General features: G+C 40.8%; 16 protein-coding genes across 20 annotated transcripts; 9 read left to right on the top strand and 7 right to left on the bottom strand.

Moving 5' to 3' along the window:
• Positions 1 to 21394: 21394 nt before the first annotated feature.
• On the bottom strand, positions 21395 to 39174 carry LOC136772952 (ras-related and estrogen-regulated growth inhibitor-like). 3 transcript variants are annotated; one of them, XM_066726228.1, is made up of 6 exons: positions 39157 to 39174; positions 36725 to 37804; positions 33830 to 33886; positions 31212 to 31288; positions 24959 to 25140; positions 21395 to 23147 (listed from the first exon to the last, which is right to left on the bottom strand). In XM_066726228.1, the coding sequence occupies exons 2-6, from the start codon at positions 36783 to 36785 to the stop codon at positions 22889 to 22891; spliced, it is 636 nt and encodes a 211-aa protein (XP_066582325.1). In that variant the 5' UTR covers positions 36786 to 37804; positions 39157 to 39174; the 3' UTR covers positions 21395 to 22888. The 3 variants fall into 3 exon arrangements, with proteins under 3 accessions (XP_066582325.1, XP_066582326.1, XP_066582324.1); XM_066726229.1 differs by lacking the exon at positions 39157 to 39174 and adding an exon at positions 39041 to 39055; XM_066726227.1 differs by lacking the exon at positions 39157 to 39174 and having other exon boundaries at positions 36725 to 38227.
• On the top strand, positions 38429 to 41157 carry LOC136772953 (sperm-associated antigen 1-like). 2 transcript variants are annotated; one of them, XM_066726230.1, is made up of 5 exons: positions 38429 to 38947; positions 39172 to 39895; positions 39977 to 40248; positions 40740 to 40944; positions 41023 to 41157. In XM_066726230.1, the coding sequence occupies exons 2-4, from the start codon at positions 39732 to 39734 to the stop codon at positions 40817 to 40819; spliced, it is 516 nt and encodes a 171-aa protein (XP_066582327.1). In that variant the 5' UTR covers positions 38429 to 38947; positions 39172 to 39731; the 3' UTR covers positions 40820 to 40944; positions 41023 to 41157. The 2 variants fall into 2 exon arrangements, with proteins under 2 accessions (XP_066582327.1, XP_066582328.1); XM_066726231.1 differs by lacking the exon at positions 41023 to 41157 and having other exon boundaries at positions 39977 to 40652; positions 40740 to 40850.
• On the top strand, positions 40998 to 41820 carry LOC136772712 (sperm-associated antigen 1-like). The gene is made up of 4 exons (XM_066725842.1): positions 40998 to 41184; positions 41264 to 41391; positions 41460 to 41563; positions 41610 to 41820. Exons 1-4 carry the CDS (start codon positions 40998 to 41000, stop codon positions 41818 to 41820), a joined length of 630 nt encoding a protein of 209 aa, XP_066581939.1.
• Positions 41821 to 41847: 27 nt separating this feature from the next.
• LOC136772951 (histone-lysine N-methyltransferase 2C-like) lies at positions 41848 to 66707 on the top strand. The gene is given in 30 exon segments (XM_066726226.1): positions 41848 to 42625; positions 43354 to 43789; positions 43871 to 44041; positions 44126 to 44591; positions 44678 to 44795; positions 44874 to 45802; positions 45976 to 47716; positions 47817 to 48108; positions 48197 to 48408; positions 48523 to 48647; positions 49206 to 50066; positions 51365 to 51500; positions 51583 to 51686; positions 51766 to 52432; positions 52506 to 52679; positions 52770 to 52979; positions 53040 to 53321; positions 53405 to 54120; positions 54505 to 54657; positions 55099 to 55465; positions 55542 to 55729; positions 55797 to 62343; positions 62433 to 62873; positions 62946 to 63219; positions 63289 to 63515; positions 63603 to 64201; positions 64281 to 64631; positions 64711 to 65676; positions 65765 to 65947; positions 66042 to 66707. Coding segments are annotated over 29 exon segments (18003 nt in total). The 5' UTR covers positions 41848 to 42625; positions 43354 to 43379; the 3' UTR covers positions 66135 to 66707.
• Positions 66708 to 67798: 1091 nt separating this feature from the next.
• On the bottom strand, positions 67799 to 82032 carry Efa6 (Exchange factor for Arf 6). Its single transcript, XM_066725504.1, has 13 exons — positions 80388 to 82032; positions 75358 to 75424; positions 74853 to 74906; positions 73773 to 74175; positions 71880 to 73299; positions 71560 to 71798; positions 71282 to 71475; positions 71010 to 71202; positions 70754 to 70923; positions 70456 to 70672; positions 70240 to 70384; positions 70018 to 70161; positions 67799 to 69937 (listed from the first exon to the last, which is right to left on the bottom strand). The coding sequence occupies exons 1-13, from the start codon at positions 80520 to 80522 to the stop codon at positions 69695 to 69697; spliced, it is 3624 nt and encodes a 1207-aa protein (XP_066581601.1). The 5' UTR covers positions 80523 to 82032; the 3' UTR covers positions 67799 to 69694.
• Positions 75159 to 78034, top strand: LOC136772488 (probable tubulin polyglutamylase TTLL9). 2 transcript variants are annotated; one of them, XM_066725505.1, is made up of 7 exons: positions 75159 to 75301; positions 75353 to 75553; positions 75727 to 75967; positions 76096 to 76447; positions 76537 to 77011; positions 77080 to 77361; positions 77426 to 78034. In XM_066725505.1, exons 4-7 carry the CDS (start codon positions 76256 to 76258, stop codon positions 77839 to 77841), a joined length of 1365 nt encoding a protein of 454 aa, XP_066581602.1. In that variant the 5' UTR covers positions 75159 to 75301; positions 75353 to 75553; positions 75727 to 75967; positions 76096 to 76255; the 3' UTR covers positions 77842 to 78034. The 2 variants fall into 2 exon arrangements, with proteins under 2 accessions (XP_066581602.1, XP_066581603.1); XM_066725506.1 differs by having other exon boundaries at positions 75353 to 75558.
• Positions 82033 to 84975: 2943 nt separating the features above from the next.
• Positions 84976 to 85606, bottom strand: LOC136772711 (uncharacterized). Its single transcript, XM_066725841.1, has 3 exons — positions 85551 to 85606; positions 85205 to 85466; positions 84976 to 85114 (listed from the first exon to the last, which is right to left on the bottom strand). The coding sequence occupies exons 2-3, from the start codon at positions 85429 to 85431 to the stop codon at positions 84976 to 84978; spliced, it is 366 nt and encodes a 121-aa protein (XP_066581938.1). The 5' UTR covers positions 85432 to 85466; positions 85551 to 85606.
• A 2854-nt stretch (positions 85607 to 88460) lies between these two features.
• Positions 88461 to 89608, top strand: Cisd2 (CDGSH iron sulfur domain 2). Its single transcript, XM_066725167.1, has 4 exons — positions 88461 to 88713; positions 88886 to 88980; positions 89292 to 89408; positions 89484 to 89608. Exons 1-4 carry the CDS (start codon positions 88617 to 88619, stop codon positions 89568 to 89570), a joined length of 396 nt encoding a protein of 131 aa, XP_066581264.1. The 5' UTR covers positions 88461 to 88616; the 3' UTR covers positions 89571 to 89608.
• A 1258-nt stretch (positions 89609 to 90866) lies between these two features.
• Pi4KIIalpha (phosphatidylinositol 4-kinase II alpha) lies at positions 90867 to 93681 on the bottom strand. Its single transcript, XM_066725165.1, has 7 exons — positions 93552 to 93681; positions 93144 to 93465; positions 92868 to 92986; positions 92225 to 92717; positions 91884 to 92146; positions 91670 to 91809; positions 90867 to 91593 (listed from the first exon to the last, which is right to left on the bottom strand). The coding sequence occupies exons 2-7, from the start codon at positions 93433 to 93435 to the stop codon at positions 91500 to 91502; spliced, it is 1401 nt and encodes a 466-aa protein (XP_066581262.1). The 5' UTR covers positions 93436 to 93465; positions 93552 to 93681; the 3' UTR covers positions 90867 to 91499.
• Positions 93682 to 94875: 1194 nt separating this feature from the next.
• Exd2 (Exonuclease 3'-5' domain-containing 2) lies at positions 94876 to 97315 on the top strand. Its single transcript, XM_066725164.1, has 6 exons — positions 94876 to 95145; positions 95393 to 95534; positions 95611 to 95910; positions 95971 to 96095; positions 96172 to 96569; positions 96650 to 97315. The coding sequence occupies exons 1-6, from the start codon at positions 94889 to 94891 to the stop codon at positions 97207 to 97209; spliced, it is 1782 nt and encodes a 593-aa protein (XP_066581261.1). The 5' UTR covers positions 94876 to 94888; the 3' UTR covers positions 97210 to 97315.
• Positions 97316 to 97326: 11 nt separating this feature from the next.
• LOC136772287 (mitochondrial import inner membrane translocase subunit Tim16-like) lies at positions 97327 to 98166 on the bottom strand. The gene has a single exon (XM_066725166.1). The coding sequence runs from the start codon at positions 97976 to 97978 to the stop codon at positions 97568 to 97570; it is 411 nt and encodes a 136-aa protein (XP_066581263.1). The 5' UTR covers positions 97979 to 98166; the 3' UTR covers positions 97327 to 97567.
• A 467-nt stretch (positions 98167 to 98633) lies between these two features.
• LOC136772710 (coiled-coil domain-containing protein 142) lies at positions 98634 to 103143 on the top strand. Its single transcript, XM_066725840.1, has 12 exons — positions 98634 to 98807; positions 98899 to 99119; positions 99203 to 99335; positions 99436 to 99581; positions 99709 to 100088; positions 100399 to 100538; positions 100639 to 100923; positions 101040 to 101156; positions 101478 to 101631; positions 101760 to 101877; positions 102435 to 102622; positions 102741 to 103143. The coding sequence occupies exons 1-12, from the start codon at positions 98634 to 98636 to the stop codon at positions 102887 to 102889; spliced, it is 2205 nt and encodes a 734-aa protein (XP_066581937.1). The 3' UTR covers positions 102890 to 103143.
• A 1063-nt stretch (positions 103144 to 104206) lies between these two features.
• Positions 104207 to 108965, top strand: LOC136772446 (peroxidase-like). Its single transcript, XM_066725435.1, has 4 exons — positions 104207 to 104565; positions 106044 to 107040; positions 107152 to 108250; positions 108586 to 108965. The coding sequence occupies exons 1-4, from the start codon at positions 104435 to 104437 to the stop codon at positions 108861 to 108863; spliced, it is 2505 nt and encodes an 834-aa protein (XP_066581532.1). The 5' UTR covers positions 104207 to 104434; the 3' UTR covers positions 108864 to 108965.
• A 73-nt stretch (positions 108966 to 109038) lies between these two features.
• Positions 109039 to 128844, bottom strand: kl-2 (dynein heavy chain 2, axonemal kl-2). The gene is made up of 46 exons (XM_066725054.1): positions 128736 to 128844; positions 128447 to 128640; positions 128079 to 128307; positions 127844 to 127995; positions 127431 to 127681; positions 127131 to 127361; positions 126665 to 126775; positions 126287 to 126458; positions 125163 to 125338; positions 124907 to 125069; positions 124319 to 124543; positions 123952 to 124240; positions 123746 to 123883; positions 123375 to 123545; positions 122999 to 123290; positions 122784 to 122875; positions 122466 to 122669; positions 122040 to 122245; positions 121522 to 121707; positions 121083 to 121302; positions 120846 to 121012; positions 120528 to 120752; positions 120306 to 120411; positions 119680 to 119795; positions 119495 to 119595; positions 119238 to 119416; positions 118820 to 119119; positions 117687 to 117960; positions 116885 to 117041; positions 116518 to 116693; positions 116135 to 116451; positions 115764 to 115930; positions 115483 to 115654; positions 114754 to 114966; positions 114155 to 114370; positions 113908 to 114058; positions 113421 to 113570; positions 113132 to 113264; positions 112655 to 112999; positions 111902 to 112174; positions 111351 to 111695; positions 111132 to 111266; positions 110585 to 110861; positions 109546 to 110484; positions 109271 to 109421; positions 109039 to 109193 (listed from the first exon to the last, which is right to left on the bottom strand). Exons 1-46 carry the CDS (start codon positions 128832 to 128834, stop codon positions 109039 to 109041), a joined length of 9741 nt encoding a protein of 3246 aa, XP_066581151.1. The 5' UTR covers positions 128835 to 128844.
• Positions 128845 to 129002: 158 nt separating this feature from the next.
• On the bottom strand, positions 129003 to 137721 carry LOC136772709 (dynein axonemal heavy chain 2-like). The gene is made up of 20 exons (XM_066725839.1): positions 137605 to 137721; positions 137169 to 137511; positions 136995 to 137121; positions 136941 to 136951; positions 136210 to 136566; positions 135506 to 136102; positions 135117 to 135314; positions 134891 to 134925; positions 134697 to 134842; positions 134270 to 134612; positions 133645 to 134164; positions 133260 to 133402; positions 132501 to 132881; positions 131574 to 131744; positions 131263 to 131455; positions 131102 to 131198; positions 130764 to 131015; positions 130061 to 130239; positions 129150 to 129268; positions 129003 to 129104 (listed from the first exon to the last, which is right to left on the bottom strand). The coding sequence occupies exons 1-20, from the start codon at positions 137719 to 137721 to the stop codon at positions 129003 to 129005; spliced, it is 4431 nt and encodes a 1476-aa protein (XP_066581936.1).
• Positions 137722 to 223050: 85329 nt separating this feature from the next.
• LOC136772933 (uncharacterized) lies at positions 223051 to 223620 on the top strand. Its single transcript, XM_066726183.1, has 3 exons — positions 223051 to 223210; positions 223335 to 223454; positions 223537 to 223620. The coding sequence occupies exons 1-3, from the start codon at positions 223064 to 223066 to the stop codon at positions 223618 to 223620; spliced, it is 351 nt and encodes a 116-aa protein (XP_066582280.1). The 5' UTR covers positions 223051 to 223063.
• The last annotated feature ends 4417 nt before the right edge of the window (positions 223621 to 228037 follow it).

The raw sequence follows: 228037 nt of genomic DNA, 5'->3' as shown, positions 1-228037 counted from the left end.
TGGAGGGATACAATAGCACTTGGTGCTGAATCTAAGCGCGCTTCGGTGCGATTTCTCAATAGCGCTAAAGAGTGACACGTGGAGGGTATTAAAAATTAACATACTGCAGAAAATATTATTGTTTTATTATAATTTTCGTACAACACCTAGACCGGATATTAACTGGTGGCTCGCAGAACTGAGCACAGTCTGTCGTTTTCTCTTGAAGCGATTACAATGGTTGCTAGGGTGTATAATCCGGACATCTCCTCGTCAGGAGCTTATAGAGATTCTTAGCAAATTTTGAGCCAGGTGCTTGCAACGACCACAACCTCGATGTTTGTTCCTCGTTTAGATTGAAGCTGAAAGAAAAAATGTAGAAAATGTAAAAATTGCAAGAAATCTATATGGTCGACGTTGCAGAATGACGTAAGAAAATTGTGCAATGGAAGGAATCGTGAGGAAAAGGAAAATGAAAATAAAGGAATGCTGAAGAGGTGAAACGCAAGTATCGGCAGCAATAAGAGCTGCTGGATGAGAAAAGAGCGAGGAAGAGAATCAGGTGGGAGGGAGGTAGGAATTTGTGCGCGAGTTTGCAGTTGGCGGATGATCGGCAAACGGGAAAGCAAGCGACAACATTGCACCGATCACAATGTCTCGAATTCGAGATGATTAACGACCTTATTTCTCGTGGGACTTTCCGAAGAGACTCGCGCTTCGAGGCTTCCGCATTGCGATAATTTATGGTTACACAGGTACACTGGCTTTGCTCTAGGAACGTCGTCGGTCGACGGTCGCCCCGGTCGCGCACGACCCACCAATATTTCCCATTCCACCTCCGCGATCCCTCTCTCGTTGTCTCGCTTGGCCTCCTACAACGTCAAATCATCTTGTCGCCAACTCCCTCCCCCCCCCCCTCCTTCTTTGCCACGGACTCGCCAGGTCTTTCCATCCTTCCCCGCCACGTCGCAAAGGACGCACTGTCTCAACAATAACGAAAACCAGCCACCTTTACGTAACCCCAAACCGAGAGATCTACTTTCATCCTTAAGCCGTGTGTACTATATATACACGTGTATAAATATATACACGCGCCTCGCGTACTCTTTCCGGAACTTTGACACCTCCCCTTCTCCCTTGTATTTATCTCGTAATTATGTTTGGCCCGTCGTTAAAGCATTGCGATAATTTGTAAGTCTCGTTTCTTAAGTGACACGCGCGCTTTTAAAGAGACACTTTTTACGATGCTATTATTATTCCAGCATCTTGCACAAGAGTGCGAAAAGTTTCACGTCTCTTACATGATCGTCGTTTTGAGTAAACTGAAAAATGACCGCTTTTCTTTTCTTCCTTTTATCACTTTTGTACAAATCTGCTAGTTTTAATTCTTTCTCTGTATCCCTCTTTCATGTAAGTTAAAGGATGAAAGGGAAGTTGTAAAATTTTGTTTGAAAAAGCTGCGTCTACGATTCGAATAAAACGTGTTGTATAATTAATAAGGTGAAGTGGAGTTTACTGAGATTTATTGTACTGATTATACATTAACCGTGTAAGATCTCAGGCACAATGCGTAATTTAGCCGCACCTGATATGCTCTTTCATCGACAAACATAAACTCTACTTCAATTCCAGATGACCCTATAGGTATGTAAGAATGAGTAATTTTTGTAACCATGGAATAACACTATCCTCGAGAAGGAGAAAGCAGGGGTTACACCAAATTGCGCAGGGCTAATTCCAACAGTCCAAGCGGAGTACACCGGTAACTCAAGAGAGATGATGTCCAGCTCAGTAAGACATTATATGTCCCGAAGCGTTTTCGTATCACGCAACCGGATTGCTGTGGCTTAGAAGTATCGAGCTCAACTTGAATATATAAAAAACACTCTGGAGAAAAGCAACAACTTGGAATTACGTTTAAGAATCGGTCGTTCAACATCCTAGAACCACTTGATCTATATTTTAAAGGATTAGGAGAAGTCAGAACTGGAGGTCAACAACTTTATCAAACTTTTCCATCGTTATACCAGACGCTGTTATTACTACTAACCATCGAGACGGATATTTTCGAAAGTTATTTGAATATGACAAGCAAGTGCTCGAGATTGTTAACCTCCATACGGAAATTTTTTGTCTATAAGTGCGTCTTAAATCAACCCTTGAAACAAGTTATTTGTTTGTTTTTTAAATTATTGTGCTTGTGTTTAGGAGGTTTGTCTGATTCGCCTACTTACTCGTCTACTTGTGCTCTGGTCAATCAATAGAAGATGTTTCTTTGTAAGAGATTTTTGGCACGAGTCTATTATAGTGCTCCAAATGTATCAAGTTCATTGACCATGTTGTAAAGTATAATAGAAAGATAAAGGAAATCTTTTCTAGTATGTATAATGCTGCTAGTTCCTATCTTGTACAACCGAAACAGGCAATCCTGTATCTGTACTGAGGTACTCTTCTGGAACTGAATTCCCATACAGCACACTTCACTAAAAGTTGTCTTATAGACATCTTTTAGTCATTCAATTGACAAAAATTTGCCTAAAAGATGTCTTTAAGTCACTTGATGCTGTTGTCATTGGAATTATTCGTCAGAGTAATTTTTTTTGCGCTTCGAGTCTCACGTGTTTTCAATTATCTAGAAAACGATCATTCGGGATAGCTTTGCTCTCTAATAGCGTATTACCGTAGCTAACTTGTAATTTTAATTTTAGGTTTTAGTCTTATAGCTTGGTGTGTCTCACTACAGCTCTACCTGAGCTTCCGTCGTGTTTCGCCTTGAGGCTATCTGCTAGTTGTTTACTCGTCTATTTGTTGCTTATTCTATGAGAAACACTACTGTAATAAGTAATAATCAACTATGATAATGTTAACTCAATAACATTACTAAAACAACTGATAATATTAATTAATTAATTAATTTAGTTTAATTTTAACTATTTAATACATTCATTCACTGTACGAATAATTTGTAGGAAAATGACCAATGTTGTGTATATATATATATAAACGGGGCTTCTGTCTATGTAATAAAAAATATACTGTGTATTCGTTTATTTTTCTTTTTTTTTGGCCGATGAAGTAAAAGTAGTAAGACCGTAGGCGAAATAATGGGAAACGTGCTATTAATGAAAGAGAGAGAGAGAGAGATGGAGAAGGGGGGAGCTAGCCATAGGGAGGAGGGATCATTGGCGTTGCTACAGGTGGCTGCTGAACAATGCTCACGACTTTACAATGGAGATCATAATCAAGGTTTCGACGTGAAATGACTTATAGCCAAACTCGTGGTATACGTATGTGCGCCCTGTACTGGCTCCGTGCACACCTATACACTAACATTGAGGTGAGAATGTGTAGTAGTGCATATGCATATTATCAGCGCTACCTACCGGTAAATTTTGTAATTTTTTACGGAAATATTTCGTATACGTATACAGTTACACATTTCCCTTTCAATATCACCGTATAGGTGTGCACGGAGCCAATAATAGGAACAAAAGAAAATTGTTTTATGGCGGGAAATCCTTGAACGTTAAACCGGAATCGCTGTGTTTGTATACAAGTATTTCGACGAACGCAGTATATGTATAATAAACACAACACAGTGCCGGACCGGGAGAGCGTAAAAATGAAGTAGGGGGGGGAGGGGGGGGATTTGTAATCTCAGCTACAAAGAATTGTTACGAGTTTCCGAAGGAACACACGGGGACAACATCGCGTTCCATTAAGGTTACGCTGGGTGACATTTCAGATTCATAAGCCGTCGCGTCGGCACGTAATAGCGTATTCTTCTTTCCGAATGTGGCTGATCGGGTCAGCGGAGGAAGAGGATAACGGGTAATTCTACCCGATATTAGTGGGTCGTGGTGGGCATCGGATGAGCCCGCTGTTTGATCGGATCATTTCAAGAGCGAAACTCGCGGGCCCGAAAAACTTGGGCAAATCGACTTCTCGCGCGGTCGGCTCAGAGTGATGCTAACCTGCAATTTAAACTGCATTTTCGCGTGAGCCGTTATAATTGAGCATCGACCACGCACAAACTGGCACCAAAAGGCAGGCAACGCCGCTATTTTGCACTCGGTGATCTTCGTCGCTTCGGATTCTTCGCTTTTCCATTTTCAATACTAACGTGCCTTTACCTTTACGCAATTTACTTTCCGATGTATTACAAAACTGCAAGCTACTCGTAGTATATATCTCACTTGGCTATCACTCGATCTCTGTGTTACCTCATACTTCTCTCTTTACTTGTGTATTTACGTTCTCTCTCGATAGGTGACAGAGGAGCAAACTTCATTTGGCGAGTCATCTCCGATTCTCTAGTTCCCACATCTCTATCGACTTCAGAATACCTATCCATTTATTTGTCACATACCTCTCTCTCTATGTCACTCCTTCCAAAACGATTACAAAAGAGCAAACTACTCCTGCATTTTTCTAGATTGTCCAGTTCTCGATCTCTATCTCCTCAATATTACTTACAAAAGCGTTCACGTCCCTCTCGATGGATTACAAAGAGCAAGCCACACTCGCGAAGTCGCAATCGAAGCGTCCTGCAGCGCCACCTACCTACAACGCGCATACGCATAAGCGTTTCCGGGGAAAGGAGACCGTTACGAGTCCCATATTTCCTATGGATCAATTTCGAACGTCTGAAATACAATCACGTCCGATCGTTAACGTGACGGAAAGCGATATCAAAGCAGCTCTCGGAAATACATTATATTCCCAAGGATTAGCGTCCGCGATAAAAGCTGAAAGTGAGGTTAGGTTTTTGCTTGGAAGCGTGCCGTCGGCAGCGGCGTTAGGGAATTTCTCGCATAGCGTCTCTCCTCGTGTTTACCGGCAATTAACAGGAATTCCGGCAAACACGAGTGACGCGCGAAGCGCTGGCCTTTTTTGCGATGGAGCGCGACCCAAGAATCACAACGATTCAATTGGACGTTCTCCCGCGACTGCGCGAAAGCCTTTGATGAGGTAAGGTAGGAGGGTGCAAGGGGAGAAGGAACAAGTTGCAGCTTACATCTCTCATCCATTCTATTCCGTCTGGTCAAGTTTTTCGTTGTTCCCCCCCCCCCCCCCCCCCTTCCAATGGGGATTCGCGTATATCGAAAAGGGCGCTCTATCTCGAAGATTAATTCTCAGATAGGCCATTGTGAACTTGCACGTAGCATTTTACGTGTGTAGCAACCGACCACAAGCGACTACTCGCGTGATATGTCACTGATCGACGATACTATCGTGTAAAGCCGGACACCACGAGGCTTTAAAGGCGCGTTTAATGGACAAACCACTCGGGGATCTGCGCGAATGATTGGAGGAAAGTATTTGTACTCGCTTCTAAGTACCAGCTTTGGAGAATTAATGGAGGGATCGCCAAGGGTCCCTCGCGCCGTTGGATGCCGTGAATCGTGCAACCGGTGTATAACTTATCTCTCTTTCACTAAGGCTGCTTTCCTCTTCCCTCTTTTTACCCCGCTGACCCCAACGCCACATTAGGACGCATCGCGCCGGAAAAAGCCCCGGAAAAAGATTAGTCATAGGTATGCCAAGTAAAACTCATAGCGTCTTTGGTGGTAGCTATCTATAGCTATGGCATTAAAAGCCCAATGTCGAAATTAAAAGTACAATCGCTGACATAAATCAGTGAATCAATAACGGATTGGGTACTCGAGCTAATGGGCAAATAATCTGAGAAACGCATTAAACGAATATTGTTGACACTGGCCACTCGTCGCGGAAACAGCGTCAGCGGAAATGAAATTGAAAGCTGCGCCTGCGCGTCTTCGCCAATAGCAACAGGTGTCTCCTCTTATAGCCGACGCTTCCAATTTTTCCACGAGGCCAATTCTCGAATTTTTTGCTTCGTTTTTTTCGCCTTTCGTAGATCCCATCTTCGTGGGTATCAAGACATCGGTGACTGGTGTTTGGTGTTTGGCGCAATAGGCAAGTTATTTGCCCAATTTATTTACCAAGCTTTTTAATCTATGAGAGACATTGAAATCTGCTCATGCGTATAGGATGGTGACGTCCTTTCTCCCAGGGTTGACATTCCAATCGATCAAAATCGTGAGGAAAATTGGAGAATTTTTTGCTTCCGTGTTTTCATGCTCTGGCCGGGTATATTTACCGTCGTTGAGCTGGCCCTGCGTGTAAAATCTATGAATTGCTCACAGCGTGTGTGTATTCCTCGAGTTTGCCAACATTTTACTCTTCCCGTCGCTGTGTTTACACGCGCTTCCCAGGAATCGGCGCTCAATATTTCTTCAGCAGGATTAACCGAATTTCTCGGTACTCGCGCTGTTTTCATTAGCTCCCGCTCCTGTTCGTTCGTCCTCGGTCCCTTCCTCGACTCGAGTACCACTAGAGAATCGGAAGGCCGAGTCTTCAGTCACGTTCCATGCCAAATCACGCTCTAACCGTAAGTATACCTTCAGCGCACTATTTACTGTCTACCGTCACTTCCCGACAAACCTAACTTTTCCTTCTTTTACCTCTGGATCGTATTGACACCATCGATTTAACCTCCAATAAACTGCTGACGATCCCGATTCCCTCTGACGATGCATTTAGAGGTTAAATGGCTTCCCGCCATGCGTAGCACGTGGTACGGATATTAGTTGCCAAATTTCACACCAGATCTGATTAGGCGTTGCTGCAATACAACAAAAACAAAGTATTCTTTTTCTCATAAAATTTATATTAAAATTTATAACCAATGCAGTGAAGAAATAGTTATGAATTTTTCTTTCTCATATTACTAATTGGGCACTCCTTCACTTACCAAGCAATAGCCTCACCAATCATATAGAATATAAATAATACAAAATGTCGAACATTATTCGAGTAAAGAAAATACACAATAACACCGGAAATGGCGAAATAGAACTTTAATAATGATTTATACTGATATTAATCTTCGAAAGAAGATGCTAAGCCAATTATAAAATGCTAGAATTTATGTATTATAATTTTAACGATCTTTCCAAATGGAAATTTTTTCAATGAAAGTTAATTACTCCATATAGGTGTTCGTGTAACAATTTTCAAGCAAGTTAAAGCAAGCTATCCCTCTTAAAGTTTTAATACGATACGTGGGAGTTTGCACGATGGCAGTTTGCCAGTTTCATAAAAGGGACGCTCGATTCGAGTTACCGGCAGGAGCTCTACCACTATTTACATGCGTACTTATAATACTTATCCCAAGTCATCTAAATCGGATTGGTTCTTCTACCATTTAGCACAGAATTTAATTGCCAATGTTTCTCGCATTCACATCTGTTTTTGTTTACAGCTCATGCTTTATTAAATGGAACTGTAAGAAGCAGCGAAGGAGGGAAGGAAAGAAGGAACACAGCGCGTTTTACTTAAAGAAATATATAAGTATGCCATTTGCAAATAAAGGGATCGAGTTTTGCTTCTTCCACGACATCCGCGTACTTGGTCTTGGTCGTCGCGAAGACACCTCGGCCGGGTCGAGTCGCAATGTGTTTTTCTATTCAAGGTCACGGAGCGAGGCTTCTTCGCAAATATTGAACATCCCATGGCGCCTTTTCGAGTATAGGACACAAAGCACAAATTACGATGCTCGGAAGAAGCTTGTTTCGAGCCAAAGGATTTACGAGTAGCGATAAGTTTTGCGAGTCATCGGAGACTCGGAGAGAAGAAATTCGCTGCAGGTCGATTCTACTGTTTTCGGAACGAATAATATTTTTATACCATGCGAATGCAAGATGTATCAAAATTCGTGTATTTTATTAAACTGACTGTTGGAGTTAGGAGCACACGAAAGGGACGAAAAAAATGCACATAGTTTTACTCAATTCCACCATATCGATCGTTTATCTTTAAATATAGCAACGTTGGTAAATCTAGTTGTCCCCAATTGTATGATCAAAGGCACCCTTATTGGATCCAATAATTTTCTACCGCATAGCTTATACTCTCTAGTCATTGTAGGTTTAAGGGAAATGTGTACGAAAATTATGATACTCCCTGTATAAACACGTACGAATAATATAGAGAGTCCAGAAATTATGGACGGTACTCAAAACCGTGAAAGGTAAATTCATGTTGGCGCCGTTGCTGATTAAATATTGAGTTTTGCCAGTGTGTGCGAGCTAAACTAACGAGCAGCACTTTCAAAACGGTTCCCGAAATCTTTTAATCCCATTTATAAGTGGCACGTTAAGTTTTTCGAATGCTTGAAATATGAATATAATATAATTGTATATGAGAGCCTGTGGCGAAGCCTCGCGTCAGTCGATACAGGTTACAGCGTGTATACATACATAAATCCTAGTGTAATTGGCCGTTACGTAAAGGGTCCCGATAGAAATCGTACCGTAGGAAGCTTGCTGGAATAAAGTCCTCGCGGTATTCATCATAGGTCGCATTGGAGTATGATCGATTCTCAATGAGAATGAGAATGAGAATGGGAACGAGCGAAGGAGAGAGGATTGCGATTTGCGAGAGAGGCAGGAAAGCGTGAAATTGAATTACTACAAGACTGGTGCGTGGCTAACGCAAGGTTGCGATTTCCAATGGTTTAACCTCGCGAGTGCGAGTTCGGGGGGATGTTCCGTAACGTCTCAGGAACGTGGCGGGAATCTAGATGGTACGTGACAGAATCGAAAGTCGAGTGTCACGATAGCTCGCGCGAGCGAGCGAGCGAGCGAGCTCCACCGCGAGATGAAAGGGAGAGCTTTTTCTCGCGCGACTAAAAAGAATGTATAAAGTAAAATGTTCGAGTGCCTCTCTCTCTCTCTTTCTCTCTCTGGATTAGCCCCGTGACATTATAATGGAGATGAGAGGCAAGACTAATGGCGGCGTGGTGACCCGCAGCGTCGTCGACTCTGACGCAGCATTAATCAATGTCCCATAGATCCGAGTCTGCTCTCAACAGTGCTTTCGCGCGCAAACCGTTTGCTTATTAGTACCACCGCTTCATATATATATATATATATATATATATAGAAGAGCTTGTGCCTATCCTGCCATTCACGGATTTTCTAATCATTCCCTCTGAGAAAGAATTCGACTCAACACTGTTACAATGCTCCAGCTGTTTTCATCGATTGGACAATTCTTCATTTTCTCGTCAACCTCCCCCTTATATAAAATTAACGTCAGAGGCCGGAATGATTTTCACGGACCCGCAGTGACAGTTTGTTAATTAGACGAATCCTCTGGAACGAGAAGAACAATTGATCAGGTGGGGTTTGCTAATGTGTATATATATATATATATCATTCAGTTGCTAGTCGAGCATCGATTCTGTGCAGCAAGTTGAGAAAGTGTAAATTATGAGGCGCGACTGACTCCCTCCGCGCGTGGTCGTTTGTGCATGGTGGTAGAGAGAATAGCGAGACGGCGAGCAAGAGAGACTAGCAAGAACCGATTCATTCGGTCGTCGTGCTTCAACGAGCTTAATGCGATCTCGGCCAGGCCTAACGAGTTGCTCCGTTGGCCGCTAAAAAGCTGAAAATCCTTCGCGATTATCCTTCGTGCACGATGGACCACACAAGCAATAAGACTCCTTTCTTCCGTTCCAAGCGAATCCTCTCGCTCTCCTCCTTCCACATTGGAATATAAAATATTCGGCGAAAATATGGGAGAGCAAGGAAAGGCTTATTGCATGATTAATCATCGCTAATTAAGAGAGGCCGTTCCTGCCAGATGTTTCCATTGTTTAAACTTGACATTTGCATGAGTTAATTAATTTTCTCGTGGATTTTTCGCGTTTCGCTCGAATAAACGTCTATCACGGTGAAGTCTGCAGAATCTATTATCCGTTTCTCCTATTATTTATACCGCAGCCCCGCCCTGCTGCTTCTCACATCATTTGCCACGCCACGTATATAGTATATATATATATACATATATAGTGATGGAATATAAGTTCTCCCAAGAGAGCTTTCTGCTTTCGAGATCCATGACGAGCGCGATGTTTCCAGCGTTGGAAGACAAATTGAGAAGGAGGCGATTCTATTACAACAATAGCGTGAGAATCGGTCGAATCTCTCTCACATTGCGGCGACATTCCACTAAACTAAACACAAACATTGCAACGAGAGAGAAGACCTAGAGAGTTTCTTCTCGGGCCGCTTCTATCCGTCTCCCCGACCAATTCGCTGAACGCCAGAACGCCGCTGGCCGCGTCGCCCGTAACACAACAAGTCGATCCTAAATATTATTGAAAAACTCGTGTAAACTCTTTCGTTCGATTGTTGTTTTTCCGGTTGGTATAAACTCGCACCAGCATTCGAATAGGCCGGGTGTGATAATATTACGCCGGTAAGAATATCGATATTTATACGCGTTACGAGGGAAAAAGGTTGAACGCGGCCAGTTTTGGTCGTACGCCTCGTAAATAAGAAAATTCCAGCTCGGCGAATATAAAGTCAGCGCGCTTGTAGCTGTAGGTGCCTTCGCGACGCCTACGGAAGTCTCTCGCACTGAAGAAAGAGAGAGAGAGAGAGAGAGAGAGAGAGACGGAGCAGGCACGCGCTACTCAAGATTTACGAGCCCCTTTACGTTTACTGGCCCTGCGATCTTCCAGCCTACCCCCTTTTATACAGGGTGTTACATTATTGGTACGCAAACTTGAAGGGTAAATGAGTGGTATTATAACGTTAAATTAAAAACTCGAGAGTTATTTCCCCGCCGTATAATTATTTATATTAATGATATTTCGTGACATGCATGAGCGAGACGAAAGAAATACGTTCAACGTGATTGAAAAATTATGTACAGGGCGTAACAACTCAGTTATGAGGATATCGAATAAAAGTGGTGAAAGATTGACAGAGTGACGTATAGAAAGTAAATATTACCTTATTAGACTGTATAGCTTATAATTAAGACGACCAGCGCTTGGCGCGAAAATCCAGCCCTGTGATTGGACAAATTTCAATCTCCTATAATTTGAAAATTAAGGCCTGTATCTAAAAATGGCAAAAAATGCCTTGTTCTACCGAGCCTCTGTAACATTAATCCGTGAAGAAGAGAAAAATTTCTGAAACACCCTGTATACTACAGGTCGTTACTGCGAGTTGGCGAACTATGCAATTCCAGCTTATCGGTGTCAAGCCAACCAATCACATTTGCGAGCTGTCTTGTTTACGAGGAAAATAACAGCGTTGAACCAATCGACACCTGGCAACGAGCAACGACACGCCGCGTCAAAGGGCCCGATAAGTCACAATTACCCAACGCGAGGCTAATTAGCGCGTGAGTCGTTGAAATCGCGCTTTCTTCCGTAATTAAAGCAATTATAAGACGCAACAATTTTCAACCTTGCGTCAATTGCCGTCTAAAAAACTATCGAAAAGTCGAGAGCTTCATCGTCGTAGCGACATCCCCGAGGTCACGAAGATTTCGCATTGGTTGCTTTGAGAAATGCCGAGTTCGATTCGCGGTGATTTTACCCCCTCCCCCGATTCCTCGCAACACGGATGGTTCGCTGTAATAAACGAGCCGGTTCTATCGCGATTCGCACGTATATATAGTTGCATAACTGGCGTATCGCTACTCTAGTTCCCGCGAATAAAACCTGATAAAGTTTGTTGAAAGAACGAAAGCATGGAGGAGAGTGTTTACGGTAGAGATTGGGTAGTTGGGTGGGGGATTGAAGGTGCGACGAGGCCGGTGCACCCAAGAACCGATGTCCGATAACGAAAGCTGGCGCTTAACTGCAGCCACTAAAAAGCCATTCCGTTCCGTAACCAGGTCCTTCAAGGAAGCGTTCAAGGACATACTTTCCTGAGTAATGGTCTCGAGGTAGCAAACAAACTTACAGCGATTATTCAATTCCTCGATTAAATCGAACGGAGCCATGCTTCTTCAACACGCTTCCCGATTCAAGAAAGCAATGTCGACGTGAAAATTGCACCGTTTGTGCCTCTAATGATATAATATGTATAATGTACGACGATGCTAAATGGCGCATCTATATAGACGGGTAATTATAATGATTGGTCGAAGCGACGCGATTCATTCGGAAAACACGAGGATATAGTGACGAAACGGGTGGAGGGGAAGTGACGAAAGACGAGGTTAAACGAGATTACGGCTAATGGAACTCGATGGTGTTCGTCGATGATCTATAAGATTACGCATCAGCGTATCCACTTTGATCTTATCGCGGATCGCCTCGATATATGCAAATTGACGCGTTCCTCAGCCCTCGACTATGTACAATGTATACGTTACCACCAAAACTCTTTATCTTCAAAAAATAAAGTGCAAAAGCCCCATTAGAATCCAGCAAAGCCCGAATGAAAACTCTCCGAACGAATATATAGGTCCCTTCCTATTTTCTTCCTCGAGTATATCCGAACATTCTTGCGGCGCGCCGGTTAGTAAAAATAGGAAGCAATTTTTTAGTGTGGCGCGAGGTTTTCGGAATTCGAACGGGACACTTTCGCTGCTCTCTGGATGCGAGAAAGAAAGGAAGAGTGTGTGTGGAATAAGGTTGTAGCGTGACGAGAGTTCGATGCTAAATGCTGTATTATCGTAATGTACACCATATTGCGGTACAGAGCCATAAAAGGCGGGATTTACCCAGAGCGAATGATAGAAACTTGTCGGACTCTGTAGGAATGAATATAGCGAACTTGTTATTGTACACCGAAATGACAAGAAGAGAGCGCGTCTCATCAATCTTTGTGGATCCCGTAGGTATATCTGCGTGGTTAAAAATCTGTCCGTTGCGCAATGCCGTAGAGTTTGGCCGGCAGTTTTCGAAGAGTGAAAGTGCGAAATTCGACGGAAGGAATTGGCAAGAGGATGCACACCGTTCCGTTATTATGCCGCGCGCTAAAGTATATAAGCTTTCGAACAATATTCCGCGAGGATAAATCTGTTGTCGACGCAGCCACCTCGCTCTCGATATAGAAACCGTTTGGTCATATTATAATTGTCGAGTCCGAATTTATCCGGCTATTTGTTTGATCGGGACGCGTCAACGGCTGCCTGACTTCTGTACGATAATACGCAGAATTGCTATTTCCAGCGTAGAGTCACCTGGAAATAGACTTAGATATCGTGGATAATGCTCGGAATATTGGTGGAGGCTCGCATATAGCGTACGCTTCAACAACAAACTCTGCAATGTAAACATTGGTCGATCCAATTACAACGAAAAATGCTCCAGTATTATCGTGCCAATTTGAAAAGGTCGAATATAGAGAAAAGTCCTTGGGTTTCTTACGGGAAAAAGCTTTAGCAATTTTCCTAGCGATCCAAGTGTAGCGCGTAAAACTGAACAAAGAGCTGGGCAATGTAAATATTGATTTTATCCAATTGCCACAAAAAATCCTCTCGCTTATTTCTGTTAATAAAGTTGAGTTAAAGGGAAAACCTGAGTATCTCTTATGGAAAACAAGAGAAAACTGTATAAATTTTCATGGATTCCCACATATCAGCCGAACTCGAAGAAAAAACTCAGTAGTTCGTAAAGATGAGTAATGGGTCGAATTAGCGGGGAAAAATCGTCTATCGTCGAGGTTTAAAGGTGGACTATCGAGGAAGTCATGGGATCCTTATGGGGAGAGTGCAAAAACATCTTTAACGATTTTAATTAACTCCGTTAGTCGCTGGGAGTACGCAAATGCTCTGAGGACACACTCGTACCGTTAGGCGGGGGCATGTGGACTGTGGTAAAGCGATACATATGAGAGAGCGAGGGAGAAAGAGAAGGGGGAGGGAAGGGGAGGAGATGCAGGTAGTTGGAAGAGAGTAAGAAGAGAAAAGAGGTGTACACGGGAGCGTTTGCTAAAATAAATCTTGGTATCTGGCTTGGCGAGCATCGAGGGGATGGTGAATTTCGTTTTGGTTATGGCGCAAGGTTATATGTATAAAAGGGAGAACCTAGTGTTTTCTCTTAACGGTCCCTTAACGGTCTACGCGTCGTCGTCGTCGATAACGAAGGAAGTTCGCTCGAGCAAGGCGCGGCTGCCGCTCCAAAAGACAAGCATTAATTAACTATATAACCGTAGGAGCTCGGTGAAAGTAATTAAATCGGACACGAGAGGTACCTGCTTCACCGTTCCGGCAAATACGTCGGTCCTCATTGTCAGCTTGTAGACAACTAGAAAACCTATGTGTATATATGCATGTATATGTACATTTAAGTGCTATATGGACAAACGCTGAACCGATTAGCCAAATAGAAAACACGCTGTTTACCAGCGCGGATAAACCCCAATAGATCACCGAGGAACGATACGGATCTTCGCCGTGTATACAAATAACGAGAAAAGACAAAAAGAACACCTCGTCGATCCGTTTCTTCCATGCTCTTCTTCTCCATGTGTTTTTTTTTTTTTTTTCTTTCTCTCCCAACTTTACTACGCAGTAAGATACGATATTTATCTTGCCCGAGAATGTTCTATTTACAAATAGACCGACCGTTACTAAACAGACGACCTCGACACTCGCGTCTTCTCGGCTATCCGATTGGAACGGTCAAATACAACTAATTACCTCTGTCGCGTGTTTGGTATGTTCTCCATCTTTTTTTTCACTCTCGCCAAGTCGAATTTTAGCCTGGAATAACTGGAGGACGCCCTTGGGAAACTCACGAGAGCTTTGAGAATTTCGGTTTTTCATTCATGTTTTTTTCGACATTCAACTATTTGCATCGTAATGCATAATTGTATTGATAGCTCGGTTTAATAATAGAAACTACATATATAAATTTCTTGTAATTTATGGTTGGGATTGATATTTTTACAAACACGAGGTAATTTGTCAAAACAACGCAAGAAATTCATCGAAGCATATAAATAATTTGCTTTCGGAATAATTCAGGCAGCAAGTTTTATTTTTTCGAGCGTGCACCACTCGATTGGTAAAAGTTGCAGGTGAATTCTTCGAGTACTCGTGCACCAATTATGCTTTGTAGTAAAAAGTTGAAGCGATATTAGAAACGGGGTTATTTTCGAGCGGCGATTGAGATTTAATCTGGATCGTCGTGGTGTTTGTGCGCTGGAGTTAACAATATAATCGTGATAGATCCTATAATAAAGCATGTATGTATAGAGGAGGAGAGTTTTTCATCGGGGGCAGTCGCATTTAGCAGTTGTGGTCGCTCACGCGAGACAATACGCGGAAATCGTTTGATCACGCCGCGGGGTAGTAACCACCGAGAGATTGCAGGACAGAGAGAGAGAGAGAGAGAGAGAACAATATATATATGAAATTGTTTTCTTCGTTTCCTCACCTTCCGTTACCTCGAAAGCGAAAAATTAGCAGCTTTTCGACTGAAGCTAACCGAGTGAGATCGAATCGCGCGAAATCGCATTATCGCCGATACGGGCGTCAAACAGTCTGCACTCTGCCATGAAATGCGTACTGGTGAGAGAAAAAGCTGGTAATTCGTGCGTAACAGGCGCCGAGGTTGATTGAAATCTCCGTCGGATATCCGTGAACCAAAAAGTTTCGAATTACGCGCAAGAGTGGTTCGCTTGATATTTTAATCGCGTGGCTCGAGGCGAGTGCAGGGACTAAGAGAGGGGCTGCATGTTCGCCGGACAAAGCGTGCATGCGTGTGTGCCAAACTAGCTGAAATGAGAAGCAAGGGGAGATGCTTGAGAGACAATTCAATTCGCATTCTACTGGATCACCTCGAACGGTACCATTTGGATCTTCGAGATGATTCTGCTGAAAATAACGGAGGCTTAATAATGTTTGGTCTCCTATACACATGCATGTCATGTAAGACTGTGTATATTATATGGAGGAAATGGACGAATGATTCGATTTTGAAATTTCATTGATATAGGATGTTATTTCTTCAACGTCTATTACAGACTTCCTGTTATTTTTTTATAATATTTACTGTATTGTCATATATAACAAAAATGTGTATAGCATTTATTATATCGTTTTTTTTTTTGCATAGTTTATTATAAACAATTATTTCTCGATTAGTATCGCTTACCGTGTTTAATATTGAATTATACGGAATACATATAGTAATATCGAGAAATATAAATCGTTGGAACATCAGCAACACGTCCTGCAGATATACCTATAGGATATCCTTTGGATATTATCGTGCGCTATTACGGGATACAAGTACGAAGCGAAGTTAGCCGAAAGGTCGACGAATCAATTTCCCGAAGTGTACGGCCTGCCAAGCAGACATTTGAGAATGCGAACGGTCGAAAGCGCCTCCTTGGCCGAGCATCTTGGCAAAAATCCGAAGGCAGCGTGCCTTTTTCGACTCTCGCAGTGCGGTCGTTGAGCCGCGCGAGGCAAAAATTCAGTCCAATCGGAGATCGGAAAAAACGTCGATCGATAATTATAAATCAAGCCTGTGATCGAACTTTCTTCCGAAAATTGTTCTCAGACTCCCGGTGAAAACCTCGGCGAGCTCGCACGCTGTATTACTATATATTTATGGCTCATAGAGATAACGATGACGTCCGATGAAAAGATTGAATTTAGAATTAGGCGTGCAACTGGTTGATCCTGAGGAGGGCGTTCCATCTTATTGAATTTATCGTTGAAAGAGTCTCGCGGGAACGCGTTAGCCTGATTCGGTGCTGGAAAAGTCGAAGCTCCTATATAGTATGTGTTAAGTGCGTATAATATAGCAGGCGAGATTGGATTTAGAAATCGTCCAGTCGACTGAAATTGGTCGTTTAATCCGAGAGATCGGTAAAAACGCGCGAATCGGTGCTATATGTGCTGCGGTATACTTTATACATGCTATATATATATATATATATATATATAGGAGATCGTTTAACTTAATAACTGTAGATCGTAAACGAGGAGGAGCTCGAGTGAAAGCATCTGGATTACCTCCAGCAAAGAACGTTTTAACATACTCACTGGGCCATGAACAAACAATGCCTATGAAGCAATTACCAGCACCCCGATCTTTTCACTCTGTCTTCGACTTTTATTCTTTTCTTTCATACGATGAATAAGTTCTCAGCGCAACTTGTCACTGCGTTCTCCAATCGATCTAAAATTCATCTAATTTTCACTTCCACTAATTGCATTTGAGAAAAAAAATAAAAATTAGAATCTTATAGAGAAGAGTACGAACAGTTTGACGATCGAACGCTTTTATCTTGTCTCGAAGGTGCAGAGTTTATTTCGGTCCGAGCGGTGATTTGGAATATTTCAACATTTCTCGTCCTCCCAGTATAATGGCCAGTGGTACATACAGACAGAGTATAGAGAATGTATAGAGTACGTGTGCGGGATGAATTGGAGCAGTGAAGAAATTGGCGTGCTCGTAGCGGTCTTTCTAAATTTACTGCAAGAACGAATATATCCGCGCCTACAACATCCTTCACTCTTGTTCAAGCTTTTTTTCCACTCACTTTGTCATCCAGCGAGATTCCACGGATTCTCGTATTTGCCTCTATCTTCGTTCTTGTTTTCAACGACTGTAACGACGAATTTCTCGTTGCTCCTCTCTCGTGCGCGCGGCGTTGATCGAGCGTGTCGTAAAACACCCAATAAAACTTTCCGTTCCGGCCGGATGCGGAGGATGCGGTTCCTATTTTCAGAGTGGAGAATCAAAAATTGCTCATCCTCACGGCGCCGTATGTGGCGCAATTATATATCCTCGAGAATTCCATGACTAATAACGAATTTCCTGCCTTCGGTTCCGCGGATATAGCTACGAGGTATAAACCGGGAAAAATTCCGATCGAGCAACACATTATACACACGTTGGCTGACGCGACGTTAATTATTCCGTTCAGCTTTTGCCAAGTTGAACGTTCGAAAAGAGAAGATGGAATGGAAGAGGAATTCCAGAGCACCGATTAACAGGGCGTTTATTGCAGCGAATTGCGACGTATATGGCCGAGGATACTTGTCGCGTTTATCCGAGTCTAGTTCTCTAGCCATCCCCCCCCCTCCCCTCCCCTCCTGCCTCGCCTCCTCCTTCCAACTCTGCATACTACGCGTAATATATAAATACTTAGAGTGCGAGATGCAGCTGTAATCTTGTCTTCCTTATATATATATATATATATATATATATATATATATATAGAAAGATTCGAGTCTCCCCTTTCCACACCTCTATATCGATTTAGTTCATACAGTATATTAATCCACACATTCGAGAGATTTCTTCTTCCGCAAAACTCATCGGCAAGTTCATTCCTCATTAACATTTCACCTAAAATCACTCTCCACTTTGTAGGCAAAATTTATACACTAAGTTATAGCAGGGACAGAATCATTGAATTTCCCAGAGTACCATGTGTGTATCACACTTGATGTATATACATATATATATACATAGTTCTACAACATACATTGTAGACTAGCCACGATTGCCTGTGTAAATTTATATCTTTCATTTTGCAGCAATTTTCTAGTAATTACAATTATTAAATTGTTCTCTGCAATACGATGTAATTTTAAAACTATTTTTCATAGTGAATTAGCTACATTGTATAAATTAAAATTGATTGGTTGTCTACATGGTACAGTGTAGTATATAAATTTTATGTAAAAAGTTCAATGACAGTAAATTTTTCCCACAGTTCGTTTATATTGCACCACGCGTATACTATAGGTTCCGGAGAATCATTGGTTGTGACGCGTCAACGACCTTGCACCCGTAAAGAAACAGGTTCGATAAGTGAATTGGTATGATTGTTCCGAGAGATTTTCTCAGTAACGAATGACGTCTGTGTTTGCTGTTGTGTTTCGTCTAATCTTGCCAATACGAGGAACACAAAGGAAAGGAAGAACGGCGCGTACTGTGTAAGAAAGAGCCATTAGAGAGATAGGTGTGTACATTGTACAAGAAGTATAATCGTTGAGGTATAGCTTTGTCCTCGAGAGTGACAGACTGTAAACAAGTGTCTCTGCGCCCTGCCTATTTGGACCAAGCGCGTTGCCTTATCAGCGAGGAATGCGACCCTCGCGCACCTGACTAATCAATCGACTAATTCACCAGGCACGCTGTAAAAACCTCCTTATTACTTGTAATTTCCGCTATGACGAGATCTTTCGCCAGAAATGACTGATGGCGAACCTTTGCAGTTACAAACGGATTGATCCTTATTGACCGTTTCGTTCGACCCGTTTGACCCTCCCAGTAAACTCTACTCCTCCACCATGAGAGATCAAGCTCGTCTATAGCCTCGCTCTTCAACTTTCTGCTAAAAGAACACCGATATCCCTCCGAGCACTACGGGGAATCACGTACTTGTATTAAATTTCAACTTTCACCCTGCACATAAATGATTATAAGGCAAAGCTCTCCTCCTAATGGTCCATTCACCTATCCAAGAATCCCTTTTCTTCTCCAACGTGTCAGCAACGGGTCCACAATAATCCAATATATGCAAACTCGACGAAAACACTCTCGACCAAAGACACAATCTCATCGAATCTTCAACATTTATTTTCTCCCCAGTCCAGACTCGATAAGTAAACTCTACTTCTCAACTTAATCTCGTACGAAAATTAAGCAAACAATCAGATTTTACACCTGGTTTTGTGGAGATTCGATAAAATATAAACTCGTCCAAAAACAGACTTTATTTTTCGAGAATCTGGACTTTTATAACGCAAAACACCACGAAGAATCAGTATTGACTCTTGCATTAAAATATAGTCTTTCCAACCTCACGAACGATAAAATTTCAAGAAATAAAAAAAAATACGAGATCCATTTGCAATTTAAACATTCGTCCATTTTCCCGCTAAGAATAAAGCGCATAAAAATGACAATAAGATTATCTTCTCGATAGTCCCAATGTAACCACAGAAATGACAGAGTTTTAACGATAAAGAGCTGCGAGATATATATTGCTATCTCAGGGTTTTTCTCTTCCTCGCTAATAACAAGGTAAGTGGAAACTAATAAGAGTATCTCGATGATAACGATAATAAGGAAAGGTATAGGAGAGCAAAGGGGCCTGAGAGAGACGCTCTCGCGTGGGGAATTGCGCGCGAATATATCGAGTTTGGACCGTGGGCTGGCGCGATGGAGCGGTGCAAGCCGCAAGGTGCAGCGCGCGATTCAACCTTTGACCTTGAAGTCACGAACAGAGGAACGTCATCCCTACCGCGAATAGATGGAGGGGGAGGGGGAATACCGTTTCTTCGGTTGTGATTGATGCGTTCGCGGATAGGCGAGGGCGCGCGTCGTTTATTCCAGTGGATTGTGTCGAGGCGAAAGGAGATGGCAGATCCCGAAGGGTGCGCCGGTAATAAAGGGGACGCGCGCAGAAGACTGCACTGCACTGTGCACTGCTGCAGCAGCAGTAACGGCAGCGGCGGAAGCAACGGAAGAGTCCTCGTGTCGTGGCAAGTTGAATCCGATGTAGCGAGCGACATTGTCTCCACGAAGCGACGTTTCGTAGCGATAAATCGGCGACGAGACATCGGTTTATCGGTACACTCGGATCGTTTGTCTTCGGGGAATTCCGTGGAAAGAGGCAGCGGAAGAGAGCGGTGGTGGGGAGGAGAGCGTCCTCGTTGGTTAGGGACTAGGGCGAGAGAGAGACCGAGTAGAGAGGGGGGAGGGGGGGGGGGGGGGTAAGAAGGTAATACGAGAGTCAGTCGACTCGTTGTCGAGTCCTAACCTACGAACGAAGCTACGAGAATCCTCTAGCGTCCTCTGAAAAGCCCAGCTCTCAGCCTCCTCTTCTTCGCTCCACGCACGACCTACGAGCTCTCCTCCGCCACAGCCAATGGAAATTCTAAACCTGGCCACGTTTTGCAGCTCTTGTAACTGTCTCCTCGTGCCGTCCTTATCAAAGTTTCCGATCGGTCAGCCGATTGGCCGTAAAAGTCGGAAATCCGCGCGCGCACTCACGCACACACCATCGAATTTCCCAGAGCTGCTTTCGGTATGGAAGCGTCTCTGCGGTCGCTGCGGTCTCCAATGGCAGTCCGCCGCCGCCGGTGCGCATGCCTTCGTCGCGCGCGTTTTCACGCCGAGACAAAATGAGGAGGGCGAGTTCGGGCCTCGGCAGCGATAATCCTCTGTGTTTAATAAACTTGGCTCTATAAAGGTTGCACCGCTAAGTAAGTGAGTAAGCGCAATAAAGGCTACGCTTATCTCTTACACGGTGCAACGGATATCTACCATTGCTAAATATCTTTATAGAAGCGAACATGTATAGTCTGTATCTGTAAATATTTACGAGCGCGACCACTGATCACCGTTCGTGTGCATTGCGAAACATATCTGATTTATACTTCGGGAAGCAAATATTGTGTTCTCTCGCACGGCGCGCCGGAGTCTTCATTCTTCGTGGAAAGGAAAATTCTTTGCTGGAATCGATGCGTTTCTTCGTTTCTCCGCCGACGCTCTTTCCCCTTTTCATGTTGTTTTCGTGTTTCCTATATATAGAAGGATTTGGGATAGGATTTTGGGATAAAATAGGTGCGGGGATTCGATAAAGACATTTACTCAGATTTAACAAGAGAATTTTATTATTCATGAATTTATGATAACAAGTGACTAGCACTTAGATTAACGCAACGATCGATCATTTTACCAACGTTTGCCAGGGTTTCCAAGATATCCACAAGCCTTAATTTTACACTTGGAATGTATAAATTTCACGTACACGCACAATCTCGAATCGATCGCAGCTCACGCATAAGCCCCTAGGGTTTCTCATCGAGATTAATGTAAATTACGCTCATTAATGCAGTCACTAATGATCCACGTAAATCTTAAATTAGTCTCTCGTCTATTATGGCCTACGTGCAACCACCTTACCGTTTTATGACTCACAAATCTCGATTGGCAACACCTCTGAAAACACATTTAATCTTCCAGATAATCTCAAAATATTACTCTTTCTTTCAAGTCTCTCGGACTCTCCCTTAAGGCATTAATATAAGTAAATACGTGCGCTTTTTACACTTATCCCCTAGAGTTTTAGGAACATTAACAATTTTCTCGTCCACTACGCAGTAATACGTTAGTCGTTTCTAACAAGGTACTTACAAGTTCTTATACAGAAGAGAATCTCGACTCGAGTGAGAGAAGCAGAAACGATAAAAAATAAAGCAATAACAAACAACGGTGGAATATCTCAGGGATCCTCCGCTGGAGATAACGCGAAAATTTGAAAGACAAGTGGGTACCCATCGCTCGAAAACAATGCCAAGCCTCGCTTCGAGCTCGTCTTTTTTATCAATTTATACCTGTATTTTCTCCAGTCTCTCTCCTCGAGCGAGAAACAACGAAATCAAGGTCAATTCGCTTCCATTTGCAAATGGCAATATCACGGATATAATAATAACGACAGGGCTGATTATTGTTTATCGATAAAAGTCACGTTGTTTCTCAACCAATTCAGTTGGCAACACTCGCACAAGGAATTTCTCCTGCGTGGCTCGAAGGGATCTATTAGCGGATCCTCCTTTTTCCCAAGTCCTTCGAGAACGGACAGTGTACGCGCGCGCGCCACTGTTCTCACGGGTCCACGATCAACTGGAACCTTGCAGAGTTTTTCCATCGACGCTGGTGCCGGACCAGTTCTTTGTCTCTGTCGACACTCGACACCATTATTCACTCTGTTCTTCTCAACCGCGTCATTGTCGTCCCTTCCCAAGAAGGATAACAATCGAGAACGGTGATAATGACAACGCTATTGCGCATCGGGTTCCTGCACCCTCCCTGAAGAATCGCGTCGTTAGCCGTTCAGTCAGGTTCTCTCCCGTACGTAGATCATAAGCCAAAAGCCCAGGCTTCTGCTGCCGTTGCTGGACCTCGATGGAAGCCTGGCTGAGGAAAAGGCGAAGAAAGGCAGATGTTGGCATTTCTCAGAGACATCCATGCCTCTGGAGAGAGAGAGATTCTTCAGCGATTGGTGTACACGTTGCTGCTGAGAACGACAACATCGGTCCTGAGGCCCGGGTCATCCGGGCCACCAAGTAGGAGGGCGCACAGAAGGCGTCATATGCTGAGGGATGGCCTCTTCTTGCGGTCCTTGGTCGTATTCTTGCCAAATATCGTTCCTAGGACTCTCGAGACCGAGTGCACTCCGAGTTTCCTCCTGATTGGCAGGGCTCGCAGTAGCTGCACGGATCTGGCTTCCCGCAGGAGTCCCTGGAAGGCCAACGCTGCTCCCGCGGGACTCTCCGCTGCGCTTACCTCGTAAAACTGGCATCCGTGTGCCAGACTCAGCTGCTGACCTTCGTCAACGCACACCTCTCTGCAACAAAAAATCCCCTCCTCTTTAAAACAACGAATCCTCATCTTTATTCTTATATTCGGGCTAAATTAACCACCGAACCTTTGTATACCTTCTCTTTTCAGACCCAATCCCTTCCTCTTTAATCACAGTTCCACTACCTGCTCTACTTTAGCGACTTCAAAAGTATTCCGACTATTTTTTCTCTACGACTCTCCCTCCCATTGATTACCGTCGAAAATGGAAGATCCTGACGGGGGTGTCTCTCGATCTCTTTAACGAGAATTCGAGGAATCCATATTTTCGTCGAGGTCGAGCTATGACGAGTGGACCATTATAGCAGGAGCGGTACATTTTATTATCTCGAATTATAAGGACTTCCGGTATCGCGCTTTGCTTTCCGATTGAGAATGCATGTTTGAGGATGAATCGAAACGGAATGCAACGCCTACGTTCGTCTCGAGGGGTATCTAATAATAAAACTTTCGGATGATTCACGAATCGCAATAATAAACCGCAACGGGTACTGATTTTTCGCGTGGGCTATCTCTCTTTCCCTCTCTTCCTCCTTTAATTACGATTTCCGTTCGAGCGAGCAACTGGTCGTCCACGTATACACTGTCCCCTTTCGGAAAAAAGCTCAGCGTGTATCAACGAGCCGATAAACTGGCTCCGCGAGTCTCAGGAATAAGTCACGAATTTTATGGTCGTGGCGCGAAATAGCATCGAGTCCATTTTGAGGTACCCGTGTTATATGTATAGCTACAAATTAGATTCGTTGGAGCGGTAGAAGGAGAGGGGACCGGAAGTTGCCAAGGTCTCCCATTGCCAATGAATAAAACGAGCTTTCGGGAAAAGCAGACGCTGAGTTTTAACAACGATCTATCATCTCTATTTTGCATCGATGAGAGTAGGGTGAAAGCCGATTCATAACGTGGTTTTATAGAGCCCAACGAAGATTCGCTTGACCTTTAACAGCCCATCGAAGCGAGTTTCAACGTGCAAGGAAGCTGCTCGCTTCCAGGTCGAAAAATCAGATATCGAGATACGTTGAAACGGAAGAAGGGGAGACCGGAAGTAGCCAAGGTCTCCAGTTTCCTATAAGTAAAACGAGCTTTCGGGAAAGACAGAAGTAGAACTTTTAAGAAAAATATATCATTTCTATTTTGCATAGATCAAAATTGTGTGGGGGAAAATTCCTAATAACGTGGCATTAGAAGCGCAGAATATTCCTTGAAGATTTAAAAGGTCACTGCTGGAACGTTCAAGGAAGCTGCGCACTTTCAGGTAGAAAATTTAGATATTTGGATTCGTTGAAACGGAGAAGAAAAGAACTTTTAAGAAAAATATATCATTTCTATTTTACACAGACGAGAATAGGGCAAGTTAAAATTCCTAATATTAGAGTCTGATTTCCTGGACCTTTAAAAGGCCATCGAAGCGAGTTTGAATGGGCAAAGAAGCTGGGCGCTTTCAGGTCGAAAAATCAGATACGGAGAAGGCTGGTGAGGGCTCGTGGTGAAGCGACAGGGCGGCATGACATCCGGTAGCAGTTTTTTTATCGTCTTAATGGACTTGCTAAAGATTAAAACCCGCTGTCCAGCTACCGTGCGACTAGTTATCTCCTCGAATTCTCGCGAACATAGGCTCGTCTTGAAACACCAGACGGCTAATATTTCATCAGAATGCAGAGTTGCTCGTGGCCCAAGAGGTTGGATCTTCAGCCTATATATATATAGGCTGAAGAAAATGTTGGTAAATGAAATGAGAGAAATAGGAAAGAGTGTTGGCGCAAATATATATACAGGTATATAATATATAAATATATATACCGTGCATGATCCAAATCTCTCTTGTTGCCGAGGAGAAGAGCGGTGAAGTAGGATGGCAATCGTAGGTCTGCCAGCTGCTTCAAAAGACCTCGTGCCTCTTGAAAACTCCTCTTGCACGTCACGCTGTACACGATGACGAAGGCCTCGCCCCATCTGATGTGCGAGTAAAGGCAGCCATTTTCCTGCGAAAAACCCAACAAACCACAAGATCCATTATTATTATTATTTATATACAAATACAAGAAAAATAATTTCATCTTAAGCCTAGCAGAGCTGTTCAGCTGGAATAATTAGAGAAACTACTTTGATTCGACCGTCGAAAAGCGTGCTCGACGTTCGCCTTTATAACAAGACTCGTTTGGACAAGGTTTAAAAAAATAATTGCTCGGTAGAGTTGGAGTGGAGAGAGCGTCGAGCGTTGTTTGCGATGGTGGAAGAGTGTGAAAAGTGGCGAGGGGGTCGTAGGACAAACAGTGAAGTGTCGAGAAGGAGCTCGTAAAAGGGTGAGCTTAGAGAGAGGGAGAGAGAGAGAGAGTGTCTGCGCGCCGTTGGAGTTTTAGGAGTGAATAACGTTGGGTGTAGAAGAGAGGCCGATAGGTCTAAATGTGCGAGAAATTGTCGCTCTGTCCATTTCAAATCGATTCAGGTGGGCGAGAACCGCGTCCGAGGACTTTTAACACCCACGTGAGTCCACGCATATTCAAGCTGTAGGTATATATATATATATACGATACGATCCTATCAGTCCCATAAGATACGAACTTGCAGTTATCTAAACCACCGCTAAAAATTGTCCAATTAATTAGATGAGGTTAATTACAATTTTTTCTAGGGAAATTCGACTGGATCTATTTGGTGCAGGCTGCAACCCTAGGTAGGGTCTTCGGGATGAGCCAAGTGGCATCAGCCACGCCCGTAGGAAGTCGGAGTGGAGTACCGCAGCGCTGTTGCTGCTTCGCTACTGACAATGAGTTACAGCGTTATTACGCCAGACTTTTATCCCAAAGCGATTCCTACCGGGTTCACCTCCGAAGGTTCACCGTAACTTATCGCCGGTATAACCAGTCATACTCTCTCCGAGTGCGGTAGTAGGAGGAAGCGGCATTCCTGTCAACGATAACAATCACAGCCAATTCTCTTCTTCTCTTCTAATTTTTCCTATTTTAAACACGAAACTTTTTGAGAATAGCGGTTCGGGGTACAGATGTACTAATCTTGTGTAACATGAATGAGGATATGGAATGAGAAACACCGTAGATTCATTTGTCTATATATATACTTTAATTTTTGGAATCACTAGCAAAGTTTTCAAACCAAACGTATGAATCGAGGATCTTTGGAGAACAGCCAGGTTATGGGTACTCGCGTACTTGCAAGAGCAACCGAGAAAGAGAGAGAGAAAAGGGGGAGGAAGGAAAGGTGAATCGTTGGTTAGCCTGTTTTCTCCTTGTACATTCAGCAGTCTCTCTCCCCTCGATAAGATATTCCTCGGCAGGCACCTACAGGTGAGCGACTCTAATTTACGAGTTAAGATCAAATGCACCCCGATCGTGCTAACGGTTACTTTTATCATACCCACGTTTAGCAAGCATGCCTACTCTAGCTTCGTGACCATAACTCACTAAATTTATTGTACTCCGAGTTTGCTCGTTTAAGATCTAGCGAGAAGAGAGGGGGATTATAGGGACAGAGGGTGATTTTAAAAGGAGACCTATACAAAGGCGTTAATTCGTTATAATTGTAATTGACGATTCGATCAAGTTGGACCAAGGTCACGATACATCGCGATCAAATTTCAGATGACTCGTGTGGTTTGTCACAGTGTTTATATACATATATAGGTCTGCGTATCAGGGTCCGCACTGATGATGGAAGATAGGATACTCTCGACCTGCTTCTCGGAAAGCGTTGGTAACTATGTTTCAAGGTATAGGAAGAGGGAGATAAAGAGGGAAAGAGAGAGACTTGTGGTGGCTCGGGGGAAAAGTGATGATGACGTTAGCAAGAGTTCCACGAGTCGCCCGGGGAATTATGGCCATATCCATCCCCGCTACGTACGTTTACCTATACCTCTGCCAAGGGATAACGTATATCAGACACTTTATATTAGAATTTATAATGGTACATAGGGGTTCCGTGCAATCTCCTTGCTCGCCGTTGTATATCGCGATAAATAGAATTAGCATGTGCATAATTACTACACGATCGTAAAGTGCGCGCAACTCGACTCGCAATAATTCTCCTATAGATTTTCCTCATTCGACTTCTCATTGGGAATTCGTAGGACCCGTTATTGCGGTAATCGGGACACGCCTATGCTATACTATATAAATATATATATATATATATAAGAGCGTTACGTATATCTCCCGGACCAGCAAGAGAGACTCGCGCAAAACAATTTGCGATAATCTATTTTCAGAGAGAAGAAAGAGAAAAATATGAGTGACGTTGTTGTTTGTACATCTGTGCAGAAGCGAAGATAAGCGTTGCTCGATATCGCCTCGGATGTGATTCTCCGAAGGCTGTGTGGTGACCGAGGATTCCTGGCCCGAGCGAGTATCCGGCTGCTGACGCAAGAGTAAAGAGATCAAAGGAGGAGAGGGGGGGGGGGGGGAGTCATGCACTCGACGAGAGAGAGAGAGAGAGAGAAATAAGGCGCGCGAGCCACGAATTGGGCACTCGACCGATTTCGCCGCTTGCTTAAAATGATTTATGAAATTATTAATCGATCCTCTCTCAAGCTGTTAAGCCCGGCCACCCACTATGAAGCGTGCACTTAATTATCAATTAGCCAGGAGGCTGAAAAAGAAGAGGAAAGATAAGAAGCTGTAATCCTCCGACTGGTGAACCGGTCCCTTCGACAAGGATGCGCCCCCGATGCCATGCCGCGCCGCCTTCACGGATGAGGAACAATGAAAAATCGAGAATTGGGCAAGTGGGTCGAGCAATCATGTCCAAAAGCGAAACTCGCGCTGCCAACAGCTGTCTTCCGCTTCTCATAGTATATTTCGTTGAAAGGACCCAAGAAAATCCGATCGACTCTCCAATCGGTCCCATTCGGATCACTCGCCAATTCCGACGCATTCTTCGCGCGTCCTAAAATTACATCTGCATAATCTCGAAGGTAAAAAGGACTTTCACCACGCATCAGACTCTCCTCGTCGAGGGAACGATTCGGTATGGACTAAACAAACGGTAGAGTCTCCGCAACTTTTATACTCGTGATTTTTTATTTTAGCGAGATTATTTATTTATCAGAGAGGGCTCATCATTGTTTTGTCAGATCTTCTTAAGAGTAAACGTACCAAGGATTCTTTATACACGCGTGTTTATATTTAAAAATTATCGTTCGAACGTTAAATGGTAGCTTTGGGTTGATAGAAATGGACCAAATTTTATTAACAAATAACTGATGTCTGCTTAACGGTACTGTTCGTGGTTACAGCATGTATATTTAGTTTTTCTTTTTAAACACAGTAATAACTATATTGAAAAGAAATTAATTTTCTAGTCGTACGTTTCGAGAGTTTAGAGATAACCGAATTGTAGACAGACCGTGTGAGAATAAATGATTATAATTGCGAACTATTAAAAAAAATAGCCAATCAAATCATTTTTATCCAAAAAACAATCTTATTTTTAACTATCAGGAAAAAGCTAAATAAATTATTCCGAAATATAACAAAAAAATTTACACTTTGAATGTCGATGAAATTTGGTATATAAGACTTGACAAAAAACGATAATATTAAATACGATTACTTGGTCGTCCATATAATAAAATTACGTAATTTCGAGTGTAAAATTTGCTTTCACCAGATTTTCGAGTCGATTCGAGGGAAGAATTCAGCACGGGTGGCTGAGAGACAGTGCGATATTGCAGAGAACTTACGAGTGGTTGCGCGTGTATCGATAAGGTCCTGTAGAATAGAACTTAACAGAGGGGTAATATTTAAGATTAGAAAGCTTGCGAAAGCTGTGCGGGTCGTGCGTTTAATAACACTAGCGAATCAGACTGTGTAAACTATATGTATAAGTGAGAGAGAGAGAGAGAGTAGCAGAGAATTTCAAGGCATCTCTCTCGCTATTCGAGGGTTGATATCGGTTTAGAAATTTTGCATATATATTTATAATATGGAGTAAAACGAGCGTCGAGTAAGTGCAGGAAGATAGTTCCGGGCCTGGTGGATAATTGGAAAGATTGCGCGGCGCGAATAACATACGATTATGGTGCTCTAAGCCAAAGCTACGGTGGTACTGTCCTCTTTCTCACTTGGCTGCGCGTTTTATCGAGATCTGAAAATTAGTCGAGCGAGCTTGAGAATCGGAAATAAAATAAGATCGGTGTATAGCGAAAGGATCAGGAGGGAAGTAAGCAAGTTGGCGCGGCAATTTCAAACAAGACTTTATGCGCATACGTACAAATCGTCGGAATCTCCCCTCCCCTACTCACGCTCCATCGGTCTTATTTATTGAATCTATGCACACTAACGGTACAAGTATCCTTACGCGTCTACGTTTATACATAGTCCGGAGTGGATGCTACGGCATTGTTTACAATGCACGGAGAGACCGCTGAACGCTATAAATCCTATACCCGTTCTATCCAGATGACCGCAGCTTGCAGAAATTTATGCGCATTCCAAGTTAATTGAGTCCGAAACTTGCAATTCGATCTGGTGTTTGTATACAATTCGACTTACCCGTACACTCCATTATAATAATATTTTAAAGGATAAGTTTAATATATATCAGGGTAATCGTTAAAAATGGTGTTTTTTCATTTTGACTGAATCATCTTTCACAATTTAATTCAAATAAATGAAATAAATACCCCTGAAATCTAGGCGCTAAGAAAAAATCCTAAAGGACCCCTGGAGCAGCTTGCTTAAATAACATAGGATTTTGATCGATTGTAGAAATTAATTTTAAATTTTCTGTAATTGTTAATTTAAAAATGTTTAAACCTTATAAAACTGTCAAGTATAGGTACTAGTATTTGTAGAAATCTTTAGCCAATTTTTCTTTATACATACAAAGATTAGCACATTAGAGAAATCAACTAAAAAGATATACACATATATAGAAGAGATTTTGGTCCGAATTGTGTATATTGGTGACCAGGTGATCTTTTTCTCTCGGAGATTGATAATTGTATATACACGCCATCTCTCTCAGAACCAGTTTGCCAAAAATAAGCGAGCGAACGAACCAGCGAGCCATTAAAAAACTGTCGAGAACTGGACTGAAATAAGTGCGGGAGAAACACCTGTTAAGAATAATCCGGATTATCTATTCTATAGGCTCTCTCCCATCTCTGCAGGATGAGAAAAGATTTGCAACGGTTCATCCACATTCGAGTTGTTTACCTTCCGTAAGCCAAATCTTTCCTCGCTATGGTTTCGGGTCAATCGTCGTGTCTCCCTTCCTGACCTTCCTTAACCCTATTATACACCCAAACACGACAAGTAGCATCTCGAGTTTAGAGCTCTTCCGTATATAACGTCGATCTACTTAACAACAAAGTGTAGAAGAAAAGCAGAAATTCTCTAAGGTAATTTCACTGATTTAAACAATAAACAAAACTGTGGAGGAAATTAGTGGAAAAATAGGCGCGAAGATAGTCGAGGAGAATGAGTGGTTGGGTAGAAAAAGAGAAAGGAGAGGCTCCAACGTTAAGAATAATATTTCGAGAGGCGTGTATTGAATTTTGGTTGTTCCTCTGTGATTGTTGTTTTGAAGAGTGAGTTGGGGCGCGCGCGCCACTTGGCAGTTTGGCCTGAGGTTGGACGCATGACGGACGCGCGAAGCTCGAGGGCCTGAGGCAGCAGCCACTACCAAGCAAGCAGCCCGTTGAAAGAAGATATATTTAGACCGTGGCGAACTGTTACCTGGACCGACAGCCAGCTGAATCCACGAAGCGTCGAGAGGCCGACGATTCTCTGGAGAATTTTGCCAAAGCATTGTTGCTGCGACGTGGAATTTATCGCTTGTTAGAAATGACCGGGTGGTATAACTTGTAATACGATAAATCAGCCACGCGTTAAATCATCGCGTCAAAACGGCCAAGAGTCTATTTCTTAATAAATCTATCCCCCTGACGGGAAAGCACTATTTTCAAGATGCGCGCGTGCGCACGCGCGCACACAAGCGAGATGTTTACTCGTCTAACACCTCGAGAGGTACAGCTGTAAATACCTAGACTCAGTATGTGTATACACACGGTGAGATTAGCCATTGTCAAACTTACCTCGCAACGAGAAGTGTCCAGTATTTCCACCTCGGTGGTCACGTTGTCTATGGTAACGCTGTGCCTGTACAGGAAATCTGACAACAAACAAAAACGGTTAGTCTCTTTCCACTTCTCCTTTCGTCGATTCTTTGCTAGAGTATTTATAGTGCTATATATGTATGTTTACATGACTAAGCGGGAGAAACAGCGAGCATAGTTTTTCCAGCGGGGTGTATATTTAATTAATATTTGAGTCGCAAGTGCGCATCGGGCCTCTAATGAGGTCTTTTAGGATATTGGAAGTAATGGCTCGTAATGGACGTCCTGTCTGACTTGTCATAATTTCTCGCGTCCTCTGAGAGATGAAAGAACACTCTGCGCGTCTCCGGCGATGCTTGCTTACTTTGCAAGAAAATACGAGGATACGAGGGGAACGCGGTCATCGCGCACGCACGCCAAACGCCATTGTGTGTATGGGTCTACGAGAGCGAGCCCCCCCCCCTTCCTCTCAGAGTTTTTCTACCGAACCGTCGATTCACCGAAAGCTAAAGTACTCGGTGTTCGCTGCGCTGTCTCCTCCTGCGCTAGATAAAACAGCAAAATCTCCGCTTTCTCTTCTCTTCTCTTCCTCCGTGGCTAACGAGACTTTAATGCTCCATTAAATAAGTCTCGCTATATAGAGAATGTCTTGCAGAATTAACTAATTTTTTGTGGAACCATCTCTTTAAAACCAGTGATGCAAATAAAACTCGAAACACTTCTAACTACATAGAATTGTCAAGCATCATTTTTGTCTTAGTTTTATTATCATTCATACACGCACCTGAGTAAATAATTGTTCTCCTTTCAATCTTTATTGTCATTATTACAATAAAGTTTTATAATAAACTGTTTCTTTTCCCACGTGTCCTTCAGGAATGTTGTTGATGCAAGCAGCTTGTACAAGGAATTTCTTTCCTCAAATTTTCAAGAATGAGTAATCATACAATTCGTAAATATTGAATTTTCATAAAACTCGGTATCGACGTTCTTTTGGTTTAAAAGTTTTCATATTTAACGCGTATTTAAATATTATACAGGATTCGATCTAAGAGTAATATTTATAAAAACTATTGCAAAGTGTAATGAGGAATTATTGCGTAAAAGAGATATTTCACGCAAAATATCAAGGGGTATTGAATGTATAGAGATATATAGTAAAGTAATTCTATAGCGGTAGCGTCTCATATAACACACTTGACTAAAAGTTGTCCTATAGAAATCTTTTAGTTATCCATTTGACTAAAAGACTTCTAAATGATGTCTATAAGTCACTTGGTGCTGTATGGGGTGTGGTTAACTCTGGAGCTAAGTCGACTAAAGGTAGAAAGAAACGTTATTAGGGTTATATCTACGAAAGTTTAGGAAATAGCTGGCAGCCCTGGCTGATATAACTACCGACCACATGGGTAGTAAATGTACATAGTCGTATATTGTTTTATTATTGGACAATCGAAGGGTTAAAACGTTTTAAATCAGAAAAGAGATTGACACTTTATATATGTGTACATAAGAGTATCTTGAGATTGCCGAGGGAAGAAGAGCAATTTATGGGATATCATCGGAATAAAGTAAAAGCGGATGAAAGGGAAAGGAAGGATAGCGGATTGTTCGAGATTGATAAGTATCGTGGTTGGAACTATTGGTCGCTGTTGGCTCGATCTCGATCATCCGCTATGATGAATCGAGATCGGACCTCGTAATTTTCTGCCGGCGTTTATCGCGAGTTATATATATGTATACTTTGTGCATATATACACACATATATAGAGAGGATACTACACTGTCCTTCCTGTTTCCAGGCGTTCCTCGAAAAGGCACATTAAAAGCTAAAGGTCTGCTTTCTAAATCATTGACTCGAATGATTCCACGTGCGAGGATCGATGAAAGAAGCACCGGCAGATTTGCACACACACACACACACACACACACATTGTTAATATAGAAGATTCGAATAATCGGAATATAATGGAATCCCCGCACTCTCTGGTCGTGACGCGAGATGCAATGATTATTCCATCGCGTGCATTACTGCTATATATATTCATATATATAGTATATTGGCGTAAAAGGTATACTATATATATATATATATATATATATATATGGAAGAGGAGGCGCGAGCAGCGAGTTTTATTCTTGAGATTTTATTGTATAAAAGTGGCGAGTCGCGCGAAGGGGGAACTTTATTATTGGTGCGCCAGGCGCCTTTCCAGATGTCTTCGGGGGTTTTTTGCGATTACAGAAATATCAGCTGGGCCGCTTGGGCCTCGCCAGTGCACTGTGAGAGAGTTTGCTGGGTTGGAAGGGCGGAGATTTAAACACTCGATATGAAATAGAGCCTATGGGGAGGAGGGTCAGCAGAATGCAGATCTCTCTCATAACTCATGCCTGCTACCTCGCCATAATAATTGCTGTGCACGCCCGTAGATGTATGAGCTATGATGCTCGCTCTCACCGATAGACACTTGAAAAACTCCTCATCTTCATGCGCAACTATAACACGCCGCCGCTATAGCGTCCCTTTACGCTGACCTTAATTCACCCTTCCTATCCCTTTCAATAATATCGCTGCTGTAACCAGCAAAATCACTCACCGCTCGTCGAACTGTATTCTCCGATGTACCGTCTCGTCAAATATCGCACCACTACAGCTGAAACAAGAAAGTAGAGTCAGAGGGAGAGTCATTTTTAATATTCTATGCAAAAATACTTGATTAATCTATTTTATATAAATACTACATAAAACGAGGAACAGTAGTACGATGGAAGTTTTCGGTAACAATGACAATGGAACGTTTGTTTCGCTAGTATTTCTGAAAATAAGATGGAGGAGAGAGAGAGAGAGAGACTATATTATATTTAATGATGACTAAAAGTCGTCTAGACATAATGCATCGTCCCACACTGGTCGATTTGGTATATTACATCTCGCATTGTTTGGTTCGATTGCGAAGAATCAAAGTGGTGGACTCAGAACGTTAAGTGATACCAGATCCGATGTTGGTGTTTGATTAAATTTTCTGGAGGCCAGCTCTTGCAGCAAGATCATCTGTCATTAAACGCGATAAAAAAGTATTCCCTTACACGAGGCTGCACACCTCCTGTCGACGCTCCAATCAAGCAAGCCAGTCTTTAGTCTTTTTCTACCTCTTCATCTTCTTCTTCATCTTTTTCTTCTTCTTCTTTGACTCTCTCGATGCTGTTGTTGTTGTTGCTGCTGCCGCTGCAGTCGCTGATAATGCAACCTCTTGCTGCACGGTTCCTCGCTATTCTCCATTGTGCGAGTCTAACGAGGGAGCAACGAGCTCTTTCAACTCGAAGGCTGCAATTTGGTAGGAGATTGCGTCTTTACAAACGATACGTAATTATCGCGCCTTCCGACTCGGTCGTGCAACACCTCTCACCGCTGAAAAATACATAGCGACTGGTCAATAAGTGGTGCACATTAAGCAGATGAGACTGCGAGATATGGCAAAACTGCCGAAATCTCCTTTCCAATCTCACACGTGCTCCGCACCACCGTGTTTATCCACGTAGCGCTCTTGACGATTACGACGATACTATTCGAACACTCTCCGATTACATCCTCGTCGCATTCTTTTTTTTAACGCCGTTTTCGCGCAAGCGACGCATGAGCACCGCATTGCGACAAAGCAGCGCCACACTGCAAGTTATGACATCTGGCGACAGTCGCGACAAATAGCCAATAGGGAAACGGTGGTGGTTTTTCGTTCCCACAGGCTCCTTGCTCCTTCCAGTCCGGTGAGTTATTGGCTAGATTCATCTACGATCAGGCCGACGAGCAACGACAGATTCACGAACGATGTTGGATTGTATAACTCCCGAGAGAAAAGGGATCTATCGAGGTATCGACGCGTGTGTAAACGATAAGTCCTCGGAGGTCGAACGAGTCTAACAAAAAATTTCCTGCATGTTGCATTCCCTCTCCAACCACCGCTTGAGCCGTGTCTCCGAAGTTTTGCCAAGTAACGAAGAAATTTATGAAGCGTGTCTCGTCGTTACCGCTATAGTTCGTTACACTTTAGGAATGCCTAGTCACAACGGAGGATGGAGGACAAAGGAAAGCATACACACAGATGAATATTTATTGCGAGAGGTATGACATACGCGACTCGATCGAAAATATTAACGCTGCGCGCTTTGTGTTTGCCCTTTGCGAGATGATTTAAAACGAGAGAAGGAGAGGGAGGGAGAAATGGGTGCAGAAAAAAAGAAAACTACTTTGGACATGGCCGCGATAATTGGCGCCGTTTGGCCGAAATGAATTTATGAACGCACTTTGCGTCGCGTGAAATTCTCCCAATTGCTCTCCATCTCAACGAGCATTAACGCAAATAAATGGCCACTGCCTCCAATCTTAATAATTGACGTTACACCGACGCGTAATTGGCGTTCTAACCGAAAATTAAATGGCGTGGGTGCACGTGCGCGCTTATGGAAAATTTGCAGGAGAACGCGTCCCGTCGATTGGTTTGTCCCGAGTGCGTGGACTCGAGGAATTTGCGAGATCGGATCGTATGTCGATGCTTTGGTGGACCGAGCAACCACCAACTACGTACCACTCTCTGTCACGGTGTCCGATAACCGAGTTCCTCGTTACGTGAAACAGAAGTTATAGCGGATTTTCACTCGACCACAGTTGCGCCGATGAGAATTTTTAATTCGCAAACTTCCAACGATTAATGTACACATTGTATGGAACTGTCCCTCGTGGCTTCTGCAAAGCAAATGCATTCCACGTAGCTCCTCATTCTACTTCATTTGGCCGCTTTGTATGCATTACGCGCGACTGTCGACTTAACTAATGCCATATATTACATAGCACACCTAACCTCTCTACTTATATATGCGTGTATTCATCTTAACGGCACTTTCGTTCGATGCGATCGACGGGGAGTAGCTCTCCTCTCACTCTCTTTCTCTCGGCATATATACGTGTAGTATACAAATATACACGGCTGGACAATCAATGCAATCTACCACGATACGATTACATCAACTATTGTGCGCACCATTTGATTAATATCGACTGTACGGCTAAAAGTCTCTAGAAGAGAGATGAGCGCCATCTACTCGATTACGAAAGCGAAACATTGACTGTTTTGAATGCCTGTATACACAAAACGGTATAACGTACATTGTTTATCGAAGCATCGATCGCGCAAAGTCGATGGAGACATTTTTCAAAACAATCCGTTTCTGTATGGGAAGAAAAAGGTTGGTAAGGAGATAAAACGAGCCTAGATGCCTGCCTAGATGCCCAGATTGCCAAGCTAACTCCCCCGTTGAATTCGACAGCGACAGAAATCATTCCACTTTCTCTCTCTCTCTCTCTCTCTCTCTCTCTCTCTCTCTCTCTCTTTCAACGATTCCATTCTATTGGAAAATACTCGTTGCGCAAATAGAGTTATCTCGCAACGAAGATTCAAAGCGCGCAACACAGTGTTTCTTATATATAGCTAACCAACCTGATTTTCCAACTCTGGGGCCGCCGAGGACGACCACCCTGATCCTGTTGACGTTCGTCATCAAGACTGGTGGCTGCTTTTAGGTATCATTCGGTAATCGCATTCTTGCCATAACTCGATAATAATGCAAATCCCCGGAAACTGAGTTTCTACGCACATGACAGTAAAGGAGAATTGCGACAGCACTTTGTCGCACTAAAAAGCACAAATGGTACCACAACACGACACATCCATATTTTTTAATATTACAAATCTTCGCCTATTCTTGTCTCAAGCGATCGATCAATTTGGCAGCATTGAACACTAGTCGAACTTGTCTCTCTTGACCAACAGATAATAGTACAGGATACGCGCTAAATATTAACACACGCATACGGGCTTTGTACGATGCAATCTTTTAGCAGAGTTTTCGGAATTTGCGCGCAACTGTTTCTTCGTCGATAACAATAATAACAACAACCGGGTATTGCGACGTTCGACAGGCACGTTCGAAAATGAAAGAAACGCACGAATTGCACAGAGGTCATTGGAAATCGCTATTGATTTCCATTAGTGACAAGCTGTGTAAACACGAAGAGCTTTATTGATATATCAAGTTCCTCTCTGAAATGCTCCACGCAAACGTAAGGCTCGCCTCGATTCGTTTTACTCGCGCCATAATTATACCACGTCGTAGTTTGCACTCTAATGAGTTTTCATTCCGGTTACACCAATCACGATCCTGCCTGCAAGGACGAGCTTCTTTCGCTTTAGCGCACCACCACTGCACTCTCTTGGCACATTTTTCACATATCCCGAGCACAGATCTTCGTCGTAGCACACTCTTCTGCACTCATTCCTATTTAAATTTACGTAAACCTCGCTTCTGCTTTTCCCCTGTTATCGTGTCAAGATCGAGCGGTGCAGCGACTCAAGGTTGACAAAATTCCTGAGTAGATGTCAGTCCAGCTGGTTCTCGACCGGCCGTCAAGTGTAGCGCCACTTGTCTCCTCTTCCACGGTTGGATCCGGAATAGCTGCCTGTAGCGAATCTGTGACGGATTCTCTTGTGCAACGTCAGGACGCACATGGCAGCCGCATTCTGAGGATAATAGCAGAAAGAACGATTCGAGCAATGTCGTCTTGCCAGTTCCATTTATAACGGGTCGACGGCCTTCCTCCCCATCTTCTCCCCTTGCTTGGCGCCACGAACGCTTCGCGCCGCCACTGAACTCGTTCTTCCGATCTCCGATCGCGAGAGAGAGAGAGAGAGAGAGAGAGAGAGATCGAATGGTCTGCGGGCACGCGCGACACACGCACAACCTGCGCTTCTTTGGCTCTCCGCGGCGCTGCCTCTATCGCGTAAGACGGACGGAGCAAGACTGAAGCTCTCCGAGCCGAGCCGGGATCGGGAACTCTGTCAGCGTCAGCCAACTCAGCCGAGACTCAACCAAGACCGCAGCCAGAGTGTAGAACTCGCATCGCCCACGTGCTTCTCGTTCCCTCCTAACAGCGATCTGGATTTCGCGCCTGCTCTACCCTACCCCTCCTCCACAGTCTCCCTTCCCCACCTTGTCGTCTCCTTTCCTTCTTTCTAACTTTGTTTTCCCATTCATCCCGCGCGCGTGCGTGTCTTCCCCCTCCCCTCCGCGCCAACTTCAGATAGTTCAGATATGCAAGTGTTCAAAAATCAAACAGCGTTTGGTTTACGCTCGTCCTCGTCTCCTTTTGCTTTATACGTCGAAAGTGTACGGTGCGAGAAGAGTATCGCTGAAAACTGTCACCGTAAGACTACGCAAAGCAAACTCGTGGTAATCGCGTCGCGTTAGGCCTTTTTCGCGGTTAAAATAACCTAACCTATTTTCTTGGCGTTCGAAACGCGAGACCAGAGTGACCTCGGTAAGGTCGAACGCCTCGTTCACGCACGAGCAGAGAGGCGCCGGATTTAAGTCCGTTCGCTCTGCCGCATACTCCGTTGCACTGGTGCCACGAATTCAAAAACAAGATTGTTTTTTTCTTATTTATTCCATGTTAATGCACCGGTGTAATGAAAAGAGAACAGGCCCTTTGTTTTCATTTCCACCCGAGCAATCGAATTCACAGCTGCCGTTTATTGGCTGATCTACACACTCGCCACGACTTTCCACGAGTGAGAGAGAAATCGTCCGTTCTTATCAATTGCTTGTCGAGCGCTAACCTCCTCCGTACACTTTTTCATAATCTACGACGAGACTCGAGAGAAGCGGTAAGGCAACGTTTGCTAAGAAACATGAATTGAAAGGATCACCGCGACAGATCTGTCCTGATTTGATCGGATTTAAAGAAAAAAGCTAATTACCGATAGAGACTGGATATAGCTTTTCACCAACGGGTCTACGAGGCGATCCTACATTTGTAGTTTAATGCATTCTAAAAGAGCACTTGTTGGATTCTGTTTCTGCAGCGAAAACTTACTCGGTTCTGTTACAGGTACAGCACTATTCCCTCCAAGCGCTGGCCAGCGAATGCTCGTCGTCCGACTGCGCTACGTGAATCCCCCCTCTCTCTACTATCTATTATGAATTCTCCTTCTCTCTACGCTTTCAGCCACTTGCAGTTTGCAGTCATTTGCGGACTGCCAGTTGGGTACTTACAGCTAGCGCCTCTCCTCATTTTGCAATCTCCCAATCCTGGAGAATCTCGCCCTCTTCTTAATCCACTGATCAACTGAAAAGTAACGCTTTGCAACAGAATATGTGTATACGAATTTCTTTGCGTACTAGGTTATATACTAAAGTTATCGACAAGTCAAAAAGCGCGGGATAAATAATTCGTTAGATTCCTTACTAATACTTGATTAGTAGCATTTTTAACAAGCGTTTGCTAGAAATGTAGTATTTTGACAATCTCTGCGTATACAGCAAACGCCCCGAATGTATTAATCCGAACGAGCTTTGTGTAGCCATGGCGACTGGTGTAATCAACTGTCTAATGCAGAAACGGTAAAGTTGTTGGCCGGGTTATCGAGCTGGCAATTTTCTGTCTCAATCATGAATATCAAGGATACAGAAAAAGTAGATTTAATTACTCGAGCTAGACCTAATAAAAGCACTTTGCTGGAGAAATACGAGATACCCATCGAGCATCTCTCATTCGAATACATTACGGAATGTACCAAAGGAAAGGAGCTCGAGCGTATACTATGTATATTACGGTGAGAAATATCTTACATTTTTCTCTTTCCCTTTCCGCTTTCGACTTTTTTTCTTGACATTATTTTCTCCCTTTTCCGTAGCTCCGGAGAAGAAGGTATTTATCCAGAACTAACGAGGCATACGGAGAAACGACTCAAGATCTTGAAGCCAAATAGCAAACTTTTAACATACTCCGAGCCGGCGTTAACTCCTAATATGCTGCTCCCTGAAGATCGTAAAATAATTGACGAGGATCTGACCGATTGGATAAAAGAGATGCAAAGCCGCGACAAAGATTTGCACGAAGGAAAAAATAATTTGGTTGGCAACCCTGATACTATACCGGATATCAGACAGGTCGATCCAGAAACGAGTAAGGTATTTACTGTTCGCGACAAGTGGCCTGTTCTCTTTAGCTGCTCTCTTGTACTGGTACGATAAGTAGAAATATAAAACAAATACATCCCCATTGCAACTTATTGTAACAGCACACTAGTTCAGCAAAAATAAACACGCTTGATGTTTCGTTTCGATTAGACCAGTTTATCTCAGAACGTAATTCAATACCACACCAGATTCGTTGAAAAAATTTTCTTTACAAGTTTGGTTATAATACATCTGTAATTATGTGCTTGTCAATTGAAATTTTTCGAAGAAATGTATTGTTTATTTTCTCAACGCACCCTATACCAGTTTCTTTCTAGTTTGAAAACTACAGGATAAGCAAAGGAGGATCAATATGACTGTTTCTACCTCAGTTATAGGTTTAAGAATTAAGTAGAGTTTTCAGAGAGCTTTCGATTCTTAAATCGAGATGCCTGAAAGAGACACGAGAGGTGAGTCTATCGATTATACGTGTTACAGACAAAAAAAGCACCAGAAATTCGAAAAGACAACGTAAAACGTATAGCATCGTGCGACTACGACGCCTGGAACAAGTATGACGCTGACACCGAAGTAAACAAAATAGAACTGCGCGAGGAACAGGCAAGACAAAAGCTGAAAGCGATTCAAGTAAAGGAAAGGGATAAGCTGAGGAAAACTAGAAATGAAGTAACAGTCGATAAAAGTAAGTTAACGAGAATTTTATGTCCTTACCGTAAGTTAGACATAAGTAAAACAATGACGGTAACTCTATATAATCTAGTGTCGTTAACGGCAACGGAGATTAATGTCCTCGCGGAACAAGAGAGAGCGAAAGGTAACGAAGCCTTTAGAGCCGGTGATTACGAAGAAGCTTTACAGCTTTATAGCTCTTGTATTATGATGGATTCGAATATTGCTGCGTACAACAATCGCGCAATGACATGTAAGATATATTGTCTAAATTTCTAAATAGGGAAAAAGTCTCTTAATCTTTTATTACCTATCATTCGTTTATATACCAGATATAAAGCTAGAAAGATACAAGGATGCAATTGCTGATTGCAATGCGGTGATACAATTGGAATACGACAACGTGAAAGCAATACTGCGACGGGCGTTAGCCATGGAGCATCTGGAAAAACCTAATCAGGTATTAGCACACAATAACATTATTTATATCCCTCGAACTAATCGATTTATTTTAATGCATATGTACAGGCACTGGCCGATTATGAGACTGTATTGAAATTGGAACCAACGAATAAAATTGCCATTGCTGCTGTTAAGAAATTGAGAAAGCCGTGTGAATCGAAAAAAGTGCGGTACGTTCTGTGTGATATATTATAATATTATAAAGCTATATTGTAGAATTATTATGAAAATAACCTCCAAGGCCATTTTCTTTAGGATGAAAATTGAAGATCTTACAAATAAGATTAACGAAGGAATGACTTTTCGCAAAATGGAAACAGAAATTTGTTCCTGCAATCGAGCTCCCAGCTCTTCGCGTCAATCTACACCTCTACCACATTTTAAAAATCATTATTGCTTAGGAAATGATAAACTGTTAACTGCTTAACATTTGAGATTTCATTCTATACGATAGCCTTGTAATTATATTAATATTAAAAGAGAAGTACATGTAAAATAAAGCGAGTTAGGGAGAACAATCACAAAAAAACAATAATCTTTATTTTCAAGTCAGATTTACAACAAATAACAAAAGAAGGGAGGAATTGTCGTAGTAGGATTAGATTAAGTGTTTTGATTAGCATTTTTTTTCTACACTTGTATGCGTGTATAAATTTAGATTATAGTTTTCATGTATTCCGTGTATGGATAGAAAGGTTGTGTTAGGTTAAGTCAAGCATACACGCTTTATTATTCTATTAATACCTGTATACAACTGGAAAGAGTAAGATATTAAACTATGCAATTTCTTGTTCGCCAAAAGATTTTCTTCAAGAAATTTTGACCTAATTAAAATTAAATGATAAATTTCTATCTAATATTTTATTTCTTTCAGATCTGTGTGTGTGTGTCCGTGGTCCACCAGGACCTTAAATATTTGAGATGGTATGGTATAGCTTGTATTTCGTAGCTTTGCTTTGAGAGTGATAATGATTCAGTAAGATGTCGCCACCAATCACCATTGAAGTGAGTTCTCATTCTTGCTGCTTTTTGCTCTTTCAACATCCGGACTCCGTGACTGTAGCGTTTCGTCCGCTCTGCCGTATACTCTTCCGTTTGAGCAGCTTCTGACATTTTTTTCTGTTGCTACAAGATGTTTACTTGGATAAGCCGTGCAAATTTTGACGAAAATCCCGATAATTCCGCATACAGAGCCACCATGAACTTTGTTGGGAGGCAGCAATAATTGGAAGGTATGTGATTTCCCTCGACCGCACACAAGCGGGGTGTGTTTATAGCCTCCAAAGCCTGACATAGCAATGGCGTACTGTCGCTGCATTAAGCCCGTGCCAACAAAATTCTTCTCAACCTTATTCAGCACGAGCTAACCGCTCGTCAGCATCGTTATTCAAAAGAAGACGTTCTATGCCTAGTGAAATCTTAACAGATGAGTTAGCCGGGGTGCGAGATAATTCTTCATAATTAGTGAGCTGTTTTCGGTGGTTAAGTGTCGAAGTTTTCACACTGCTGCGGGATATGAGCGCTGATCGTCAAGCGGCACGCCATCCTATCGTGCTCCCCCCAACACTATGATCCTTCCTGCCCATCGATGGTATGTCCTTTTTCCTAGCTCTTTCCTCATTAAACCTTACATATCCATTTTCACCCTTACTTCCTCATACTTTCTCATCAATTTCGATCATTATCGCAATGTGCCAAGAATATACAGCTTTGAAAACAACATCTGACACGTAAGGTAAAACTAATTACCTTACGTGCATCCGATTCTGAGCATACACACTTTTAGCGCCATTCACCGATTTTTATTTTACGTTAACTATTTATTAGTCTGTCACCATTTTTTGGGACTGAAAAATTAATTAAATTTTGTTTTTTTTTAACCAATTTTGTTTGTTATATTATTTTTGTATAAGAGACAAGTGTTTTCTTTTTTCCAACTTCTTCCTTGTTATATGTCTAGGTACATATAGCATCTGATAAGGTGCCATGGATGATGAAGATCGTTTGGAAGGTGAGGAGGAAATGGAGCTGGATGAAGCATCAGACGGTGAAGAGGAAGATGATGAAAATACAGGGATTCCAGTTTCGCCAGCAAACTCAGATCAATTGCTGGGACCAGCTCCTACTCCTGGTAACACCTTATACATGAATAACTCTTATTTTTGTCATAATTTTAAAAATTTCACTAATCATTATTGCTTTCTACTTTTCTAATTAGTTACACCAGATGAAGTTTTTCATGATCCTTTACGGTACCAGAAATTTCCACTTCCGGGTGGAAAACCATTGAGTATAAGACGTGGTCCTGGTAGGCCGAGAAAAGAGCGTCCTCCAGGTATGCCTCGTGGTGGAGGCAATCGAAGATCATTTGGTAGAGGATCCATGAGGGGGAAAGGGTTTGTTGTTTAATTACATATATATCAATGATATATAATTATCTTATTTCATTTTAAACATTATAAAATATAATTTACCAGTTTTGGTTATGGAAGAGGAATCCCACGTCGGACTAAAAGTAAAGATGATGATACGCATTCTGAATCTCCGAGTCCTTTGAGAATTGGTGATGATAATGCTCCTGACAGTGAGTCATCCGCAGATAGATCAATGCCAGCTCCGGAAGAGCCACCTTACTTTCCGGAACAGTGGTACAAATCTGTTTCATAAATTTTTATATTTTTAGAATTTTGTAAGATGGATAATAATTAGTTTCCATATTTTTTAATTTAAAGGCCAGGGAAAGTATGCGCTCTTTGTAACCTAAGTGAACGCAGTCAGTTAGGTCAAGGAGAATTACTACGTTTAGCCTGCCCAGAGGGTTTCACACCTGAGAAAAATGTGAATAGGGATGAGGATACTGAACTAGTGGATGTAATTACCGGAGACAAAAGTCCACGTACAGCAGGACCTGGGGCGGTGACTTGTCGGAGACAAAAGAGTCTGGCCAAGTGCAGGAATACTAGTCTAACAAATTTTACGGAGCCAGTGGAGGAATTAACGATAGTTGGATATTCGGAAGAGCCTGAAATAGCAATTTTATTCGAAACCACGGGTCACTATTACGTTCATCAAACTTGCGCGATCTGGTCGAGCGGTAATCAGGAGTTAGTAGCGGAGCTCGTGAGTACGGCGGTAGTACATGCTTCGTCCCGACGTTGTGCCTATTGCTCTCATTATGGAGCTGGAATTCCCTGTAAAGTAAGTCTACTATTAAACATAACATTCGAGAGTTTCATTTAAAATATACAAATTCTAAATATCACATTAATTCGTGCATTTAACAGGTGGCATCGTGCAATCGTTATTTTCATTTACCGTGTGCAGCAGCTTCGAGTTGTTTCCAGGATACAAAAAGTTTGTCTCTATTTTGTAGTCAACATCTGGGACAAGTTCCTTTATTACGTAAGAGAAACGTTTATCGATCATAACTGATTGTCGTGTTATGATAAATTATTTGTATATAAATAATTTTAATTGCAGTGAACGGCGATGTGACTTGCATGCAATGTTATGCAATGGGGGATGTTTCAAACTTAGTAATGTGCTCCATTTGTGGCCAGCATTATCATGGAAGTTGCGTTGGTCTGGCTCTTTTACCCGGTGTACGGGCAGGATGGCAATGTATAACATGCAGAATTTGCCAAGTCTGCCGGCAGCCAGAGGATGTCTCTAAAGTGATGTTGTGCGAAAGATGCGACAAAGCTTACCATCCAGGTTGCTTACGACCAATCGTAACGTCCATTCCGAAATACGGTTGGAAGTGTAAGTGCTGTCGCATTTGCACGGATTGCGGCTCGCGCACACCCGGCGCAGGTCTATCTTCACGTTGGCACTCGCATTACACCGTTTGTGATTCATGTTACCAGCAACGGAACAAGGGCTTCTCCTGTCCCTTGTGCAGAAAAGCATATCGTGCAGCGGCGTACAGGGAAATGGTACAGTGCAGTTCGTGCAAAAAGTTTGTACACGGCACGTGCGATCCCGAAGCTGATCCTCTGACATATCAGCATCGAAAAGAGGCAAAGCCTGACTACGATTATGTTTGTTTGCATTGCAAAAGTCTGGCGCTTGTGAAGAGGAAGGACATTGCCGACGAGTATGGCGGTGGGGAATTGAGCTTGAGCGCGTCTACGGATAGCCTTTATGGAGAGGGAGATTCCTCAGAGTTCGATTATTCGGGCGGCTCCGAGGAGGCTTTGTATTCAATTGGTCTTGGCAAAGGTAAACCATTCTACGCGTCGAAAATAGCCAAGAAGAGATTGGGTCTTGGCGGTGGACTAATAGGTCGGCCAAAGGGAGTAGGGAAAGTAGCTTATCAAAAGCGGCAGAAGTTAAATGAGTTTGGCAGAAAGAGGGGTCCAAAGGCTAAGATGAGAGGTATCTTTGGTGTGCCAGGTGTTGGATTACAGGTAAATATTCATTCTTTAACACTAAACGTACCTATGCATTTTTTCAAACGCGTTTTTTACGTTTGGAAAGAGTTATTTAAGCGCTAAATAGTAGTTTTAGTATTAAATATACCTTTATTCATTGATCTTCTTTAAGGAACAACATTTACCAACTGAATTCTTAATGCTTTTAGCGACCAGTCTCGGATTCATTTTCAAAAGAAGATGAGCCTGGTGTGGAGAACAGGCTAGTACTGTGCTCGGCGAAGGATAAATTTGTACTTACGCAGGATATCTGTGTAATGTGCGGCGCGATCGGTACCGATACGGAAGGCTGCTTGATCGCGTGTGCGCAATGTGGCCAATGCTATCATCCGTATTGCGCCAATGTTAAAGTGACAAAAGTAATCCTGCAGAAAGGTTGGCGGTGCCTTGATTGTACAGTGTGCGAAGGTTGCGGGGAAAGAAACGATGAAAGTCGTTTGATACTATGCGATGATTGTGATATCAGTTATCATATTTATTGTATGGATCCACCTTTGGATAACGTGCCGCGTGGTACTTGGAAATGCAAATGGTGCGCCCAGTGTCAAACTTGCGGCTCCAATGATCCAGGTTTTAATAGCATTTGGCAGAAGAATTACACGCAGTGCGGACCCTGCGCATCTCACACTGCATGCACATCGTGCCAGGATGCCTACAACGAAGGCGATCTTATCATACAGTGTATTCAGTGCGAGAGATGGCTTCATTGCGCTTGCGACTCTATCAAAAGCGAGGCTGATGCCGAGAAATGTGCCGAAGATGGTTACATTTGTATACTGTGCCGTCCTAGAGATGTACCCCCACCGCATCTTGTGTGCAGTCAACCGAAAATGCAACTTAGCAAGTATCCACGCTCGCCACCTCCAACTTCTCGTAGTCCGGAACTATACAAGCCTTCGCCTCAACAATATCTGGTTGACGGCGTGTACTTATCCGAGGCCGGTATGAATCATATCAAATCGTTAACTTCCGAGCATCAGCAAACGAGGAAAAAGAGGAGAAAGATGCTTCCTCTAATTGACAAAGAAGCAGACATCATGGCGACTATAGAATCTGTCGTAGCTGGTGGTAGCTTAGATAATTCTTTGGAGGATAATGGAGGTAAACTAGATTTGGTGGATGTGAAGGACGAACCGACAGAAGTATTGAAGGAAGGGATGGTCTGGACACCTCGTGGGGATCAGCCTCCACCCGAAGGTTTTAGTATATACACCACGGAAAATGGTATACCTGTTTTACGACGGAAGCGTCAACGCAATTTACAAAAATTGGGTATTGGTGGATTCATTGTGAGGATCAGGGGAACCCGTAAAGATAAGGAGGATGATGGTGACGATAAGCCAGCAGAGTCGGTGGTAGGCGTAGGAGACGACAAGCCACGAAGAAAACCACAGAGAAGAAAACCAAAGACTAAACTATCCGAATGTTTTCCTCTCTATATGCAAGAGGCTTTCTTCGGGAAAGATCTTATGGATACTACCAAAGAAAAAGACCTTGACAGTAGTAGCGAATCCGACAGTGATAGAAATGCTTCTGGAAATGCAGATACCATACAGTTGTCTCAAGATGAACTGAGAGCAATGGAGCAAGTTAAAGCGAAACAGGAGAAAGACGAGGATAATAAAGTGCCTAACGAGCAGCCGATAAAAAGAGAAGAAATTATGGATGATGAGGCGAGTGATACAGAGGCACTTGCCGATATTTTACCAATATCGACTGATTTGCTGGATAACGAGCTCGTTAACACAATTATGAACGAGCCTGATGAGGATCTAGTAAAAGCTACCGAAGCATTGGACGAGCTGGACGACACCCCAGTCGCAGCAAAGGACGAACTTACGGATATACTTAGTCCTCATTTCAATCTGGAATCAATGGTCAGGGATACCGGTTAGTATTTATTAATTAGTAAATTGCATTATTAATTGTCATCGCAATAAATCCCTTACATACTAATTATTATTTAAATTATTCCGTGTATCATTATTAGGTTTGCCCAATATGGATAGTAAAGATGTGGAAGAAATATTTAAAGGAGTGCTTACCGACGAATCGCAGGAGTCTCAGGAATCTTCAGCGTTTTCTGTACAAGCACCGGCCCCTCAACACAGCAACACAACAACGACGCCTCTTGTATCACCGTCCCCTCATACTGGTATACAACCGGCTCTACCTATTGGTAGACCACAAGTACCTGGTGCACTGCCTTCCGTAGGGCAGTCAACTTTAAATTCGCCTATGAGCTTTCCACCCCCGTCGCCTTATCATTCGGAATATAGCAAGTAAGTAAATTATCGACTCTCGTTTCATCAAGTACCTAAAATAATCTACGCATCATAACTCTGTCTAATAATAATCTCAATTTTACAGTAGTCCATTTAGTCCCGCTTTTTCGGAGCCGCCAAGCCCCTGGGTTAATCCTGACGAGGAAGGCGCTGCATCTACAGGAAGCGCAACAATATCATATAATCAAAAGAGTAATCTAAAGATGGAAGCTGATGAAGCTTTAGGAACTGGAGCTACTATATCTTCTGTCCTATATGCTAATATGAATCATCCAGAATGGAAAACTGAATATCCAGGTAATTTCGTTTTCTTAGTGTTTAGAAGAAATGGGAAACAAAATTTATTACGAATGACTTAAACATTTTTTATTTCTATCTCTTTATCTCTCTTCCTCTTTTTTCACCATTTAGCCTGGTCGGAGCGATGTAAACAAATTTTGAAGAAGTGGCGAGCACTACCAAACGAAAAGAAAGCACCATATTTGACTCAAGCACGCGATAACAGGGCTGCGATCCGTATGAAAAAGACTCAACAGGTAATTATTTTTCGGCAAATTTTAACTACCTATTTTACGCAAATGGGCACAATATTTTTTTTTATCAACGTGACATACGTTTTTTTATTCGGAATTATGTTTTGTGCTAACAAAAACTAACCGCTCGTCCCTTTTATGTCTCATTATTGCATTAAAACGTAATAATAATAATCTAGATGCCTGCTGATTCTCTAAATTTCGTACATAGAAATAAAAGACCAAAAAATACCCACATTTTTAAATCTTAGACAAAACATAGATGTAATGTATATATACATAGTATATATAAGTATTATATTGTAAAATTACAACACTCTCTTTGAAATTCCCAGCGAGATAAGAGGTCCTAGATTGACAGTAACAAGCATAGCTGATATTTAACTGTGGTTAATTTATCATATTATGCCAAAAAATCCTGTTAATTGCTCCCCAAACGCCCTTTAGATATTTTAAACGATATTTGATATTATTTAGCCAGTATAATGCGTCTTGGAGATATATGCATAAGCCCTAAGTTTGTACCATAAAAGTGTGTGAATGAGGCACTTGAACCGACAGATATCCAAGGATATACCAAGCACGACCCCAGTCACTGCAACAAGCGCACCTACCATCATCACCAAACCTGTCACAGCTATGACATCAGCTCAAGTATCTCCGGTAGTAGCTATGGCTTCTGCTCAAAGGCAAATTGGACTTTTGACTTCTGTGGGCAGTGAAAAACCCCAAGAGAAGAGCGGAATGGCCGTGGCTGCGTCAACCATAGGAACGAGTAACAGCGGTCATCATGTGGAGGTGTGTGCGGTGCAGGGACCGCCGAAGCAGCTAACATCTTCCCCTAGCCCTTCTCCAACGTCCACTACACCCTCTTCTTCGCCTAGACCCAGTTCTGTGAATTCTATCAGCTCCATTAACAGCCTGGCTTACCATGAAAGTACTTGTAGCCAGGCCAATAAAGTAGCTCAATCGCCAGCCACGCCTTGCACAACATCGTCTGCTTCTTCCTCTACTTCTACCTCTTCTTCGTCTTCTTCCTCCTGCTCCTCCTCATCCTCCTCTTCCTCTTCCTCCTCGTCATCTTCGTCCTCCTCCTCCTCTTCCTCCTCTTCTTCTAACTGCACCACGGGAGCCGGTGAAGGGCAACGGCAAACATCATCACCCCAGCAACGTCCTTCACCTGCTCATATCACGATCAGTACCACCAGTATTGTTAACAGTCTGAACGTACCACAGGCTTCCCCCACTGGCAGTGTCATAGTGGGGGCAGTTCCTGTTCGCCAGTTATCCTCGGTAGACCACCAGATTAGAGTGCTCACCCCATCTGAAATCATGCGCACCCTTCCTTCCCTCAGCCAGGAGCACTACGATCCGCCACCCCCTGCAATTATTCAAACTGTACCTGTACAGTCCACGGCTATGGTGAGCCACCTATTCTGTGCCTCTAGTGTCTTGCCTTGTGCCACGTGTCTGATCGAAATATTTAGTGTCTTCTTTGTTTGAGTTTTTAGAGCAACAATATCAGCTGTGAAATTTTTTATTCGACCATACAATGCAATTACAGCTTGATCTCTGTCGCATAGATCTTTCTTGTGTCATACTATATTTAAGTATCACTAAGTCAGTCTATAAGATCGAGCTGCTATCGCATTTCTATATTGTTTCTCATAGTCGAGAAATGTTTCAATTTTTATTCATAGATCTTCTTATTTTTTCTCTTTTTTTTTCTTTTGGAATGATCAGACATTTTCAGTCATATTTATTATTTTGGTGGGTGGCTGCTACGTCAATAAGAATTATATTTCATTCGGCGTTTCTCCCAACTTCCTGTATATTTTTCTTTTCTTTGTGAATCCTCCGAAAAAACGCACTCAACATATGATTGCTGATGAATACCTACCAAATTTATAACAAATCATTTTTTTCATCTTCCTTTTTATCGTTACCTTGCTTCTTTTTATTTTACTATGGGTGGTTGTAGTAGTGTTATAGTTACGTGTTGTAGAAATGCCTTATTCCACAATCTAACTTGATTAATATTTACACTGTCCAAAAATAATCATGTTTTTATCTTTACATTATTTGCCTGTTAATTGATGCTATTAATTTGATTGTAAATTAACATCGATTTTTACCATTTCTTTATGAAAGTTAGTGCTCAATACATTGAAGCTATTTCAGACTTTCATGCGGTAGCGGACGTAATCTGTTTTAATTTAATGATTAATTGTATTCTCACATCCTCAGCAAATATGTCGTCGAGCGAGAAAGGCAATAACTATAATCTGTTTTTTTCATAATGAGTGTATTGCATGCTTTTTTATATAAATTGAAATGACGTGATATTATGGTTGTTTCTGTGGAATTTACGTAATTTTTGTTTATCAAAGTACTTTGTTTTACATATTTTAGACGGTGGCTGGTTATTTTCCTGGAGCATTTTAGCACTAAAAACACAAAGATCTTTTAAACCTATCGATTGTCATATTGCCTTTTTGGAGAATGTTACCAATTAATATATATATAATTTTGCCTGATTGTATTAATGCCTCACTTTACGTAAACAGTACTTTTTTGTAAACAGCTCATTACATCCTGCATCTTTTCTTCTCTCACTTTACTTAACTCAATTAATTTCTCTAGTAAAGTGAAACATGGGGATGTAATGATCTTTGGGTAACTAAGAGGTTGTTCTAAATGATAAAATTCTGTTTCAACAGGAACAAGATAGACTATCCAATAGGGACCGATCTAGTAGAGAGGCTGAGCAAGAGCGTCAATGGAAGCAGCTTCAAGCACTTCGTCAGCAACAAGCACAGTTACAACAACAGGTTATTCAGGAACAACGCGTTCACGGTATATTGCATCAATATTTATAAATAATTGCTCCAGTCCAGTAGAAACAACGAAATAATTAATTAATTATTACATTTAACAGCTATCGCCAGAGTTCATCGGCAAATAAGTGAGGATAATACGACACAATTGACTCCGGATAATACAGCAGGACTAACAACGCAGTTGCAAGTGTCGACATCACAGGTATTTACTTTGAAATCCGTTTAAAGATATTTGACTAGCTTACAAAATATGTTATGGTGAAAATATTTCTTTTGTTTAGGATGGAAATCACATAGGTCCATTAACGTCTCCATCTACGGGACCTCGAACAACTTTTGCGGCTCCACCAATGAAAGTTACACGGAGCTTAACTCCGCAAAGTCCTCATCAAGGAATTCGATTGCCAAGTCAGCAATGTACAACAGTGACGAGACCCGTAGGCACGACGATTCGACCAGGAATGCCAAATAATTTTACCCAGCCACCTTCTCCGTTTTCACCCCAAGCACCTCAATCGCCACACGATTTCCCTCAGTCTCCGGCAGCATCGCAACCACAAGATCACTTTTCACGATTCGATAATTCCGAGGCATATTCGCAAGCCTCCCAGACCCCTAGATCGCAAATTACCGGTACACCTTCTTATTCCACATCCCCGAGAAGCGACGTGTTTCCTCAACCCCCAGGTACTCCTCGTCCCATGTTTAATGCCTCAACCCCTCGTCCAGTTATGCATGTATATGCCCCTTCTCGTACACCCGATCCATATAGCAACCAACCATCTACACCTTCTCCCGTCGCAAACTTTCCATCACCAAGACCGGAATCACGACAGGATCAAACCGCAGAGGTATTTAGTCAACAACCGGAAGTCAATAGGCAATTGCGTGATCTTCTGCAACGGCAACAGTTTAACAAGAAAGTGGAGAATCAATCTTGGAACCAAGGTATCTTATTCGAGATATTTAATTTTCTTCACACACAATCTTGCAGTATTTCTTTACCACTATTAAATCACAGAATCACCAACGACTCCCGAAGGTGGCCAACAGTCGTTCGAAGGACATGTACAGCTTTCTCATGCTCAGCCTAATAGTAATGCCGGAGAGGGCACATTCAGACATCCTCTTCCACCTGGTATAGTTCGACCACGAATGCCTATCACACCAAATGTATTAATCCGAAATCCTCTAGGTATATTTAACGATATGTTAATAAATATTAATAGTTAGTAATAATTTGGAAAAGCTTGGAAAAATTAATTTTTGTCATTTGAATTACTAGGAATGACTGCTAGACATCCTGCATCTGGAACCATTGATGCAAGATTGCAAGGTGTCGACCCTAGAACGAGAATGTTGCTGCACAGGCCAGCTGTGCCTCCGCAAGGGATTCCTCAGCAACACTTTACAGCAGCTTCAACTGCACAACCGCGAATGACAGCGCCAAGACTTAATGAACCTTATGATATTATGCAGCAGCAAAGATTTACTGGTTAATATCTCTACTTTTTCTTTCATTCATGAATAGATTGATCATTTTTATTATTTACAGAGGGAAATACTAATCAAACAATAGGACAGCGTATAATAAGGACTGGGCAAGATACTATTAATCCTGGCATTAGAATGCTCAACGCGCAAGGAATGATCCGACCAACTATTGTTCCAACAACAGTAGCCGAGACTGCTGTTACCACCTCAGAATCATCCGAAATCCCTGATAATGTAACAGCTGAATTGGAAAAGCTGGAGCAAGAAGGTGCGCCTATGGTTGAGGTCGAGGGCGTAAGTGCAATATTAGGAGACTTAGGGGAGGATGATGACGAGCTCTTGGGTAAGTAATGTATTTATGTCGAAATTACTCAATAATAGTAATATTTGTTTATTCAAAAGTATGTAACGAATTAAATTATTTAGCCGAAATGGGTGCTGATTTCAATATTTTGGAGTACGCGGATCCTGAGTTGGACAACATAACCGGTGGTGAAAAGACAAATATCTTGGATCTTGATTTGGAACAGGTAGAGGTGGAAACTAAAGACGAAAAGCAGAAAAAGGAACACAAAGATGAAGTAGCGAAAGCAACAGACCTGGGTGGAGCTAATACAGCTCATGTGGACATAACTGAAACAAATACCATTACTAATGCACAGACATTAGTCGAAACAGCAAGTGTTCCAACACAAGCGGCTGCTATGGTCCCTGTGTCGGTGACGTCGCAAACTGCCCAGCCGTCTCCAACGATTTTACAGCAAACGCATCCGCAGGCCGCTGTGGTTCAACAACAAATGCATCAGCATGTTCAGCAAGCCGCGGCTATGGGACGACCTATGCCACCAGGGACTCGTTTGGTTTCACCGGATGGTGCTGTCGGTGTCGTTACCTCGACTAATACTGTTACCGTTAGTTATCCCTCAACCTTCCCCGGACATCCTCCTAGGATGCCACAAGGACACGTGCAAGTTCAACAGCAGCAACGTTTGGGTATGCGCCTTGGTGGTGTACCAAATGTTGCTGGAAGAGTAGTGGCTGTAAACCAAATGATCGGACCAAGGATGCCTTTGGCTCCACCACCACCACCGCCTCCGCCACCGTATCCCGGACCACCACCTCCTTATCCCGGACCTATACAGGTTTGTTACTCACTCTAATATCGATAAACTTATTGTGAATTTTTTGTAACGCTTTTATATTTAATACTTAACATTTTACACATTAATTTTTATAACGTCAAGGAACTATTTCGTAATTTGACAAAAATAGCCAAAAATTACTCTTTCTATTTCGTTTTTCAATTTTTATTTTAGTATAAAGGTAAATATCGAAAGATTGATTTTAGAGTGCTGTTAGCTAATTTTTTGTTCACATAAAGATAACACGTTATACAACATTTCTATTGAAAATGGCTATAAAAGTAGGAGTAGAGAAATAATTTCTTTAAAATGAAAGTATTGGCTGGTAAAACGGTGTGTTTTGGCCTGGGTGTTTGCAATGCATTGGTGTTGGTGCATGTCTAGATGGGACTGTGCCCAGGTGGGCGGGGTTTGTCGCGGCCCCCAGTCCATATAGGGCACCCAGTGTCGGTGGTAGGTCCGCCAATGGCCCCTGTCGTTCATACTGGTGCTCCCACAATGACACCTCACCCCCACCGAAGACCCTTGCTTCTGCAGGTGAGCGAGATTTGGGGCATTTGTAGCATGTCGTACACCAAAGTGTATGATAAAAAAAAGTATAGAAATTAAAAATTTTCCAGCCATGCATTAATAGAAACTAAATTATTTACTAATTAAAAATATGGATTTAATGCAAGGCTGGCAGAATAATCGTAGTATAGTATATATATTTATATATATATTATAGTATATGTTTGTCACTATTGTATGAATTTTATCAATTCAACTAATATTGCATGATTACCATTTTTTTCAATTGAAATTAAACCATTTGAATTTCTTAGCTATTTTTATGGTACTCGTGGTTTTCATTTTTTAAACGTGATTGATCAATTATTTATTAGGTCTCGTCTTTATCGTTTTACCTTTACTATTACAATTTTTCCTTGTCTTTCATTATTAATGTTTGATACAGTTGAAAGTGACCTTAACTGTCAGCAGTCATGTTCGCAGGAGCAACCACTATTACTAGAAGAGCTTCTGGAACAAGAGAAGCGAGAACAGGAAAAACAGCAACAGCAGCAGCAGCAACAACAGCAGCAGGTTGAAACGGTAACTCCTGGAGGCCCATTGCTGAGCGATAGCGAGTTCGAGAGGCTTAGGGCTGATGTTTTGGGTACATCGTCTTTGACATCTCCTCCACAAGGAATTGTAGCCGGTGGAGGTATGCCTATCATAAGACCACCTTGTACGCCAAGGCCGCCCTCGGCTCCTGGTACTAACTGGTCCCAAACAGTGGCAGATGCCTCTAAATTAGCCGTTCAAGTACCTAGACAGCCTATTGCAACTCAGACTCCACCCGAACGTGAGTAATCACTGATGTCAACTAACAGTTTAATAAAATTATTTCTTATCTAATACGCCAAATTTCTAATTTGCAGCAAGAATAGCTACTTTTAATATTCCTCAAGTTCCTGCTCCGCCAACCCCGCCTGAGACGATAACTAATGAACAAGATCGTCAAGTACAAGTACAGTACGAGCAATGGTTGAACCACCAACATCAAATTTTAGGCCAGCAATTGAAATATTACGAAACGGAAGTTCAAAAATTGCGGAAGGCGAAGAAAGTATGTGCTAAATAACCAACAATTATTTTTTTGTAAATAAGTTACTATAATGTGGCTTTTTGTTTAGTCTTTGAATAGTAAACAGCGACAGCTGCGGAAATCTGGCAACGAGTTGACTGAAAATGATGCGGCCGAATTGCAGCGAGTCTCTAGCGAGCAAGCAATTTTGCAGAAACATTTGGACGCTAGTCGTAAACAGACGCGACAGCATGGAATGTTAATGCAAGAGTATAATAGTAAGCAGCAACAACAACGGCAACCTCAAGTTCAGAATAGTGAACCTTGCTCGCCATTGATGTCTCCATCTCAACATTCTTCACCCATGCACAGTCCTGCAGCATTGATATCGCGGAGTCCTGGACCAGGAAGTGTGCCTCCGAATATGGTACAACATTCGCCAGCAACTCCGATTATTCAACATAGTCCAAATCCACCGTTGCTCCAACATAGTCCTGGCAACCCGCATTCGGCAGGTACGGGCACCATGTCGCCGCACAATATGCAGCAATCACCTAGAATTGGAACTCCCCACTCGCAGGGTGAAGAAAGTCCGTTCAGTCCTGGTCCAATGCCCTCTCCGGGAATTTGTGGACCAACTACTACAAGAATGACATCTCCCCAGCATCGTGCCGTTATGCCAGGAAGACTTGTTACAAGCCCTGGTACCTTTACACAAGATACTCGCAGTCCGCAGCAACTCATTGGAGACCAAGGAGTTCGAATGCATACTATACAGCAACGCTTCGTTCGTCCACCAACAATAGTTGATTCCGTGCAACGTCCCCGAATGCAAATTCAGGGAAACATTGTTTATGGTCAACGTTCTCCACTGGGAAGTCCACAGCCTTCTCAACAGCCAATGATATCGCAACAGATGGTACAGCAACAGCACCAGCAAATGCTTCAAAGACAACAACTGCTACAACAGCAGCAGCAGCAGCAACAGCAGCAGCAACAACAGCAGCAGCAACAACAACAACAGCAGCAGCAACAACAACAGCAGCAGCAGCAGGTACAACATGATATTAACGGAATTTCTCAAGATGGACAAAATGTTATGACGCAAAGAACTCTGCAGCTGGTTCAACAACGACAACAAATGCTTCAGCAGCAACAGCAGATTGCTCAACAAAGACATCAATTCTTACAAATGCAGCAACAGCAGCAGCAGCAACAACAACAGCAACAGCATATAATGCAGAAACCTCCAAATTCTCCAATGGTATCTCAACCAGCCAATTCTCCGAGTCCTCAGCTGCATCAGCAAATGCAGCAGAACTATGGACAGCCACCAAGCTCACCGATGCCAAGAAGTCCAATGGTACAGCAAACGATGGGATCTCCAATGTTGCAGCAACAACTCAGTCAGAATTCTCAACCGCCTAGCCCAATGAATGCTAGGTTGCTCACGCATCCTCCAAGTTCTCCAATGGTTTCACAGTACCAACCTCCTAGCCCCATGCAACGTAATCATCCATCGACTTCACCAATGCTGCAGCATCAGTTGAACAATCAACATCATGCTCAACAGTCGCAAACTCCAAGCTCACCGATGCCACGAAGTCCAATGGTCGGCGGTTCCCCAATGCAAATGCAAAGAAGACAATCAACTGGCAATAGCCCAGCAATGCCAGATCGGCCCCAGAGTGTGGAGAACCCCGGTACACCTAGAACTCCACACGGCTATACGCAACAAAATGCTGGTAGTGTAATTGGACCAAATGAGCAGCAACATATCTCTCATCAGCAACAAATGCAGCAAGATCCAAATTCTGCAGACCATTCGAATAGAGGTGGTGGTAACCCACACAATCCTTTAAATCCTATACCGGCGCTTGCAAATTTTGGAAGATTCGGATATTTTAAACTGGGTCTGAGGGGAGGATCACCCATGTGGTCGACCAAAGCAGATAGCAGCAAATCAAAACCGTCGGAGCCTCATTTATCTAGCATTGAGGAAAAACCGAACACGTCAGTGATGGTGCACAGAAAAACTGGTATATCACAATCAAAAATCAACTCCTTGGTATGCGCGGATTATAATGATTTCGACGATGATTCTCATACTCCACCACAAACCCCGCCAACCTCCGTAGATCCAAAAACAACAGCTTCGCTATCGGACAATGGTCCTCTCACTCTAGGTAGTCCTTGCGAGAAGGCCGAATCTATCCCAGATACCATGGATTACGATGATGATAAGACTATTGTTAATACAGAAGTGACTTTAAGTTCTACTGCGCAGCGAGACAGCGATGACATTACTGTGATCGAGCAATTCGGCGATACCGAATTAGTAGACGTGATTTCAGGAACTCTTGAAGCCGATATGCAGGATGAATACGTCTTATTTGAACCTGATATGGTTGTTGATTTATCGGCAGATAGCAACGATGCTTTGTGCCATGCATTAGTCAACGACGGAAATCAGGGGCATGACTTAGTACAAATATTGGAAATTGAGGATGCGGAATCTCAAAATGACGAACATCTGCTTAGCGACGAGGATTTTGCACTAGCTCAAACGCGAAATAAGAAAGGATTAAGATTAAATTTAATGACTACTTTGCAAGCTGGGAATCAACTCACGGTTACTGATACTCCGGAGTCTCCTGATCAAGAGGACCTTACAGTCAATCCATCTCCAGGTTCCTATATGGACCAATCGCCGGAACAAGATCTCATGGTCTCACTTGTAAGCGGATCCGAAGTTGTGATCATTAATCCAAGCACGAAGTCTCCCGAAGAGAACTTAAATAAGAATTTACGTAAGAACAGTGAAACAGAAAAGCTGGATAATTCGGTAGCTCCAAAAATATCGATAGAGAGTACCGTTTCTGACTCTTCTAATATTTCTCAAAGTAAACCCATTGAATCTAAAACAAACAAGACTGCTGCTTCATTTATGCTTTCGGAACATTTGTCTTATGCTCAAATCCCACCGTCTAGTTTTCATCAAGCCAACATTGGTATACCAGCTAAATCAACTGACTCTTATCAAACTATTTTAACGACAAAAGATATTAATTCGCTTAGCACGTTGACGCCTGCTGCATCGACAGTATCAGACTCTATTACTAAAACGACGGCACTAGTGACTAGTTTGGCTTTGACGAAAGATATTGGGACTACTCAATTGTTCAATAATCAAAGACCAATATCTCTACCCTCTTCCATGGCAAGCATTGTAACTGATGCCAAAATCGCGGCTAAATTGAGCAGTAAATCTGGATTGGAAAATATTGTTGTAACGACGCATCAAATGTTAGCGAAATCGGAAGCAGTTGCAGCCAATGTGGAACCCTCAAAATTGTCGGGCACACAATTATCAAAAATAGATAACCAAGTTTCAAGCACGAGTAATCAATTGACGAGCCATGAATCAATTAATATAATCAAAACGTTACCTATAATAAATTCTGCAAAATTGGCTGTTAATGTTCAATCGACATCCGTTACGTTGTCCACGCCAAAAATGTCCATTCCAGAATTACCAAAAAAGGTTAACGTAGTTTTACCAAAAGACAATCAAAATGTTAAGTCTGATGAGAGTACAACAAGTAATGTTGAACAGGATGAGACTGATAGTGTGGAAAATAAGCATCATAAGAAATTTTCCGCCACATCTAGTACAACTACTTCTAATGCGATTGTTGTCACTCAGCAATCTTCCGAGGAAAAGAAGTCCGATCCTTTGAACACTACGGACGAGCTCGAGAGTATGCTTGAAGCTATTCATAATCCCGCTGAAAATACCGTGAACGGAGAGAAGAAATTGGAGAACAAAACAGAAGTAACGAGTTTGAAAAGAATGTCTCCTGTAGCCGATGATTTGTCTCTTGTGAACATATTGGAAAATGATACAGAATCAATGGCAGATAATGATGCAAAAGAGGAATCTGTTTCAAATACGGATCCGCAAAAATTGGCAAAAACGCCGGTCGTTAAATCAAGCTCTGCTGAAGCGCACGATACAACGGATTCCAATGGTTCCCCAAATGGACAGAAAGAAATTCAAACTGTTCCCGAACAAGAGGATAATAAAAGCACAATGTCGCAAGACATTTTTTTGGATGAGAAAAATCTTATGGAAGAGTCGTCGGACGATATTTTAGATATGCTTCACAATATAATATCCTCAAAACCGGAAATGGCTAACAGTGATATTCTTCAAGATGACAGATCGAGAAAATCAAGTTTAATTTATGATCTACCTGCACCCTTGGATACTCTACCCTTAAATATCTTGCAAGACTCTTTATTAGACTTGGAACACGGTCCGATAGAGAACGAACACGTTGTTCCGTCACCGGACAACAAATCTCCGAAAACGCATGCTTCAAGCTCACCTCTCACCGATGTTCTTCCAAAGAAGAACCCGCCAGTTTCTCAGCAAGCAATTCCTCTGATCGTCAGTACAGTGGCTCAATTGCAAAAAAGTACAACAACAGTGCCTCACCTTTCTCCATTATCAAAACCAACAGAGTTAACATCAAACGTAGTTAACGTATCACATCAATTGCGAACATTGCTATCTTCATTGCAAACCAATCATTCTCAAAGCTGTACAACCATGAGCCAGGCTAACATTGTCACTATGGTATCATCCGTAATTTCTGCGACAAAAGCTAGTGGCGTCTTGCCGACAAGTACCAGCACAACCTCAAATTCTATAAATCAGCAACAGATTGGAGGCTTAAGAACGCAATCCATCATCCCTCTTAACGTTGTCTCTACAAAAAATGATCCAGTCTCCACGTCTAATTATTCATCCCATTCGAAGGAAAGCGTCGCATCAACGCTAACAGCAACATCAACGATAAGTAAGATAACGTCTTCTGATCAATTCGCCAGAGTTACTTCCAGTACAGGCCAGTCGCAACCCAATAACAATATCCTGCAGTCGTCATCCATAGTAACACCAAGATTGTCAACGAATGCAGGGATTTCGATTACCTCGAACGCAATGTTGAATGCCATGCTTGCAGGAACGAATTCCGCAAAGCCCTCGATAGCCGGACACCGAGCCAATACGATTCCTACTCAAGCGAGCAGTCTCCTAAGCTCCGTCATGTCATCTCCATCATCCGCTCAGCGTACTCAAAATCTTCAAGCAATATTACAAGTTAGCGCCACCGGTGCTTCGGCACCTTCCCGCGTGCTGGTTAACGCAACTTCTGCTCCCATTACGACAATAAACACGCCTACGCAATGTATGGGGACCATCGTACCGTCAATGGTCACCACTTCTAACACCATCAACGTTACAACCAGTATATTACAATCGACTCTGTCTCAAGCATCGACGCTCTTACATTCTCAGCTCACCTCTGGACCAACACAGTACAAGCCAGCCGGTATCTTACCTATCGACAATAAAATTAATGAAACAGATAACGTTCTAGGCACACAAGTGAAGCGCGAGGCAGAGGACATTATTTCCAAAGTACAAAGCAGTCTTGACAAGCCGCCTGTATCAAGGTCCGAGCTTGACCTTGCTAAGAATTCCGCTACACATCGGATGGAGGAGTCACAAAATGTTCTTTTGAAGCAATTGTTACAAAATACGGCTTGTGCCACCACCACAATGTCATCTGGTTCATCGCAAGGCCCAAGTCTGCCACTGGTTCCTTCTCTTGAAGCGCAACTGGCAAGACCCGTTCCACCTACCCCCTCCGCACTTCTACCGCCTTTATTAAACGAGACACCGACACCAAAAGTCTCTTCTGCGAGCAAGCAGACTACTCCGAAGGAAACCTCGTTCTTATCTCATTCGACGATGACACCGAGGAAAGCGCCAAGTCCGCCAAGCACAAAAGATGAGCCTACAAAGCCTACCACAGTGTCCTTGGCTACGGCTGTTTCTGCATTAACGCAGCAACGACCAGTTGACAGTTTTGTGAAACAAACAGTACCAAGTCAACCAATTAAGAGTATTCCAGTATCATCTCAGACAAATCAACAAATAGCTTCGGTTATAGCGACCAAGCAATTGGTACCTGCGTCTAATGAAGCTATTGCTACCACTGCACAGGATAGCATTGTCACTAATGTTCAAACCATGAAAAGCGTTAATGAAACTCTAGGCAATATTGGTCAGATACAACAGCAAAGAGCAACAACAACTATGACAGTTTCGAGAGTGATGGCACAGTCCAAACCGGTTATCTCCAATGCTCCGAAAATTATTCAATCCATTTCCCAATCACCCACTGCTCAAGTGATTCATTCTTCAACAGCCATTGCAACTTCTCATACGCAAGTTCAGCCTCTTCAAGTGCAAACACATTCGCAAGTTCCGGTGATGCAGGCATCCATTCCTTCGCAGCAGCAGCAGCAGCAGCTACAACAACCTCAGCAGCAACAGCACCAACAACCTATCAATCCTAATAAAGTACAGCCGTCAGTGCCTAGTACGGTAACCCAGTCAATGGGTACTCAGCTTCAGGCTTCACAGGGTGTAAATGCACAACATTCAGTGCCTTTAATGGAAGTAAAAAAAGAAATTCTTGACGAAGTTTTGTCTGGTGGCACCCCTACCCAATTAACCGATACCAAAGACTTTATTGCTGCCAAAGAAGAACTTATGGATGGATCTATCGATGACAAAACTGGTATGTACTACTATGATGGCATTTATTATATCTAGTATAAAATTTATGTTTATTTTTCGGATTTAATTTTTATTTCTTATTTGATTAAGATCTCAAGAAACTGAAGCGTCGCCAGTATCAGCAAAAGCGAAAGCAAAGCCAGGGTAAAGATGCGGCTACGGCACCTCAAAAGAAACGATCCAGAAAAGTTTCACGATTGGATGAAGATTATGACACTTTCATAGATAATTTAATGATACAGCTGAGACAACTGCAACCGATGGCTGTACTAGAACCTCTCTTAGGTAGAAATTATGGCGTGTGTCCTATATTTGGTTCGGGCGATCTGTCAAAAATTGGTAGTCAGAGGGACTATAACAGTAGAACCGGGGATTTGATTGGTGCTTACGGTTCGGCTACATTATCAGGAATCTCAGATCATTATAACACACAACCCTTCGGTGAATTAGATCCATTACCTCCTCAACAACCTGTTTCTACTCAAAGAGGATTTTACGATCAAGAATTTCCTCCTCTTAAATTGGATGACAGTCAGTATTGAACAGTTAAAAAAAGTTGTCTTTATATATTACGGATATACTAATTTTTTTTATCCATTACAGGTGATGACAAAAAAGAAAGTTCTTTATTAAGTAGTCGTGACATTGATTCTCCTGATACTATAGTAAGTTCTTCATCTCCAGAATGCGTAATTCCTGAATTCATTCATCGATTCCCGGGTTTGAGATTAATAGAAGAAGAATCGGATGAAGAGTCTGATTGGTTGAAACGTGTTTCTCCTGTAATACCATTGATATCACCGATTCCTATTCGATTAAAACCTACCTACATGAAAGATACTGCGAAACAAGACAAAGAAAATCTTGGTGTGCCTAGGTTAGAAAGAAAAAATATAAAGAAATAATAGTTATTAAAAGAACAAAATTAAATTATTTCATTTTGCAGAATTGGAAAATCTCCTCCTATACCATTAAGAGAAAGTGGAAACGTGACTGTGACTTTGACGTTGAATAGCCAAGCTGCAGATGACATAATGGGTGTACTTAAAGATTTGGCAAATATTTTGAATATAGCTCCTCCTACTGGTTACCAAATAGTTGAACGTACCACTACTCCGCCTAGTCAAAAATTAGGACTTTACAGAACAAAAGGAAAGGATGGAAAAGAAGGAGGTAATGATTTTTAATTTTTTATTTAAAAATATACCATATTCGCATGAACTGAATAATGACAGTTTTTTAATATTTTTTATTTTGCAGCTCCGATTGACATACAAAGTATTTTGAATGGCGCAGCGAAGTTTTGTCGCCATTGCGATGTTGTGATATTGAGTAGTTTAATTAGGAAAAAAGTATCGGACTTACCATTTTTGAGTAAAGAAGAGGCTGAGCCAGGTGATGAGCTTTGCTTCTGTTCGGCTGCTTGTTATATGCAATTCGCCCTTATGCACAGAACTCCATCTAACACACAGGATAAGGCTGCGACAATTGTCGATCATCTGTGTCAAAAGGTCGATGCGAAGCTATTGGAGGATGATTCTAAGAAATTGCATGAAAAGAGATTTATACTGAAGCAATCCAACGAGCACACTGAGAGCATGGAAGTCGATGAGACTGAGAAAAACCTTATTCGGGTGAAATTAGAAAATGAAGAGTCTTTGAAAAACGAAAATAGAGAGGACTTGATGGAAGAGAAAAGACCAAAGAAACATTCTATTATTGAAGAATCATCGGGCGAATTGCATGAGCCACCACCACCCACTAAAGTTTGGAGAGGACTTCGGTACAAAGCTTGGTCGCTTGGGGCCATCCATCCTACAACAAAATATAAGAAGCCGACGGATAGAGAAATAACAGAAGTACGTAGTTTATAGACTTAAATACAATTTTCGTACTTCCTCTGGATAGTTTTCAATAAGCTATATGAATTTACTTTAGATGTTATTCCGAATGGGCGTGACTGTCGTGCCAGCAAAAACAGAAGATAGCCGCCGCTGCATGTTTTGCCAAAATCAGGGGGATGGAACTGCTGACGGCCCTGCAAGGCTCTTAAATTTTGACGTTGACAAATGGGTCCATTTGAATTGCGCTCTTTGGTCTGAAGATGTTTATGAAACGGTAAACGGTGCCTTGATGAAATTGGATATTGCTTTGCAGCACAGTCTTGTCCTCAATTGTATTTTTTGCGAGAAACCTGGGGCTACGGTAAAGTGTTTTAAAATGAGATGCACAAATGTTTATCATCTTGGCTGTGCTGTGAAGGATGGATGTGTTTTTTATAAAAATAAGGTAAGATTAAACAAGTATTGTTGCTAATGTAATCACATACCAAGAACAGTTAAACTAACTAAATGAAATGTATTCGTAGAGTACGTATTGCTCGCAGCACGTTCAGAAGAATGAAAAAGACAATGAACTAACAACCTTATCGGTATATCGAAGAGTTTACGTTAACCGAGATGAGAATAGACAAGTAGCAGCTGTAATGCATCACTCGGAACACAATCATCTATTAAGGGTCGGAAGTTTAATATTTCTGAGCGTTGGACAATTATTGCCTCATCAATTAGCAAGCTTTCATACGCCAAATTATATTTATCCGGTTGGCTATAAAATCGTGAGATTTTATTGGAGCATGAGACGACCGAACAAACGTTGCCGATATGTTTGCTCGATTCACGATGTATCGGGACGTCCAGAATTTCGAGTACTGGTTCAAGAGCCACTGCAGGAAGATGTTGAGCTGCGCGACGCAACACCACGCGCCGTTTGGAGTAGAATTCTTGAACCTTTGGCAGAACTGCGAAAATCTACGCATAGCGTTCAGCTATTTCCTCGTTACGTATCTGGCGAGGATCTTTTTGGATTGACCGAACCTGCAGTGGTTCGCGTTCTCGAAAGCCTACCGGGAATTGAGACTCTAACGGATTATAAATTCAAATATGGTCGGAATCCTTTGCTCGAACTGCCATTAGCTATCAATCCCACCGGAAGTGCAAGGACCGAAGCTCGATTGAGGAATCAACTGCCATGGAAAAGACCCCACACCCAGAGAACCGGATCCTCGGCGAGAGCTGCTTTTGTCCCGACCGCGACTATCGCCGGGGAATTCGCTTGTCCCTACTCCAAGCAGTTTGTTCACTCAAAGAGCTCACAGTACAAAAAGATGAAGCAGGAATGGCGCAACAATGTATATCTTGCACGATCGAAAATTCAAGGACTCGGGCTCTACGCTGCTCGTGATCTCGAAAAACACACAATGGTCATCGAGTATATCGGAGAAATCATTAGGACTGAACTGGCCGAGACTCGGGAGAAACAATACGAAGCGAGGGTAATTTTCGTTAATGTTTTCCTCCCTTCTTTTCAAGAAGTGGCAGATATTTGGATAGATTTACTAATATTATTTAATATGTTTTTAGAATCGTGGAATTTACATGTTTCGTCTGGACGAGGAAAGAGTCGTTGATGCGACCCTATGCGGAGGCTTGGCCCGATACATTAATCATTCTTGCAATCCAAACTGTGTTGCCGAAATTGTTGAAGTAGAACGAGATCTTAGAATTATTATCTTTGCAAAGCGAAGAATTTCACGTGGAGAAGAGGTATGGTGATTAATTAATCTATTCAATCAAGAATGAACCAAAATAAAATGGAGAATAATAGTTAAGATAATTAATAAACTAATGATTCTTACAGCTGGCATACGATTATAAATTTGACATAGAAGATGACCAGCACAAGATAGCATGCGCATGTGGCGCGCCTAACTGCCGCAAGTGGATGAACTAAAGAGCTTGATCCACCGTTGTTATTGTTACTACGTTATTGGGTAGGTTTTACATGGAGAGAAATATAGATATATTATATTATATATATTATACATACGATAGACGCATTATTTAATTTGTAAAGTGCCATTGCAGTTTGACTAATTGATTTATAGTGAAGTTGGTGCTATGCCATCACAACATTCCTCCAAAGTTATACAATGTTAGTTTTACTTTACAAACCATGAATCATTGATCGCTTGTATATTACGGATACTCTTATATGAGAAGCACGGCGAGGCGTTAATGCAAAAGAAATTTGTGTGGGTCGCGTATATGTACACAAGAAAATTTGTATCTTTGTATGTTGAGTGGAGTCGACGCTGGTTGACAAATATTGTAATATAGATCGTTTATTAATTATTAATTGAATATACATTGCACTATCTCTGTACATAAGTAGAGATCCATGTTATTTTGAATCACCAGATGAATTATGTAAAGTAACAGTATCTAATTTAGAATTATATACAATTATAACTATTTGATTATATAATAATAAATCCGTATAAAATCTTAAGATTTTATTAAGATTCATTTCCAACTCCTACCAAAAATAATCGTGGATAAATAAGCGATGAATAAAATTGTTTTTAATCACTTTATTTGACTATTATTTACAGAACAGCAAAGTAAACTTTTTCCAAGGCTCAATATTTTCAGAATATAAAAAATAATTTTGATTTAAAATCATTATATACAATAGATATTATAATTTTACCTTCATACTACGTAAACGATTTTATAACTTAAGTACTACATAATACAACTTTTAATATTACTAGCAGTATTTGTTGTATTTACAAAATTATGGAGACTCATTAAATGCAATTTTATTATCAAGTTAAGAAAATATTGCAGAGAAACTTAGTACAATGAAGAATGTACTTATAAATGCATTTCTTTGGTATTTAATGCCTTAATAAATAAGGATAATGACAAATTAGGAAAAGCTTTTCTTAACATGCACGTAAATAAAAAACATTGTAATTATACATACAGAGTACCATTATTTACAAATTTTTAATTTTTACAAGAAAATTTGTTCTCTTATTTAAAAGAAGCTTTTAAATGTTATTGAATAGTCTCGATTGAAAGCTCTTTATATGCCTATAACAAATGCACTTAAGATATTTCTTTATTCCAAGGGATTTTGAATCTTTATTATCAGATAAATATGAAACAAAAAGGGGCATTAGGCAAATCTAAATTCCGGTAATAGCTACTACAGGCAATTGAAATTCTATTCATAATTCAGTCTGAAAGTTATTGATAATAAACGAAAACTTTATGAAAAATATATAGTTGGACCGTATATTTTACCATAATACTGTTTTAATAATTTATTCATAAGCGCCTATATATTTTGTGGAAAGTACTAAACATTGGATAGAAACTTTATTAAAATTTTCGTACATCAAAACTTTTCAAAGCTTTAGATTGGAAAATGGATACTTTTTAGAATCATCAAGATCTTTGTAGATGAAATGTTTTCATACTGTACCATTGCTTGGACCAATCTTCACTGTATCATGTACGCTGGCGTTTGTTGAATCCTTTTTCAATGGTCCTCGAAGTTCATGGCGATACCAGGTCGTCCCTGTTCCATGCAACAAATTAATATTTTCATTTTAAGACTACTATTTATACTACACCTAACATATTTATTCTCTTTTTTATCCTACGATTAATTAGTACTATTTTTCGAAGCTGAGAACTTTAAGACAGCTTAGAAAAGATTTGAAGGATTGAACATATGAATTATTGTTTGAACTATTTGCTGTTTATTTCTTCCTATTGGTATTTAATTTATTGTACGCAATAGAATCAATAAATTATCCACATATGATACAATTTTATATACAGGATTACTATAATTATAATTGTATAAATGCTAAATAAGGGGTTTTATGATCTAACTACAATCAAAGTACGAAATGTAACGAAAAAAATAGTTATTATTTATAAGAAAAATCAGGGCAATCTCGCGGTACACAAAAATCACTTCGAAAAAGATGATTTAAAAAGAATACCCTTATGAAAATCAACTAGATCGAAAAGTTTCTGAATGTAGTACATACAATTGGTTTTTGTTTTTCAAAATTTTTAATAAATAAAATTATCCTATCTTATCCAGTCTTGAGTTTCACTCGATCCACTATTCTTACTTATAATCTATCAACAATTTAGGATAATACTATATTTATCAATTTCAACCAAATCTCTTCAACATTCAAAACATTTTTTTTACATTATCTGATATTCAGGAATGTTTTATATGGATAAAATTATTGGTTTTGTATTGTTCGGTCAAGAAAAATTGAATCATTTACATATTTAGGTGTAAAACGTGTTTGATTCTTTCTAAAAGAGAAACTCCTTTATGTATAACAAGATACTCTTTGTATATATATCTTTTTAAATTTAATTTGACAAAAATTTTTAAATACAATTAACAAAATCTGAATATCACTATTAAAAGTTCTCTCAATAATCTATCTCTTATACAGTCCATACTTCGACTGCATTTCAAATGAGATACGCATACCGAAAACGTTTTAAATATATAAAGGCAATATTTTCTTTAGATAAAAATATAATTTGAAGCAATAATGATCAAAGAGAAAAATAGATTTTAGCTTTCAGTAATTAATACAATAATATCTCTCTATTAACAATCATTTTTAGAATAATATTGGCTGAACGTTTCCGTTAGTTGTGATGAATAATTAGGCATTGACGAAAAGTGTGATTGGTTATTAGGAAAATAAAATTATAGGAAATATTAAAAAAAATAGACAAGAAGCATTAATATTAACAGATAGATAGCTTGGCATAGAAAAATATATAGAAAAGACAAATTATAGAAATTTATAAACAGAATTGTTAATGTATATAATATATATAGATATTAGCTTAAACATAATTTAATCAATAAAAAACATGGCACTAACTATAAATTGACTCGAGTAAATGCAAAGGAAATAGTTTCCTTTGTCATAAATTTTTCAATACCTCTGTTCTTTACACAACTGGTCTCATTTTGTTCAAGGCACGAATATTTTTCCCGGCCTTGTTAAGTCTTAATATTTGAATATATTGTACTACGCTGCTCTCCTTTAGGATTCAATTATTTGTAAATAGTTGACAAAATGAAAATAAATGCAAATACCAAACTTCCTCATAAGCATATTTCGAATTAACAGAAAAAAAGAAGTTAATTTTTCATAAAATGGTACAGAAAGTTTTTGTCTTCTATTGTTTTTACAAACGCTAGAAAGTAGAAAGTATTTTTACACGAATGTTAAATGTAGCGAATTAATGTTCATAAGATATATATAAATGTGTATGTGTGTGTATATATATATTAAAAGTTAATATGGGAGCGTAGTACAGATAGGTGCACAGCACTGAACAAATGTATCGTGTACATTATTGTTTTATGAAGTCTTTAGAGAATATTTCTTATTATTAAAAGTCAGATTAGATCACACATGCTGAAATGACACGTTGAAGCCCACGTCAACCAAGGTCCATATCTTGGCCATTTAGAAGATTACGGGTGTAAATGGCTGCCCTGTAACTGTACCTATTTATGGCTGGTCTATCAGGAACTGGTGGGGGCACCAAAGCCGCTTCGGCATTTAACAGAGCTCCACTTCCCTCGTCAACCTCACCAATACTACTTTCTGCGAGTGAAGGTTCTGCTTCGGCAAATGCTAGTCTCGATCTTAATAAATAGGCGTACGTTTTATATCTCTTTAACTGAAAAAAGACAAAATCATTTTACCATCCAACAAATCATGGCTGAAACTGAAAAATAATTTGGAGACATTAAAACATACCTCGTGAACTAAATAGGCATCTTTTTCTTTGTAATTTTGTACAGCGAGAGCTTTCGCTCCCCTCTCCGGAGGATGTTTCCTATGTTCATCTAGCTCTTGTTCTAGTTTCCAGCCTCTTTCCTCATGGTCCCGCAGCTGTTCCCGCTTAAAAAAAGGGAAGTTTTATTTTCGAATATCACTTAACAAAAAGAATAAAAAATATTAGGTGGCTGTAATACCTACAGGAGATAATTTAGTATGACTACAAGGAAGCAACGGCCGTTGAAATTTTTGTTGGGAGCCAACAGCACCAGCCAGTGGTTGACAAGAAAAGGTGGCACATACAAAATTAATCGTGTCGATCCAAGATTGCAATTCTTTGGAATCACTGTAAGCATAACAGAAAATCTTAATATGTACATCCCATTGATGATTACTAGATCTCGGCAATATTATTACCTTGTCTGGAAGAGGTATTCCGCTTGATCAGCAGTTTGCAATCTAAAAACGTGCTGCTTTTTAGTGTAATCTGAAGCTTTCGTAGCTAACGCATGGTGAATACGTATGGCATTGTGCAAACTATCATTACGGAACCCATGTTCGTCTTTATGCAAGTATAGTACAAGTTCTCGCAGGGTACAGTAATACATTTTCCATCCACGTTTTCCAAACGGCGCTAAAAAAATGAACAGGATAGTCAATGAATTTGATTCGTATTTCATAAAGAATTCCATTATTAATTATTCAAATTACTAACTTTTTTTGCCGTTCGAGTCATAACAGCACTTTCGCATAACGTATCCTTTTTTGAATTCAATAGCACCCGTAATATTTGGCACATCGAGGAAGGGATTTCCAGAAACCGATATGGTTGGCCCATCTCCCTGCTGATTAACTTGCGCCGCTGTTTCATCTCCTTCATCGTCCCTGTTCAAAAATAAATATAGTTGATTCACTAATTTTTTTACATATTTACTATAAAGTGTCCATCAAAAGGAGTGTTTAAAACTTACAATGCCCATGCTAGAGGAACTGACTTTATATCATTATAAAGTTCTTTGAGCACCTCTCTAGGAAAATTATCACCATCATTCAATTCCGATAAATTTTCTATAAATTCCGAACACGACATTTTCCTACCAATATTTTTACCGTGTAAGTCGGTATTGAGCAGCATAATAGCGCAAGTTAGAGTATGGACAGCATCTTTGGATAAAAGTATCAACAAATAATTATTTTCTCCTAAATAAAAAAGAGTGGATAATGTTTGTTACTTCATAGTTACCCTGAGAATTAAAAGAGCCAGGATTGCAATCCAAATAACGTTTTGAGAAGTGCACAAGAACTCTCTCCCTTTCCTGTGTCTCTCCAGTCAAAGAGAACTGAGCGAGAAACTTCCTAACAGCCACGTCCAGCGTGTCTCCTTCGAAATTGAAATATCTCAAGTATTCTTCAGCTACTGCTCTACTAAAATCATTGCTGCAATGAAAATAATAATGATGAGGATTATAAGAACAAAACTGCTTAAAACGAAATAAGCAAAATTTTATATATACTGCCTACTTTTTGCTAAGGTGTCTAGATACGTCGGACTTTTTGAAACCATCCAATGAATATAATCTCTTTGCTAATCTGACGGCCGATGGCAGATCAACAGCTTTAGGACTGTAATGAAAACTGTGCAAGCTCTCAACATCGCTCTCTTCGTCCGCAGATTGTAGGGGTGAAGCACTGTTGTATTTTTGTTCGTCGCAAAAAACGAAATTCTGCATCTCTCTATCTTCCTCATGTTCTTTCAACTCCTAAGAAAGTAATATTATAAATTTAGGAAATTAGAGAGAACGACTAAAACTAACATTACTGATAAAATTGCTAAGGCATACCTGATATCCAAGATAGTCCTGAGTGGCGTTGGTTGTCGAGGTAGGGGTTCTTTGTAAATTCTCTGTAGGATTGCTACGTCGTCTATTTTGTCTAGGGCTACCATTGCTCCGACTGTTAGAAGAATACTTGTCCGGTCCTTTGACCTGTATGACTATCCTATGTTCAGAGGACTCCTGGGTATTAGGGTAATTAGAATTAGAGGCGGTGGTTGAGGGAGCATTATGAGTGTTACGTCGTCTCTGAGGTGGCTCGCTGGCGAGTATCGTAGAGTCACTGTCACTGGGGTCACTAACCATCATGATATCTCGTGCGCTAAGGATGTCCATGGTCTCCTCGTCATTGTAGTCAGGACTAGACATGTTGCTGATCGCCTCGGACTGGCTGAGATCGCCGTTGGCAGGATGGTGAGGTCCGGCGGTGCCGTCTTGAGAGGATAGCGTGGCTGGCATGGCCGTGGATACTCCGGAGGACGGGGTACCAGTGGTGGCGAAGGTCGTCGTGTTTGTATGCTGCGGCGGCGGGGGGAACCTGCGGGAGCCAGAATTGGAGGACATAACGGAGGAAGAGACAGAAGTAGGAGAGGCTGGTGATAAGGAACGCTGAGGACTGGTGCCTTCGGTCGAGGAGCTACTCGAGGAGGATTGTTCGGAGCTGCCGTTTTGACAACAGGATGTACGGTCCGAGACGGAAGGCGAGCTGACGGGAGCGTTGTACGTCCATACGATCCGTTCGCTGGAAAGACCCTGTCCACTGTTGTCACAGCTGCTGCCCACGGCACCGCCACCGCCACCGCCACCGCCGCCGCCGCCGCCGCCAATACTGTCAGCTCTCGTGTCCAACAAAGTGTTCAGGCTCGAGGTGACGTCGTCGTCAATATCTATATCCACCGCGCTCATCGACGGGTCCTTTCGGAATTGCAAGTGGTCTTCGGAACGAGATGTACGCACGAAGCCGCTCGAATAGCCGAAGCTCCCCGCCGCGTTTGACTTGCCGATCTCAACGGGCTGAGCACCTGGACACTGAGAACCCGAAAGCACGCCGCTTCCGCCATCGCCACCGCCACCGCCACCGCCTCCAACGCCGCCAGCGATGCCGCCAACGCCAATGTTACCGCCGACGGCACCAGCCTCGCGCTTGCTTAACCCAACTGGCGAAGTGTTCGCTGAATTAGAACCGCTGCATTTGTGCGCACGGTGAACACCCAGCATCTCGCTGGGACTCGTGGGTACAGAATTGTGATGATGGTGATTGTGATGATTGTGGTGGTGGTGGTGATGGTGGTGGTGGTGGTAGTGGGAATGATGATTGTTGTACCTAAGCGAGTCCACTTTTTTCTGATATTTCGGTAATAGGTAACTGCTCTGTTGCGTCCTCGACAAATTCAGCATCAAATCCCCCGTCATCATGTAGGCTTCGAATCTACAAACAGATTCATTTTAATCATGGTTCGCTCATGTCACTCACAACAAGACTTAAAAATCCCACATCTATATTACAAGTTTGTTCTCAATCAGTAGTGATAACCCTTCAGAAAGAGACAAATATATTTCTGCGTTTTATTATTTTCTCTTTAAAACAATCTATCAACATTTATTATGAAATTATCTATTTTTTATATCAAACAAATGAGAAAATGTCATCCCCACCCTCCAACCCCGAATGCTTGATAAGCTTTCTAAAAGGCGCGTACTTAAGTCGAACATTTATTACTTTTGTCACGTATTAAAAAAGAAAAGAAAAATCTTGCAGTTTGAATTGATTCAACCTTTTTAGAATGACGTTGCACACACGCATACACGTATTCCTTAAGGACTCGATTGCTATTTAGAGGTTGTTTACTTTTCTGAAGAAATAACACGCAAGAGAAGTCAGTGTGAAAGAAACAAGTGTACCTAGGCGTTGTATTCTTTTGTCGATTGAACTTTTCGACGGGCTGCAGAGGTTCCCACTGCGCCCGTTCCTCCTCTTTAAAACTGTCGACCTGTGGTAAAAGAGCCTCCAGATCCGAGGATGCGGAAGCATCGCTACAGGATCCATTGCTTCTCGTATTTTCCAAAGTCTTTACCGTCGCTTGCTCCTTCGCTAGGACGACTTTCTTATCGTCGCGGCATTTGTTGCCTGCGGAATTCGAAGCGATTTCTTGCGGCAAGGTATTCTGGGTGGTCAGAGTCGTTGTTACCGCCGGCGCTACTGATTTCACTGATTTCGTTGCGCTTGGTTTTATTGACTCGCCATCCTCGAATGCCGACGATGGGTCCGTTAATAATCGTCGAACGTGCGCCTTTATGCCAGGATCTGTGGAGCAAGAAAATACGTTAGAAGTACGAAAGATTCGATCCAGTTTAAGAATCTCAGAAGATGTGGATGTGTTAACGTTTAGAGTTTTATAAAAATTTTGAGAAGCAAGCCAAAGTGCAGAGTGAGAGAGAATACGTCGAACGATCGATAATTCATTCTTATAGAAAATCGTTTGTCAGTTGGTTGCTTATACTCGATTAGTGGTCTCGCTAATTATTTCCCCGTGAGATCGTACGTACTTTCGCTTTTATCTCGATTGTTCCCTTCTAACCTACCCATCCGTTGCTTAATTGCTCCGTGCGATAGATTCGCGTTATGGTGTTTTCTTTAAAAAACCAACAGAGGGCACTATTAACGCGTTGATGCATTCGGCTGTAATATCGCTGTACTCTGACAGGTTCAAGTTTAACAAGTTTCGCGTACCTGCATCATAGTCGCTCTTCCACCCATTGTTATAGTTTAATCCGATTTCGAGCGCATCAAACTCTATTATTTATAATGCTCGAGCTTTACCGACGAAAATCGTTAGTTTCAGTTTTGCAAAGTACGAGATTACATTAAGTACACAGATAGGAGTTACCGCGAGTAAATGCCTCTACGTAGCTGACACCCACTAATAATTCTACACGAGCTTCTACCGGAGCGACGAGGGTTAAGAATGTTTTCGCACTTACCCCTTCGCAGCTTCAAGGTGACCGGATCCGAGGAGAGACGCAAACATTTCAACACTGCAACAGAAACAAAGCAGAAAAAGAAAGGACTGATCCGCTATCCATCGGCAGCTCACTTTTCAAAGTTCGATTTTGCAATTCTGCTAAAATAGGAGAGAGAGAGAGAGAGAGAGAGAGAGAGAGAGAGAGAGAGAGAGAGAGAGAGAGAGAATTATGCAACTCGTGAGACTCGACGATTTTGCAACGGGTAAATGTGGCAAAGGCCCAATCGTCGTCAGTTGCAAGGTCCTTCTTAGAGGAGAACGAGAGCGGAGAGCGTAATGGCTGCACCGATGTCAACAGAGTCCGTTCGAGGAATCGAATGGTCAAGTTGAAAACAATCGTATATAAGCTTTCTTCGAAATTTCTAAGCGTAAAATTGAAGCGTGCAGTATTGAAAAGGCGATTACTCGGTAAGTTTAATAAACACAGCGAGCTGCTTTCTAAGAAGCGAATTATTCAAGCTTACCTTCTTTGGTGCTGAATCGGTTGACATCAACCTCGTTCACTCTGAGAATGACATCGCCAGCCTCGACCTGCACAGTAAACATTGCTTTTGTTAATCGAATGTGAGCTCTGACGACGAAGCATCTATCGGCAACCCGGGGAAAAGGAAAAATAGCTCCGTCTACATTCGGATCGGACGCTAAAGCAATTTCTGGCGGGTAAGGTATACACTAACGTGGCGTTTTACTCGGACTCTCTTGCTTGTATTTCGCTCACGTTCCAAAAGAAGGCGTGCATCCTGAATGAATAAGAATAAAGGAAAGAAAAGAACGTGAGAGAAAATAGAGAAAGAAGAATAAATAGAAGGAACGCGAACGATTATTGGTTATAGGCGCAGCGTGTCCTTCACCTCGGTTAAAGGTGTATACCGAACGTAAGTGAATCTGTCCTGGGGATGATTAACGAACGAGAGGCAATCCAGGCAATGGCGGCAACAGGAAAAGCAACTGGCACAATGGGGCATCCTCGAGATCTTCGAAATCGTAGCTAAACATAAACGAGTTTACGAGGTCCAACTGTCCAAGTGCAACTGATCACTGGGCCTTCGCCTGTCCATAGGAATTCACGTTTAGGCAAGTGGCCAATGTTATTTATGAACCCTCCAACAAACGCTGCCACGCGCTGCGTTGTCCCTGACATTGACCGTCGCAATAATCACGCACCGTTCTCTTTCTTTATCCATTTTTTTTTCTTTTTCTAGAGTGAGTTGTAAGAAACCCATCAGACAAGCTCTAATAATCGTCGAACAAAGAGGGATTGCCACTTGTCGATCGATTATCGTCACTCTAACCTTACATTGTATCGATGTAAAGTGACCAGCTTCAGCTTGCACAGTAGGAAAGAAGAGGGAACCAGGGAAGATGCGTTGCTCGAAAGCTCGCAATGTAACTGGAGCATTGAAAGATCGAAGAGTCGTTGACTCTGAAAGGAGCAGGAAAATTTGTAACGAGAGCAACAAGAAACTCGACTGCGACGACGACAAGGTCGTCAAGTTTCGGTGTGACTTTCCATCGACGCAGCTTAAGGTTATGTTGGCACGAGGATGGAAACAGGTAAGAAGACACGTTGTAGGGATAAAGAAATTGTCAAATATCGTAGAACTTGGTAAGTTTCTTAGACTTAAATAATCATCCGAAACGAGGTCGTCGATCCGGACGACAGCAGCTGGAGGCTCTGGTGGTGCGAGACCAGTGATGTCCGAGCGGCGCTCGATCGAAAATTGGATCCCAGCCAAAAAATACCCCACTTCCGCAATCATTACGAACTAACGAGGAAGAACTTCCTGTGTCGAAACCTCAAGAGATACAAGAAGCTTTTAAGCAAATCTGGAAAATTGTTGGAGGCCCAGCTCTGCGACTCTATGCCAATCACATTTGAGTTACCGAGCGAGTACAGAATGCTGGTAGAGGAATATCACAAGCAACAAGGTGCTACGTGGATCGTCAAGCCTGCCAATAGATCGCAAGGAAATGGGATATTTCTCTTTAGGAAATTAAAAGATCTTGCCGATTGGAAATCAAAGGAATCCAACAAAGCCAAAGAGTCCGGGGATAAAGAAGCACCACCCGAGACTTTTATAGTACAGAAATACGTGGACAATCCGTACCTTCTAGCTGGTTTGCTTCAGATCTCAAAGTAACATTTTAATCATCGAAAAACTCTCACGTTTGAAATGTCATTTTAGGAAAAAAATTCGATTTGCGAATTTACGTGCTGGTAACGTCCTTCTATCCGTTGAAGGTCTGGCTAGCCAGAGAAGGATTCGCTCGTTTATCCGCCGAATTGTTCGATTTGAGCAATATTGGCAATTGTAAGGTACACTTGACCAACATGGCAATCCAATTGAGGGCCAGGGAGAAGAATGCCGAGAAACAGGACTTCAAGTGGGCTTTGAGTAAAGTTCGTGAATATTTAACGAAAAAGCACGGCGAGGCCGCTATGGAGGATCTTTTTCAAAGAATAGCTGGTATGATTTGTTATAATATTTCGTTTATTTACTTATTAAGACCAAGAGGAAACGTTCTTTACAGGGGTGATAATGGCGAGTTTGCTGGCAGTGCAGCCGGTAATAATACAAGAGAAGAACTCATTCGAGCTATACGGCTATGACGTACTGCTGGACGAGTGTTTGAAACCCTGGTTGCTAGAGGTGAATGCCTCACCAGCTTTGACCGGAACTGACAGCGAGGATTATCGTCTCAAGTTCGATCTACTCGACGATGTTCTCAATATCCTTGACTTGGAGGCCCGATTATCTGGTCGAGAGAGCAGAGTGGGCGGTTTTGATCTCCTATGGGAGGATGGACCTGTTTTTTATACAGATTCCACCAGTACGGAGCAAGGTTCGCCGACGAAAAAGTTAAACATTTTCCTCGGGGCTGGCAACAATCGTACCAATCACCTGCGCCTCTTGCATCAGGTACTGGAGAAACAGTTTCGAAAATAATAAAAAGCTTCCGTCGAATTCTCTTGAGCGAGTTATCGTGCTTTTCATACTTTCGTAAAGTTTCCGAGGAATTTTCGGTACGGTTGTTGACTCCACCTCCACACATGCACTCAACCAACGAGCATAGATTAGCCAGAATAGAAGAGCGCCACAAGAGAAGCTGGATGAAGCGTGCACAAGTGTGCATACATATTCATAGGCTTCCCTAGAGTTTGTACTCTGTACTCTGTACAAGTACAGGTAAACAGAGAAGTGCAGTGTCGAGTCTGCTGGATTTCCAGAACATTTAAGGGTAGTCCAAAGATTGACGGATAAAGCGCCTCGTACCTAAAAATGTCAGAAAATCAATTAATCTCTGTCAATAGTGAGCATATGTATAAGCATATAGCGCTTTAAGGTAAGTTGGATTATAAACTGTGATTGAAACAAGGTTGAAAGCTTGAGTATTCCTTCCCCCTATATGTAGTAGTAAACCTATTGACGTTGCTGCTGGGAGGTTCTACTCCCTCCCCCACCCCTTCCCTCCTCATCACCTTCTTTAACGTCCTTAACCCATTTTTCAATGGCAGCGAACATTTACGCAGAAAAAACGAAACGATCGGGGTACCTTACTTTACCTAAAATACTTCATTCTCTCCTTTGTGGTCGAACGGTTTAATTAACGAACCACAAGAAATTTTCCGTTACTTCAATCAAGTTCAAGCGTCGGTAGGCGTGAATGAAGCGATCGATTCTAATCTGAAAAGGGAGAGGAGAGTAGATTGCATGTATGAGTCGTTGAGGTACGATAAAGCCAAGAGGACCATAGAATCGTCTCATCGCCTGCCAAGTGGCAAAAGTGCTCTTCATCTTCTTTCAGCGTCTTGATACTTAAGACTTTGGTGTGCACGGCACTTTTTCAAATAGAATCCATAAGATTCGTATATAAATAAAGTATGCGAATAAGAGGAAAGCAAGAGAAATAGTTCTGTTTTCGACATTTTCTCATAAACGTTGATCCCTGGAGCGATAGGATTCGCAAATGCAATATATTACTTATATTGGGGAAATTGGGATCGATAGAATCTCAAAAGGAAAACGGGTAAGTTGGATAGGAAGGAAAGTTCTCGGTGGATTTGAATTTTCGTCGAGAGCCTGTTCCTGCTTCGCCTGTTTGCCTTGGCTGCCTTTAGCCTGCTGAAACTTTCTTCCCGGGTCGGTTATCGGTAGCAGGAAATGCAATAGCCATTAATTCGCTCACGCCCTTGCACGGAAAGAGGATGAGGACCAGGATAAGGACGGAGAAGGCACTACCAAGTGCATTAGACAGCAATGTGTGAGCCGCGCCCATTTCCCGACACGATCCACTTAAACTTTCAAGACAATATCATTGTTTGGATATTTCATTGCGAGTATCAATTCTTTTCATACCTCTCTTTTCCAAAACTTATTCTTCCTCCGCGATTCACCCTGAAGTATTTGCTAAGCAAATTAATCGAAGATTTATTGCAGACGTTGCAGAGCTGATAAAAGATTGTTTATCGTAGCAAAATAAGACAACAGGAAGTAGAATTCTCGCAAAGACTGAGGGGGGTAGGAATAATCCTACATAAATTTTAATTAGACTTTGAGCTGTGTGAAGGGTTTAAGGTAGAGGTGCTAAGGCGTAAGATCTATTTTCGATCATTCACTCAAAATCGATCGACCAACTGCATCCAAAAATTAAAGTATACGTGCTATTGGACGAGCTGAATCGCCGTGCTTGCATGTTTCAAGCTGAAAGACTTGTAAATTACTTACTTCGAGCTTATGGACTGTAAAATCACGCAACGACGTTACGTAATAAACCAGCTGAATTTTCAAGCAGCTGTGACGTCGTCAACGCTTCAGGGTAAGTCTCATTACGGGTCTTTCGGAAGAATCAGGTCAGAATGAACGAAATTGTTAACCAATTCGTACATGACTACAAGAATGTTATCGGTGGATGATGGTTGATGAACAAAGTACAGAGAAAAATAAACAAGATTATAATTCCTTCATTTATGGACCGCCGAATTTTCGAAAAACTTATTTACAATTTGTATACAACACTGTACACACGCACGGCGCGCAGAATGAATACAACAGCATATATAATACGAGTCTCGGTTCACGTAACGTGGTTATGCATTTCATAATAAGAGCAATAACACTGGCCAAGTGCACAGTAAGAATTAATTAGCTCTCTGTAAAATGTTTAATGTTGGATAGACTGGGTATCACTGGAACGACCAATTGGCATCAGTGCAGATACCAGTAAAACAAGAAACGACTTACTCTGGAGGAATGTGGCAAAATGGATAAGGGTTGGAATAAAGTAAAACGAAACGGCAGAGGGTGCTCGCGCGATAATAACACGGGTCGATATAGAGCGGGCGTTATTTCGAGAGATACTCGGCTATCCTAAAGTTTCTGTTAGCAAGAGTAGCTTAAACTAGTTTCGCCTGGTCCCGATGGACTTTCTCTCTCTCTGTAATAAGTTGCAGCAGTGTGGTCTATCAGTATTACTTAGGGGAAAAAATGATTACCTTGCCACTCTTAGCAGCCGGAGAGTTCTCGACAATGTCGTAGATGACGTGCGGAAGTCCTTCAGCGCCGAGTAGCGAGAAACCGAAACCGGACGAGTCACCGCGATTCAAAGTAACCAACAATTCCTCAGCCATTTTTCAGGCACATCGATCACCTCACATCGTTCGCTCGCACCTATTCCACGAGAAGCCGCGCGCACTGCACAAAATTCCCTCGCTATCTTCTCTCTTAACTCGGCGGCATGTCTTGAAGCACTCGCATCACTTATCCAGCCAGCACACACCAAGCCGCCTGCCGCACGTCGACTTATCAAACAAGCAGACTCCCCTTCGTATTTTTCGCACCGTTTCCCTCTCTCTCCCCACCTTCCTCCTCTCCCTCACTATCTGTATACCTCTCGTTTCGTTCGGCCCTTTCCCGTCTAGATCTCTCTGGCCAATTCCAGGATTCCTTCAGTCTTCAGAGCCGCATGCCCCGAAACAACAGACACACTAGCACCAAACGCATACACATATACAAACACTCGCGCGAAGCACAAATGCCTGTGTCGTGTTGTGGCTTTTCACGGTGAAAGAGAAAGAGATGCTTGGTCGAGAGCACTCTGAGTAATAGTTCTGTCGAGAGCTCCGGCGCCTTTGTCCCTCGCTTGCTGGTTTCTCGATTCCCAAGCGCTGTTACTGACTATGCGGTTGGAGACACGAAAATCGAAAAAATTATTCGTGTGCAGAAACAGCAATGAGGCACACGGGAACAGATCAGAGATTTGGAAGAGGAGAGAAGAATCTTTGGCACGGTCCTGGAATGAATAGAGGGAGAAAGGAAGGAAGGAAGGAAACGAGGAAAGGAGAGGAGAGACAGTGGCACTGGTGGCAACAACTGGTAGTGGCCACTCCTGACTCCTGCGCCCTTGATAAATGTATACAAACCACTTCGAGAACGCGCACACTTTGTGGTTGCTTGCGCGAACCACGGTGGCGTTAAGTCGACAGTGACAACTTCCTCCTTCCTGCACAAAACGTAAATATACACCAAATATCTCCACTCCACCCGTCCTCTCCTAACCACCCTGGGCCTGACAACGAAAGTCGTGACCGACGCGACAGCGACGACGGCGACGACCGGCAGGCGGCAACTTGCTCGTCCCCTCCTCCACTTCTTCCCCTTGCAATGGCGCCACCTGCGTATATTCCTGGTTCACAACAATAATAGAGAACGACCACCTGGTCGCAACTGCACTCTATCGCCCCTTGCACATTTCACTGGATTCACCATCACCGGTCGGTCGGTATTCAGATATTGTAGCAGCAGCAGAACGTTATTTTCGCAAAAGAACGCTAACTTCAGGTTAGATATATTGAATGGCAGCAGAAATTTGTCGTAGAGATACGTCGGTAACATCGATATTTTAAGGGAGATTGAAAATAGCTTAAATAGGGTATAGAAAATATAGAAATACTGACAGTTTGACAGAAGAAGATTATGTACGGAATTCGGTTCAAATTGCAGGACGTTATTTTCGCAGAAAGTTATTTTCTTAGAAAAAAGTTAATTTCAGGTAAAATATATACTGGAAGGCAGAAAGTTGTTGTAACGATACGTCGGTAACGTTGGTATTTTACGATTGAGGTTGAAAAATTAGCTTAAATGGAGTATAGACATGCTGACAGTTTGACAGGATAAGGTTATGAGATGCATGAAATTGAAAGTCAGATAAGTAGTGTAAATTGTAATTGAAGTATAACTTATTTAATATAATGAAGGTTGATTCTTTGTTTTATATATATTACAGACTGTGCTTTGATCAAACTTAATATAAAAAATAGAAAGAAAAGATAATTTTACCAAAGCTTTGGAATCTGAAAATTCTATAAAAGGAAATATGAAATTAAAAGGATAAAATATATAGTAAAGCTCTATTTTTGTACTCATTTATTATAAATGAAGCCTTACGCTCACCATATATTTGAGCTCTTCCTGCATGATGTTACAAGATTTACTGTCTTATAAATAATTATGTGTGCAACAAAATTAATAATATTGCGCAAAAACTAATATAAGTAAATATTTACATATTTGATAGTAAAAGTTTTATTTGTTTTTTGTGTAGAGGGAAAAGGTTGAGAATTGTAGGATGCAGATATAGCTTTGCTTTGCAGTGATATGATATATTAATAAACAGAAATAATTATAGCTTTGAAGAAACAGTGTACTAAAGTTGCTTTGTCGAGTGCAAGTGCATATACTGCTGCTAGTACATAATTTAATCATACATAAGTTATTATATACAAATATCTGATGAGTAATTGATATTTCTTATTAAAATAAATAATTGTTTTACTTGAAAGGAGATTGATACTTTATGTTACTTATGTTAAAGGTTGCTTTTGTTAATCTTAATGTACAAAAAATCAGTCAACTTCTACATGTACTTAGGGTTAAATTGGGACCTTGAATTCAAAGATCCAAGAAGACACAATTATACAAAAATATTGATTATACAATGAAGCTTAGTTATTTTTACCCCTCTATTATCTTAAGATATAATTGTACATTAAGATGATAGAGAGGCAAGAATAATGAAGCTCCACTGCATAACCAATATTTTTGTATAATTGTATCTTCTTAGATCTTTGAATTTCAAGGCCATGATTAAACCCTTAGTACATGTAGAAGTTGACTGACTTTTTGTACATTAAGATTAATAAAAGCAATCTGTAACACAAGTAACATAAAGTGTCAATCTCCTTTAAAGTAAAACTATTATATACTTGAATAAGAAATATTAATTAGTCATCTGATATTTGTATATAATAACTTGTGTATGATTAAATTACATACTAGCAGCAGTACATGCACTTGCATGCAACAAAGTGAAGTTTGTATTTCTTCTCTTCAAAGCTACTTATTTCTGTTTATTAATTCATATATATATATATATATATTGTCATTCCAAACCAAAGCTATATCTGCATCCTCCAACTCTCAACATTTTTGATCTCTACAAAAAAAAATATATAAATTTTACTATCAAATTTGGAAATAATTGAATGGTATTAGTTAATTAGGACTAATCAATAAAAAATGCTAACTCCGTCAAATTTTTAATTTATTTATTATCGCTGAAATATTTAATGTCTCTTGTACATTATTTTCAGTGCTAAAGAGTTGTTTCTTTTAACCCGCTCGTAAATTTAATTATTTTGCATAGATAGCATTACTGTGCAATATGATACACAGGTACGAATTACCTTATAAAAAAGAGAGAAAAAGAAACTATTATGTTAAGAGAGAGAGAGAAAAGAAAAGAAATTTAGAAGTCATTCTTTAAATAACGGTTATTTGTTACTACCTTACTGAAGAGACTGATATTTAAAGAAAACATATTTGCAACAATAAATTCAGTAGGTTTAGCTCCTCTCGTCATGAGCATCAACAGCATCTTCTTAGCGCTTCTTTGAAATTCGTACCAACTATTTTTATAACTAAAATTTTGGTAGTTTAATGCGTATGCAAGCTTAAATTAATGCAACCGAATAATGAAAATATTGATTACTTACGCAGCTAAATTAACATAGATACTGTGATCACTCAATAATTGACCCGGCAAGCAATTAATAAAAATTCTCATTGATTGAATAATATATAGCGATCCATATTGTATTCGTTTATTAAAATCATTGAGGCTCGTAACAAACTATCTTACGAATGGAGAAGAGTTTCATTAAAAACCATATTGAGTATAAATAAATTAATAACTAACCTTAACAGCTGCCGCGCTTGCGAGCAAAACTCCGACGATAAGATCATAGAAGAAAGCAATGCTAAACGCTGAGCATAACCGTTCCGCATAACTCATAAAAAAAAAAGGTTTATCAAAATAGTAATAGTCGTAAAGAATAAGTGAATATTGAAGAGAAAAATCTTTAAAGGAAAGGCGTAAATAAGGGAGAGGTGAATATTATGAATAGGACAAGTTTCTTTAATTACAAATATTAAATTATTTTTCAATTATATTTAAAAGTAAATCAAACCAATCTAAAGATTCTCTTATATTGAGAGTCCTTTTAATTTATGGAAATTTGAGAAATATATAATGTTTTTAAGCAAAATGCAAGATATCTTATTATGGACTAGGTGATATTAAATAGAACTAATAATTTTAATCGTAATATCATTAAATCTTAAATCAGACAATGAAAATAAATTAACTGTATTGTTAAACGTTTGTTACAAAGTCCGAAATATCTAAATATATTAAATGTAAATGAATCAAATAACGCGAAATTTTTATATAACAAAATTAACATTTATCGGTTCGTCTGACGTAACTCAGACAACGAATATATATTGCCCCATTATCAAGGTGGCCAATCATCTTGTCTCATTTGATACTAATCACATATTTAATAAAAGATAAAAAATATGAAGAAATGGGTAAATAATTCGAATTATTTATGACGCTTTTATACTTTTTAAATTTTAATTAAATATAATTTAAGATAAGAAATATTTGTAATTATTTGCATTAATGAAGAAAATCGATTTGGAAAAACAACAATATTCAATAATCCTCTGTAATAAACGCACTTACTTAATGCACTTTAAATGTAATCTAACACATTCGGTTAAATAATCATGAATCATTTCATCTTGAGCTATATGTATATTCTGACGTTTATCATTTATATTTTTAAAATTCTGATTTTTTAAATTCTCCAGTCTATAACTAAAAATTATGTAACTTAACATAGATTTTTCTTGGAGCAAAGTGAAGTCAGATTATATAGCGATTCTGTAAGTATATAAGTTTTCTTACCTCAGGACTGCAAACATTCCACAAGTGTGAAGCATAAGTGTCATGTACAGTGTATCAAACGCCATCACTATATGACCAATACACATTATACTAGACCACTGTAACGTAAGAATAAGGAAAAAGTGGTCGTTACCATGACCATAAAAATCTCCTGGAAATATTAATGAGCGTTGTCTGGATTCATTTAAAGGTGAAACCAAATCCAACATAGGTGCGGCACAAGCCATCAGATAGTAACATACTAGAACTACGTAAACGCCACCTACGTTTTAAGAATTTCCAATGTCTTTTATAGAAAAGATTCTTACAGCATAAAAGTCTTAATATACAAGGACAGTACACTTACTAAAATATGAAATCGTTATTAGTTTGCTTTTATCTGCATATTTTTTAACCCGCCAATAGGCGCGTGCTTTTTTTTTACGTAGATAGGCGCGTGGGGTGCCACGGACACCCCATTTGTTTTTCGTTATTAGACGTAAAATATTTACAAATACAGATTTATTTTTCAATAAATATCATCTATGCGAAGTTCCCTTTGGTATACAATAGCAATTGCATTTCTTTACATTATTTGTATTAATTAAACGCTAATATTTTTAAGTGACTGCACAAATTTTTCGCTACGTTACCAATAGATTTCTATTCTTGGGGTGTTCTGAACACCCCGCGCGCCCATTGCCGAGTTAACAATCAATAATTCAGCTTCCACAAGGCCACAATATTCCCAATGCCCCTGCATTTCTTCTAATAGTATTTTTACCTGTTCAAATAGTATTCACCATGATTAAATACTAATACCTGAAAATAATTACATTTATTAAATAGATACTTGCTTTATTGACACCATTAAACATAGAAGCTCCTTTGCATATAGCTATAACTGATCCACCTATCATAGGCAAGCATTCCATAATAAGATCAAAATCTTGTAAATTTTTTACAAACACGAGCATCTGTTGATTAAGAATGCATATAGGCCGAATTTTCTTAAAAAGATAATAAATAAAACAACTATATAGTGTATACGTATACTACTGGCACTACGGTGTAATTATTTTTTTTAAAGAAATACTTGACCTCGGGTATAAATGTAAATATGATAACTCCATTTAAAAATATCATTCTTAAAATGATATAAATGCGACTGATTTGATAGGGCCATGCGCCACAGAGAGTTAGAGATATTTTTTGTACTTTGTAATAAGGACTGTTAAAGAGATCCATTTTTACCAATTAGTGTCTGATATTCTTTACCGGTTTCCTCAGCAACTCGATCAAAAAGTGGTAATGATATTCCTTAGAAAAAATTTCCCTCAACTGCTATTAAAGAAGATATAAACGAAGGTATATGCATTTAGCTTCTTATTTTTTATCAGCAATTGTTAAAAGAATATTTGATTGCGCAGAGGTGAGTATAAATTTCAGTATCATGTTACCTTGAGCATTGTATCAACGTCTAAGTAAAGAGAATATTAAAATATCTTGTTAACGTTTTATTAAAGCGAAACACAGTTAGGGGTAAAAATGAATTCCAATAAAGTGAATTGGAAATTAGTTTTTACTTAGAGAAGAAATAGCGCAGGGCATTTACGGACGGCTTTTTACCACATTTTATGCAAAATTTGTGGGGCATAATTAGGGTGAACGTAGAAAAGGGGTAGTGGCGGAGTCTATAAAGACGTCTCGCTATTTTTAACTACCAATCCCCTGGTCTCCCCACTCAGTGAAAATGTAGTCTCGGAGACTCGGCACGCTGCTTCTGCTTCTGCTCCGACGCTCAGTCACTGTCAGTCTCCTTTCAGACGGTTCAGTATGTGTTCTATACAGTCCTTTCAATTCACACCTCAGTGTAATTCGTAGTCAGAAACTTCAATATGAATCCTATTTTACACTGTATCATCAAGTGATTTTTCCCATATTATTCTACAACAATGATTAAGTGTAGTCTACAATTGACAGTAGAAATTGTTACCGGCCACGTGTGACATACATGGTATAAATTTACTAAACCGGAAAGTAGCTCGCGTCATCTTTTTATATTAATTTTTACTTCAATGTTAGCTTGTGTTTTTTTTACTCGAGTATTTAGTGGAATATGTGAGGTTTGTTAATATCTTATTGGTGATTGCATGCTCCGTTAAAACATAAAACGTAAATAAATAAACAAAGAAGAAAATAAAAGGACATCGTAAGAAATTATTAATTCTATCACTTAAAGTAATCACTGATGCTTTCTAAAAAGATTAACACATTTGTAATGTTTAATCAATATTTGACACTGAGCAGAAAAAGGAATTAAAAAAATGCTCATCGCACTTTTGCTCTACGTTTGATTCGCCTGAAGCGTATTTCCTTCTCTTCCCTTTTTTTCTAAGGCACGAATCTTGATTCGCACTTTTATTATCATGATTCTAGTTTTTAGTAAACCTTACGCTGTTTATATTCGTATCGTAGGAATATTGTACAGTTAGTTAGAAACAAAGGTGGAAGGCATTTGCCTTCATAATTTGTTTAGTATTTAAAAATAGAAAAATGACCATTATGCTTAATTACCGGTAAATAGTTTATTTTTGTTTTTAAGGCATAACGAAAGTGGATTAAATTGGAATGTGCTAAAGTAAGAAAAATAGTATTTAAACAGGAGAGATATTTGGAAGCAAATGGATTTAAAGCAAGGCCTTCAGTTCGGTTCGGTTCGGGTAGGATGCTATTGCCGAGGCGCCGAGGCCGTCAAGCCTGAGGTGCGGCAAGCGGCTCAAGCAAGATTCATCTACCGTCGTATTTAAACTTTCGTCGATAATAAAGTTTTCTACTATTCTATATTAATTCTCTCTCTCTCTCTCTCTCTCTCTCTCTTATTTTTCAATCTTCTCTTCATTCTTTCACGCTTTCACTCTCCTTCTCTCTCCTTCTCCTGCTCCCACCCATCCCCTCCAATCTTTAAATTTTACTACGTTTGTCAAAATCAAAAGCATTATTTTTCTCCGCCTCTTCTTACAAAAAATGTGCATTATCCTTTGTACCTGATTGTTTGATTTCATTAATTATGAATAACATAATTTTTTTATAAAGTATATTAACAATAGCTTTCATTCATTGCTATAGTTTTAGTTTATATTATTTCTTAACATCTTTTGCATAACTTTTTCATCGATAATGAGATTATTTGTAATTTTAAATACTCTTACATGTTTATTTTAAGTAATATTGTAAAATATATGTAGATCTTATAGTCTGCACTCTGGGGAAGCATGTGCTTTACTACTATACCGCTACGTCCGCTACTCGCCAGGCCTAGGCCAGTCAGTTGCCTAGCCTAGCCTATCTATGTATGTACAACCTACAGCGCCAACGTTTTGTTTAACTTGTCATAGTTGAATTTGATCTATTCAGTATAGCAATATTAAACATGGAGCCTGTTGCACGTCTCGTAAAAGTATCTATTCCAAATTATTTATCTGGATTACCTATACCAGATTCGATAGGAGGATGGTTTCATTTAGGAAGTATGACAAATTTGCATATTTATTGTTAATTTAATGTGTTGTTATCGATTGTCATGACCTGAGAATTGATTGACTCCAAAATAAATAGGGCTAATCAGTAATCCTAGGTTTATGATTTGTAGATTTGTAATTAGAAATGACAAAATTGAAAATATCTTTTCTTCCTTTTCAGTAAAAGATTGGTTCTCCTTAATTCCTCCTACTGCTGTTTTGGCAGGTTTGGGATATATGTCTTACAGAGCATTTTGTCCTAAAGGTAGACCTCCCGTAAGTAACTTACTTTTTACCTGAATCCAAGGACAGTTAGATCCATAATAACAGCCAAGCCTATTGCTTAATCTTGTTATTATGTAATCACAAAAGTAACTGGTTTTCCATAATTATAGAAACTGACCTGGTTTGTATTAGAATAATACAGCAATGTCAGGTGTTTGAATTAAATTCTGTAGAAATACAAATAAGTGAATTGATTGTAAATAATAAATGTAAACAGAAGATTTATATTTAAAAATTTTTCTATGATTTTATCATTTTGAGGAAAAGTGAACATCATAATTAAATACTTCAATTTCCTTTAGTCATGTGGACGAGTAAATTTGGCTGTAAAAAAGGATGTTGCTAAAGTAGTGGATACAATTGATGTAGAAGACATAGCGGATAAAGCTGTTTTTTGTCGTTGTTGGAGATCCAAGAATGTAAGTAAAAATGCTTAAACAAAATAGATAAAGAAGTGCATTGTACATATATGCTGTATTCATGAATATTTTCAGTGGCCGTACTGTGATGGTGCTCATGGTGCTCATAATAAGGAACATAATGATAATGTTGGACCAATTGTTGTCACAAAGAAGAAGTAATGTAAAATATGTCATAAAATAAATGGTCTCTATCAGGATCTGTTGGCAATTGCTTGTTTTAAAAAATTTATACAAGCTTTTCCTGTACATGCACATCCCATAGCCAAGGTTCTTATTGAGATATATAATCTCAAATTTTATATAGTACAATGTACATTTACTTATATAATTAATTTTCTATTACGCTCTGTATATTAGCATAAAAACTGAATAATTAGTAGGAACTTACTTTTGTAATTTTTTAGAAATTTCCTAATAAGCAAAATAAACTATTGGCTTATATAATTTTAATTTGTTTTTGTAAATTCATAATTTTTTCTTTATATTTTTAAAGCAATTTATATAAAATAAACTTTAACTAATAAACAAATAATAAAATAATTAAATTTTTTCATACAGCAAACAATTCCGGTTTTAACGATTTTATCTTATGCTCATATTCATATATTTTGTAGTCAGCTGTTGCAAGCCACGTGGCTGTTTCAGCTCAAGCGCATGCGTAAACCCTACAAAAAAATCTCTCTTCCTATATATATTATTCTTATTCCTTATTTGATAGAATGAAAGAAAGTTGTTTGAAAGTTATTCTTCTAATGTGCAAATATCTACAATTTGTTTAATAATATTCAAATGTAACGCCCTCTATTTGCACATTTATATGTTGAAACAGCAGGCTTTTGTTTAAAAGTACATTATTTTCTATTTTTTTTTGTCTTGAAGGTATAGTTCGCGATGTTACATTCCTGCAGTTAATTGGGCTTGCGTTATCTTCAATGACTTTAATTATTATTTTCTTTTATTAAATAGACCGGAAAGTAATGTAGTTTCTGCGTTGTAAAAATAATATTGATAAACTACATTATTTTCCGAGCCACTTAATACAACACTCGTAGTTATATTGTATTTTATATTTATATTTAAAATAGCTTATATCTAATCCGTTTATGAAAACATAAAAATATGATATATCGGAAAATTTACGTCACGCTTGTGTCTTATACAGCTATCCGTTACATTAAAAAACTAATGAATTTTATTTTTAAAAATTAGCAAATAAAGCATCAACAATGCTCAAATACTTCATAATATTCAATAATAATAACAGATTTGCAATTGGATATTCAACTGCAGTTATTTTATCTGGAATGTTAATTATCTTTGTTAAATATATTGTATTCAAAATAGAGTACAATATTTATTTTTCTAGCAAATACAACAACCTCCTTAAACTTTCACTTAAAAAAGAAATAGATAAAATAAAAATTAAATTAAATTAAATTTTTTTTTGATACAATATGTCATGAATGTACTTGATTAGAAGTACATGAATATATTTATTTATAAATCTGCTCTAATATTATTTGATGGAATTAAAACAAAAAACAGATTAATCTCTGTTCAATTTATGTACAGTTAGTTAATCTTTTAGTTTTTAGACATTTGTTAAAATAAAAGAGATTTCCCCTAATTACTATTATTATATGGCTTTATAGTGAAATCACAGCTGACATTCCTCACACTGTACCAAAATTGTCTCGTTTATGTCAAATGTGTATTCATTCCATGCATTAACTATTTGTAAAATTTAGGTGAGTATGTTGGAAGGAAGACAATAAACATTATTAATTTAAGTTCTTTAAACTTAAACGTGTACCAATGCAAGCATATTATGATATTGATTTTAACACAATATATATATATTATATATTTGCTCCATAAAATATGATAATCATTTTACTGCCTCAATTTAGAGAAAAAATGCGGATACTATATATTTAAGGTACCTTATAGCTCAGCAGTATTTTCATTAATTTTTTTTGTTAAGAGGTGATAGTAATTATCTATATAAAAGTCAATTGTAACAGTGTTCAGAATCTTTTATATGTCTTTGGCTGGCACCGACACCAATTTTAAACACTTGGAGATAATTTAACACCAAGAGAAGAAGGGACTCTTATTTTGGAAGCGCTGAGTGAAGGTGTCAGAAAACGAAAATAATCGTGAACCTCCGGCTCCTTTGGCTCTGTGAATGTTTAAATGAAATTCGATTACCATAATAACATTGTAATAATGCCTTAACAAATAACAAATTTACATACTTTTCAACGATGACAGCAGGCATTTGTACAAGCTGTACAGGACTTTTAGCATCCTTTAATGCTTGTTGCAAGTTAAGAATTTGACCACGCATAACGCTCATTTGCCTATCAAAATGAGACCTATCAAATCCTTTATCTTGCTGTAAGAATTTATTTCAATTAGGTCACTAGGAAAAGAAGTATACAAAATCAAAAGAAAAAATTAAAAACTTACCTTGAATAATTGATATAAGTCATCACAAAGATCTTGCACAAAGTTTTGGTCAGATAGTTGAGGCAATACTAGTTCTCGGGTGATTTCGCTGAATGGTTGCTTAGCTTGGCTTAGCCAAGCCCAGTGATATGGATATGCTCTCCAAGAATCAGGATGTTTAAATGGAAAAGCTAGACCATTATCTATGGCAGCTATTTTCACCTCACCTTGCTCCAATCCATTTTTTCCACCATTATCATACTTAATCAACCAATTATCATTACCTTTATTAAATATAATTAACATATTATCTTTTATTTATTAATAATGAATTCATTAATTTGTGAAATACGATAGATTACCTCTGTCTGTATTTCTTATAATGTAATCCAAAATTACTAATCGCTCAAATTGCAATTGAAATTGGCGACTAAGCCGTACTGGTAGAGGCTCATTTTCCCAGCGTCTGAGCCAATAATCTGCATCTTTATAAGCATCAACAAATACTTGAAAAGAGCCAATTTTTGGAGGTAGACCAATACGATTAAAGTGAGAACCAACAGTAGGAAATTGGTCCATAATCGATTGCTTTATTCGTGCTTTTTGCCTATCCAAACGTGGGTAATTAAAAGTTTTACTGACAAGTTTCACTACTCTAGTGTTTGGTACAACACCAAGACCAAGTTTACGATCTACCAAGCTGGCTCCAGCTTCACTGAGATAACCTTGATTTGGAATTAAACAACTCCTGCCAAAGCAACACGGGCAACACAATTTGTGCATCCATTTTGTCCACTTTGGATTTAACCTTCCATATGGCTCTTCATCTTTGGGTTTAAATACTCCTATTATTTTCTGCAAATGAATTATATTTGTTGATAAATAAATTAATCCAATGAATATAGAAGAAATAAAATTATTAAAAATTATAGCTACAACAAAAAGTATCAAGATCATGAAATAAATTTTTTCTACTGAAAATTATATATTCAAGAGCAATCTTACCCCTGCTGGATTTTTAACAAAATAACTTCCACTAGATCCTTGATATATCCTTTCAGGGAAAATATTGTTATCTATTGCACATTCAGCCTGCCAAACTAATTCAGAAAATTGGGGGTCATCTGAAAAAGACATAATAAGATCGTACGTGGAAATAATGTATATGCTGTCCGTCTGAGTCATCGTTTGCAATGGTTTTGCAATAAAAGCATTTAGAATGAATGTAGTAAAAATGCAAATTACTGTGTAAAGATAATGGTTATATAAGTGATAACAAACCAGGGAAGCGGTTGAAGGTAACATCCAGTTCTAAACGACCAAGGAGAGGCTGACTCTCCCGGTCGATTCCAGGGGAATCAATGGCTCTGGTTTGTTCAGTGCTCAGATTTGAAATAAATTCAACGTCAGGAAGGATATCCGAAGACTCGTCGTGCGGTGATAAATAATTGCTCGGCGTAACCGACAGGTCAACCAGTGCATCAGTTTCTACTAAGGCTGATGGGTTAGTATTATTCTGACTGTGGTATTCTCGATAAGGCACGTGCAATTGCCGTTGTTCGGAGTCGCTCATCACAGCCGATTGGCAATTTTGCAGATTATTCTGCCGATTGAAAAGTATTAATTGACAGAAGCCCTATCTGTTTAATCACATTCCTGGCTGCAACACCTGTCAATGACGCACGCTACCTTTCTTGTGCTTCATAAGTATATTGACATCATTGGATGCACTATAATTAATTTTACGTCATCAAAAAGCCTGATTAATTTGGTCCATACGCTCATCAACACACAAGCAGATGGTCATTCGAGATATTAAACTCTCTTTTATCAATAGCACGAAACTGATCAGTTAACCAAAATTTAATTTCTCATCCCAGCAGACGATATCAGCTGATAGAATCACCGCCATCTTATTTTCCTACCTGCTTGTAACTTTGCTCCTTTGCTTCCTTTTCCAATATTTTACCCCTGCCAGCTGCCTACCTCACGCGTATGCCATATGCCAATTGTCAACTACACTTACACTTAGGCGTGTTAGTTACTATACACACTAGTATCCCAGTCTGCCCATGCAGTAGCGCAGCACATATTTGCGTGTGCCTTCTGTATATGTGAATTGTGATGTGGCAGCTATAAACAAATAACCATGTATAAATTTAACGTGAATAACTCTCTGCATCAACAATAGGTTTACTTTAAAAAAGAAACGTTTTGTTTTCAATAATAGTAAATTAATTATGTATAATAATCATTTATCTTAAATTTAATCATTATAATTATACGTGTACCTGCTCAATAATAAGGGTATACGCTTTAAACTTTAATACATTTTTTGTCTATATTTTCTCTTTCTCTCTTCTCTCTGTAAAATAAATATTTTATTATTTATATAGCAAGCATATAATTTCAAGGGTAATTAATTCATTCAATTGAATAATATTATATGTATATTGCTATTAACTGATGAAATAAAAACAAATAATAAAGGTTACATTACGATACAAATTTGAATTGTTTGTACTGTTTGTAGGTCGTAGTGTTTCACAGTTTCTCGAAATTTATCGCAGTCGCGTATAAATCTCGTAGCGGTAAGCGTCGTGTTACTTCTGCTATGGGTATGGGACGCCTTGAACCTCGATCATACTAAAACACATCTAATAAACGGCTTTCTAATTATGCGGTTCATTAAAAAAATAGTAAAAATTTTTCATTAAATTGAATCATGCGTCCGATTTTTAAAATTTATCTTTTCAATTTAAAACTTTATTTAACATGTACGTGATCTTATCGGTATTTTTAACGTTAATTCTCAAATTAAATCTCGAATCTTAATAAAATTACGTTAAATTATTTGTGGAAAGTAATAATTTATTCATTTGTAAACTATAAAGGATTGTAAATATTTTGCATTTAAACTTATGCTATTAAGATACAACTGGTACACATCAAATTGTATATATAACTTATATTTATAAATAATCTGAAATTTATTGTAAAAAAGTAGATATATTTTCTCGTGATTAATGTTTCAACCACGTAACAATATGTTTTTTGTTTGTGTAACTGTGGGGCTAGTTTTTTTAGCTTCTAAATATCGCGACAATGTAATACGAAATGTAAAGAAATTTTGTAAAAATATTAAGAAAGCTAAAGATAGCAATAATAATTGTACAAATAATCGTAATGAAAATCTGGAGAAACCATGTAGGATTCCTTTGGATAAGATTATTTTAGCAGATTCTCCAGAGAAATGCGATTACGCCGTTCAGCGTATTCGTTGGTAAGTTTAAAATTTTTTATTTTACACAGTATACGAGTTCATTTACAACTTACATGATTTTAAGTAATTTTGTAATAAGGGTGATAGAGTTCTTACGATTGAATCATATATACATAAATACACTTCCTTTAATCAGCTCACAATGTATTGTGCTCTGTTTACATTTTTTGTTTGGCTTAATCATAATATTTAGATTTTATAATACAGAATTCTAGTTAATTGTGAACAAATTATTATAAATTTGCAGCAATCTATCTCATGGTATATTAGGTTTTGATTGCGAATGGGTCAATGAAGGAGCTGTATCTTTAGTTCAACTTGCAACGTTTAATGGTGTATGTGCCCTATTTCGTATTGGAAAAATTGGATATATTCCACCCAAACTAAAGGTATTGGTTTGTAAAGTATGAGATGACAAAATTAATCTTGTATTCATTTAATAACATAATTATATCATTGTTTCAGGAATTATTAGCTAGCAAACAAATACTTAAAGTAGGAGTTGCTTCATTCGAAGATGGCCAAAAAATAATCAAAGACTACGGGTGTAGAGTATTTGGCACTGTAGACTTGAGAACTTTAGCCCAAAAGTTAAATCTTCCAAGTCAAAAGAGCTTAGCTGCTCTTTGCCTTCACTACCTCGGTATAGAAATGGATAAAGTAATTGAAGTCAGATGCGGAGATTGGGATGCTACTACATTAAATGATGAGCAAATGGCTTATGCTGCTTGTGATGCAATTGCTTCTGTACTTATATACCATCAGGTAATGAAGATTTACATTAATAATTTGCCACGTCTCTCTACTGTATGTGATAAATTACAGATATTGGAACAAGCAAAGCAAAAACATCCATTATGGAAAAAGATCTTATCCTATATTAAAAGCATATGGAACAAAGATAATTATGCAGAACTTCATGAGATACCTGAAGGTGTAATCGATACGAGGTAAATAATATAAACAAATTTCTTTTTGTATGCCCATAGAAATAATGAAAACTAAATGAATATTCGTTTTTTGCAGGTTCAGGGAACATTTAATAACTGCCAAAAATTGTGAAATAAACAATAATCAGAAATCTGCACCTGTTATTAATAGGATAAACAAAGATAAACTTAGTAATTTGCCAACAAGAGTTAAACCATTATATGATAATTGTTATTTGCAAGCACCAGATGGAGAAGTTTTGTGTACTTGTGATTCTAAAAAAGCAGAATGGTATATTTCTAAAGGCTTGGGAGAAGTTGTGAATAATAATCCTTTCACTGTAAAACTACGATTTGAGCCGTCCGGCCGAGCTCTAGGAAATGTCGGCCAGTACTACACACAGATTAAAGTAAATCAGTGTGTTGTATGCGGCGCCTCTGAAAAATTTATCAAGAAACACGTAGTTCCTAGGGAGTACAGAAAATATTTCCCTTGTAAGTAGTATAATCGCATTATATACATATATATATATATATATGTCTTTCATTTTTATTTAATGATTTTTGTTTTTCAGTTGTAATGAAAGCACACCAATCCCACGATATTTTATTGTTATGTCCGCCCTGTCACGAGGAAAGTAAAGCACACGATCTGCAGCTCAGAAGAAAGTTGGCAGACGCGTGCGATGCTCCTCTGATCGGTCCAAAACCAATTCAAAATTGTAGAAAATTGTGTTATGCTGTAAAAGCTTTAAGGGAAGTTGATACGCTACCTAATCAGAGGCGATTAGAGTTAGAGAAATTTGTGATAAAGAATATAGGCGAACAAGACCTCTCCCCCCATCTCTTAGATGCCTTATATGCCAAACTAAAAAATGGTCCAAATATTTCATCTCAAACTACTTCCCAGCTGAGGTGGCAACCTCATGGCTTGAAAGTAGTACAATACTTTGAGAATAGGGAAGGTGGTTTGGTTACACTAGAACAAACATGGAGGGAGCATTTTCTTTCAACCATGAAACCAAAATTTTTACCAAATTTATGGTCTATCTCTCATAATCAACAAAGATTAACAATTCGTCAGACACAAAACAGAATAACTCCACAAGATGCAATGGTAGCTGGAATTAATTGAATATATTAAAGTAATTGATGTCAAAGTATTCGTATAACAGCGAATACTTTTGCAAAGACTTCCTAGAATCAATTTATAACTTAAATATATTTATTTTCAGACGTAACATGTGGTTTTCTTTAGTTTCCTCTAACCTGAGCCTCCCTTCTCATTTTACATCAATTGATAATGATAATGATAGTAAGACAATATATTATAATAATAAAAGTATGAATGTACATATATACTATAGGTCCTTAGTAATTTCATGTTTTCTGTCTATTAGATATCAAAGAGTTTATGATATTTATTAATAACAATTAATATTTCATTATATACAGAGCTCTAAGTATTAATTATAGACTAGTGATAACAGATGCTACGATTTATTGGATGCTGAGCGTGTATACTTTGATGGTTCTTCTGGCTTTGGACTTTCACTGGCAATAATCTTTAATTCCTCATCTATGCGTTCCTTTGCTCTTACAACTTTGGATTGTAAATAAAACGATCCACTTTTTGTTCGATCATTGGCTTCAAACAGAAACTTGTAGTGTTTTTCAATAGCTTCTTTATCAGTTGGTTTTTCTACATTGAGGATTTTTAACGCTTCGTCAAGAGATATTCCTGTTCTAGTGTTAGTAGCTACGTGTTGTGCCCCTTGCCTCCCGCCACCTGCTCTACGAGCAGCTTCCTGGCTTGCAGCAATTTCTTGTTTTAAAGCTCGTGTAAAAGCTCTACCGACCACTTGTGCACCCAATAAAATAATTCGAGCTAAATATTTTGCCATCACTTTAACCTCACTTTTGTCGTCTGCCGTTCCTCAATAAATATATACAGTATATTATGCTTATTCCGCAAGTGCGGAGCTGCACGAGCATCTATGATGGGCCGGCTATGGGGAAACCTAACCTCTATCCTCTCTGTGCCCTTGCTTTATGGCCTTTCTTTATGTAGTTTGAAATGTCTTCTTTTCGCGCTTGCGAAATAGGCAGGCAAGCATGCTATGTAATTGTAAAGTAAAGGCTTATTCACACATGAGAGGAAGCATTGTGGCTGTGACACAACCATTCGTATTGTTCGAAAATGGACTTTTCAAGCGAATTGATCAAGTTTTGTTCAGAATCCACCGAGGTATCGAAAATTTCGTTATTTTATTAACTTTTTACGAGGTGATAAATTGATTATTATTTAGAAATCGTGAAACAATATAATTCGCAACAGTTGGACTTATGATGAAAATTAGTTTAACTTGTTTATACATATATATCTGTTAAATATTGATTCTTCCTCTCGTGGCCTTAGCAACTGAGACAATAATGTATTACCCTTGTTAATACCGTCTGGAAACGAATTTGTATTGTAACAATGTATAGAATTTCTGTCAACAAATAATTGATAATAATGACAGATCGTATTTATTATAAAATATTGATTTCTTAAAAATGGAAACAAATAATTATAGGACGAATATTATTAAGTGGCTACCATTTCTCGATGATGGTTCCGAGAAATGGTTTCAAGAGTCTTTTTTATTAGATGAAACAATGCAGAAACTCGCAGAATGCATAGCGATGATTAATGAGAATATTGGAGGAGAAAAATTAACAAACATCAAGGTAAAAATCTACCGTGAATTTCATTATTATTTACACACCTATTTATATAAGTTTGATATCTGAAAAATGTGTAGCTATATTTAATTTAAAGCCTATCAACGACGTAATATCTAATCTGGATGATGTAAGAAAATCATTTAAAAAATTGTGCATCGACAATAATCCAAAGAAACATCCCATTTATCTATATAAATCCGAAAGAATATTGTGCAACTTGAAGCGCAAGCTTAACGTGCTTGCAAAGTTCACGCGAAGGTTAATCAATGACATAGTGGATTGTAAAACTGACGAAATTCTCACGATGGTATTTAGGTAAAATGGCAAATGAAGTTGAGGAAAGAATTGTTTACATGGGCGTTTCAACGAATAAAATATTAATGAAATTTGATCGATAGATTGGTAAACGTTTACAATGGAATGTTGGATTTGGATCACGATGTCTCGGATTCAAAAGTCAGTATCTTCTGCAACGATTGTCCAAACATGTTGGAGCCATTGAAAAAAATGTCTGTCACCCGAATATTACAGGTATAGATAATTACACACACATATACTCGTTATAATATATACTATAATCGTATATTAAAGTGTCGAAGAAGAAGAATTTTAATAATAGTCATTTTTATAGATTTTAGCAAAAAATAGAGCAGAAGAATTTTGTCACGAACTGATCGATTGTCTACTGGCTAATTACGAGCCTCACGAAACGGAGGAGCCAGCTAATAATGGGAATGAGCTCGATTTATCCGAAAATTCCAGTATTGAAATTTATCGGTAAAACGTAGAGTTTTCGTGATGTAATTAAGTAAAAATTTAATGACGAATATGAGAGATGAAGGATTAATAAAAGGTAAGAAATATCGAGGTAGAAAATGAGTATTAATGGCAGAATATTTTTTAGAGCTTTGACGAGACATTTGACACCTCCCGTATCGAACATTGTCCAAACCAGCCAAGTGGAAGCATCGAATATGGAGAGTATCGAAGCTTTGGTGAACGCGCAACACGAGCAAGTACTGAAGCTTTTAGGCATAGTGCAGAAGATTTCACCGCAATTGCTTGGCACGGATGCTTTGACAACGAACAATGGGGAGACGCGATTAAAGCGAAATGCGATCAGGAAGGTTAGAGATTATTATCAGGAAGTGATTTGGGGTGCTTTGTCCGGCATTTTGGACCACGTGATTCTTTGGTGGTCCCCGGAAGCTCTTGCCACTCATCACAATCACGGGGCGCAGCATCTCAAGGACTGGCTGCGAAAATTTGTTCAAGCATCGGATGGTAAATAAGAGTGTATCGATATCGTCGGCATGCACACTGACACCTCGATTACCGCCTGCAAACGCGAAAATCTTTCGATTAACGATACAACTATATAATTTTAAAAGGAACAAGACTTCTCTACCCTACACCGAGTTGGCTGTTAAATGTTATTAAAGATTGCTTGTTTGAAAATTCTTGAAAATGGTACAGCTCTCGCGTTCCTGGATGGAAAGCGTCTTTTCTATTTGAAATTTAATTAGGTGGTCACGCGGTGTAATTAGTTTCATTTATGAACCTGCAAATTACTAATTAATTATCACTATGATAGTTTCACCAACGGTGAGGTCGGCGCTTCAAAGCCTGTGCGATGCTCTGGGATACCACGTGACCATCACTGCCTGGGATCAACTGTTTAGATTAGCCTACACTTCCGTTTTCGAGTACCAATCGAAGCCATCGTCCACAGAGGTGATAAATGCAAGCAGAATTGTTGGGAAAATATGTCCCAAATGAATTTTCCTCTCAACTCGGTGAGCGCTCAGAGCTGAAACTTTTGCAAATCTTTTAGGGTACCAGCACAGGTCAAATGTTTGCAGAAGTATTTCAATTGCTGGTAAGACTCAGTAACGAATGTGAAGTCGGCGGAGAATGGGTGATTGGTGCGCCATTGATGGAATTGCCTCTCTCGGAACAAATCGTGGTTCTGCACAGATTGGATCATTCCGCTCATACAGCGAGACTCTGGGCCATGCAAGAAGCTAAAATCATAGCACATACGTGGGATCTCGATGTTTTCTTCCTCATTGTCAAAGGAGACATTGTAAATTGCCTGGAAGAATTATCCTACCTAAAAGTACACGTTGCTTTGGTTCTTGAATAATATACAATAAGTTTCTTGTAAAACGACAAAACTATATGGTACAGTGGAAAGAGTATATATTTTCTAATCTTTTTTTATAATTTTTTCAGCTAGCCGACCATACCGTATCTTCGCTGAAAGAGCCAATCAGCGTTCAGGTATACGTTTGCGCTAGAATGAGGGCGAAAATAGTCTCGGAGGTCAATGCAAACGTACAATTGTTGCAGGCAAGATTGGCGATATAGTATTAGCGCAGCACCTCGTCTTTTCTTCTTTCTATTTTTATCCGTGATTTTGTTGTCTCGAAAGAGCAATTTATCTCTCGCGATGGCTTCTATCGAGCTCGCACGAATGAGTGGACCGAAGGAAGGTTTTATTTGAAATCTTATAGTGTGTCTGTGCGGGGCACGAGAGTTTGCGTGTATTGGCTTTATTGTTCTAATTGGCATGGGGGCTTGTTATAAGTATTAGAGAATTGCACGAGGGGGTTAAATGTCGATACGTAGAAACTGCATAGCATCGTAACTAACCCTCCCATTGTTCCCCAGGGCTCTCCTGTCAAATGCATTGATATTCTCGCCAAGATCTGTCGAGTAGTGAGCCTTGCTAATCTACACATGTGCTTCCCACGTTCAAATTACTGGAGAAAGGGTAGTGACGTTCCACCAATAGCTGCCAGTCTCTATGTGGAAAATTATTTTGGTAGGGCAATTACAATAAAGCACGCGGATCGATAGCACACATCGAGCTCTCTCGCTCCCCCCCCCCCCCCCCTCTTCCCTCCTCTCCAATCTAAAATAAAAGAGAAAATCTCGATATCTTTATTGCAGAAAGGGTACTTCTACCTGTCCTAGAAGTTATCGAGGATCATGAAATTTCAAATATGATCCTGAGAATAATGTGCGAGTCATGGCTGGATTACATTTATTGTCATCGCATAAAATTCAGGTGAGCGAGAAAGAAATGTGGACGAGAGGAGAGGGATGTGTACTATGATATAAAAGAGGAGAGAGCAACCGTCATTGTGGCCGTCATAGTACGCATTCGCATTTAAATATTATAGTAGGTATACAGCACGGTGAAAGGGAAGAAGCGTTATAAAAATTCAGCTTACGATTTATTCGAAATAAAAGACAAACAGGAATATCAGTTTTAGCGATTAAATAGAACTAAGGTACCATTCTGGGAGTGCTCAAAGTTTCAAATCTGCAAAAAATCGCTGGATCGGATTTCAGAGCAAATGCGCTTGTTGCAAAGAGTTAAGCCAAAGCCGATGTTGTCGAGGCTTCCTTTGGAAAAGCGAACTGCTCGTATTTTCTCGTCTTATTGAAATTCCTTTTTCAGGGCTTGTACTCTTTGTTTTTTTCTTCAACGCATTTGCTTGAAAAATTGAGCCTCTACGATGTAAACCGATTAGACGTTTGTGTGCATGTGTGTGCGTGTGTGTGTCTGAGAGAGAGAGAGAGAGAGAGAGAGAAGGTTAAATTTTCGTGTCTTACTTGCAGCGAACACGGAGCCCTTCAGTTGTTGACGGATTTTGCTTCAGTGTCAACGTGGGTAACGGAGTGTCCGATTATCTCACAAAACGTCAGAAACCATTTGCTGAAGAACGAAGTTCTACGTCGTTGCGAAGGGGTTGGCCGTCTTCTTCTGAGACACCCAGGCGAATCTATTGCCATGCACAAACGTTTCGGTGGGTTTGCGTCATTCAAGCGGAACTATATCGAACTACTCGAGTGCCCTGACAGTTTCGCGGAGATTTCATCCGAGAGTTCGCGTCGTCTCAAGGTCCTTCTCTTCTGGTATTTCAGTTAGAAGAGCAGACGGCAGTACCGCTACTACTGGATCACCTCGTTCGCCTGGTTTGGAAAGGATGCCGGCTGAAATGTATGTCCCTAATCAAGAACAATGGCTGGAACTTCGAGCACCCAAGAAATACTATTTCTGCTGCACGGAATAATTCACTCGTCTTCTTCTATATACCAGTATTGCCTGCCTCTCTTCTTATACGTACTCTCAAATCTTTAAAAATATTCATAGATTTCAAGTCATATCGCACATCTAGATCCATCCATATATACTGTATCAACTGGAGAATTGAAAACCTCAAATTTTCTTTTTCTCGCTCACCTCGTACATATATTTAGAGAGAGAAGGAAAGAGAATTTCCTTTCTCCTAGTCTTATTAGTTTTCTTTCGAAATCAATTCTGCAACAGGCTTTTATTATATATATATATATATATATATATATATATATATATAGTCTATTTAATACGCGCTGCTAATTCTATAGCGAAATAAAGCCGAGGTTGTGTACGGTAAACTTTTTTTTGCGGTTTTCCTATAATGCACTAGTGCGTATTAGTTACTGCCCCGCTCCACCCCTTCTACAATTACCACCCCCTCTTTACTCGCCTGTAATCGAATCTGCCGTCACGCGGGAACAACTGTTGGATAAATAGCAACAAGTAATTTTTCAATACATACGAATTTAAATAATCCAGTTTATTAAAACTTTGTAAATATAATTTTTCTTTGATCCTCTTCAGTGCATGCCGCTATATATGTAGTAACAAATTTATATAAATGAACGAATAAAGGACGATTAATTGGAATATAAGAACTATATATTTACCAAAAATTATTTAATAATAGAATGTTCTCTCATACATATGTCTATGCAATATTTTTATTCATTGTTAAGCATTGTACATAGGGCAACGAATTGGGATAGGCGTCTGTTTAGAAAAGGTAGACGATCTTTATGATCAGGAAACCTACAAAAGGACAGAAGCCCTTCACCCGACTGCAGATGTATCACTTTACGACATAGGAAAAGGAGAGAGGTCGATAACCGCAACTATATACCATAGAAATATTGCACGTTCACTTTCTCATAAAATAATATAGAGCAAAAACATTCTCGACGGTGAAAATGTATACTGATAAATTTTAATGATTTTACCTCGTACGTTATTAAATACGTAAGCTCATTACGTTGATCCCTGAATTTGACATATGCGCGTATCGTGTTAAGCGCGCAAGTTTATTTATATTCTGGGAACATGTGTTTGCATCTCATTGATGCATCTCGATGAACGTTATTCAAATCGAACGTGAGGCGGTCTTGCCACTCGTCGAGTGGACGTTATTTTTTCGAGTCAGGGGAGAAAAAAGGTCTCTACTCGGATTTCACCGGTGACCTCCGATGCGTGATTCGTTTTACGTAATGCGAGCAGCTCGGCCCCGCAGTTTCTTCAGCCACTCGGCGCACGCACCACCATAATGCGAGAAGGACCGCGTGACTAACCAAATACTCGTGTAAATTTTATCGGCGAATACAAAGTGCTCGAAAACTGGAAATTCTTGGCAATTCAAGCTGGAGAGTGAAAATTTGTAGCGCGTCTTGCGGAAATATACGCAGCACGTAAACAAAGTACTCGTCGGACGGTGGAACATGCCGGGAACATTCCAGAGGTGTATCTGTATTTAAAATTATGAAATATGCACTCGACGGAGAGAACGCCGCTGGCCAGACCACTGGATTCGCCAAACTACGTGGAATTTGCCAATCTTTTGAGAACTCGGAGGACTCGAATCCGTCAATTCCAATGCTGCGTCTGTGCAATTTTCATGTAAGCTCTCATGTTTTTTCTTCTTTAATTTTTGTTTCGTTTTTTGATCATCCAATCAATCCTCTTATCGCGACAACAGTTTTATAAGAATATGTCGCAGCTTGCCGAGACACCGCGCTTAATTATTTTCCTTCCCAGCCAGAGATGTATTCGTTTAAATAGAAAATTTCAAATACCTAAACATTTTAGCCTGTGTGGAATTTTTAATTTGATTTATGCCAGTGTGCCGAGATCTCTTGGAGCTGTGCGAGCGTTTATAATTAAATGCCCACGCCTAAAATGGGAAAATACTGCATCGCTCATGTTTCTCAGGATGAATATAGCGTCGAATAAATTATTCCAAGGTGTTATAGGAATTTATTTTGTTCTATTTAAAAGGATTCCGATACTACCGACATTACAGGTCGAACACGCGCTCCATCAAAAGCACACTTTTATTCCAAGGCCGATTTACAATTTTAGGAAAGTCTCTCGAAGCGTCGCGAGACGTAATCTTTAAAGACGAAAATGCTCCTTGGAATAGCCCGTTGCTCTTATTCTTTACTGGACGAACCATGCGCACACATTTTAGAATTATTTCTTATTTTACGAGTTCCAAAATTACGGACGTATCTCTCACGATGGATCTCAATGTTTCTGGTCTCGTTCGATTCGTCGACAGTCGCTCCATCAAAGACGATATTCCAATTTTCTAACTAAACCTGTATTATTTCTTTAAAAATAAATTGAGATCCCTCGAACATTTTTTCAAAATTTCAACTATTTCTCTGAACAAAATTATACCGTTATCGAGAGAGCTTCCAAAGTTTAACAACGGCATAAGCATGCAAATGTATAACGTGGTATACTTTTGGAGGGCATTTTCGATCCGTAACGTCGGTAAAATAACGCGGATTCTTCCGTTGAACTGAATAAAAAGTTTTAGTGGGTAGCGAATAGTCGAGGAATAGTTGGGTTCTTGCATGTTTTTCTTTTGTGAATTTTTGGATTTTTACGATCCTGTTGGAAAAATTGATGGTCATAGCGCTATTATAGGTAGTAAAGTTCACGCCCCGCTATAAAGATTGCATAAATCGATCAGTCGCGTGGGACGTGAAGCTGGATTTGCTTGGTATTTGTGGGTTGAGGAGCATCGCGCCATCGCGTTTGTGGATGATTCTCGACAAGATGTCCTGTACAGAGACCGTTCTATTGACAAGGGGACGCTCTCGTCCAGGTCTTCCTTTTACCTTCGAGATGAGTCTCGCAGCTTCTATAATCGACCGAGTAGACAGCGACAGCTTTGCTACCTGACTGCTTTTGTAACGCTTTTCTCCGTGTATGTGTGTGTGTGCGTGCGTCTGTATGAGTGATTTTCGTCAAGCCCTAAATCGTTTAGCTTCCAAGAGCCCGGGTCAAAAGCAATTCCCAACGAGACGTTCACTCCCAAACGATATTATATATAAAAATAAGGAATGAAAGATGCATTAATTTTTCAGAACAATCTTCACGATGGCCTTGGTTGTGTCCTTCAGCATTTCGGTGAAGCAAGAGACGGAGGAGGAGTTGGAGAGGAACGACTCGAACTTGCAGAGCGGACCACTGAAGCTGGGCCTGGAACCGAACGCTCGCACGTATTCGGACAGCGTGGTACCGCGGACGGTGTACGATGAGAAGAGTGACCTTGAGGGAGCGAGCACAAGACGAAGGCCTCCGGAGATCGTATTGGGGCTGAGCGAGGAAGAAATCGCGCGATCGCTGGTGATAGGAAAACGTGCGATGGAGGATCGTTTGTCGGCCGATGCGGCAGCTTCGTTGACCCCGCTGACCTCGCCGTCACCCGATTCCAGGCAGAGGTACGCCGTGAGTACCAGCGTTCGAGTGAAAAACATCTCGTTGCTGGCTGTGGCTGAAATGGCGGTGACGAAAAATTTGACGAGTATGCGATCGATCGAGGGCAAACCCTCGCCGATCGGGAGCTTCTTCGACGGCGATTGGACGGTGAAGAACGCGTGCAGGAGGAACCACGAGAGTCTGTGCGAATTGAAGAAATACAGGAGTTACGATGGTAGCTGTAACAGACCCGAACGATTGGGCTCGGCCATGAGAGCGTTCAGGCGAGTCCTCCAAGCGGATTACGGTGATGGACTCGACGCCCCTAGAAGAGCGAAATCTGGACGAGAGCTACCTTCGGCGAGGGAGGTCAGTCTGCGCGTTCACAAACCATCGGCGAGTAGTAATCCCAGTTTTACCGTGATGCTGGCTGTTTTTGGTCAATTCCTGGATCACGATATCACGGCGACTGCACTGAGCCAGGGACTCAACGGAACTGCCATTTCGTGCTGTCCTCCGGCGGTGGGTCATCCGGAGTGTTTCCCTGTTAAAGTTGGTCCTGGCGATCCTGTTTACGACCTGGCTGGAAAGGACTGTATGGAATTCGTGAGGTCCGCTCCGGCTCCTCAGTGCAAACTCGGGCCGAGGGAACAGTTGAACCAGGTACACACAGTATATATATACGTATAGCTATTAGCTATTTACATCGAAAGGCGTTAACACGCCGGAGGAATGAAAAATTCAGAGGGCTAATTTTCCACGACGCTTTCACAGGTCAGTGCTTTTATCGATGGATCAGCGATTTATGGACCAGACGAGGAAACTGCTAGGGATTTGCGTGAATTTCAAGGTGGGCTGTTAAAGATGCAAAGTACACCTGATAACAGGACACTTTTGCCAGCCAGTACCAAGCAGGAGGATGGTTGCAACAGGGAGCTGGAGCGTCACAGGGGTCGTTACTGCTTCGCAGCCGGTGATGCCAGAGCCAACGAGAATTTGCATTTAACAACGATGCACCTGATCTGGGCGAGGCAGCACAATAATTTAGCGAAACAGCTGTCGAGGTTGAATCCTTGGTGGAAGGACGAGAGAGTCTATCAGGAGTCTCGGAGGATCGTTATCGGTCAGCTTCAGCATATCACGTATAGCGAGTTTCTGCCCATTGTTCTCGGAGAGGAGAGAGTCTCGTCGTTGAGGATGACGCCCCTGAAGAACGGATATAGGCCAACCAATGATAGTTTTGACGATACGGCGAACGATCCGACGATGGCCAATCATTTCTCAGCGGCCGCGTTCAGATTCGCGCACACACTCATACCAGGATTGATGAGGATGACCGACAGCCTAAAGGGGACTTCCTCCTACGTCGAGCTGCACAGGATGCTTTTTAATCCCTACAGCCTCTACTCGGAAGGTGGAGTGGACAGCTCGGTCATGTCAGCTGCTAGCAATCTTGTCCAAAGGACCACCACCCACGTGACGTCACAGCTCACCCGACACCTATTCGAGGACCCACTCGCCAACAATACGGTGCCTTGCGGTCTAGACTTGGTCTCGTTAAATATTCAACGAGGCAGGGATCATGGACTTCCTGGTTACACTAAATGGCGTCAATATTGTGGCTTAGGCGCGAGCCAATCTTTTCAACATCTTCAAGGCCATTTGGATCCTCAGGCGCTCCAGGAAATTTCCATGCTTTACGAGTCTGTCGATGATATCGATTTGTACACCGGTGCGCTCGCTGAAATACCAATTCACGATGGACTGGTCGGCCCTACCATTACCTGCCTGATTGCCGATCAATTTGATCGACTGCAAAAGGGTGACAGATTCTGGTACGAGTATCAGCAGCAGCCTTACCCATTCACCGAAGGTATACTTCTTTCATTGGAGTCGTGCATCAGTGGAACAAGCATTCGTCGACGTTATTTTCAACGTCTTTGGTGAATTTAGCATTAAAGTATTCACCTCGCGTGTACAGCATGTGTGATACGTCACGTGCTTGGTTTTAAACAATTTTCAAGATACAAAGTATATAGAAAATTTTTTTTAACCAAAGATTCGATCTAATCGTGCATCGAATCATTTGTTTTTTTCTTCCAAAAATGTTGATCGATAACTTCTTCCACTCTGATGTCTCCTCGATTCTTCCTTCCCCATCTCTTCACGACTCTCGTAATCTCCGTGTTCTGTTCATTTAATTTTTAGAACAACTGACAGAGCTGCGTAAAACCTCGTTAGCTGGGATAATATGCGATTGCTCCGATAACATAACTCACATTCAGCCACGTGTTATGCGATCCACGGACGAGAATAATTCAATGATGACTTGCGAGGATATACCACGACCTTCTTTGCAATTGTGGAAGGATGAGCCAATGGAAGGGAATGTTACGGATAAATCTAGTGCCAACGAGGAATCACGAGAGACCAACTTGACCTCGGTTTATCCAGCATTCGCAATGCCCTCTGTAAATATCGTTTAAAATCAAAGTTCTTCGAAACACAGATTTTGTACGTTACTATATATTGTTACTTTAGGATTATCCAGACGAATTATTATAAATGTAATAAATTAAAGTATATAACATTAACGAATATAATCAGAGAGAGAGAGAGAGAGAGAGAGAGAGAGAGAGAGAGTGAGAGAGAGAGAGAGTTTTAAGCCGCAAGACTGAGAAGAAGCGCGGTGCCACGTTTCACCCAAAAATCTGATCCTTCCGGTCCAGATTTGAGGTCGACGGCCAGGACGATGGACGGACGATCCTGCAACCCACTTCTTCGAGGATAATAGTAACAGGGACACGCGTACAATCCTGAAAGAAAAACCCCACGGCTATAAATCCATGAGAGCAAAGAATGAACGTTCCTCTATTAAGAAATTACTGATCACCCTTGATTTTCTTTTTGGCTTGTTCGACAGGCTTGAAGTAAATTACTGGCATGGGTGTGATCAATTGCATGGGTGCTGGCTCTATCAGCATGGCACTTTTCATATTCCATCCAGCACCTTCGAGGAACGTCGAACGAACGTACACACCCTCCTGATAAAATTTCCAAAGTTTACGAAGATGAATGGAGAGCGTAAAGCTTATTATAATGTGTAAAGAAATATATATATGTATATAGTAGATTATACATAAAAGAATTGTACATAGCGAGAGTTACCTCGGGAGGCTCGTTAATGGTGGACTCGTCGATCGTAAAAACGGTAAACTGCCAGGATAAGGAGTCAATGGAGATGGTCCAGATCCTTGCGGATAGTTGGAGGACCGCCGTGAGGAAGGCAGTGGGGAAGGTGAAAGCGGCCAGCCAGAAGAGTATCGGCGGGTGAGTAGTTTCTGCCCAATTGGCGAAGTGCTCCACGCGGTTTATCAGGTCCCTCGTCCAAGTCCCGAGAAGTTTCATCGAGGGATACGCCGTCAGCCAAATTGAGGGCACACGACCTTCGTAAATGCACGTGAAGATCTCTTCCAATTGGGAGGACATCACTATCAAACCTTGAATCGCGTCTCGAAGGTTCAGCAGACCATCGCGAGTTTTAACGAGCAACGAGTTATATCGTTTGATTTCCTGAAGAAGCACAACCTCGAGGGGACCCTTCTGCCGTCCGATCAAGTTTACAGTTTTTTCGTAATCGATGTTCTCCGGGATCTTGGACAGCATGTCACCGGCCAGACGAAAGACTTTCTCCTCCTTGCTGACTCCCTTGCCACCATCCTCCTCGCACGCCTCCTGGACCTGAATGCTCATCAGAGTCTCGGACATTGACCTGGCTTCCGTAATCTGCGTGGCTATGTCCGCGTTCGGATGCTGCCCGAAGGCTTCTGGTCTGTCGGTGCTCGGCAACACCTCGATAAAGTCTCGGTATGATTCCAAGGAGCCGTCACGCGGCACGTAATAGGTCGGCAGCGATGACAAACGATAATAGGGCACCAGCAGAACTTGCTCCGTGAAATATTGCTGGACGTACGTCATCAGCAAACGGCGATCCCAGTCGTCGGTCACGTGACCGCCATAGCAAACACCTGCCACGAGATATTTCAGGGATTCCCACGGGGTGTCCTCGTACTCGTCCAGGTAGACCTGTAGCAAGTTCTCCGATACCTGCATGCGCCACGCGACAATTAGATCAAATTTTTCTCCGCTCTACTTTATCGCTGGAGAACGTCCGTCCGTATGCATAAAGGTTCCAAGTGGTCCCTACCTCGAAATCCGAGTCGTTGAAGCTGTAGGATACGTTCCAGCCCAGCTGCTGGAACTTTTTGCGTTCGAGGAGGATCGAATGGAAGAAGACTAGAGAGAAGAGTAGTTTTTTATATTTCGACTTGGAAGTGCACAAGTCGAATTGGGCCGGTGAGATGAGCCCGTAAAGTCTCTTCATGTTGGCCCTGAGTCCCTTTGGTGGTTCGGTTGTCATTTTTATTCCAGCCTGTAGAATCGATATTGGAAATTCCGCGGTGGGGCTCGAGCTCAGCCAAAGTCTGCAAAGGATTAGGGGAACGATTATGTTTATGTATATATACGTACGGGAAGACCCAGGTCAAAGACATAAAGTTTTAAAATGACTTTTCAATGTCTGCAGGTGGTATATATAGTCGAAACAAAGATTTTTATTTAATGGACACGATTTAATTTCTAAACCTTTCACGAGTTACGAGCTTTTCTTCTTAAAAACAAGATACTTCCGGTTTTGTCCTGGGCTTCCCTGTTCGCGACTGCAAATTCACGCAAGAGTATAATGACATACATACCTGAATTCAGGATGCAGAGTTTTGTTAGTGGCAAGATTGTCGACGATTTTGTCGAGTTTGGGCATCCAGCTGAGGGACAGATGACAATTTGCCAGAAAGACCCAAGCTCCGTCTTTGGCAGCGATTTCGATCATTCTATATTCAGGTAGGAAGAAAATTACGAGAAGAGGATGAACGTGTGTGATTTTATTTATAGGGTTATAATCGACGTGTATCAACCTCGTTGCTATCGGAGCCTGGCCTTGACCGAGGGACAAGGACATGAACCGCGAAGTCATGTTCTCGGTTTCGGCCAATTGCATCAGGGTGTTAACCGGATCTACTCCAGGCGACAGGACGAAGATCAGCGGCGTTTGCGCCACGGAATCGTCAAGGACGGCTTTGAGATTCAGCACCGGTGGCTCGACGAATCTCTGGCCGAGATTTCCTATGATAAATTTCGTGATGGAGAATGATATCCTATCCGGTCTGCAGCTGCGCACAAATAGCATCTTCTGGAACTCGTTACAGATCCCTTCCCAATCTCCGGCCAGTCGTTTATTTTCTGGCTCGGTGCTGATGTACCTGTAAAGGAGCATTTCGAATGCTTATTTGAGAAGTTAATCAAACCAATTGGATGGGTTACTGTAATGGATGGATGAAATAAGGAGGACTCGGACATAAAAGCTTTCGAGGCGAATCGATCAAGTTCATTGAATAAATTTGACTTCTTTATACGGGAGAATCAGCGCGAAATAGAAAGAGAGAGAGAGAGAGAGAGAGAGACTCACCAATTATGCCAATCTCGGATGAGTTGCTCGAAAGATGCCGTGGCACCGTGAAACCCAGGAAGCTTGTCTAGCTCGGTGATGTTATCCCAGGCTTCGTCAGTTAGCCACGTAGTCGGCTTATCCGGTTGATTTTCACGATCAAGCACGATACCTCCTCTTAGAAGAAAGGAGTACTCTGTTGCGTTTACTTTACCTTGCGCATCCAATATCTTAATGCACATGTGGAAGGAGAAGAGCAGCTTGTGATGCTCGAAAAGACCTCTGCACGTATTTCTGCCAAATAAAATTATTCTCTCAGGCAATTGCTCCGGTAAATTTGCTTAACGTTCTCTATGTGTACTTTACTTAAATGCATATATATACATGTGGGTGTATGTGTGTAATATACTATACACAGAGTGACCCAAATTCGTACATACCTTGCCCCTTCTTTGTACAAAATAATTTAGATTTTCTATTTATTAAAATACAGGTCACTCTGCTTATATATGATGATAAACAATAATAAGTTGATTCATGTTTTTAAAAATCACTTGTGCAACTCTATCGTATACCAGTGTAATTCTCTTTTTCGCAATCAGCAAAAATGTTTCAAATTTAATCTTGATTGCAGCAACAAATTTGCTATTTTTTAATTATCTTGAAACTATATATACATCATGTGTGTAATAATTAGCCTCATTATTGCGCAACACACTGTTCATAGACAGCTCTTAGGATGTAGTGGAACGAAGGATCGAAAGCTTGAGTTACCTGTAGAAGGCATAAGTGTGATAGTCGTTGAGATTATCAATTCTGTCGGAAAGCCTGGGACTCTTGTCACTCTTATCGATGGATATAATAAATAAAGCGATGTAAGCATCGAGAGAAAACTGATACATGGGATCGATGCGGCTCATGTCGTTCAGGACGAAGAAGAGAACGGCTGCTCTTGATGAGCAAGATCGATAGCCCCCCCTTGCATAGTCTATCTCTCTTTCAGTCTCTTCGGAAACTACCAGCGACTCCTCGATAGAGATTGATGTAGCTTTTGACGTCTGCAGGGTCTGCAGAAGGTCCACGTCGTCTAGGAGGGATCCTGTCGCGACGCTCAATAAACTAAAATTCGAGAGAAAAGGGTCAAAAATGAGTGATTTCGTGTGCATTATATTTGGTAATGGAAGAGAGAGAGAGAGAGAGAGAGAGGGGGGGAGAGTGTGGTAGTTCCCCAGGAGGATTATTGAGACTTGCTATAAAATTTTATCCTCCAGCTCCTTGAGAGTACGCTTGTTGGCTGCTATGGACACAACAAGGTTATCCTTTTGCTCCTCGAGCTGTGGCTTCTCTTTCCTGACCACGATTCCCAAGAGTTGCGCCTCGAGCCCTTCGAAAGGGAAGAGAGAGTGTTGAGTTGTGCGGCTCGCAGTCGAAAATAGAGAGCGAACAAGGGAACTGGCCAGCCATGAGCCAGCCAGTGGAGCTGAACTGAAATGGCTGCGGCACTGCCACGAGCAAGTAGTACGCTAAGACAATTAGTTACCCTGTTCCTTAATGGCGAAGTTGCATAATGTCGTTTTAGTAGATATCTCCGGAGTGTAATGGGGGTTCGGAAGTTTCGTCGTGATGAACAGTCGGAATTTGTCGTCGTACGTGATCAACCTGTCGTTGAAATTGATCATCACTTGGTCACCTGGGTCACGTTGAAAATTGTTAGTTTCGCTGCTTTGAAATTTTATCAGTGATACTTTTCCGTCCTCGATCACGTAGAAACACTTTGGCAAATGTTAATGGAACAAATATTTTCCCCACAGAGACATCATTTCTCTCCATCAATCCCCATTTTACAAAATCCCTGCGACCACTTAATTTCTCAAATTCTTTCTAGATTGGATTTCTCTCTTCTTCCGTACCCCTCCCCCCTCCTCCACCCTACTCATCCAACAAACTATCTTCATCAACCCACCAGCGGGCCTTCCCACCACCCCGTAGCCACTCCATTTTGCTTGATAAATCTTTATTTGGTTTACCTGATTTAACTAAAGCTTTCTGGAGTATCGAATTCATGACGGGATCGAGCGTTTCGCCAACATTTTCCAATAAAACTACACCTCCGAAGTGAATAGCGTGTTCCAGTACTCTCGTAAAGTCCGACTGGCCAAAATCAATCACGCTCAACGACTGGAATTAAAATCATCGTAAGATATTAATATTATTGATTCGAGCCCTCGGAGAGCTTCGCACTAATCGTCAAAGTGAATTAATGACAATCGTTACATTTTCAGCTTCCATGTTTTTGATCCATTTCACAGCCTGGCACTGGGGGTCGATAATGAGTGGCCATCTTCTAGCAGTGGTCACGATGATGCCATTCTCAGTGCTGAAGCCGTCCGATGGCAATCCCTGAATGTTCCATTCCCTGATATTGGTTGGATCTGCCAGGAATTCTTTAACGCTGAGATCGGGCATGGTGGGGAGCGTGGCAGCCTTTACCTTTTGAATTTTAATCATGGTCACTTATGGGAATCTCTCCATCACCCGTCCCGTGTGTGCGTCTGTGTGTGTGTGTGTGTGTGTGTATAACGAACGACGCGTCGCACACGTTAGTCCCTCGTTTTCAGGAGAGCGAGAATGAGGGAGAATGAAATATTTTAGAGAAGGATGTGGTGGACGGACGGACGGACGGAGATTTTTGTTGCTCCTACGTATTATTACATGGGTTATCGGCAAGTTTTATTCGAGCAAGAGAGTAGGGGGGCCGACGAAAAGTTGGAGAACGGTGGGACGGTAGCAGTTGTTGATAATGTAAGTCTTTGCTCTGGAGCGGAGTACTGGAGAAGTCGAGTAAAGCTGGTAAGAGGCGACGTTATACTCACTTCTTTCACCCAGATGTCGATCAGTTCTTGCCTGTAATTGGATACAAAAGGACCCAAATAAGAAACGAAGGCGGTGGATATGAGACAGTCCCCTATCAAGCAGTCGAAAAACTCTGCGAGAGACTCCACCGTTTCCTCCCATCTCACTCTTTCACCGGAGAGACCCTCCAGCAACATGGCTGCTCTTTCCAATTTTACTTTCAAAGATTCAGCCTGTGGCGAGTAAAAAGTACAAAGGCCATTAATTGATTAAATTGTGTTTGCACTGCTTGATTTTAACTCCTGATTCACATTTCATTTTCTTGTTTTCTTTCGAGCGAATCAAGGGAAGCAATCAAAGCTGCTACTCCCTGAAATTAATAGAGCCTATCGTGGTAGTATGGGTAAGGAAATATTAGATAAATGAAATTTATTTTAACGAGAGACTATCTCTCTCTCTCTCTCTCTTTCTCTCTCTCTCTCCTACTATTTCAGCTGGTTGAACGCGCGGCTGGCTGTATAAGGGAGGATACAAAAAAATAATCAATGCGAGGGAGAGAGAGAGAGAGAGAGATCGAGGGAAGAGAGCTTATGGCAGATATTTTCCATTTTCTTTTTATCTCTCGGCTTACGTTCTATCGTTATGCGAGTATCCTGGCAACATTGGCCATCGCCAAGCAAGCCCTTTTCTGTAATCTCGGGTCGGGCCGCGTTGCTAAGGTCTGAGAATAGCGCGTTTGTTCTACTTGCCAGTCTAATTAACTCATCCTTTTCCTTCATCTTCGTGTCGTACAATCGCTGCAAGCCCCGCAGTTCCTCGTTCAACTTTTGCAATTGCTGCATGGCCTCGTCCAGGGCAGCCTCCTTCTGCCTCAGCGAATCCAGGGCCAGCTCTAATTTCTCTCGCTTCGGTCTCACGATCCTGACACACCAAATTCATCCCTATCATTATACCCCACGCTTTCCCCAGCGAGAACAACCAACGAATTTCTTATCGTTCCAACGACTGCTAATTCCCAGACTCGCTTTACCTGAAGAGTTTCCCGTATTTCTCCATCGCAATGACCCACATGGCGAGAGACTTGGCAGCGATGGAAACCACCCCTACTTTTATGGGATCAAATTCAGGATTGGACGTATATTTCCCTATTGCTCTCAGAACGCGCTCCGTTATATGATCCTTGTCAAAGTCTCGGAGCTGGGCAGTATATATATATATAAAGGAAGAAACTTGAAAAGGTATTATAATAACAACAAGGAATAATAATAATAATAACAATAACAATAAATATTACAACACGCGCATCTCTTATATCGTATACGCTATAGTTGCATACGATGAAAAATCAACGTTGCCATTTGTTTGAGAAACTCAGTTTTGGAAGATTGCGCAGAAACTTACCGTATTAATGAAATTAACATCCCCGAGCTGCCTCTTGGATTCCGTCCAAGTTGGTTCAGAACCTTTTAGAATCATTACAGCTTCCATTACCATTTCAACTTTTGCCGGTGGATGAGCGAAAGATTTGATTTCAGCTAAATCCTTCTTGTTTAGCGCCTCCAGAGCTTTTAGAGCTTCGTTCAGCGCTGGCTCCACAGTTTCAAGATCGGCACGAGCAATTTTCTCCAGTTTCCTGCACTCCTTCTGCTCCTCGCCTATTTTCGATGACCTCGCGATCACCATTTTCTGGGTCTCATCAGCGTCTCTTCTTTGGTTCACTGGAACAATTTACCGATTCTTACGATTGTTTTTTTTTTGCAAAGAGCTACAGTGCGTTGGTATACCAATGTTTATCAAGAATTCATCGCACTCCCTCGTAGATTTGTCCACCTGCTGCTGCGTTATTTCCAGCTCCTCAGCCATCTCGTTCACCTTCACTTTGGTGTCGTCGATCTTGAAGAGACCGTTCCTCAGCTTATTGGCTTGATCCTTCAAGTTGTTCCGTTTCGTTTCCAGCATCCTTTCAATATTATTTTCATTATTATCTATGAGATTTGGCACTAATATTGTTGTTTATGATAATTGAATCTAGGCAATTTCCAACAACTCGATTTTTCTATATAATATTTATAATTTGAATCGAATCATCGCTCGCTTGATATTTGTGCATGTATCGACACAGCAGGTGTGACGGTTCAATGATCGTCTTACTCCTTGTAACTGGTGACCAGCTCGAGGAAATTCATGGAGGTAACGTAATAATGACGCTTCATCTCGACGGCCATTCGACGTGAGTAACGAGAGACCGTTTGGTGCATGAGAGCAAAGACAGAGGCCACTCCGTTGCGCATCGTGTCTTGCAGCGGTGCTGTCGGACCCTCCGCCGATGACTGACGTCGCTCTTGCAGCAAAACCTGACGAAAAATGGCGCTCGGTCGTTGGCAAAAGTCGAAAACAAAATGCATCGAATAAAAAGAAAGAAGGGATAAAAGATTCATTGAGAAAATCCAGAGAGAATAATCCTCCAGTGAAATTTCATGAATAAAGCGGCCTCGGCAAATAGAATGTGAGGGAAACAATGAATGGATAACGGCGTCTATTAAAATTACACTCGGAGAGAAAGAGGTTCCACGGGAAACTTATTTTCTCATGGAAATATCGCTTTAAGATATTCACTGTGGGACAAACTCTATATATATATATATATATATATACATACATATATATATATATCTAGCTATTCTCGGTGGATTTGTAAGAGACTGCAGTTTGGCGAATTTAAAGGGAGAAATTGGCAGGCGGCATAAATAATGGACGAGTGGAGGGAAGAGGGGAGAGGGTGGGGAGTGAAGAAATAAAGAAGAGGTTCGAGAAAGGTTGGAGGGAGGGAGGGAAGGAGGGAAAAGGAAGGAAGAGGAGTGGGACAGGGTTAAGAGAGGAGAGTAATCGGATTGGAGAAACGGCGCAGGGCCGCATAGATCTGAGAAATCGAATGGAACCTCTTTATTTTCACCGGTGATAGTGAGCGTCAGATTGAGATTCATGAGGAACTTGTTGCCAACTTCGAGAAGGGCTTCCTCTGGCCATTCCAGGAACCAATCGATGCTCGTGCAATTGATCAGAGCCGGGTACTGCCGCAGTCTGCTCCTGAAGGACTCACCGATCGGACTCATCACAAGGATCAGGTGGAGATTCGTACGCACGCGCTCGATCAGGAACTCGTGGATCGCCTCGGTACTTGGCAATCTTCCAGTTTTCTTCAGATCGTTCGACAGCCGATTCTTAATCTGTCGAATTATCAGAGTTGTCCATTACCAAATGATCGTGGGAATTTGCAATTTGTCATTTTTGCACAATTCTTTCAATAATAAAATTATGATAAAATCACTGTCGAGTGCACGGTAAATAGTTTTTTTTTTAAATTATAATAATTGTACGATGTTGTTATTTTGCGTAAGTTTTTACGGTACGGATTACGCATGCGTTAACACGTGCTCTGGATTACGAGGAACCGATCAGCAGGATCAGTTGTAGATTCAAAGAAACGCACATCCCCGATTGAGAACTCTTAGATCGACCAGGTAACTGGCAATCCGCCAGTTTTTCTCGGATCGTTTGATAAACGATTCTCAATTATCAAAATAATCCTGTCCATCCAGCTCGAGATGCCAGGGGAAATTTTCAATTTGTAACTTACGTCAGTGAGCATTGGAACAACAAAGTGAAACAAAATGATTAATGAGGAGATAACGCGTGTAATAACACGTGTTCTACTATAAGCTCCTGAGCATACATGACATCGCTAAAGAATTGGACAGCCGCACTGGCCAATTTAACATTCTACCTCCGCATAATTTAGCTATAGCGACCGACTTAACCGCAGCATGTCAAATCCAGATTTAGACAGTAGGTAAACTTTAATTAATACGAGTGTCGCAAACACGCATTCTGATTTACGCCTTCCAATTTCCCATCGTGTTTATATACGGATTTCAGCGCACTTTGTTTAAAAGTTAATTGTGATTTTCTCTAATTGCTCTTGTTCGTTAACAATTTCTTGTTTGACGAAGAAATTTTCGCAGGCTGTTGCAAACTTTCCCTCGAGCAAGCAGCATGAATTTTCCGTGTTAACGGCGCGACACTCACGTTCTCCATCTCGTCGTTCTTGTAGAGATTAGCCACCTCCCCGGTGCTCAGAATATTATTGACGATCTCGAGAAACTGCTCCTCGACCACTTGACCGTCGCTGAGGAGGAAACTGGTTGGCTTGTAATCCACTCCTGCCATGTTGTACAGAGCCTTAATGTCTTCGCGGAATTCCCCGATGCCGTATCGTTTTGTCACCGAGATCTGGTAAGTGCTTTGCTCGCACATGTAAACGGCGAACCGAGCGATGGATTTTCTTCCATTTCCACCGGTGCCCATGAGTAACAAGTTACCTCGTGGCTGTGTTCGATATAAGATTATACCAAAGAGATAAAAATAATGGTTAGTACAACATTTTTAATTCTTTATTGCAGATGGGATTTTCGAAAAGGGTGGTAAAAAAAGAGGGTGAGATAACCTGAGAAATGACGCGAGCTATTCTGCAAATGTGTTCAATGGCATCGCGGAAAAATATCAAATCAAGATGGATCACCCCAGGAATGGCGTTAAACTCGCTGACTTGATCCTCCATGTAATCTCTTATCGCTGCAATATCTTTAAGATCTTCGTAAATGTCCCAGGCGTTCAGAAAGCTACCTGTATAGTTATGATTATTATTAGTAGTTTTAGGGAGAGGAACATGGCCGAGCAAATTCTAGTCGATTAATCTTTTACCAAATATTGGGCATCTCTTCTCCGGGCATAAATTATTGAAGGTCGAGTCAAAGTGTTTCCCCAGCTCGTCGTTGAGATGAGTTAAGAACCATTCTCTGTCCCTGAAAAAAGACGATAACGATAAAAGTCTATAGCGTGACCTGATATATCGACGTAGCTTCGACGTCAAAGTGAAAAAACTTTACCTCTCATCGACGAGACGATCGCAGAAAACTCGAAAAGTTTCGTGAATCCAGAGACGTAAGAATGTCGGTTTCGAGTAATGGTAATCCTTGTGACTTCTGAGTAAACCTTGAAAGACCTAGAAAGGGCGTTATCGGCAACTCGATATAGCATGTACAGGGTGTTTCAATTGGTGTGGATCACCCGCCCTCTCCTCTTAAAATATAGAACATTCATTTTTTTGAGATTTTCAAAAATGGTATTGTAATTTTGTCGAACGTTCCCTTTCATGCGTGGCAGTAATCTCAACTTTCTGTTGAGACCGGAATTATAGTATTCGTAGTGAAAGTCTATTTTTTTCCTTAAATGCAATTCCCTGTTTGTTTTATTTTATTATTGTAGCTCGTCTCAAGGCCTTTACAAACAATCTTTTTCAGTTTTTCATTTCAACTACCAGTAACATTTTTCAAAATCCTAAAAAAGAAAGTCTTCTGCACTTTAAAGGAGGTTGAGGAGTGGTCTGAAACATCCTGTGTATATATATATATATATAATATGAGAATAGGGGAAGGTTATTATATTATACGGTAATTGAGAGGTTTTTGCGAAAGAAGATCGAGTCTGTATAATGTTGTGCTTAAAAACAGACCTTGGAAATGTCACGTAGATTGAACAAGTAGTGCATCTTGGCTGGTGTTGGTAGTAACTTGAGGACGACGGCATTGTATAAATCGATAGTGCAAACTGTTATTTCGCTCACTGTAAAAGATGAGGAATATTAATCCATCCGGCATGTTATTGTTTTCTTTAAGATTATGCATATAGATGACAATTCTGATGGCTCGCGCGCGCGTTCCGCTCCGGCTCTTACCTACCCAATCCCTTTACCTCCGGATGAAACTCGGAAACTTGTTGGCTCAGCATGCTGGAATATATTCTAAATATTTGCTTCTCCGCGGGTAGCGTCATGTTAATAAGATTGAACTTTGTGAGCAGTCGATTGGTAATGGTGTTTCTTCCCCCACCCGGTGGTCCCATTGCTGCCATAAGCTGCATTTTTTGCACTTGCAGCCGAGACTGTTTCTGACGATCGTACCTGACGCAATCACCTTATTAGAGGTTCCTCGAATCTCGAGAGGATTGGTAAAACTGGCGAGAGAGAAGAATAGCTATATAGCAGCGTTATTACCAGAATCCATAGCCCAGCCACTGACGTATCAATTCTAGCGGAGGTTGGGATCCATACGTGTCCTTCATTGGCATATTGAAATCATCCAGAAAAGTTACCATCTTCTTCCCACCAAATGGAATATAAATCCCTTTCGTTCGTTTCTCCAGTCTGCTCTCTATTGCAGTCTGAGAGGAAAATTTCTTTCGTTCTTAAAAAAGGAAAGAACCAACGGTTTATATCAAAGACTGTAATTACCTGGACGTTCAAGGACGTAGTCTGTGCGGACGTATTGATCGTTAAAACGGAATATTTCGTGTGATCCAGCTCGCGCAGGACGGATTGAGCCGTCGATGTCTTTCCCGTGCCTACAGGCCCGACCAATAATACCGGGTGTCCCTTTTCCAACAGCGCCCTCACGATGTACTCGTATCGAACCGTATCGACAGTGGGCACCGTGATCTTGTAAAATGGAATTCTACCGGAGACATAAAAGAGTGGCATTTTGTCAGTTTGCTCCTCGTACATACCAGTTCTCTACGGAAATTTAACCATCACCCCCCCTCCCCTCCCCTCCCCACCCCTTTAATGTTACTTTCACGCTCGACACGCTCGAGAGTGACGCAAGTGGCGAGTGAATTTCAAGATCCATTTAAATCAATGAAAAAGATATGAGGAGAGGTGCGAGGCTTCTTACCCAGACTGGAATCTCCAGGAATGGGATAATCTCTCCTCCCAAGAGACGAAGTTACGTTGCCGTACGTCTACGTAATATTCGTAAACCGTGTCCCGTAAGGGAAACGAACCCTCCACTTCCCTCATGAAATTATCCACCTTTTCACGACCCTCTTCGTTAACTGGCGAACAGAGTGACCATATCATGCTGCAACACGAATCACGGTACATTCCACGTTTTTTCTACATGGTCATCGGATTTTTACACGAAATTTCACAGTGGTTATAATATTTATTCTCATAAGCTGTGGCTACAGCCGAGTAATCGTACCTAGACAAAAAAATAATGTATAGCAAGGAGTTTTCTATTCATCCAAAGAGACTCTACAATTGTTTTTCGAGAGAAAGAGCTCTGATGCGATGCTGAGCGATTTAGAAAAGCTGTAATTATTGGATAATGTTTCACAGCTATTTTTCTCCAATCATCTTTTTGTCCAACTGTTCAAGTATACGTAATAACGGTGGAAGTGATTCTCGTACCAGAAAATGAACCAGATTCTACAAATGGTGGAATAAGCGTCCCTATCATCCTCTAATTGCACAGCATTTTCAGGCGTCGCGAGCACTTCCAGCAGCTTACAGAGTGACTGAACTGCGTGAAGCTCGGAAACTGGGACTGGTTCTTCGCATTTGTAACGCGTGAAAGTTAAGGTGTTGTCGACGTTGCGACTAAATAGCTCGTTCATCTGAATAAAGGTTTATTATGTGAAAGTTGATCGATATTGAATGTAGAATGCAGAATGCAGCGGGATAGGACCGGTTGATTAGATCGTCCGTCCATGTATATATTGGAGAGGACAAAGTCGATTGGGAGAGAGAAACGATCGAAGAGCTATTTGATTTCCTCGAGTGCGAAAAAGTTGCATCGAGTGGTATTAGCAATACTGAAGAGATTAAGGGGATCACCTCTTCTACGAATTCCGGAGTCTTTTTATATTTTAACAGCCATGAATTTACATGTGGCCGCCAGCCCAGATCTTTGTAGTCGTTGTAAACCATTCCAGCTCTGGAAACCGTAGCAGGTGACGCCACAGCCAAATCCTCTACTTCGAATAACAAAGACACCTGCTCCGGTAGCGTGATTCGTTCGTTGTTTATTAACGTCAAGATCTGTGTAAAAAAACATCACAATTTATTGACAAACGATATAGGATCATTGCAACGAGAGAGAGAGAGAGAGAGAGAGAAAGAGGGAGGGAGCTATATAAATATAAGGGTCCAAACTTTGTTATCGTCCATAACACTGTTCATGTTCTCGATCCAAACGGCGTCAACGGGTCCATCGAACAAAATCCACTTTTCCTCGGGACCGGGATCTGCAGTGAATTTTTTTCTCTTATTTTCCGGCTATTTTTTTGTTGTCGGGAGACCATCAGGTCGGGCCAGACTTTCGGGATAAATGAAGAGGAGGCGAATGGGGGCAATGTGTCAAGTTTTACCGGCGCAGGTTTTTCGCATGATCGACGATAAAACGCCATCGAGCCATTCTCCCGTTGAAAGATTATATTCCCCGTACAGTTCGCCGAGACTCAACGCCTTGGGATTTATCGGGTACACGTGAACGACGTTGAAACCAGTCTTGCCATCGTTTCTCATCCTTGTCATGGTTCCCTGCAGGATACGCCACGTGGTCGTTTTCGCGGTGTTGGACTCTCCCAGAATCATCGTCGAGTGTCTCGATGATTTAGTCTCGTACAGCTCGATCACTTTTGTGAAGATCAACGGCACTGGCTGGAAAAAACAGAGGAGGGGAAAGAAAAAGAAAATTGCTGCTCCGATCTGTCCTAAGCGTGCATCGATTTCAGCGTTCTCCACCTGCAAACCTATGCTTCTAATCTCCTGCTTGATGTAGGAACGCATCTCGTCGTAATCGACTGTTGGGGCTTCGACGTTGGGGAACAAATCGTTGGTGATGCCGACGAACAGTGGCAGATCTTCCGCTGTTAATTTTGCAATGTTCATGTCCTTCATTGCCAAGAGTATCACCTGTAAAAATATTTATGTTATACCGAGTTTTTTTTATTTAATATTGAAATATATAGGATTTTAATTATTTGTGACTGTAGCACATTTTCCATCATCGCGTTTAATGTCATTTCAAGATTTGTTAATTTCCTACACTCTTATAGAGAGCAATGACCTTATAAAAGCATTGTTCGATAGTATAATTGAATTTTGGTCGATACCTCTTCGTCCGGTAAATTTGGATAGAGACGTTTTTTCTTGCCAGCGTATCTGGTGAGGGTCACTATACCCCGAAGACCAAAATCGTAATGAAATTGCTTGCTGAGTTGTTGCTGGGCAAGGCTGTAGAGGGTGAAAACCTGAAAAAAAAAGAGGATTTGATTAAAATCTTGCTTGATGAAGGTGATTATGACGAGAAATCTTGTACCTTTTTCGCAAGAATCCTCGTATCGGAGAAGCCCTCGCCAAAGAGACTGATCTCAGCTATCATGCTACTGTCAGGAACCATCATTGAAATAGGTCGAAACATGGATTTGAGATTATCCGGTAATTCGGTTCGTCCTGCGTATCCAGGATTCATGGTAATGAAGAGACCAACGGTGGAGACCAGAGCAATTTCGGTGCCCTCGAAAACAAATCGTTTCAACTTTTGCGAGAGGGCAGTGAAGATTGACAAAATTTGTTGCGCTACGACCGACAGTACTTCCACGTTGATCCTAAATTGTTTTATCGTTATCTCTCGATAGAAGCTTAAACTTAAATTAAGAACGATATAAAGAGAATAAGAAAAAAACCTATTAAATTCATCAAAGCATCCCCAAGCTCCAGTCTGAGCCAGGCCAGAAAATAATCTGCCCATGCTCTTGTAGTCAAGGCCTTCCGAACAATTTTGCACAATGACATTGAATCCCAGTGCTTTACCAAGATCCTTTACAGTTTCTGTTTTGCCAGTCCCAGCGGGACCCTTGGGGCTACCACCTCGGTAAAGATGAAGAGCCGTTGTTAACGTGATGTAGCACCTGTTCAAAATAACTACATGGGCTCTTTCATTAAATTTCACACATTTATCCAGAATTAATTAACGGTTAAAGGGGCCTCTAAAAAGACTTATCCTGAGGCATGAGAAGCTCGCACGAAGCAAATTTAGCACGCATAATACTCGCCAAAGGCGTATCGTACATGCTGCTATGCAATTATATATTGTTTTGCGAAATATATGCGTCAACTGGTGCGAAGCTAAATTGCTCACGCGTCACACTAAGAACTTGCCACGATTCTACTGTCAAGGCACGTTTAATGAAGTTGCACGAGTCTTGAGCATTAATTGTTATCAAGATTGTTATTAAGGGAATACTCGATGACAAATTAATCATTCTCGATACCTGTCTGTAAGAGGAGTTATTACGAGTCTTCCAGAGTTTCCCAAATATTCATAGCCGTAAATGAAGGAGGTGTTGGTTTGCTTGATCGTGCAATTATCGATATCCTTGTCCCAATAAAATCTCAATTGCGATAGCCATTCGAAAGCTGTCACGTCTCTGCAGTCTAAACAACGAATCGATCCCCAATCATTTTTTATCTCATAGATGTATAGTTAAAACCTATATATATATATATAACGTAAAGATTAGGATTTACTTGTCTGGTACATTCTCTCGATGACGTCTCTCGCATGAATCTCGATTACCACGATAGACTTGAACTTTAATCTTTGCAAAGTAGCAAGGTCTCCCTGAATTGCAGTCGAATAAGCTGCCAAAGCTTGGTTTTGTTTCTTTCGCAATTTTCTCAGAGGTTTCTTCGAGCTTGCCAATCTTTTTGAGCAAGCGTAAGAGCCAAGATAATTTGTAGTATAATTAATTAATTGAGTTTAGGAATGCAAGTAATTGTTTTGATATTAAGAAAGTGAAAAGGGTAGAAAGGGTAGTGGTAGTGGTAGTATTAGTAGTAAAAGGGATGAGTGAGAGAGAATGGAGGGAGAAGGACGAGGCAACTCTAATAAGAGGAATTTTGCATATTCTACCCCGTCGCCACCCAGCAACGCCACCCCAGGACGGTGCACCCATCTCCTCGTTTGCATATACTAGCCGTACTACGAATAATTTAACCTACACCATCCGGGCATTCACCCACCGAATAAAATCTCTCCGTCCCTGGACCTCTAACGCTGGTCCATCTACTCTCTCTCTCTCTCTCTCTCTCACTTCCCTCACCAAACCAAACTCCCCTCCCCCCTTCTCCACTCTATACGTTGCTGGCAGAGTCTCGAAAGAGGATATTCCTACCAGTACATACACTTTGCTAACTCCTCGCTTGAATCCTTTTCGCGTGCCTGTTACGATACTGGCACAAATCGCTCTCTTTATTTTCATAATTCAACATTGTGTCATTTCATGATTTTCCCGCTGAAATGATCAATTCGACCAAAAATTGACTTCACGCATACTCAAAAGCATATTTCTATTGAGCCTTTTATAGGCGACTATTATTTTCATAATATACACCAATGACACTTTCGACTGCATTAAAATCTTTCCTTTGCATAGTTTCCGAGGCACGCATTACCAAAATTTAATTATGCTCCCGTAATAAATATTCTGCTCTGGCCGCGTTGTACTCTTTTAAAAGGGAGTATACCAGGGGGGGGGGGGGGAGGGATGCGGAGAAGCACATTGGTGTGGCCACAGGCGAATCGAGGATGGTTCAAGCGAACCAGCGGAGCAATGCAGCATCGCTAAATTTTCGAGAAAGGTAAAACTCACTTGCAGTGCAGGAGGGTTCGTGTGCAGTCGTTGGTCCACTGGATTTGAGTGGACGTAATTCCTGGCTGGCTCGGCCACTCTTTCACCCACCTGTCGCGTTTTAGCAGCATTTTTCGCAACGCTAACCGGCACTGCTTCAACACCTCGCGCAGGCACTGCCTCATCGCTGATTCTGCAATTGCGACACAGTTTTTTTTTCAGCCCTCGTCCTGCATTGACCGGTTGGTTCATTCGACTCGGGCTTTTCCGAGGGGGGGGGGGGGGGGGGACCAAACGAGGAAGCGACGCGCCAGCAGCTTCGTTTGGTCATTGCAGAGCCGAGCACACCTGGCCACACCTCGCTTTTCCATAAACTGCACGAGGGATTCATGCACTCACCAATCTCCAGCAACCAACCCTCCACCTGACCCTCCAGCTGCACGGGCCTCAGGAACTCGATGTACTCCCCGTCCCCCGACATCATCCCCAATGCCAAGGACTTCCCGGTCACTGACTGTAATCAAAAATCCACTTGCTCTCTCAATTTCCCTCCTACTGCACGGTGTTCCTAGCTTTTCCTACGCTTTTTCATCTCGTCCTCCCCCCTCCCCCTGAAACCTTCTCCCCAACCTACTCCTCTTTCCTTCTTTTTTTTTCAGTGTTGGAAAACTCTGGAAAGGCTCATTAACATGGTAATGCCATTAATGCTACCGAGCTGAAACTATTTACAGAATGAAGTCTGACTGCCAAAGTGGACCAATTGCTTTCGCAGAATTTTCTCCCTCTCTCTCTTACCGAGTAGTCGGAGGTATTTGGAAAATGACTATGGAGACTAAATTTACAGGAAGAATGCTTGGGTGTATACGTGCACGTACCTTTTCCAATTTGAGAATTTTGATGTACTCGAAAAGTTTCTTCACGTGAGGTTGTATGAGATCAGGCCTCTTGGAGTTGGCCAGAATCTCTAGTAAATCGTCGTTGGAAATGAAGTAGAACCTTGGAAACACGTGTCGTTTAGTCTCCAAGTATTGCTCGAGCGAGCGTTGAATGCTCTCTAATATGGTATAGAGTTTGTTCAAAGTGTCCAGTAAATCGGCTGAAAATTTGTAATTTATAGGAATATTATTTCCTTTTGGGGAGAAGGCTTAGTCATGACGATCGTTACGTGGCTCGAGGGTGGCCGATAAAATTAAACAGTTTTCGGCCATTTTCGATGTAATTTCTATCCATTTGGTTGTCATTTTATCGAATTCGTCGGTCTCCCTGGGTAGCTGCCTTCTAATATCTTCAGCCGTGAAAATGTTGTCCATATAAACGTAGTCTCTTTGAACTATCAACACCATTTCGAGAGTTTCTCCAATCGTTGATAAAGTATGCTCCCAGTAATCGACTTCCTTCGTGAAAGGTTCGACGAACCTGCAAAGAGCAACTTTTAAGCTCAGCTTTAATTACGAACATTGCAAAAGCTTGTAAGGTTGTAATAGAGAGGAGAAGCTGCAGGAGGAAGTTTCAATAACGTTTACGTGTTATTACGTTTGCTATTTTGCGAAAGGTAATAATTGACGAGGGTCATTTCACCTTGTCGATTTCATGGCTGACAACTGTACCAAGTGATCGTCCAAGTTTTGCATTATATCGTCCACCGAGTTTAATCGATAAATCGACTTCTCCTTGTACGGGCTCATCTCCAAACTAGTCTTCTGCCATATACTTATAATGTTCTTGAGATTCTGCAAAAATATTTTCATAAAAATTTACTAGAAATTCTATATATAGCACAGCGCTCGTATACATGAATAGAAAATATACGAACATTTTCTATGGAAAGTTCCATAGTGGCTGCATTGGAAATTTCGTTTATCTGGTCCGCGAAAGTTTGCATTTCCATTTTCATGATTGCATTTAAGGTGAACTCTTCAGAAGTTTCATCGAAATCCTTGTTGACAGTCTCCTTCACCCTCGTCCAGTGACGATTTCTCATCGCAGGATTTTTCAGGGCAGTTATTAGCGGCAGAGTGCGTCTGAATTTATCCACTCGCAATCTGGATCGATCGAATCGACGACGATACAAATTACGGCCAGCGGAGGATTTGTCGAATTTTAGAAGGATACGCGCAGCAACAGCAGCTTCGCTGTTGGTAAATATCGGCAAAAATAGGATTGATGGAATTCGATAAAAACCTAGTGGCTTCTAAAATCTCCCAGTTTTTCTCCTTAAGCTCTTTGCAGAGTCTAGTGAGTTTTCGAAAGAGAACGTTCGCAGTGGCATCCATTTCTTCCATTTCTATGGTCCAAAAGTTTGATATCTTGTAACGTTCCCACGCTTCGTCCCATTCTCTCGTAAGTTGCCACACAAGCTCGATGGCAGTAAAGTCCTTGAAGAAAAGGATAATGGCTTTATACTTATAGCAGTAATTGTTCAATTTTTCGACCAATCAATTAACTCTTCTTCCAAGACATCCTTATATACCTTTTCCAGTCTCGAGAGTTCTAGGGAGTCGGGTTGGCTGATTCCAAACACATTCAATTGCGATATCAATTTCTTCTCTCGTTTCCTCAGGGTCTCCATTTCGTGTCGGAAAAACATTAGCCAAGTCAGGGCGTCTAAAGATAAAATTGCACGCGTCTCTATTGCTTGTGAATATCCTATGTATATCATATATATATATATATATAGACTATTATTGACGTACTTTTGGTGATCCAGTCGGCCGAGAACGGTCCAGTGTCGTTGAATCTACCAATTAACGAGAAGATATCTTGCAGAAAGATTTTCGTATTCTTCACCAATGTCTTTTTGAACTCCTCCTGTTGTACTCCAGTGGATTAAGTTTTCGCACTCTTTCAGAATTTATCGAAAGAATTTTCGAACAAACGAGCTTACCTTTTTTTCCTGCAGTATGACGTCGGAAGATGCGATTAATTTTAGATAAGCATTCCAGGAACGATCGATATCTTTATACTTCCTTCGGAATTCAAAAGTTAGGGGGACCTGAAACTTCTCTTTAACATAAAAATTACAGGACAATTATTATTCTAAATTAATATTGGAAAACTGTCGTATCAATCGTCCTCGAATCTCATTGATAAATAAGCAATATAGGATTATCGGTCTATCGTATAGCTTTCGAGGAGTTAAACATTCGTGAGGGAAAAGGGCTTTCTCGCTCGGGAGGCATATGAGAAAAATAAAAATTTCTGAAATATCACTATGGCAATGCCGGTTTGCTCGTGGTGCTGGAGCCCCTTCGTTTCTAGAGTTTATACGTATAGGAAGGGGTGCTTGAAAAAAGGTGAAAAGGACAAAAAAAGCAGAGAAGGTGGGAGAGAGAGAGAGAGAGAGAAAGAGAGAAAAGAAAGAAAGGACTAGAAGAAAAAGGGTATTTATAGCTAAAGTGGGGCAAACAATGAAAGTTATGAAGGCCCGTTCCATTGTGACACTATCAACTTTACTCAGCCGACGTGGTTCGTAATAAATACCAGCATAGAAATATTAATGGTGGCCTGACACGTTTCAGCTGCAGACGGTATTTCTGGCGAAACGCAAAATGAGTCAGTCCACGATATATTTAATTTATTAGTTAATTAAGTTGAATAATAAGCTGTGCTCTGTTCTGGGAAAGAATTGAAGAGAAGGATGGGAGGTGGGGGGGGGGGGGGGGTAAAGAGTGCTTAAAAGGAGAGAGAGAGAAGGCGTTGGAACAAGTTGAAGAAAAGGACGTGTGTACAGTAGTGCAGTGGACAAAGACGCTATCGAATCCTTTATTTTCTATGGCAAAACGTTTAAGGGCTTACCCAAAGTCTCGTATTGCTCCTGAATCTTGGGGAATTCTTCTTCCTTCCCTGGAATCTCGGCGGTGAGCCTTTCGAACAACTGCAACGCGAATTGCATACTGATGAGGTCCGTCGGCTCCTTCATTATTCTGCAAACGAATGAATTTACGTGCATTTCTTCAGGACTTTTCCCGAGTTTGCTATAAAATTTTCATATCCTTCGCAGCGCATCGTTTTTAGTCGGAGAGAAGTCATTTAAAAAATTCCACCATTTTCTCTCTGACACACACACCCACACACACACAGAAACGCCACTCTCGTAACATATTTAGCTTCTACTGTATAATCCTTGGTCGTACGTGATTCGATTTTGTATATTATTTCAATGCACCGTATGAAAAATCTTTTGTTCGGTCGAATCCGTTCACGTATGACGACGATTTTTAACTGTGTTACGCGGAATATGTACGTGTGTGTGGGCGTGCGGTATTTGTAAAGAAAAACGAAGAGGGGTGAAAAGCATTTAATCCATTTCCCCGAGTGTACGATCTCTCGCAGTGTTGGTTCATGCTTTTTGAGAGGCTGCGGCGCGCATTCATTTTCCAGCGTTTCCAACACTGCACCAGTCAGATTTAGCGAGCGGGACGTTTATTGATTTATATATTTCGAAAGATTCCTATGCTAGATAAAGGGGGGGGGGTGGGAGGAGAGGAGACTAACTAACTTTTGCGAGCTGTCAGCGATGTAGTGGTAGAATTGATCGATTCTTGAATCGGTCAGTCGATATAAAAGGGAGGTAAGTTTCGATTGCCAAATGGAGCATTGCTCAATAATGGCACCTTTCAGTCTATCCGAATGGACGTTGAGGAAATGAACGGGTATCACAGTTTCCTGCATTAAAACGTTCTCCGCCTCTTCGATATACTTGTTGATCTCTTGGGTAAAAGATTCCACGTTTGGCTGTCTCTTCTCGTATCTGGAATTTTCATCGATTACAAGGAGGATGATCGATTCGAGGAGCCTCGAGCTTAAACCCCTACTGCATCACACATGTGCACGCACCTGTGCATGTAAAGATCTCGGTTTATCTCCCAAATTTCTTTAAATGGCCTCCAAATTCTTACATAGTTTTCCACTTCGTCGAAGCAACGATCCGCCTCTAAAAAATCAAAGTGCTCGTATAAGAAGCGAGATCCCCGAGCCGCGCAGATGTGGCTTAGTACCGAAATTTAGCATTTTTTGAAGATTCTCAAGCTCGTCGTCGTTCTTGTACACCCTCCAGAAGGGCACGAAGCTCGTGTCCAATATTTTAAACTTGTCGATCAGTCGTTTCAAGTTTTTAATTGGCTCGAGTAAATCGTCCAGGGTTCTGCCTATTGTATCCGCCATGTCTTTTATGCTCGGTTGCAGACGAATCTGGAGAAAGGGGTGGTTTCCTCGTTGTTGTACGAGGGATTATTTGAGAAACGGGAGCAAATTTATGTAGAATTGACAAAAGCAGAGAATAATGGAATATATTAATCGATCGGCGTGCCTTCTTTTCGATGAGATCTGCCTGCACGAGGAAAAGTGGTGCGGGAGGAGCAGTACCATCTCCGTGGAGGGCCTTGTACAAGATAGTCAGAGAATGTTTCAGGCATTGCTTGAAAGCTTCTTCCAACACTGTATCCAAGTTTTGCAAATAAAGCTTCCATTGTGCTAAGCTCTGCAATTGAAATGACCTGTAAACGTTTTCGTATTACGAATAAATTTTCATTAAAATCAACGCACTTTCCTCGAGAACTTAAAACTTCCTCCCTTCCATCTTATACATTAACCTTTCGCGGTTGTTTAGTTTAATTATTTCTATCACTCAAACTTCCCTTCAAGCTTTCATGCTAAGCTCAGGATTTTTTTTCCTTTTCTTTTCTTTTCTTTCTCTCTATTTTTTTTTTTCGAAAAATAGAGAAGATTCAATTTTTGAAGCAAAGGTTCGTTTAAAATTTCAACGTGCAGAATTGGAAAGTTTTAGATTAATCGAGGTTGATACGTGAACTAGGCTGCAGTCACGTCACGAAAACACATATCGTAAAGCGAATTGGTTAGGGGCGTTTCTATCTTTCAGAATTTTGTTACCTAGGGATTACCCTCCACGTCGTATAAACTGCGTTTATCGAGTTCGTCAAGCCTTCTCTATCGATTTTCTCTAAAGTACAAAATTGCTTCAAAGGAGGAAAACAGTGAGAGAGTGGGTTGGTTGGAGGAGGAGGGGGAGGGGGTTGAAAACGAAGGAGCAAGGAGAGGGAGAAAAAAGTAGCGAACGACGCTCCGGGTTAATTAATAATTTAATGTTCGAAAGAAAAACGCGAAACTAACGGACAAGGTAAAAGGTCCAGAAAAATAGATTACCGTGAAAATTTAAATCAACCAGTTAAGAAAAACATTCGGATGAGAAATGAGATAAAATCCTTGGCACACATACATTATCGATAACCTCCTCCAAGCCCTCGTAGATCACGAGGATACATTCGATCACCAGATGATATTTTTCATAGATAATTGTGGCCACTGCGTCTCTATACGAGGAGAGAAGAATACAATGAATGGTGTATATATTTATATAGATAGTGGTTAGATCGATCTCGAGGCCTTCGAGAGGAAGCACACACACGCGTTGAAAAATGTAACAATCATCCTGCCAAGGTGGCGCGGAGTACCTGGTTTGTAGAAATTCTTGCCGAAATTCTTGCAGCGTGTACGTCTGGTTAGGTTTTATCCTGATCAAAGGAAGGTTGCAAATCTCCTCAGCAGTTTTCAAGATTTCTGCATTCGCCCGTTTGTACACATCCAGGAATTCCTGAAGCTAAATTTTGTCCACGATTAAGGGGTGGAAATTTCTGTTTGATTAAAATTTCAGCAAATTCGTGCAACGATAGGATGACGAACTTTCCCACTTTCCACGCAATTTTGAAAATGTAAAAAATGACTAGTGTGATATACCGACTGCTCGGATGGATCCAATAGGGGGCTATAGTAATTACGGGTTTGTTAATTAGACAAACGGAGCTGAATTTCAGAATTTGCTCCGTCAACCGTTTCGTAAATTAAATCTGTCTGTGTTCTCCTATTCATTGCATAAATTTGTATATCTATGTGCTCTGGTCAACGCGAGAATCTCTCTCTCTCTCTCTCTCTCTCTCTCTCTCTCTCTCTCTCTCTCCCTCCGGTCCCTGACTCGTACATTTGCCGTTTGTTTGAAGCAATCGTCGATGTATGCATCTATGTGCTCCGTGTTCCATGTTAGCTTATTTAAGCCAGGATTGATCTTGCGGTCGAGTAGATGGATCAGTTGGCGGAACAGATCTTGTTCTACAGTGGAGAGGGCTGAAAAAGTTGTTATACGAATGTTTAGAGCAAAATCTAATCTAGCATATATAAGTATATAAAGAATGGTTTATTGCACGAGTAATCCTGTTCATTATTTTATTTACAAGAAATTAAACTCGTGCATTTTATTCGTATAAAATTCTAGAGAGTGAAAGTTGGTAGACTGTTTATAACTAAAAGAGAGGGAGGGGGTGGGGCTATTAAATGATGAGGAAAGATTGAAAAAGGATTGCACGGACCTTCGACTATCCTGTTGAAGGCTAACGTGACGGATAGGACGCTCTCGTACACATAGAGGATATCTTCCCACTTGGAGTATATCAAGCGTACGTGGACCGGTAGATCAAACTTAAGGTTGATCCAATGCTCGGCTTCACGGCATAAATTCAGAATAGTCGGATCCATGTTACACTCGATCAGACCTGGCTTAGCAATGCTATGTCGCATCAGATAACGATCCAGGCGATTGCATGGATTATCGCCAATGCTGTGCAACCATTTTTGGCGGAAATCGCCCATCAAGTCGTAAATCGACTTCGAAACAAGATTATATTGCCCCATCACCTGGCTCGCTATCTCGCAAGCCGGCATCCACTTTGATTCATTCAGCAAGTCTCGAGTCGACTTGAGATATCTCAGCTTCAGCCAAAAATTCAAGGCTCGACCTGCGTAATACTCCGATATGGCCTGATACTCTTCTCGTTCTTCCACCAATTCTTTCTTCGTTTCTTGAATATCATCCTTGAACATTGTCCAAAGCTGGTGTGGGAACAATGGTGTATTTATCATAGATTTTTTCCTTCAGAGTGTGAAAATTAAATGAATGCAAGATTGATATTTGTATGATATATATGTATATAATACCATGAGGACTTTTTGCTGGAAAAGCGAACCGAGGCTGGGACGATCCAAATAAGTGAGAAAAGCTCGAAGCTGCTGAATCCCCTCGCAAACGTTATTAATTTTGGCAAACACGTCATCGGCAAGATTCTTAATGATAATTTCGAGATCTTTGACGTCGTTGCGAAAGCGAAAGAGGTCGTCGTTCCAGTGTGCCTCCTGAACGTTGAGAATCTTCTGAGATTGGTGTTTCACTTTGCGAAGGGCTGCTTTAAACATATTTTCTATCTTCTGGCATATGGTTTCGTATTCCTCCCCTTTTGTTCCACTAAACTTCGGCTTGGGTATGTTTTCGGTATTCTCCAATCTATTTACGTAAATACGCTGTTCGCCGTAATATTTCAAGCGAGCTCCCTCGAAAATTGTGTATATATTTACGGAAAACGCTCACCTTGCAAAATCTCTCATCGCTTGACAAATCTCAATCAAGTTGTAGCATCTGGTTATGAAAATATTGATATGCTGAAATATTAGCTCCTCGTCCAAGTCCCACGGGACTTTATCGTCGTCCTCTTTTTCCTTGTATACATTGGCAACCTAAAGAAAATTAATGAGTCTATAGAGAATTCTTGCAAGAAAATTAACAAGATTCGCGTGCCGAGGGCTCAAAATAATTGGACCTGAAAAGTTTTCACCAGTGATAGATGTACGTTTATTATACGTATATATAAAGAAGGGGGAGGGGGTGGTGGTGGCGGTGGTAGCAATATAGGAAAGAGAGAGAGAGAGAGAGAGAGTACTTTGCAAAGGTATGCTTAGGAGAAGAGAGGCGGCAGTGGCAGAGCAGTGGTAGCTAGAACAAGTTTCCAACCTAAGAAGGGACGCAATAAGACCGACTTAGGCTTCTCCCGTGTGGGCAGATAAGCACGGGGGACACGACTGGGAATTGGAAGCAACGTAATACGTCGCCATTTTCGTCCCCTTACCCACCCATCCGACTCGACTTCTCTATCCACCACCCTCGCCACTTCCTCCACTTCCGCTATCGAGTCACAAAGGAATCCCACAGCTTCCACCCGAACAACTCGAGCACATCATTTTCCTACATTCTGAAAATACGGTGCTTCTACTTTGAACATTTTCTTCCAGCCTCAAGAATCCTACCAGCATGCATTATGAAACATCCTTGCCCCTCTCTCTCTCTCTCTCTCTCTTCATCTACCTTGTCTACATAAATAACTACATCCAACGCATACAAACATTCTTCAGTTTTCTCTTCGAGAAATATTATAATTACTTTGTTGCGACCATCTCCCTGTGTGTACCTTATGTCCACCAATATTACCGAGTGAAACACGTACAAAGCAACATTCTTGAATGTCTGAATCATCATACTTACTTCTTCGTAAATTCTCTGATACTCCTTGCAGACCAAAATGCAGTTTCTCGACAGATCGATTCCCTGCTTGGCGAAGCCAGCAAAGATGTTCTTCAGAACAATGAAATCCCTCAAGATGGTAATGATCTGATTGCTGAGAGTTTGGAACAAGCCAGTAATTCTATCCTTCGAGCTGTAAAATGCTGACTGGGTCCATATTGTTCTCAACAGATGAATCAGTCTAGGCAGCTGAATGATCATGTCGCTGGGTCTCGTAGAATTGTTCAGATCTGTTATGGGATCTTTGAGGATATCCAGATATTCTATGTTCGACATGGCCTCGTCGATTCTTTGTGATATTTCGTCCTCGAAACCGACAAACTGTCGAATGTACGTAGAGTTCTTGGTCAATAGAATATCGATGATATGTTGAATTCGTTGGTCCTGGATTTGCTGATGAAGACCGGATAGGTTGTTGTCTGAAATACACGAAGACAGGGGCTGTAAATTTATAAACACATCTATATATAGATCCAGTAGAGTGTTAGGAATGAAGAAATAAGGGTAGGAGGACCCAGTGACGAACATCGATATCTCCAAAATTCAAACTGATCCTCCATCCTGAGTAATCTTTCGGGGCTGATTTGATCCTGGTCACTGAGGGCAATTCTAACTTGCGTGGTCCAGTGTACTACCACAGCTTCCAGTCGTTTGACCAACTCCTTATCGGAAGCAGCGGCCTCGACGGTGAGCTCAGCCGCCATCGAAGGTACATACATCACCGTTAAGCCCAGCAGTTTGTACGTGAGGTCGGTTAGGTTGCAGAGGAAGGTTTCCAGATTCGTATAAAAGTCCACTCTCACGTATGTGGTAGTTTTTTTCGTTTTTTGGTCAAGGATAATATTCTCGCAGCGCAAAATCTGAATCGAGGGATGATTGGACTCTGGCGCGACCACGTCGTTAAACGGTTAATCGATTCCACATACTCGTTCGTGATAATATATCCTGCACTTAATTTCGCGCCTTGAGCGTTCATTGTTGAACCAGAGATCCATCAGAAGTAACAAAGTGCTCTCTGGGAAAATGTGGCGAAACTTTATGGCCCGTGTAGCGAATATCGAGGTTTAATTTGGCTGTAAGAGTGAGAGAGGAAAAACGAAAAGAGAAGAGAGGGAGAGAGAGAGAGAGAGAGAGAGAATTGTGCAGTGCATTTAGTCGAAAATTATGGTAATATTAAGTTGGCACGGCAGTGCGCCGCTGGATTGTGGAATTTGGGCCACACGCACGCGAACTGTGGTAACGGAATTGCGGCCGAACTTGCAAATTCACTTTGTAATGTCATCACGTCAGATTGTTATGACCTTAAGCGACTATGCGGGCTCCGCAGGATCGCCAAGGGCTGTCCTACTTGCAACCCCTTTCATCGCTCCCTTCCCCGCCCATTTATCATGCACGTACCGGGGAACGACCAGCACGACCAGCAGCGGCCCTTCAACGCCTGCACAATCAAGATTTTATCATTCGTCACTTTTGGAAAAAGGATACTGTCGGGCCAGTTTTGAATTTTGTAGAAAATCGGCGCAAACGTATCCCTGCACATGTCGAGAATGTGCTCCTGCACGGTGTTGTTTATCGTGCCAAATTGAACCTCCTCTCGAAAATTGTACAGGAAGAAAACTTGCATCGGGTCGCGAATGAAGTAAGTCAGTTGTTGGACCGGGACCGCTGGGAAGCCCAGACACGATTGCAGGTTGTCCTCCGATAGATATAGACAGAGGGTGGAGATCTTGGGGTTTTGAAAGAATTCCTTCACGTCCGTTAGGACCTCGGCCTCCCAATCGGTGTCCCCTATTCCGGCCAGCACAGTCATGTCTTTCACGCATTGTAGCTTAAACAAAGAAATAAATAAAGTACCAATAACGATCCTACATGTATAGGTATGTACACGATGAGAGACTCCACGTGTCTCACGAAAGCTTACCAGCCCCGCCAACTCGTCAGGTTTGTAAATTTGCCTGACCTCTGTAGTCTTGAGCTCATCGTCATCTGTCGGGAGCAAAAGGGGACAGCGTTGAATGAATTTTGCCAGATTTTCCATTTAGCTTGGTGACGTAATAGAGCGATGAAATTTGGGCCATAGGCGATAGTGGATTATAACGGGCATAGCGGGATAGCGTTTGCTCGATCGTATGACATTTCCGCAAAGCCTCGAAAATCCGTCCCAACGTTGTCCCGTCGCGGTTAACGCTTCCATGGTCCCATCCTCTGTTGGTTAAGCGCGTCAAATTGCACGCTGAATTCGAAGCTATCCACCCCCGTCGACCTCCAACTGTGGCTAACATCCTACCGTTCTTTATCACACTCCGATATTCGCCTTTTCATTAACGGTTATCCTTTCAATTCAGCCTACTAGCTAGCTACGCCTACCATCATAACGCGTACCTACGTATTAAATTTAACCAACCATTTCCATTTCCCCTTCCGTTTCCGCTTCCATTTTCTTTTGCCTAGACATCCCCCCCCCCCCCTCCTCTGACTCGTTTCGATGAAACACACGCATACGCGTGCACACGTGTAGCTTTATGTATATATATATAAATAATAATGAAAAAGTGACTTTTGCTCAAGTTTTCCGGCTGCTGAAGACTAGCGGAGTTCCAAGTACGAAAGGAGCTTATAGAATTTGGTAGGAGAAGTGGAAAGGAAGGGAATAGCTTTAATATTTTTATCGTAAATCTTACCATGCGTCTCTTCGTCGCTGAACTCAGCGTCCAAGTACGCTCTCCGTGGATCGGACAGCGGTTTATCTTTAACTTTATCTTTCCATCTTTGCATTTTATTGACGGGTTTGGCCCGCAGGCCTCAAATACCAGCTTCTTTAGCACCAACCACTCTGGAGGATCTCACTCTCCCCCCTCTCAGCCTCTCTATCCCTTCTGTAGTTGATTTATACGATTGCACAGAATTCACTGGCAATCTCTTACCACTTACCACTTCTCGAGTCTTCCTATTTTCGTCAATTTGGACTTTTTGCAGACAGCCTCGTTTCAAATTGCGTCGTCCATCGTTACACACGATTCTATCTCAACTTCAAACGGGTTCAAACGGCGCAGCCAACGCCAACTATTAAAGAGCGAAGCTGCAGTTTATCGGTCTGAGCAAAATCGATATTCACTCTCTCACTCTCGCTTTATCACGTTGAAACGAGAGTCGAGCAATGAGTATGCTGAAAGAGACGGAGAGAGGGGGGAGGGGGGGGGGGCATAAAGCAATTAATGAAAAATTTTTTCAATTTATCAAGAGAAAGCAGGGACGAGAGATGATCATTTGTAGTCGTTTAACGTTTCGCTTTGAAACAACGCGGATATGCATTTATAGGCGAAACCAATCCGCGAGTGTTGGTATACATGCTTGGGGGGCAATCGCGCTAATTAATGAACGGCAGATCGAGAATGGGATCAATGCGAGCGATTAGATATCGGGAATAAACCGCCTATGTGTCATTACCTTCTGTCATTTCATCAATGTTTACTGGACAAGCTTGTGATCCTGGATTGTGCAATTTGTAACATTTGCCCACTGTTCGTTTTATTACAATCCAATTTTACTGTAAACCTGGTGAATCAATATTCGCATATTTTTTTAGTTTAGAACCGCGGTTAGAGGGTGGAAAATGCAATAGAAAATGATAGGGTGAGACATAGGGTTTTATCATTTATACATGAGAGGTGGGAAATTGAAAATATGGGAAATTATAATTTAATGATATTTTTGTGCTGTATTCTTCAAGTTTTTACATAAATTATTGTGGAATAAGGTATTGAGTTGTATGGAGTTCTTCCATCTTTTATCTATATCTTGCAGTTATATATTAGTTGGGAACGAATGTGCATAAGATAGAAAGTCAATGTAAGCGAAGACGTACGGGGCTGACCAAACGTCGGTATGGTCTACTGGCTGCGGGAAAGGAAATAAAAGGATAGAAAAGATCTACATTATAATTTTCCCTTCAAGTTTAACGTCATTTATTTTAGGAAGAATGGCCAGATCAAAGTATTTTTGGCAAGTACATCAGTACTTGGTGAAATTTTCAAATTTTCATTACCTCATTGCCCACCCTTATTATCCAAGGAATCCTTATATGTATGAATCAATGCTTTTCTACTACGTCTATTCTTCATGCATTTGTAAAAATATGTAGAATATTACAAGTATTGAAAGAGTCAATTTTACACAATAAACAATGAGACAGTTACAAAAAATATGCAATTTTAAGAAAATACTCTAATAATGCAATGTGCTTGGTAAAATTACTTTCACTTTTAATGAGTTTTTACTAATTTCATATTGTAAACGTATACATACATATACAAGGACCGCCAGGTAAAGTGGATCAGACCGAAAAGCGTTTAAAAATGCGATGAGGGACAATTGGCATGTGATTGGTTGTTAATAGACAGAGACAAACGAATAAGTGAATTGCTGCCTCTCTGCTTCCGTCCCTCCACCTCCCCCTCACATCGAATTGATTTGTATATTAAATAGCTGGTGAAATGAGAGTGAGAGAAAAGCAGCACACATTTTTCTCACTTGTCTCTCTCCCTCTCAGAAATACATTCCTTCGTTAACTGAATTTAGTCGACACAGTTAATGAAGGAAAATGTGCCTGAGAAATAGAGAAAGAGAGAGAAGAGTGAGAAAATTACGCTGTCTCTCTCTCGTTCCCATTTGACCAGTTATTTAATAAATAAATTAATCGAGAAATGGGGGAGGGAGTGGAGCGACAGAGGCAGAGAAACCACGATTCACTTATTCGTTTGTTTCTCTCAGTTAACAACCAATCAGACGACGATTGTCCGCGAATCGCATTTTTAGGTACTTTTCCTCGCGATCCACTTTATCCGGCGGTCCCAAAGAAGGACCTGAAAACGAAACCCTACCTAACACCGTAAGCTATAGTGGCTGTCTATTTCTAAATGCTAAAGCTGAAAAAAAAACATACGCAAAATAGATATAGTCGCAATAAAAAACCTGGAAAACATGCAAGAAAAAAAAACAAGAAATGATTTCAACCAAAGGAGGACAGCCTTGAACCTAACCGGTAGGTTCAAGGCTGTCCTCCTTCGGTTGAAATTACTTTTTATTCATTTGAAAATTTATTATATACTTATAAGAAACGAAGGAAGAAAAGTGCGAGCCTCTATTCTCAATACGATTTGTCTCAGTATGTTTTATTTACATTGTACATGTATAAAATTACATTTTGGTAGTAGTAAATTAAGCAGAGTCGCGATATTGAACAATTGAGAAAACTGGATGAAAAATCGGCAGTAAGTCGCAAGAGAGAGAGAGAGAGAGAGAGAGAGTCGTAAGCAGAAGAATCTTGCGTTGTTCGGCTAATTCGGTTTAGAAATAAAGGAAAAAGGAGGAAAATCTAGTATGACAAAGAGTGATAAAGGCGGAGATTCGCTATTGAAAAGCGTCGGGACTGTAAAGCAATGAGATGTCCAGTGTGAACGCGTCTGTTCGGTATCTAGTTGGACAAACGGAAAAACGGTTGGTGATGCTGGGGCTGGGGGTTTTAGGGGGGGGGGGAGGGGGTGGAGCCAGGGATGAACGAACGAAAGGAGAAATTGCAGTGGACGGAGATGGACGGGGTAGATCGATGGAACGAGATTAAAAGAGGGCAAAGCTACAAGATTAAAAGGCAAAGTCGGACTAGGACTGGCCTTCCCGAGACATTTATATTCCCAGGAAATCGTTATTGACCCATCAGAAGACCCTGTCCTTCCTCTGTCCCTCGACCATTACCCCTCTCGTCCCATTCGTTTTGTATACCATCCGAATATATGAATCATACTGCAATGGCCATGCAATATCTTAAACTTGTCAGTTTTTATTGCGTTGCATTATCATGCTTGAAGGAGCTTTCTCCCCCTTTTCTTCCGAAAGGACTAAAATTATTTTTACAAGTACCCAAAGCAGACTAATTTTTTCTCTCTGCAAAAGCTATATATATATATATTATATATTGATCAAACCTCTCTTCCCTCTATGGCATATATATATATATATATATATATATACACGAAGGTCAAGTGATATTCTAATCATCTCGTCGATCCAATTATCAGACGCTCGTCAAAGAGCCGTCTAATCGGTCAATTCGATCCGCCATCAATGAGCGATACTTATCGATTGGTTAACGTTGCTTTGCAAGGTTTACATCGCTTGGGAATGTTTCATCGAGAATTGAAGGGACATAATCGGGAAACGCCGCGTCCCAGCCTCGTGTAATCCGAGAGAGTATAACTAACGCGGCGTATATATCCACGTATGCCAACGAGACAAACTGAATTCTGTCACACGAGCTACGATTACAACTGACAGGCGGCTAACGTTGTCAGAAACTTGATAATAATTGCTTTGCTTTGCTTTGCTTTGCTCTGCTCTGCTCTGCTCTGGTCTAGTCTAGTCTGCTTTGCAAACCACGCCACTCAATACCCTCCTCTCTCTCACACTCTCTCGACCCTCTTATACGCGAGAGACGCTGGGACGTACGTTATCCGCAGCAAACTTTATCTCATTTCCCGTGCTAACTGAAAAATATTAGTCGAACAAACACGAAATTAGTTGCCGCTGGAAATTTACTCGCTAGTGTGTTACTCGAATTATAATGCAACGTTTAAAAGTCTTTTGGAAGGAGCCGGAATCGTTTACCGTGTCGAATCTCTAATGGGTCTTGAAAAGGTTTTAGCGGTAGCTTTGCCGTTTGTTCCAGCATCGCCACCGTTTCCGGGACGATCTCGGTTCTCGGTTCTCGAATTTCGATTTAGTTTAGCGTCCCGGGCTCCGCGCAAAAGAGTCTACTGCACGGGAATAGGTCCATCCCACTCTCCACAGGATCCTCCAGCCACGAAAACTTCCCAGAATTGTTTGTCGATGGTCAATGTTGCTCCGAACGCTTTCTTCCACAATCGATTTCGAGTCCCACACACTGTTCGTTCTCCCCTTTAAGGGATGACCACCTCCCTCGCTCTCTCTCTCTCTCTCTTTCTATCCTTGGCTCAAGAGGGTGGGGGAGAATGAGTGTTTTCGCTGTCTTCCACACTCCTCCGCGTATCTTGGGCTCTCTTGGGCTCTTCTCAAGAGGACTCTATGCTCTCTTCCTATGGCCAGTTGCGCTAAATGTTTTTCCATCGTATGTGCGTGCTGATTGCGTCCGCTAACGGGATTATTTCCAAAAGCGTTCAAATATACTTCTCGCGTGCTTAGCAAACCTCTCGCTTTCAACACACATATTTTCCTCCACTCGTCCTTCGCTATCTATTCGGAAATTTATTGCACGATTAAATTTATATTAAATTGTGCAATAAACTATTGTTGTAATAAAATAAATATTATCAAAGTGTGGTTATATTTATCGTAGAATATTTATAAAAAAAAAATAGTTATTCGATATAATTGGCATTGATATATTTCTTTACACATTTCATTTTCCTTCTAATCGGTTGCATAGACATTAAATTCAATCCGTTTATCGAATTTGGGTTAACAGTTTGATATAATCAGAAACCGTTCAAGTTCGACAGTTGCGGGATGGTAATGAATGAATCAGCCACAGAGTGGTTGCACCTTGGGATCGGATCACGATATATATATAAGCTATTTCCTTCTAAGCAACTCGAAACTCGCGTAATCGTTACTTTGATTAATTCTTACACGTTCTTCATCGTTATATTCCAGAAAAATGCCAGCTTTTTCTCATCATCGGCCACTGGTGCTCATCGATAAATTATTATGGAGAGTTAGAAATAATAGCGAAGGGGTAGTAAAACAGGGGTGATAGGAGGGGGAGGGGGGAGACAAAGGAATTTTCCATTCTTTGAAGAAATTGCTCGTGCAATTAGCAGCATTCTTAATTATCTTTACTGGAGGGCGCAGGATAGGGCGGTATGGCAGCCGGCAAATTGTAATGAGAAAAGCGCTCGCTATAATCGATAGGAATACAATTAAGCTTCCAATGTATATGTATATAGAGTGTATCCAGCTTGCACGAACCAAATTGGCGACTTAACGTGATTACAGGAAGGATTCAACTAACGCATAAAGGTTAGTAGAGTTAATCAAGTGTCAAATGGGTCGCAAGATTTACACTTGAAATCCCGATAAATGAGAGGGATTAGCGCATAAACTAATTGTTATCGTACAAGCGCAAGTACAAGTGGGTTATGTAAAACTCATTATCGATGACGGTATTTCCTTGGTGAAAAAGAGAGAAGCAGAGGGATGGAGAGAGTCTTTGTATTTGTGTTTATCCTCGTATAGTAGAGCCAGTTCGATATTTTTCCATCCGAGTTAGTGAATGTGTGTGTGTGTGCGAGGCACGAGAGAGAAATTCAAGGCTGCGTTGCAAAAGTGGTTGAGGCATCAAGTTTTGCGAAATTCGCTGTATTAGCCATTCGCTTGTTTCTGCACATGAATTGGCAAAAGAAGTTTTTGCTGTCTGTGTATGGAGTAAACAGAGTAAGAGGATATCATTGAGAGTGTGTGTGTAGCTGTGGCTTAACGAGCGAACTCTATCGTATCTTACAGCTGCCGGCTAGCACGTGTAGTAGTAGTAGCCATACGAAAATGTACAATCCAGCCCCGACGATTCCACGAGTCTTCTCCGTTATTGTCCAACCACTGTCGCCGCTGACGCCGTTATAGTATTTCCAGACCCCTCAAACCTGGAATATCGCTCATTGTTCTCCAGAAACCCCAAATGCCCCTACCGCCCCTTATAATCACTCCTGAAAAATTAAGCAACGTTTAATCCTTGCGTCATTCGTATTCCAATTCGTATAATAAAGTTTCACGAATTCGTTTTAAATATATATATATATATATCGCACTCCAATTATATATCAAAGTGAGAAAAACATTTTCTCATTCAAATAAACATTACTGCGAATACGTGCATTGAGATATGTAATTCATCTTAATGAATATTTATTTGGTATTGACGAGTTTCATTTAATGGATTAAATTTCATTCGATTTAAATCAATTTTTCGTCCATTCAATTAGTCGTTTATTAAAACTCTTTAGGTATCTCAACACGTCTGTATTCACAGAAATATTTATTCCAACGAAACAATTGTTTTTCTCAATTTACCTTGGCTCTCTTTTAGAACTGATTTTTCCTCTCCATTACCGCGCTACTGACACCATTATATATATATATATATATATATATATATATATAGCATTTCCAGACCCCTTCGAAGCTGGAATATCACTCTCTTTGTTCTCCAGAAACAACAACTAGACCCTTACCATCTTTTATAATCACTCGTAAAACATTAAGCAACATTTCATCCTTATACGTCATCGATATTTCAATTGAAGCGTCAGGTGTAAAAGTGGACTAATCATTGAAAAATAAAATTTTAATTTTTAAATATTTCCAATGCCTTATATGGCATTGGATAATTGCATTTAAGAAAATTCTGAATTTATAGGTCAGTCCGTTTTTCCGTTCAAAGCCTCGATTCATGATAAAGCGTAACTAATTCACCCCACATATACTGCATTTATTACTTTGACTCTTTCGAACTAGACGTTTTTTTCCATTATTATACCCATTGAGCTGCCATTATAGAAATTAATGAATTCACCTCGAAGCTGTGTAACTTTGTAAAAAATTCTGCTATTATAAATTTGGAAACTCGTATAGGGAAAATTCGGAATAGCTAATAACACATGCATGTTTGCCCAACTGCAGGATTAGATTTAAAAGCTGCCATTAAAATTCGAATGGTATTCGTCATTGTCGCTGAAGAACGAATTTGGTGAAATTGTGGTGAGTGTATACGTGAAGGTAAAATGTGTTTGAAAAGTACCGGCAGGATCGATCGCGTTACAAGTACCTCTTACGAGTTCAATAGGTACTTTTGTTACGTAAAACGTTTTCTAACAGACACCATAAGCTCCGTATTGTTGCAATTGGAGAAGAGGAGGAAAAAGAGAAGCTTCGGAGGCACAGAGGAGGAAGTTGAATAAATCTGAAGAATGGAGGATAAGCATAAAAGCATCGAAAAGTTTTATGAGATATTTCTATTGAAAATTCTGTAATAAATATAATAATGACAGTTGGTGTATATATATATATATATATATATATATATATAAAGGCTCGAAACGATCCGTTGTTAAAAGAAACTAGAAAACGCAGCATACTAGTATATCTAGATTGAGATCTAGATGGATATATATACGTTGAACCGGGGACGTAAACAATTTTTCCTTCTCAAGTTTAAACCGTTGGCGTATGCAACAAGTTTATTTCGAAGCGACAGGTAAATCCAGGTCCAGTCTGGCGAGGAAAAATGAACGCGCAGCGTAGAACCATAATATAGTAAAGGTGAAGGAGAAAAAATTAGGGGTGGAAGGGGGGTTAAGAGGGTCAGTCCTGGACGAGTAACGTAAATCCCTGTGGGATCCGAGCGATATCTCTTCCAGTTCCACTTGATTTCTTGTCGGCATACGTGACAGTTTAAATTGAGTCGGTGTTTGCGTCATCAGAAGGAAGCAGAATCCTTGCCCGAGTCCGAGTAACGGTCCGAGCGAAGGATAACCAACCTCCTCCCTCTGAAAGTCCTTTTAGCCATCACTGCCAGTTTTTTACCTTTCACTCACACAATCTGCTCACAGACAAGGAACCGTCATGGGATTACCCAGCTTCGGTTTAAGCAACGCCATGCCATGCTACGCCACGCTACGCCACATTCCTCAACTTCCTCTTTCTCTTTCCTATTTTTTCTCCCTTTTCTTCTTCATCTTCTTCCTCCTCTTCCCACTCTCCCTCCTTTGTCCTATAACTATAGCATTATAAAGTTACTCCTCTCGCAAATATCGTACCAGCGAATCTCGAGACTCCTCGGCAGGTTTCCTCCTCCGGTTTAAGATGGGTGGACCAAGGGAAACGAGCGATTTAACGGCGCAATTCGCTTTTCTGCCCGGGTAATGATAGTCAAAGCTATCGGATTGTACCGTGCCAAATGCTACAAAGCGCTCGGCGTCTTATCACTCGTTCAAAATCTCCATTTCTGTTTGTCCCTCGATCCCGTAAAATCGGCCAGCTTTCCCCGCCGCGTGTAAGTGCAATCTTAATGAGAGCTCTTTGTCGTTTCGACCAAATCTCGCATTTTATTGGATCGCGACGACGACGACGTCTAGCCAATGGAAGAGCTTCGTGGACCGACGCGATCCTCTGACCTTTCTCAAGGATTCCTCCCGCCATCTTTATTCTCCCGCTAAAAATCCATTACTCAATGACAATATGTCGAAACAGCCGTGTGCGATCGTGTAAAATTTGTAAATTGCCTTGGTTGGAACGGTTCCCCGAACGAGTTAATCCTGCAAAATAATAATAACAATATACAGTTTCACGACAGTCCATTACCGATGGAATATCTAGGAGACGTTGGAACGTCAGGTATTTTCGGACATGGCTGCGAATTTCGACGAGTGGTAGGAGGACCGGAGGGGTGGGGGGGGGGGGGGGAGGGATCTTACCAGATCGATTGAACAAAGATGATGCTAGTCGAAGCTTGCGAAATTCGAGCGATACCACGCGAACTCTCAGCATCCTCGACGATCCTGAAGCACACAGTAGTATTCCGTATAATTTTTCGCAGCAGCAAACTCTACTCTCACTCTGTACAGTCTCCAGTGTAGTAGTACAGTCACACTAGCCTGGAGAACGCAGGAACATTTTACTGCTCCTCGTTCTGTACAGTTGCCACGTGACGCGACGTGTCGTGACGTGCAATGTTATGTGACGTCACGCTACGCCACACTGCAAACAGCATCCATACCTGGAAGAGAGTTTCGCAGGAGAGTATCGATAGGAGGTTTGTGTACAGTGGAGGGTCCAATTGGTGTGGAAAAATAAGTTGGGCCAATATGGACGAATCGAATGGATGATGGAAATAAGGCGGTGATATGGTAGGTAGGATAGCATTTCATTACCTGGGAGATGAAGAGCAAGGCGACCAAGGCAATGGTTGAATAGAGAGGCACTTGAATGGTCGTCCTAATTGTTGGAAGACAAGGGAGAGTATTGAGGCTCTCGTAAGTGGAATCGTTCTCAGGATTTGACAGCTGAAGAGGATCGTGATAACAGGGTGCCTTTGCGTCGATTCGACAGCAGCTCCATGGAAGCACTGCTGGTGTCACACGACCGTTTGCTTCGGAATGTCTGTATATAGTATATACATATATATATATATATATATAGGTACATGCAGAGGTTTATTAAATTCTGCTCGAGGAGAAGGTCTCTTATCAACTATTACTAGTAATAGCATTCGCAATTGCTTGTATATTATACCTGCTGCTATATATATATATATATATATGTAGTCTTAGACGCATGTTTATCGTTGCTGGATATTTTACTGGAAAATTTACTTGGCAAACTTTTCTATCGCGTTGTAGAGGAACAATGAGTTTTTCAAGTAGTAACTGGCCGGGTTAATGCTTTATATATACTACTGAGTGTGTACCATCGTCTCTCTCTCTCTCTCTCTCTCTCTCTCTCTACAGTGGGTTGACGGTAAATTCCAAGGCGGCAAAGTCGTGTCAGCTGCCATTCTAGTTGGAAAATGAAGTTGGGGACACTTGAAGTGCGCGACGCCTGGCACGAAAGGCTTCCGACGTTGCACTTCCGGTTGGCCTCCACCGCCAATCGGCATTCCGCAACTTGGCGAATTTGCTAATTCGAACTTGTCCGCGCTAGAACGTGGCCGCGCGGGCGGAGTTCCTGCGGGACACGAGGGACACCGGGCAAGCGCCGGCGTGACGGTCAACCGGGAGGAACGAAAACTTTACCAAGCGAAAACTGTGCTCTCGGTAAACCTCTGTACTGTTGCCAGATGCGGTGTCGAATGTTGCCAAAGTATTACTGCTCTTGCTCGTTAATATACTGTTTCATATGTGCTATATGTGTATTACTCTTCACTATATACACATACCTAGTGTCTAATTTCTGCCCTCTTCCTAAAATTACCTACGATCTATTATAACAATTATTCATGCCAAATTTTCAATTGTTTCTATTTAATTACTATTTTATATACTCGTATACAAATGCATTGATTTGATTTAGAACTTTGTACGAGACGCTGTCGTCCTATATTTCTGCATTATGTATCTATACAGCTACGTGCAATCTTATCTTCTCCTATTGTGAGTTTCTCTCTTAATTATTAAAGAAAAACTTGAAAAGTCTACCTCATCGAGGATCGAACTTATCGTCCGAACTTGCAGATTATTGGAAACTTAACAGTCCTATAACGGTGTCATTCGAAAGATAAACATTCTCTTGGAAGTTTTTAATTGACTTTCGCCTGGTCGGAACAAGGATTATCGAGCTTACACTAGATATTGAAACAGTTGTGATCTATTGCGCTTCTGGCGTATAAGGTGATCCGGCAAAGGGCAAAAAAGGAGGATAATAATAAAGAAAATAAGAAAGGACAAGAAAAATTTATCGAGTCGTGGGTCAAAAGCTCTCGACGTAAATTCCAACAAATTGAAGAGGTTATTTGTCAAGCGAGGTGCATTTAAATATTTTATTTAGAATAATTTGACCTTATTAAGAGAGAGAGAGAGAGAGAGAGAGAGAGAGGAAAGTAAAACATTAAGCTTTGAGTCACATATATATATATATATATATAAGTTTCCAAGCGGAAGAAGTTGGACTTTTTAACGAGCGGTGAAATGAAGCTCGTTATTTCCGGCATCGCTTTGAAGGAAACGCTGACCAGGCTTGCCCTCTCATTCTACTTTCTCGACCGGTGTTGCACGTGCATCCAGCCAAATGGAAAAGATTTCAAGCTGGGCGTGCCAGGTAAAAGCACCAAACGAGTTGATCGCCGCCCGCCACCCGCCGCGCAAAACCTACACACGAGTTACCTGAAGCTCCACCTGCTTACCCAGGATCTCCATTCAATCTCCGATTACCCGACTGAGCCAAACTACTCGTAGAGTGTTTTCTCCTGGAGAAGCCCATTCGCTTTAAATCCGACGCTTTAAATCGCGAAACACTTTGCCAGAGAATTCGCCCCACGCTCGATTGATTTTCTTACTGGCTTATATATATATATATATATATATATGTAGACACGTGAAAAATTTCCTATGGAATTTTATCAAACGTTTCGGACAACCAACGCAAAATAAGAGACTGCACATGAGAAAATCTCATTCTGCTTTATCTTCACTTTCGTTTTACGTACCGTCAATAATAATAATTAAAGTCACAGTCGTACGTTGTACACTCGCTGCTTTCGCTCGCTCGTCTCTCTTTGCCAACCTTCGCAAATCCACACACCTATGTGTGTTTATATATATATATATATATAGATATAACGCAGTAAACCATTAAAGTTTGTCAATGCTACATCGAGAACAAAAGGCAGCAGTTGAACGGTCCTACCTTTGGGTTTTTCCTGGGTTGCTAAAAGAGAGAATTGTTTGCGAATTTTTTTCTTGCTTGTTTGTTGGCGGATCCGCCATAATATCGGAGACCGAAAATTCGTCGGTTTAAGGAATTCCGGAGGAGGCCGAGGAGGAAAGCCCGAGGCTCGTGTCTCGTCTAGCCTCCTCCCCTCGCTTCGTCAGTCGCGAGAGGACCGAGGACTGGGTTCGCGAGCGTGAAATTCTCTACACAAGTATTTGCGCCACTGAAAGCTACTATTCAGCTCGCACGGGACAAGGATGCTTGAAGAAGATTTTTCGCTCAGAGTGATTCGTCGTGTAAAACGTTGCGTAACATTTAGAAGACGCCGATGGTAGGTACACTGAGAAGAAAAATTATTTGATTCGAGTAAATCTTTTTTTTTTTTTTTCAATGATATGTCGATTTAATATTTACTTTATTTTAATGGAATTTAATTAAATTGAATAAACTCGGCTTTACTCGGGTAACTGATACTTGGTTGAATCGTTTGTTTATCAAAATCAAATTTTGTATATTTATTCATATCGATTGAAATAAAGATTTACCTGAATCGGTAGAAATTCTTCTTCCTGTTTCACAGTTGAACCGTGGCACAGTATTAGTATACGTGTCCGTGCGTCTTAATACGTTAGTGATTATGGGAGAGGACGATAGTCAATAATTACTCAAGGATATTGGGCGAGTCTAGATTGAGAAGCTCACGCTGAATCCAGTATGTCTTGTACCAGTCGTCGTAGGAATCGATTCCACAGCAATGCATACGTGTCTGCATATGATCCAACGCGCGTTTCCACGCGATTTCGGTCAGGTAGCACTTCATACCTGTGTGACAAGTTCAACATTTCATCACCAGTATCCACATACGCGTAACCCTGTAGTCTGCCGTACAAACCAAACTAAATCTTCGAACCAATACAGAGCGTTTGATTGATTCGTGCCAATACGGACAATTTCGCCAAAAATTTCATCGTCACGTTAATTTTGTTTTAATCTTAACAAATCAAGAAAATTTTATAATAAACTTTAAATTCTCAGATTTTGCGTAATTATTCTGCAGAACGGTTCGGATGATATAATATTATTGATCTCGACTGCTGTAGATTCTCGAAAACAAAAAGATATCTATCTTCGTTTAAATGCCATTGGTCCTGTACGAGGTACAGGTAAGTCGATGCGAACAAAGAAATTTAGGCCAATTTTTCGTTGCCCGCCACGAGAATTACCGTGATAATTTCTTGAAAATTTCTCGACTACGAGAATAGGAATAAATTTCACAATGAAATTTAAATCGTTAGTAATTCGATAAACACACAGTGTGTACATTATTATTGACCATGACTACTGCAGCTTCTATCCAAAGCATAGACGCTTTGTTTTTATTTAAACGATTGGTTGTATATAGGATAGAGGTAAACCAATAGGAGGAAAGAAATTTAGCCGAACGCGTTGCCACAGGGATTGCGGGGTTTTGGGCAAGCGCGAAGTTTATCGCGAGCGAATCGTTTCGAATTTCCGCAGGAATCGTCGCGCCGTATCTATTCATTAAGTAGATACTAAACGAGATTTCCATCAGTAATTTCCAGCTCGAGCTCGGCGTGGCCCTCTAACCGATTTGCATATTATGCCGCTGGGGTCCTTTCCAGTCCCCTCCCTTCCCTTCAACCCCTCACCCCATTCCCCTTGCTCGCCCTAACCATTCAAAAATCGATTTCAGCTTATATATATATATATATAGGTAGATCCCACTAACCCCCTTTCTGCGATATACACCGGAGTTTGGTAAAAACACACAGCCACTTCTTATATATATATGTATATATAATTTTGAAAGATTTCCGCTTGGCACAAACGTGCGTTTCAAGCGATGTACGTGCGGTAGAAGTACTGCCCCTCTGCAGCCTGAGAACTACTTGACGCAATAGCTGATATTAATTCATGGCACGAATCAATATAATCCGTTTTGTATATAATACAGATTGGTTTGGATTTTCGCATGTTTTTCTAGAAAATTTACGAACCGGTCTCTCGCAAGGGCAGAAGAATTTCTTTGTCTTTGAAATATGAATAGAAGCATAGCATATTGCTCTCCGGCGGTATAACGCAATAAAGAGCCCGTAAATCTCATAAGGCGATAAAAGTAAAATTGAAAATCAGAGATAACGATTTTACCTTCTAAAAGTGATCGGCGAATTTGCTTCGGTAGATGTATCGCAGTGGTTGAGCACAAGCTTGCCATAAAGAATCCAATGCAAACCATAAAGAATCCTATTATAATCCACGCGAATAGCTTTATATTCATCCTGAAACTGTGATATACACACACACACATATATATATATATATATAAGAGTATCAATGGTATCGATCGCTCTCCTAGCGTACACTCTCCCATTCATCGAATGCGAATTTGTCGAAGAAAGGCATTTGGACGGAGCTGTAATTGCAGCTCTTATGAGCTTACCAGAGGATTTCTTTGTGCTAATAGCTAATTATCTTTTTACTTTCTCGTACAGCCAGCAAAAATTAAGAATAATCGATGCAAAGGATTTTCTGGCTGTAGAAACTAGAGTACAAGAGAAGCTATTAGGAGGCCAATTCCTGTTACATCCCTCCTTTAATTTTCCTCTTTTATCCCGGTCATTCTATTCCATCTTTTTGCTCTTTACCTCTCCCCCACCCTCCCCTAGCCTCATACACCCACTCACTTCAACCCTCCACCAACTCCTCCACACTTTCTTACTTCCAAATGTTTCCCTCAGTTATGCTCTCGACAACTCGCTTCCTTCAGTATTATATCTATACATATATATAGCTCATTCTGGCGCAGATTATATTCGTACACTCGCTCGTCTCAACCTTTTCTTTCAACTTATACCTGGTATAAAGCAGTTAGCCAAGGTGGTCTCTAGAATTGTGCGAGGCAGTAACAGGAAGCATATCTCCATTACGCGTGTCAAGGGAAGCTTGCGAGAATAGCCCCACGAGTTTCGCACGAGACTCGTCCCACCCACGCATAACGCGCGGTATACCATAATACACAGTGATCCATACTTTTGCCATGAATTAATATACGCGATAAAAGAGAAAACTACCTGCGAGTCATTCCCCTCTTCTCTCTCTCTCTCTCTCTCTCTCTCTCTCTCTGACTCTAGTTTTTGCATCGGGCGTCCTTTTCCATGCGAATTTTCCAGCACCGTTCGCGAGAGTGGTGGTCGACTGGCGTTTAATTTCCATAACGCTATCATCGCACTCGTGGCTTGTGCAGCAGCAGCACAATATTATTACGTAGAAAGGAAAATCTGATTGTACGCTTTGTTTTTCAATCGCACTGGTAATTTATTGTTTTATTCGCGACACCGCGTCAACGCAATTATTCAGAGCTCGATCCGGACAAAAGCAGGCGGCTCTGTAGGTAGTATATATACTATATACGTATATATATATATATATATATAGGGTGAAAATTCCGTAGCGATAATATTTTGCCAGGGGTGATATCTTTCTCGCGTTCGCAGCGATGATTTCGCTCGTTTCTTGGATTTATTTTCGTAACGCTGGCTCGCCGAAAGAGTTTCGCCCGCGCCAAAAAGAGCTTTTTCCAAGTTGATTGTAGAAATTTGTCGACGGCGGCTCGCTCGGTAGATCAATTGAAATGGCGTTGGGCTATACGGTTACAAGCAATATTTCCGCACAGTTATGGCACGGGACATCCAATCAGGTAGAGAGCTTTAGAATTTCAGATCCGCATTGAGGCCAGCGCGAAGTTGTATCTTGTTTATCCCCGGCTGCTGCTGCTGCAGCACGGTGGCAACTCGGTAAGTGGACGTCGCGGTCGATCTATTTTGCGAGCAGTGAGACCAATTCCCCCCCGAACACCATTGCGAACTCTGTCGTAAGCATCCATTTTAATCGTATCGAATCCCGACTCTCGGAATCCTCCAATAATATTCTCCAATGCCTTTTCCCTATTTTTCCTTCTATTCCTCCACTTCCATCTCGCGTCACATATAATATATGTAGTACATACAATGCTCTACTATATATATTCACGCTAAACTTTTTACACGCATACCGCGGAGTGTACACCGTTGCGAATGACTGTGGAATTAGCTAATACTCGAAAAATTAATTTTAACGCAAACGCGCGTGAGAACGCTCTGGTTTTATTTGTCAATATGTATATAGGTAAAGATAGGGCAAAATTGCGAGAGAGCACTATTACAACTGACTGTAATATTTTCTCTGTACATTCTAACGAATTTTCTACGTGTAAACGTTGCCTCTCGTGTCGGGATTAAATCGTAATTACCTTTTGGCGTAATAATTGCGTAGTAAGTGGATGCCAAGGAGGCTGTAGAGATGCACGAATAGGCCGTAGAAAGCTATGCTGCTAAAAATCCATTGTACGAGAGTGCTGCTGTGGGCTCTGGGTAAAAGTTCTCTCGTGGAAAAAAGGACAAACAGTCCGATAAGAATCAATGTTAAACCAATGATTGCGTTCAACGACACGGCTCTCATTACAAAACGTTTTCTTTGTGACCACGCTGGAATTACGCCGGCAGATGCCATTGTCCCTTAACCTGAAACGACGGCCGGAATGAAAGGAAGAAAAATGTGAACATCGATAAAAAAGTATCGATCCGATGGGATGACGTAGATTTTATGAATATGAGAGTAATATATAGGTAAACTCGTCTCCCATGCACCGCGTGGCATCCTTCCCTTTAAAACTCGATGCCATCTGGAATAATATACAATTATTTCATGTCAACTATCCCATTGGCTGCGCGGAGCGATGACACGAGACTCTCTGATTGTGGCTCTTGTGAAAAATAATCGGATTTACATCTTTTATTTTTCTCCTCGTTATCGACGATGCTTCATCGCAGTGGAAAGGAACCCTTATTGAATATTGAGCGAGTCAACGTAAGAAATCTCTTTATTCTTTACACAGTTACGACTGCGGAGCCACCCGCATACTGATTACTCTTATACCATATGATTTGACCCGCAGGCTTCATTGCTACTGCAGGGTAGCTTTCTCGCTGAGGGTAGACGGAAAGAAGCGCATGGTGGAGGGGGGATGATAATTCGCGAGGAAAATTCTGTTTCGAAGCAAACCTGTTATAATTAGCAGTTGCGCGAGCTGAAAATGAAATTTTCCATGGTCGAGATCCGGTGAAAGGGGATAAAAACTGCAATATAAGTACGGGAGAGTGAAATTAAATGGTAGCTATTTTGGAAATCGGTTTGAGGACCGCGCGCGAGGGTTTTCCTCTGCTTTTTTTTTTTATTCTAATTGTTTATGCATGCCATCGTAAATGTAATATTATTTCCGAATGAAACCCAATCGCGGCTTTACCGACGATAAATTTCACGATAATAATGCAGGAACGGGGCGCGCGTCGAACAGGGAATAATCAATTACCGGCGGATCTCATTAATTAACTAGCAAAAGTGCAACGATTTAACGGTAGGTTCGGGAGGAGGGACTTTAGGGAAGAGGGGGGGGGGGGGGGTAGTATGATCATTCCTGGATAGAACGAAACTCGCGTAGAGGTGGAGATTTGTTGGCTAATTTCCCAACTACTTGAACCACTCTGCATACAAGCACATGGTAGAATAGGATTTCGAATTTGTATTTCATTTTTTTCCTTGAAATTTATTTTCTCGTACAAACGCCACTCACTGCAGTTAACTGACCAACGAAAACGTTTCATTATGGGCGTATTTTCCGAAAGTCCGGTACACGCAACGTTGTACGTTTATCGTGTTTGCTCGTACAACGCACGACTAATGATTTTGTCGCTCGGTGTGATATTTGCGGAAAATCATTTTCATGCGAATTCCTCCTCCACGTTTGGCTAATTTGACACCCGATACTTTGCAACTTGACAAATGGCATTTTATACGCGCTGCGATCAAACGTTGCTTTTGCAATAAGAATGATACAAACACACACACACACACACACAGCTATAAAAATAAATGGCGCACGCGACGAGCAAGAGTGGGAAACGAACGTGGAATATCGTCGCACGTTTGACAGCTAGAACGCCTAATGCTATTATACTCTATAGGAGCTGGTGCACGCGTCTATAAAATCGCCATAATAAGATAGAGAGAGAGAGAGAGATTGTGGACGATTGTGCACGTATTACGCGGTTGAACGGTGCGTGCGAAGAGTCCGGAAGCGAATCGTTTTAATTACAGCGATTTTATAGGATCGAGCTGTAGAAAGCGCGTGTACAGGGGCCATGATATATATAAGAGCCGGAGGAAAGTTGGCGTGGGAAATTGTGCGAAGGGTTGTTGGGATGAAAGAATTGATGGAGCAAGGTGCAAGATGAAAGAAATTCAATTATTATTTGAGAGTTGCCGAAGAATTTCCGTCGAGGTTGGAAACTTTGGAGGATTCCCGAGGTAAACAACGGAGGGTTCGATGATTTACATGTGGCCATGGAGAAAAGTGACGTGTGTGTGGTCGCTGGCAGGCAGGAGTGGGGGGGGGGGGTCTGATAGTGGTCCGTAACAGAGAGTTTCCTTGCTAATTTATGTGTATGGAACATGTCGCGTGGCGTCGCGTCGCGTAGCGTCGTGTCGCATCGCTCCGGGACGAATCTACTGGAGGAACCGGAGTTGCAGAGAATAATCGAAGTTTGTCGGGACTCGGAAAAGCAGCGTCGAGTGATACTGCGAAACTTGAGCATAAGAGAGCTTTCGAAGCTCGAACCAAGCGAGAGCCAAGTGATACAGCGAGAGAACCGAACGAGATGGGCTGCGCCAGCAAATATCACGTAAAAGCTTCGATAAGATTTAAATCGAACCACCTCTAATATATTCCGCATGTCTCGGAAAACGACTGATGTGCAGCTTCTCTACATATGTATGTATATAGTACTCAGATATGATAACAAAGTTCTACCTCGTGCTTTTATGCTTTATCGTGCAGGAACTCCATCCACCTTAATTTCTTTTTCTTCCTTTTGCCCTTTTTCTTTCTATCGTATCGCTATATATGTGTGTGTACTTTCTTTCATCGACCATGTGTGTGTACAATCTGTCTCATTTACAGTTACTTATAAACGCATGAGTGTTTCCGTTTGTTATTATTATATGATTTTTATAATACTATATATACATATATAGAGCGTTTGAATAAATTAGCATAAATCGCAAACGCCTATTTTCGAGTCTGATGGAAATAATTTATGCGTTCCGATGGATCTATGTTGCAAATTATAATGGAATAGACGTAGTAGTGCAGAGTGTATTGTATTCATCGGGTTTATTATTTATGTTCAGTGTGGATTTATACGCGAGCACTTGGCTCTCGCGCTGTGCGTCGAGACAACGGTAGAGAGAAGTTTATGCCATATATATATATATAATTGATTTTATTATAATCACTGGCCATGTGTAATAATAAAACATTCGTCAATGTTGGTCCGCACGCGCGGGTGAAATTAACATTTCTCGACCAATATAACAAATTGAACGTGGCAAATGCGTTGAGCGGTTTCCATAACTCCCCGGCAAATGGCAATTTCACTGACCAAAGTTTCCCTCACTTTTCGAATAATTTTCAAACTCACCTTGTTTACCAGAAAAATTTAAGCGATGCTCGGTCACCGAAGGAAGAAAACGTAGCATAAAAAGTGGGAAAGGAAGCGACGCGGAGGAGTAAGTGAAAGTCTTTGAAGCGTGTGCATTTAACGAAACATTTACTGCCGCAAGGAAAAGCATCGAGCCGGCAAAATGATCTGGCATTCATTTTTGAAATAAGTTTTCAAGTTTCTAGAAGCGACTGAAGCGTATGGAGTTCGCAATCAGGATTATTTCTCCATAAAAGGAAAGGCATGTAAATATAGTTGTAAGGAGTAGTTGAGGCTTGAAGAATGAACCCCCCCCCCCCCTTCTCTCTCTCTCTCTCTCCCTCTCTCTCTCTCTCTCGGAAAAGCAGATAAAATAAGTGGGGGAGTTAGAATATTTTCTTTGTAAAGAATATCAGACCACGAAAGGGCTTGAAGAATGAAGTTTTCGCAAACAAGTTGAAACACATGGGGGAGTCGGTATATTTTCTTTACAAAGAATAACAGATAGGGCAAGAGAGCTAGGTGTTTAAAGAAGGGAAGGGCTTTTATATCTCTCTCTCTCTCTCTCTCTCTCTCTTTCTCTCCTCTATACACACACACATATATATAAATACAGATATAGAAGACAGGTAAAAGTAAGATAGGTGAAAAGCGTTAATAAGAAAGTCCATTTGCTTTCTTCTCATTTTCCAGCAGCTCGGTCGGTATAATTTTTTGTTTCTCTCCGGCATATCGCGTCGATGGCGTTTCAAGGGCGATGTGCTTGGAGAAATAAGATGATCAGCCATAGGCGAGCGAGCGATGACAGGGAGAAGGGGACGGACGGACGGGTCTTAGGGGTCTATCGAGTGAAAAAGGCGGGCGACAGGCCTCGAGAGTAATGGTTAGAAAAATATCCATGCCCGTTCCATACGTGAATGTCCAACTACGCTCGTATTTTCCCCACTCGCGGCAACGGCAAGAAACTTTTCTTGAAGAGGGCGAAGTAATTTAAAAAGTTTCTGCTCCATGACATCCAGCGATAACAAATTATCCTTGCTCCATTATCCACAAATGCGATTATGATAAGAAAGAACCGGGCTAAACTTTAATGCAGTGAGTTCCAGTTAGCGCTCAAGGAAGCATCCTTGCTTCTTAAGATATTATTGCAACGTCTGCCCTGGCTCCTCGCGATTCGCGCAACCGCGTGGCTGCGAAGCCGCCGAGTTGCCACGCGTATTAACTGTGCAGTAGCACAAGCACACATATATATATATATGTAGAAGAACACTCAGGTTTTACTCATTTAAATACATACGCGGCGCGCGGAGTAATTAATTTCATCCGATATACGCGAGTCCGATCGATCTCCGGCAGTAAAAGCTGGAGATTTCTGTCGATAGCGAAGCTAGGCTGCTCCGCCATGCCGGTGGAAATAATTGAATCGCGACGATGCCGAATCGCCGTGCTTCCCTTATACCGTTACGCGTAATAATAAAATTGTAAATGTCGACAGTCCATAAGGGTATGCGCTATGCAGAGACCGGACCGCAGTAACGTTTAACTGCTATCTTTTACTACGGTTCGAATGTTCGTATTACGCTCAGGGGGAGAATGGAATTTATCGTTATTGCAGTAACAATACCGCTTTTATCGCGGCGGCGCGAGTGCGGACGCGACTTTCCGACTTCATCTTCAGTTTTCTTACGGGGAAACCTCGTCTTGGAATATGTGCGAATGCGATATTTTAAATCGCCTCGCTATACTTGCAAGATCAAATTCCGAATCTGCCACGATGAGTCGTCTCGACTCGAGACTGATATATTTATTTTGGAGCTTTGACAAAGCTCGCTCCCCAGGGTGTGCATGGCTGAAACTGGACTACGCGCGACCATGAAAAACAAACGGTGCAATGTTTTCTGCCACAGGCTTCTCTCTGTGCTTAACTATTCGAGTGCTAAAGTAGCTATATGTATGATACGTTGCATAATCTAGGGGTAACGTGCAGTGTTTTTATATATAAATATGTGAGAGAACGTGGTAAAATTATCGCTTTGAGGAAAAACCTACTGCAGTGGTGCTTTTATAGGTTTATAACATTAGAAAGATTGGATGTAAAGGTGCAAGGTATACTCTCGCGACCGAGCCTCGCCGCGAGCATCGTGAATTTTGCCTCTTGAACGCAATACTCGTACTCCGAGGAGTGCTCTTTAGTTCCATCTGATGTTATGCCACGAGCTTTGCTCTATCGTTCATTGTACACTAGTATGCGGCGCGAGGCACGTGGCGAATTTCGCTTGCAAGGGTCTACTTACCTTTGGAAAGAATACAAATTACTTTAGATTTTTACATGGTAGACAAAGTTAAATGGATACAATATTTTTTTAGTCGACAGTTTAAAGCAAATCTTGACATTCATCGCTGTATATGAACTTTCAGACAAAATAATCACATCTTGAATTATTTAAATTATAATTATATAAATATGTTAGAGGTAGAAGGTGGTATTACTCATAGAAAATTAACAAATGTGTATTTTTCAACTAAAGTTTTGAATTTTTATATAAATACATTGCCATGCAGGTATAATCGGTTCAACCGTAAAAACTGTTGCATTGAATCCAGTCTTCTCAAATAACTACATTATTAAAATACGATGGTGAAATAGTAGATTGTAGAAGTAAATGGATAAAAATGAGCATTTTCGTCTAAAAATATTTTATTAAACATACGTCTGCCTTTAGCTCGAATATCTTTTCAGTATTAATTTACGGTTTATGTATACATTTATGTCTTAGTTGATTGAGGACGGTATAGGGTGTACATAAAGTCCAGAACAGTTGATTATCTCACAAATTAAAGGTTTGACAGAAAAAATGTTCTTTACGTATTTCAGTAGTATATTAAACAAACTATTCGATGGTCATATCGATTTGAGCTTGACAGAAATAATGATCGATCTTCCCTCACTCCTCCTAAAAAAGAGAAAAATTTATTAAGATTAATATTCTCATAAAAAATTTATTTACAAGATCACAAATTATCCTAAATACTTATAGAGAGAAAACGAGAAGTCACTTTTCTTATAGAATTATATAGTCAAATGGGAGAATAGCGAAAGACATACAGATCCGAAAATATTCTAGATATAATTTTTGCTTGCAGTCGACGTGCCCCAAAGTCCATCGAACCTGGCCCAGGTCCTTTACACTCGATTTTATTAGTGTACGTGAAGCGGAGGGATCGGTTCACATGGACGAGACATGTTCTGTGTTAGTTCCCTTGGGGAGGCATGGTGGGGGAACCAAATACCCATGAGGTCACATCACTGGATGCGTCGAATTTTCGCGGGAGAGAGAGAGAGAGAGAGTGCAAGAATGGGTCTGCCTAGACTGTGACCTAGACTACTGCTCGTGCTTATTCTCCTCTCTGATCTCTGATAATAATTTTAATTACCTTTCTTTAAAGATTCTCCGATGTGTATTAAAACACTGATATTACAAAATTGATTTATGTTTAAACAGAGATAGTTATCAAGATCACTTTACCCCCCACCATTATAATTATAATTAGAAATATATGGTAAAAAATGAATTTTTGCTGCTTGCTCCTATAAATAAAGTTTTTTTACGCAATTGGAATTTGTTACATTTTACATACTCGCTATACACTTGTGGTCAAATCACGATGGTCTGTATGGAAGAAGAAAGAAAAAGACATTAAGGTTATAGGTGGCAGTATCGAGAAGAGCATCATAGCGCATTATCCATTTGATTCTTTTTCTCAGCTTTTTTTCACCAGATATTTATGTCAAAGTAGGTATAAACGGTACTCGAAGCAACGGCCCTCGGTGGAGTGTATCTGATTCGGCTTTGATTTACACGCAACAGCTGAAAATATGGTTTCTCGAAGTTTTACGGACAGTCGCGAGGAGTTTGGTGATTTACTCGTTCCTTTCGCGAAAAATTCCTATCTCTCGCTCTCCTCTTCTTCCCTTTCTTCGTCCAGTTGCCCCGTTCTTGCGTGTAAACCGTGACTGAAAGAAAAGGTGTAGTCGCAGTAAATTTAAGGGCAGGTAATCCGTTTACACGCGCTGCGGCTGATTTATGCGAGCACCTTGCGCTTTTATGTTGCACGTTGATCCCGAAGCGTTGTCTTGGCGAACAAATCCTGCCAGCATTTTCTCAAATTACCGTAAATATCCAGCTGGTCGAAATACACCCTCGACTGTCTATATTTTGCTTAATTATTGAAAATCGTATTTGACTCCGCGAGGATGATAATTCTGCTCTTCTCAATAGGAAAGTATTTTTTCGACTTGCTGTGGAAATAGCAGATTTCGTTTCTAGGGGGATTGAGAGGGGTGGGAATAAACATAATACCTACCTTAAACGTGTATGACAGTCAAGTAAAATGAGATCCTCCGCCATTGTTCTGTATAATGCTCAGCAGGGAAAACTGGGTCATTCTCGATATTACGCCGTGAATCTCATTTGTTCCTTCGTTCAATACTGTACAATAGTATGCATGCATATTCTGCATATATATACATCTAGTCTATACAGTGTACAATCAGGCCCAGCGAGATCAATTTCTCTAAAGCTAACGTTTGCTCGCCTATTTATTTATCAATTTATCTCTTGTATACACAAAAACACATATGCATTAATGTTTACACATATTATGCGTGCATGTGGACGCGTGGCTCGTGGACCAGTTTTATGTGGCCATGTGAAGGTAAATGCACGCCGAAGGACAATAGCATGTACCATAATAGCTGGCAGGATATACTGGCAGCCATAAAATGCAAACTTGGTTGATCGTAAATTGAAAAAGTGCCACGGTTAACTAAACTGTGTAAAATGTTAAAGCTGCCTGATGTTTTCCAAAAATATTATTTCAGCTTTTTTTTTAAGTATCCTATACCGCTACATTTTCTTCGTTTCGTCAATGACGCGTTGGACGAGGCGACTTTCCAATTTTCTCGCAGGCAAAAAATGGTTAAAAAAACGTGTTGATGAATAAATTCGATTTTAGAATATTCGACCCTCCAAAGACTCGCGTCGTTCGCCTCGAAATTACTGGAGTCCATATCCCCAGGGATTATACTCAAGCTTTTTTTTCCTACATAAGGAAAGTGGAGAGACAGAGTGACGATTATTTGCGATAATGGAGAGTATCGCAAGGGAGAACGAGTTGGCTGTAAAACAACTATGGGATGGGGGGGGGGGGGGGGTTGTCAATAAGACATTACTTCTGTGGCTGCAGTCAGTCCGATACGAATGGGGATTAAACTGCGATTATTCCGGTGAATAAAACAACCAGCTACGTATGTTCATCTGTAAATTTTAACTGCTGCTCGCCGCGATACAAATATGCATTTTATTTGGAATATGAAAATTCATGGTATTTTAAGCGGTGAGGCGAGGGATGGCCGGAAGCTGTTTTCAGCGTTAACACGACTTGTCACGGAAATGTCAGGCTTCATTATGTCGATCAATTTTACCGAGCGATTCGTGCCCTAACAGTCGCACTATCGCATCGATCAGGATCTGTTGCGCGTCTATATAGATGTACCTCCCGTTCATGACTGCTCTTGTTTTTCGTTGATTTTTAAACGTCAACAGTATTTTCCAATGGAATCCAACTCGTCAATCATCCTACCAGTTTTCTTTCGATTGCCTGAAATAAGGTTTAAGGTACAAGTTAACGTTACAGACTGCATTTCCAACCGAATATTCTAATGGCCATTAGCGAAATTTCCCATTCAGAGTTATATATATATATATATAATATAAGATATATACCCGAACAGGTTTCGCTGTTCAGAAATTCATAGAGAGAGTTTGCCCGATGCGCATTCTCCCATGCGAATGTTGGAGGTTTCCCGTCAATCAGGTTCGGATTCGATGCTTCCGACTCAATATCATCTTCGCGCCCGAGACCAACCAACGCGTGACAGGTTTCTTTTACTCTCCGATCTTTTGCAGCCGGCACATTTCATTCCGCGTGCTTGGCCAATTTCGATTCCGGCACGCTGGAAAAAGCTGCGTCGCGCATTTTTCAAGCCCTTCAATTTTCATAACGGGATCACTCCAATTCCCCATCTCTCGGAGCCTAATCTCCTATCGCATCGCGCCACCAGGCAAAAACCACGCGCGATAACCACTATATTTTCTTTATCCCAAAAATATCTCTCCATCTCCCTCTCTCTCTCTCTCTCTCTATATATATATATATATATATATATATAAATATTATATAGCAAAATGTCTATAAAACACGGACAATAATTAGCTCGTTTTACTTCCGCAAGTAGATGCTCTTCAAGTATATACATGTATAGTGCGAGGAAGCAGATGTTACTACTGCGGCATATTTTATGCCGTGCGCGGCACATGCCGATGCCCTTGCACCTTGCTTTTCAAATAATATATATATAGAGCAGAGCGTTTCCCCTGCTTACCTTTGTAGAAAAACACAAATTGTCTACGGTGTATTATTCCATGCGCAAGCAAAAATTGCGTTACTCTTCTTTTTATTCGCGGGATATATCGGGGAAGAAGAAGTAGAAGAAGAAGAGGATGAAGAGAAGAGGGCTGCAACGGACGGTGAAAAGATCTACGTTGCAGTACAGTTTGAAATTCTTATTTGTCGGAGGTGGAGTCGGCGATTATCGTAGCCTCTCGGACCGATTATTACAGGCCGCGATGAGGATTTTATTGGTTAACGAATTTATGCGGCGCCTGGAGCTTCCAGTAAAATCTAATATAACGAGACACAGTTGGCACGGCTTCACCACCTCGTAAAACATCCCTGCACTGGCTCAACGACACCCTCGGGACTCGCTCCCTTCCCTCTGTTGAAAAGCTCGAGGGTGTGTGTGTGTGTGTGTGTAGGAGAGTGAAATGGGGAGGGGAGAGGTGGGGGGGGGGGGGTGCAGTAGAAAGAGAAGGAAACGTGTATCGCACAGTTGCCATCGCCTTCATCACCCAACCACTCCTTACCTCGACCCTCTTCGCCCCTTTTCACTCGTTCTCTTTCCGCATCCCCCCTCCCCCTACTTCTCATCATCCCCACTTGAAACCTCAAGTTTACTCTCCTCCCATTTCTTCCCATTATCAAAATTTACACGCATTTCATTAATATATTTCGCGTTATTTCTCGGTTGCCTTCGGTAAACGCTCGGCTGCCTCCGTTAAATTAGTTAGCAACGCATTCTCATCCCCCCCCCCTCCTCCCTCCCTCCCTCCCAGTAACACTTTTTGTTTCTCCTCTCAAACTCGACGATCCGCCCGCCCAAGTCCCAATTAAATATTCCCGCATTGTTCGCGACTTTATATTTATTTAGCATTTTTGCTCGAGATTTTGTTCTCCAACGTTTAATTTTCTGTCTTGCAACGTTTCACTGCGGGGACTCACTCAGACTACAATTCCGTTTCTCATATATATATATATATACATATAGTAGAGTCTCGCGTTATATTTCTCTCTTGGCTACACGTTGGACTAACCTGGCCATCAATTTTATGTAAATACCCCGACGATTCTCGCTGCACGCGCCATTTCTACGAATTTTCCCGAGTTAAGAACGCTGTGCTTGCACCCGCCCAACAGCAGTAACGGGGACCAGTAACAAATTTCACAGAGAATTGTCGCTCTCTGCTGCTACGCGTAAGAAATACCTACCTACTATCCCTTTCTCGGCAGATGCTCCTACAAAATTGCTAAATCTTGCCTCGAATTAAACTTTTCTTCCCTTTGCGTTTGCTGCCTGAAACTGTCCGTTTCTTACTGTCATACATAGTGCATATTGTATATATATAGTCAAAAGCTCCCCAACACATTTTTCCATTTTCTCAATTAATTCCACAATCCGGTGCAATAACAGTGTACAAGCTCGCTATATATATACATGTAGGTATAGGGCAATATAGAAGCATCGCGGAATATGCTACGAAAACCCGCAAAATCTTAACGCGTCGAACAAAATGAGAATCAGCCTCGATACACGAGGTTTAAACGGATTTTTATTTCTCGGCTATATATATACAGAGTATCGTCATTTTCCTGCAATTCTCGATGGTTAACCTGTCATGACACTTTTCCCCGTTTTTCCCCCGGCATTATGCATTACCAACGCGTCTCGTTAAGCGAGATTACCAAAGTAATTACAAAACTAATTATTTCGCGTCATGTTGGGAAATTAAACCACCGGTGCTTGACACACGCGAACGCGTACGATCTGTGACAAGCACGGCCTATAATATTCCACGTGCATCGTTGGAATCGGCTGCAAATTTTCGACCGTATTAAAATTCGTCTGTCATCGCCATTTAATTATCACTCGTTCGGTTTCTCCCTGATACCCGCATCTCCGTTGGCTGCTTTCGCTCCCGGCCATCGTGAGAAAGTTGAAAATTCCGAACAACTGTGCAATATCGCACACTGCATATACATATATATATATATATATATATATACATATATATGTATAACGTTATATACACGGAGTATGTGCTTTTAATTTCTGCCATCCGAAAATACCGAGAACACGCGCAGAAGAGGGAAAAACTTGTAATTCTCGAAAAAGGAAGACTGTGTATGTATAAGGTCGTGACCTGTGCATTGCACTCTTGGCCAATAGGAAATGTTGATTTAAAGAAATTCTATAATCCCTATAGTATAACTTTTTAATTAAGATCTCGAGGTAAAAATTTTCTAGGAGTTTTCTCCTTGAAATTTCAATCCCCATTCATGGTTTTTCACGCTTTGCATAATGTATAAACACACGACCCGTGCAGTATCGGTAGAGATAGCGCGCTAGGGCTGAACTGCGCGGTCGAAAGTTTTCAGTAGTAAAAGTCAAGCATGCCTCAGCCATAGATTCCAGACTCGACGTTATTCGACAATGCGCGCTGTTGCGCTGCGTCTCGTTGGTGAGAGACAAACAGGACCCGATAAGGCGATCCTATAAAGCTAGGCATGGATGGAAAATCTGCCGGATTCGGAATTTATTTCAAGACCGCCGTGATGTAGAGCTGTGCGAGCTTTCAACGTCTGGCACAACGCGTAGCCATCGAGTTTGCTTGGACCATGAGGAAATATAACTCGAGTGTTATTCTCCTTTTTTCTCACTTCCTATATATATATATATATATATATAGGGATTATATGGATTTCAGGGAGTAATTAAAAATATGCTCGGTGAAGCCTCCGCTGCTTAAGCTATAACGTCACGATTAAAGTGTACAATGTCTGCTCCTGCGTTCCTCCTGCAGATTAATCAAGGACGTACTTATTATTTAATCGTGCTGGGGTTGGATCACAGAACCATAGCTGTATATATACAGGTTGTACGGTATAGAAGGAGACTGACAAGAGAGGCGATAAATAGCAAAGTGTGTACCTTTTGTTGTGCCTGTAGAATAAGCTTGGATCGATTCGTTAAAGAAGCATCGTTATCTTTTCATTTGCTTTGTATAAGGTTATGATTCAAAGGACTTCTCGGTCATTGCTCCTTTCTCGTTTCCGTAGCAGGTAGCTGTAGCCGCAACGAATGGAGTTGAAAAGGAAAGCCTCCTCATTAAGGTCTTACTTAGTTGGGCAATCTTGCCTGCCAACCCTCCAACATATTTCTCTTTGCCTCTATTTACACACGAGTCAGCCTTCCACGAAAGAATCGCTTCTTACTCTTTCCTCGTCATCTTTATTAAATCAAACCAGGCTCATTAGGGGAACAAAAACAATGGCTAATGCAATCTGACCCGGAAAAGCAATTATTGCAATATTCAATTTTATGTAACAGTATAATGTTAATTAGACAGGTAAATTTGATCTCACTTGGGGAGAACTTTTCATTGTTCGCGAGAGATGACGAGCTTCGATCTCGTTTTAACTTAATTAATTTATTTCGTTTGTAATCGTTTCTACTCTACTCTCTCTCTCTCTCTCTTTCCCTCTCACTACGTCAAGTATCGGATAGTATAGCTTTTAGTTAATATTTATTCCTCAAAAAGGTTTCCCATCCATTAAATGGAAAATGTAATACTTTTGGCCATCCTAGGCAATAACTGTTATTCTCGATATTTTCCGAGCTCTTTTCGTGCTACAAATTGAATTGAATTACGATCTGAAGTAGTAGTCTATGATTTTACGACTATGGCGTTTAGTATGGGGTAAGTACGGATTAAACTAGGTTTGCGGCACTTAAGACCTTCATAGTCCTCCTCGTGGAGGATGCTGCACACAAGAGGACGTTGAGGATCTTCAGGGCAATGACAAGAAGCTCACCTTTGCTTCTGCCCTCGCGTCTCATCGCCCCATCGATCATTACAATTGCTCCTTCACAAAATTAATTTCAATTTTCCTCCTTATCCTCCCTCGTACCGTCCGGAATTCTATATAGCTATATAATTTTATATCGTACATTAAATTATATAATAATCGGAGTGATAGGTGAATTTTTTTAATTTTCGAATAGAATGTGGGAGAGAGGGGGGGGGGGGGGGAGGTGAAAATCATACGAGGGAGTATATTTCGTTGAAAACGAGGAGAGGATCACGAAACTCGACGTTACCTGCCAACTGTTAACCACCGACGTGTTCGAGGTAGATACGTTCTTAAGAACGAGAGCTTTATCCGACACGACAACTAAATCCTCGCGTGTACTGCTCCTTGGAGAAGCTTAACTCATCCTTAGTCCAGTGCAGGGCCTCTGAAACTTCAAGGTCGCGCGTGCCTGTCAAACTCGTTTCGCCCTTTTCGAACCAGCGATCCTTTTTCTATTCCCATCCTCCCGCTCCTTTTAATTTTTTTTAGTTGGCGAGGAGTAGTAGCTTAGACTGTTAACTACCTGATTTGTATACCTCTCGTCGGGTGGATAGAATAAAAAGTGATTTTCTCTCTCTCCCTCTCTCTCTCTCTCTGCACAAATCTGGAAATATCTTCGATACCATTGAAGGAGAGTGAGGGGGTGGAGGGGGAGCACTCCTTCGTTAATGAAAGTTCCACAGAACTCTCTTCCATCTTCGTTTACGTTGAGGCCGGATCGAGAAATTTGTAACTTTAACTCGAAACGAATTTATGAAACGCCTATAAATTTTGAGGCGAGCCAAAGTATCCGGGAGTAAAGAAAGAAGCAGACATTAAAGTGAATTTAATTTTGGTTAGTAAATTCCATTGAAGATATTCGGTGGAAAATGTCACTTGACATTCGAGTCTATTTGCTTTTCACTCGCAATATGAAAATATAATTTGAAACAATCGACGATAAGGGCTTTTGATTCCGTTTGGTTTATTCGACTGATGGAACACGGGACTGATTTTTCCCAATCATCAAAAGAAGATATGCCAATTATTTGGTATCGTTGAATAATATTTTGCAAAGCTTTATATTCCATCTAAACGTACAGTGTACATCTAACAAAATGCGAATTGAATAACAATTATGTGAAATAAATATTTTACCAGACAAAAGTGTTGTCTGCGCGTGTATATCTGTTTTGTGATGGGCATTGTACGTATAGCTACATTATTCATAAAATGGTTGTTATTACTCGATAGAATAATATGCTTGTCGTACGGAATATGAAAACGCGAACTACTTCTGCCTCTAACGAGCTGAGAACTTTTTATGCAAATAATGAAAACCGGTGATACCAACGGGAGCGGCTTCGGAGCTTCATCCATTCGATTTTATTTCAATTTCCGTGCTCATTGCTAAATCTTATCCGTAATTCGGGAAACTTCTCGTCGCAGCTCATTAAGGGATTTTGAAATAGTTCAGGTTGCAAAAGGTACGAAGAGAGATCGAAGAAGTGTTGGAGTGGGTGGATAAGGTGAAATGGGAGAAAGAGTATATATACTATATATATATAGAAATAGGAGCTAGGAGTGAAAAAGGTAGAAGCCGAGAACCGACGATAGAGAGACGAGGATAATTCGCGTTGGGAGTGAAAAAAGGGGGAGGGGTGGTATAGGAAGGGATAAGAAGAAGACCACCAAAAGACTAGGATGAATTACGTAATTGGAAGGGGATAGAAGCGAAAGAGAGAAGAGTGATTGTGAACGAGCAGAGAGCGGTCCTTAGGAAATGCAAGAGGTTTCATCTCTATTTCCGTGATCCTCGCGAAATACTGAAAGACCCGTTGGAGTCGTGAAACGTGAGGAGGAGGGGGCTGGAAAGGACGAAACAGCTCGATGCTCCGTTTCAAGCCAATAAATTAAAGGCACCCTGCAACGAGTTTTCCACGTTTTGGCGAACTGGCGACAAAGCTCTCTCTCTCTCTCAGTCTCTTTTTTCTTCGAGAGAAAGCTCTATCCACTGCTCTCACCTGAAAGAAGCTGGGGCCGAGAGAAGAAGCATCGTAACTCGGTTCAAAGAGCAAACCGTTCGTTTTCTATAAAGTCCACTCTCTCGACGCGATACCGACCAATTAGCGGATTTAACGCGCCTCGTATCTCTCTCGAACGACCCCGAAAGCATCACGAACGTTTTACACGTTCTACACAGCGACGATGATCGAACGATTCAGGACTGTATGAATTTATAGCATTAGCATTCTTTGAACTTTTAAAAACGCGAGATTCCTCTGTGAGGGACAAGTGGGGTGGGGAGGGGTATCAATTTGGAGGGAGACGATATATAAAATATGAACGTACCAGAAAGTGGAAACATCTGTTTAGAACAGGGAGCCGAAGAAGCGGTTTTTACGGGACGAGACGGTTTGTGGCGACGCTGGTGACGTCAGCAGGAAGACAGTGGAGGAAAAAAGGGGAGGGGGGAGGACGTGACGAATGTAATCGCAAGTGCTCCTGACACTCGGAGGACTTCCGGTTTAACGAGCCGGGCAGGGCGCGCGCGAATAAGCTTTTCTTTCGCGTGGTAAGTGACGCGTGTGTCACGTGATCCCAAGAGCTCCTCGTCGAAAAGTGCCTAGCTGGCTGGCGGGATATAAAATTCTACAGGATTTTGTCTAATTTGAATCGGTCGATTTGCCGAAGCGGAAGGACCAGGACCTCGCCGATCCTCTCTCTATCGAGGCGTCAAAGGATTGCACGGTCCGTAAAAAAACAAAAAATGCTGGAAATTTTCCTCGCGAGTCGATTAGCTCGTGCGTGTTGTATATATATATGGTTTCGAGGAGGTTGGGTGAAAGAGAAGGAATTAAGGGAGGGGCTCTCGTTCGGAAACTCATCAGTCTTGCTTAGTTAGAGGCAGAGCGTGTAGGTCTGATTTCGTGTGTGTGTGTGTGTGTGTGGGGAAGGTGGAGGTGGGGGTTGGCAAAGGTCATGTACAAATCGAGAGGAAGCTGCGTAGCGGTGTGTGTGTGAGTAAGACGGAATTGCCGTTCCGTGACGAGACGTGACGTAGCAGGACCCCTCTACGTTATTCCTGTCACGGTCAAACGACTTGGTTTATCCGCCATCCAAGCGAAACCCCACACAAACGACTTTACTCCTCTAATTGCCCTCCCCCCTCCCCTCTTACAACATTCCATTCCACAAGGCTTCATCCAGCTTCATGAAATTATCCATTTAGGTTATTGCACCGATTCATTAAAGCGATGAAAAATTTTGCGGTAAAAATTTGTTGGCTCCTGGCCAATGCATTCTCGACCTCGGCGAAAGTTTCATTCAGCAAATCGAACATTCGTTCCACAAGGTTCGCTGTATTTGATATTCTTCGTTGGAAATGTTCTTGGGGGAAATGTTTTCCAAGTTCCGCGAGAGGGAAGATTGCTAGATAAATCGCTGGAACGCAGCAGCTAGACAATTTATCCACGTCCCGTTTAACGGCATCACCGGAGCTCTAAAATCTTACTAGTGCCACGCTACGCCGCGCTACGCCACGCCACGCCACGCCACGCCACGCCACGCCACGCCGTACCGCACAGCCACGGCCGATCCTTCGCGATACTTACTCACGGGGCTCCCCCCCCCCCCCCTCCCTCCCTCCAACCACCCACTATCCTTCCCCTTTTTACCTCGCTCGACTCCCACAAGGGGCGCGTCTACCGCGTCGACACGAATTACACCGTCGAAATGAGTTATAGAATCAATTTTTCTACTCGGACTAATTGGACCAGCTAGCGAAACTTTCGCTTAATCGTACGAATGCCTCCGCTTATATACGCCAGAATTACAAGTTTCCGGGACGTATTAATTTCTTCCGGCTCGACGCTATGCATCGATATTTACATGATTTTCTCAATAATGTCGATACCGAGACTGCACGACCGACGCGCAACGAATTCTTCTCAAGTTTTCCTAATCTTGCACACGCTTCACTGTCTAACCCTATATATATATATATATATATATATACTAATATGCAAACTGTTATATACACTGGCAGCTACAAACTATTTCTACAAAATTAATCTTAGCTTTAATTAGACAGTAGAATTCAATTAAAACACTCCTAACCGAAGCTACAAAGTTCCAGACTAGCAGTTATATTATTTATGCTCTAACAAGCTAGTGCCGTGCAAGGACATGGACCTTGGCACATCTGAAAAGCATACTTTGCGTGAAAGGTGTATATACAGCACTGCTACATACCCATTACACGTGACCCTAAATGATTAATTATACCAGTTTGCCATTAGCATTTCAGAAACAACAAGGAACGAGCATAACTCCTATGTGCGTGCGCGACGTACTCTTGCGAATATGCTACGTGCAAAATACACTGTTTCTGAATCGGGGCCTGTCTGTATAATTTAAAGTTCACCACACGCTCTATAGAAAGTATATTCACTTCTGAATGCAATTCAGACGGTCCTTAAATATATCCTCACCAACAGTTTGCCGGAACAACTGCGTCCCCTATTCCCTCCCTCTTTTCTCTTCATCCCCCTCTCCTTCTTGTTATACATTATTTAAGGATTAGGCGAGGGTGAAAAAATTTTCGGTCGAAAACCATAGGTACCATGTGTGTTAAATATGTATATGTGTATATTATAATCAATGCTTTATAAGCATCATAATACACGAGCTTAAACGATTACTCGAACCAGTTTAGTATTAGCATTTTAGAAAAACAAGGAGGATAAACCAAACACAACTCCATTGCGTGCAATATTACCTGGAATATGGTACGTGCAAAATATTCGCTGTTTGCGAACCGAGGCCTGTGTGCACGTGTCTGTATATAATTTAAAGTTCAGTAGCAGTAGCAGAGGCTATTACATAGAAAGAAGGTATATTCAGTTCGAAATGTAATTCAGACGGTCCTTATCCTCTCCAACTGTTGGTTAGTCTGCCGTAACAACTGTGTTCCATCGTCCGTTTCTTCTTCTTCTTCTCTTCTTATTATTATTATTCGAAAATTACGCAAGACAGAAAAGATTTCAATTCAACTCCGCAATGGGATAAAATTCTTACCGTGGCGCGGTATTTCCCTTTTTACTCTTCGTTTTAAGCCAGCATTCCTCTTATTTCCTAAAAGTTCTCTCAGCTCGTTCCTCCACGAGTCTTTGTTTCCTTACGATCGTTTCGCGATTGCACGTGAATTCGCCTTTTCGCTCTTTTCTTCCTCCTTTTTCCCTCACTTTTTTTCCCACCGCATTTTACGACCCTCTCTCTCGCTAGGCATTGTCTTGCGCGGGGCATTTCACGAAAATTAAGGATATTTTTTACGGAGACGCGGCAATTCGGTCGCGATAAAACAGGCGCAGCTGCATTCGCCATTCGCTTTCGATAATTTGATCATGGGCAATTAGCGTGAAATTCGAAAATTTATCGCGTTTGCGGAGCAAAAAAATCATGGACGAGTGGTCCTGGATTTGGTGGCTTGGGGATGCGTGGGGTCTCCGCGCGGCTATATCCTGCACAGCTAGGGATTAGCGGTACCTCTCGGAATGCGATATACAGAATGCAGGGAGTCGGTGCAACTTTCTCGGTATCGACCCTCCACCACCACCACCATCACGGCTTAGCTCACTCGCCAAAACTATGCCCGTAATCTTACATAGGCTCCGAACTATTCCATTGGAAAAACTATAGTCGGTTCATTGATGTGGCTTTCCAAAGTTAATATTGAGGCCCCCTTTGACGGCCCTTTAAATTGAAATACCGCCATGTCACTTTAATCCACTACGAGTACAGATTTTTTTTTTAATTTTCACCTGCAATCAGGTGCCACGAGATTAATCGAGGAAAATCTTAATAGAGTCAACGACGACGAAACCTTTCGCGACCATCGAAAAGCCACTGCAATAAAATAATACGAAAATCACGCACCCCCGAGCGCCCTATAAAATTATTATCACGCTTTTCCAGCTTTTAATCGATATTATTTTTTAACGTTGCAGCTTTATAACCGATAATTTTTAATCAGCCTATATATCCCGCGTTTCTCATTCGTCCGTCGTGCCAGAAATATGAATAAATACGGCAGCACGAACGATTAATCATGAAAACTAAGACTTTCTTCCAGTCTTGGATAAAGCCACGGAGAGGAGGAGTAATCTTTTATTCAGGTAAATTCTTATATCTTACGCGACTAATTGGATTAATAGCCCATCTTTTTTTCCATCTTCCATATTCTACATAACTGAGAAAAATAATTTAATAAAGTTGCAACATAATTCTCTCAACAGCACTCTGTATCAACCTCCATATATATATATATATATAGTATAGAGTAGAGCAAGGGCAGATCTCGCTTCAGCCCCACAAATACACAGGAATAAATTCTAGAAAATTGTGTATACGAAGGTTATATATTGGTCCCGAAGATTGATTTATGAAATATGTTGTTTAACTTGACCATGGAACGAACTGGGTGCATCTGTCAAGCTGTTATTTGCAAGTGAAGCACGATTGTGCAAACGCACAAGTACACGTTGATAACGCGTTCGTAGATTACTATTCGATCTATACGAGTGTTATTGACCTCGATTGTTTAATGAAGTGTACTAGATATAGGCTTGGAGGATTTCGAGGAAAGCTCGCGTTGTGTTATATAATAGAGTTATTTCGATATAGAATAACGTTGCATCGGTGAAGGATAATGTTTTTCTCTACGTGTTTTAACACCGGAGCGTAAATTGTGGGGAATGAGAGGGGTGGGGGGAGGAGAGAAGTAAAGTCTCGTTCAAAGTAACATGGGAGGTGCCAAGAGTATATAGTATATATGGCCTCACGTAGAGAACGAGCGACCACGACATTCAGCCGGAATGACAATGCACACTCTGCTGCACTTGCTTGCACTGCTTAATGTCATCCTCAAGCCGTGCCTAGTATCATTAGTACACGCGTACATGCTCACGAGAACCACGTGACGTCCCTTCCTAGGCTTTTGCGACTACCATATTCTCTAGCTACGATCTCACCATCTCTCTTTTTTTTTCCTCTCTCTCCCCCTCTATACACACTCATTTATCCATTTATATGTGTCCAACGACTCTCTTACAATTACTACACATATATACGTGAGTCTATACATAGTAGAAATGACAGCAACATGAAACTTTCCATTATCATAGCTCAAAGAATCCTCAATCAACTAATTAGCGAAACGTCAGCACATTTAAAGCTTGCCAGCAGAGTAAAGTTTCGTGTGATTCTCTGGAAACATGATATTATATCGTTGGTGGAATTCAGTGGGCAGAGAGGCAATGCGTGTACAACAGGTTTAATAATTACTTGAGCGTTTATGAAAATACATAACTAATAAAGTCGATACTGTGAATTCACCGAAATATATCGAATCGAACGAACGAATGAAAAGCCTTATCCCTATCATGTGATTCGATGCGTTAATAATCTTTTATATATATATATATATATATATGCAGATTTGGCGAGTGTGACAGTGGTAAAAATTACTTTGAAAATTATGCGTTCAGCAGGGTGTGTATATATAAAAGTAGAATTGTGTGTGCTGTATAAAGGTACATATATATATATATATATATATATATAGTTGGAGAGTAGAATCTGGAGCAATAAAATTGCTAATTACTAATCTGCATTGAATCGGAAGGCCATAACTTTACCCGTAGGATCCTAGCAGCCCTGCTCTCAACTTATTGGCCAGGCATCGACCCGCGGCTAGTATTAGCTTCTTAGAGCACAATTTTGCATATTGTACATGCAGTCCGTAAACTAAATACATTCGGTTACGTTCGGAAAGGCAAAGCTTACTAACACGCTTATATAGTACTGCAACGTTCCTGTATCGTCTATCTATCTATATATCATATCCTCAACCCTTAATAGAGCCTCTATAATAACGTCCACAAATTAGCGATGATGATACGAGCAAAATCCAAATCCGATAGTGCACGAGCTATTTTCCGTCTCATGAGATCCGAACGGAGCTGGAGCCCATCAGGAGAATCCTCCGAAAATCCACATTCGTATTGTTTATCCAGTTTAACCGAGCTCTCCGCGAATTGAAAATATCCATGGTCTGTTTTTGTGTGTAGGTGAAAAAAAAGCAACAAAAAAATAAAGGAAAAAGAAGAAGAATTTAAGAAATGGTGCACACAATGAGTGGAGAGAGGGAAGGGGGGGGTGAAAATGTTGCAAGGAGCCAGGTGGTTATCAAAAGGACAGGAAAAGTTTCCTTCTAGCACGAAACGCGTCGAGGTTGTGGTGAGATACGAGTGGCGAGACTTAATAATTCTTTGGAAGCAGAGCAAGAGGAGCCTGGAGAAGAACGAAGAGTGCCGGTACTTTTTAGAAATGGTTAGATAACGTTCATGAAGTATCGCGACACCGATAAGGAAGCCATTTTAAGAAATATCATAAAGCCCTCTAGACGAGACCCTGCAATCAGCCTGTACCACCAAAGTACGAATTATCCTTGCGTTATCTCCAATCTCTTTCATTCCAGATTTTACAACTAGATTTATTGATTTCACGAGACTGCTACGGGCGATTGGTCCCTCTCCATAATACTTCTCACCCTCTCTCGCTCCTTATATACATATATATATATATATATATACGTTTCACCAAAATCTCACTTTCTTCGCGTACCCCTCTCCTCTTACACCTCCTATCGCTATCTCCTTTTTTCATTGGTAATTTCGCTTATCACTAGCAACGTCGTCGTAACACCCGACCTACTTCATTTCATACATATATATATATATATATATATATATATATATCTATTATACAATTCGCGTGTGTGTACCAATATTTTCTCGAAAATACACTTGTTTATTCGCGGTTTTACAACGCCTGTTAGAAAATTAAGACACTCGCGAGGTTAGTCATTTTTTCAACGAGTCACGATAACTTTGACGACGCATCGTGGTGATAAGCCTCGGTTGTTTGTTGAAAGATAAATGTACGACTGTCAGCGTAGGTGGATCGTTAAGAAGCATAAACGTACGTCGACGAGTCGTGCGTGTGCGAGGGCGAGTTGTTTGGATGGGGTGAGGAGAAGGAGGGTGGGGGGTGATGGAGTTTTGGAAATTTCGCACGAAGCGGGCCAAAGGCAAAAGAAGCCAGAGCTTTCGGAGTAGAAGAAGGGAACCACGTTGCCAGAAACTTGTAGGAAAGGATCTCACTCGGGCTGTTGATCATGACGTAAAGCGTAATTAGTCCGTCTTGTAACGTCTCATCTCGCCTCGTTGAATGAAACTTTCTGTTTGACCAGCCAGCGACGTACAGTGGCAAGAAAGAAGCTTGCGCGACAGTGCTAATGGCTGGAAATCATTCATTTATTGCGATGACGTTAACCATAAGTTCTCGACGATTTCAACATTTTCCATCTCGCTGGATTTACCGCGAAGATTGACGTTAAACGGGAAGGAATAATAAATATTCACCTACGCACACCCACACAAATACACACATATATATATATATTTGTTTAAAATTGCAATGCTGCCAGGTACACTCACTTCGGCGAGGTTGGTTTATAGATATTAAGACCCGTCGGGGCTGATATGCCGCGATATAAACGCAGTACACGACCCCTTGAAACGGTCGATCCTTCGGAATTTACGCGCAAGAGCCCGCTGAGATTACGCGTTACGCCATACCATGGCGTTGCTCTCGCTCGAGAACTCGTATTCCTGCTGGAAAACGTATTATGTTGTGTAGGAAGAAGCAGTGTATGGAAAGAGAGGGTGAGAGAAAAGAAGGGGGGGGGGAGGACCTGAATGTGTACGCGTGCACTTGTTTGTGTATGTATAGCTGTATGTGTTAATGTGCGATGGATAGAAATGTGTACGCTTTTCCAGTTTAGATAAAATTGGGAGGGAGAGGGAGGGAGATATATATATATATATACTATATATGTAGTATATGTAGTATGGCATGCATAAGCTCGATAACCGAATACCCGCTGCCAAAACTATGATGGAGTCACGGCTTACCACGATATAGTAAATTCTATATTATAAACATAGTTTGGTCATCTTGCTGTTTCAGCAATAATGTTAAGTCGCATGCCATTTTGCAACTCGTACTCTTGTTCATCGAAGCTATATATGTATATTATCTTGTTGGTGCAGCGATTTGATTTATTAAAGCTCAAAAAGGATTTTTTAAATTATACTTATACTTTATGAAGATTTTTAAGTAGACTTTTGTACGGAAGAAAATGTATATTTAAAATTGTACAACTCTGACAAATCTCCGTCGGACACAGTGTGGATTTTAGATTATCAGACTGGTAGTTAATCGGTGTATTCCTTTTTTTCCATCCCTCTCTTAAGTAGCTTTATCAAGTTCTCGTAAACATCCCGGAGAGAAACTGGCGCTTATCGAAACAAAATTTAACGCAATTTCACGTTCGTCGGAAGTTCTAAAGTCGTTAACCCGTTCGCAGATTTCCTGCAGATAACTAGAGTGCCTCTGCTTGTTTGACTGCTATTTATTTTTCTAAAACAAGTGCTGTGCTATATCGCTGTATATCGTTATTAGAATAAAATTGCAGGTTTATACATATATATATATATATGCGTGTATATATCCTTGCCGTGAAATTCATCAACTCCATCGAACTGTTTTAAAAAGCCACACTGATAATTCTATTTTTTTCTCCTTTCGGTTGCACAACTAATAGAATGGAGTTGGCGTACGAGTTTCGATTTCGAAATGAGCGAAAGGCCAAAGTTTCACCGGTGAACATTTATGTTCCTCGCGTGTAGTTTCAATACTGGTCAGTGTGTACCAAAGCTGAGAGCACGACGATATTGACTTACCTGAATTATTGATTATAACGACCGATATTTGCATCGGCTCTCATTAACTCGACGCTACTTCTGCATCGATATAGAAAAATATCCTTCCATCAGCGCGCGATACCATTCACTCGGAGATTATTTTACTCGTATACGCGCGTAAATAGAAATAAATATTCCTGCATTTTTTTTTAAAGTCAATCGATTTTGATAATATTGAATCGTATATATGTATATATGAAAGGAATGATCGAGCATCGTGCCCGGTGGACAGGGGTGAAATGAAATATTTCATTTATGCATTTTTAGGACGTGCTAATTGCGATGTAACTGGGCTGTGCCACTGTATTCCTTTGGCAGAGTTTCGTGGGGAACTCGAGTTCAAGGATTGCATGTAAATTTAACCTCGTGTTCCAGAATCTGGAGGACTTCCGGTATATACAGATTCACTCGTAATTAAAAGAAGCATTTTTTAATTATTTCGAGCAGTAGTTTGGCATTAAAGTGCAACTCTCCAGTATCGAGCGGCCACTGCTATTAAGGTTTTTTCCACTAGGCTGCAGAATTCACTTTTATCTCGCCCGCTGGTTATTGGTTTTGACCCAGTGACGCGTTCCGTTGTTATTTCAAGATAATTAAATAAGAAAAAGGTTGATGGTGGAAAGTTGCTCATGTAAACGTTTGATTAAAAATTCGCTGCGAGTGCGAATAGCTGTTACGTGTACGAGGAGCTTTGAAGAGTGGGTTGAGGAAAGTGGCGGGCGCAGGGAGGGGTAGGGGGTGGGGGAGTGGGGTAGATTATACTTTAGTATTAGTGGAAGTTGGGGGTTATTGCATTACCGCGAGAGCTTATGTAAGATTAAGTAGGGCTTCGCGGGCGTAGCGTTTCCGACGAGTACGACCGGCGATTAGAAGTGACTCGGTTTACATTGAAGATCGATAATGGCTGCGATCAGCCCGAGAGTCAAACTCCCTCTACATCTGCTTAGTCGGTAATGCCAGCTTTACGTGATCGCCACGTGAAAGTGGCAGAGTGTGGTGGCGTGGCCAAAGTGGCGAATACCGAGAGCCAAGACCATCTTGGGCATTTGCTCCGCAAGCACCCATCAATGCCCGTGCCCACGATTATCCATATCGAAACGAACATGCGATTACCGTAAATCGTCTCCTTCACCCCCCCCCCCCTGCTCCCCTCCAACCATTCGGCACATTTGCCACTCGCTTCTTTTATTTCGTCCAGCTGGTAAATATATATATATATATATATACGCGCGCTCCATAAATCCATTAACCGAGTTAAAATCATTCATGAAGCTGGGAGATAAAATTCAATTATCCTCCATTATCTCTCGCGCGTTTTCCTTAATCGATTAAGGTTTCGTCGTGTTGATGCAAGTGCGAGATGCGGGTTGTAGGGTGGGGGTTTGGTGGACGGTCGTGTTGGAATATATTGAAAATGGTTATATATAGGTGAGCAATAAGTTTTTCGAGGGTTGACTGAAGCGTTGGAGGAGGGACGATGAGGGGGAGGGACCAAGAGGAAACTCTCTCTCTCTCTCTCTCTCTCCGTATATATGTGTAAATATAAACCATATAGCACATATATATGTAGAGAGAGGGAGAGAGAGAGAGAGCAAATTACGTTTATATCCGTACGCGGTACTTCAATTGACCCTTAAACACTAACTCCAGACCTATGCTGGCAGCTCAGTCCCACCGGGTGGTAATCCCTTCAACTTTTAACGACTCCAGTCTACGGCATTTTCAGCTGTTCTCGCTTTTCCTCGGCATACGCACACTCGCTACCTTGCACTGCACCTACCACCCTCTCGCACACACTCATCAGCTGAGCTTTCCACTCGGCTCTGTTCAAACCCCTTGCACTCTCGCCGAGTGAAAATACCTGCTTCGCGGTTAACACCGGCCCAATTCGTGCTCACCGACACAAACTTTCTCCCGGAAATCCTATCAACCATTCTCTTTTTTCACTCGCTGCTCTCGCTAACCCTCTGTGCTCTCTCTCTCTCTCCCTCGTACCCCTACCCTCCTGCTACCCCCTCCCATTTCCCCAGTAGATTAGCGCCCCTGCGAAACAGCATTAACGCGCGCGCGGTGCTCCGCCACCATTCGTCTTTACGCGAAAATAATTGAACGTTTTGCTGGCATAAATTAAAAGAGAGAATCGCGGGCAATCCAGACACCTAATGGGAGCTAAATTGCTTTCATAGAATTCTACTCTCCTATATTATTTCCCAGTTATCTCATCCAAGTTCGGTTTTCATCTTGCGCTTAATCTCATTTCGCGATTAAGTTCTTGCTGGCCGGGGTATCACGCGCGTAAATGAAAGACTCTGCGAAGCTTTATGAACTTGATTTAAGGCCAACACTCTGGCACACTCGCACACTCGGAGTGTGAGAACTCCGACTCGTCCGTATCACGTCCTAGACTCTGCCAGAATTTACTCGTGTGTTCCCCCGCACTTAACAACGTGACTAAAATTTTCCCTGCGTCAGGAGGAATTAAGGAAATTCAATTCTCGGGGGGGAAGAAGCACGGAAATACTTTGGGTGGGGGGAGTTGCATCGATATAGCAGTGGGGATATAGTTGGAAAAAAACTTGGTCAAAAATGGACAAAATTTCGATATGTATATTTGCAAGCTGTGTTCTCCTGTCTCTTCCTTCCTGGAAGAATGAAAACTCTTCTAATCTCCCTCTATACTGCTCCTTATTGCTCCTTCCTTCATTCCCGGATTTCGGAATCAAAAGAAGCTTCCAACTCTATCTCGAATTAATGAAAATCAGAACATTTTTATGCGATAAAAGAGAGGCGCGTGGTTACTTTCGGTAGTTGCTGCATCGAATACTAATGCGTATAGAAAACAGGACACATTTCATGCATATGGATGAACTCGGAGAGGCCATACTACTACATTAACCGTATCGGTTTTAAATATTTAAAAATTCTTATCCAGTCGATGCGTTGTTTTAACATAATCAAATATTTCATTCAAAACATAAATAGAATGAGGCTCGAGACACGTATAGAAAACAGGGAGAATATATATCTAGCTCTGGCAAAAAGGTTTAATCTTATATTTGAATTTGACTCGTGACACTCTCTCTATAATAAATATTCATAAGCAGGGGTGTTTAAGAATATTCTCGATTCGAGGTCACGTATATAGGCATGAAACGTCGCAATTACCACCACCCAAGAGCATATATCTATATATGCCGTGTGGCATCGATGAAAAACAAATTCGACAAAAATTCACCGACGAAGGTAAAAGCTCGTGTATATGAGTGGAGGAAAAATGCTGGACAATAATTAATCGTACGTCTCCGAGTAGTATCGGCCTATTATCGCAACCCTTGTACCAAAAGTGCAACATCTCCAGGATTCTACGGTACATATACTAAAAAGAGATGAAAATATTTGTTCGCTAAATTTCTCGCTTTTTAACGATTATAGAGACTCTAAGGGCAAAACTAAAAGGCAGGTACGATCGTACTTTGTTCAATCAGGGAGCAAGGGAGAAAATAAAAATTGTACGAGATGGTAACTGAAAGTTTCAATGGAACACCATGTTAACTAAAGGATGTTAGGAAGAAAGTCTCGTAACAATGGCAGCTCGGAGCATCGTTGGACAGTGAGGCTTAGTTGCGATGTACCGGGTGTGCAATAAAAAATCTCTCGCGTAATTCAACCCGAGTCCTTCTGGAAGCTTATGAAAAAAAATATGCATAAAAAACCTACAAACCTCCTGCATCGATCGTTCGATCAGCAAAGTTTGTGATCAACCGCGAGAGTGTAAGTTTGAACATGCACAGCACAGAGGCACTCGTCTGCGTTATCCTCGGTTCTCACCGGAGACACCCTGTAAATTCTGAAAGAGACAGCAATTGAGAGGGTGTGAAAGAGGAGAGGGCGGGGGTGTTGGGGGTATCTTGAGTAACGAGTAAAGTATCGGTCTAACTGTCTATCCAGATCCATATAGCGAGCGAGTCGCAGCTACGGCAAGGTATTCGCAGCCCCTCAACCCCAAATCCACCCTTAAACGTATGCATGACTCTCGACCGATTCGGGCCTGTTAACATATAAATTGCCGCTTAACGGTGAGACAATCAGTTCCGCGGGAAGCCGAGGTGACGACGTTGCAGCAGGTCGAAAAGGGGTTGAGGGTGAAGTCGATGGCAGCGTGGCGAGAGGAGGCTGGATCGAGTGGGGGTGCGAGTAGCACTAGCCGAAGTTGGAGTTGTGAAGTTGGCGTTGCTATTGGAGCTGGAGTTGGAGAGTATATACGTGCAGCGCGTGGATGTAGTGGAGGAGGAGGGAGGAGGGGGGAGAGAGCGTAGCTGGGGTGGGGGTAAGATAGATAGATAGGGCAGCCTGACTGAGTTGGACCCTCCCGGAAAACTGGAAGGAGCGGAGGGTGAGATTCAATTCAATTTCCTAAGAAACTCTTTAGTGTTTGAGATACAGCCGAGAGGATGCGCAAAGCTAAACGCGCTATAGGATTGAAAGGGGAACGAGAGGAGCGTAATGGACGAGGAGGAGGTGGAGGAGGCGGTGGAGGGGGAGGGGGAGGGAGGAGGAGGAATCTTTCAAAACTGTGAAACAGTAAAGAGTGGGTGAGGTCGTAGTGATAGGAGGGGAGGTGGAGTTGGAAAGGAAGAAAAGATAGGGAATGATTTAGGATGGGAAGAAGTGGCAAGAAGGAGAGGCGAGACAGAAAAGACATCGGTAAAACTAGTGGAGAAGGTTGAGAAGAGTCAGACGGGGAATGACTAACCTCTTCTCCACTCGATGGCGAAGATACCACGAGAGACAAAGAAGAGGATAAACAGTGTTGGGGTGGAGGGGACCGGGGGGAGGGGGGGCGAAGGGGTTGAGTATAGCGGTATACGGTTAGGCTGAATGGGAGCAAATGAATAAGCACGAACAGAGATAGGACAATGGAGCAAGGGGGATAGTGTATAACTGGAAAGGAGCTTTTGGATCGAGTGGGATAGAGTCGCAAAGAGTTGGAATGGCTGGGGAGGGGAGGGGAGGGGAGGGGGATCCAGTTAGAAAAGATCTTTTTATGCAGGATCGAGAAGGATGGATACGTTAGGAGATAGAAAGAAGAGGAGGACACACTTGTGCATTTGGGGACGCGAGAGATTGAGGCTGCGAGAGAGAAGCCCTGACTGACTGACTAAGGGGTGCGAGCCAAGAGAGGGTTGGGAGGGGGTAGAAAATCCTATGCGCTGGCGCGAGACTGGCGCAAACTCTTCGTGCAGCATCCCTCGTCAGTTGCAAGTCAGGTATTGTCCCGTTCGTGCGGTGCCCTCGTCCACTATATCTGTCACGCGTGTTCTCTCTTCTCTCTTTTTCTCTCTCTCCCTCTCTCTCTCTCTCTCTCTCTCTCTCTATCCCTCTATCTATATTTTCCTCTCTCTCTCTCTCTCTCTGCCACTTTGTCACAAGTTTGTTTCGTGTTTACCGGTATCAAAGAAAACTCTCGGAAGAAATTATAAGAAAAAAATTGCTTTTAATTTATGTAGTCTTCAGTGCATGGTGGTGTGTGAAAAAACTTATTGCTATTGCCTCCTCCCTCCCCCTCCCCTCCCCATTCCACCCTTTAACTTCCTTCTTCGTGATTCTTTCGCACAGGATCACTGACCTATCCGAATCTCCAATGTGGCCTATCCGGATGAAATGTGCCGATTGACAGGATCTTGATAAGTTGTTACTGTAAGATGGTGATAAGCAAAAGTATGGATATCGACACTCGGAAGGAAAGTGGCAGTGTGCGACGTGTATTGCTCCACTTGCTGATTATTATTAGCGGTAAGTGTTTTCTTTCGTTCGATATTCTCTTTTTTTTAGAAATTATGCCAACGATACGCTGCATATAGAGAGGGACGAATGATATTTCGCAGAAAATCCTTGTTGAATAACACTCTAGGTAAATAATTATTTCTTCGAGTCAAGAGGCCCTCGATAAACTCTTATCACTGTTGAATCATTTACTTTGCGAATTGTTGTTACGATCGAAATACTATAGTTTTGATTGCACCGTCATTCTATTGACTCCTGGTTCTTGAAACGGGAGTGGTACAAGGATATGCTTTCAAATTGAATTTCATTAACGATTCATTTTATACTAATTGTTCGAGTGAAAATGATCTAATCCATTAAGAGAAATTCCAATCGATATAAATCTCGAGGGTAAGTAACAACTTGTTAGGAGTCATGGGGTGGGAAAATAATAACGAGACGATAACTCGAAAGTTGAAATAGTTTTAATGTAGTAACTTAAATGATTATCGACCTTTTCGTTATAGGCCATTATGTTTTTATTACTTTCATGTAAAAGATAAGATCTGCCGGTTCGAGAGAATACACTCGGAATCAAATTTTAGAAAATTAGCGAAATGCGTACTAGAAAATCTTATAGAAAGTTTAATTGAATCAGCGATTAGGAGTGTTACGGAACTTGCGTCGTTATTTCCTCCTTACATTACATGATTATACAAATCTTTAAATTGTCCATCCGCTCTAAATATATCACTTTGAAACTCAGTTATAGCCCGAATAGATATTGCCAGGAATAAATATTATTTTTAATAGGCTTTAATCAAACTTACCTTTAAATTAATCTCGAATACTTTGCGAGAGCATGGCGGACATGAGAATTTCTGATTTTCAACAGTTACGCTCCTCCCGCAAAGTTCCCCGAGCACGAGTTAGCGGAGACTTTGAAGAATGTTTAAGTAGCTAGTATTACGGGATGGGATAGAAAAGAAGAGGAAAAGCCAACGATTGCCGCGAGCGCGCGCGCGTCTCACCATTGAACAAAGAAACATTTATTTATCCCGATGCGATGTATAAAACCACGTGAGAACTATTTTGCGCGATTTAGTTGCCAGCTTTGGCCCCCCACCTTTCAGCCTCGCTTCATCTTCTCAGTTGGTTTATTTCCGGATCTCGCATACTCGCTCCTCGAAGCCTCTCTCCATCGATCTCTGCGTGGCTCTTTCACACGACCGAGCAGTCCAATGCTTGAAAAACGAGCGCGGGGGATCCTTGAAAACCTACGCGCTCGCTGAAAGCTTCAAAACGCAGGATGTATACATCGTTACCTTGTTCGTTCCAGACGTTTGATTTCACCATTGGTCCCCTCGCGCTATAATTCTAAAGTCCTTACCCTGCTTCTCCCCTCCACTTTCTCCTCTCCTATCTACTATATATATATATATATATATATATATATATATATATACTTGATTTCCCTCTCCACGTCAGAAATAACCGTCTACCTTTTCCTCCTTTTTGTAAAAAAAAATCAATTTTCAACCAAAATTTGATTTACGCCTCACGCCAAGAAACTCTCGTCAATGAGAATTCCTAATCGAGTAGCTACGCGTCGTGACTCTAGGAACTTGTGTACCACCACCGTTTCTGTTCGCCTTGAAGATTATTAGATTTCTCGCGTCTACTTACTCAACCCACCGAATATAAACTTTGCTCACTCCTTAGCGGCAACTTGTTTAAATTATACCAATATAAATCTCGTCTCTTAACGAATTTTGATCTGCTATTATATATATATATAAACGTCTCGTGTTTTAGCGACGTGCTCGTCGATACTTTTAATAATTTTTCGCTTGAAAATATGACGATTGTTGTAAACGCTTGTGCGGAGGGTTTAAATTGGAAAAGTCTGAAAAAAGGCAGATGGAGAGCTGAATGACCGAATGAATGAACCGTCTAAAGAATAGGGAAAAGTATTAAGTAAGAAGAAGGAGGAAGGAAGGAAGGAAGGAAGGAAGGAAGGAAGGAAGGAAAGGAGCATTTTTGCTCAAGGCGTATCATTGAAGATGCAGTCCCTTGGTATTCTCTGTTTCGTCGAAAATACGAGAATGATAAAAGTACTTGGTCGACAGGTTGCGAAAGCTTTCATCGACTCTGTTTCTGATCGTGATTGTTCTACTTCCTTCCTTTAGCCTTTGGCTCGTTTCATTTTCCTTTCCTTTGTTCTCAACGACTCCCCCATTCCACGTGGCTCAGCGTCTTGCTCCATTCCTCTCCATTACTGAAATCATCCACCATCTATTACTACAAACTGTTATCGGTTATTTTGTATGACCATCCATTCCAACTTGTTCCTCGGAAGAACACTGCATATCGCTACTTTTTCTCATTAGAAAAATATTATGCAATTTTATCAAATTAATGAGAGAGATTCTTAATTGCTAATTCTTTCGTACTTTGCCCACGTATAAATGTCTCTCCGTGTATATATATATATATATGTATATTACACTAAAATTATGTACATTGTAATCTGATCCTTGTAAACGTGTCCTGCAAACTTTAAAGTTTCGCTCGATCCTATCTCGCTCGGCAAGTCTCATTCTTTACCCCGTTGGCTTCTCGGAACTGTGACACTTTGGCAGAAACTGGTCAGATAATTTAAACGGAATGGAATTTTATCCAATATCATATGGATTTAGGAAAATTAGGATATTCTTTGTCCCTCTTATGGCAATACTCTTAAAAATTCCAGTGTTTTATATTCCATTCATTTTGCAGTAGCCATCCGCGTTGTTACCTCCTACGTGACTGGAATGAAGCCCTCTCCCCGTACCTATATCGGATGTTTTCATTTAATATCTAAAAACATTGTCACCAGTTTAAAATTGTCTCTTGACGCGCGAGCTTCTAGTTTATTCAGCGTGAGAGCTACAAACACGAAGAAACTCGCATCGACCGAAAAAGGATATTTGTCTATTTTCCATTGCTCCTATTGGTTTTCTAATATTTTCATGAGATAGCTTATCGTCCTGTACAGTTTCTTTGCTCGAATAACATGTTTTCGTTCAAAGGAAGAAAAGGCAATGAGGGATATTGATATTGATATTCTACGTTATATACTTTGGCAAACTAATAGCAATCGCGTATTCCAAATATATACGTATTCCGTATAGACATAATTCTGTCGTATTTCCTTTCTTTTGTTCGCTCTTATTACGATTCTGTAGCTGACTCTGATAACGGCTTACAAAACTTTTTGTTGACTCCGTTAGCGCAGATCCGGAATAATACCAACAAAACTTGGGATAATCCAATTAAATTATTCGCCAAAAGTTTTACGCTTAAGGCGGTTACGTAAAGGTTCCTCGTACATTTTCTTACTTCGGCCCGGGTTATTGCAATAGGACAAAATAATGTTATGTCATTAGTTTTTTCTTCCATTAGCAACTATACATAAATATACATGTACACAAGCACATACATATATATGTATGAAAATGTGAAAGGGGGGAGGATTTTTTTTTATCGCGAAGAAAGTTAAATCTTGTCATAACAAAAGTAGGTATCGCTGTACCGAGGTGGAGCTAATTTTTGGCGAATGTTTTCATAAAAGGAAAGTCAACGACGTGGAAAGCGTTGCCTTCGCTGCCCGAAACTTCTTTGTATATCGTATCGTCCTGTGCAATCCCAAAGGACGTTTTTGTAACTCCGCGCAATTGCTCGTCTTCTCTCTCTCTCTCCCTCTTCTGCACATTTAACTTCTCTCCTCTTTTTCTCATTGCTACACATTGCGTCATGAATTTTTCAACCATTCTTTTTCTTCTTTCTGAATAATACGCTGTTGCACCGTTCTCTGATAAATTACAGATTCAAGCTGCTGCTCTCATATTATATACCCAATAGCCAATCGTAGCTTAAGTTGGAATAAAAGAACTATCGGGAAATATTTTCATTTAATTTTTCTCAACAATTGATCTTAGCTCTGGTTCGATCTACGTACCTTCGTTCAAGTGCATGTATATATATATATATATACGCATATATATAGAAGCGCGAGACTCGATAAAATTTCCTTAATTATTCCTCGGCAAATAAACGGAGAGGACCGCCAGGAATAAATTCCAATTCACATTTCATTACCAGCGATTTTCTCGGGTTCACGCTCACTCAGCAAGCCAATCAGCGAGTGGAACAGGTCTATATATGCACTTATCGAAGCTGAGGTAGAGAGATAGAGGCAGGGAGGACAAGGGAGCTGGTTGGTGCGAGCGAGTCGGAGCGAGAGAGAGAGAGAGAGAAGAGAGAAGGTTAGTCTTTTCTTCATGGTTCAAGGACTTTCTCGGTGGAGGGAATTCAAAGGGAGTCAGAGTATAGCCGTCGATTGGAATAAAATTGGTCCTCGCGTAACGAACTAATTGACTCCCTCTTTCCGCAGAGACAGTCTCACACACACACACACAGACATGCACATTTAGCATCCATGCAGTCGGTGGAACGTTACGTAGTATGTGTTGCTGTGTGAAAATGGCGGGTGCTGGAGGGCTAACAATTTGCGAGCGATGAATAAAGAAACGGGCCAGGATTCGCCCGTTTCGCCTCCCATTACGACGAAAACTTGGTCGTGCCTGCGGGGATCGTAACGAGCTCCGATTCCGGGCTGCTAACACGCTAAGGGAAACACTTCGGAGACACCTCCGACAGGATCCACCCCTTTTCTCAACCCTTTATTCACCCACCCACTCACCCTGCACCTTTATTCAAACCCGCCAGACTTATTATACACCTCTATCCCTTCTCGATCTCTCCTTTATCCCACGCAGTACTTTTCCATCTTTTTCCCATCTCGGCCAATCATTAGTCGAAAGCCATTTTTGCTGCTCCGTTTGCTATATACCTATATATATGGCTCTCGAACGGAATGTTCTCTTGCCAGAGTGTGGTACACAAATAACAGAGTGTATGTGTGTGTGCGCTGCGTGAAGAGGCAGAGATCGGGATATTTGTATGTAGAATGTTAAGCCGAGTTGCTCCGTGCCTTATACCGGCTACACGGCGACTCTCCCATGTATTGGTAAATGTATATGTATTGGACACGAGAGAGTGGATGTAGGGTACTCCTTTAAGTCTTATTTATTACGAGGCTCGATCGCCTACTTGCACGATACTCGATTCCAGCAAATAGCTCGCTTGGGCTCTGCCCCAGGAGTCTTCTCTCTCCAACCCCTTCTATACTATTATTCGCGCGTATATACGATAGACCCGCACAACCAAGCCCATTCTGCGAGTGTGTGTGTGTGTGCGTGTGTACACGTATAGCCACAGGAAACGTTTCACAATCGAGAAACACCACCTGCACTGAATTTGACCTTTTGCGAGCATCCAGATTACAAGCACCGCTCAACTTCAAACGCGGCTTCGCTTATGTCGATATATTGCGGATTATTAAAATTGACAGATTGAAAGCTTCGGGGTTTTTCCGTACAACCAAAATTGATACGCGTGTCGAGCTTGATTCGATCGTGAAATTACATTGCCAGTCATTCGTCGCTCCTAGTTTACAAACACGGTAGCTAATTATTATCTCCGGCAAACGGAAATTAGTTCTGATATTTGTAGTCGACGCTAGTTCAGCAGCAATTAAAGTCACCCACTCTCGTTTGGCAAATAAAATTGCGTTTGCTGAAAATTTAATCGACCAACGCGTCTATGTGTATTCTGGATGGGAATCGTGTAATGCAACTTACGATAAATAAATATTGCACAGTGTAAGGTGAAATTTCCTCCGAGGGACACTCGACGTCTCCCGCTCTCTCCTACCAAGGAGAAATTTAAGGTGGTATCTACAATTTTCGTCAGTCTCGTAATATGATATATATAATAAGGATTAGGAGAAGTTGCAAATAGCCTGGGCTAATCCGTTGGAATAAAAGTAAAAAAATTGTCTTAATTTCGAATTTAACGGCTCTCCATCTCGAAGGTGTCGAGAGTATCGATTTTCGACTAAATTTTGCAGAGTCGTAGGAGGATTCGAAGGTTTTATACCGAGGTAATATTATATGGGCTATTTTGCGTGTGCATATCGATTAATCCATTTGAATTAGGAGGGTCAGGACACTTTGGAGAATGGTGAACTGATGCAAGTATAAGTGCAGGCATGGGGGTATCTATATACGGTGGTGGCTTCTCTTAAGTCTTATTTATTATATCGTTCAATCGTCTACTCGATTTCGACTAGTAGCGATCGAGTTTTCTGCAGTGTCCCCGGCACCACCTGATCTTGATTTGTTACATGCTCACACGTATGTGTGTACATCTATAAATCTGCACACGTGATGGTTAGTACACTGGTGCGCGCAGAGTCTCGCGTACGCGACTGATAAGAGTGGCTAAAAAGAAGTCTCGATATATCTTGCACACTTGCCCTCTTTCCTTCGTACGATGTAATACACACCAATCTAATTCTTCATCGTTCTTTCCATCTCCCATCTATCCGACCATCTCTTCACAGCTTCGGATTAAAAGTTATCTTGCTGGGGTAGCAGTGCAGGGGTTATTCATTGATGAATGACAGATATACAGGGGAGAAGGTTCTTTTTCGGTCAAAAAAATCCATTTCCGTGTAAATGCACACACGCACACACATATAGGAACAAACAAAAAGCAGTGCGCAAGATAATGTCGTGTTTGGTCCTGATGACGCAATAGAGATTTTTTATTCGTGTCACGATACAGGAGTGCAGTGTGTGAAACCCGATGATCGAATACCCAATCGTTTTGATTCCAGCCCAACGACTTTCACGTCTATTTGATTTTTCTGCATTTCGACATTTCGCTACGTGCATTTGTTCCCTCTTCCACCCTCACCCTTTCGCCATCTCCTCTTCTTCATCAGCCATTCGAGCTCCTGCGAGTAAATCCAGGTCAAAGCTAACGCGACCCTCCAGCCCTAATGCTCCGAATTTTTTCCCTCCCCTGCTCTGCCCTTTTTTCTTATATGTACTCATTCTCAATCGAAGCGTGCTGAACAAAAAAATACCACGCGATTTCGTGCTATGTCTCGATTAACGGCGCGATCGTTATGTTGTTAATATTCTATATATATAACACACACACATCCGTGCAGAATCCATCTCCATGGCGGTTTAACGAATGGAATGGAAATAAAGGGAGGAAAAAAAAATCAAGAGGGAAAAATAGAAGCACTATAACTGACCAGTTTGTTGATAATAGTTGCTAGTTCCATATTATTTTGAAAACAAAACAGACAAAGAAAAGCTTGTAATGTATTTGTTTACGCTACAATATTCACTAATGGAATATTTGTTTCATCTGTCATTCGTAAAATAAGAGAGATTTATTTTGTTATAGTGCGGAAAAATATCGATAAATTTACGAGTTGATTGGATTTTTATCTGTTTTTCGACATACTCAATCGATCCTGCGCATAGGCGGATTAAAAACCATAAAAAACTTTATCAATACCTTTTTTAGTACGCGAGGTTACCTAACGATTATTGGAATTTATTTATTAAAAGCTATTTGGCGATTAATAAAACTGAGATTTGATTTGGAAAGCAATCAGGGGGGAGAGGAGGGAAACGTCACAGGCTTTTCGAGAAGATTGAAATGAAATATTTAGAAAGTAAATGTGTATAAGAAGCCGATCATTGTGTGTAAACACATATACATATACGTACATATGTGTTTTATAGAAGCAAAGTGTACAGCTAGAAGAGAAATAGGGTGTGGATGGTGGTTAAAGTCTAGTCTGAATGGGGGATAGCGAGTCTAGCTTTAAGGGTAATAGTATAAGAGGAAGCAGAGAATATAGACAATAGATGAGGATAGAAGGGCAAACGTATCCGGATGTAATTCCGTAAATACGTTCCGTTTTCGGTTCCGCAGTAGCGAACATCAATGTATATTCCGTCTCTGTTGGTCCGGCGGGCTGCCGGCTGGCGGGTGGCGGCAGAGCCAGAGTAGAAAGTAGAGAATATGTCGCGTGTATAGAATCGACCTTTTTGCGGTTCACGGAGCCAGAAAATAGTCGCGCGAGAATCTGTCCTTCTTTATCGCGAAAAACAATCGCTTCCTCGTCCAATAATTTCATTATTAATTCCATTAGATTTTTTGCCAAACCAACTTTTCGACCAATTGCCAAAAATAATCTGCTCGATATCAGTGGAGGGGGGAGATTTTTCTCTATATATATATATATATATATATTAATAGATGAGAAATTTTAACGAGTGTGGGATAAGCATACTGTGTATATATATATATATATATATAGTATTCTTACCACGCTATATATGTATACGTAGGGTTTTTTCGGTGGGAGAAAGAGATAAATTTTTATGCGTGGTCATCTAGAAGACTTAGCTGCAAGGTGTGCAAAGAGCAAGCTACGTGTGTGGCATACTGCTGACCGGCATACTAGTGACTTTTTTGCGGTTCATGGGACCAGAAAATAGCCGAGCCTTGGTCCATCCCGAGGGAAAATGGTCAGTTCCCAAGCGTCACTGGATAATTTTCTTAGTGGACGTTGGTAAGCTACACAGGTAATACGCAGGTATATACTAATCGTTTATCGCGCAACATTACAACATGATAAACAACGCTCTTATAATTTAACAAGCAATAATAAAACCATCAATTTCTCTTGGCTCTTCCCTCTATATATATATATGTGTGTATATAGCTGTGCTGCAATGCGGCCATGGCGTATAAGATGGCCTCGTAATCTTTCGGTGGAGCACGAGCCTTGATTAATCTCTGGTTACGGGATAAACAAGTAACAAGCATGATAATAAGCCATTCTTCTTGCGCTGCAAAAGACACGAACAATAAAGGAGAAAGGAGGTTACAACGGTTTCGTTATGTCAATTAATTTGTTTAGAAAACTCTAACCATGACGTTTTCCTTAAATATAAATAAGCTTTCTCCTCTTCCTAAGCGTTATAACCTCTTCCATAGCTGAGAAAGTTCTGTTCTCGCGAGCAAACAGAGTTCTCCTAGAACAATTGTTAATGCTGTCTGCAAAGGCGATACGGAAACGGTGTGGGCCGCTCTACCGACTCTCTCTCTCTCTCTCTCTCCTCTCTCATTTCTGCCGGTGTGCTATATATATATATATACATACGTACTTAGAGCCAGCGGAGGAAGTAGCGTGGAAGGAGGAAGAGAAGGTGAGCCCGCGCGACCTCGAGCCTTCTCCCTGCTCTGCAGCCTGCACAGCACAGAGCCTTTCAAAGCCTGAGGTACCGGAAAACCAAATCAAGTTAACAAGCTTCCTCCCATGATTCCGGTTACATAGACAGATGCTTACCAAAATTAGACGTTGTCGAGAAAATCTTTGCACAAACTTTACAATCCAATGAAGACAAAAAAAAATAAAGAAACTAAAAAGAAGCAAACAACTCCTTTCTGCCGCTGCTAAAACATTTCTGCCAGTGCAGTTTTTTCTGAAGGCTGTGAATTTCTCTCGCGTTATATTAGTGGCAACTCTGCGAGAGTATACCTCATTTTTCGGTGGCGATACGCGACGAAGGAAAAGGACCAGGAGACGAGTCGACGACGCTCGGGATTCCATTTGCCATTGAAATAATTCAATTAGGCTATTTTGCTGACATTCCATGCAACATCTACGTCGAGCGACGAGGCTTCTGTTAATATGCAGCTAGTAGTGTCTATTTACATCTAGATTAAATACGTGCTCTCGACACGAAGGCACGCCAGCAGGAGAAGCCATTAAGCCGAATGTTCGTGCGAATCTGCGAAAAAATGGGGGAGGGGCTGTTCATTCTTGTCGAGATAATTCAGGAACGAGATGGCGGAAACCTTGAAGCAATACTGGCCTTGATTCGAGATTCGGATTTCAGGATGTTGATGATCCAGCTGTACTCGAACAAGTCGTCATTTTGCTCGGAGATACGGTGCATATTGATTCGATTATAGAATATATCTCTATATATAGTTACTCGATGCACGTGGCTTTCGAAACAGTCGCTGTACTGTGTATCGTGTTTGCGTTCTTCTTTTCTATAAAACGCTTTCACCTATATATAGCGGGAGGAAAGTCTGGCGATAAAAGAGCCGTTAAGCCTTTGGGAAAGTGACTCACCTTCGGTTCAGCCAACTTTTTTCACGGAACTACCAGCGTCGACCATTACGGTGGATCACATATTTCTCTCACTTCGGCCACGAGCTTCTTACCACGCTTCTTTTCGGCTTTCAACTAAACTAGTGGCCGCGTCGAAAAGTTTCTATGGGCTTCGCGAGTATTAACGCCCCATTCGATTTAAAACTGATTATAGAGGTGGTTCCCGCTTCGACCAGAATTTCAACCCCTCCTCGTCCTCCTCCATCTTTCGTGACCATTTTACTTTGAAATTGGTGATTCCAACGAGTTTCGACCAATCCGAGCTAATTAAATGAGTAAAATTGCTCGAATCGAGCAGAATCATCGTTTCAGTCGTCATTGGTATATAACGATCCAACCTGCGTGGATCGATAATAAAGAAAATTCTTTTTTTACAGAATTTTTCATCGAATCACCTGATCGAATCTAACAAGATATCTTTCTTGTCCATAGAATCCCTTTAAAGCGATCTCGGTTTGGCCTGAATTATCGACATGCTACTCATAGAGGAATTAATTCCTATTAGCAGCGGAGTTACCAAAGTTTTTATTATAGTCTTTAAAGACACATCGAACTAATTTTCTGTAAAATAATTAAATCAGGACACTCGCGGTGCTTTGGTCATTTTCTGACCAGCTATATATATGTACATATAGCTTTTGGAACAAAGTTTCTTTTGTACGTGGTTTTTCCGCGCTTTGTTATTAGAACATAATCCATGGATATTCTCGTACAAGGTAACATTTAATATACTGTGTATCAAGCGCACATTCTCCACGCATCTGTAGGTATGCGCGTTAATTGGACCGCAGAGTTATGTAAACTATTGTAACGAATCCTCCTTCAATCCTTCCCCCTCCGCAACAACACAGGCTCACCAACACACCGATAAGCGTTTACCATTCGCCTTATCGTATTACTGCGTTCGGCATATATCCACAGCTATATATAATGTTATGATCGAACGGTTATATATCCTTTTTCTTTTTTATCGATAAAACATACATTATTTTTATTGAACAATCGAGGAGGAATGAGCTATGGGAAAGTTTACCTCTTTAGCTTGAGTAGTTTCGAGACAGAGCAGGAAAGAGTCGCTGAGTTTTCGTTAGTCTGGGTTAGAGAACTTTGTCTAGAGGGGGGGGGGAGTGTGGGCGTGTGCGTTGCACAGCATTCTCTAGAAGTAAAATACCTCTTAATAAAAAAGAGGTTCTAGAAAGAGGGAAAATGGATGCTATCTATTTCCTGGAAAAAGACTAGGCGAGAGCGAACAAGACGAAAAGAAGTAATCTGAGAGCGGCCAGAGAGCTCAAAGCTTGAAACAAATGAGACTGTCCTTACGAATCGATCGATTTCTGCCTGGATAATCTATGTACACTGTGTTACCTCCGACGGTATTTACAGTAGGATCATTCGGCTATTTTTACCAGACGGATCCATTATCTTTATTTCTCTACATTCCCTCAATTATTATTCTTAATGAAAATTGATCTGCTACATCAATAAATTCGCCGTATCCCTCGACGATCTCGAAGACTCGTAACGACCCAGAAGGATTTTTCTCCGCACCACTTTTCATCTTTGTCAGCTTTTCCGTCGGGGTCGAGGACGAGAAATAACGGCTCGTGCGTCGTAGCGCGCGACGGAACTATATATGTATATATATAATATATACCATAACGAAGAAAGATTTTTCCAAATCTCTTCGCACTCGAGAAAAAGATATTTCGGGGATTATATATAATAATACCTAATATTTAATTGGACAGAGCCACTTGTATTTTATCGTCGCAGAGTTAAAGATTTAACTCTGCGTGATGGATCCTCCCTAACTCTATTCTGTTAAGAAAAGATACGAAGGAGGATATAGAGGCAAGAGAGAAATGTAGAAATTTCCTCCGTAATCGTAGAAACAGTCATGTACAATGGGGTATTTATACAGAATTTATATTACCCGGTAAGAATATTTAAGAGATGTCGTGGGCTGGTGGGGGTAGAGAAGATATTCGATCCCTTTTCAGAATGGAGAGAAAGTGTGTGCCTGCAGGAGGCATTTATGAGAAAATGGTTTTAGGTATAGACATTGGGAAGGCTCAATCCCTTGGAAGATACTCCCGAAGGAAGCCGCTGAGGAAAGAATTCGTCGCCAAGGGAAAGGAACGTCGTTTAACGAATTTAAATGAAAGTAGTGCGCTTGTGTGTGTGTAAGAGAGAGTTTTGGACAACAAAAAGAGCCGCTTAGAAAAATCCTTTATTAAAAGACAGAGAGAGAGAGAGAGAGAGAGAGAGAGAGGGTGAGGGGGGGGGGAGAAACGACCGCATAAATTATGCTTATGAGCGAGTTCGTGTGTTCTATGCCGCCATTTTAAAATTATACTTTTAAATGCGACCCGCTGCTTCGTGGGTCCATCTAGATCTACCCATCCGCTCTCATCCCTTCTACTATTCGTTTTCCTTCTCACCCTCCTTGTAAAAACCCCTTCCAGCTATCCCTTCGCTCGGTAGCTGCGCACGTATCAACGCCAGCCGCGCTGGAGAACCTGCTGCCGAGAATTTGTTACTGGCTTAAGAGCGTTATTTTGTTAAGAGTTCTGCCTCCCATTGCAACGAATAAATTCCGCGCGGCGTTTACGAGAATAATCGCTATCTGTCGTCCTCCGCGCTGCACCCCCCTAGAAAACCTACGATATTTTACTTTGTCCTTTATTTATGCCTCCTCTACAACGCTTGACGCTTCCTACCTTTTAAAAAACTATTATCTCTCCTCGAAAAATGATAAAATTATATTACTGCTTATATATAAGATAGTTGGCGGAGAAACCTCGTAGAATGCTCGATTGAAATAATAAGTCTTTTCGCATTTCAAGGTGGAAAGATAATTCATTACATTGCTCGCGTGGAATAATCCTAATGGGAACGGTATTGCCAACATTCTTCTCTCTCCCTTTTTTTCTTTCCTTTCCTTTCCTTTTCTCGAGATGCTTCTCTCTTTTCCATGCCAGCTCACTACCGTTTTATTTCATGGACGCTCCCGAAGCGATTACAAGTTTAAGCTAATTAACTTATGCAAAGCGATTAACGTTCCGTTAGGTCGTTACTTAGTGTTACCTCGACTGCAATGTCGGATATGGTGGCAATGAAATCTCCAGGAGTAAGCAAGGGCCGAGTAAAAGCACGTAAAAGCACGTAAAAGCGAATAAAGTGACCGGCTAACGCGCCAACACAATTCGTTTTAGAATTAGGTGAATGCGCCAACTCGTGCCTTTTATTTCTTCCAATTCTTCTTTCAAAGTTTATCAAGACTTTTTCTCTCCCCTTTTTTAACCCATCCCCTGATATCTTTCGGTTTCGCGCTGTAATTTAACCTCTTAAAAGAAGAGAGAAAAAAATGCCTTAATTAAGAAGAGTTTCAAGAGTTTGCACCGACGATCATTCTAGTTCAGCCGATCTACATCTATGGATCTACTGTGTGTATAATGAAAGCTGCATATTGCTAATGGATATCGAGCTTTGATTATTATACCGTTCGGCGTTCATCTTCTAAAATCGAATAGAAACATTGAAACTTCAAGGGAGAGAGAATTATCGATGAATAGGAAAGATGGTGAATGAATATCCTTGTCACGATGAAATAATAAAAAGGATGGGGTGGTTGAGCGAGGGTTATCCTACAGCAAAAATAACAAATTATTTACCCTCGTGAAGGGATTGGAATTTAAACCAAATAGCTGAAGAAAAGATACTGATATGCAAAATAGAGGTAGTTTATTATTTTATACGTGAGCAACGTTTTACAAAAATACAATACCCACACTCTTTTGAAGAATATATATATATATATATATATAATAAATAAAAATAGATACAATAGAAACAAGTTTCGGTGCAGCGCAGGCAATAGGAACATAGAGTTCGGCTGATGCAAGTGGGTTTATACCACGGCATTGCAAAATGAATTACCCTTTGTCCTATATATGGTAGACGCAAGCCCACGAGTCCATCGGCTATCCCAATGCGCGATGGCATTGTAGTTTTTGCAGGATTTGGGAAGCATGGAGAATAGCGAGGCGAAGCAGTGAATTAATTATCACCGCTTGGCTTGCGTTTGCCTCGAATCGTCTCCGTTTACCTTTGGCTCGAATCGGCTCCGGGGCCCTTCGATATTCTCCCAGTCCCCCCCCCCCCCCCCCCCAACCATTCCACCTTGATGGCTCCGCGTGCATCGCGGCAATCGAAGCTCCGCGCTACCATTTTATCGCGTGCTTTTATTTCATCATTAAAACATCCACAGGATGAATAGCTTGGCTAATTCTGTCGTACACGTGTGTCCAACCAACATGCTTCTCACGTGATAGCGAGCGCTCTGCCAGCCAGAGAGGATTCTAATTAATCAGGTAGCTTTTGTCACCTCGTTGCTAAAACAAACTAGCTAGCAGACGGAAAAGCCACTCTCTGGTTTCCCGCTACCGGTCAACATTGAATACGTATGAGTTAGTTATACTGCATATACACGCTGTATTATAATTTCAACTTAACCAACTTTCTCGATTCGTCCCTATGTACCTAGTAGTTTGTTGAACATCGAGAAATAGCGGATACATATTCGCGTTTCATTAGATCAAATATAAATTCATAAATGTGGCTTTGCAGTTTGATTCGTCAACGCGTTTTACTTGCTTTAACAATTTAATCCGGAATAATGCCGTAAAAAGGAATAGCCGTTCTTCTCCTGACATTATTATTCCTAGTCACGTTCAGCCATTGGGCTAACAAGCTTTTCAATTGTGTTTTCTTTGATAAAACACTCTAGCGTTAAATATTGTCCAAGTAAGTATATACCACTCAATAATATAATACGAGTAAAGTGTTTGCTTAGCTTTGTTTGAGTTTTACTTATACAGATAATATCAGTGCGTGTACAGGGGGACTGAAAAATCTGTAAACAGACGTGGTTGTATATAAAGCTTTTTTATTGCACGTGGGAACTCGCTTTCCAATTACAATGGATGTACCATTTATACAAATAATATTCCGATAAACGTATACATTTTTTCAAACAAATTGACAGAGGTGAAGGACAGGGGCAATCAATTCGCGTTTGAAAAATTGTAGAATCTCTGCGATAAGCTAATAATATTATTAATGTCAATTGTTTTATTGGTAATTGGAAAGTATCCTATTTGTCCATAGTCAACTGTTCGAAACTCGAAAGTACATGCAGATCTCGCAATAAGCAAACATACTTTATTTTTTTAAATAATAATAATTACATTGCTTTGTAAAATTAGGACGAGCACTCTATTAATTATTATATATACAAGCTGCATACTTTTTGAGTTTACTCGTCGAATCTACTGTTCAATTTTACGTTTTCTAAAGAAGTTGGACTAATTTTAAAACATCGTTAATATTAATTAATTTTGAGCTAAGTGGAAGGTTTATAAAAATGCCTCAGTCGTTAATTTTATAAATTGTGACAAGATAAACGTCGTGCTTGTGATATTTTTTGTTCTTTTTACGAGTGGATGGCACGCATACATGGACAAAGCAATCTTCCTTCTATCAGACAACATCTAGTAACGTAAGCTTGTGCGAATACTATTACTGCTTCTCTTTTCCTACATGTCGTTTCATCCAACGAGTGTACGGCGTAGCATGTTGACATCGCGAGTCACCAGAGGATCCGCGAGCTCTGACGTTTTATCGACGCGAGGCGGTAAGAGTTTATTGTAACAACCGTCGAGGGGACGAAGAAGCGTCGAAAAATAAAATCGCTCCTGTTGAGAGGAAAAGAGAGAGAAAGAGAGAGAAAGAGAGAGAGAGAGAGAGAGGGGTGGGGGATGTAGGAGGGTGTTGGGGTGAGAAAGCTGCAAAAATCTCTTTGCAAGAGATAAAACGTCTCATTCTGTCGTAGCAGCTTTTCCACAATGCATACGCTTGTACACATTTGCGTGTATAAAATGTGTGCGAGCAGATATTACCCATACGTTTCTAAAATCTTGTCGGAAAATTCCCCCACGCTTTAATCGAACGCAATAAGTTTCTCGATGAGGCGAATTGATAATAAAACCAAATGATTGGGATTAATTCCAACAGAGACATTGCGTGCTATTTATCCTACCGCTTCTTTCCAATCTTTAATCTGGCAAGCAGTTTTTTCGCTTACTGGCCAAGGGAGTCCTGAGTAAAGAAGCTCGGAGGGGTGGGAACTGGATTACTCGATTGTCGAATTCGATTGGCCGCGCTGATTGAATCGTTGAGAGTCGCCATCCCCACAGAGAGAGAGAGAGAGAGAGAGAGAGAGAGAGACCCGTTTTCTCGTGACAAATAAAATATAATGATCCGAACAGTTTGTTGATGCGACGTATACCTCTGTACGATTGGCACTCGAGCTATGATAAAGCTGCAAAATTGCAATGTTTATGGGCTATTTTGGCATTAAAGCAGAAATTGTCGAATCTGAGTATACATATATATATAGATATTGAAGCATGTGCGGCAGGTCGATGAAAGGTCGACAATTGAAAGGACAAAACACGAGTCTGTATAGGAGAATTTATCGTAGACATCAAAGATGGGAAGCAATCCCAAGCGGAAGTAGAAAACGGACGTGAAGGCGGTGTGGAGCCGCCTCTCTCGTCCGATTAGTAATTTCCGCAACCGAACTTTTCGCCCGTGACGTGATTTTCTACAGATGTATCCAGCAGCAGCCAACTTTATCTCCCGGTCCACCTTCATTTTTCCTGTTTTGCTTTCTCCCTCTATCCCCTTCCTTCCTGTCTCTTTATACAAACCTTGCGCCTTACTGCTCAGGCCCCTCTGCTTGCACTGCTGCACCCAACTCTGATCTCAACATTCTCAACTACCCTCCGCGGACTTTCCGATCGCCCAAGTTTTTCCAACTCTTAACCTTTCCCATTCTTTTATCTGCCACGCCAAGCTGCGTCCTGCACTCGCCTCGTGTCTACTGTTAAAACTCCTGTAAATAATCTCTTTTTTAATTGGAAAAAACAACTCATCTCGAATTGCCAGTGTAATTGTTGTAATTGCAATTAACGTTATATTTTGACGAGAGGAAAGGAAATAAGGTCGTGTCTATATGCTGTGAAGATTGAAGTAAATAATGATCCCTTTTTCAATGGGAAGTATAGCAATTAATTGAATCCTCTCTCGCGTCGTCTTATGTATATGAATCGAGTAGGCGTTATAATTATAATCAGCGTTATTTTTGGATTAAAAGGGAGGAAATGAGGTTGGTTGAGAGATTCTCGGAGATTCGTCAGAGTAGCAATTTCAAGCAAAGCAAAGGAGACTCATTTTAGCTGGAGATTGTATGTCCGTTCGAAATTGGGTCCTCCTTCCGTGCTTGATAAACTCCTCTGCCTGAAATGATTCGAAACCCAAAACGTGCCAGCCACCCTTCTCCAATCTATCTCTTCGATTCTCTCTCTCTCTCTCTATATATATATATATAACTAATGCTAATAATTGAGATATTCCTATATACGTATAATCGAGTCGACTCGCGTAACATTCGCGTTAAACACATTCCCGTTTATTTTTACGACTCCGACGAGAGAATCAATTTTTCGAGAAAAAATCCCGGCCACTTCACCTTTCGCAATCTCGTGATATACTACAAGCGCATTCCTGGATCTTCTCTCGTCTTGACGTTAAAAGCGAAAGACTCATATAAAGCAAGGAAAGTAGCTTCATACTTCTGACAGTCGAATGAAATTGGATATAACGATGAATCATATATGTCAGCTAAAGAAAGTCAAAAAATATTTATGAGTCTTTCGGAGATAGAAGAAGGAAATGAGAGTAAAGCAAGGGGAAGGAAGAAAAATCAGTTAACGAGATTAAAAAGAGAAAAAAGGGAAATTTATTTGAAGGACGACCTGGATAAAAATGTTCTAAATAACCTCGCTTTGTCAGGCTTATCATTTTTTAAGCAAAATAGCTAAATCTGTACTCTATAAATTATTACACGTTATGCATTCTCGAAGCAGACGGGAGAAAAAGCTTTGCTCTAAGTGAATTGGATGGGAGCTATAGGTATCGTTTTAGCGCTCAGTATCCATCTCTTTCTCAGCCACCTCGCGGCGCGCATCATTCAAAGCAACGAATTACTCGTTGTATTATGAGAATGACGCGAGGGCCTATACATTCGCCGTGCACGTAAGATAAAATGTATATGCCTTGGAGAATCATTTGAGAAAGATTATCTTCGCTAAGGCATCGTGCACACAGTGCGAATAATATGCATGCTCGCATCAAAATAAGTAAACCTGTGGAGTGTACTGGCAGAGCTGGTATATGGCAAACGAGTGATGTAGGCTGAGGAGAAGAACCGCGAAATATGCCCGAGCGTGTATATAATGCAGTGGTATATCTATATAACTATGTGGGGGAAGGTTAGGAGGAGAGGGGGGAGGAGGTATCTCATTAAAAAAGTCGACGGGTTTGAAAGGTAACGTTAAATAAAAAGTTGAGCTGTAATGCTTTCGCACCTCGTGTGTCAGGCGTGTATTCAATTACTGGGATCGAGACAAAAGCGGTCTCCAGGGTCTCCCTGGGTCCCGAGGGTCTGCTTTTATAAATCCTTTTACGCCCCTGCCCTGAAAGCGGAGACTCAGCCGGTCCCCCGCGGTTTCCACCATTTCCGGCGATTCCTGTTCGCTGTCCCATTGAAAAACGGCCGGCTTTGATGGTCCCGGAGTTTTGCCTATCCAAGCCGAGTCGCTCTGCTGCTGCTCTTTATTCTTTACACCGCGAAATCTTTTGCTGCTGATTCTTCCCCGGTACGGATGATTTTCTCTCCGATTCAATTCAACGTGGCACGTATATACTCGTGCGGCTGTACGCGGCGTCTCTCTCTCTCTCTCTCTCTCTCTTTTGTCTTTCTTTCCCTCGGCTAAGGGACAATGTCAGTGGTTATACTCGACGTCGAACACGCGGTTATTTATTTCCGGATAAAAAGGTCATTTTCCTAGCTGCTCTTCCAAGGTTTTTCGTTTGTTTTATATATATATATATATATATATATATATATATATAGGCAGGTAGGAGAGGCCAGCCACCGTGCGATGCGTAACAACACGTAACGTCGCGTAACGATTAGTAAGGGAGAAAAGAGGAGGCCAGTGATGCGAGTCAACAATAATGCCGGGCGCGATGGATACACCAAGTAGTATAGCTCAACAATAGCCGCGGCTACAACATGTCGAGCAGTCACATTTATTTCCGGGATCGAATGGGGGATAGGGGGACGAAAAACGTGAGAAGATTATTCAATGCTGCCAAACACTGTTGTCATGTTTCCACCATTACGGTACCACTGTGTGGGTAAATATGCCTTTGGATGGAAACCTACTTCGACCTTTCACGCAAAGTTATCAGAGATCATTAGTATAGCAGTCACCGGCAGATATGCTGATTCTGCACAAACTCATATATTCGCCAAATGGAATACATCAAATATTGTAATGGTTCTCTTTTTCCCAAAGATTCATCCTTGTTAAGTGGACAATTCTATGTTTTATATCAAATATTGTAAAAATATTCAATTTGTTTTTAATTTCTTGATAACTTATTACCAATTGAGAATAATTAATGAACAATTTTAGAGAGTGTTTAAGTATAAGATTTCTTAGTTTGTAAAAAAATTATTCGGGCATTTTTTCTATATACCCTTTTACTGTGAACCGAATAAATTACTATATTCGTCGGTATATTGGCTGGAGTATGAATAAATAATGACACTAAGCTCGTTCCACCGTGGATTGAATATTAGAGGTTAATATGTAAAATTGTTGGCGATTAGTCGAATGAGGAGAAAATTAGCAGCAAACTAAACAAAGTTTAACTAAAGCATATATGCTGCCTGTAATTTTCGTATAAATATGTTGAAAAACAAATGTACTGTCTCGCACGGTGCAACAAAACTCCAACCTTAATAATAGCAGTACTGTTGAGAGAAAGAGCACTCGTCAAATAACTATTCATGAATATTTTACCTACTTGTCTGCGCGTGTTTGATGGACCGTAAGCTTTAGTCACTTGTCTGTTTCCCTTGCACATTTCATACGTCGTTAAATTTACAAGTGAATCATTCGAAACATTTTAGAATTCACAGAATTTCATATTGCACGACATACCATTAACTGGCCACTGATCAATTTATTAAATATTTGTAATACTTTTTCATTTTTTTTTTTTTTTATTGTATGTCAAAGTTTCAAAGAAATTGCTTATAGTTGGTCAATGGAGACATTTAAAATATTTATTCCCTCATTAAATATTCACAAAATATTTCAAGCAATTAATATTTATTATGGGGCACAAAAGTTGATGCACATCGACTGCTTACGAATATTTTTTATCAAATATATATACTGTTTGATAAAGTTTTAGCGATCTATACATTAATAAATCGATGATTTCAAATGATGTTTGAATTTCGTTGCACGCACTGGACCAATTATGCTTTAATTAGAAACAAAATATTTCAATACGTACATATCACGTAAATTTTCTCCTAATATTTGTAACGCGAATAATTAACTCAGCTTCATTTATTTTCAGCAAATGCTATTTAATTGCAATCGATTCGCGTAATTCCAGGCGTACCAATGTAACGTTTCCAAGCACTGCAAAGGGTTAAGAATTTCAATGGAATATATTCGAGCAGCATTACACGCCAAGCTATTCTAAACCGAACTTAATTAAACCGTAGAAGATATATCGCCTCGCGCGCATATATAACTAATATATGCATGAAATTGCAAAAAAAAAAATACATATATGTATAGCATAAGCGAGGATAAACACCGAGAAAGGAAAAATCTTACGGCGAGAGCATAAAAAATCTTTCGAGAGCGAGTTTTTACAAACTAGGTAGTTCCGTTCGAAAGTTTGGATAGCTTGACGGATCTCGATATTTGTTACCCTCGAAAGATTTATTCCGAGTGGTGTAAGTGATTCCCGCACGGTATAAGAGATCTGGCAGAAAGTTTTTCCCACTGCGAGAAAGTTGAGTCAACTGCAATTTCTTGTAAATATTTTGTATGCGTAAGAGGAGCCGCGCGCGCAGCGTTACGTTACGTGTGTGTACGCCACGAACGAAAATAAGCCAGGGCACTTATCGGAGAAATTTGAAACGCGCATACGCATATGCATCGCTGCTTAAGTCGGCTTACGATCGGAGGATATCGTTTAAAGGTCTCGGATTATCGCATTCTGTGTACACCAATAAATTAACCGAATGATTGGCATACGCGAGGGAAAAAGCTTCTTTCTATGAGAAGAAAAAATTTTCCTGCAACATCCAAGGTATATGTATAGGTACTGCAGAAATTATAGTCAAGCAGCCGATTAATCACCTGTAAACTTGCTCGTGCAGACTGTGAGACTGCTACTCAGGGACCACAAAACGAAAGAGCAACTGCTGTTGGGGCTTTTCACTCTGCAAGTGTGTGTGTGTGTGTGTATGTGCAAATGTACGTATACAGTATACTCAGAGATACAGATACTAGCCCTACACACAGACACACATAGTACGCTTTGGAGAGGCAGACTTTGCCGGACACTCCGCTTTACACAGTCCATCCATGTATACCTTCGACCGAAAATGGATGAACGAAGCTGTCCGTCCACGAGGGCTTCGTTGGATCCATCGGGAAACCTCTCTGCGAAACTCAACTATGTGCATGCTCAACTCAAGCAAGACCACGGAAAGTGCTTAACTCGCCCGCTGCATCTATTTACTTGGTGGAATTTTTACCAGCAGGATGAAACATTCTTCTATTATTACCTCGTGATATAATAGCGATATATTACAAGATTGAGGAAAAAAGAATAGTAGTGGAAAATGCTAGTGGTATAGAGGTAAGTGCCAGCGAATGATTTTTCTATGAAAAATCTAGGAAATGACGTTATTGTAGGATTTTCATGTAGTAAATATTATTTAGGTATGAAACATCTCTAAGACCATGCGTTACTTTATATTTCTGTGATACATGAATGCTATATTCGTATTGTGGAAAAAGTGGTTTAATAATTACATTAGTTTAGTTTAACGAAAATCTTATAAAAGGATTAGTTTATTTCAGTCGCAGGGTGTTAAATTTATTTCGTGCAACATAATTTTAATCATTAGCATTATACAATTATTTAAGGACTTTAGGGAAAAGATATTATTATCTTTATAAATTCAGTAAAAATGAATAATTTTATACTGTTATTTTCAATTTTTATTTAAATACATTGTTATCTATTTTGTGCTATATTGGATAAAGCCCCCTTCATATTATTGAATTTTTAAATGATGACTGATAACACAAAATTCATTCTACGCCATCATTGTTATTGTTCGTTAGATCATGTGGTCTGCTTCCTTCCAATGTTCCAACTTATAATAAACTGATTTGCCTCAAATGTATACATTGCGCAGCTAATGCTTCATCGAAGAATTTTAAATTAGACGATTTATCTTCAACTTTAGGATAAAATAAAAAATCGAATGCATTATTCTATATAAGTACAATAAGACTCGGGCACTTTTTACCCCCTCCCTCCTACATTAAATGTGGTAAAAACACAGCACACTCTTTAAATTAAAATATTGGTACTAGAATATTAATTTACATTTAAACAGGTTCCATCACAAGAGTTTTTCTCTATTACATATATATATATATATATAAGAAGCTATGATTTTACCTCGAGGGATCATTTACCCCGCTATCTTCTAAACGTAACTTCGACACATGTAAGTAATAGAGATACGAGGGGGTGAATGTTGCAGGGTACATCGTTTTTGTTGAAATAGATATAGCGACGGCAGCGCGTAATCTGCAACTTTTCAACAAGTTCGTCGTCGTCCTCTTGGAACTAGCAACGCTACTTTTGCACACGATCCCGGCCACGTACGACACGTTTTCTCTTTGCGGTTCTTTCCCGAAGTGCACGGACTACTTCTCGCAAACGTTCCGCTTCCTCGCTCAAAATAATCTTTATTGAGTTAGAGGAAAATGTTGCCCAACAGTGTAGTTCTCAAAGTTTAACTTACGTGCGGATAAACTTATTTATGTAATATATATATATACATCGGATTCATATAGATATATAGGTTAACAATAATTATGTAATAACTAGCAGCAGTTTCACCATGAATATTATCAAAGCGTTATATTGACGCCAATTAAGAGTTAGAGGTATAGGTTTAAACGGGAGTCACGTGGAATGAAACATTCGAATCCATTAATGGTTTATCGTTGGCTTTACTACTGGCGGTTACAGTCGATTATCGTAAATCGTTACAATACGTCAGTCACACCGTAATATAGTAAGGGATACGTAATAATTCTCAGTTGACAATCTAATCTTGGATGGATTCGGGATGTAATTTAATGATGACGAAACAGCTCGATCGTACGTCATAAGCTCTGATTAGAAAGGAAAGGACAACTGATTTGCTGATTGGTTCCGCATTGGGCGATCGCTTAACGAGATCGTGTAACGAGTACGAAGGTCAATCGGCGTTAACGCTAAACGCTCGAGGATTTCCCGTTACGAGAAGCGCTGTTAAAACTGTACAAATGTATATATATATATATACCACGAGATAATAGAAGCTTTGCTACACACACATATACATATATAGTTGAATACACAGTCGAAGCTCTCTAATATGGGACGTAAATAGAATAAAATTTCATAATTAACGGATTTGTCGAACCTATCGTTATTGCAGAATAATGATCGATTAGCTCTCGCTCTATGAATTTTATTATTACTCGCATGAATGTGGATGGTTTTAAAATTGGATCCACCGTAGCACCTACTAGAACGTAACGTATTGGTGATTCATGAGGGAACCGGACGTTAGGTATAGGTATGGTCGTGCAGGGCAACCTATAGTAATCTATCGCGAAAGGGGGCTTCGGCCTGCACAATCGCCCCGATAACGTGCCATGACACGACGATAACAGGATTTAGTGGGGGTAGGAGATAGCGATATAGAAGAAGAGGAGGAGAGGGGGGGGGGGGAGGGGTGGCATGTGAGCGCGGGCGCTCGGCAGCGCGTTAGCATGCATGTGTAAGTTTCAGGAACGCCGAAAGATCGTATCGATCGTTGCATCCGAACGTGTTGCGTTTCGGAATTTCTCCGCCTATAAAAAGTAGCAAAATTTTGCACATTCCTCGCGTAACCCCTCTGTACCACTCTTCGAATAAATGAACTCGTATGAACATTGTTCTTTTCACTCTGATTTGTTCCCGCAAATTTCGTTAATCCTTTCCCACTCTGTTTTATCCTCGGTCGATGTAGAAAATCATGCAATTTATACTTTTGGCGAACAAATGGTTTCAAAAGGAGCGTTATTAATCTCGGACCGTTTATTTGCAACTGACGTGGTGGCTGGTCCGAAATTTCTTTCTTCATAAATTTATAAATGACGAGCGATAAGGAAAGTTTTATGATTTCTTGCGTAATAAATCAGAGAAAGTTTTCGCTAAGTTTTTCTGTTCTCGGCTATTACCGACTGCATTTGGATTATCGATAAGCTTGTGGTTTGCATCGTGGTAAATTGTACTTGAGAAATAACGTGGGAAAGAAAGTTGCGTGATATCTCGTAAGAGATTCTGATCAGGAGGCCAGATTGGCATGCAGAGATATAGGAAAAGTTGAACACGACCAGGGAGCGTATTGACAGAACAAATCTTCTTTTTATCTCCAGTCTCGCCTCTTTACTTTTGTAAACAACTTTATGGTTATCACCAGCGCTTAGAAAGCATAGCATTAAGTAAGGAAATGCGCTCGGGAGATGAATCTTTGTCGAAAACGCCCTGTCTCATAAAACGTCTTCTTAACGCGCGCTATATTGTCATGTTTTACTACGAATACTTTTTTATGCTCTTCCACTCGTAAGATATACACGAACGAGATACTTTGGACTCTACGAGTAATTAAAAGATAAAGAGTCGACAATAAATTATATTTTTGCTCCAGTAATAGATATATAACGACGAAAAATTTTTTCCAAACCGATACTGGTTCAAGCAGCGTTTGAAAAGAAAAATGGAAAATTCGTTGATTGGAAAGAAAAACTTGAAAAGTGGAAAGATTCTGGAAATGTGTGTACGTTCCACAGCTGGTCTTGTTACGCGATATTTGCAAAAATCTTTGTGCTTTGGGTTTCTGATGATACGTGCCTATATACATATTGCTATTAGTATATATATTTGGAAGTCAAACAAATTCCGTAGAAAACCCGAATCGGGGTGAAAGGAGTTGAGAACTGGGACGGAAAGGTGGAGGGGTAGAAAAAAAATGGAAAACCTACGCGTGTTCCCAGTGTCGAACATTGGGCAACGATATTTCATAGCGGGCGGCCGTTTCAATTTCGTTAAATTTATTAACTCAGCCGTGCAATCGATGTGGCTGCCTCGATCTACCTCATCCTCCCCCCCCCCCCCTCTCTCTCTCTACTCTCTTTTTAGCGGTGCATCGAGCAAACGGCTTGGAACGGAAAGTCGACGAACGCTGCTTCGGTAAACTTTGCTGAGTCGACCAGTTTCACGTTGGCTCCACGAAAAATGAGCTACGAGTTTCACCTATTCTCTCACTGTTTACCTTTCCTCGCCATAAAACAAAACAGCAATCTCATTATACTGCAGAGACTATACACCACGCGATAACCAACCATTAAGCTGTATCAGCAAAATTCTACATACAAAATCAATTTAATAGCAATCGCGAATTAATATTACCAAAGCCGTAGATATACATTTGCTATCAATTTTCATCAAGCCACGACGAAGAACGTTCAATCTTGGTGAAAATTTTTCGTTTACGAGGAAGACTCTATCTGTATACATATATATATATGTACCTGACGCAGTCATTCATTTATAGCGCTGTGTACTATATATACGTAGCCTTCTATATCGTGTAACTCTGATAAATCAGCTGGCTCCTTCCATAACTCATCGCAAAGGTTGATTGTTATTAATTCAGATGCCGAATCATATATCACAGTGTTCGATACCTAAACACTTCCGGGCTCCGACGATATTAAACCGCGCCATCCGCGCGGCCTAATGGATGATTGCAATATTTGGATAATGGCCAGGAAACAATTCGTCAAAAAATAGGTTAGGGTGGTAGAGGGGTGGGGGCAGGAGTGGAAGGACGTGAGTGCGGCGGCGGCTGTTGAATTCTTTGTGAAAAGCGCAATCCTCGATCGATAAGCACTACGCGTATTGGTTCGAGCCAATATGGCGTTTCCAGTCACCTGCAAATTCGAATCAGGCTTTTTCTTCAATGCTTCGTGTTTCTGTTGGCCGAGTCTCGTACACCGTGCCCCGTATCCCGAGTTCGAAAAGCCTTGTTATCGGTTTTCGCCAGCTAAAAGCGTACGTGCTAGACTAGTCGGGGTCCACTATACGGTATACCGACTCGCGCGCAAATGCATTCGCCATATTTGTGTGTGCTATTTTATTTTTTCCACCGACCACTATATATATATATATATATATGTGTGTGTGTGTGTGTGTATACTCGCTTCATCGTTTCTCTTGCCCTCGCCCTATATATACCCTGGCCTGCCTTTCGAGGATCACGCGGAGCTAATAAATTTTACCCAATCGCTGATTGATCGTATTCTATCAAAACCTTTTTTCGCGATATCCACAGGATGAACAGATAATTGGCAAACGTTCTCCGCTAAAATTTAGCAAAAAAAACAAACGGTTGTTATAATTGCACTGGTTCCGCTATAGATTTTTCGATCTCGATATGTATAAATATTTGTATACATATACAAATATACGTAGAAATTTATACTTTGTATGTACATGCCTCTGCTATTGACATTTACACATCTATATATCGCGAGAATTTGTGTAATCTGTCGATAATGCATATCAATCTCGATACTTTGACAAACAACGATTAAACGTATCGTGTATGCACTTGCGTGTACGTGAGCTTTATCAGTATTGCGAGCATCCACCAAATATCCTGATTGAACTTTCGCTATTGTTGCTCCGTCCTTTTCGCGTTTTCACGGTTTATACCGACGTACCTACATACATGTAGAAGCGTATACGTTACCGCCAAAATGATTTTTAGCTTAAAATGAGATAAGGGAAGAGATAAAAGCTGTAGGTGATCGTAAGATTTTTATTAGGATAAACGGTTCCCTCGAAGAAAAATAGCGTTGGTGGCCACAGGGAGAGAAGATCCTGCGGTGGGGCAAACTCTCTTATCCCTGCGCGTCATACTTACTCGAGTGGATCGCCGATCCTTCAACTCCCACTTCTCCTCCTCCTCATTCGAGCCTTCCATCCTGCGAGATTTTCTGGACCCTCGCGAACAAAATTTACGAGCTTTTAGCGTCTCTGCTCGATTGGACTCTATATATACATGTATATCGATAGGTGACTGATGATCGCACACACACAAACTCACGCGTACGCACTTTTATATGCCTCGCCCTCCATCTTGTTCTTCTTATATGTATATACGAGAGTTACACAGCATACGTATAGAGAATACACGAAGCATGCATATTAGCAGTATGGAGTTTTGCTCAACTGCTCGTAAAACTGGCTACTGTACGCGAAGACAAATAAAACATTGGAATCGCAATACTCGCTAACATACGCCGAAACCTTGACGAAATACATCGATCGATTGGAACTGGTTGGAACGAATGGCTGTTGTTTTTGTTGCCACTTTCTTCCTTTCCCTGTTATTGCCTTGTGACTCTAATGGAATACATTCTGCGAGCACTCGTTTCGGAATTAACTCGAGTCACCGAAAATTTATGTCCGCGCGGACAGTCACTGGATTCATTGCTTTAATTATTTCGCTCGTTTTTAAAGTCCGCCCATGATTAACGTGTGCTACCACCAATTCTTTCTTCCTCCTATTTTTTTCTTTTAATTTTTTGCCGAATTAGGGTCCGTAATGCATTCGTAATTTTCCCAAAGATTTGTCATTGTCTCGGTACGATGTTTCGAATATATAGAATAGGTTTGAGTGACACATACGAGTGTAGTTTTATGGAAAGTTTCTTAAGCCGTGTCTCGCAGTCTCTCTTATCTTTTTCACGCTATTTTTACTAAACTGCAGCAGAGGTCAATCGCGCAGCGAAGGTTGCTCCGAGGAAAATTTCCAACGAACTCATTTCGAGCTTTCCTGGGGGCTAGAATAGTATATCTTGGGTAGCAAAATTTTGTCGGCATCCCGGGGGAGACCCTCCCTCTCTCTCTCTCTCTATATATATATCGGATGTATCTTCCTGAAACCGGAAAGCACTCTGCTAAAAGTGCAAGCGTGTAGCATACACGTACATTTCAGTCGAGCAGGTTATATGCGCTTGTACCATTCGTCTAGGTAGGTATACATGTGTGGTATGGGATACATAGCACACATTTGTCGTTGATTGTGTATATTGGCCGAGCGGTACCGGTGGAATTCGATTTTCGAGAATCGCTTGAACGTGCAGGAAAAAAATTGCATGCGCCAATTATTCATTGAATTTTCAGGTTTGCCTCTCAGCGAAACATCGTAAAAATATTGCAGATATCGATTCATCGGTGGAGAGAGATAATCGACGAACCTGGGGACTCGTTTTTATTTGAGCAGTCAACTTGCTCGAATGTTTAGACGGTTTTAGTGGCACGCTTACGTATACATATATATATATATATAGATGCATGTATGGCCGATAATACCGGAGAAGTTGTTAGCAGTCCGCCCCAGCCAGCCAGATAAGGCCTCCTTCCCACTTATCCCCACGAAAAATCTTTCGACGAAAAACCTTGGCTTGGGAAAACCCATCGTTTCCCCGACAACGACTACGAGGACGACCACCACGAAGACGACGACCAAGACGACGACCGAGACGACGACGTTCTTACGTGCACCGTTTTTCCAATAGAAAACGCGAAATAGCGTTGCGGTGCCTGCGCGAGACTCCCTATAGATAAGACCGTAGGAACTATTCATGCGTGAAAACAATTCATGACGCACTCGTTTGCTTTGTAGACATATCACATTTCAGATAATCCCTTTGAACGTACCTACCTACCCCAACTTGACGTTACAACATTTTTATATATCAAACTTTTCTTCTAATAAAACATTTTTCCTTGCTCCAGTCAGTACATATGTATGTATATATGTATATGCATGGTTCTTCTTTTTTCTCTTCAAGCTCATTTCGAAACGCAACGCGTACTCCACGTGACAATTTTTTATCGTCTAAAAATTGATATTCCACCGAATTCTAGTCTCAGTCGTATTCTTGATTCTCGCATTCAAAGTGCGCTTTTTCAGCCAGTAAGGAATGGTACACGTGTAACGTGTGTGTATAGGTATAGTATAGTATATATATATATTTTTTTTCTTTCGAGTGTATATATATTGCAAGGGGCGATAGTGTAGTGGTAGGTCTAAAAAACACATTGAAGAAATTATCTTGATCAGTGGTACAATTAGGACCTACTAATATCCATTTGCAGACTCTTGTCCAAAAGCTCGTGCTTTGATTCGCCATGGAAAGGGAACGGAAGCAGCGGGATCGGGATAAAACTATAGATAAGCCCGTGTCTTTGCAAAGCCAGCTCCTTGGCTGAGATACGATAATACCACCTTCAGTGATTTCGAAATCCAATGCGAAAGATAAGGAGCGAATAAATCAAGTTATTCGTTGCTCACTGTTGTACGGGGTTAACTTTGAGAGGAAGGATAACGAGGCGGAAATACAGGTCGTGAAAGACAAAATCACATTAGAACAGAATTCTAGTGTCCTAAGCAAAACTGTCCTAAAGTCCATTTACTTAGTTTACGATTGGAGAAATTTCAATAAATTTTAGTAAAAAATCTACAGAGTGAATTTTGAAATTTATTTCTTACAATATTATTGTCTTTTGTAAATTATTACTACTATATAGGATACATGGAAAAATTATATACATTAAAAATACATGTTGAGGTGAACGAACATTAGCCGAAATATTATATATCTAAATATTTATATGCTATCGAACATATTAAAATATAATTTCACAGTCAATTCTCTTCGTATATTTTAACTTTTGTACTTTTCAATATTCTTTTTACATTGATTTATTATAATTTGATATATATTTTTTCCATGGCTGTATTCAACTATATATTTATAGAATAGAACGGACGGAAGAAATGAACCGACACGATAGCGGAAAAAATGGAAAAATAATGGAGCTGGGACAAAATGTAGTATTCTGGAAAAAATAAAGAGTTAGTATTTTGAGATTTTTACAAAGTTTAAAATGCTTGTAGGGAAACTGTATTGACAGCAAGCCAATGTCAGTTTAACAAAACGAGTAAAGAAGAGAAAAGAAACGAATGTGGTAGTTTGACTGTCCTTTTATCTCTCAAAGGATGGCAAGAATGAAAGTGGGAAAGCTTTCTCTATCATGCACGCTTACCGTCGCGGCGCGTACGCAGAGAGATACCTTCTATTTATCTCGACTTTCCTCACGTTCAACTCACTTACCTGCATTCTTCAATCTTCGCTGCAACCCGGAGTATATATATATATATATATATATAGCACATCAGCAGCAACAGTCAACGAACTGATGCTTCACTACTAACGACGTGCAAACATTGAGAAACAGTCAGACCATCCTGGGAATTAGAAATTAGAGAGCTAGAAGAAGGGACGGCTTACTCATATTTAGACTGTTGACTGAATCATTAAATGAATTTAGCTTAATGAAGTAAATTCGCGGCAAAGCAGCTTCGTGACTTTAGACTTGACTAATTATAACGATTTAATTTCAAGTAATTTCTCTTTCATATATATATATATATATAATCCATATAAAGAAAATGAAACGGTTGAAATTAAGCGTGTCCGGTTTGGAAATTTTGCTAAATAGAGAGACCTATGTATGGCTATTCTGCAGCAGTCTTCATTAGGACGATTTTGCGGCTAAACGATTGTAATAGAAGAGCATTCAAGAAGCTAAAGTTTCGCCTTAACCAAACTCGGTCTAATGGGAACAACGCCGGTAAAGTTTTGGTCCCAACAAGTTCCGCTCGAGTGAATCAAGATATTCTCGTCGTTTCCGTACCGCGCGCGTCTTCTTGGTCTCTCAACTTGCCGGACTCCTCAGGGTCTCTCTACACAGTCTCTGTAATACACCCTCCTATACCTGTGCTGCAGCTTTATTTCTCGCTTTTGCCGTTAAACGTTCGCGCGTGGCGACCACAGTCGCGATTCGACAAATCGTTCAGCTTAATATATAATTCATACCGTTTTAAAATAGAGGATTTGCCTGCTGCTTGGTTTGTTTAATTAAAATAATTGTGGTAGTGACGTGAAAATTAACGAGTAAGCAATGAAAATAAATGAACGCAGCTATGCTTTACTCGAACGGTTAAAGAAGCTGCCGGAGAGCCTCGCTCTTCCCTTTGATCATCCGTAGAAGAAGAAAGAAATTTGATGGGTTCAGTTTGGCGGGCGAGGCCGGCAGATAACGAGCGCGAGTACTAACAATCACTGTGTTCTTTGAATCGACAGTGACTTCCGTTAGAAGTGGGAAATTCAATCCAGCTGCAATAACATAAAAGTGCGCTTTAAAAATCAAAACTATATTACTGAACCTTCAAAGCGACATTGTCATAGTATTTATTTCTATTAAAATAGCAAAATTTCTCCAATTACACTTAAATGAATGTTTCATTTAACAAAGCGAAACTTAATTTTACTCATCCTTCGTTCATCGACGCAGAGGTGTCCGTTTAAATACAGAAACAGTTATTAGACATCATATAGGCAAACACAACAACATGTACATTAGGGGATAGGGGTGCCTATACTTTGTGCAGACAGTTAGAGGGTAGAGAGGTGGAGGGGTGGCTTGAAATAGGATCGTCTAGTCACTCCCATTTAGCCAAGTGTACTAATACCAGCCTGTATATCGCTTTGATTGGTTTAGTTGGCTGAATATATTTAACGTAATGATATATATATATATATGTATAATAGAAACATACGTCAAAGCCCTCGATGATGCTCAAGTTGAAAGACAAAAGGTAAATATTAAGAGTAAGTCGAGTTTTAGGAAATGACTATGCCTTATCCTGTATAATTATATATATATATGTTGATAAATGAGTGATCGCAGCAGAGTATAATAATAAGCTTTCTGTATGATTTTAACGAGTTTGGAAGTAAGGGGTTTATCGATTAACAAGCGAGACAAGTGATAGTACTTGTTGATTGCACGGTGCGCTCGCATGAAATACCGAGCTCGTTTGTCGTCCTGTCGACTTAAAGCTCGAGCGTGTCTTCGTGTCTTCGTCGTCTTCCCTCGGAGTTTCTCGCCCTAATTGGCCTTAGTGCCTGGTCGATGGGATGTGCATATGCACGTACAAACTCTGTCACTAATTATTGCGATCAGCGTCGTGCCAGAGGCAGGGGGCAATGTAATGGGCCAGACGACGAAACGTTGCAAGATATTACCATCCCTTGCTCTGCCAAGCCCCTCCTCACCCCCCCCCCCCCACCCCTCCTCCTCACATCTATCCAATCATCAGTCTTCAAACTTCACGACTAATTCACTTTGAACTTCGATTTGCATATTTACAGGTCCATTAAGCCTCTTACTGCTCCAATTACCTCGCCCCTTATTAATGCTCCACGAATTATTCTTCTTACACCCATTTCACATCAAATAATTCTCTTGCCCAGCTCTGCGTTTCAAATGACAGATTCCGTGGCTTAAAGAGATTCGCGCACGCGATACATCCACAGGGAGCTCGGGGAATGTCCCATTTCTCTCTAATTAATCAATTTGCTCGCCTCACTTGATAAATACCTGCGGTTGGTTATAATCTTGGTCTGAGCTTTGAAATGGTAATGTCTGACATGAGTACCTCGTATCAGTATGGTCCAGAAGGTTCCAATTCGCCATACGCCCGGAGCCATTAGCAAACCATGTGCATATACCTACTTGATATTTATCTTTATAAGACTATAAATGGCAAATTAATCGTAACCTGCGTATTATGCTCTGTGAAACGCGAACGTTTGTTCCTTACAGAATTTGTTAACGTGGTGATGATTGTTGGCTTAATTAAGAAATTCAACGAAAAATTATGCACGAACGAGAAACGCTCGAGTGGTGTGCAAACCAGCTGTACGATTAACTAGCATCAGCCTTATAGTTTCATAAATCTTATAACTCGTTAATTACGCACCGATAATAATATCGAATTATCTACTAATGTTGTGGAGTTGGACTGATCGAATATGTCAAAGTGCTATGTCTCACTCTGTCGTAGTCGCAGCCACAACCCTCTAATGCTCTATACGCAATCTCCTCTCGTCGGTATACATATAGGTATAATACTGTATATATCGATTGGTAGATTATTGATCGTACCATATGGTCCTGTTATACTTTTCGGTTTGAGGCGAAACATTAAACTTTTTTGCATACTATTAATTGTAACACATTGTATAATAATAATACATATAGGAGTTGTTGCAATAGTGGTAGTTGTTGAAGCTCTCTCCTCAGCTAATCGAAGAGAGAAGCTGTTTTGCTTGCCCGAGTAGCTGCGAAAGTAGGAGGTACTTGAACGATTAATTTTCATACCTAGTGCTCCTGTGCTCTCTTAGCTGTACAGCCTGGGTACTTGTCTATGTGTATAGTGTACTTCATGAGGACCATTAGGGTTTACTCCAAGGAGAGGTTAACTGCTTTATCCCTGCATTTTCGACCTGTTTATTGATAGACTAATAAATAACGCAGGGACCTCGTAAAACTCTGCTAATGGATGTAATCTTAGGCATTACGCCAATGTGTCTGCTTTAAGCTTATAATTAACGCGAATCTCGCATTAGGAATTAAATGAAAAAGCGGCCACCTTTTTTATTTCACTCGATGAAAATATTACCTTCGGATATTACGTAGAAGCGTAGGCAGCTTGATGCTGCAGTTTCAATGACCAGTTGAGGTAAGAGAGCTTTACATAAAAGCATCGTAATGCTACCTTTTCCCTTACTGAGAATCACAAAAGTGCAATGCAAAATGCAGAGTAAACGTGGCGTGAACGGACGGACAGGGTGGTACGTGTGGTCGCATTTGTTAACTCTAATGGAACATTTGCACAAGACAACTATAACGAAGGGGTGCATAATAATAAGCATAATATTTCGAAGCTCTTTTATTAAATACTCCGTTGAAAAAATGAGTGAGGGAAACGAGAGAGTGACTCTTTTCGGGCCGAATACCACATTTTTTACAAAACGAACGCAAAATTAGAAAAGAAGAGGGTAGTCCAAATTGACAATATTGTATAACTTGATAATTGGACGATATTTTCACCGGGAATAACCTGAATTTTTCGTTTATTAAACCAGGAAATAATTGCTACCTCACCCTCGACACAACCCCCTAATGATTTTTGTTTCTCCCAAACTCAACTCAGTCTAATAACTATATCTATATAAATCAAACTTCATTAAACAATTTCCATTGGACAAGTACTAATAAGCACTCTAATTACAGTTTCGAGTCAATTGTGAATAATTTAATGATACAAATTTTAACGCGTTCCTTAATTAAAATATGTTTATACGGATGCATGAGTATTCATTAATCTTTTCAGCCCTCGCTTTGTCACGAGAGAGTTATCGTTAATTTATTATAATGAAAATATTAAGAATGTAATGGTGTTTGTATTCTTAACGACAAAAAAGCAAGTATGTACATATAATCAATTAAGTCCCTCACATATAATACTATACTCGATTTAAAAGTCGACTTCTCTAATTGGGTTTAGGTCGTGTGCCATTAGATATGTGATATTAATTCATGAGCAACTACCATTTATTGGTTATTATATATGTTTTACACACGGAAAACTTTTCGTAGAAGAGACAGTTTCTGGGTAAACAGAATGCAATTCGACTGCAGGGAAGTAGGGATGTGGCTAGCATACTATATGAGCAGCTGTCGATATATTAAAGGGCGCACGTAACACTTGGGCATACGTGCATGGATATAATACTCACACACGTGCATAAATATAGAACGCACACATCCATGCGAATATAGCACGCACACATCATTAATTCTCAAATAGTCCAATGAAGCTTTTAGGGGATCAAGTTACACCAACTCGGATAATACGATGGCAAAATACTATTTCCAGACAATTTTAACCGCAATAAAAATCCACATTTTGTTATATCCATGCTATTATTTTGTCCTCCTACGAATTTATTTTACGCTAGAATTTTTATAGTATCACGAATTTCGGTTTATCTGTCTTTTTAATGCTTTCTTTCAATCATTTTTCATTTTTGGCCCCGCTTTTCTTATTATATTATTTTAAATTCACTAAATAAGCGAAATAAAGGCGAGCTCGGTGTATTGCATGTGGAGCCAGGACAACCGGGGAATGAGCCTTTTTCGCGCATCGTAATTAAAAAAAGGAACGCCCCTCCAGACCTTGAGTTTCTCCCACTGGCTTTCCATTTACCCCTACTATTTTACCCATCCTTTTGCGCATGTTACTAACACGGGTTCCCCATTCTTCATTCTTTTACTACTTATACATACTACTATACCTTTGTCATGTTTGCAAGGGTTTATGACTCTGGGGTAAATAGTTCTATGTAGAGGAAAACCAGAGCACGTGAGCAAGCACATACCAAGGGAGTAGACCGAGTAGAGCAAGGATGCGCAAGACGAGTGAAAACTCGTCTCGAAATCTTGACAAATTCTTGCATCATAGCAAACTTTTTTATAATACGCTGTAACTTACGTAAAATAATTTTATACTTTGTTTTTATTATAATAATAATAAATTATTTACAGAGGAAGAAACGCATTAATAAAACATTATTTTAATTTTATCTTTCTGACAACATTTGATCCTGAATCATTTAATAGATTTTTAAATTTTTCCCTTATAATCTTGGAGGAACAAGAATGTGCCAAACTTATCTTTTCGATAATAAGTGCAATTGCAACAGCAACAAGATATCAATTAAATAATGCAACCATTAAAAAACAAGTAATTAAACACATTTAATACACGTTTCAATTAGAATATCCAGGATAGGGAGTTTATATGCATTTTGTTTAGTTATGCATATAATTATCACAACTGAGTAGGGAAAGTAGTAGCAGGTCGATATAACATGGTAAATTCTACTGAATATTATGAATAAATTGTAAATACTCGGGACCATTAGTCAGGCTCTGGTTGATATATTATTAGTTTTCAGTATAGGAGCGTGCAAACCTGCATAACGCTATTGATATCACTGCATGATTTATCGCTCTTACTTAAACTGAGTAAACTCAAAAATTTTATTCTCGAGAATGTTTTATAAAATGATATAAAGGAGAGAGAGAGAGAGAGAGAGAGAGAGAGAGACGTGATAATTATGTACAGGCTATACTATACCTTACTGGCACAATGATAGTTTCCAGTTCATTATTACGGTATTGCTGATCACAATTAGCAATCCCCAGTTGTCCCTTCTGTTAGGAAATTGCTCTGTCTGGCCAATCATAACGTACTACTATTAGCCTGACTGAAAATTTTATTATTCGGATGTACGAATGGTCTGTGTTTCACTCGAGGCTGTATAAATCTGCCTGGCCACATTATAGCTGTTTCAACGATCAGCAAACGAACGAGATTGGAGTGCAGTGCAGATGCTATGTATTATCTAGGCCTTAAATCCATTTGCCTCCATATATCTCTCCTTCTATTTATATACTCATTTTTCTTAGTTTAGCACATTCCAATTTTATCCACTTTCGTTGAGCCTTGAAAACAAAAATAACAAACTATTTACTGCAGATAATTAAGCATAATGGTCAGTTATCTATTTTTAAATGCTAAAAAAATTATGAAGGCAGGGGCCCCCCTCCTTTCTTTCTGATTTACTGTACAATATTCGTACGATACGAATATAAACAGCGTAAGGTTTACTAAAAACTAGGATCATGATAATAAAAGTGTAAATCGGGATTCGTGCCACGAAGTAAAAGGAAAAAGAAGGGAATACGATCTGAATTTAATCAGGCGAATCAAACGTAGAGCAAAAGTGCGATGAGAGCATATTTTTAAGCCTTTTTCTTGCTCGGTGTCGCGTATCGATTGAACATTGCGAATGTGTTAAGTTTTTTTAGGAAGAATCATTACAAATTTCGAGTGATAGAATCAATAATTTCTAGCGATGTCTTTTTATTTTTTTCTTCGTTTATTTATTTACGCTTTACGTTCCAACGGAGCATGTAACCACCAATAAGATATTAACAAACCTCACATGTTTCACCAAATACTTGAATAAAATAACACACAAAATAAAATTGAGGTAAAAATGAATATAAGGAAATGCCACGAGCTATTTTTCGGTTTAGTAAATTCATACCATGTGCTTCACACACGGAGGGAAAGAATTTCCACTGACAATTGTAAACTACACTTAATCATTATTGTAGAATAACATGCGACGAATCACTTGATGATATAGTGTAAAATAGGATTCGTATTGAAATTTCTGACTATGAATTACACTGAGGTGTGAATTGAAAGGACTGTGTAGAACATATACTGAACCGTCTGAAAAATAACTGACAGTGACTGAGCAGCTGAGTCGGAGCAGAAGCAGAAGCAGCGTGCTCGAGTCTACGAGACTACATTTTCACTGAGTGGGGAGACTAGGGGATTGGTAGTTAAAAATAGCGAGACGTCTTCATAGACTCCGCCTCTACCCCTTTTCTACGCTCACCCTAATTATGCTCCGCACATTTTGCATAGAACGAGAACGTGGTAAAAAATCATTTATAATGTCCTATGGTTTCTCTCTTTAGGTAAAAACTGATTTTCAATTCCCTTTATTGGAATTCATTTTTACCCCTAACTGTGTTTCGCTACAATCAAACGATAAAAAGATATTTGAATATTCCCTTTATGCAGACGATGAGACAATGCTCGAGGTAACGCGATACCTAAAACTGTACTCATCTCTGCACAATCAAATATTCTTTTAATAATTATTAATGAAAAATAAGAAGCTAAATGTATATATCTTACTTAATATCTTATTTAATAACAGTTGAGGGAAATTTTTCATAGGAAATATCATTACCACTTTTTGATCGAGTTGCTGAGATAACCGGTAAAAGAATATCTGACACCAATTGGTACAAATGGATCTCTTTAATAGCCCCTATTACAAGGTACAAAAAATATCTCTGACTCTCTGTGGTGCATGGCCCTATCAAATCAAATGCATTTATCTCATTTTAAGAACGATATTTTTAAACGCAGCTCTCATATTTACATTTATACCTCAGGTCAAGTATTTCTTTAAAAACAAAAATTACAACATAGTGCCAGTATTATACCGGCCTATAAACTATTATTATTATTTATCGTATTTTTAAGAAAATTCGGTCTATATGCATTCTTAATCAACAGATGCTGGTGTTTGTAAAAAATTTTAAAGATTTTGATCTTATTATGGAATGCTTGCCTATGATAGGTGGATCATTTATCGCTATGTGCAAGGGGGTTTTTATGTTTAAAGGTTCCAATGAAGTAAGTAGTTATTTAATAAATTAAATTATACTTTTAGGCATTAGTATATATTATTTAATTAAGGTAAATACTGTTTGAACAGGTAAAAATACTGTTAGAAGAAATAAAGAAGGATTGGGAATATTTTGGTCCTGTGGAAGCTGAATTATTGATTGTTAAAAAATAAGTAGAGGAGCTATGCGGTTCCGATGACAGGGAGTGGGGGAAGCTGTTTTGTGGTGTGGAAGGGGGATGGGTGGGGATAAGACTCTCTTAGTATGGTAGTGGTGGGGATGAGGAAGGAAAGGGTCTTATAGTGGGATCGCGTTTGGTTAGGGAGGGTGGGGGTATTTTTCACCCTATGTCACAGTTGGAAGGTCTTATAGTGGGACCGAGTTTGGTTAGGTAGGGGGTATTTTTCACCCTATGTCACAGTTGGAAGGTCTTATAGTGGGACCGGGTTTGGTTAGGGAGGTGGTATTTTTCACCCTATGGTACCGTTGGTTAGTTATCCTACGGGGACCTAAGTTATCCTACGGGGCCCTAGTTGAGGGAAGGTTTTTTCACCCTTCGAAGTCGATGGTTAGTTACCTTACGTAGCCTAACTATTTCCGACTCTGCTACACAGAAAAACTAGGTTGAGTTAATTGCTAGTTCCAGTAGTCACCGCTAGGTGACTGCCTTCCTTAATCTTCTTTCGCGCTAATGGTATTTTAATATTACGTAATTACACACACGGGTGAACTAGTTCAATTTAATTGATAGTACCAGTAATTGCCGCTAGGTGGCTACCGCAATCCCCCCTTTTCTCGTTAGTTAAATTGTAGATAGCTATTGTGATAAGTTGCTGATATCGTGCAAGGAATTAACTTTCCATCGAGCATGGAATTATAACTTTGCATGGCTTTAACAAAACCTATGCAGCGTATAACGAAATATCCTCTAAATGAAAGAGTATAGTTTTAATAGTCTCCCCTATTGGGGAGAATAACATTTTAACATCAATTTCAGGAATATTAATATTTTGATAGGGCAACTTATTAAGTCCTAGCTGTTACTATACCCAGGTCAGGTTCACCAATTTATTAGACCTTACAGCTCCTCACTTATAGTATGTCCTTAGAGGGTACTATTTGACCATTCAGAACCAATTCTAGATCCTCCCACTATTCTCTCCTTCTATGGACCCTCTCTAGACTTTCATTCAAGAAATCATTTACCTTTCTACGAGCGAATTAGTTAAAGTGATAAAAAGATGTTTGACTAAAATTATACATTCGCGGTACCACGGGATACGGCTATAGAGAAGCTAACCTTCAAGAGGAGGATGTGGATGAAAAAGGAGGAGGAGGAGGAGGATGAGACATGGAGACTGGATGAGTAACTGATAGTAAAACTTTAGTTATTGAATAAAAAACAGTTTTAAGAATTTTTATAGCCTTCCCTGACTTATCTTTTAGCCATTTTTAGCTTTTCAGGTAAGCATATCATACGATCCATCTAACAAGCAGGCTAGGTATTAGAAAGGGAAAGAGTTGTCAGTGCACTTCATTTTTTTGAAGGGTAAAGCAAAACATAACTTTTACCTAGACATTAAGAAGCTGTATTGGCACCATTCTAGCGATTGGAGAACTGATTGCTGAGTGTGCTGATATCTTCTAGCACGGATATGCTCGAGTACCTGACGCCTGAGATCATGTCATGTCATGACTTGTTACTTGATTTATGACCTTTTAAATCCTCGATTTTTTCATATTCTCTCAATTTTTTATATGCCTAGCTATCGAGAGGAATGTGCTCATAAATTTTACCGTTTCACTTAAGAAAAGTCTGCAACACGTTTATGCAATTAAAAGAATTCTGGAGAAACCACTGGTAACGTGTCATGACCTGTTTGACGCAAATTTTCCCCAGTTCACTTTAGAAAAGTCTACAACATGATTATGCAATTAAAAGAATTCAGGAGAAACCGCTTGTAACGTGTTACGACTTGTTTGACGCAAATTTCGTAGGTGGGAAAGAATACCCAACCACCCAAATATTAACTTCCAATAAGAATGCATCTCATCCCCTTCCATGAATGCATCTCATCCCTTCCACTATTTTTAAAACCCTTGTTGTCAGCAATCGGGAAATTTCAGTCAGTCAGTTTTCATTAGAAGCTTCAAGGAGGTGAAAGATCCAGTGCAAAGCTATATTCCGAATATTTTCCTTGCTGTACCACAGAAATTCTTTTGGGTGGTAAGAATTATTCTTTTATTATTATTCTCTTTTCTTGCTATTCTATTTCAATATTTTTCTTTTCTCAATTTCTATGTTTTTTCACAGAAAAATGGATTTAACCAAGATCAATGCACTTGCAAGTGTAACTTACGAACCTAAGACTTTCGTAAAGCTGAATACTTTTGAGGAGAATAAGGAGTATCAAATCACTGAATTAGTGAAAATTAAGACCAAATATGGAGAGAAATTAATAGCGAAGCTGGCTACCGACGAATGGTTCTTCCTACCCTCAAGGATGATGAAATTACTGGAGTCGCCTGAACTAATCAAAGAACTTCAAAATGCTGCATCAGCGAATACATTAAAAATCTTATATGTTGGAGGACGATACAATAATTTAGAATTTAAAGTTACCCAATGATAATCATAAGATAAATTTTGGAAATGTTTGTAAGGAATGTTTTTAAGGAATGACACCAATAAATGTTTATTATATCTTATTTATTTATTTTTTCTTTACCCCTCACTACATTAGTAAGATACATATAAATCTAGTCTATTAACTTACATTTCTAACAATACTAGTAAGCGGGTTATATTCAACGATTTTATCATGTATAATTAAACAAAACGCAGTAGTATTACTTGGAATATTTCTAGTACAATCAATCTCAATTTTAACATCAACAGTGCCTGACTTTATAGATTCATTTTGATGCGAACAATCGATGACGAAGAGAGGACCGTATTCCACAAAGTTTTTGTAATTAAGCATTGGTTTCGACTGTTTTTCTCCTGCATAATATGAATGGATAAATTTAACATACATATCATATAGTACAGAATAACGGTTTTTTTCGCTATCACTATCAATTCGGTCATATGGATAAAATTCTGAATTCAGATAGACTTTAACATCACGAACAGAACTGTCATTGAATCTAAGCACCTCCATATGCTGCGTACTCTTCTTATTTTGTCTAAATGCTAGTATAACATATCGAGGTTTCTCCAATTGTGTTGCAGCTTTTACGGCCCATGTATGCCTCTGTGTTTCAGGTAGAAGTGGATATTCGTAGAGTTCCCAGGAACGAAAAGCCATGGTTAAACTTTTGTTTTGCTCAATCAAACGTAGAAATTTAAGTTTTGTATAATCATTCAGTGATACATGAGGAATCCTCCATTGCACTTTTTGCAAATCAATTTTGGAGTTGATGATTTTTCTCGAAGAATGTAGTGAATTTATATCATCACGTGCTCGAATAAGAACGAGTTCATGACGTGCATTTATTATAACTCTTCTGTAGTCTTCACAAAAACCCAACAGCATTTGCAATGGCACACAAAAGTTGAAATGATTCGTAGACCTGTGATCTGTTAGAAACCATCCTGAATGACGTAGACTTGCACTTTCCTCAGCAGTTAAGGAGATGAGATTCTTCATGGAGCTAGTAATACCCACATTCTTACAGCGATCAATCTCAATACCATTCAATTCATAACGAATTTCATCAAACAAGAATGCCATGGAATTACAGTCAAGTCCTACGACATCTTGGGCTGTTGCATCTGGAGCACGGGTTCCAACGATTATCTTTCCCTCAATGTAGAGATAACTTTCACAGGGTAGAAGAATTAAATCTTGCTGTTGTATAGGAATTCGAATTTCATCACTATTTCCCAATGAGGCATTTGCATAAGGATTGTATGCATGCATTTCCATTTTAGTGATGCGATTGTCGAACACCGGTTGAGCGGTTACATCTAATGGATCCATTTTTATTTCTAACGTTGAAACCCAGTGATTGTAGAAAGGTGATATTTCTTCTTGTTAATGATGCGCCAACGTTACCTTCGCTCAATGTATTTTGTCCTCCAGCGTTACCTTCACTCAATGTATTCTGTCCTGCTGCAGCAGTTGGACTGATAGGCTCATCGAGTATCGGTGATTTATAAGTATTCTTGTAAATCAACATTTTCTAATATGTAAACGAATTGTGATTTCTTCACCTCCGAAATTTACTATACGATCTTCCTGATCGAGAATACGCAAGGTGAGACGGTCAATTACTTTCGCAATGACTGGCAAGTAAATGACGTTCTTCGGTGTTTCTGCGATTTTATAACCTGGCGGAACACTCGGAAAAAATTCATGTATAACATGTCGAGGTCTACCGTTTGTGTACGCACCAGCTGTAATGTTGCATTCAATTCGTAGAATATTTACTCTTATAATGTTTACGGGCTCGTCTGATTCAGCTAGTGTGTTCGGTGGAATAACACGATCTGATGAAAAACCCAACAAAGAGCCTATATTGTTAGGTTGTGTAAAATCAATCTGATATTTACACTTTATTTCACTTTTTAATGTATTATTATTA

Source organism: Prorops nasuta, unplaced genomic scaffold, assembly GCF_024137725.1.
Source record: "Prorops nasuta isolate Cenicafe-Biocafe unplaced genomic scaffold, Cenicafe_Pnas_1.2 PNAS00004, whole genome shotgun sequence".
Lineage (NCBI taxonomy): Eukaryota > Metazoa > Arthropoda > Insecta > Hymenoptera > Bethylidae > Prorops > Prorops nasuta.
Note: the sequence above shows the minus strand (reverse complement) of the source record. Positions and strands in the feature narration are given on the sequence as shown.

Excerpts from the sequence above, each read along its gene's own strand:
- LOC136772952 (XM_066726228.1), bottom strand. The coding sequence starts at position 36,785 with ATGACGAACGTCAACAGGATCAGGGTGGTCGTCCTCGGCGGCCCCAGA. Across the intron at positions 31,289-33,829 it reads AGAATACAGTTCGACGAGCG|ATTTCCTGTACAGGCACAGC; the intron begins GTGAGTGATTTT and ends GTTTGTTGTCAG. Across the intron at positions 23,148-24,958 it reads AGAGATTTGGATCATGCACG|AGAGGTGTGCGTTGACGAAG; the intron begins GTATATATATTT and ends TTTTTGTTGCAG.
- LOC136772953 (XM_066726230.1), top strand. The coding sequence starts at position 39,732 with ATGAATATCAAGGATACAGAAAAAGTAGATTTAATTACTCGAGCTAGA. Across the intron at positions 39,896-39,976 it reads CGTATACTATGTATATTACG|CTCCGGAGAAGAAGGTATTT; the intron begins GTGAGAAATATC and ends CCTTTTCCGTAG. Across the intron at positions 40,249-40,739 it reads ACAGGTCGATCCAGAAACGA|ACAAAAAAAGCACCAGAAAT; the intron begins GTAAGGTATTTA and ends TACGTGTTACAG.
- LOC136772712 (XM_066725842.1), top strand. The coding sequence starts at position 40,998 with ATGACGGTAACTCTATATAATCTAGTGTCGTTAACGGCAACGGAGATT. Across the intron at positions 41,185-41,263 it reads CAACAATCGCGCAATGACAT|ATATAAAGCTAGAAAGATAC; the intron begins GTAAGATATATT and ends TTTATATACCAG. Across the intron at positions 41,564-41,609 it reads TGTGAATCGAAAAAAGTGCG|AATTATTATGAAAATAACCT; the intron begins GTACGTTCTGTG and ends GCTATATTGTAG.
- LOC136772488 (XM_066725505.1), top strand. The coding sequence starts at position 76,256 with ATGCGTTGCTCGAAAGCTCGCAATGTAACTGGAGCATTGAAAGATCGA. Across the intron at positions 77,012-77,079 it reads CAATCCGTACCTTCTAGCTG|GAAAAAAATTCGATTTGCGA; the intron begins GTTTGCTTCAGA and ends ATGTCATTTTAG. Across the intron at positions 77,362-77,425 it reads TCTTTTTCAAAGAATAGCTG|GGGTGATAATGGCGAGTTTG; the intron begins GTATGATTTGTT and ends CGTTCTTTACAG.
- Efa6 (XM_066725504.1), bottom strand. The coding sequence starts at position 80,522 with ATGGCTGAGGAATTGTTGGTTACTTTGAATCGCGGTGACTCGTCCGGT. Across the intron at positions 71,203-71,281 it reads TGGCTCTTTTAATTCTCAGG|ATGCTGTCCATACTCTAACT; the intron begins GTAACTATGAAG and ends TTTTATCCAAAG. Across the intron at positions 69,938-70,017 it reads ATGCCTATTTAGTTCACGAG|TTAAAGAGATATAAAACGTA; the intron begins GTATGTTTTAAT and ends GTCTTTTTTCAG.
- LOC136772711 (XM_066725841.1), bottom strand. The coding sequence starts at position 85,431 with ATGGCTTGTGCCGCACCTATGTTGGATTTGGTTTCACCTTTAAATGAA. Across the intron at positions 85,115-85,204 it reads GGAATGTTTGCAGTCCTGAG|TTATAGACTGGAGAATTTAA; the intron begins GTAAGAAAACTT and ends CATAATTTTTAG.
- Cisd2 (XM_066725167.1), top strand. The coding sequence starts at position 88,617 with ATGGAGCCTGTTGCACGTCTCGTAAAAGTATCTATTCCAAATTATTTA. Across the intron at positions 88,714-88,885 it reads AGGATGGTTTCATTTAGGAA|TAAAAGATTGGTTCTCCTTA; the intron begins GTATGACAAATT and ends CTTCCTTTTCAG. Across the intron at positions 89,409-89,483 it reads GTTGTTGGAGATCCAAGAAT|TGGCCGTACTGTGATGGTGC; the intron begins GTAAGTAAAAAT and ends GAATATTTTCAG.
- Pi4KIIalpha (XM_066725165.1), bottom strand. The coding sequence starts at position 93,435 with ATGAGCGACTCCGAACAACGGCAATTGCACGTGCCTTATCGAGAATAC. Across the intron at positions 92,987-93,143 it reads TACCTTCAACCGCTTCCCTG|ATGACCCCCAATTTTCTGAA; the intron begins GTTTGTTATCAC and ends TGTCTTTTTCAG. Across the intron at positions 91,594-91,669 it reads CCTGCTGTCATCGTTGAAAA|AGCCAAAGGAGCCGGAGGTT; the intron begins GTATGTAAATTT and ends AAACATTCACAG.
- Exd2 (XM_066725164.1), top strand. The coding sequence starts at position 94,889 with ATGTTTCAACCACGTAACAATATGTTTTTTGTTTGTGTAACTGTGGGG. Across the intron at positions 95,146-95,392 it reads GCCGTTCAGCGTATTCGTTG|CAATCTATCTCATGGTATAT; the intron begins GTAAGTTTAAAA and ends ATAAATTTGCAG. Across the intron at positions 96,570-96,649 it reads GTACAGAAAATATTTCCCTT|TTGTAATGAAAGCACACCAA; the intron begins GTAAGTAGTATA and ends TTTGTTTTTCAG.
- LOC136772287 (XM_066725166.1), bottom strand. The coding sequence starts at position 97,978 with ATGGCAAAATATTTAGCTCGAATTATTTTATTGGGTGCACAAGTGGTC.
- LOC136772710 (XM_066725840.1), top strand. The coding sequence starts at position 98,634 with ATGGAAACAAATAATTATAGGACGAATATTATTAAGTGGCTACCATTT. Across the intron at positions 100,089-100,398 it reads ATTTGTTCAAGCATCGGATG|TTTCACCAACGGTGAGGTCG; the intron begins GTAAATAAGAGT and ends TCACTATGATAG. Across the intron at positions 100,539-100,638 it reads CGAAGCCATCGTCCACAGAG|GGTACCAGCACAGGTCAAAT; the intron begins GTGATAAATGCA and ends CAAATCTTTTAG.
- LOC136772446 (XM_066725435.1), top strand. The coding sequence starts at position 104,435 with ATGCACTCGACGGAGAGAACGCCGCTGGCCAGACCACTGGATTCGCCA. Across the intron at positions 107,041-107,151 it reads CGAGGGAACAGTTGAACCAG|GTCAGTGCTTTTATCGATGG; the intron begins GTACACACAGTA and ends ACGCTTTCACAG. Across the intron at positions 108,251-108,585 it reads GCCTTACCCATTCACCGAAG|AACAACTGACAGAGCTGCGT; the intron begins GTATACTTCTTT and ends TTTAATTTTTAG.
- kl-2 (XM_066725054.1), bottom strand. The coding sequence starts at position 128,834 with ATGGAGACCCTGAGGAAACGAGAGAAGAAATTGATATCGCAATTGAAT. Across the intron at positions 127,996-128,078 it reads TGGAACTTTCCATAGAAAAT|AATCTCAAGAACATTATAAG; the intron begins GTTCGTATATTT and ends ATATTTTTGCAG. Across the intron at positions 117,042-117,686 it reads TCTGACGCTCACTATCACCG|CACCGCTGCAAGACACGATG; the intron begins GTGAAAATAAAG and ends AGGGTCCGACAG.
- LOC136772709 (XM_066725839.1), bottom strand. The coding sequence starts at position 137,721 with ATGGAAAATCTGGCAAAATTCATTCAACGCTGTCCCCTTTTGCTCCCG. Across the intron at positions 137,512-137,604 it reads CTGACGAGTTGGCGGGGCTG|CTACAATGCGTGAAAGACAT; the intron begins GTAAGCTTTCGT and ends TCTTTGTTTAAG. Across the intron at positions 135,315-135,505 it reads CGAAGAGAAAACTGAAGAAT|CTGTGGGATTCCTTTGTGAC; the intron begins GTTTGTATGCGT and ends TTCGGGTGGAAG.
- LOC136772933 (XM_066726183.1), top strand. The coding sequence starts at position 223,064 with ATGGATCTCTTTAATAGCCCCTATTACAAGGTACAAAAAATATCTCTG. Across the intron at positions 223,211-223,334 it reads TATTTACATTTATACCTCAG|ATGCTGGTGTTTGTAAAAAA; the intron begins GTCAAGTATTTC and ends CTTAATCAACAG. Across the intron at positions 223,455-223,536 it reads TGTTTAAAGGTTCCAATGAA|GTAAAAATACTGTTAGAAGA; the intron begins GTAAGTAGTTAT and ends CTGTTTGAACAG.